The 288358-nt window shown below is 39.2% G+C and overlaps 1 protein-coding gene, 1 non-coding gene and 1 pseudogene across 5 annotated transcripts; all 3 read left to right on the top strand.

Annotated features, from left to right (window-relative positions):
- Positions 1-37497: 37497 nt before the first annotated feature.
- Positions 37498-38354, top strand: LOC124104689 (dnaJ homolog subfamily A member 2-like; annotated as a pseudogene).
- Positions 38355-111469: 73115 nt separating this feature from the next.
- Daam1 (dishevelled associated activator of morphogenesis 1) lies at positions 111470-288138 on the top strand. 4 transcript variants are annotated; one of them, XM_058584620.1, is made up of 26 exons: positions 111470-111622; positions 180004-180223; positions 206622-206711; positions 232051-232122; positions 237699-237793; positions 240584-240917; positions 241506-241616; positions 241726-241829; positions 243041-243107; positions 243348-243465; positions 243893-244031; positions 244274-244332; positions 247441-247628; positions 248138-248434; positions 248730-248837; positions 255490-255519; positions 256650-256756; positions 263514-263598; positions 270150-270256; positions 271902-271990; positions 273009-273177; positions 276462-276569; positions 277938-277998; positions 280817-280948; positions 283882-284052; positions 285378-288138. In XM_058584620.1, the coding sequence occupies exons 2-26, from the start codon at positions 180041-180043 to the stop codon at positions 285585-285587; spliced, it is 3234 nt and encodes a 1077-aa protein (XP_058440603.1). In that variant the 5' UTR covers positions 111470-111622; positions 180004-180040; the 3' UTR covers positions 285588-288138. The 4 variants fall into 4 exon arrangements, with proteins under 4 accessions (XP_058440603.1, XP_046317239.1, XP_058440604.1 ...); XM_058584621.1 differs by lacking the exon at positions 111470-111622 and adding an exon at positions 111629-111770; XM_058584622.1 differs by lacking the exon at positions 111470-111622 and adding an exon at positions 169206-169650.
- LOC124104891 (small nucleolar RNA SNORD47) lies at positions 283253-283315 on the top strand. Its single transcript, XR_006855567.1, has one exon. It is a non-coding gene; the product is annotated as a small nucleolar RNA SNORD47 (small nucleolar RNA).
- Positions 288139-288358: the final 220 nt, after the last annotated feature.

The following is a 288358-nucleotide window of genomic DNA, read 5'->3' as shown; positions in this document are numbered from 1 at the left end:
TGCCAAACACAATTCCTTCCCTCTTCCCACAGATGGTAGTCCCGAGCCCAATCCAGTTATATTATTAAATGCAACATCCAGAATCTCTTGGGTGTGGGCAGTTATCTTCATCGCATGGCTCCTATGGTCAGATTGCCTAGAAAGTTTTTTTTCCCACTAATGATGATAAATTTGCAACAGAAAATGGAAAAGGAGAAATCATGCCATCATCATAGTGGTAACAACTATTTCATTTTCTTTTTGTGGAGTTAAAAACTGTTATCATCTTTTTGGAGGTCAACTTAACATCATGTATCAAAAATTTTATAAAGTTTTGCAAACTCTTACTCAGAAAATGTATTTTAAGGCCATTATTATGAGAGTATAATCAAATAAATGTGACAAGATATATTAACAAGGATACTTGCAAGACAAGAAACAAAAGAAGTGCCAGAAATAAAGTAAATGTTTATGTATAAAGAGTTTGTTAAATGAATTATGATTCATCCAGCCTATTTTAATTTGCTTTAGGCTTCCTGAATAGTTCAACTGTTTTATGCTCTTTTTATCAATTGACATTTAAAAATAAAAATAATTTAAATTGTTGATATAAAAATAAGACAAAAGTCTTAGCTATTGCCCAATAGTAATTCTGCCCCACAAATGCACTCATCCAGGTCCTACTGAAACACTCTCATGGGTTCAGGTATGTTTCCCTTCAGAATGAATGTGTTTTACTCCTCCTAGATAGGTCATCTACAAAATTCCAGAGTCTTCCCAATTTAGGATGACTAGAGAAAAAATTGGCTTCACCGAGATTTTTATCTAGATAGGATATAAGTATGGTTGATCATAACAGTCCTGATGTATCAGAACATTTCTAGTCTATAAATGTCTATAAATTTCTATATATCAGAATAGATAGTTTTTATTCACCAGTACTCAGTTCAGGGTTATTACATCAGATGAGGCAAAGGCCTCGCTTTAAGAGGAGAACCAGCCAAACTAACATTGGCTGAACTATTTCACCTAACATGTAAAGACAAGCCCAAGAAACAAACTATTCTTCTGTCTAGATCTATTGACCTTCACAAAGTTTTCTTTTAATTCATGAAAGTTCTCCTTATCTTAATTCTGAACCTGAGTATGGCCCTGGTATATTTTTATAAGAGGAAAAATATCTGTGTAGGAAAGTTTCTGCTTACAGACAGAATCCTGGCCACCATTATAAAGCCTTCCCTCAAATTGGATTACACAATCAAATGTTAAACTATCACTACACCATAAAATGGGAATCTACACAGTCATTAGAAGCCATGATGTAGATCTACATCTGTTTAATACAAATATATATCTGTTCATTTTTAATGTTAGGCAGATTATAGATAGTTTTATATGGTGTTATCCCATTTACGAGAAGACTCAAAATATTGTATCAATACACTAGCCATATTTATCTCAAATTTTCTGAAAGCTAATTATTTCATTGCTATATTCTTGATGTTTTGAAATCAGTTGTTTTATTTTATGATTATTCAGGATTTTTCTTTCTAATCTTAATCATTCTTGACTCATACCACTTCATCTCATTTGATAGCTTTATCACTTTATCATAACATTTCATCATATTTCTGTTCTGGGCTAATTTTATTTATTTGTGAGAGAAAATTAAAAAACTCTTAAGGTCCAGCTCTACTTTTGAAAGTACAAAATTGATTCACATATCCTTTTAGGGTTTTGACTCTATGGGTCATATATATATATATATATTCTTCCTTCAATGATACATTTTTATGGTTTAAAGTATCAAGTCCACACTAGAAACTCTATAGGACAGGACTGAGTGCTGTCTTTATCCCACCAAGACCCAGCACACTAGTGCTCTTGGATAATCACTTTTTTTTTTTAATATTTATTTTTTAGTTCTCGGCGAACACAACATCTTTGTTTGTATGTGATGCTTGAGCCACATCCCCAGCCTGGATAATCACTTTTTCCTGCGTCTTTCTATCCTTGAGATAATTTTGTTCATGGTTTACTGATTTTTCCTGTCATGGAGAGAGTTATCCGTCCACCAGTTTCAGTTTCATACTTTGAATATCAGGAAGAAGGTCTAGATCTGCACCTCTTCTTTACCCTGATGCTCTGAGAATCTTCAGGCACTTACCCATCTTCTTGTGACTCCAAGTGCCTTTTCTTATAGGAAAAAGCATGTCACCTTCTGCCTAAACAAATACTTGCCACATAATTAGCTTTTTTCTGATTCTAAAAATAATGCATTCTCTAAATAAAGAATGTACACAAGAAAGTTCAGAAGTTAAAAAAAAAAGTTAAACTAATTCCAAGACACAGAGATAAATGCTACTAATATTTAGATAAATTTCCTTATTGTCTTCTGAGTCATATACCTGTAATTTTTAAACATATAGAAATAAAGTCAATGTACATTTAATATTTGCACTAAATTAACTTTATTCTAATATTTAACATATACTCATTATGTAAATCAGATTTTTTAACATTGTCTTTAAAATATTATCTAAATTGGCTGCATATTTTCTTTTTTTTTCAGTTCTTTTTTTTAAATTTTTTATTGTTGGTTGTTCAAAACATTACATAGTTCTTGATATATCATATTTCACACTTTGATTCAAGCGGGTTATGAACTCCCATTTTTACCCCATATACAGATTGCAGAATCACATCAGTTACACATCCATTGATTTACATATTGCCATACTAGTGTCTGTTGTGTTCTGCTGCCTTTCCTATCCTCTACTATCCCCCCTCCCCTCCCCTCCCCTCCCCTCTTCTCTCTCTGCCCCCTCTACTGTCATTCGTTTGTCCCCCTTGTATTATTTTTCCCTTTCCCCTCACTTCCTCTTGTATGTACTTTTGTATAACCCTGAGGGTCTCCTTCCATTTCCATGCAATTTCCCTTCTCTCTCCCTTTCCCTCCCACCTCTCATCCCTGTTTAATGTTAATCTTCTTCTCATGCTCTTCGACCCTACTCTGTTCTTAGTTACTCTCCTTATATCAAAGAAGACATTTGGCATTTGTTTTTTAGGGATTGGCTAGCTTCACTTAGCATAATCTGCTCTAATGCCATCCATTTCCCTGCACATTCTATGATTTTGTCATTTTTTAATGCAGAGTAATACTCCATTGTGTATAAATGCCACATTTTTTTTATCCATTCGTGTATTGAAGGGCATCTAGGTTGGTTCCACAGTCTTGCTATTGTGAATTGTGCTGCTATGAACATCGATATAAGGCTGCATATTTTCTAATATCTGTTGTACCATAATTTATTACCAAGATCCTTTTGCTAGATAGTTAAGTCATTTTCTATTTTTATTTATTATAAATAAAGTTGAAAAATTCTTATACATAAATCTTTTTCTTTAATTTATAAGTATTTCTTTTTTATGTGCTTTTTTTAAGAGAGAGAGAGAGAGAGAGAGAATTTTAATATTTATTTTTTAGTTTTCGGAGGACACATCTTTATTTGTATGTGGTGCTGAGGATCCAACCCAGGCCGCACGCATGCCAGGCGAGTGCGCTATCGCTTGAGCCACACCCCCAGCCCTCTAAGTATTTCTTGACTGTGTTCCTAAAATGAAATTTGCTGGATAAGTCTATTTGTAAAATATTAAAATTCTTCTTTGTGGGAAAATATCATACTTTTCATCCAGTGAAAAAATGATTTAGTTTTCTTTTTAAAAAATTAATGGCCTAGAGTTTGCCCTGGAATAATCTCTTAAATATAACTAGAAATCCCTTTTTATGTTTTGGCTTTTTGATTTGTAGTTGATATGCAAGAAAGTACATACAATTAATGGTGTACATCTCGATGCATTTTGACTTATGCACAGGGTACCACCAACACAACCAAGGTTAACAGACATATGCACCATATCTAAAAATGTCCTTGTGCTCTTCTGTGGGCTGGTTTGTTAATTTTGTTGTTGTTGTTTTTAAGAGGTTTTTGAGGTAAGAACACTTTGTGTAAGATCTATCTTAGGTGGATGTGGTGGAACTTACCTACAGTCCCAGCTACTCAGGAAACTGAGGCAGAAGGATCATTGGAACCTGGGAGTTCCAGATCAATCTGGTGAACATAGCAAGAATTGGCCAGCCTCCCCCAAATTTATCCTCTTAACTTATTTGAATACACACAAAACTCTATTGTTAACTGTAGTTACTATGTTGTACATCTGATCTCTAGAAATTATTCATCTTGCATAACAGAAAATGTATACCCATTGAAAAACAATTTCCCATAGAAATTCATTTTTTGAAATTCTTTTTCAACCCCAAACCTACTTCCTTTACGTTTGAGAACAATGCATTCAAATCCATCTTTTCTTTCATTAAGGCAAAAACCCTCCTGCAAAGCAGGAATCCTTGAATTATCACCTGTGGGTCAAATAAATTCTGGCATAAAACTAACAGTAGCTGCAAAGAATTCTTCAAGTTCTACATCACATTTTAACCATTTTCAAGTAAAACATTGTCCCCAAAGTAGTAACCTATTAGAGATGGCATTAAAGCAAGGTCATAACTGTCAATTCTCAGTTTAAATGTGATCTGGAATTTAGCAAAGACTTCCATGCAGCCTTCCTAAGCATGACAGGTAAAAGTTTATTGATGTATAATGGGGGAAACCAAACTGTTCTCCCCTTCTAGCTCACTCTAACCACTCTCAACAATTCGCTTCTGACAGCAAGTATGTAGGTTTTTTCCACACTTGACCAATTCTTGGACACTGGCTGAGTTATCTAAAATTCAATTCAATCACGACATTAACCACATGAAGATAAAGCAGACCCACAGGTTAAGAGCTTAATCACACAAGACTGCTCCCTGCCCCCTCTACTTCAAATGCCAATTGTAAGAGCTGGGTCCTTAGGTTACTCACAACTTCTATCTGAATTGGTTACAAATCAAAGGTTCTCAACCCCTCCTGGTTTCAGTCATTTATTTACAGAATGGTTCACAGAACTCAGAAAGACACTTAAGCCCATTTCCTGGTTTATTATAAAGGAAATTACAAAGAACACTATGAAAAGTCCATGAAGAGGTACACATGACAAGGTATATAGGATGGGATGACAGCTTCCACGCTGTCTCCAGCCATGCATCTTCCATGTGTTCCACAACCTCGAGGTTCCCTGACCTCCATAACTCAGAGATTTTTATGGAGGATCTATCACATCAGCACAATCAATTGTTAACCCATGATGAACTTGATTTCAGCATATCCAAAACTCCATCTCTCTCCCTTCTCTTCTTCCCTGAGAATGGAGTTGGAGGGATAGTTAAGATTTTATTATGGCTCAGTCTTTCTGGTGACCCCATCAAGAAGCCCACCAAGAGTTCCCTCATTACAACAAAAACTATCACCCAAGAAATTCCAAAGAACTGGGATCTCTGTATCAGGAACCAGGCTAAAGGACTAAGTATTGAACAAAGATGCACATAGCATCTTTATTGCTCAGGAAATTACAAGAGATTGAAGAGTTTGTGCCATGAACTGAGGCAGAGAACAAATATATATTGAGAGTTTATTTTATGATGGCTTCTTTAACCATGTATTTTTATTGATTGACTTACTTATTTTAGCACAATGCTCTCTGCAAGTTGTTTTCAATTATCTTTTTAAAAGTTTTTTCTAATCAATTATACATGACAGTAAAATGCATTTTGACACATCACACATAAATGGAGTATAACTTCTCATTCTTCTGGTTGTACATGTTACAGAATTACTCCAGTGGTATATGTGGGGTAATAATGTCTGTTTTATTCTTCTATCCTTTCCACAGCCATACCCCCTCCCCTCCCTTCACTCCCCTCTGCCTAACCCAAAGTACCCCTATTTTCCCCTAGCTCCACACCTTATTGTGAATTAGCATCTGCATATCAGTGAAAGCATTCAGCCTTTGATTTTGGGGAATTGGCTTATTCTACTTAGTCTGATATTCTCCAGCTCCATCCATTTACCCACAAATGCCATAATTTCATTCTTCTTTGTGGCTGAGTAGTATTCCATTATGTATATATACCATATTTTCTTTATCCATTCATCCATTGAAGGGCATCTAGGTTGGTTCCATAGTTTGCCTATTGTGAATCGGGCTGCTATTAACATTGATGTGTCTGTGTCACTGTGGTATGCAGATTTTAAGTCCTTTGAGTATAAACGGAGGAGTGGGATAGCTTAGTTAAATGATGATTCCATTTCAAGTTTTCTGAGGAATCTTCATACTGCTTTCCATAATGGTTGCACCAATTTGCAGTGCCACCAGCAACGTATAAGTGGACCCTTTTTCCCCATATCCTCGCCAACATTTATTCTTGATAATTGTCCTTCTGACTGGAGTGTGATGAAATCTTGAGTAGTTTTGATTTGCATTTCTCTAATTGCTGCCTTTTTAAGCAATGGAAATCTTTTTTTCCCCTTGAAAGAAAAACTTTAACATGGAACTCCAATACAGGAAAAGATCAAAGCTGCTATAGTTGAAACTAGGCAGGAGTGTATCATCCCCTAAAACTTCATTCATCCCTATGCTCAAGAAAATGAACTTCACATCTTTTCAGAGAACCCTTAAACTTAAAAATCATAGGTTTGTACCACACCAAAATCTGGTTCACTGAAAAAAGAACTGAGAGCAACCATCAAAGTACCCCAATGAATTCTGAAGCACTCCCATGCTATTTCACACACACACACACACACACACACACACATACACACACATAAAAGTCTTAAAATTTCAATTTGTTTCAATTATATAGCTAGTAATGAAAAACAATGTAGAGGAGAAAAGGCTTATTTTGGATCATGGTTTCAGAGATTCAGTCCAAGGTCGGCTGGTCCCACAGCCTCCTCCAAGGGGAAGCAGAACATCATGGCAGAAGTGTGTAGAGGAGGAAAACAGCTCAGGATATGACAACCAGGAAACAGAGCTCTGTTCACCAGGGACAAAATATAATCCCAAAAGTATACCCCCAGTGACCTACTTCCTCCAGTCATACCCAACTGTCCACAGTCATCACCCAGTTAATCCATATCGGTGAATTAATCCACTGGCTAGGTTACAACTCTCACAGCATTATCATTTCATCTCTGAACATTCTTGCCTTGTCTCACACATGAATTTTTAGGGCACCACATATCTAAACCATAACAGTCTCCTAGGCCTGAAATCATGCATTCTTGTCCATTAATGGTGTTCTAACCATGAAATGACTTTTAGGCATCATATTGACGTACATTAGGATCTCGTGTCCATCAACATTTATAACAAAGAATATTTCCTATAATTATTAATGCAACATATACAGTTATAAGTCAATTTAATTACGCTTTAGGAATTTGAGTTAAAACATAAAATATGGAAGTACAATCTACTATAACTAAGCAGATTACCTCACACAAACTGAAATGCCTTATATCTTTCCATGGATGCTGGAATAGAAAGAGGAGTTTGCATAATGTCTCTGATTACATCACAGAATTTTGAAGATATTATCTCCTGATTCTCATGAATCCTGAAAGGGTATACAAGAATTGAAGAATAGAACAACTTGAATTAATTTGATTCAAATCTATGCTCTCTTCAGACAACAAAGATGTAATTGTCCTAACAGAATGAAAAATTGATTAACAGAAAATTCCAGCAAGACCCAGCTACAGCATGTTAGGTGTTCTGAATGGTGCATCATACAGATATCTGTGGAGGTGGTTGCATGGTAAAGAAGACAAGGCAGCATGTTCTCAGAGGTACAGTTTTCCAGACTCCCACAGTATAATCCCCAGCACTAAGTGAGGATTCCACCAGCATGAGAAGTTTCCCTTGCCTTTTGCATAGAACTCCCTGCCCAACCCCACTCTTGCCACACTTTTATACCTGCTGACAACAGCTCACCAGGTACAAGTAACTGGTACAAAACCACCCTAGATATTTCTGAATATTTACTGGGAACCTGGGAAGTTGGAAGACCAGTTTCCCAGGAATGACACCCATTAGCAGATCCAGGGTTTAGGCCCACCTGAAATTTAGTCCTGTATTATGATCACGAAGATGGAAATAAATGGCTTTTCTTTTAGATGCAAGTTAAAACAAATAAATAAATAAAATGATACCAGAGAATGCATAATTCCTACCACAACATTTTGAGGGTAGTGAAACTTCTTATCATATAAGCTCTCTAATTTAAGGTCTAGACACCTAGTTTGAGGGGGCATCACCATTTATTCATTTACTTATTTATGACATGCTTTTTAGTCCTGCATGTGTTACTGTATGAACCAGGGCCATTTAGCCTACTGTTATGGTTTGGATGTGAGGTATCTCCCAAAAGCTCATGTGTGAGACCATGCAAGAAGGTTCAGAGGAGAAATGATTGGGTTGTAAAAGTCTTAACCCAATCAGTGATTTAATCCCTTGATAGAGATTAACTGAGTGGTAACTGAAGGCTTGGTGGGGTTTGGCTAGAGGAGGTAGGCATTGGGGGCATAGTTTTGGGGTATATATTTTGTATCTGGTGAGTGGTCTCTCTCTCTCTCTCTCTCTCTTTCCTTTCGGATCATCATGTGAGCTGCTTCCCTGTGCCACACTCTTCCACCATAATGTTCGGCCTCACCTGGAGCTGGCTGTCTGTGGACTGAGACCTCTGAAATCATGAGCCCCAAAATAAACTTTTCCTTCTCTAAAATTGTTCTGGTCAGATCTTTTAGTGACAGCAGCAAAAAAATCTGACTAAAATACCTACTGTGTGCTTGTGTCGGAACCTCTATATAAAATTAAGACTTCATGAAAAGGGATTGCCTAAGGGAGAAAAGGACAATCATACTCAAGTACCGATAAAGAAGATTGATAAAGTACTTTCTTAACTTATTAAGGACGATGGTGAGATTCAGTATGATTAATAGCTAGGTAAAAGTCCAACTCAACACACAAAGGCACAACATGGGGCAGGAAGACTCATGAGAGAGGCATGCCAGGCAGAGACAAGCTCCAACAATCAAACATGATCACAGTGTCCCCAGAACAGTCTGTGGCACATAAGTATTTGATTATTTGCCCAGATGACTATTTTGTTAGCCAAGCCCTCTGCTGCTGTAAGCATTTACTGGGCATCACATGGACATAAATGTTCATAATGTGCAGTGGAGACAGCAGACTCTGCTCCCGGCCAGGCTTCCCTGGGTTTTACCTTATTTGTGGGAATGCTAGTGACCCCAAGAAGATTGAAATCTGAAGTTGCATAGTAACAAAGCATTACAACCAGGTGCACTTTTCTCTCTTTTCTCCTCTTTTCCCCCCAAATGATATGTTGCTTTGTATTTTAGTTCTCCAAATACTATTTGCAATGCTTAATTATCTCTGAGCTCTGTGACTCATTGTTTTGGGTCCATGTCCTCTGTTCTTCTAGTTTTTATTACTGTCCAATTTTTGGAAATTAGTTCTCAGTCCTTCTTCTAATGACCTTAAATGATGGGTTTTGGCTGAAACAGAAGCCGCACGCTTGGGAAATCTTCAAGGATGATGAAGTCACCCCTCTACCCAGCAGAAACAGAAGAGCAGTAAGATATCCCAAGAAAACCAAGCACGAGTGTGCCAGGATAGGAATGGCCCTAGTGTGGAATGTTTCTGGCATTTTTCTGGGCTATGCTGTGTCTACTATTTCCATCCTATCATTCCTTTTACTTAAAAAAGCAAAATGAAACACCCTCCATTCATCCCTGTTATCAGACAAAAATTTTCAAGTCTATAAATAGCTTGAGAAAACCAAACTCGGAAAAGTAAACCCCTTCAGATCAAATGACCAAATTACTTCATGGAAAAAAATTAAAATACCCAACAGAATAAGGGGCTAAGGGGCTATTTAATTTTTTAATAAGGAATTAAATAACAAGGGGCTGGGGTGTGGCTCAGTGGTAGAGTGCTTGCCTAGCATGTATGAGGCACTGGGTTTGACTCTTGGCACCACATACAAATAAATAAAATAAAGGTACAGCAACAACTAAAAAATATTTTTTTAAAAAGTAACACTCTACAAAATGTGGGGGAGGGTGTCCATGAATTCTCTCATGTGGCTTAATCTATACATAATCAAAGGAAGCTCAAAAACCCCAAATTATAGCCACAAAACATCTCTTATTAAATAAATTTGGAATGTAACGGACATAAAATGATCATCTTGTCATTCTTCGAGCACGGCTGGATTCTTTCTTGTGGTGTATGACTGCAGTATGCAGTTTATCCTGGGTCAGCTTTCCAAGAGAGAACAAAAATCTCATTTTTGTGCAGGTAGGTAGCCTCAGATAATTGACTTTTTCAATTGGAAAATCAATCCTAGCTTTATATCCTTGGTAAGAAATTTTCCTTAATATAAAACACAAGAACCAAGGAAAAAAGTCTGTTTATGCTGCAGTTCCCTTTCCCTTATTTTTAAACAAAATACTACATGCCAGCTTGCAAGTGAAGCTTTGAAAGCCCTAATTTTCTTCTTTCAAAATCTCTCTAGCAAAGTGCAGCACTGGTGAGGACAGGTTCTACCTCACATACAAACCCACCCAGGCTTCCTCTCAATTGCTGGTAACATCTGTTCCTTCTCATGGGTCTGAGATCCACAATCATTTCTTGACCATGTTAATGATTGTAAATATCTCTTCCTTACTACCCTACTTCTTCCTGACTTTTCTCTTTACTTTTGACACAGCATTGTAGGAAAAATAAATAAGACAATTCCTAATTCCATGGTTGTGATCTCTGTCTCACAAAATGATAATCATCAACAGGAAGAATGATTCCTAAATAATGCTGTGAACCATGTGATTTTAATGCCAAATGTAAGCTAGCTGCTCTTCTTAGAAACCATCAGTCCATTGTTTTATCTTTACCACCCTGTGTAGATCCAAGACTCCTCTCTCTAGGGACATATTTGGCTTTCAGGATTGTGAGGGGGGTGGGGAAATTAAATACCAAGAATTTGGAAAAAGACCACCCTGTCTTATTTTGCCTCTCTTCCATGTTTTATCTTTTTACTGGCAAGGGAGTTGGATTTTTAAACCCAACATCTTACTGAGGTCCAGGAAGTAGACAGCCCTGAACACCCTCCAGTCCTGAATCTTGGATACTTTTGTTCATTTAACTACCAGGCTTTCTCAAACTGGGGCAGGAAAGACACTCCTTATACGTGGATGGTCATCTGCTATACAGGCCCCACAGAGATCATCAGTAGTCTTTTTATTAAACTATAGGATGATGCAAACTTCAACTCTTCTAAGTTCAAAGAAAAAAATTTAAAAGTAAATACTGATATTTACATGTCTTAAGCAATAATTTTAACAAAATATACTTCTTTTTTTTTGGTACTGAGGATTGAACTCAGGGGCACTCTCTAACCACTGAGCCATATCCACAGCCCGCCCTATTTTGTATTTTATTTAGAGACAGGGTCTCATTGAATTGCTTAGCGCCTCCCCTTTACTGAAGCTGGCTTTGAACTCATGAACTTCCTGCCTCAGCTTCCTGAGCCACTAGGATTATAGGCTACATTTTTAAGATAGAAAAAAAAATCTGAGTTCTCACTGGGCCTGAGATTGGGGCATGTTAGCGACTTTATAGTGGTGGACATCCTTCCTTGATTGCCTACTGTGCTAAGACAGTTTGGTGATGAGTTTGTGAGGTACTACTGATGGAAAAGTGTTTTGAGAGCTGTGGCACCTAAGTGTCCTGTGACTCCTCCCTTCTTAGGATTAGATTGGGACAAGAGACTGGTCCTCATTAAAGAGCAGAAACTATAATGCCATTCTCTGCACCCCCCCAGATTGTGAACACTGAGAGGAAACGGTCCCTGTCATGTATTCTATGCTTCCTAGTATCTAGAACAGAGCCTGGCACATACAACAGGAGTTCAATAGACACCTACTGAATGAATGAATGAGAGACCATAGGACCATCAATCACAAGTGCTTGTCTGTATGAGATAATGTGTAAGTGTAAGGATTCCAAGAATGAGTGAATAAAGTGGACTGGAGTGGAGGGAAGACACTTAGCAGAGAAAAAAAAAACTGACCTCAATTGTCAATGAAGGAAGGGCAAGAGTTTAGTAAGAGGAAGGCTCTCCATAGCATGGAAGTAGAGGGTAGATAGAATCAGCACTCACCAGCCCCCACCACCATCACCAGAGCCAAGGCCAGGTGACCCTTATGGAGATCCTCTCTCTCTTTCTCTTCTGCATAACTTATCCTAACAGTACAAGGTACTTAAATATTGGAAACCCTGCTCTGGGTCCTGCCTCCCTCAGGGCTCCATGCGGCCATCCCCGTTTGCAGCCCGTTCCATGAACTACTACTTGGAAGTCAGATACCAGATCCTTTGTCACTCCATCCCACAGGTAGGGCCCTTCATCCCCAGGAGTCTCTCCTGTCTATCTTCCCTGCTTACCCTTGAGAAGCATCTCTCTCTCCTCTCTGTCTCTGGACACACAGTATCATCTTATCAATGGGCATGAATTTTCGGGAAACAAAAACGCCTGGTATTTGTATTTTCCCCACTACACAGACTTGTGGGTAGACTTCCAGGAGGGACAGGTGATTTGTAAGAAAATCAGAAAGGAGGACAAAATTCAGGGAGAAAACATCAACAAATATTTCAATAAATTAAGCTTTCACAATTCTTTGCTAGAGTCCTATAGGTGTAACAAATTAACATAAGAAGATTTATCAAAATGAAGAGTTAGAAAGCAGGCCAAAATGCTGGATTCAACCCCATCTCTGTCCTCTGGGGAACCTAAAAACCAGTCCTTTCCCTTCAATGGCTTCATTAAATAACCATTACAGCAGGGGATGATGCAGGAGTGTGACTAAGATAATTAAATTGAGGAAAACACAAACTGAACTGAAGCACAGAGATTTGATTTCCTCCATCAGTCACCTAAAGAATGTGATGATTTTCCTATCTGAGAGATAAAATTAAGTAACATAGAAAATTAAGGGCCACATCAAAAGTCACCACCCCTGGTTTTTCTCTCGGCAGCCTGCCACTGAGTGCCTTGAGACTTCCCCATGTCTGAGAAGTGAATAAATGGTGCAGGATCAGAGGAGGAAAGTGTCGTAGTTGACGGGTACAACAAAGCAGCAATTAGCTGAAGCTCAGAGAATGGAGTGTCACAGTAGTCTCGAGTTGGCTAGAGGACACTTTTATGGATTCATTGCCAGGAGTCCACCTTCCTGCTTCAGTAAGCTGAGAATGGTGAATAGAATTAAAATCCTTTTTAAAATAACAGTAATGCTAAATTTTACATTGTCTATGAGCTGTGTTTAGGAGCTCAGGGGACTAATCTGCTCTCAACCAGCAAAGCCCACCTTGTTCTCAAAGGAGGAGTGTTGACAGAGGATCCGTCTCCCAACTCCAGCACACAGAAATTATGTGGCATATTTATCCATTAGTTCTCAGCAAGCAGGTTTTTTTTGTTGTGTTTTGTTTTGTTTTGTGTGTGTGTGTGTGTGTGTGTTTACCCCAGAAATGTTTTCTCAATGCCTAGATCCATGTATCTGTCATTCTTTTGTAGTTTTTCAAAATCTATCCATTTAAGTGAGAGCTCACCTTACTTAAAGTCTAGTTGGTTGGGGCTTTCCAGTTTTACAAGCTTCTCTGGGATTTTCATATGGCAGCACTTTATAGAACAAGATAAAAAGGGCAGCTTCCTCAAATTAGAGCCAAAAGAGAACACAGGGATTTGAATAGGGGAGAGAATGCATGGATTTTAGTAAAGAAGAAATAGTCATCTTTGATTCTGATATCAATCATCACCATCTGTTAGCATATGTGCTGCTTAGTATTCTAGGGAGCTTCTAGTCTATATTAAGATTTAATTTGGGATAATTATTTCTATTGTATGCTCTTGTGGTTATTGGTGTGTGTGTGTGTGTGTGTGTGTGTGTGTGTGTGTGTGTGTCTAATCTGAGTGTCCTGAACATTCCCGATATCAGCACTAGGGATGGGAGGCTGTTTCTGGGACTTGGAACAGAATTGCCAACTAATCAACTCTGACATGAGCAGGCATGAATCCAGGGTGTACTTTTGGGTATTTAGAGGCAGCAAAATTAACCTTACATGGAGGTGGAGACATAGTGGAGGTGAGTAAGAGAGCAGGCTGTGCCCTGCTCTAGGTTACTCCATGGTGTATAGAACACCACTTTTCAGGCTGTATCTAAACCTGAGTTATTCTGTTTTATAAAGCAGTAGTTTTCCTTGATTTCTTCATCTTGAATACAAGTGCTGGGTGGAATGACTACATCTTGTTCATACACGAAAACAACCATGTGCCTAACACAATTATAAGGTATAAATTGATAAATGAATTAATCATGCTAATAAAAATGACCAACGGTGAACTTATTTGTTAAATCAGAAGCACATGGATGTATGAGTGCATAACTCATCAGAAAACCCAGGTCCATGAAGCAATCTCCTCCACCTGAGACCCATCAAAGGAGGAACACCCTAATACTGGGCAAGGCAGCACACTAACCACACCACCTGGTCACTTACCATGAGCCTTGCCCAGGAAAATCATCTCAGCAATGAACCTTCTATTCTCTGTCCCTTGGTTTCAGTTTAGCATGTTTTTTTCTGCCTGTGAAAACTGTGCACACTCCAAGTTGATGTGTCAAGCTGACACTCCAAACTGACACTCGGACACTGCCATTTTCCATATCCTAACCTGGAATAAATTGGCAATCTGATAGCTTTGAGTCCTGAACAAGCTCTTCAGTTAGTTCACAATCTTATCTGACCACCTGCAGTGACTCTTGCATTCCTCTCTGTGCTTTCACTTCAGTTTCCTGACCCCCTTTGGCTGTCTTAACCTGTTCTTATGTCTTCTGTAACCTATGTCTATATCTATCTGTATCTCTATCATTATGTGAAGTATGATGTGTGACTTGAGTGTTATTAGTGATTAAAATTGGAATAAAAGAATCCGTGATTGCCTGGTTTGGGACCATCAGGTGACCCATGAGTTTTGGTTAATTGCAACTGATGAAAGTAGTGTAGTTTGTGAATTTATTGTTACTCAATAATAATAAATTCTGATACTGTGAAAAGAAACCAACAGGTTTGGTCTATGTTAAGGACACAGATTGCTCACTACAGGTGACAGGTGATCACTGAAGTCTCCTGTCCCCTCAGCCAGCACCACTGCCCCCATTGTATTGGTATTCCATCCCCAGGCTTCTTGGTGACACATTCTCCCTCAGGGCAGTCATTCCTAAACTTGTTTCCCATTCCCCTCAGTCATGCCCACACCCTATTCAAGGTACATATAGTCCTGTCCCTTTCTCATAGGAACCTGCTCTCAGCAAGTTATCCTATGGAATAGGATTTGCTAAGCTAATTCACATTAAGGTATTAACAATTTTTAACAATTTAATATGTATATTCCACCATGCGACTAGTTCAAATTTAAGCTCAAAAGCATTTTATCCTCCCTTTTACTCCCTCCATCTGAGGATGGACTTTTATAAAACTCAGCATGAAAGAACTTTGGAGGGAAATGAGAACTTTCCTGACATCCCTCCAAGTCACCATGAAAGTGCCTGCCTACTCCTGTGAGCAAGGCCAGGCCTGTCCAGCCTTCCCCAGTACTCAGGGTTAGCTGCCATTGTTCTAGGACTTGGAGTCCATTTGTCTAGCTGTTTTCCAGGATCCCCCTACTAAAGTCTCAGAACCAGAAGCAGCAGTGATATCAACAGAATACCCTATGAGAGAGGTGGTGGCCAGAAATCTGGGACTGACCAATTTGCAGCCTGGATTTTGTCATGATTGTTGCAGTTGTTAACAGCACCAAAGTGGGTCACCCCAAATGAGATCAGCACCTTAGCTGATCTGGGTACAGCTGGGGTGACAGAAATATGCTTAATTTATTTTTAAAATTACGTATACCCTGTTTACTGTCTTTGGTTATGTTGCTTAGAAACTTTATAATTCTGACTCAAATTCAAGTTATAAATGGAACATTTGGAAAACTATGGAAAAATGTTTTTGGAACCCTGTCATCATTCAGGGAACTATTTTCTCCATATGAACTCTGCAGAACTCTCGTACGAATGTACAACTGCATAGACATAATGTAAAACTATTTATTTTTTGCTTGTTAGTCTATCTGTCATAAAGGAGAAAATGTTTTCTTCTTTTCCCCAAGCTCCTGCCTCAGAAGATAAAAAGAGACATTTCTATTAAATTGACGGTATTGGAAACAAACCTTCCACATTTCTTTCTTTTCTTCATTCATTCTAGCTAGGCAAGAAGAATGATCAAAACTGGTGAGCAGAACTGCCTTCTACTGGGCAGGTATCAGGTGTCTTTCTCTCTGGCTTCCTTTCTGTAAACACATAGCCTACCTGCAGCTACCTGTGCCAACCTGTCTTCCACCCGTAAGCATTCCAGGGAGGTACCTGACCCTGCAGGGTGAAGTTCAATGCTTTGCCAAGATTGGGTTGGGAAATGCAATTCAGAGCACAAAGACTAAACATGATCTTTTAGACACTATTCTAAGCTTCATTCTTTAGTCCAGTTGTACCAGTAATAAAGCTACTATTTTGGTTTCTTGTTATTTCGTTTATTGGTCATTCTTCCCAGATCTTGAGAGAAAAGCATGAGTCACTCAAGATCCAACAGATTAGTGGAACAGAATCACGGAAGAGCAGCGTCTTTACACCTGCAAGGATCTTAGCTGAACAATTCCCTCCTGTTCTGCAAGCAAACTAACACCTGGAGGTATTCAGTTACTTACCCAAAGTTGCTCCTGGAATTTGTATTCAGTGATCTTTCCATGACTGTTACGTTATTCAGGGACAGCTGTGGTCACAAGCATTTGAAATCTTTGAATCTGTCTCTACCATTCAATACAAGATATCATGCATAGTGATCAAATTAGGGTAATTAGTGTTTCCTTCTTCTTAAACACTTGTCATTTCTTTGTGTTCAGAAATTTTGGACTCCTCTACTTCTTTGTAAAATATATAATATATTGTGAATTATAGTCACCCCTCTGTGCTGTGGAGGAGCTGAATATTGCTGAAGAAAATCACATAGCCAGGAAAATCAGTATCTCTGTAAACTTGAGGTCTCCAAGTTCCCCTCTAATAGCAGCATCCCCTTACAAACCTATTGCATTTCTTTGGCCATCTCATTCCCATATCCTCTGCAATGGCAATTACAAAACTCCCTCACATTCTGCAGGCTTCTGAATGCTTTTCTCTCTCATCACTCAATAGCAGATGCTTCCCTGTTTTGATAAATATAAATCGGGTGAGAACTCCTCAACTCTGATGCCAACTCATTCTTTCTCTCCTCATCTTGTCACAATGGAGGAGACAGTTCTCCTATCCAAAGTCAACCCCCTCCCATGTTCAGGAGTCCATCTCCCTCTCCTCTTGAAAATCCTATGCAGGAGTTTCTCTCACAGCCACAGCACACATGGAATCTTTACCTTTGCTACAGCCAAAGACACCGCTGTATGATGGAATCTGTCAAATATTAAGAGATCCTGGTCCATCGAGGTGGGATAGATGGTGGCATATTCATAATTCTGTCGTTCTGCTCACGTTGTTCTCCCTCCTTAACAGATTATTTCAATAAGAAGTTAAATATGCTAAAGCTTCTACCATCTTCACAACTTATGAACAAACATATAAACAAGCAAACAAAAATTCCGTTCTGTTTTAGTCAGCCTTTTCGCTGCTGTGACTAAAGGATCTGACCAGAACAACTATAGAAGAGGAAAAGTTTATTTGAGGGCTCACGGTTTCAGAGGTCTTAGTCCAAAGAAGGCCAGCTCCATTTCTCAGGGCTTGAGGTGAGGCTGAACATCATGGCAGAGTGTGTGGCAGAGGGAAGCAGCTCACATCATGGTGATCAAGCCGCAGGGAGGGAGAGAGAGACTCCACTGTCCAGATACAAATATCTACCCAAAGCCACACCCCAATCCCACCTCCTCCAGCATAACACCCTCATTACCTATCATGCCTCTATTATAGCTTCTTAAAAAGATGTCTATGCTCTCTGCCCGTGTTTCTTCACTTTCCACTGCTCTCCACCCTTAATAAGCTCACCAATTGTTATTCTCTTTTTCTTCTCCTTCTTGGTCTCTCAGAAGACTCTATGCCTGCTAATCTCCCCTCCCATCCTAAAACCCCAAAATGACATTGAGCTCTCTTCACTTTCTTTTTAATCCCTCAATCATCTCTCAGTTGGTGCCACTGCTTGGTTCCAGTGGGCATTTTGATGTCCTCCTCAAAATCAAAGATACTTTATTTTGATAACTAAACCAGGGGTTGTCCAAATATCCAGATCTTGGGATTCACTGACACAACCAACGAGTGATGAAGAGCTTGGCTCCACTCTCAACATTTGTGTGGTTGTGTGTTAATGAGCATAATGCCATTCTGAGGCTTCTCAAACCTGGGTTTAGAGATGAGTATAGGACAATTCTTCCCAACATAAAGAGAGTTCTACTGGGACTTCTGAGGGAAAAAAAAAAATTCTTCCAAGAAGATAACAGACACTCCCTTTCCTGGGTGTGGGAAAGGAAAGATACAGCCCTAAAGATTTTAGACAGCCGTCCTATAGCTGACTACTTAAAGGAGTCAGACTTAGAAGGAAGTTAACACCATATAAGGCAATGCCCAGAAATGGAAAGAAATGAGGAAATTTAGGGCATCATTAAACTGCTGAATCTAATCAACCCTGAAGCCCACATCCCCAGTTGGCTTGCCCATTACATACCTTTTATTCCTCAAGCCAGTCTGGGTTGTTCTAATGATTTGTAACTAAATCCATTCTTTCCAATTCACTGAGGTTTAAACTTTGAATTTCCTCTAGGGTCGATTCTAATCATTTCTCTTTTCCCAACTTTTAGCCACCCCAGAGTCCTGGAACCATTTATATTTTGACAGTCAAAATTGTATCCCTAGACCGTCCTGTTTTTAAAGGCTAGACATACACACAGTCACTACTGACTCGGCATTTTCCCTAAACAACTTACAGCTAACTCAAATATATCATGTCTAAAACTTATGTCATTTCTACTCCTCCCTTCAATTCCCCCAGGTGGTCATATACAACCTGCTTCTCCTACAGAGTTCCCTGGATTAGTAAATGCACCAAGCCTGAAGCTTAGGAGTCCTTTTTCTCTCTTTCTTCTACACCAAACCCCAACCTTCAATTGATTGTCAAATCCTGCCAATCCTTACTCCTAAGTAACTCTTACCCAACTAGTCCTGTCCATCTCTACCTCAATTCAAGCCTCCAACAATATTGACTGAAATATCCAATAGAAACACAACTAAAAGAGAGGGTTTTAAATGTAAATGATAAGTATTTTAGGTTAGGAACATGATAATTACTCTAGTTTAATCATTACATAATGTATACATGTATCAAAATATCATATCACACCCCCCCAAATACATATATTTTTCAAAAAACAGAAGTGTTTGAATATTTTGGTAGCTTCTTTTAAAATTACATGTGGTAATCTATGGTAGTTTGCAAAGAAAATGTTAAAATATAATATATTTTAAGTCATAGTAGCAGAAATTAAGTGAACAAATCATTAAGTAAACGATCATTCAAAGACTGGTGTTGTTTTGGCAGAAACTTGAGAAATTCTTCAAAGTTGGCCGGTGGGTTTGTGTCTTTGTCTATCTGCAACATAATTCAGAAAGTATAAGATGAATCATACATTTGGCAATAGCTATGAGATAAATCAAGTTTTTGGTGAAGAAATTTAGAAGTACCATCCATGGAAAATATGAAAAAAGCAAAACCTTCCAGAAACAAAGCTCCATGCTCTGGTCTGCTTCAAGTCCCTGCCATTTTCAATTTAAAGTGAGTACAGTAGTTTATTTCAGAATCGTCAGCAAACAGAATAGAAGTATTCAAAAGAAGTATTATATTCATAACTCAAGAGGGGACATGAGCAAATTCTATTTTAAAACAGTTCGTACCACCAGACACTTTACACATCAAAATATCCAGATGGCAATCCTGCAAGGCAGATCTAAGTTTTGTATAGGTGGAAGTTATCCAATGTGGATACTGGAAAAACTTAGATTGGGGCTCTAAAAGCTTTGGTTCCAATCCCATCTCTGAAGTATTCCATTTCTAATAAAGATAATGCTTGTTACACAGGGTTGATTTGAGGATCATTTGTGTGATGATATGAACATTTTGTAAGCCATGGTTATACTGTGCAACCCACTTACCTGTTTTCAACCCACTTACCTGTCTCTGGGTCATAGTCCTTACCATCTCTAGGTTTTTGTTCTATAAAAAATTCTCTAGGGGCTGGGGATATGGCTCAAGTGGTAGCATGCTCACCTAGCATGCATGAGGCACTGGGTTCTATTCTCAGCACCACATAAAAACAAAATAAAGATATTGTGTCCACCTAAAACTAAAAAATGAATATTAAAAAAAAATTCTTTACACATGCACAGGAGAAAGTCATGTGAATACAGAGGCAGAGATTGGACTGGTGCATCTACAAACCAAGGAATGTCAAAGATTGCTGGCAACCACCAGAACCCAGGAGAGAAGCATCAGATTTTCTCTCAGAGCCTCCATAAAGAACCAACCCAGCAAATACCTTCATTTCAGCCTTCTAGCCTCCAAAATGTGAGAGAATAAATTCCTGTTCTTTTAAGCTTCTTATGAAAGCTTCCCTAGAAAACTAATACAGCCTTTGATCTGAAAGCAGAAGATTCAAATTGATTAACACTCAGCATCCCCACTCCTAGGAATATAACCAAAGAAACTTTTGCACTTGACACCACATTCAGAAAATGATAATGTTGTCACAAAATGATAATGTTGTCACAAAATGATGTGGCTTGATTCACGACTGGATACTGTGATATATTCACAAAGTGCAATATTTACACAGCAATGAAAAGTGATACTTGAAACCAGGCACAGTGGCCAACACCTGTAATCCCAATGGCTCAGGAGGCTGAGGCAAGAGGATAACAGGTTCAAAGACAGCCTCAGCAAAAGTGGGGACTAAGCAACTCAGTGAGCCCTTGTCTCTAAATAAAATACAAAATAGGGCTGGGGATGTGGTTCAGTGGTTGAGTGCCCCTGAGTTCAACCCCAATACCCATCCCCTAGAAAAAGTAATACTTGAAGTATAGTTATATGCAACAACATGGATAAATCATGGAAATCTAATGTTGAGTGAAAAGTAAGTCCCAGAAAACTACATATCATATAGTTATTTTCTTATAGGACATAAATGCTAGTAAGATTAAGCATAGATTTCTATGGTAAACAGTTTTTTAAAAAACTAAACATTTGTTTACCATATGATTCACAATATTATACTCAGATCTTTATCCCAGGAAAATTACAAGTTGTGTTCACACCAAACCTGTACATGAATGTTCATAAGAGCGTTACTTGTAATAGCCAAAAACTAGAAACAAATCAAATGCCTCAAAGGGGTGAATTGCTAAACTATGGTACATTCATACTATGTAATAATACTCATCAATAATAAAAATAAGGTAATAAACTTTTGGCAAACATAACAATTTGGATAGATTAAAAGAATTAATACTATATTTTTTAAAGCCAACCTCAAAAGGTTATATACTATACAATCCCATAAATGTAACATTCTAGAAATGACAAAACAAAAGAGATGATTCATACTATAAAATATTGCTAAAAGAAATTAAAGACAAAAATAAATGGAAATCATGCCTTTAGGGATTGGAAGGCATAATATTGCTAAGATGCCAATATTACCCAGACTGATCTATATATTTAATACAATCCCTGTGAAAATCCCAATGGCTTTTTTTTTCCAGAAGAAAAATGTGTCTTAAAATTCCTATGAAATCTCAAGGGATGCTGAATAACTAAAATAATCTTGAAAAAAAGAAAGAACCAAATTGGAGTCTTATACATCTTGATTTCAAATTTGTTTATAAAGTTGCATAATAAGAACAGTATAGTACTGGCAAAATAAACATAGACAAGTAAAACAAAATAGAGTGCCTAGAATAAACACACATGCATGGTCAACTGATCTTTGCCAAAAATATATCATAGGAAAAGAATAGTCTGTTCAACAAATGGTGTTGAGAATATTAGATGTTCACATGCAAAAAAAATAAAACAAAATAACATTGGATCCCCTGCCTTACACTACTCATAAAAATCAACTCAAATGGACTAAAATGTAGAGGAAAAGTTTTTTAAGTTGTTTTTGACAATTTCTTGAATATGACACCAAAATCACAAAAAAGACAAGACAAACAAATAGGACTATATCAAACTGAAAAACTTCTGCATGGCAAAGGAGACAATAAACAGAATGAAAAAGCAACTCAGAAAATGGAAGAAATATTTGCAAACCCTCTATCAGATAAGGAATTAATTTCCAAAGTAGATAAGGAACTCCTACAACACAATAGCAAAATAATTTTTTTTCATGTGTAAAAGACTTGAACAGACATTTCTCCAAAGAAGACATACAAATGACCAATGGGCATATGAAAATATTTTCAACATCATTAATTTTTAAAGAAATGCAAGTCAGAACTACAATGAGACAACTGTTAGGATGTCTTTTATGAACAAAAATATGAGAACCATTGTCAAAAATATGGACAATTTGGCAACTTTGTGCACTGTTGGTGGGAAAGGTGCAGCAGCTATGGAGAACAGCACGGAGGTTCCTCAAAAAATTAAAAACAGAACTACCATGTGATTCAGCTACCCCACTTCTGGATACATATCCGAAGGAACTGGAATCAGGATCTCAGTGGGTATCTGCATTCCCATGTGTGTTGCAGCATTATTTACATAGTTAAGAGATGGAGGCAACCTACATACCAATAGAGGAGTGAATAAAGAAAATATGGTACATGTGAGTAATAGAATACTATTCAGTTTTTAAAAAGAAGGAAGTCTTGCCATTTGGGACAACATGGAAGAAACTTGCAGACATTATGCTAAGTGAAATAAGCTAGTCACAAAGGACAAATACTACCTGATTTCACTTACATGAAGTATCTATAATAGACAAGATCATTGAAGCAGGGAACACAATAATGGTGGGGAGGGGTTCTGGAGAGTGGGAAAAATGGGGAATTGTAGGGTATGAATCATGGGGTATAAATTTTCAGTCATGCTTAAATGAATAAGATCTAGAGATCAATGTAGTGCTTAGAGTTAACAATATATATTATTCACCTCAAAATTTAAGAGGGGAGGTCTCATAATAATTGTTCTTACCACATACACGTCTAAAAGCCATATAGGGAAACTTGGGGATGTGGTAACTATGTCTGTTGTCTTGATTGTGTTGATAGCACCATAGGTGTTTTCAGATATCCAAACTTATGAAAATGGATGCATTAAATATGCACAATTTTACGTATCAATTATCTCTCAATAAAGCTGTTTTTTAATAGAGCTGGAGAACAAATTAGTGATTACCAATGGTTAGAGAGGAGTAAGGCAGGAAGGGAGATGATCATGACTATCAAAAGGTAGCATGTGGAATCTTAGTGATAGCACTGTGTGTATTTTGACCATGGTGGTGGTCACACAAATATAATGAGACAAAACTGCATAGAAATAAACAAATACATGTCAGCAAAAGTGCATGTATAATAGTGAATAAGACCAGCACTATCCCAGCCCTGAGGGGGATTAGAGCAGAGCAGAGATGAAAATAGGACTAAACCCATCTTCTGAGTTTGCAATTCATCAGTTTTCAGATGCGCTACGATGGAAAAATGTCCAATGCCTTGAGAATATAAATCAGAAAAACCTCTCCTTGTCATCTGGTTCAGTGAAGATGTTCCCTGAGAGAGCATTGCTTAAGATCAAACTGAATGGATGAATAAGCAGATGTGAGGTGAATGACTAGGATCTTGACATTAGGAGGCATTTAGGGTCTTGGTTTGAGGCAGAGAAAACACATGTGTTCCCTCATGTGTTGTCTTGAGTTGGGAAGCAGCATGACTTAGAGGAACTGAAAGATATTTAACAAGACCGGCACAAAGACAGCAAAGGGGAGAAAGCTCCAAGATACAGATGAAGAGGGAGACAGAAACTAGATCATCTAAGCAGCGTTGTGGGAGGAGTGACCAACCTGCAAAGGGAATAGCTGCGGAGCCGTGAATGAGAAGGTCAATAGAAATTAGAGTCAAGGCACTAAGACCCCAGGTTGCTGTGTGGGTGCTCCCTATGAGCAGAGATGACTGTGGGAGTCAGGTTGGAAACAAGACCAGAGCCAGTCTTCAGCAGGTAAGAAGTTTTAATAGTGGCACCAAGTAGTGACTGGAAAATTTTGGGATCTCAACTCATTACCTCCCTTAAACATCCCCCCCCCAAAACCACCTAATCATAGTAGTAGTAGTAGTAGTTAAATTGTGATTGTGGCCAAGAGAGCAATTGCTGTGTGGTGGAAAGGGAAATTAAGCATCTGGTTGTACATGTTGTAGAATCACACTGGTCATGTAATATGTACATAGAGTAATAATGTCCGTTTCATTTAACTATCCTTCCTACCCTATGTCCCCTCCCATCTCTTCACTCCCCTCTGGTCAATCCAAAGTACCTCTTTTTTCCCTAGCTCCCCCCCTCCCCAGCCTCCATAATGTGAATTAACATCCACATAACAGAGAAAACATTGGGCCTTTGATTTGGGGGGATTGGCTATTCCCCTTAGCATAATATTCTCCAGCTCCATCCATTTATCTGCAAATGCCATAATTTCATTCTTCTTTAAGACAGAGTAGTATTCCATTGTGGATATATACCACATTTTCTTTATCCATTCATCTGTTGTGAATTGAGCTGCTATAAATATTGATGTGGCTGTGTCACTGTAGTGTGCTGATTTTAAGTCCTTTGGGTATTAAATGAGTAGGATAACTTGGTCATTGCAAGTTTTCTGAGGAATCTCCATACTGCTTTCCATAATGGTTGCACCAATTTGCAGTGCCACCAGCAATGTAGGAGTGTACCTTTTCCCTCCACATCCTTGCCAACATTTATTGTTGCTTGTATTCTTGATAATTGCCATTCTGACTAGAGTGAGAGGAAATCTTAGAATTCTTTTCTTTTTTTTTCCCTTTGTTTCTGAGGATTGAACTCAGGGGCACTTGACCACTGAGCAACATCCCCAGCCTTATTTTTGTATTTTATCTAGAGACAGGGTCTCCCTGAGTTGCTTAGCTCCTTGCTTTTGCAGAGGCTGGCTTTGAACTCGTGATCCTCCTGTCTCAGCCTCCTAAATTGCTGGGATTATGCCTGCTGGGATTACAGGCATGCACCACTGTGCTTGATTTAGAGTAGTTTTGATCTGCATTTCTCTAGTTTCTAGAGATGTTGAACATTTTTTCATGTATTTGTTGGTCAATTGTATTTCTTCTTCTGTGAAGTGTCTGTTAAGTTTCTTAGCCCATTTATTGATTGGGTTATTTGTTTGTTTGTTTGTTTGTTTGTTTGTTTTTGATGTTGAGTTTTTTGAATTCTTTATATATCCTGGAGATGAATTCATCTGAATTTCTACATCAGGAAGATGCCCTGGGGTGTAGGAACTCAACACTTTCGAAATAACATTTTTATCTCAGCTTCTCTGTCTCTTGAATTCTTCCAGTTTGCAGATAAGTTCGAATTATTTTCATTATAATATTTTCCCTTGACTTTACCCCCATTCTGGCAACTGCACACTCTTCTCAGGTAAACTTACCAAAGGCTAATGGCAGCAGAGTGAGGTTTCCAGAGTTGTCTCTGGAGACAGGAGAAGGACCTCGACTACAGCCTTATTGACGATTCCTTTAACCACCTACCTGAAGTTAGCCTTATCATTGCATTTCAACCTGTATTCCACACCAGACTGTGGAGCTCTATTGAAATGACAGATAGTTGTTTAAACCTAAAGAGAATAAAATCTGGGAAAGACAAATGAAGTGAAATAGAGCAATGTAGAAAAATGATTTCAGTCCAAGCAGAACACTAATAAGGCTAGAGCCATCCAAAAGCAAAACTGATTATACCACTAAGTGTAAAATGCAAAACTATAAAACTACCAGAAGACCACCAAGAAGAAAATCTAGATGGCCCTGGGCATGGCAATGACTTTTTAGCTACAACCACAAAGGCCAATTCATGAAGGTAATCATCACTTCATTAAAATTTAAAATTCCTCTTGGGCATAGTGGCACATACCTTTAATCCTAGCTACTGGAGAGGCTTAGGTGGGAGGATCACAAGTTTGAGGCCAGCCTTAACAACTTCATGAGGCCTTGTCAAAAGGGCTGGGGATGTAGCTCAGAGGTAGAGCTCCCCTGAGCTCAGTCTCTCTCTTTCTCTCTCCGCACCCCCCTCTCTCTTACACACACAAATACACACACACACACACACACACACATACATTAAAACTTCTGCTCTGTCAAAGGCAATGTTAAGAGTATAAAAGAAAAGACAGAGTAAGAGAAAATACTTGCAAAAGACTATTGTTTGATGTATACAAAGAACTCTTAAAACTCAACAATACAAAATAACTCAATTAAAAAATGAACCAAGGATCTCAATCAACACTTTACCAGATGAGACACACAGATGACAGATGATCATATGAAAAGATGCTTCACACCATATGTCATCAGGGAAAAGAAAATTAAAACAATGAGATACCAATACAAACCTACAGAATGTCTCAGATCCAGAATGCTGATAATCTGAAATACAGGAGAGGATGTGGAGCAACAAGAATTCATTCATTGCTCCTGAGAATGCAGAACAGTGTAACCACTTTGGAATTCAGCTTAGTAAGTCTTTACAAAATTAACAATACCCCTACCATATGCCTCAACCCTCATGCTCCTTGATATTTACTCAAAGGAGCTGAAAACTCATGTCTCCACAAAGACCTACATGTGGGTATTATAACAGTTTTATTCATAATTGCCTAAAAATGGAAGCAACCAAAATGTCTTTCAGAAGGTGAATGGGTAAATAAACTCTGATTCTTCAAGACCATGGAATATTATTCAACACTAAAAAAGAACTGAGCTATCAAGCCATAAAAAGATAAAAAAAAGAGGGGCTGAGGTTGTAGCTCAATGGTAGAGCACCTGCCTAGCATGTGTGAGGCAGTGAGTTCAATCTTCAACACCACATAAAAATAAATAAATAAAGCAAAGGTATGGTGTCCATCTACAACTAAAAAAAAAATTTTTTAAAAATAAAGATATGAAGGAAACTTGAATGCATATTAGTAAGTGAAAGAAGCCAACATGAAAAGCCACATACTATATGATTCCAACTCTGATATTCTGGAAAAGGCAAAACTGTGGGACAGTATAAAAGATCAGTGGATGTCAGGGATTGGGATGAAGGGAAGATAACAAGGAAGAGTAGAATGAAACTACATCACAATAGTATAATGGTAGATACATGTCATTGCACATCTGTCATGGAATGCTCAATACCAAGAGCATGTTCTTATTTAGATTGTGGAGTAATATGTCAATGGAGATGCCTCAGCTGTAGCAAATGTATTCTGATGGGAATGTTGATAATGAGGGAGATTATGAATGTGCAGAGGCAAGGAGTACATGGGAAATCTCTATCTTCTTCTCAATTTTGCTATAAACCTAAATTTCTAAGAAAGAAAAATTAAAGTCTAAAAATTAGAAGCATGCATATTAATCTGAGTGCAATGGACCTTCGATTTTATTGGTTTATTTATAGGAGATATGCATGTATCTTCAATGACCAAGGATTTATCTTGATTTATAATGCTATATTAATGGAAGTTTGCAATATTTGATTTTATAAAATCAATGAGATCTGTATGTGCTGTGATAACTGATTGAACAAAAACTACCCCTGGTGACTCTGCCTCTTCCATCAATGTCAATATGACCTTTCCTTCCATCTCTGAGATAAAACCACTGGAAAAGGCAAGAGACACATCAAATTCTCATTATTTTAAACTCTGTATTGGATTTAGTCCCTTTGACCACGCCTTTTTAGGATACTCATCCACTGTCTTTCCAGATACCGCCTTTTCTGGTTCCCCATCTCTTGTCTGCTCAAAGTTCCTACTTCTAAAACTGCTCTTTTAATTTTTCCTTCTTAGTACAACCTTCAAAAATTATTCAGTTTTCCTGCTCAATTCATTTCCATATGCACTTCTGAGCACCAAAGGATGTGTGAGGCTTGATGGTAAATGCTGTAGGTACAAAGATAAGACATGCAAATCATGAGAGAGGCATATAAGTAAAGAAGTACAGGATGAACTTTAAGTACTACAATCAAAACAACTCATCCAGGTGACTCCTCCATGGGAAGATAAAGTAGTAAGATCTGTCCTCTTCTCTTCTTACCCACTGTTCCTGGGTGTCTTAATTGGGCCCTTTCAATTAGGAAAGGTTCACACAGTTGATTCAAATAAGGAGGAGTTTATTGTAATAACATAAGTGAGCCAGTAAAGGTCAAAGGTATCCACCGGGGTTAAAGAACAGAGGAATAGCCAGGCACAGTGGTGCAAGCCTGTAAATCCCAGTGGCTCAGGAGGCCAAGGCAGAAGGATTGTGAGTTCAAAGCCAGACTCAGCAATAGCAAGGTGTTAAGCAACTCAGACCCTGTCTCCAAATAAAATACAAAATAGGGCTGGGGATGTGGTTCAGTGGTTGAGTGCCCCTGAGTTCAACCCCTGGTACCAAACCAAACAAAACAAACAAAAACAAAAACAACCAAAAAACAGAGATGTGTTCCTGTTTCTGTACCTCATCAGTTAGGCTACATTATACTCTCTGGTTTCTCACAACTCCAGTTTACACACAGCCTATAATGGTTCTTCATCTTGTGAATCTTATCTGTTTCACCACTTCTATCAATTGCCACACAAAGTTAATTCACACAAACTCTCAAGGGAAAGAATCCTGATTTTTCCAGCAATACCTTTAGCTTTAAGTTTTGTCAGAAATCACTAGCGACCTGAGAATGGACCCCACTCCCAATCCAACCCACTCTGGCAGGAAGGAGGGATGAACACATAACAAAGCAGATGCTGACACTGCCCTGCTTTTTATATCCTCAAATGTATAGAAAGAATGCTATTCTCTTTTGTATGACTTTCAAGGTTCCCCATGATCGAGCCTACCTCTCCAATTTCATTTTCTGCCAAAGTTTCTAGACCACTTCAGAGCTCTTCCTACCAAAGGGCTACCACATTTGCTGTTGCCACTACCTATACCATGACCCAGAATGTGAGCTCCATGAGACAGGAACCTGGCCTGTCTTGTTCACCAGATGATCATTCATGCCCAGAACACCACCTAACAGAATGGAGGCTAAAAAATGAATTTTTCTAATAAATGTTGATTATGTAGAAACATAGCAGTTCTAAGGCTCCCTTAATGACAGAGGCCGAGATTAGGAAGACATAATCATTGAGTCATTGAGGTCTAGCTTGTTCTCTGAGCATGTCTCCTCCTGTGTTCTAATGCTAAAGTTTTCCAGACCTGTATGTTAGCAGCTAAAGTTCTATATTCTCAATTTCATATCTGCATATCTAACTTCCACTGAAAATCTCCAACTCTACATTCCATAGTGATGACATGTTTGTCCTTGTCTCTCAAGCCTGTGCTTCCTCTTACATTCCTTCTGGGGATTTTGGTTTGTTTGTTTTGCTTAAAAAAAAAAAAAAGTTTCTCTATTCAGGCACTCACCCAAAATAAGAAACCTGATCTTTCTTACCTGCCCCTTGCTCACTTCTATTCTTCTCATTTTCCCCTAATAAGTGGCTTTAAAATCCATCTTCCCCTTCCCACTCTCATTTCTATTGCCTTCAGTTAGCCTTCATTATCTCTCAAGATTGGAATTCTCTCCCTGCAGTTCCCCTGGTGAGTCCCCCTTTGGCTTAATCTAGTAACAACATTTCTATTGAAGCAATCTTTTAAGAATATAAATGTGATCATGGCATTTCCCTTTTTAGAATTCTGTGTTGGTGTCATGGTCAAAATAATTCATAAGGCTTTTTGTTTTTTCCCTTGTACTCGGGATTGAATCCACAGGTGCTTAACCACTAAACTATATTGCCAACCCTTTTAATTTTTTTATTTAGAAACAGGGTCTTACTAAGTTGCTTAGGGCCTGGCTAATTTGCTGAGTCTGTCCTTTAATTTGGCAATCCTCCTGCCTCAACCTTCCAAACCACTGGGATTATAGTCATGCACTACCACACCTGGCCACAAGGTGGCCCTTGATGGTGCAACCCTTGATGGTCCTATTTCCCATTCTTTCTCTACCCCTTGAATATAATATCGAACGGTTTGCTTTTTCAAAATTCTTTAGGTTAAGGTGTGTTCTGTTTCTTCTATTTGGAATGTCTTTACCACCCATCCCCTTTAACCTAAAACCCCCAGGATAAAAAGTCAGTCTTTAAACACTTAAATGGATAAACTCTCTCTTTTGAAAAAAAAACAATAAAGATAGTTGAAGAGAAAAAAAAAAAAGTAAAGTTCCTGCTATGCTTGAAGTGCCTAGGAAAAATGTCAAAAAATACTGAAGAAGTGAAGTCCAAGGGCCTAAGCATTATGCACAGAGGATGCTCCTAGAAGCAAGGGGAAAGATTACCTGTGAAAATACTAAGAAATATCACAAACATCTGGAGAGATGAGATTGCGATGGCAAAAATGGCAAGAAAAGTCAGAAACTTCTATGTTCCTGTGAACCCAAATTAATATCTGTCCACAGGATCAAAGGTACCCCCAGCAGGAGCCTTCAGGCCCAAAAGATGTTGTAGGATATTTATGGTTACCAAGACTTCAGTGGCTCATCTTTAAAGCTTAATTCAAGCCTTTTGGAGGAAATGAAATGGTCCTCAGCATAGATGTGACAAAAACAGGAAGCAAATTTGTCTTGATGAATGATCTCTTATTGTGTAAATGCTCGGCAATTATGACATCGTCTGCATAGATTATTTGATTTGTGATATCTATACAATTGAAAAAAAATATTTCAAAGAGACAAATCACTTACAATGGCATTTAGATTATTTCCTCGATGAGAGGTATTGAAGAAGAGAACATCCATTTGTGACAGAGGAATATGCAGTTAGCAGGGAAGACTGGATCATTTGGAATCATATTAACAGAACAAACACAAGGGTCTACCCCTGAATCATTAGACGGAGAAAACCCATGTGGATTTCACCTCCCTGTGAAGCCTTTCCCTCTACCCTGAGATAGAGTTAGTTCTCCTTGTAATCTACTTCTGCATCTCATAAATGTCTATTATGGCACATGTCTCACTCTGCTGGTTTATTTATACGTCTGTTTCCCCTATGGATTGCAAGCTATTTAAGGACAAAACACTTTGCACCTTCTGTACTTTCTATGTCAGCTCAGGCTTGACCTTAGGGCTTCCTGGTGAACTAGTTACAATATGCTAAACTAAAGACTTGCCTGTCCTTCCAGGGAATGTTACTGGCACAAGAATACTTAAAACTAAAGTAACACATATGCTTGTATTTTATTGACTGGAACTCCAAGACTTAAGTAGGAACAATGTCCAAAATAAAGCCAAATTCCCTGACAGGACTCTAAATCAAGTGTTCTCTGCTTTTGAGAATTTATTCCAACCTCTTGTTGCCTCAGTCTGCTAACTCTGCTGATTTGCTTTATGCTCTCCAGCTGTTTTCACTTCCAAGATTTTAACGTTTTCTTCCACTGACCAAAATGCACAGAACAGCTTATAAGGAAGTTGTACCTATTTTGAGTGGAATTATTTCTTGGTTTTGCTTCCTTATTTTAAACCCACTCTCCACCCCAAACATAACTTAGCTTCTCTCATACAATCCATCCATTACTTATCTGTGACCCATCACCTTAAATTCCACTGTAACCCAGAATTCTTTTCTTATATACCAGCTCAGCATACCCATCTATCCCAAGGTTTGTTATTAATGTGAATTTTACCTTTCTTTCTATCGTACATCTTTGGTGCTGCAGAATATTTGACAATCCATGAACTTGAAAAAGCACAGTCCATCAATCTTTTTGTGGAAAAGCTAACAAAGGAATTAGCCCAAGAATGACTTTGTTCAAGTCCCAGTTTTCTAGTAGAAAACATTCTTTTTCCATGATAAAATGTCTAACTATCCTTATAAAATCACATTCTCTTTGCATATTTTCTTTTTGCCCAGTCTATTTAGACAAGTGTCAATACCTGAAGAAAAGAGGAAAGGGCTAGAAATATGACTTGGAGTTTCAAACCCAGCTTGAAATGAGCTCTGTAATCTTAGTCAAGTCACATACTTCTTCAGTTGTGAGTGTGAATGCCTGGCTATTCATTGCTTAGCCAGGCAAGCACCTGGCTAAGCAATGAATAAATAAAATTCTTTTAAAGAGATCTTGAACCTGTGGTGTAGGTACTTTAACATGTGTTAAGAACTAAAGGGGCTGAGATCGTATCACACTTGAGATCTAAAGAGTCATAATTTCATGAATTCTGACCAAAGAAATTCCTGGGTCAGAGACCAAATTCTCTATTATCATGACATGGAAAGAAGCAGAAGTATCAACATATTTGCATGAGTTCTCTTTGATCCCAAGCTGAATTGTGCACATGGTTACATTTTGGAACAAGAACCCTGAGTTTGGGGAAACTGAAACTTTTATAATGGGCAGTAAGCATGCCTGCCTTTGCTCCAGAGGAAGACATTTTCTTCATGTTCCAAGGTCATCTACATGAACATGCTTGAAAAGACAAGAACAAAGGACATTCAATGCCTGGACCATAAGATGCAAAAATATGAGAGACCCAAGGAGAATTATCTCCTAGAATTTGGCATTATGAACAAAGTACATCCTGCTCATCTATCCCTTTCCTGAGAAAACTCCTCTATTTCTAGAAGATGGACTTAATTATGATTTTTCTTTTGAATTCAAATTTAATACAACATACTTTCCCTATGGGATTCTGACTTTACAACTCTCAGAAACCAAGCAATAATATTAAATCTATTTAATGGGATTTCATGGTGAGTTTTTAAACACCTACTATTACTTGAGGTTCAAATATAGACCAGATACTCTGCTACTTCTGTGCTTCACCTACATTACTTCATTTTATCTTAAAAAAAAAATACTGCAGGGTAGATATTTTACAGATGTTGGAAACAGAAACTAAATAAATAAATTATCAACATCTAGAAACTTTTGCTTCCTAAAATCATGCTTTTTCTGCTAACCAACAAATGGCACATGGAAATTGAGGTGGCCAGAGGTCTGAGTCATAGCATGGACAACTATGATTCACAAAGTGCTGCCTGAACATCAGTCTTGTCTAAGGCAATGTATTGGTTTACTGATTATGAGAAACACCTAGGAAGTTGGTAAAGATGCAAATTCTTGAGCCTCCACCAGAGAGATTCTGATTCACATAATCTTTGTTGGGGCTCAATAATATCTATTTTAAACAAACTCTTCAAAGTATTCTAATACCAGTGGTCATTGAAACTTATCTGGAAAATGCTAAGACCCTGAGTTACATAGAAAATTATCTGAGAACTGTTGAAGTTGCCATTCCAGAATAGATTACTATTCTACAAATGTAGCATAGCCAGTATCAAAGCTAATCAGGAAAAATTTTTTTAAATAACAAAAGAAGCATACATCATTACCAATTGAATGTAGGATTTGATAATAAAAACTAAAGGAAAATATATATCCAAAAGATAATATCCAAAACCAGTAGATACAGAAAGAACCTGATTGGTTATTTTATTACTTACATCAAGGATTCTAGATACTGAACTTTTCACGAGGAGGATTTAATTCTTACTTTCCACAGATTTTGGTGCAGTCTGCCAAGCACAGAAATACTATGAAACATGCAATGTTTCTGAAGATAATAAAGGTGGCTTTGTAAAGTTGTTATAAAGATTCAAATTATTTTTCAAGTGCTTAAGGTAGCGTCTAGCACATTGTAGACTCATTAAGTGTAGTGCTGTTGTGTGCTTTACTTACAAAAATAGAATGAGAAAGTAGCATGTACTTATATACTATATGTATGTGTGTATATAATTGTGTGTATATGTAATATGTGTGTACATGTATACATGCTGTATATTCTCTTTTTCTTATCTTACAACTGCTAAGTTGATCCTTAGTCAGGTTTAGCACCCGGCCTGCTTCCAAAGCCTGATTTGCATGTGAAGCCAGAGTGGGGTGCTGAGGGTGCTACTGAGAGACAAAAATTATTCTAAAGAAGAGTTTCTGAGGTGCAGGTGGCAAAGATTTTCTCCAATTCTGTGAGTTCTCTCTTAATGATTGTTTTGTCTTTTTTTATTGTTTTCTTTTCTATGAAGATGTTTTTAGTTTGATACCATCCCATTCCTGGTTTTACTTCTTGTTCTTTAGGAGTCTTGTTGAGGAAGTCAGTTCCTAAGCTGACCCGATGGAGAGTTGGGCCTACTTTTTCTTCAAGTAGTCTCAGGGTCTCTGGTCTAATGCCTAGGTCCTTGATCCACTTTGAGTTGAGTTTTGTGCAGGATGAGAGATAGGACTTCAATTTCATTCTACCATATATGTATTTCCAGTTTCCCCAGCACCATTTGTTGAAGAAACTATCTTTTCTCCAATGTGTGTTGATGGCAACTTTGTCTAGTATGAGATAACCATATTTAAGGTTATGTCTCTGTGTCTTCTATTGTGCTCCACTGGTCTTCATGTCTTTTTTTGTGTGTGTGCCAATACCATGCAGTTGTTTTTACTATAGTACCTCAGATTAATCTCCAGGACAAACAAAGAATGTAAAAAACTTAATACCCAAAACACATAACCCAAACAATAAATGGGTAAAAGAATCAAACAGTCACTTCACAGAAGAAATATGAATGGTTAACAAATTTGTGAAAAAAAAATATCCAACATCTCTAGCAATTAGAGAAATGCAAATCAAAACTACACTGAGATTCCATCTCACTCTAGTCAGAATGGCAATTATCAAGAATACAAGCAACAATAAATGTTGGTGAGGATATGGGGGAAAAGATACATTCATACATTGCTGGTAGGACTGCAATTGATGCAACCATTATGGAAAGACTGGAACCACCATTTGACCCAGTTACCCCATTCCTTGGTTTATACACAAAGGATTTAAAATTAGCATACTACAGTGATACAGCCACATCAATGTTTATAGCAGCTCAATTCACAATAGCCAAGCTATGGAACCAACCTAGGTGCCCTTCAACATATGAATGAATAAAGAAAATGTGATATATATACATAATGGAATACTACTCAGCCATAAAGAAGAATGAAATCATGGCATTTGCCAGTAAATGAAAGGAACTGGAGACTATCATGCTAAATGAAACAAGTCAATCCCCAAAAAACAAAGGCTGATCTCTCTGATGTGTGGATGCTGACACACAATAAGGAGCAGGGGGAGGAAAGAACAGAAGTTCATTGGATTAGACAAAGGGGAATGAAGGGAAGGGAGGAGGATGGGAATAGAAAAGACAGTAGAGCAAATCAGACATAACTTTCCTATGTTCATTTGTGAATACATGACCAGTGAAATGCCACATCATGTAGAACCACAAGAATGGGATCCTGATTAGAATAAGTTATATTCCATGCATGCATAATATGTCAAAATACACTCTACTGTTATGTGTATCTCAAAAGAACAAATAACAGAAGATAAAAAGAAGAGTTTCTGCCAGAAAGAAGAACTTTGCTTATTGTGAATACAATGTTATCATGTACTGAAGTTTGATGTATGTATTCAGGTTTATCTCTAATATATCTAAATACAAATCACTGATATTTCATTTACTGATTCCATGTTTTATATAAATAGATTAGAAATCCTAATTCTAGAGAAATAAGAATTTTAAATAAAGACTAAGAAAGTTAAAGATTGCAATATATTTCAAGGTGATGTTTGAAAAGAATTATTTGTTGTTCCTGGTCTGAGAAACGCATTATATAATCCATTTACTTGCTTTTCCTTTTTCACTGTTCAAAGCCTATCTTCAATATAGTACACCCAACAAAACCAATTCCTTTCATGCCCTCTACTGGATGTTTGAAGTTAAACATCAGTAACACTGTAAAGTAACCAAAGTAATTAGACACATAGTTTTCAAAACCTTCTTTTATAACTTCTTGAAACCAAAATTCAGCCCCATGAGTTCACTCCTGTGGAATTCCTTTGTGCCTAAAATGCTACTTTCAAAGCCAGCTCTTTCCAACAAACAGAAATTATTGGCTGAGGGGAAAGGAATGAATGGATACAGTTTATATCACTGCAATCTTTGAGGTATCTCAAAGGTTGGCTGAGCCGCTGTCCATTGTGATAGAAAGAAGCCCGTGTCCTGGTTCCATAATAATATCTACAGGCAGTTGAAGAGTGGGATGGGACAGTCAGGCCATTACTAACATTACTAAAGAAATTCTCCATATTATCTGCTTTTGCCCAGGACCCACCAGAAGGAGGGCAAAGAAGTTCTTTACTTGATGATTTAGCTTTATATGGCCATCCCTACAGAGTAAACCTCAGGGGCATCTTTAATTCATCTCACCTACCCCCTCTCAGGACTGATTTTTATTCAACAGTGTCATGCCAGTTATTAAGTGTGAAATATTGCATAGCACAAAGTTCTAACCCAGGGATCCTTGAACTTCCCCCAATCAAATAATTGAGAGGTTAAGGTTGGTTTTCTCACTGCAGGAAATTGCCAGATCCAGCCCACCCAGCCCCCTAGGTATTTCAGGCCATCTCAGTCCTCTGTGGTACAGCCCTATCCGTGTTAAACATGACCTTCAAATGTCACTACCGTAGTCTTAATGCATGGCTGCAAGTTAGCAAGGACATGGAGAAAGCAGAGCTTCCTCCTGTCAGCCGTTTTTTTTCTCGGCATGGCAACCACAGGTAATATTTATGGAGCACTTATTATGTACCAGTTACAATATGCATCATTTCATTCACTCTTTAAAACAATTCTTCTTTACAGAGAAGTAAACAGAGTCATCTAGTAACTTCCACAAGATCCCACATCTAGTCCATGGGAAAGCTATAATTTGAAGCAGGTCTGATCAATACCAATGCCAGATGACTAGTAAAATTCATGCAATGCTGCAAATCCAAGGATAGTCCAAAGACTGAGATTCTTCCAGCAGAAGAGTCTCAGAAATGGTTTGCAAAGAAGCAGGATCATTATTTGAGTATAAAGTCACCCAATGGAAGACCATATTGGAAAGTGGACATCCTCAATCACTTTGATTGCACCCTCTACTAGGGGGAGAGCCAGGGAACTAGAGTTTAGATTATCTCTGGTGCAACTTCCATAGAATCCAAACAAGAAGAGGCCCCCAGATGACTCCTTCAGCTTGTTTTAATATTGAATGTTAAAGGATCTTCTCATGTCGGGATGGAGGAATGGGTTACAACCATGACTCATACAAATTAAGCACATATATGTCAAACTTTCACAGTGGCCAAGGCAGGGAGTGTGGAGCTGTTCAGACGTGCAATGCTTGTCAGGGTCAAGGTGTATGCATCATGATCAGAGAGCTTGCTCCTGGAATGGTACAACAGATGCGGGCTCGTGTGCTCTGATTGTAATGGAGAAGGAGAGGTAATTAATGAAAAGGACCACTGTAAAAAGTGTGAAGGGAAGAAGGTGATTAAAGAAGAAGTCAAGATTCTTGAAGTTCATGAAGACAAAGGCATGAAACATGGACACAGAATTACATTCACTGGGGAAGCAGACCAGGCCCCAGGAGTGGAACCAGGAGACATTGTTATTTTGCTACAGGAGAAAGAACATGAGGTGTTCCAGAGAGATGGCAATGATTTGCACATGACATATAAGATAGGACTTGTTGAAGCTCTATGTGGGTTTCTGTTCATATTCAAGCACCTTGATGGACGTCAAATTATGGTGAAATACCCTCCTGGCAAAGTAATTGAACCAGGATGTGTTTGTGTAGTTGGAGGAGAAGGAATGCCACAGTATCATAATCCCTTTGAAAAAGGTGATCTTTATATCAAGTTTGATGTGCAGTTTCCTGAAAACAACTGGATCAACCCAGATAAGCTTTCCAAACTAGAAGATCTTCTGCCATCTAGACCAGAAGTCCCAAATGTAATTGGAGAAACAGAGGAGGTAGAGGAATTTGATAGCACTCAAGGCTCGGGAGGTGGTCAGAGGCGTAAAGCATACAATGATAGCTCTGATGAAGAAAGCAGCAGCCATTGTAGACCTGGATGGAGTACAGTGTGCCCATCAGTAACTCTGCAAACAAACTGCACAGGTGGATTTTCTTTCCACATTTGTCTGATTTGTTCTCAGCGAGCCAGCTGGAGTGTCTGATCAACTTAGATGAACTGATGGACATCTGTCAGTCTATATGTAACTTTTAAAATTGGTATAGTATCTATAGAGTGTATAGTTTAAACCAACCACAAAGCTTTACATCTTCATTTCAACTATTCTGTAGCAGAATAAAGCACTTGAAAAGAAACAAGACTCCCTTTCACACATTGGTTATAAGTTTCAGCCTTTATCTGTGCTGGATTTTTATCAGTTTTGTGTAGACTTTATGTTTCATATTTTAAATTCAAATCCCACATGGTCAAGTTTGTACAATTTGTCCTGAAGCTTTATGTTTGGCTGCAGCTGCATAAGCTGCTACAAGTAGAATAAAGAATTTCATAGCCTGTATCTATCATTTAGATGCATGGAAATGGGCTTTGCACAAAATGGGTTTGGAGCTGACTGGGAACAATGGAAAAAGTTACATTATCAGTGGTTGTATAAGTTTTGGGGGGAGTCCTCCCCTTTTCTTATCCCTCCCCCTTTTTAGCCATCTTATGGAAGGTTTCTGAAACTTGATGATAAAAAGCAGTTGGTGTAAATTATTCTTTGTGTCACATTTTTAGAAGGAAGAACACATTTTGAACTGCAAAAAGTATCCTTAAACTGAAGAATCTATCCTTAGCTCTGGTTTCTAAACAGCCCTTAAAAACCCATTGGCTTGAAGCTTAGGCCTCAGGCACCTGCCCATTTTACAGTTGAGCTAAAGGTTGATAGAAACAGGCTTTATTGACTTCAACTGATGCTTTGTAGAGTCAAGGACTTCTAAGTTATGTAATTAATAAGTTATGATCCTGAACACCTGGGGCTAGCCCAGGCCTCTGTATCTCCCCACAACCACCCTCTTGTAAAAATAAGGTAACGGCAAATCAATAATAGAACCATGTTTGCATGGAACCTGTTAAAATGCTGTTTTCATTAAATGTTAAGTTAAAATATGAAAAAAAAAACAAGGGAACAGAAAATGAGGCTTCAAATAATAGTAGATTTTAATAACCCTATATCAAATTCCATTAAATAGATGGAGGGTAATTGCTTGGTGAGTAAGAGAATAAGGCTCCAACAGATTCAGAGAAGGTAAAGGCAGGGACATTTATAAACTATGAATACTGAAATCAATTTGAAAATGCAAACAAAACTGATGCTTTTCTTCCAGCAGATGGGAGAAGAGCCAAATAACCCTCCACTGTACTGAAGTTATTTATATATCTATAGTGTATTTGCATTGCCTATCAGTTTTCTACAAGTTAACGTTGATCTGTACAGAATTATAAAATAAATAATAAATTTGTTAAAGTCAAAAGTACATATTCCTATAGAAAGATGACCCCCCATAGTTATGGCACTACACTGAAATGATATTAATCTTGTTTCTTATACCCAAGTCTTCAATATTTTCTTACTCAAGTAGAAGAAAAATGTATACGATTGATTCGTGGGCTCTTTTCTCCCCTTTTGAGCAGTTGCCATCGGGTTTGGATTAAGTAATCAAGAAAATTAAACTTTACTCTTCAGATCCAGTGAAGTATTTCAGAGATGAATTATGCTAGCAAAGATATTCATTCATTCGTACAACTAGTTCTTATGACACCTTGTTTATGCCCAGATCTAGGAAACATGGTCCACATGAGTTTCCAGTAGATTAATCAAATAACATAATGAAACAGTTAACCTCAAATGAAGTGAGCTACACCTCTGGAAACATGGCCAGGAAAATCCTGTTCATCTATTCATCGCTGAGGTAAGCTTGCTGTTTTTTTTTTTCCGTGATTAATGCAACTTGTCTGAGTTTTTCACCATACTCTATCCCATCCCACCCCCATCATCTCCAAACCTAATGCCAGAATATTCTTGGTCATGTTAAGGAAAGGAGCAGGTCTTAAAGACAATACCTTGGTAGGTCTGGGGTAAGATTTTCATCGATAGAAAAATCATATCCCTCTCCAAAAAGAAAGGGCCTTTATACTAGACCTTTGGCCTGCAATCATATTATATAAGATATTATCTGGACTTTATTTAAGGTTTTCTAAGCTTCAAATCAAATTAAATCTGTACAGACAGAAATACAAATTATGTATGAGCAGGAATGCCATCAGCGAGCTGAGAGAAAGATGACATGTACCTTCCAGAAGGTGGCAGTGTTGCTCCTCTGAACATCTCAGAGGCCTGCAGGAATTTTGACTCTGTAAAAACTGCAGGGGGTGGGGGTGGGGTGGTTTCTGCAATTATGCTACACTTAATTAATACAGACCCTTTGCAGAAAAGAATGTGGCATGGCTCTTTTGAAAAATTTGCCATCATAATAACCCTCAAAATATACACAGAGGTAGAATATGAATACATATTTTTTAAACTACAACAGGAATCAACAGACAATATATAAAGCCATCACTGTATACAAAGTTTCCTGCTGGAAGACATGTAAGACAGAGAAGTTAAAGGCCTGGGCCCTTAAGAAATTTGGAATGTACATGGAATAAGAGCTGTATCCATAAAATCGACAGAGTGCCTCTCATTTACAATTCTGGCTCCAATCTAGCTAGATGCATCTGGGCTTTTTCTCCTCTAAGACAAGAAGCTAGTCAATTTCCACCTAACCCATAGGGCCCTCATTATCCAAAGCCTACTATGGCTACATTTTATTCACCCTTTTCAGTTGTTGACTTGAAATCTCTCAGCACTTTATATTTTGGGTGTTGAAAAGCAAAGAAAAGGAATCTTGAGATTCCCAAGGAAATAAAGGAGACATTTCTCAACTCTTCTTCTCAAAGAGCTCTCACCTGAGATCCTGGCACAACCCTGATGAGCACTACAATTCTTCTGAGGTTTGTTTGCCAACATGATGCTTCCAATAGAAACCACAGAAGCCTACTCACACTTAACAAATATTTAGTGAACAAGAACTAAAAACAGGGAGAGGCTTTATTGTTTATATTTCCCATATCTTTACCTATTTCTCTTTTTTATTTTTGTTTTGTTTTGTTTTAGTTTTAGGTGGACAGAATACCTTTATTTTATTTGTTTTTATTTTTATGTGGTGCTGGGAATAAACCCAGTGCCTCACGCATGCTCGGCAAGCACTCTACCACTGAGCCACAACCCCAGCCTCACCTTTACCCCTCTCACAAATGACATTTCAATATACTTACTAACGTGTCATGAAAAGGAACAGTAATTATTCTTTAGTGTCCTCAGCTTTCCTAAACAGCAGCAGCAGTAATAACAATCCATGGCCTATTTTAGGTCATTTTCTCCATATGCAAATGTTCTTGGTTGGTTGTTATTAAATGAAAGTTACTATGTAAACCTCACATCTATGTCACTAAGATTTGGCACAGAAAGCTCATAATGCTTAGAATCTCTTTATTGTATGTTTTAGTCAGCTTTTCACTGCTGTGACTAAAGAACCCAACCAGAACAACTGTAGAGGAAGAAAAGTTTATTTAGGGGCTCATGGTTTTAATAGTCTTGGTCCATAGCTCCATTTCTTGGGGCTAGAGGTGAGGCTGAACATGGCAGAAGAGTGTGGCAGAGAGAAGCAGCTCACATGATGATCAGAAGCAAAGAGAGACTCCACTCGCCAGATACAAACATATACCCCAAAGCCAAACCCCCAATGACCCACCCTCTCCAGCCACCTCCCATCTGCCTTCAGTTAACACTCAGTTAATCTCATCAGGGGTTAATTCAGTGATTAGTTTAAGGTTCTCACAACCTAATCTCTCCCCTTTGAACCCTCTCCCATTGTCTCACACATGAACTTTTGAGGGACACCTCACATCCAAACCATAACATTGTATTACATAAGTCTGGAATCCACATAAGGGGGGTTAAAGGACTTGTTCGCTGGGTGTTAGTTTATTTTATTGTATTTTCAGGCAAAAGAAATAGCACCTACTGCTGCCTCCTCGCTCCAGTCTCTCTCTGGTTTGAAGTTGTTTTAGGTAAAGTTTATTTCTGAGAACACAGTGGCTGAGGCTACAGAGAAGGAAATGACAGGTCAGCAACCAAACAGCAAAAGCCACATGGGCCTGCTCCACCGATACCCATTTTTCATCTTTAGAGGACTTCAAAGTTAAACAGCTATGACAAACAATGCAAAGAAAAAAAAAAAACATGAGCACAGCAAAAGACAGAAACCACATTATGGCTAAAATTAAATCTTCATGCCAATCATGCATTTTTAATATGAATATTTTTGGAAACTGTCTCTTAATGTTTAGACAGCCTTTTCCTTCATTGGTTATTTATGATGCTTTGAACCTGGTAATACAAGGTAATCAGGAAAGCCAGAGAAAGGGATGTACTTAACAACCCACAACCTTGTCCTACTGTAAATAAGAAGAAAGCCCATCATCTCTGCACGCTGCACTGTAATAAATAAACTTAAAAAGAAAAAAATTAACAGGATTCATGATACTCTTTTTTTTTTTTTATTTCCCAAACTGGAGTTCCTCAATATGTAATATCGCCTAGAGATCCTCTGCCTGGTTGTTCAGTTTAATATTGCCATTTTATGATTTGAAATGTGCACCTAGAAAAAAATTTAATACAAACTAATTGTTCAATGCCTTCAGATAAGTAAAAACAGAGGGGGGGATACTAACTTAAAAATGGATAAGAAAATGAAATAACTATGATGGCTAAGTCAACAAATGGATAGTATCTATTTAATTATCATTAACATTATTGATTAAATAAAGTTATTAGTTAATTGATTGAGTTAACAAAAATGAGTAGTAACATAAAGCCAGGTCTGAGAAAAGAAAAAAAAAAAAACAAGCACTTGAGAACCCCAGAAATGCAGTAGTTGGCCCCAAGTCAGTTAAATTCTTCCATGTTGATAGCGGTTTCTCAAACTTAGACCTACAGATGCGTTTCTATTTTAGAATGTTAGTGTGAGATTCCCTGGGGGAATATTACAAATCTGCAGTGGTCATTGTCCTGGGATTAAGTTACTACAAACAAATTTCCAGATATAAAAGTGAGTGACTGAGCTCACATGCTGAGCCTCAAGGCCAAACTGTTGTTCATTTTGTGGTACGTCTCTCAAGTTAAGATGTGGCCCCTAAACAATCATTTGAATGATCGGCAGCCCTGCTGTTTTCAGAGAAGCTTGGCTCTGGGTCCTCACTTCACACTAGGGATAATCTCTAAGATTAAAGGTGCATGGAGTCACAGGACAGCTGGAACCACCTCACAGGAATTTGCAAGGCACCTTAGTTCTTCAGGAGATGCTGTGAGTCACCTAGGACCATTCCTGCATGTACAGGAGAACTTTCCAAGTTCTCTTTTTACAAAGCAAGAGATTATGCACCCCATGGCAAATAAAATGCAGTAAACAAGACCCAAAGGACTGCCTTAGGTGGCAGCCCGTTCCCGCTAGGAATCACAGCACCTGGCTCCCCTCTAGTCAGCTAGTGTATTCCTGTCTGTGTCATAATTCTGAACACTCACAGCAGATTTGCTGAAGAAGGCCAACTTCACATAGTCCAGATTGGACAGATTCTGGTCCCTACTGAGGACTACCTTTTCTTGAGAGCAGTTAAACAATTTTTGTATTTGTTCTTTTTAGTTATACATGAAAGTAAAATGTATTTTGACATATCATGCATACATGGAGTATAACTTCCCATGTTAGTGGTTGTACATGATGTGGAGTTACACTGGTTGTGTCTTGAGAGCGTTTTTAAAATAGCACCATGGAGGCAATGCATAGACCTGGAAAAGAGCTCGATAAGAAGGGGTGAAGTAGTTGATGGAATCTATAGGAGCTGTCATATCCTCTGAAACAATGCCAAGTGTGACTATGTCACGGGATTAGCTAGGCTGTCCCAACAAGCCGGATAATTATCAAGTCTGAGATATTCAGATCACTGCATATCTCCTTGCTGTACAGACAGGGCGAGGACCCTGATAACAGTTGAAACCATTTGTAAGGGCTGGATGTGGCTCAGGAGTAGAGTGCTTGCCTCGTACACATTGGCCCTGGGTTCAATCCCTGGCACTACAAAACAAACCACAAGAAAAAAACAAAGGAGAGCCATTTCTAGAAGCATCCTACACTCACACTTTTGAACTTGGTGCCTTCTTTGGCTCAATATAACATTATGTAAGGAAGTGAGTTTTTGAACCTAAAATAAAGTCATAAAATACTTGAGCATTTCACTTTGCAAAAACTTACTGAGCTGTCCCCTGAAGATGGTGCATATCTTTATATACTTCGACAGAAAGTGTCCTATGAGGTAGCAGTTATGTTACCTGGAACAAAGCCTGCCACTAGCTTAACAACTGATAAGCTACAAATAGTTTGTATATTTTTAAGTGGTTGAAAAACATCTAAAGAAAAGTATTTTGTGGCATAAGAAAATTATACGAATTTTTGAAGCAGTTACATTTATAACCTTTGTATACTGACTATGGTTGTGGCTGCTTTTATGCTCAACACAGTAAAATAGTTGCAACAGAGATAGTTTTGTGTGCAAAGCCTTAAATATTTATATCACTGACACATTATAACATTATTCATATTATCTATATAAATATTTGTATTTTATCTGGCCTTTAAAGACAATGTTTGCAAACCCTAAATTAGAGGAGAAAGGAAAGAGATTAGCCAAATATAATTATAGTGCATAGCTTTTTACTTTCTTTTCTTTTTTTTTTTTTTTTCAGTACTGAGGATTGAACCCAGGGACACTTTACCAATGAGCTACATCTCCAGTTCTTTTTATTTTTTATTTTGAGACAGTGTCACTGAGTTGCCAAGGCTGCCCTCAAATTGCTGGGATTATAGGCATGTGCCACTGTACTTGACTCAGAGTGCATTTTTTTTTTTAAATTTGGCACTGGGGGTTGAACCATTGAGATACACCCAGTCCCCCACCCTTTTTAAGTTTTGAGACAAGGTCTCATTAAGTTGCATACAGCCTTGTTAAACTGCTGAGGCTGGCCTCAAACTTTCAATCCTCCTACCTCAGCCTCCCAAATCTCTGGATGACAAGCATATGCCACTGTACCCAGCACACAGTGCATTATTCTTTTTTTTTTTTTTTTTTTAAATATTTATTTTTTAGTTGTTGTTGGATACAATACTTTTATTTTATTTACTTTTTTTTTTTTAATTTTTTATTGTTGGCTGTTCAAAACATTACATAGTTCTTGATATATCATATTTCACAATTTGATTCAAGTGGGTTATGAGCTCCCATTTTTACCCCATATACAGATTGCAGAATCACATCAGTTACACATCCATTGATTTACATATTGCCATACTAGTGTCTGTTGTATTCTGCTGCCTTTCCTATCCTCTACTATCCCCCCTCCCCTCCCCTCCCCAACCCTCCCCTCCCCTCCCCTCCCCTCTTCTCTCTCTGCTCCCTCTACTGACATTCGTTTGTCCCCCTTATATTATTTTTCCCCTTCCCCTCACTTCCTCTTGTATGTACTTTTGTATAACTCTGAGGGTCTCCTTCCATTTCCATGCATTTTCCCTTCTCTCTCCCTTTCCCTCCCACCTCTCATCCCTGTTTAATGTTAATCTTCTTCTCATGCTCTTCGACCCTACTCTGTTCTTAGTTACTCTCCTTATATCAAAGAAGACATTTGGCATTTGTTTTTTAGGGATTGGCTAGCTTCACTTAGCATAATCTGCTCTAATGCCATCCATTTCCCTGTAAATTCTATGATTTTGTCATTTTTTAATGCAGAGTAATACTCCATTGTGTATAAATGCCACATTTTTTTTATCCATTCATCCATTGAAGGGCATCTAGGTTGGTTCCACAGTCTAGCTATTGTGAATTGTGCTGCTATGAACATCGATGTAGCAGTGTCCCTGTAGCATGCTCTTTTTAGGTCTTTAGGGAATAGACCGAGAAGGGGAATAGCTGGGTCAAATGGTGGCTCCATTCCCAGCTTTCCAAGAAATCTCCATACTGCTTTCCAAATTGGCTGCACCAATTTGCAGTCCCACCAGCAATGTACAAGTGTACCCTTTTCCCCACATCCTCGCCAGCACTTGTTGTTGTTTGACTTCATAATGGCTGCCAATCTAACTGGAGTGAGATGGTATCTTAGGGTGGTTTTGATTTGCATTTCTCTGACTGCTAGAGATGGTGAGCATTTTTTCATGTACTTGTTGATTGATTGTATGTCCTCCTCTGAGAAGTGTCTGTTCAGGTCCTTGGCCCATTTGTTGATTGGGTTGTTTGTTCTCTTATTGTCTAATTGTTTGAGTTCTTTGTATACTCTGGATATTAGGGCTCTATCTGAAGTGTGAGGAGTAAAGATTTGTTCCCAGGATGTAGGCTCTCTATTTACCTCTCTTATTGTTTCTTTTGCTGAGAAAAAACTTTTTAGTTTGAGTAAGTCCCATTTGTTGATTCTAGTTATTAACTTTTGTGCTATGGGTGTCCTATTGAGGAATTTGGAGCCCGACCCCACAGTATGTAGATCGTAGCCAACTTTTTCTTCTATCAGACGGCGTGTCTCTGATTTGATATCAAGCTCCTTGATCCATTTTGAATTAACTTTTGTGCATGGCGAGAGAAAGGGATTCAGTTTCATTTTGTTGCATATGGATTTCCAGTTTTCCCAGCACCATTTGTTGAAGATGCTATCCTTCCTCCATTGCATGCTTTTAGCCCCTTTATCAAATATAAGGTAGTTGTAGTTTTGTGGATTGGTTTCTGTGTCCTCTATTCTGTACCATTGGTCCACCCGCCTGTTTTGGTACCAGTACCATGCTGTTTTTGTTACTATTGCTCTGTAGTATAGTTTGAAGTCTGGTATCGCTATACCGCCTGATTCACCCTTCCTGCTTAGCATTGTTTTTGCTATTCTGGGTCTTTTGTTTTTCCATATGAATTTCATGATTGCTTTCTCTATTTCTACAAGAAATGCCGTTGGGATTTTGATTGGCATTGCATTAAACCTGTAGAGAACTTTTGGTAATATCGCCATTTTGATGATGTTAGTTCTGCCTATCCATGAACAGGGTATATTTTTCCATCTTCTAAGATCTTCTTCTATTTCTCTCTTTAGGGTTCTGTAGTTTTCATTGTATAAGTCTTTCACCTCTTTTGTTAGGTTGATTCCCAAGTATTTTATTTTTTTTGAAGATATTGTGAATGGAGTGGTTGTCCTCATTTCCATTTCAGAGGATTTGTCACTGATATACAGGAATGCCTTTGATTTATGCATGTTGATTTTATATCCTGCCACTTTGCTGAATTCATTTATTAGCTCTAATAGTTTCTTTGTAGACCCTTTTGGGTCTGCTAGGTATAGAATCATGTCATCTGCAAATAGTGATAATTTAAGTTCTTCTTTTCCTATTTTGATGCCTTTAATTTCTTTCGTCTGTCTAATTGCTCTGGCCAGTGTTTCGAGAACTATGTTGAACAGAAGTGGAGAGAGAGGGCATCCCTGTCTTGTTCCAGATTTTAGATGGAATGCCTTCAATTTTTCTCCATTCAGAATGATGCTAGCCTGAGGCGTAGCATAGATTGCTTTTACAATATTGAGGTATGTTCCTGTTATCCCTAGTTTTTCTAGAGTTTTGAACATAAAGGGATGCTGTACTTTGTCAAATGCTTTTTCCGCATCTATCGAGATGATCATATGATTCTTATTTTTAAGTCTATTGATGTGGTGAATAACATTTATTGATTTCCGTATATTGAACCAGCCTTGCATCCCAGGGATGAATCCTACTTGATCATGGTGCACAATTTTTTTGATAAGTTTTTGTATCCGAGTGGCCAGAATTTTATTGAGGATTTTTGCATCTAGGTTCATTAGAGATATTGGTCTGTAGTTTTCTTTCTTTGAAGTGTCTTTGTCTCGTTTAGGTATCAGGGTGATGTTGGCCTCGTAGAATGAATTTGAAAGTTCTCCCTCTTTTTCTATTTCCCGAAGTAGCTTGAAAAGTATTGGTATTAGTTCCTCTTTAAAGGTTTTGTAAAACTCTGCTGTATACCCATCTGGTCCTGGGCTTTTCTTAGTTGGTAGTCTTTTGATGGTTTCTTCTATTTCCTCAATTGATATTGGTCTGTTTAGGTTGTCTATATCCTCCTGACTCAATCTGGGCAGATCATATGACTTAAGAAATTTATCTATGCCTTCACTATCTTCTAATTTATTGGAGTATAAGGATTCAAAATAATTTTTGATTATCTTCTGTATTTCTGAAGTGTCTGTTGTGATATTGCCTCTTTCATCCCGTATGTTAGTAATTTGAGTTCTCTCTCTTCTTCTCTTCGCTAGCATGGCTAAGGGTCTGTCGATTTTGTTTATTTTTTCAAAGAACCAACTTTTAGTTTTGTCAATTTTTTCAATTGTTTCTTTTGTTTCGATTTCATTAATTTCAGCTCTGATTTTCATTATTTCTTGCCTTCTACTTCTTTTGCTGTTGTTTTGCTCTTCTTTTTCTAGGATTTTGAGATGAAGTATGAGATCATTTATTTGTTGGTTTTTTCTTTTTTTAAGGAATGAACTCCAAGCAATGAATTTTCCTCTTAGAACTGCTTTCAATGTGTCCCATAGATTCCGATATGTTGTGTCTGTGTTTTCATTAATCTCTAAGAATTTTTTAATTTCTTCCTTGATGTCTTCTATAACCCATTGATCATTCAGTAACCTATTGTTCATTCTCCAAGTGATGTATTCTTTTCCCTTCCTTCTTTTATCGTTGATTTTCAGTTCCATTCCATTATGATCAGATAGGATGCATGGTATTATCTCTACTCCTTTATATTGTCTAAGAGTTTCCCTGTGACATAATATATGATCTATTTTTGAGAAGGATCCATGTGCTGCTGAGAAAAAAGTGTAACTGCTTGATGTTGGGTGGTATACTCTATATATGTCAATTAAGTCTAGGTTATTAATTGTGTTATTGAGTTCTATAGTTTCCTTATTCAACTTTTGTTTGGAAGATCTGTCCAGTGGTGATAGAGGTGTGTTGAAGTCTCCCATGATTATTGTGTGGTGGTCTATTAGACTCTTGAACTTGAGAAGAGTTTGTTTGATGAACATAGCTGCACCATTGTTTGGGGCATATATATTTATGATTGTTATGTCTTGTTGGTGTATGGTTCCCTTGAGCAGTATGTAGTATCCCTCTTTATCCCTTTTGATTAACTTTGGCTTGAAATCTATTTTATTTGATATGAGTATGGATACTCCTGCTTGTTTCCGAAGTCCATATGAGTGATATGATTTTTCCCAACCTTTCACCTTCAGCCTATGTATGTCTTTTCCTATCAAATGCGTCTCCTGTAGGCAGCATATTGTTGGGTCTTGTTTTGTGACCCATTCTACTAGCCTGTGTCTCTTGATTGGTGAGTTTAAGCCATTAACATTTAGGGTTATTATTGAGATATGGGTTGTTCTTCCAGCCATATTTGTTTATTTATGTTACTAAACATGGTTTGTTTTCCTCTTTGATTATTTTCCCCCCTTTAGTGTCCTACCTCCCACTGTTGGTTTTCATTGTTATTTTCCATTTCCTCTTCCTGTAATGTTTTGCCAAGGATGTTTTGAAGAGATGGTTTTCTAGCTGCAAATTCTTTTAACTTTTGTTTATCATGGAAGGTTTTAATTTCATCTTCCATCCTGAAGCTTAATTTCGCTGGAAACACAATTCTTGGTTGGAACCCATTTTCTTTCAGTGTTTGAAATATGTTATTCCAGGATCTTCTAGCTTTCAGAGTCTGTGTTGAAAGATCAGCTGTTATCCTGATTGGCTTACCCCTAAATGTGATCTGCTTCCTTTCTCTTGTAGCTTTTAAAATTCTCTCCTTATTCTGTATGTTGGGCATCTTCATTATAATGTGTCTAGGTGTGGGTCTCTTATGATTTTGCACATTCGGCGTCCTGTAGGCTTCTAGGATTTGGGGTTCTGTCTCATTCTTCAAGTCTGGGAAGTTTTCTCGTATTATTTCATTGAATAGATTGCTCAATCCTTTGGTTTGAAACTCTGTCCCTTCCTGTATCCCAATGACTCTTAAATTTGGTCTCTTGATGTTATCCCATATTTCTTGGATGTTCTGCTCATGGTTTCTTAACAGTCTTGCTGAGCTGTCTATGTTCTTTTCAAGTTGAAATACTTTATCTTCATTGTCTGATGTTCTGTCTTCTAAGTGTTCTACTCTGCTGGTAGTATTCTCAATTGAGTTTTTAAGTTGGCTTATTGCTTCCTGCATTTCTAGGATTTCTGTTTGTTTGTTTTTTATAACCTCTATTTCCCTGTGTAGTTGATCTTTTGCTTCTTGGATTTGTTTATGTAATTCATTGTTGAAGTGATCTTTCATTGTCTGATTTTGCTGTCTGATGTCTTCCTTGAGACTCCAGATCATCTGAAGCATGTATATCCTGAATTCTTTATCTGACATTCCATCTGCTGCAGCTATTACCTCTTCTAATGTTGAGTTGACCTGCATTGCTTGTGGTCCTTTCTTTCCTTGTCTCTTCATACTGTTTGCGTTCCTTTCTACTTAGTGAAACTGTTGTGTTATTGAATTTTCCCCCTATATATTTATATTGGTCTTGTATAGTTGCAAAGTCTCCCTCGCAGGCGCGGGCGGCGGCTCTGTCCCTCTGCGGGCCGCTAGGCTTGTTCTGTGGGTGGTCACAGTTCTGTCTACTTTGCAGGTGCAGGCAGCGGCACTGCCCCTCTGCAGGCCTCTGGGGCTGTACTGCCAGTGGGTTGCAGGTCCGCCTACCTTGCAGGTGGGGGGGGGGGCGGCTCTACCCTTCCTCAGGCCACTGGGCCTGTTCTGTCTCTCGGTTGCAGGTCTGGCCTGTTCTGATGGTGGTCACAGTTCCACCTACCTGGCAGGCGCGGGGGGTGGGGGGCGGCTCTGCCCCCCAGCAGGCCCCTGGGCCTGCTCTGTGCGTGGTCACAGTTCCCTCTACCTTGCGGGTGCAGGGGGAGGGGGCGGCTCTGCCTCCCAGCAGGCCGCTGCTCCTCTTCTGCCAGTGGGTCGCAGGCCCGCCTACCTTGCAGGAGTGATTGGAAGCTCTGTCCCGCCGCGGGCCACTGGGCCTTTTCTGTCGGTGGTCACCTGGCAGGGGCGGGGGGTGGTGGGTGGCTCTGCCCCTCAGCAGGCCGCTGGGCCTGCTCTGTGCGTGGTCACAGTTCCTTCTACCTTGCAGGTGCAGGGGGAGGGGGCGGCTCTGCCTCTCAGCAGGTCGCTGCTCCTCTTCTGCAGGTGGGTCGCAGGCCCGCCTACCTTGCAGGAGTGATTGGAAGCTCTGTCCCGCCGCGGGCCACTGGGCCTTTTCTGTCCGTGGTCACAGTTCCCCTACCTGGCAGGCGCGAGTGGTGGGGGGCGGCTCTGCCCCTCAGCAGGCCACTGGGCCTGCTCTCCAGTGCATTATTCTTAGTGAACCCAAATCAGGGGAAAAAAAATGTTATAAAGGATGTTTTGGAAACAATTTGAGAAATGTGAATATGTTCTGTGTAATTACATATTTACTAATAACAATGTTATATTTTCTGGTGGAATAGTGTTGTTTTTGATATGTGGGACAGTGTCCTTGCACTGAGGAGATACTAAGGTATTCTGAGCAGGAGGATCAAATATCTGTAACTTACTTGCAAATACTTGAGTGAAATAAGTACAAAGAGCACACAAATTTATCACTAAATGACTGAATGTTAACCATCATTGAATGTAGGTGAAGCATCTGAGGGTGTTTATCCAACTATGATTTTTGCATTTCTACATGCTTGAAAATCCTCTAAATGAAAACAAAAAAAATTGGGGGAAATAAACACAACCCTAAAAGGAATAATGTTAAAGAACTTTCCAGCAGGGTATAAATATTGATCAGTGTTGCATGCCAGAGTCATCAGTCAATACAAGTGGTTTGAGGTTTGCATAGAAAACCTCTTCAACAGTTTTGCTTTAGGGGTTGTTCGGGATTGTCATCTCTCAGTCCTCAGCTCTCATCTTTGTGGCTTTTCTAAATTCTCCCTTCTGTTTTTTCTGAGCTGATTCCAGACTGCAAGGGGTTTACCAAAGATTTACTTGTTATCTGATCTCCACATTTGAAGCAAATATGACAGTCAGTGTTTATCCTGTCTTTCAAGAAACATTTTTTTTAAAAATACCTCCCACATAAACGTATTTCTTGGTTTTTCCTAGTGGGGCACAGAAATCCATCATTAACCGTCACTTTGCCTTTTTAAGAATCTATTCCTTGAAGATTTATTATCTCTTTAATCAGAGTAAACTCTTAACCTGCCAGTAATGATCAGTAATGTACCAGTAATTATTCACCATTTACAACCCCTATTTTACCTGAGTATTTTTAAGAAAATTGTCTTTTTTTTTAAATTATGCTTTTGTCTGTGGGCAGTAATTTTGAGGTGAGGAACCAGCTGAGGTGCAGTCTGTCAGGAAAGTCTGCTTATGGGTTAGCACAAGCTTTGAAATTCCATCTAGAAGCTCCTGCAGGCAGTGGCCACCAAGCCTCGGCCACTCTGGAATGCAGTAAATGTAATTCTCACCCTTCAGAGCCAGTCCCTTGGCTCCCATATCAGGTTGGCTTCTCTAATATAAAATCTATTTTATCACACTCATTTAGTCTCAGATTGCCAAGCAGAGATTGTGCATGTTGTGGCTTCTCAAGGAAATGAAATGGCATTTGCTTTATGAAGAGAGTGGCTGGTCTCTTCCAAGCAAAAATGTAGATTAGAAACAAATTATTCTTTACCCTCTGGCAAAGATTTAAAACAACTCCCCAACTGTCACAGAAAGGAACTAGACTTCATTCAATGTAAAATGCTTGAACCAGTTTCTAAAAATAAAATTGGAAGCATTTTAGTTGCTACAAACTTCATTCCAGGAAAGTGAGTTATAGGAGCGTCTTATATTGTTTTATGGAACTTGGAGATTGAAATGATTTTTGGTAGACATTGTGTCGGCTTCCTATTTGAATCAGTCCAGGGTGAAGCCGAGTAGAATTATAGGGGAAAAAAATGAATGTCCGTTACTGGCAGTAAAACACTCAGGCATTGCCAATAACTTTTAAAACACATATACATGTACTTTATACTCCCTTCGAATTTTTAGTGGTTATGTCCACTTAGATGGAAAGTTCTACAACAATGGTACTTATCAAAGATGATTCCTGATGGTTTGAGCCATTTTATGGCAGGATCAACATTAAAGTTTGGAGGAAGGGGACAATTGTCAGCTCTCTGTGATCCTCATATTCTCAACTCCCATTCAAGATCAGCGATGGGTAGCACTGCCCCTCACCTCCACAGTTCTGCTAGAAGTGAAGTGTTTGGTGATCCTTACAAAAGACTTTGCAAAAAAAAAATCCAAAGGTGAAAAAAATCAGACATACATATGGGAATGATATTTTATGTATTTCCCTCTTGGAAACTTTTATTCTTCATTTTCTTATTTCCCCAGCGAAGGGAGAGTACCAAAACCACAGGAAGAACTAGAGGATCTAATAGTAGGCTCTAACCTATATTGAGATCCACAGTAGCTTCTTACACCTATGGCAGAGGCACTTCTGAAAGAGAGAAAGTGCTCAGAACATAGTATTTATACAATAAAGCCAATGTCTGATTGCAAAAGTACACCCCCACCCCTCCCCGACACACACTCCCCCTTGGTCTAAAACCCTAGGAAAGAAGAGATGACAGAAACCCCCAGAAAAGGTAAACAAAGTCAAGACAGCGGGGAACTTCCTATCTGGATGCTGAAACAAAGTGAGCTCCTCCACACCAGCCCAGAGTAGCAGCAATAAAATGGGAAGGACAGGGAAGATCACAGGGAAAGGATATGAGACCACCCCCTCACACCCTCCTGAAGGAAGTCCCAGCAAGTATCAGGGCCTGGACTGGCACAGAGATGCTAAAGTGCCTACTTGCAGAAGATGGAGAGAGACCCCCATGGTGGAGGCTGTGGCTGGCACCCACCATCAGAGACAATAGGTGCAAATGCTGCTGAGTTTCAGAAGCTCAGCAGCCAGCAGCCAGAGTTGAGGCAGGAGCTCTGTCATCAGTGGAGTTGGTTAACCCTGGCTGAACAATTGCTCTGTCGTGAGCATGTAGAGAGAATAGGCTCCAACCTGGTGGACCAGCAGAGAAGTGGCTACACATCGATGGTGTCTCTACCAATCCTGAGATTTTACATAAATCCCCCTCAGTCTCTGGCCACACCTGGAGAGGTGGAGGCGGGGAGACTGAAGGAAAGAAGGAAGGCTAGGTGAGACAGAAAATGACTGGGTGCTCCCAAAGAGACCGAGTTTAAGATAAATGCAGTGGTTCTCAACGGGGGGCAACTTTGCTCCTGCAGAGGCTTTATGGTTGGCATAACTGTGGAGGATGGAGACTGCTGGCATTTTGCGGATAGAGGTTAGAATTCTTCTAAATTCCACAATGCATAGGATGGTCCTCACAACAAAGAATGATCTTGCCCAAGTTGTGAGTAGTGACTAGTATTGAGGATAAGAATCCCTGAGTCAAAGTGACTGAGTGGCTTTATTTTTAAAATATTTCTCAGAATGTGAGAAATGTTTAAAAAATAAAGATTTGCACACCTGAGTTTCTACAATAAATATGCATGCATACACCCACATAAAATGCAATACAAAAGATGAAGTTCTCAAGAAAATGGTGCGTGGAACATAAACTGGTAGGGCATAGCCCTGATAAACTTCAAAATTTGAAGGTCAAGTAAGGAAAACCCCTGAAGAAGAGTTGGGGAAGGAACAGTAGGGTAAGAAAAAAAATATATAGTAGCACAAAAACTAACGGAAAAGAACAGAGTGGCTCAAGAGGGACAGAACAACCAACTGTATAAAATGTGTCACAAAACAAGGTGATAAATAATGATAATAATAATAATAATAAAAAGATGTATCAATTCCAAATTCAGAAATTCAGCTTCCAGAGAGCATGTGAAAGGATTCATGTAAGTAGAAGAGACTCCTCCTGTATTGGAACAGGAGGGAAGAAAAGAATGGGTGTGGATACAAAGTAGACTTATAAATTTTCATTGCAAATAAAAGTTGTTAACTTTTACTTTATCATAACAATAGAAATTGTGAATCTCCAAAATAGAGGGCAGAATCATCTGTGGAAATTGAGAGGTGAAGAGAAGAAATCAAAGAGTGTGAAGGATTCAAAATGAATAATTACGGAGAGAAGGCAGGTCAGTCAGTCTATGAAGAAAAGGGTGCTTGGACATTGTCAGTCACCCAGTTTACATTGGAACTGTCACACAACACACTGCTCATTTGCTACAGTTTCATTGTGTGACAGTTCTCCAGCACATCTCAGTTGCTCAATGTTGCCACAGAGAAATAGTTAGATTAGCCAAAATGCGGTTTTAGTAGAAGCAGTGGTTCTTTAACTAGTTTGTGTCTTAGTGGTAGAGAACTTGCCTAGTTGATACAAACTAGTTAGCTACAGTTGGGGTTGTAGTTCAGTGGTAGATAACTTGCCCAGTATGTGTGAGGCCCTGAGTTTGATTCTCAGCACCACATACAAATAAATGAATAAAATAAATGTCCATCAACATCTAAAAAATATTTTTTAAAAAAAATCATGCTGAGAAATTTTGGAAACACACATATGCATGGACTATATCCCAGAGATTCTGTCTCCAGTTTCACAGGAAGTTCCCCAGTAACATGCAGCACCCTAGTTAGGAACAACTCACCGGTTTGGATACAATCAAAGAAAACTGGCAAAGGAGGAAATATAATGGTGGGCAGTAAAAATCTAAGCCAAGTGGACATAGTTGTGCACACTTGTAATCCTAGCAACTTGGGAGGCAGAGGCAGGAGGATTGCAAGTTCAAAGCCAGCCTCAGTAACTTAGCAACTTAGTGAGACACTGTCTTAAAATTAAATAAAATTTTCAAAAGGCTGGGAATGCTGTTCAGTAGTTAAGTGCCCTTAGGTTTAATCCCAGGTACAAAAAAAAAAAAAAAATTGCCAAATTAGGGATATAGGAAATAATTTCACAGAGAAGGTTGTAAGAGACACAGAGAGAAAGACCAGAGATTAATGCTAGAAGATCATAAATTCAAAGAACATGCCCTATATAGAAAGGATGATGATGTCAGGTCTTAGAGTAAATTCAGAGTATATTTCCATTCTCATCATTATTTTTATGGAGGAGGAAAAAAAATCGGCCTGTAGGGCCTAGCACGTGTAAGGTCTGGGATTTGAGCCCCAGCACCATAAATAAATAAATAAATAAATAACCCCCAAATCTGTATCTCTCAAACAGCTAAGTTTTATTTTTTTTAAGAAATGACAGAAATACTTGTCACTTCTGTGATATTAATTAAACACTAAAGTTACCAAAAGTCAATTATATCATAAAATACGGCCCACGGGGATTAAAAATACCCCCTATCTCCTTGAAAATGTCTTCCCACAGTGGGTGAAGAACAAAGAGATGAACACACATGGAGTACTGACCCAGAAGGCCCTGATGAGGAGGGCTGTCCCCACACGGACAGCTGGAGCTGCTGAAGACCTCCCACCCATTTATTGTGAGCCAAGGTCACTTGTCAACCAAAGAGAGAGTAACACTAAATAAGAGGCAGAAATTAGGACTCCAACAATTCATACTTTATCATTTTTCTGTAAATTACTTCTGTAATCCTCCTTAGAATTAAAAAAAAAAATGTTGCTCCTAAAAGACAACATTCTCTTAAGATACCGGCAAACTATGAATAATGCGGGCCTTGCCAAATGAATTTAGGAGAATCTTTACCTCTGGTTAATAAGTTACTTAGAAAGATTATCTCTTTAAAGACCAATGAATCTTTAGATCTCTGCTTCTAATTTCAAGAGTATTGACTGTGGGCTGGGGGTATAGCTCAGTGGGACAGCGGTTGCCTAGCACGTGTGAGGCACTGAGTTCAATCCTCAACACCACATAAAAATAAATAAATATAGGTATTGTGTCCATCTACAACTAAAAAATATCAAAAAAATAAGACAATAAAAGAGTGTTACTATGATTACTATTATTCTCACCATCACCCAACCCCAGCAATCCTTGCACCCAGCTCTATCAACAGGGTGTTTAGCCAGGGGATAGGTTCAGGGTCTAACTCAACTCCCATAGAAGGGGATGGGCCTGGGGCTGAGCAAAGCCTCCTAGTCTGGTCTGAACGTGAATGCCTGGAACACTCCACGGCACTCACTGAAGGAGCAACCCCTCCTATGCCTTCTTTCTCTGAGACCAGTTTCTATGCTGTAGTGGCTCCCCAAGTTGTACTGTCTTTTGTTTTTAACCTAGGATTGGGTCCCAGCTGAGTGGCAGAGAAGTCCCTTCCTAGCCTAGCAACTGGCTTTATCTCTCGCTCCTCTCCTATCACTCACCCACCTCTCTCTCTGAAGCCACACTAAGTGAAGACATTTCTTGGTGACAATATGATCTCATGACTCTGTCTTTTTCTTTTTCCTTTCTTTCTTTTCATGTGGAGCTCGGGATGGAACTTAGGGCCTCACGTGTGCTAGGCAAGTGCTCTACTACAGCGCTCTGTCCCCAGCCCAGCACAACTGTGTTTTGTACACGTGGGAACACACTCCTTCTGGTTGGGAGACAGAGACTGGGATTCAATTCCCAGCTTTGCCATTAATTATCTGGATGAATTCAGTTTCTGCCTCTATAAAATAAGGAGGTTAGAGACTTAACAGTGGCAAAGTTGTGGCTAATGGGTTGAATCTGGCCCCATGGGCACCTAGACATGCATACTGTGTGCGTGCATGCTCACAGGTACACATGCATGGGCATTTCGCACTTTCCAGTCCCAGTGCATCCTCACCAGTCTCTCACCTCTACACAGTAGCATTGCACATTGACATTAGTGCCTGGGCCCTGAAGGCACAGTATTGCCACCCAGGGCCCATATGATCTCTGAGGTTTCGTCCACGTTTAATGACATGTGAAATAAATAAACTCCAAACACACAGGCTCAGGCAGATGGTTGTATACATGAGAGGCATGAAAGACCTCAGCCTCAGATACCAGAGACCCTATCAAATATTCCTGCACTGACACCAAGACCTTTATTAAACAATCAGATTCCCTTGACTGATGCCATATGGCTAATGAATTTTCTTCCTTTTACCTTGTGACTTAGCAGTTACTAACACCACTGCTCCCAGAATGGTCTGTTTTTCCACATGAAACTAAACTAGATTTTTGGCAGAACACCTGTTCCTTTTGAAGGTGTCATCCCATGATCAATGATCTTTATTTTCTTTCCTGAATAATGATTTACATGCGAGATAATGAGATCCTCGCACTTCTTATTGGAACACTGACCAGTATCTGAAGGTCTCAGCTGCAGGGGAGGAAATCTGGAGCCCATTTCTCTCAGCCTCTTGATTTTGACAGGATCATGAACCTCTGGAATTCCAGTCCACCCTGGGGAAACTTGTTGTTCAGACCCTGTGAATTATACTCCCCCACCACAGCAACACTTTCCTTTGACATAAAGGATATGGCCTTCTCTTTGACCAAAACCCATCTCATCTTAAATTAGTTTGAACCTTTCCTTGCACTAAACTTCATGCTACTCAGGTGTGGTAGAAACAAATAAATCATCCAATTTTCCCAAAGATAAATGGCTCTGGCAACCAGAAAAGTGCAGAAGGCTGGATCAGATGGTCTCTTAAGACCCCTGATAGCTCTGTTATTTTATAATTCTACATTTAATTCATTAAATCCATAGCTAAAACGGTGGATACCTCATAATAGCTCATGAAAAAAATGATTATTGAAAAAGAAGTATAATTGATCTAAAATACCTTAAGAAATTTCCCTTTGCCAAAGGTATGAATCATTGAATATATGCATGTAGAGACACCAATTTCTGGACATCAAAGAAGAGGTCAAAGTAACATAGGGCCGGAATATGCAGAGTGGTTCCCAGAGACTTGAGAATTATGTTCAGGTGATGATCTATAGCTCTGGAGGCTCCAGACCTAGGGTACTTGAAATGATTTATAACGGCAGAGCTATGTACAAGGAATCTATCTGGAAGTGGAGTAAAGAAAGATGAACTAGCATCTTAATAAGTGCTTGTAATTCTCTGAGAAATAGTGAAGCTCCTTTGAAAGTTAAAACCAACCATGTGAACGTTTCTAAGCTTGAGCCACCTTGGAGAAGTCAGTACATACTGTAACTGAAAAGACAGGGTGGAGAATTATGGAACCAGAATTAGGGCAACTTTCAATTCATTTCATTTATTTGAGAATCATCTTTTATTCTTGAAACATTTGGTTGGGTGGTATGTCAGCCAAAAGTACCCCACAAGTCACCTGCATAGTGTGATCACAGAGCTTTGTTCTACCAACCATTTATCGGCACAGCAAGCAGGCTTGCCTCTCAAGTACATGGCAAGAGAGACTGATATGAGAAAGAGAAGGGGAAAAGAGGGAAAAGGAAGAAAGGGGGGAAGAAAAAAAGGAAGGGAGAAAGAAGGAGAGTAATACAGGAATAGAGAGAGAATTTTTTTCTGAAGTGTTGTGCCAAAGTACGTGGCCTTAGGAAGGCAGGCGTGAAAGTCCTACAGGTAGGGTAGGGTATAAGGGCAGATGAGAGAGAGGAACTCATTTGCCAATGTCACACAGATAAATACCTAGCTAGGACTTTAACTCAAAAACCTATTACCCATTCCCACAATCCACTCTGCTTCAGTAGAGAATGCTACGCAGTCAGCATGGCTTCCAAAGATGGCCTACTCGTTACTGCTAGACACCTTTGCCAACAAAGCTTGCCACATTCCCCTTCCCCAGCCCCCAAAGAATAGCAGAACTGGTAAATTAATCAACTAGATGTACTTGCAACCAAACACAATTAAAACAGACCCACATTTTAAAATAATAACAGTGGAAAATTCCACAGAATTGATAAATGCTTAGAAGAATTTATTTTTCTTCTATGAATAGCCATCATTACATATTTGCATGAAAACCCCAATGCAAATCAACCACATAGGATGCTAGGGAAACTTCTTAGAATGCCTTTTTATTTGTTTGCTTGTTTCACCCATCCTTCCCTGTAAAATCAGCTCCTTGGGAAATCAAGGTATAAACTAGTATGGCAGATTGAGCCACACCTTGCACTTGTTTTTACCCTAGTAAGAAAAGCGTGCTGGGCTGGGGTTGTGGCTCAGTGGTAGACCACTTTCCTCCTATGCCTGGGGAACTGGGTTTGATCCTCAGCACCACATAAATACATAAAATAAAGGTATTGAGTCCATCTACAACTAAAAATTTAAAAAAGAAGGTGTACTATCAATTTTAGCAACTGTAAAAATGTCCTACCTTGTATTTCTGATAAGTTGCACATTATTGTGAAAGAAGAACTTTTGAAAATATCTTTGCTGATTTTAAGGATTTTCCTTCACAAATAAAATACATAAAGGATTTGAATCAATTTGGTTATGGGAGAAATTATTTGGTTATTTGATCATATGCAAAACATATTTGTATTTAAATTATTTCTACTAGAAATTGTTAGAAATTTCTATAGCCTTAACACATCAACAAATATACATACACACAAGGCAATAGAGTAAATAAGCCCTTTGAGTGAAAATTCCATTTTGTTTCAAAATGTAGCCAAAGAAAACCCAAAATCTTATTTATTAACTAAATGTAAGTTTTAAAGCATTAGATGCACACCCACTCAAAAAATCAGTGGAAAAGTACGACATAATGAAACAAAACATATCACCCCCAAACTCTCCCAACAGATAAGCATTGGGAAAAATGTTATACACAGTTATTAGAGACACAAAGTAGAGGAGAAATAATGGTAAATTCAAATGTTTTATAGTTTGAAATTGTCACATTGGGATTCATGAAAATTACTAAGTAGAACATTACTTAGAAAAATTACTAAGTAGATCCCCTTGGTCTGAGAGTTGAATAATAGCTATAATAGCTGCCATTTGCAAAGCACTTAGTATAAGGCAGGTATTACGCTAAGTTACTTACCTGCTTTATCAGATTTAATCCTTACAATAATGTATGAAGTAGGAATTATTTTATCCTATTTTTACAGATGACCAACCTAAAGCTTAGAGATTCTTCATGGTAATTCAAATGACAAACAAAAATCTCCTGGGTCATATTATGTCTGACTCCAGAATACAAACCTTTGATCATTATGCAATCTCAACTTTCTATCAAAGAAATCCATTGTTCATTCATTCAGTCACTTCTAGTGATTTAAGAGCCAATGGAAGTCTTGAAGAGTGATCAAATTTGTTTTTTAGGAAGTTCTGGCAATGGAGGGGAGATGACTGATGTAGCAGAAGAGAGATGTCAGGAGAACTATTTAGGGTTGTCATACTAGCTTAGGATGGGAGGGTGACCCCTACTTACATAGTGACCATGGAGATGGAAAAGAGGAATCAGATATATTATATATATTTTCATGATGTAATTAATAAAAGTAGATGAGAAACTGGATAGGAAGGGGTGAGGAGAAAGAAGTTATTGGGGTTGACCTTGTGTCTTCTGGCTTGATGTCTGAGTGATGGCATTCATTGACAAGTAAAGGAAAATAGGAAGTCAAGAACGTCAGGAAAAGTTGATGAGGACAGTGGAGAGTTTAGTTTGGTGCCTGGAGTCCTTTGGTTAAGGTGTACAGAGCTAAAAGCCAATGAGAGCAGTTATTACCACATGGAGGGAGGTTTGCAGAATTAGAAGAGAAAACAACCAATAGCAGGAAGCCTGTGGAAAACCCAGAAATTAAGGCACGAGCTAAAAAAAAAAAGAGGAGTAAGCAGAAGGGGTATAGAAGCAGAGCACTGAGTGGTAGAATAACTAGAGAGAGATGTGTTCAGGAAGGGTCTCAAGAAGGAAATGGTATAAGGAAGCCAAGCAGAAGAGCATCTTTGGATTTGCCAATTAAAACACAGTTAGCACAGTATAAATCAAGCAATAGAAGTCAATGTCATTTAAAGTCAATGTCATTTTAGGTTGAATATGATGGCTCCTATATTATTCAGTCGTTTGTTTGGGATTGAGAATCAACTGCTTTCATGATGGAAGAAGGTTGTTAGAGTCTTTGCATGACTATTTAAAAGCATAGGCCAAGGCCAGGTGCGGTGGCACATGCCTGTAATCCCCGAGGCTCAGGAGGCTGAGGCAGGAGGATCGCAAGTTCAAAGGCAATCTCAGAAATTTAACAAGACCCTCAGCAACTTAGGGAGGCTCTACTTAAAATAAAAACTAGAAAGGGCTAGGGATGTGGCTCAGGTTCAACCCCCAGTACAAAAACAAACAAACCAAGAAAACATAGGACAGGCATTTGGTGTTGCTACAAATTCAGAACTCTGTGTTTAACTGAATTCGAAACACTGGTATTGCTTGACCTAATTTTTTAATTTAAATTCAAAGTCCTAAAGTGAGAAATCTTCAGATAACAAGTGCTTAACATACCATATTGTTTTTATATGGGTAACAGGAGCATCTTACACAATGGCTATGAGCCCAGAGACTTTGATCAATTCAGTTATAATATTTCAAGACCTATGTCATTGAGAAATAGCCCTGATGAGAAACAGCATATATTTTTGCTTACCAGCTAAAATGAAACCATAATCATCTTGCCAGGCAAGGGCATTAATGATCTACTGGACTCATCAGTTTTTAAATCATGTGATTCGTGATCAATTTTTAATTTGAGCAGTCTCATTATCTCAAATTTTGACATTAAAGAAACTTTATTTTTATACTCTAAAAATAACATCTTCATAATTACTTTATATAGCATTTTAATATATATAATTTAAATCCCTATAAAATTCACCTACATTGTTTATATTAATGTTACTTTCCATGTTAAATGCTGGAAAAGATTTTTTAGAAGTTCATATTTAACCAATTTGAGAATACATTTTCTATACTATTTCATAAGCAAGTGTTATACAAATACAAAGATATTAGTATCATCTTTAATCATAGTATTAAAGTCACTTAATGACATCTTGCCATTTGATATATTCTTTTAAGAAACTGATAGAACTTGTAAAGTGTTTGTTACTTTGAACTAATCTGCACTCTGACTGGGTTTCCCACCCCAATTCTGTGTTTTATGTGAAGGGCATAAATTATTCTGTTTTACAGTTGAGACACTGGGTCTCTGAGAAAGTGAAAAGAACAACTTGAGTTATGGGCAAGTTCAGATTAAATCAGACAAAGAATGGACAGATTTCTATGCTCACAGCCCTGTTATTTCCTTCTTTGTTAGACCACAAATAGAGGGTCTCTGTATCCTTAGCTAGCTCTACCGAGGTGATGGAATTGTGTTGTTTAGATGAAAAAGAGAAGTCCTTGTTTTATCATTTTTATTTGTAGCAACTAGTGAGATAACAATATTACAACATCTAGAATTCAGAGCATCTATTATCTTGAGATGACATATGCCAGCAAAGAATCATGAATAATAGGCCAATGTTAACATGTTAACAAAGGTAATTCACCTGGATGATCACTACAAATAGAATGGATGCATGAGCCACATCCAGCTGGGACAATCCACAGTCACAGAAAGTAGGAAGGACTCTTTAAAGTTGGAAAGGCATTTCATTTGGAGGTCTCAGAGGAGACTTCAACAACAGCAGATGAGACATAAGAAGGAAAAAACCCTTTTTATTCATGTTCCAACTGTGCAAAGACTGAATTCTAACTGATGAGAGGGCATGTGACAGCCAAGTGGGTTTGAACAATAGAACCAGAGTGTGGTTGGAGGGATTCGAGTTTGGGGCTAGGAAAGTGTAGTTGAATTTTCTTTAAGGTCTTGCCAATGGCTTGCAGCTTGGCTTTACCCTAATTATTTATGCCCCTTCTTTCCCTCCAGTGTTTCAAACCTTTTGTCTATAGAAATCAGGGAGGGAAATTGTTTGTAGCATGCATTGTATGATGTATGTGTGGATAACAAATTATGATAAAGAATTCTGATCAGTCTTAGCTAGAGACAAATGGATAGATTAGACCACCCACCGGTAATTTAGAACATGGGTTTTTTTAAAAAGCAATTACCTTCTTTCCCTGTTTTACATTGCAGCATGAAAAAAATTAGAGAGTACAGAAATAAAGGAAATTCTACCCATAAGCCCAGAAACCATCACAGCTGACATTCAGTCTATTTCCTTTCAGAAGAAATGTGTGTGTGTGCACGCACACGCACACATGATTCTGACACACTATTAACACACATACTATTGAAGACAAAATATTTTTTGTAAATTATAATTATACTATATGTAATGCTGTGTAGTCTGCATTTTTTCACTTAGAAAACATCAACATTTTAAAAAATAATCTGAAAACTTTTGGTGACTCACATATTATTCCATCAAGTCTATATAGCATTATTTATTTAATTAATCCTATGTTTTAGATATTTAGGTTATTTTCAATTTTTTTGCCATTAAAGGCAAATTGTATTAAATATCTTTAAACATGATTGTCTGTTTTTAATTGATGGTATAATTAAAATAAATCTGGGATGTTAAAAATCATTCGAATGAAAAGATGTGAACGTTCTGGGGTTTTTAATATATATTTTTAGTTGTAAATGGACACAATACCTTTATTTTGTTTATTTATTTATTTATTTATTATCTGGTATTGAGGATCAAACCCAGTGCCTCATACATTCTAGGCAAGTGCTCTGCCACTGAGCCACAGCCCCAGCCCCATTCTGGGTTCTTAATGCATATTTTCTGATGGCTTTTCAGAAAGCTTATACCAAACTTCATTTCAGTCAGTATTGTGTGAGAGTGTACATTCTCTGAACTTTCTCAAATAACGCTGCTTTCTTTTTTCTTTCATCTTTAATATTTGATAGAATTTTTAAAGCCATATTTTGCTTGCTTTAATATATTTGATTATTAATGAGCAATCATATTGGATTAGGATACCTATTAGTGCATTTATCATTGAAGCTCTTATTTTTCATGGAAGACAAAGCCTTTCATCTCATCATAAGAAGGCTCTACCACTGAGCCATAACACCAGCCCAAATTTTTAGCTTTTTCTGAAAGTCCCAGAGGATGCTCCAGATGTCTGCCAATGGTTTAGAACAGGGATGTCAAATTTATGCAAATATGTAATGCCAACCTCTCTGTCCTCTCTCCATTATTTGGCATGGATCACTAATTAATGAAGCCTGTGGGAGTTCTCACCCCTTTTCCATATCCTTATTAATTTCTAAAACAGTATTGCTTGAATGTATTTAATAAACACCTGTTGGTTATCTAACAATATGATTATCAGGATTCTGCACTACATAGTCATGCTAGGTCTCTTTGAAAATCAATATGAATTCTTCCTTCAAAGTTCACCTCCACTGACCATCATTCGGTAATGTTTCTTCTCCCTTCCAGGAAGGGATATTTCTATTTTACATCCCTTTTTAATGCAGCTGATACCATTCCCTAAAGAAGCACCATTTCATGGTATGCTGAATGGCCATGCTGAAGTCAAGTCTACTCAATAAGCACATAAGAGGGTGCCTGCTGCACAATATCTTTAGAGATGGATAAAATCATTCCTGTGTAGCCCATTCATCTTGGAGAAATGGTGCTCTTTCATTGTTCTGCAAAAGAAGGGAGCAGCTGGCAAAGAGTAGATAATAAAAGCTATGCTTTCAATGAGAAATAGAAAGGACCAAGGCAAAAGGAACTGATGGTGGAGCTTAGCCTGCCTCCTGGTCTGCTTCTCTTCTCCCCCTATAGCTTGGGCTACCTACAATCCTGACCTTAGGCAGGAAGGATGTTAAGACGTTCCATCTCCATCTGAGATTCAGAGCATCTACCTACCTCTGACCTTGGGTTTAAGAACTGATTAATTAATGTCTCTCATACTCATTCATTTATTCAACATTTCTGAGCACTTTTACGTGTCAGACACAGTAGTGAAGAAGACAGACATAATGCCTGCCGAAGACACAAAGAATAGTCTTAGGAGGTTTTAGACACCCCTGTAATTTCTGTTAGCATTTTTTCTCACTCCAAATAAACTCCTATCCCTTCTGATAACCTGATTGCCACTCAAATCCCCTTCCTTAGGAATTCTGGAGCCACTGCTGATCTGATCCCTACCCTCACGGAACTTACATATAAGGAGTCAAGCACAAAAAATCAAGTAGTCTACGACAACTCAGCACTGCAAGTATTCTGATAATGGTGCACAGTGGTGTCGTGGACTCAAGAAGGACAACGAACCCAAGCATCAAAGAAATGACATCCAAGATGAAATAGGTGATAGTTAATTTTACATTGACTTGATTGGGTTAAAGGATATCTAGATAACAGGTAAAAATATCATTTCTGGGTACATATGTGAGGGTGTCTGTCAAAGACTTTAGCATTTGTCTCAGCTGACTGAGTGAAGATTCACCCACCAACGGGGATGGACAATCCATTGAGGGTCTTCCTGATAGAAAAACAGGAGGAGGAAGGGGGAATCCTCTATCTTCTTAAGCTGGGGAACCCATCACCTCCGACCCTTGAATGTCATAGCCGCTGGTTCTTGGCCTTTGGACTCCGAGACTATAACCAGCAGTCTCCTCAGTTCTCAGGCCTGTGGTCTGGGACTTGAAGTCATACATGACTAGCTCTCCTGGTTCCCAGGATTTTGACCTTGAGTCAAATTGTTCCATTGTCTTTACTGGTTCCCTGACTCACAGATCACAGATGGTGGTACTTCTTGCCCCCATAACCACCACATGAGTTAATTCCTATAATAAATCTCATATCCTCTCTCTCTCTCTCTCTCTCTCTCTCTCTCTCTCTCCCTCTCCCTCTCTCTCTCTCCTTCCCTCCCTCTTTCCCTTTACTATGTATCCTACAGGTTCTATTTCTCTGAAGATCCTTCACTTATACAATATCTAAAACTTGATATGACAGAGGCAGCAGAAGAGGTAGAGAGAGTTCCTAGATGTCGGCAGGAAAAAAAAAAGCACAACATAATTCAAAACTTTTTTTTCTCTTTTTTAAATTTGTTTTAATTAGTTACACATGACAGTACAATGATCTTGACATATCATACATTTGAATCAGATGGGGTATAATTTCTCATTTTTCTGAGTGTGCAGGTTGCAGAATCACATGGGTCATGCAGTCACGTATATACATACAGCAATAATAAAGTCTATTCGTAATTCAAAACTTAAGCATTACTTTGGAGTGTAGAATGTGAAGGGTGAAGGATAAGAGAGGCGGGGTAAATTTCAGGATATGAAAACAGGGAAGTGGGCAGGGCCAGATAAAGGATGGCGACAAGCATGACACGGGTTTGGACCCTATCCTAAGAAAAATGGGAAGTGAAACCAACAAGTTGGAGGGAAGCAAATGACTCATCAGTTTGTGTTTAGAAAGACAGCTCTGGTCACAGGGTTGGGAGAGAAGAGAAGGCAAGCAAAGCTGGAGAAGAGGACTTCATCCAGAAGCTGCTGCAGAGGGTCATGTGACTGCAGCCAGGCTCAAGGCAGTGGGCCTGGGAAGAAGTCGGGTTGTGTCAGTTTGAAAGACTGCAGTAATAAACTACCAAAAACTGGGTGCTATCCGACATTGTAGTCTCACAGTTCTGCAGACTAGAAGTTTGAAACTGAGGTGTTGGCAGGACCATGCTCCCCGGATCCTTCCCTGCCACTCTGGCTTCTGGCATTTTCCAGCAGTCCTTGGTGTTCCACGGCTCTCAGGCACATCCCTCCATCCCAAAGCTGTCTTCTGCCTGTGTCTACTCACGTCATCTTTGCTCTGTAAGGATGTCTCTATGTCCAAATTTCCCCTTTTTATTACAACACTGTATTAGATTAAGACTCACTAAATATTTCATTCTAACTTGATTACAACTGCAAAAACTATATTTCCAAATAAACTTGCATTCTGAGGAGCTGAGGGTTAGGACATCAACACATCTTTTTGGGGGAATCACAATTCAAACCACAACAGGGTTTCCTTCTTAACCCAAGCGCCAGTCTCCTCATGATGCTTAAACTTGATGGCTGCCTTGTTCGCAGGGCCTCACTCCCTGTCCTCCGTGGCATGCCTGGTTCTTCCCAGCCCTTTCTGTGGAAGACTACAGACTTGTCTCAGCCCAGGAAACAGGATCCTTGGGACTTTCCTACTACTACTGCTTGCCAGTTTAGCTCTCAGAACATTGTCTCTGGCTGCATTCTTCAGCCAAGTCTCTGCCCAGCCTCCAGAACACCATATTCCCAGTCTGTGACATTTCTTTTGCCATTTGCCATTTCTGATTATCACCCCTTACCTATTCTGCAACCTACTAGATCAGTGTTTCTCAAAGTGTGAGATCAGACCACCTGCTGCAGAATTACCTGAGTATCATTTTAATATATGCTTTATTTCGATCCACCCAACCCCACTGAATCAGAATCTCTAGCTAAGGGATCCAAAAAATCCACATTTCTAACACACTGTCCTAGTGCATTTTGTGAACACTCAATTGTGAGAATCACTGCTCTAGACTATGCATTCTGCTTACCTGGATCCCCCTACCACATGTCCCCAAGACAAGGTCTGCCTCCAAGTGTTGGCACTGTCCTTGAATGTAAATCTCTTCTAGTCCTCTCTCCAATTTGCCTCATGCTGTCATGCCTAAACCAACCATTCAGACTTATAAAGGCGGATCTCATGAGCATAAGAAGAACAGGGATGAAATAAATTATTCTTACAAAGAAAAGGCCCAATTGGAAAAATGGACAAAATGAAAAGTTGGTTCTTTGAAAAAATAAATAAAATTGATAAACCCTTAGCGATGCTAATGAAGGGAAGGAGGGAGAAACTCAAATTACTAAACTCTGTGATGAAAAAGGAAATATCACGATGGACACTTTAGAAATACAGAAGATAATTAGAAATTATTTTGAAAACTTGTATCCAATAAAATAGAAAATATTGAAGGCATTGACAAATTTCTAGAGTCATATGATTTACCCAAACTAAATCAGGACAATATACACAAGTTAAACAGATCAATTTCAAGCAATGAAATAGACGATGCCATCAAAAGCCTACTAACAAAGAAAAACAAAGGACCAGATGGATTCACAGCTGAGTTCTACAAGACCTTCAAAGAAGAACTAATACCAATAGTCCTCAAATTATTCCATGAAATAGAAAAAGAGAGAACACTTCTAAACTCATTCTATGAGGCCAATATCACCCTGATTCCAAAACCAAAGACACATCAAAGAAAGAAAACTTCAGACCAATATCTCTAATAAACATAGATACAAAAATTCTCAATAAAAACCTGCAACTCAAATACAAAAACATATTAGAAACATATTAGTATACCATGATCAAGTGGGCTTCATCCCAGGGATGCAAGGATGGTTCAACATATGGAAATAGATAAATGTAATTTATCACATCAATAGACTTAAAGATAAGAATCATATGACCATTTCAATACATGCATTAAAAGCACTCAACAAAATACAGCACCCTTGCATGTTCAAAACACTAGAAAAATTAGGAATAATAGGTACTTATCTCAACATTGTAAAGGCTATCTATGCTAAGCCCAAGATCAGCAACATTCTAAATGGAGAAAAATTGAAAGCCTTCCCTCTAAACACTGTAACAAGATAGGGATGCCCTCTTTTACCACTTCTATTTAACATAGTAATTAAAATTCTAGACACAGCAATTAGACAGATGAAAGAAATTAAAGGAATATGGATAGGAAAAGAAGAAATCAAACTATCAATATTTTCCGACGACATGATTCTGTACTTAGAGGACCCCAAAAATTCCACCTGAAAACTTCTAAAACTAATAAATAAATTCAGCAAAGTAACAGAATATAAAATCAATACCCATAAATCAAATGCATTTCTGTACATCAGTAACGAATCCTCTGAAAGAGAAACTAGGAAAACTACCTCATTTACAATAGCCTCAAATAAATAAATAAAATACCTGAGAATCAACTTAACAAAAGAGGTGAAAGACCCCTACAATGAGAACTACAGAGCACTAAAGATAGAAATTAAAGAAGACCTTAGAAGATGGAAAGATCTACCTTGCTCTTGGATAGGCAAAATTAATATTGTTAAAATGACCATACTACCAAAAGAACTATATAGATTTAATCCAATTCCAATCAAAATTCCAATGACATTCCTCACAAAAATAAAACAAGCAGTCATGAAATTCATCTGAAAATGTAAGAGACCCAGAATAGCCAAAGCAACCCTTAGCAAGATGAGTGAAGCAGGTGGCATCACTATACCAGACTTTAAACTATACTACAGAGCAATAGTAACAAAAACAGCATGATATTGGCACCAAAATAGACTTGTAGTCCAATGGTACAGAATAGAGGACACAGAGACAAATCCACATAAATACAGTTATCTCATACTAGACAAAGGTGCCAAAAACATATATTAGAGAAAAGATAGCCTCTTCAACAAATGGTGCTGGGAAAACTGGAAATCCATATGCAACAAAATGAAAGTAAAACTCTATCTCTCACCAGGCACAAAACTCAAAGTGGACCTAGGAATTAGACCAGAGACCCTGTGCCTAATAGAAGAAAAAAGTAGGCCCAAATCTCCATCATATCCAATTAGGCCCTTACTTCCTTAACAAGAACAAGAAATAAAATCAAGAATCAATAAATGAGATGGGTTTCAAGCTGAAAAGCTTCTTCTCAGCAAAAGAAACAATCAGTGAGGTGAATAGAGAGCCTACAGAATGGGAGCATACTACAAGTGGTGCAGCCATATCAATGTTTATAGCAGCACAATGCACAATAGCTAAATTGTAGAACCAACCTAGATGCCCTTCAATAGATGAATGGATAAAGAAATTGTGGTATATATACACAATGGAATATTATTCAGCATTAAAAGAGAATAAAATCATGGCATTTGCAGGTAAATTAATGGAGTTGGAGAATATCATGCAAAGTGAAGTAAGCCAATCCCAAAAAAACAAAGGCCAAATGTTTTCTCTGATAAGTGGATGCTGATCCATAATGGGATTGTGGGGAAGGGGCATGGGAGGAATGGTGGAACATTGGATAGGGAAAATGGGAGGAGGGGAAGAGAGGGGCATAGGGGAAGGAAGAATGGTGGAATGAGATGGACATTATTACCCTAGGTATATGTATGAAGACATGAATGGTGTGAGTCTACTTTGTGTACAACCAGAGAAATGAAAAATTGTGTGCCATTTGTACTATGAGCTGAAATGCATTCTGCTGTCATGTATAACAAATTAGAACAAATTAATTAATTAAAACAAAAACAGAGAAAAGACCCGAGTACTTGAACTTCATTTGGCCTGCTAAGGGCATATAATTACCTACAACCAATGAAAATGTGATAGGAATACAGTTATTTGTTGAAAGACTTTAAGAATATGTAGAAAACTTTAAAACATGGTAGATAAAATGGAAGAACAACCTAACGATTATTTATCTATAATATTATGATATATATACTATATAACATTTTTATATATACAGCTGATAATGAAGACAAGCTATCTAGAGCCCTGCCTGCTTCCGTCGATGCTATACAGCCATCCCCACGCTAGTCCCAAAACATCATGATCAGAAAGTTCTCAGTCACCTGAAATTTAGTTTAAAAGAGCATGGCTATGTCCTTAGGGTTTTAAGGATTTGGAATTTTGAGAGTTGGCTCCAGGATAAGTGGGTTATACAATACATGTAAGTAAGTAAAGATACCTACTCACTTTTAGACCTCAGTTCACTTTTCTTGGAAAGACTGAAGTTTCAGCTCTATGTAACCACCAGGCGTGGGGCCAATGCAGAAGCAGCAGTCCTGCGAGTGCCCAATGAATATTTAATGATGTTGATCCCATTCTTGCCCAAGGTAAAATATCATCAACAGGGCTGTAGATGATCTTTCCTCAAATGATCTGTTCTTCTTTGTACATAAAGCTCATTTCAGAGTTTTACTTATTAATAACTTGTTGTGTGGTGTGATGACAGAGTCTTCTAAGCACTGGTGCCTCCCAGCTATTTATAAATAAAATGTCAACATAGAAAATTAGAAATGGGAAACTCCAAAATGCATGGTTGATAGACTGATGTCACATTTAGAGTAATGAAAGAATTGAAGTATATAAGTAGGTTAAACCTAAGTAGTCCTGTTTGATCTTTAGAGATAGTTCCTGAAAATTTCAGTCAAATTGGATGTTTTCATTTTGCCCATTTTTAAAGATAAACTCGCCATAATTACTCTACGTTTCAAGGGAAAGATGTTCTGTTCAATTGTTAAAAATTCAGCAAGCTTACATTTCTAATTTCAACAACTAGCCTGGAATGAGAGTGTAGCTCAGTGGTAGAACATGTGTTTAACATGTGCAAAACCCTGGTTTGATCCCAAGCACCAAACCCAGCACCCCAAAACAAACAAAAACCTAATCACCAGCCTATATGAAACCAACATTTATTATGTCTTATTAACCTGTTTTAATCCTACTTTCATAATTTAAAATATAAATACACAACTCCTCTATTCATTGTTTTTCTGCCTTCTTACAGGTGTTTGGTTGTTTTGTTTTGTTTTGTTTTGTTTTTTGAAGGGAGGATTAAACCCAAGACCTAACCACATGCTCTTCCACTACTACTCTCCTAGTCCCTGTCTTCTTTAAATAGTTGATGCTAAGATGAGGGGGATTTATAGTAACACATAAAACCAGAGGTTGCTGAAATTCTGACACCACTAGAGACCTTGTAAAATGTACTTGAGTGGGAGGAAACTTGTCTTTGTTACCTTCTCACCTCCTTTTTGACCCTGGGCCTACCATCTGTGCAACACTATCTTTACTGAGCTTCTCCAAGTTGTCCTCTGTTGTGCAAAGCCTCTTATAAAAATTCATTTAGGTACACACCCAATCACCCTCAAGTACCCTGTAAGATAAGATGTAAAAAAATGCTGCCATTCTCATTTTTCTCACTCCTCTTCAAAATATTTTCCTTAGCTAGGAATTAAGAAAATTTTAGCTTATTAAAATATCCAATGCTTATGTGACATTTTAAAGAGGAAGGGGTTTGATTAAATGTGGAAGGAAAGAGAATGAAATAGGATTCCCAATGTGCCTCTCCATGGTGGTCCACATCCCCCTAACAGATAAAAAGAAGTGTCTTAGTCTGTGTTCTGCTGCTGTAACAAAACAACAGAAACTGGATAATTTATAAAGAATAGAAGTATATTTGACTCATAGTTCTGGAGGCTGACAACATGTGATTGCCATTGAATGACCTACCTTATAACATGGCAGAGGTGAAAGGGCACGAGTGAACCTGCAAGAAAGAGTGGGAGTGAGAGCAGACCACTTTTATAACAACCCACTCTTATAATAACTAACCCTCTCCAGAGACAACAATACTAATTATTTATGAGGGCAGAACCCTCATGATCCAATCACCTCCCATCAGGCCCTATTTCTCAACATTGCTGTACCAGGGAATCAAGCTTCCAAACAATGAATTTTGGGGATATTTCCAAACCATAACAAGGGGAAACAATTGGGTACCTCATCTTTGAAAGGATGCCTCCTTTTTTCTATTTAATGCATACTTTTCACCACACCTTTCTCTGACCATTTAGTTTCAGTCTCTCAAATGTAAATATGATGCCACATAATCTTACATGTAAGCCTCAGAATTACTCTTCCATCTACCATAAGGTAGAATTCCTTCGGAAACCCAAACAGAAATAAGAAAGTTTTGATTTTTACTTCACTTCATCTTCTCTTATACATGTAAGAATTTTTGTTTTCCTGGATGCTGTAGATAATTTTGGAATCCAGAATGATGTAAATAACCACACTTTACCTGTATATTAAACTACTTCCTCAGAAGACTTGTTCGAAAGCAGAGGCCGGACTTGAAAACATGGCTTGGTTTTTTTCATTGAATGCAATTATAAACAAGTCACACAGCACATTGCTAGTATTTGTTTTTAATGTGCAGCTATAATTAAAAAAAAAACTCATTGGGACAAACATAAAATTGGGTTTAAAGCCAAGGTAATCAGAGGTACTTTTTTTTTTTTTTGGTTGTTGACAATTTTATAAGTTTAAGATTTTGATCTAGTTCCCTTTAGATTTTTTCTTTTAAATGAGTTCCATTAAGTATTTTTAAATATGTCTAGGCCTATAGAAAAGAAATATAAACAAAAGATTAGGATACCGGTTCCGAACTTTAACCTCTAAGAACAAGAGCCATCAAACTACTGAATTTGAGAAAAGCCATGAAACAGAAATAACTGCACAATTCACATTTAGCAAAGCAACCCGTCTGAATTACTATGTGAAGGAAAATGTATGGCATTTTTAAAAAGATTTTCATCAGTTTTACAAGGGGGAAAATATCAACAATGATTTGACAGACTACTTTTGTACAGAAGGACTAGGAGGCTTCATCATTCAGACAACCAATTCAATGCATATACATTTCAAGCCGAGCAAAAGAGGGTAAATGGAGAGCAGTCCACACCTAGGCACTCCAGATAATGCAGGTAGGGATATAACAGATGCCAGGGCTGAATAAGGAGTTGCATTTGCAGATGAGCTGACAAGTGACAGTGTTCCCCAGATTAAGCCACACAGCAAGCCTGCAGAAAAACCTTGGTATCGATAGTTGTGATTGTTTAGAATGCAGGTCAAGGTATAACAAAGACAGTTCAAAATACAGTGCCCTAAGTGAAGTTGAGAATTTATTTTTTCCCCCTCAATGCTGCCCAGAGGGATCGGAGCATCCTGGGGTAAGTGGCTTTGTTTGAAGGGCAGATAGAAGTGGGTGGCTTTTATTTTGTTGTTCCACCTTCTGTTCAGGTGTTGCTCTCCTCCTTGTGACTGATGGTGGTTCCCTCCCACCAGACCCTGGTCCAGGCCTCAGAAGCTGGGAATGAAAAAGTAGAGGGCAATCAACCTCTTTTTTAAGGACATTCTCCAGAAATTTCATGCATCACACTGGCTAGACACAAAGGAACTGGGAAATATCATTCCAACGTGGACCATCTAGACTCAAGGGTTTTCCTGCTCAGAGAAAGAATGGAAAATAAGCTTCAACTAGCATTCTCTTCTGTATCCTGAAGGATGATAAGCTTCAGAATGTGTATTCAAATGTGTATAGGTATGTGTGTACAAGTTCATGTCATGCATGGATATGCTTAAGAATTATAGGAACTTACAAGTAAAGCAATATTACTTGCTAATATTACTGTTAAGATAGACCAAGTAGGGGCTGGAGTTGTAGTTCAGCAGTACAGAGCTTGCCTCATACGTGTGAGGTATTGCGTTCGATTCCCAGCACCACATAAAAATAAGCAAATAAAATAAAGGTCCATCCACAACTAAAAAAATATTTAAAAAAAGAAAAAGAAAAAGATAGACCAAGAATAGACTTTGAGGTCAAAGATAACTAAGTTTGATCCTGGCTCTATCACTGATGAGATGTGTAGGTCTTCATAACATTTATTTTTCACTGTAAAATGTAAATAGCTCTTACATTATGAACTATTACAAGGGGAAATTAAATCATGTATATTTTAGTATAATAAAGAATTTTTCTGGGTTTTGTTCCCAATTCTGGGCAGAAAGTTTCTAAAATCCTTGCAATTTCCAAAGGAATAGGAGTAGAGTCTTTATAGACCTGAGTCCCTCTGATTACACCTGAGTTTATGGTAATGAAATAAAGAAGATAGGAGATGGTTTCCAGAAAGGCCAACCATGTGGTTAAAGCACTGGGATGTCAGAAAGCAAGGTCACTGGAGATTTGAGTTCAATTCTGTGTCCATGATTTGGTATGCAATGAAACTCCAGTTAAAACGATGGATATGAAAGCTCAGTGGATCTTCTTGGTTGGTGGGCACACCAATGTGCCAAGAAAGTGACATATTCTGATTCCACAGGGAGAAGGCACAGAGCTCTACATTTGAAATAATATTTAACTATTATCCCACAGTCATTCTCAACAATGAGTTTTATAAGTGTTTCCCTCAACTTGTGGCTCTCTCCAAGGCTAGGAATAGGAAAACGAATTGACAAGCGTTCCTAACAATTAAGTGAAGAAAAGCTAGTACCAGGAGCAGGCCTTCCCTCAGCTGAGCAACCAAGATGACCTCCAACAACCCCTGATGTCTCTCCAAATAAGTGCTCCTTACAAAGCACTGGGGCTGATGAGTCCCTCAGAGTCTGGAGTCACCGGAGGAGGTGGAGTTTGACTAGAGAGGACCTCGTCCTCATATTCGGAGTGTTGCCACAATGATGGAATGTGAGATCCTAACTCAAGTCATCTTGCCTCGATGGTCAAGATATGTGCATTATAGCAAAGGAAGATAACCAAGATTTAGGTAAGACAATTATACAAAAGTTTTTAAAACATCCAGTTGCGCTAGGAAAAAAGTAGGATTTGCAATTTGACAGATCTGTGTTCTAATCTCGTCGGCCACTATTCAACTATGATTTAAGACAGTTTTTCATCTCTCTGAATTTCAGTTTTCTTCTTACATAAAATGGAATACTAATGAATCACCTGTGAGGTTGTTGGTAGGGAATAATGAGATGAGACTTATAGAGTAACTTACTATAGCACCTGGACCATGGAAGATGACTGAATGCATGTGGATTCCTGTCCTTCTTCCCTTCTTCAGGGGGCTGTGGTGAGAGGGAACTCCTTCTACTTGCTAACTATTTAAAAAGCCCAGTGAGGAAAGCTTTCTAGGATCAGATTACCAGTTATTCTTTTCCTGAAAGGCAAGTCTTAGGTTACAGTTTAACTGTAAACATCTCCAAATACTGCAGGCAGAAAGATCAAGGAGATTTGCAGTTCCTAGAAGGATTCATGACATCCCACAAAAGTTCATATTTCAGAGCTGATCTACTGGATGATGGAATTCTGTCATCAAGGGTTTACTTTCTCCATGTGGCTTCTTAGAAGATAATCTGACCTTCACAGTTTATTCCTCAAAATTTGTCCCTTTGCACAAATAATATGTTTTACCACTTTGATATTAAGAGAATATTTCTAGTCAGCATTTGCCACAAGGCTGGACTATTTCACTATGAAAAATCTTTTTCTTTTTTTTAAAAATGTAGTCAAGTGTTTTTAACTCTTCCTCTTCTCTCCTGTCTTCCTGGTGTTAAAGTCCTACATGCCAAGACTGCCAAGGTAGAAGTGACTGCAATGTTCAAGGTTACTTTTAACAAATAGCTATTTGTATGGTGTCAAATGGAGGTAGAATTATGGACCCTTCAGAGGAATGTGCTTTTATGTCTTATATGATCTACAAGTTACTGAGCATAAAAACATCACTAGTACTGACCAACCAATAAGTATGTATTTATAACTAAGGATGCTTACAAATATTAACAACAAAAATATTTTTTTAGTGTTTCCCCTTCATAAAAAAGTTACAGATAAACTAAAGAATTAGTTAAATTAATTATGGAACTATAAATAACAAATCACTATTTAACCAGTAAAAATGAAGTTTTAGAATTATATTTATTAACATATTAGCAATCTGCATGTGCAAAAAAAGTCTAAAATTACATATTGTGCAATCTCATTTTTGTAAAAAGTAAAATTGCATGTTTCTGTATTGTATGTATACTATGAAGATGCCAAAAGAATAGGCACTGAAAAGCAAGGGATAGAATCACTGTGTGGTTTTATTTTATTTTTTTTCTGTAATATAGCTTCAGTTATTCTATCAAGAAATGCAGCTTGTGCACATTTTTAAATTTTTTGGTTAAATAATTTTATTTTCTGATCAACTCATTTCACCATGAAAAGAAAGTTCCAGAATAGGCAGAATATTAGAAGAGGCAGAGTATTTAGGAGCAAACCTCCACTAAACACCAGGATGTTGGCATCCTGTTGCACATCTAGCTTCCGTGCAACATAACTGTGGACAAGCCACAATTATGTTTTTTTGTACATTTTTTGTACATCACTTTTTCCACGTGGAACAGCACAATGATGTCCCACACCTCAATGTGATATCACCCACATTGGGTGCCTACCTCTTCACATGTTCTGGATCATAGGAAAAACACACTGTCAGCACTCTGGATTTCCACTAGAGATATGAGCTATGGGTTTTTTGGAGTATTTATTCAGTATTTCTATTTATTTTTGCTATTATTAGATTATGTTCTGGAAATTTTTCCATGCATCATGGAGAGAGGCTTCTCTGTAAGAAATACTAAATTGGTAATCATTTCCATCAGGGGCAGAAAAGATGTTTTGCTTTTGCTTCCCTATAAAGATTGAATATATTTTTTTATAAGTATATTGCTCAGTGTTGCAGTGCAGGTTTTACTAAAGCAAAATTTTACAAATAATATGGTTTCTGATCGTAGAGCTGGGTAATTCAGTGAAAGGGAAAGTAAGAGTTAATAATGGTTATTTAAACAATGTGCAGGCTATTGAATAGAAAATAGAGAAATATCATAAAGTTGTGCAGGTTGACCCTGGGCTTTTACAGAGTCTAACTTCTACACAATATTCTATGGTTCATACTCCTGAATCTTTGCAATGTCGAATGATATGGAAAACTGCTCACCTAATCATCTAATACAAAAGGGTGCTTACTATCCATTGTTTATTCAGATTAATAAATCTGACACTGAGCATTTAAAACTGAATAAGTTGCAATGGTAATAAGCTTAAAATGGGTTTTTGAGATTCTCTTTCTGATTGCTTCTGTGCATGCACACTTCTACATCTGGCAGGAAACTGGAAATCTTATTCTGAGGTTACAGATGATCATTGTCAGGTGCCTAATTATAATTCATTTTCAATTTCAATTTTACTATTCATTAAAGTAGGTATCCTTGACTTGACATTCAGTGCAAGAAACGCTCAAAAAGAAAACGTGATACACAATCCTCCTGAAAAGCCACCGCCTGGTTCCTTTATATACTTTGCTCACGGTAGCTATAGTAACCATCATTTAAGACACAAACACACGAAATCAAAGTCCTAGACTGATGAGACAGCTCTCAAATGGCTTTGTTCCTTGTCTAAGATTTTCTCTTCCTCCTCTCGCATCATATTTCACCCCAAAGCCTCAAGGGACTAACTCACAGTTTGGGGGTGGGCAAACCAATGTCCACAGGGACAAAGAGGACCAGGGTGGGCTTAGACAGACGCATTAGAGCCACCTGCCTGTTCAGAGAAAATAAAATGCTGATGTCCAATGTGGCTAAGGAGACTCAGCTCCTTCTATGTCCTGCTGGGAAAGAAAGAGGCTGGCCTGCAACAGCTGTTGCATTGTGTGAGCTTGCCAACCCCCTCTAGGAGCAGAGATGGGGTCAGGCCCTGCGTTGCCTGGTCACAAACTCACCGTAACCTTGCTTGGGCCGGGGGTGGGGTGGGAGTGTGGCTTCCACTTCTAGACTGAAAAAGGACAGATGATTTTTCAAGTGTTGATTTCTAAGCAAAGAAAGAAGAGGGGAGCGAGGTAGGAGAGGGAGAATAAGCTAGAATTAATACTCTAAACATGGAAAACAAAATGGGGGCGGTGTTTTTTTTTAAAACATTTTAGCTCATTTGATTTATTTTTATAGAAGATATATGCAATGTGTTCAAATAGATAAGTGATAAATGGAAACAATTCCATTTAGGCACTTATATTTTCCACAAAAAGGGATGCTTACAATTGTATCCAAGACCAGCTTAAAATGCTAAAAGGACGCTCTTCCAGCATTCCAGTAATTGAGAATAAGTGGGTCACTTTGCAAGCAAGGGAAATTACAGATGCCAAAATATCCCTTTGGAAGACAATATATGACATTACACTGAGGGGCATATTACCTTGGCTGGAATATTTTTACACATATATAGCCTTAACTGAATGACTAATAATTTCCAAGAATTTATTTAAAGAAAGTGTAATATTTTGGTTGGCAAATGTGCCCAGAGGAAGTATTATAATACTTGCTTTTAACACAGTTCCTTTCTTTTATATAGTCAGAATGCTTTATGGTGGATTAAATCCACAAATTGAAAAGAGAATGAATACACCTGAGCATTCATGAATTACTCTGTCAAAAGAATTCTCTTTTAAGAAGCACAAAAGTAAAACCCGTCTCATGCCTGGGGGAAAGGTTAAATGATTAATGACTTGAGAAATTTAGTATACATAAGGTAATAATTCATTAATCAGATGTGGAGAAAATGCGTACTATTGCTTTGCTAACAAAGATCTTAATTGTAACCTAGCCTTGTACCTGCCCAAATTAAGTGGGACCTAAATCTGGGGATAAAATATATTTTAAAAAGAATGACCTATACACAAAGGCTCCTGGGATCAATAAATATCTTTGGACGCGTTTCCTGACACTGCCAAGTGTAGAAATGACTTGGATGAAAAAGTTCTAGAACCTTCCTGCATGTCTCAAGTGCTGCATATCACTTTTACTTCTGCAAAGCTCATTTACTAGTTATGTTCCATAGTTGGTGCCCATGTAAGGCACAGAGAAAGTGAGGCACAGGGAAGGTGAGGGAATACAGAGTCTCACCCTGTTTACCTTATCTATCAGTTTGATATTACACTCGAAGAATAACAGCAGCAGTGAAAGAGGTACAGCTGTTGGAAATGTTTTTTTATTTCAGTCAATTGGTAGATGAGTGTAATGTGATTTCTTAATGCAAAGGGACAGATGCCATTTAATGCAGCTTTTAGGAAAAGAGGGGTACATCTCATTGATTGTTACAGCTCAGAGTCATGCTGATAAATACAAAGTTGACATTTATAAGGCATTATACCCCAAGCAATTGGGATATTCACTGGGGTGGAAACAGAATCAAATCAGGGTTTTTAGCTAAAAGAGACTTTGTAAGGCTGCTTGCTTGGCTCTTTTGTGGACCTTAGTCCAAAAGTAGGGCAGCATTCTACATAAAGAATACACAGGTTCATTTTGTGTAGGCAGGAGGGATTTGCTTGGTACCTGTTAGGGTATCCAAAATGCCCCCCCCAAGTATACATAAGGTAATAATTCATTAATCAGATGTGGAGAAAATGCATAACCTAGCCTTGTATCTGCCCAGATTAAGTGGGACCTAAATCTGGGGATAAAATGTATTTTTAAAAAGTATGACCCATACACAAATGGAGGGGCTTGGTACCTGTTTGGGTACCCAAAATCCCCCCAAAGTGAACACCCTACTTACTTTTATCCTCTCAAGAAGCCCCCAAATGAGACTCAGGGTCTAGAGAGACCTAATTTTAAAACATAACTATGTGATCTTGAGCAAATGGCTTAGTCTTTATGAGTGTCAACTTTTCACCTGTAAACCATTCTTCCAAGACATGATTCTAAGTATATAAAGTACCTACTCATCACAGGGTCAGGTATCTATTGGACTTTCTTTATCCTGTCTCAACCCCAGTCCCCTGTCATTTACTTCTCTGCTATAAACCTGCATGACAACATGAAGGCCATTCTTTAGCTTATCAATTCATTCTCTTGCTGAATATTTTATCAGTTGCCAAGATTTTCTTTCAATCTTACACAATTGAAAAAGAACCAACAAAACAAAACAAAACAAAAAACCCAGAATGACATAGAGTTATTCTGAGGATAAAAATAAGTAATGTTTATAAAGTTCATATTGGAACTGGATATTCATGCATTTGTTCTTTTTACAAATACTCTCTGGACAAAAATATATGTGACTGTGGCATATGTAGAACTGGGTGCACAGAAAGAGCCACACTTCGGAGCCTATCATCAAGCAGTTCATAATTTAGTTAGGATGCTTCAGGGATATGTGAAAGTATTGGTGCAGGGTGAGCTAAAAAAAATACTTTCAAAAAATAGATAATGTTGCAGTAGTGCACACCTGTAATCCCAGGAGGCTGAGGCAGGAGAATCACAAGTTCAAGTCCAGCTCAGCAACTTAACACGATGTTGTCTCAAAATAACAAGTAAAAAGGGCGAGGGAATGTGGCTTAGTGGTTGAGCACCCCTGGGTTCAATCCCTGGTACCAAAACAATAATAAGAGGAAGAAGAAGAAGAAGGAGGAGGTGAAGGAGGAAGAGGAAGAGAATAAGGAGGAGGAGGAAGAGGAATACTTGAGTTCACTCTAGAAAATAAAGAGGAGCCAACCAATTGGGAGCAGGGAGAGTGAAGAGAGTATGCTAATGAGAAGTGGGAAGGGAAGAAGTGACAGAAAATTCAACATACCTAGAGTTTCCAATGCACTTTCCAGTTCCCACCAGTTCAAACATGATTGTCACCTCTGAGAAAAGCTCCTAACATGAAAGAGTGAGCCCCACACTGAAAAACAAATAGACAAGCAAATAATACAATTTTGAGGAAATGAAACAATGTAATGAAAATCTTTTAAAATTATTATAATATCATGAGCCTAGGGAAGATATCATGCTAATAAAACAAAAACAAAACACTGCAAAAAATTAGAGAACAACCAAAAAAGCTTTTAGAAATTAAAATATTAAGAAAAAAAAAAGAAAGTTGCGATGTAGAGAAAAGGCAAAGGTGATAAAATAATAAACTAAAATAACCTTTAAGATGGACAAAACTGAAGCCTTTTACTATGATACAGATTTTTATTTCTCCTTGAAGATCTGCAGATGGAAATTATTTCAAATACAACAACTAACAGTGAGATATCTGATGATACCTTTTGGAAAAGGGGAGTTGAGAAAAATGGAAAATTTTGTTCCTCAATCTAGAGAGGAAAACTGTTGTTTCCCTGGCCTGTGAGGGACATAAAGTGGTGACATAAAGTGGTGACACTGCACTCGTAGTGATGCACGTACTTAAGAATAAGTTTTGAAAGAGAAGAAAATCAAGACACATACAAACACACTTGAAAACTGCATTTAACTCATTAATGAGGGAACCAATAAGATATTATAATTGGTTCAGTAGACAATTCAAAGAACCATACTGTTATAGTAAGTTAAGGAATGCTGAATTGGCTTTGAAGAACAAAACTGAGAAAGTGGGGTAATTTGCTTTGCTCTGTAACACCCGAATCTGAACGGAGTGTTCAAATTTTATTATTGTTTGCACTCCGGTTCTTTTCAATCATGTTGTCTTCTATATTTATTTTTAAATTTGTTATTATCTCTGTGTTAGTCGGATCTCTCCAGAGAAAGAGAATCAATAAGATACACACAGACACAAACTCAGAGAAAATTTATTAAAAGGTAGTAGTTCACATAATTATGAAAGATGAGAAATTCCACAATCTGTGGTTGTACACTGGAGGCCCAGGAGAGCCAGTGATGTAGTTCAAGTCCCAATCCAAAGGTCTGAGAACTAGACAAACCTAAATGTAAGTTCTAGTCTGGGTCCAGGAGACCAATGTCACAGTTCAAAAACTGTGAGGCAGAGAGAGAGAACTCTCCCATAACAAATCTTTTGTTCTATTCAGGCATCCAATGGATTAGAAAAGGCCTAGCCAAATTGGGGAGTGCATTCTGCTTTGCAAAGTTAAACAATTCAAGTGTTAAATGTCATCTAGAAATACCCTCACAGACTAACCCATAATATGTTTAACCAAACATCTGGATATCCCAAGGTTCAGTTAACGTATAAAATTAACTAACATATCCCTTTTAACTAGATAAATCACTGCATATTATTTTTGCAAACACCTACAATCCCATTTTAACTGAATAATCAAATCTCCTCTGACAACTTTCTGGTTTTTTCCTTCCCCAAAGTGTGGGAGTTTGTCCCTTAATAAAACTGTCAATTGGGTAAATTCTTATTTAGCAACTTCTTGCTGAATTCTAATTTAAGGAATTTCCTTTCAAGGATCCAAAATCCAGAAAGTGCACATCCAATTCCCCAAAGCAACTCTTGAGCCAGAAAAAAAAAATGCTGAAGATACTTCCATCCATTAACTCACCCATCAAAGCCCATCTATTGGTGCCTGCAGATGTAGCTCAGTGATAGAGTGCTCTGGGTTCTATTCCCAGTAGCACAAACAACAATCCCTCCCTCCAAAAAGATTGTCTGTGTCTCCTTCCCTAGAAGTAATGTTACCTTTTTACAAACTATTTCATGTTAATGAATTAATTATAGCCTTTTCCCAGATGTTTACATTTTAAGAGAAGACGACATTAAGATACATTTAAATGTTGAATATATATTGAGTGCTGTTTAGTGTAAAGAATAATGCTCTACTCCATCATCAAACATGGCCAATTCCTACACTCAAGAACCTTGCTTCCTATTGGATTTTATGCGCCATAGTAACATTATATATAAAAAGTCTCAGAACTTCTCAACTTTGTGTGCAGTTGACCTTCAACAAGGGTGCCAATTCAAGTATAGTCTTTTCAATAAATGGTATTGAGATGACAGGATATTCATGTGCAACATAATAACCCCTATTTCATACCATACATAAAAAATTAACTGAAAGTAATAGAGACCTAAAGGTGAGTACCAAAACTATAAGACTTTTAGAAGAAGGCATAGGTGCAAATCTTCATTACTTTATGTTATAGATTAAATTATGTTCCCCTTAAAAGTTAATAGGTTGAAGCTGTACTTTACACTGTGCCCATATTTGGAGATAAGGCCTTTAAAAAGTAACTGAGGTTACGTGATATCATAGGGTGGGGCCACATCTGATAAGATTAGTGGGGTTTATTATTTATTTATTTTTTTTTTGGGTCCTGTAGATGGACAGCACACCTTTATTATTTGCTTAGTTTTATGCGGTGCTAAGGATTGAACCCAGTGCCTCACTCTTTCTAGGTAAGCACTCTGCCACTGAGCTACAGCCCCAGCCCTAGATTAGTGGTTTTATAAGAGGAAGAGATATCTCTTCATGCATGTACACACCCGGAGGAAAAGTCTTTGAGGACACAGTGAGAAGGCAGCCACCTATATGCTGAAAGAGAGGCCTTTTTAGAAGCCACTTGTGTTGGCAACTTGATCTTGGACTTCTAGCCCTCAGAGCTAGAAGGGAAAATAAACTTCTGTTGTTGAAGCCACTCAGTCTATAGATTTTCATTACGGCAGCCCAAGCAGACTAATATCCTTCGGTAAGCAATGGTTTCTCAGATAAAACACCAAAAGCACAAGTAACCAGAGTGAACTATCTCTAGGTAGTCCTAGATAAGAAGAATAGTATGGGTCAAACCACGGAGGAGACTGTGCAACCAATTTTGACTTCATCAAAATTGAACATCTTTGTGCTTCGAAGGACATAATCAAGAAAGTAAAAGTACCAGCCCACACAATGGGAGTAAATATTTGCAAGTCATCTAAAGCTGAGAGGGAGTTTATTATTCAAGATACATAAAGAACTCTTAAATAGACATTTTTTTTTCCAAATAAGACATATGAATAACCAATAAGCACATGGGAAGATGCTTAACCTTCTTAGGTCATTAGGAAAATACAAATCAAACCCACTTGAATCAAATGTATGAAATATGATATGTCAAGAGTTATGTAATGTTTTGAACAACTAATAATAAAAATTTAAAAAATGATATAAAAGGAAAAAAAAAGAAAATACAAATCAAAACCATAATGAGATGCCTCATCATGCAAACTAGAATAGCTATAATTTTAAAAATAGATAATACCAACTGTTGGGCAGGACATGGAAGTATAGAAACCTTTATGCACTGCTGGTGAGAATACCAATGGGCATAGACACTTTGAAAAATAGTTTGGCAGTTCTCAAAAACTTAAACACAGAGGTACTATATGATCCTGAAATTCCACCTCTAGGTATGTACCCAGAATAATTGCAAACATATGTCTACACAAAAACTTGTATACAAGGGTTTATGCCAGTATTGTTCATAATAGTAAAAAAATGGAAATGACCCAAATTTCCATTAACCGATGAATGGATAAGCACACTGTAGTTCACATGAAGTGTTGATACATGCTACAAAAATAAACGAACCTTGAAAACATTATACTGGGGCTGGGGTTGTGGCTCAGCAGTAGAGTTCTTGCTTAGCATGTGCGAGGCCCTGGGTTCTATCCTCAGCACCACATAAAAATAAATAAATAAAATAAAAAAGGTATTATGTCCAACTACAACTAAAAAATAAATATTAAAAAAATATACTAAGTGGAAAAAAAAGCCAGTCACAAAACATATTATATGATTCTATTTATGTGAAAGGTTCCAAATAGGGAAAGTGTATTAGTGGTAGCTTATGGACTAAGGGGAACAGAAAGTGGGAAGTGGCTGCTAATGGGTACAGTATTTCTTCTAGGGTGAATGTCCTAGAATTAGGTTGTGGTGATAGTTGCATAACTCTAGGAATATACTAAATGCCACTTTACATGTATGAATTTTAGTGCATGTGAAATATATCTCAAAAAATACACACACACCTACAAAATGACATTTGATCAAATTTGATCAACGTATTAAAGGAAGAAGAGTCGAGTTTTACATAGGAAAGGTAAAAGGGTTTTTCAACAATAGGAAAAAGTATAGGCAAAAGCAAGGCCCTGCAAACAATGTGGTGTCTGGGAAATAAATGGCCAGTGCATACCTGGAAGGAGGTTAGTGGGAAATGAGACTGGAAAATGAAACGAGGATCTGAATCAGCCAGTCTCAGCAGGAAAGAGAGAGAGCATTCAAAAGGGGGTAATTTAAAAGAATGTAACCCAGAGATTGTCTATAGAGGTGTGAGGAGATTTAGAGAAACCCAGGAGGGATGGTGAGGCTTGCATGGGTCCAGTTACATGGAGAAGGTGTTGTGAGGCAATGATCTGATGGTCAAATGGAGGTGGAAATGACCAGAACTCAGTGAGTATTATAACCCTAGGACTATCTGGATTTCAGGTAAAGAAACTCCACTGCAAAACCTGGAGGAAAGAAGCCAGGGAAAATATACTATGACATTCTCTTTTACCCTCAGTCTCTCACTGGTCTGCCCAGAAGGCATAGTGCCCAGAACCTGTTGATGTAGTGCAAAGAGTGCCTCCTGCAGCCAAGAACTGGGCAGCTGTGTGAAGAGTGAGTCTGAAGAGAAATAGCTCAGGGCCTGAGCATAAAAGACTTGTGTGTCTTGCCAAGAAGTCTGGACTTTGTCCTGTAGACAGGAGGAAACCATAAAAGGGGTTTAAGCTGGGAAGTGATTGCAATGTGATGGCTTGGAGGGAGAAAACCTAAACTATGGGTTCTCAAAGTATGGTCCCCAGAACAGAAGCATCTGTAGTACCTGGGAACTTGTCAGAAATGCAAATTCTTGTATGTCATTATGGACCTACTGAATCAGAAATTATGGGGCTGGGACCTGACAATCTCTGTTTTAACAGATCCCTTCAGGTGATTCTGATGTGCCCTAAAGTTGGAGAATATTATCCCCTGAATTACGTGCTCAGTAGGATTACTGAAAAGACAAATCACACTTATTGGAATAGGGCTTGACCTAAACAGAGCCACCACTTAACACTGTACAGGATAGCAGTGAGGAATTTCTGGAAGCCACCGTTCAGCTAGACAGCAACAGCCTTACTGACTGGGGACTTGAAGGTGGGGGAATACCACAGGTCCAAACCTTTACCTTACTGGTTAGGATTTCCAGGAGTCCAAAGGGAAGGAAATGTAATAATCCAATATATCAGGATGGTAAATTTCAGTCCTTGAATAAATTGATATTCGTTGAACGAGCCCACTTTCTTCCCTTTGGACGGAAGCAAGTATGTGTGAAATATTGTTTGTTCTGTAAAGGAAGTAGACAGATTCCTGCAAATGTAATCATATTTGAAAACAAGCTAAGTGTTCAAAATTAAGAAATTGGCTAAAAAATGACATTACACCCTCAAATGTAATATTATGTAGCATTAGGATTGATGGTTCATAAGAATAATTAATGTCATTTAAATTTTTAAAATTATACTGGTATGTTCTATACGATTTTATAATTGTGAAAAGTTGCATGGACATTTTATTTTCATAGATATAACCTGAAGGGATACACTTTAAAATATTAGTAATTCTTATCCCTATGTGGTAAAATTATAAGGGTTTAACTTTATGCTTTTAATTTATTTGCATTTTAACAAATTTTTATAATGAATATGGTTCGGGGCTAAGAAACAAACATTATTTAAAGTAAAAGAGAAGGCAGAAAATGTGATGGGACTATATTAATATTTGAATACCTAAAACTAAAAAAAGAATGTATAAATATAACAAAGTTGCCATAAACCAAGTTAAAAGGAAGATAAAGCTGGGAAGATATTTGTAAGTTACATGACAGTGGATAAATAAGACAAAGAATACCCCAATATAAAGTGGATAAAGTCATTAACTATGATTTGTAAAAGAAGAAATATGAATGCACTTTAAATAAAGAAAAAATATTTAGGGCTGGGTGCAATGATATATGCCTATAATCCCAGCAACTTGGGCAGCTGAGGCAGGAGGATTGCAAATTCAAGGTCAGCCTGGGCAACTTAGTGAGACCCCATCTCAAAATAAAATTTAAAAAAGGGATAGGGATAGAGTACAATGGGTTCACTCCCCAGTACCTCCTCTCCCAAGAAAAGAAAGAAAAAATACTTAACCTTTCCAGTAATCAAAGAAATAAAAGGTAAGAACAATGTGTATTCTTTTACCTCTCTGATTAGTTTGTAATAATAGATTAAAGAGAATTGAGTTTTATGAAAATGTGGAAAGTGAATTATTTTATCATGGTTTTGACATGAGTAAATATAGTTACAATATTTGGGGTTGGAAATTTCAAAATATATTTTGAAAGCCTTAAAATATAGCCTTTGACCAGAGAGGAATTATTTCTAAGAATATAATCAGATAATTGTACATATGTTTAGCTAATAAAAACTGAGAAGATACCTAACCTCACTACATATCTGAGAAACTCAAAATAAAATAATATGCTATCTTTCACCTAGGAAGCTGTCAAAATTTTGAAGTTTTCCAATGCCAAGCATTGGCAAGATTCTGAAAATAAAGATATATATTGCTGGTGGAAAACTAAATTGGCATACATGCTTTGGAAAGTAAATTTGACACATCTATTAAAAAACTTACCATGTTACTCTACCACCCAATAGTTCTATCTTTGAATGTCTAACCTAGAGAAAAATATACACATCCACAGAGAAAAAATCTATAAGCGTGCATATTCACATCTTTGTAATAGACAAAGAACACAGGGCAGAGAAAAAGAATGACAGCCCTAAATTTCCATAGGTAGGGAGCATTTAAATAAGAGATGGCAAAGTCATAACATAAAGGCATGAATTGCTTATGGAAAACGGAATGGGAATGGATCTCAAAAACATTGCTGAGTGAGAAAAGCAAACTGCAGAATGATATAGGCATTTTGTTTGTTTATTAAAAATACAATTCACCTCCCAAGAAGATAAATGTAAAGAACTTTTACCATAGCTTTATTTAAAGGAGGAGGAGGAAAGGAAAAAGAGAAGAAGAAAAGTTTAAACAACTTAAGAGCTGAGGATGGCATAACACACATACATGAAGTATAATTTTCTCTTCTTGTGGTTTTACATGATGTGGTGTTACACAGTTTTCATATATGAACATAGGAAAGTTATGTCCAAATCATTCTATTGTCTTTCCTATTACCATCCCCTCTCCCTTCCCCTGATTCCCTCTGTCCAGTTCCTTGAATCTCCTCTTCCTCCTCCCTATTGCCTATTGTGAGTCAGCATCTGCATATCAGAGAGAACACTTGGCCTTTGGTGTTTGGGGATTGGCTTATTTCACTTAGCATGAGTCTCTAGTTCCATCCATTTACCAGCAAATGCCACAATTTCATTCTTCTTTTTGGCTGAGTAATATTTCATTTTGTATACCACATTTTTTTTCATTCTTCTGTTTAGGGGCACCTAGGTTGGCTCCATAGCTTAGCTATTGTGAATTGAACTGCTATGAACATTGATGTACCGCATCACTGTAGTATGCTGATTTTAAGTCCTTTGGGTATATGCCAAGAAGTGAGATATCTGGGTCAAATGGTGGTTCCATTCCAAGTTTTCTGAGGAATCTCCATACTGCTTCCATAGTGTTTGCAGCAATCTGTAGTCCCACCAGCAATGTATGAGTGTATCTTTTCCCCCATATCCTCGCCAACAGTTATTGTTACTTGTATTCTTGATAATTGCCATTCTGACTAGAGTGAGAGGAAATCTCAATGTAGTTTTAATTTGCATTTCTCTAATTGCTAAAGATGTTGAACATTTTTTTCATATATTTGTTGACCATTTGCATTTCTTCTTTTGTGAAGTGTTTGTTCCTTTGCCCATTTATTGATATTTTTGTGGGGAGTGTATTGTCTTGGTGTTAAGTTTTTTGAGTTACTTATATAACCTGGGGATTAATGCACTATCTGAGGTGCAGGTGGCAAAGCTTTTCTCCCATTCTGTCGGCTCTCTCTTCATGCTTTTGATTATTTTCTTTTCTATGAAGATACTTTTTAGTTTGATATCATCCCATTCTTGATTTTACTCTTGTGCTTTAGGATTCTTGTTGAGGAAGTCAGTTCCCAGGCTGACATGATGAAGATTTGGGTCTACATTTTCTTCTAGTAGGCACAAAGTCTCTGATCTAATGCCCAGGTCCTTGATTCACTTTGAGTTGAGTTTTGTCTAGGGTGAGAGATAGGTATCTATTTTCATTTTATCACATATGTATTTCCAGTTTTCCGAGCACCATTTGTTGAAGAGGGTATCTTTTCTCCAATGTATGTTTATGGTGCCTTTGTCTAATATGAGATAACTGTATTTATGTGGGTTTGTCTCTATGTCTTCATGTCTGTTTTGGTGCCAATACTATACCAAAGAAAAACAATTCTTAAAATTTCCAAAAGGAGAGGGTTAATTAAATTATGACATGCCACAGGAAAAACTATCATTAAAAACAATATAGAAGGAGAGCCGCCAACCGCGCCTGCAAGGTAGGTGGACCTGCGACCCACCAGCAGAACAGGCCCAGCGACCCGCCAGTGTGGAAGACACATCACCCTGGTTGGGGGAGGGGCAGAGCCGCCCCGCGCCTGCAAGGTAGGCAGACCTGTGACCCACCGGCAGGACAGGCCCAGCAACCCGCAGAGGGGAAGAGCCGCCCCCCGCGCCTGCAAGGTAGGCGGACCTGCGACCCACCGACCCACCGGCAGAACAGGCCCAGCGGCCTGCCGGTGTGGTAGGCACATTGCCCCAATTGGAGGAGGGGCAGAGCTGCCGCCCATGCCTGCGAGGGAGACTTTGCAACTACACAAGAGCAATATAAATATATAGGGGGAAAATTCAATAACACAACAGTTTCACCAAGCAGAAAGAAACGTGAACAGTATGAAAAGACAAGGAAAGAAAGGACCACAAGCAATGCAGGTCAACTCAACTTTAGAAGAGGTAATATCTGCAGCAGATGCAATGTCAGATAAGGAATTCAGGATATACATGCTTCAGATGATCTGGAGTCTCAAGGAAGACATTAGATAGCAAAATCAGACAATGAAAGATCACTTCGACAATGAATTACATAAACAAATCCAAGAAGCAAAAGATCAACTATACAGGGAGATACAGGTTATAAAAAACAAACAAACAGAAATCCTAGAAATGCAGGAAGCAATAAACCAAATTAAAAACTCAATTGAGAATACTACCAGCAGAGTAGAACACTTAGAAGATAGAACATCAGACAATGAAGACAAAGTATTTCAACTTGAAAAGAACATAGACAGCTCAGCAAGACTGTTAAGAAACCACGAGCAGAACATCCAAGAAATATGGGATAACATAAAGAGACCAAACTTAAGAGTCATTGGGATACAGGAAAGTATAGAGGTCCAAACCAAAGGAATGAGCAATCTTTTCAATGAAATAATACGAGAAAACTTCCCAGACTTGAAGAATGAGACAGAATCCCAAATCCTAGAAGCCTACAGGACGCCGAATGTGCAAAATCATAAGAGACCCACACCTAGACACATTATAATGAAGATGCCCAACATACAGAATAAGGAGAGAATTTTAAAAGCTACAAGAGAAAGGAAGCAGATTACATTTAGGGGTAAGCCAATCAGGATAACAGCTAATCTTTCAACACAGACTCTGAAAGCTAGAAGATCCTGGAATAACATATTTCAAACACTGAAAAAAAATGGGTTCCAACCAAGAATTGTGTATCCAGCGAAATTAAGCTTCAGGATGGAAGATGAAATTAAAACCTTCCACGATAAACAAAAGTTAAAAGAATTTGCAGCTAGAAAACCATCTCGTCAAAACATCCTTGGCAAAACATTACAGGAAGAGGAAATGGAAAATAACAATGAAAACCAACAGTGGAAGGTAGTACAGTAAAGGGGGGAAAATAATCAAAGAGGAAAACAAACCATGTTTAGTAACATAAATAAACAAATATGGCTGGAAGAATAACCCATATCTCAATAATAACCCTAAATGTTAATGGCTTAAACTCACCAATTAAGAGACACAGGCTAGTAGAATGGATCACAAAACAAGACCCAACAATATGCTGCCTACAGGAGACGCATTTGATAGGAAAAAACATACATAGACTGAAGGTGAAAGGTTGGGAAAAATCATATCACTCATATGGACTTTGGAAACAAGCAGGAGTGTCCATACTCATGTCAAATAAAATAGATTTCAAGCCAAAGTTAATCAAAAGGGATAAAGAGGGACACTACATACTGCTCAAGGGAACCATACACCAACAAGACATAACAATCATAAATATATATGCCCCAAACAATGGTGCAGCTATGTTCATCAAACAAACTCTTCTCAAGTTCAAGAGTCTAATAGACCACCATACGATAATCATGGGAGACTTCAACACACCTCTCTCACCACTGGACAGATCTTCCAAACAAAAGTTGAATAAGGAAACTATAGAACTCAATAACACAATTAATAACCTAGACTTAATTGACATATATAGAATATACCACCCAACATCAAGCAGTTACACTTTTTTCTCAGCAGCACATGGATCCTTCTCAAAAACAGATCATATATTATGTCACAGGGCAACTCTTAGACAATATAAAGGAGTAGAGATAATACCATGCATCTTATCTGATCATAATGGAATGAAACTGAAAATCAACGATAAAAGAAGGAAGGAAAAATCATGCATCACTTGGAGAATGAACAATAGGTTTGAATGCTCAATGGGTTATAGAAGACATCAAGGAGGAAATTAAAAAATTCTTAGAGATAAATGAAAACACAGACAGAACATATCGGAATCTATGGGACACATTGAAAGCAGTTCTAAGAGGAAAATTCATTGCTTGGAGTTCATTCCTTAAAAAAAGAAAAAACCAACAAATAAATGACCTCATACTTCATCTCAAAATCCTAGAAAAAGAAGAGCAAAACAACAGCAAAAGAAGTAGAAGGCAAGAAATAATTAAAATCAGAGCTGAAATTAATAAAATCGAAACAAAAGAAACAATTGAAAAAATTGACAAAACTAAAAGTTGGTTCTTTGAAAAAATAAATAAAATTGACAGACCCTTAGCCATGCTAGCAAAAAAGAGAAGAAGAGAGAGAACTCAAATTACTAGCATACGGGATGAAAAAGGCAATATCACAACAGACACTTCAGAAATACAGAAGACAATCAGAAATTATTTTGAATCCTTATACTCCAATCAAATAGAAGATAGTGAAGGCATCGATAAATTTCTTAAGTCATATGATCTGCCCAGATTGAGTCAGGAGGATATAGACAACCTAAACAGACCAATATCAATTGAAGAAATAGAAGAAACCATCAAAAGACTACCAACTAAGAAAAGCCCAGGACCAGATGGGTATACAGCAGAGTTTTACAAAACCTTTAAAGAGGAACTAATACCAATACTTTTCAAGCTATTTCAGGAAATAGAAAAAGAGGGAGAACTTGCAAATTCATTCTACGAGGCCAACATCACCATGATTCCTAAACCAGACAAAGACACTTCAAAGAAAGAAAACTACAGACCAATATCTCTAATGAACCTAGATGCAAAAATCCTCAATAAAATTCTGGCGAATCGGATACAAAAACATATCAAAAAAATTGTGCACCATGATCAAGTAGGACTCATCCCTGGGATGCAAGGCTGGTTCAATATACGGAAATCAATAAATGTTATTCACCACATCAATAGACTTAAAAATAAGAACCATATGATCATCTCGATAGATGCAGAAAAAGCATTCAACAAAGTACAGCATCCCTTTATGTTCAAAACTCTAGAAAAACTAGGGATGACAGGAACATACCTCAAAATTGTAAAAGCAATCTATGCTAAGCCTCAGGCTAGCATCATTCTGAATGGAGAAAAAATGAAGGCATTTCCTCTAAAATCTGGAACAAGACAGGGATGCCCTCTCTCACCACTTCTGTTCAACATAGTTCTCAAAACACTGGCCAGAGCAATTAGACAGACGAAAGAAATTAAAGGCATAAAAATAGGAAAAGAAGAACTTAAATTATCACTATTTGCAGTGACATGATTCTATACCTAGAAGACCCAAAAGGGTCTACAAAGAAACTATCAGAGCTAATAAATGAATTCAGCAAACTGGCAGGATATAAAATCAACATGCATAAATCAAAGGCATTCCTGTATATCAGCGACAAATCCTCTGAAATGGAAATGAGGACAACCACTCCATTCACAATATCCTCAAAAAAAATAAAATACTTGGGAATCAACCTAACAAAAGAGGTGAAAGACTTATACAATGAAAACTACAGAACCCTAAAGAGAAAAATAGAAGAAGATCTTAGAAGATGGAAAAATATACCCTGTTCATGGATAGGCAGAACTAACATCATCAAAATGGCAATATTACCAAAAGTTCTCTATAGGTTTAATGCAATGCCAATCAAAATCCCAACGGCATTTCTTGTAGAAATAGATAAAGCAATCATGAAATTCATATGGAAAAATAAAAGACCCAGAATAGCAAAAACAATGCTAAGCAGGATGTGTGAATCAGGCGGTATAGCAATACCAGACCTCAAACTATACTACAGAGCAATAGTAACAAAAACAGCATGGTACTGGTACCAAAACAGGCGGGTGGACCAATGGTACAGAATAGAGGACACAGAAACCAATCCACAAAACTACAACTATCTTATATTTGATAAAGGGGCTAAAAGCATGCAATGGAGGAAAGATAGCATCTTCAACAAATGGTGCTGGGAAAACTGGAAATCCATATGCAACAAAATGAAACTGAATCCCTTTCTCTCGCCATGCACAAAAGTGAATTCAAAATGGATCAAGGAGCTTGATATCAAATCAGAGACATGGCGTCTGATAGAAGAAAAAGTTGGCTACTATCTACATACTGTGGGGTCGGGCTCCAAATTCCTCAATAGGACACCCATAGCACAAGAGTTAATAACTAGAATCAACAAATGGGACTTACTCAAACTAAAAAGTTTTTTCTCAGCAAAAGAAACAATAAGAGAGGTAAATAGGGAGCCTACATCCTGGGAACAAATCTTTACTCCTCGCACTTCAGATAGAGCCCTAATATCCAGAGTATACAAAGAACTCAAAAAATTAGACAATAAGATGACAAATAACCCAATCAACAAATGGGCCAAGGACCTGAACAGACACTTCTCAGAGGACATACAATCAATCAACAAGTACATGAAAAAATGCTCTCCATCTCTAGCAGTCAGAGAAATGCAAATCAAAACCACCCTAAGACACCATCTCACTCCAGTTAGATTGGCAGCCATTATGAAGTCAAACAACAACAGGTGCTGGTGAGGATGTGGGGAAAAGGGTACACTTGTACATTGCTGGTGGGACTGCAAATTGGTGCAGCCAATTTGGAAAGCAGTATGGAGATTTCTTGGAAAGCTGGGAATGGAGCCACCATTTGACCCAGCTATTCCCCTTCTCGGTCTATTCCCTAAAGACCTAAAAAGAGCATGCTACAGGGACACTGCTACATCGATGTTCATAGCAGCACAATTCACAATAGCAAGACTGTGGAACCAACCTAGATGCCCTTCAATAGACGAATGGATTAAAAAAATGTGGCATTTATACACAATGGAGTATTACTCTGCATTAAAAAATGACAAAATCATAGAATGTGCAGGGAAATGGATGGCATTAGAGCAGATTATGCTAAGTGAAGCTAGCCAATCCCTAAAAAACAAATGCCAAATGTTTTCTTTGATATAAGGAGAGTAACTAAGAACAAAGTTGGGAGGAAGAGCATGAGAAGAAGATTAACATTAAACCGGGGTGAGAGGTGGGAAGGAAAAGGAAAGAGAAGGGAAATTGCATGTAAATGGAAGGAGACCCTCATGGTTATACAAAATTACATACAAGAGGAAGTGAGGGGAAAGGGGGAAAAAAACAAGGGGAGAAATGAATTACAGTAGATGGGGTAGAGAGAGAAGATGGGAGGGGAGGGGAGGGGATGGGGGATAGTAGAGGATAGGAAAGGCAGCAGAATACAACAGACACTAGTATAGCAATATGTAAAACAGTGGATGTGTAACCGATGTGATGCTGCAATCTGTATATGGGGTAAAAATGGGAGTTCATAACCCACTTGAATCAAAGTGTGAAATATGATATGTCAAGAACTATGTAATGTTTTGAACAACCAACAATAAAAATTAAAGGAAAAAAAACAATATAGAAGGCTGGGGTTGTGGCTCAGTGGTAGAGTGCTTGTCTAGCCCACGTGAAGCCCTGGGTTTGATCCTCAGCACCACATAAAAATGAAGTAAGGATATTGTGTTCACCTACAACTAAAACAATAAATAAATATTTTCAAAAAACAATATAGAGGCAGTTATTTTTTTAAATTTACAATGAAGTTTGAAAAATTTATTAAAATAAAATGTAGATGCAAACAAACTTTAAGTTAGGAATTCATTTTTGTGAAAAAGAAGGAAGCATTTGAGTGACAGGTTTGTGGATATCTTTCTTTTTGTTTATCTGTATTTTTCTAACTTATCGTTAAAAATCCTTACTAATTAAAAAATAAAGTTGGACAATTCTAGACAGAATACAAAAGTCAATGGCAAACCTAGTACCACCATAGGTGACAATTATTTCATTTAGTTTCTGAACATCCCTCATCTTTCTTTTTAAAATCTGCACATCAGTTCACCCCCTCTCCCCCAAGGCATTCAGAATTTCATACTGCAAAGGGAAACCCTCTGAATGGGCAAAAAGGATCTGAAACACAACCAATCACACACTGAAATACAGGTGAAGACAGAGCTATGAGCTCCATGCCTAGGGACCTGGGTTCCAGTCCCCACCAGTATTTGTGAACTGTAGAGAGGGCAGCTTCCTGCCTCAGAACCTGCTGGAGTGCTTGTTAAAAATGGAGTTCCACCCATGCCTGACCCTGACAATAATATGAACCCCTATGCACACTAAACCTAAAAAATCTTTGCCCAAGACTAATCATTCAACTACTGTGATTTTTTGGAAACTTGGATCCCTCATCAAACTGCTAGTCTTTTTTTTTTTTTTAATATCTATTTTCCAGTTGTAGTTGGACACAATATCTTTATTTTATTTATTTATTTTTATGTGGTGCTGAGGATCCAACTCAGTGCCTTGCACGTGCTAAGCAAGCATGGTACTGCTGAGCCACAACCCCAGCCCAAAAGTGCTAGTCTTAACAAATCTCTGATCATGATGGACTATGGAGCCCTTAAGATTGCTTTGAAAAGTGCAAAACCAGAGACACAAAAACTATTGTTATCAGTTATACTCTTTCTGAAGCAGTACATTTGCATCTTAAAAAGGACCAGAGAAAGAAGGAAATGCTTCCAGAGTGAATTATCTCTAGGTAGTCTTAGATAGGAAAGAGAGTATGAGCCAGGGAATTCCTCTCGGTTCAAACCACAGAAGAGACTGTGCAAGAAGCCAGACCCAGGCCCCCAGATGGGTGATGAGTATGCAAGAAGATAAATCAAACTCCCTAGAATGCAGGGAATGCCTCTGATCCATCACAAGGGATGTCTGCTTTTGACAAAGGAAACTCTTTAGTCCCTTGGTACCTCAGATGATAACAAGCATTGCTTAACTGCTCCTTGGAAAACTTTAAAATTTAAAGAAACTATCGCTTTCCTGTCCCAAATCAATTTCTGACTATAGGAAGTGGAACAGAGCAAAAAAAGAAGTACCTCATCCTCAATAAATATGAGCTACAGTGAGTGATATACACACAGCATCCTCTGAAGTGGAAAGTTCTAGACTTGCACTGCCCCTTGTGGTAGCCACTGGCTACTTATGGTTATTGAGCCTTTGAAATGAAGCTAGTCTGAATTGATATGTGCTGCAAGGGTAAAGGACACACAGAAGGGCTAGGTTTGTAGCTCAGTTGTAGAGCACTTGCCTATCATGGGTGAGGCACTGGGTTCAATTCTCAGCACTGCATATAAATAAATGAATAAAATAAAGGCCCATCAACAACAAAAAACTTTTTTAAGAAAAAAAAATTCCATTAATCCTAAAAAGACACAGAGTTTGAAGACATGAAAATGATTGTAAATTATCTAGTTAATAATTTTTAAGTTGATTATGTTAAAATGATTTTTATGTATCTGATTAAATAAAATATATTATTCAAATTGATTTGTTTTGTTTCTTTGTAATTTATTTTCAAATTAAATTGTTGATTTACTTTAGTTGTATTACTTTAAAACAAAATCAATTTAAGAATGGGTAGACTACAGAGATTTGCTGAGGTTAAACAAATATGTGTTCTAATCCTAGTTATTTTAAAAATATTAAACTGATTCATAAAATTAGACATATTAATGGGTTACCATGTGATGTTTTGATATACAGATACATTGAGTAATGTTTAAATCAGGTTAACCATATCTATCTTCTCAAACATCTTGTATTTCCTTACGGGGAAAACATCAATATCTTTCTTCTGACTTTTTTGAAATACATAGTTTGTAATCATTATCTATAGTCACCCTACTGTGCAATAGCACTCTTCCTCCTAACTGTAACTTAGTACACATTGATCAACTTTTCCCATCCCCCACCTGTCTTTCTCTATACTTTCAAAATATGACTATTAGAAAAGCTTAAAGTACAAAGTTGGTGGCTCATATGGTATTTCTACCTGACAGTGGTGCTCTAAGAATAAAAAGTAAACAGGTGCTGCCTAGCAAAGACTTAAGTGACAAGTAGTCACTCCACTGTCCTTCAGCCCAGTTCAAACAAAAGGAGATTTTTCTCCCTTACTGTGGTGAAGTTCACTGTGATGAAATGAGAGTTGCAATATGGTTTTTTATCTTTTTAGTCTCTTCATTCCTCAAGGTTGCATTCTGATTTGCGAAGTTACTCACTTGCCATGAATGAAAGATACTGATTGTCTGTGCATCTTCCAAGGATCAGTTACTGAACTTTCATGACCCTCAATGATCACTATATTGGTTATACCTAATGGTTATTCATCAGTGTTTTTGGCTTTTCATTAGTGATCATGTTTGGAAATGACATGAGCAACTATCACTACTGATGAGCATCTATTACTAATGAGTAAAGACTGACCTGGAAATGATAATAGCTCTGAACATTAGCGCTAAATGCAATCCAAGAATCTAACAACACCTGTGTTGTTGAAAACTTGTGGGGGGTGGGGTAAGTATATATTTAGCAAGGAAATAAAGAGGCATTGAGACCTGAGTTGTAATTAGAATATACATGCAGCAATCACAGCAGCAAGATCTGGGTCTAGGAAGAGAATACCTGGGCACCAATAATTTCACATGTTAGTATGGATTTTTAGAGTTGAGTAAATCATGTCTCCTAAACTTGGCAAAGAAGAATCTGTTGTGACATTGTGTTGTTTAATTACAAATTGAGCCCTTCTTACAAAATTATAGTTTGTGCATGTATACATTAATTTTTAATGTACCCCAGCACATACGTGCACCTATACACACACGCACACACACTTCACCTCACACCATTCTCCTTTTAGAGCTGGAAACTCCATATTTCCCATAAGAATCCCTCTTGGGAAATATGGAGATTTTCAAGTATAAATCTAAAGAAGGATCATTAAAGGATTGCAAGGTCTAAGCTTAAGACATCTGTGTTTCTGAGGCTGCTTGTTCCAGTGGGCAATTATCAAAACAAGGATTAACTAAAATCCAGCTTTGACCAGTTTGGGAAAATCTGTGGGTTGAAGGGAGGAATTTTTGAAAATTGCAAATACATTTTGAAGGATTAAGTAATTCACTAAATGTGAGCTCCTAAGGGACTTCTCTCATCTCTCCCAATACTCTTTTTTCCCCAAACTCTTACTCTGTTTTGTGTTGTAGTTGCTTCATAAGTTAGAACATGGTTATATTTCAATCACATACAATTACACAAACATGATTATATTTCAACGATTGAACACACTCCATATAGTCAAAAAATAAAATGCCACAGTGAAGCATACAAGGAAAAGCACGATATTTGCTTTGCAGTGCCTAAAAAACGTTAATACACTTAATCATAAAAGAACTCTTAGAAATCAGTAATGAAGATGCTAACATTATAAGGGAAGTGAAAAAATAAAAAGAACCAGGAAAATGAAATAGCACAAATGACTAATAAGGTTTTATGAAGATGATCCAGCTCAACCTTTATACAAGATCGTGGGGTTTTAAATTTCAAAACATATTGCCAGTTGGAGATAATTTGTATTTGTAAGTTTTCTAAAAATTCAAGTGATTCTGGAATATTAGAGTTTGCCATTCACACATTCGTGTAAAATTCATTCATTAACATCTGAGATGAGCGGTGCTGGGGAGATGGATGGGTAGGCCACGATCAAGTACAGGAGTGAAGAAGGAATTTTTGGAAGTTGGAGCACTTCAGGAGTTCAGATGGAGCTGTAGAGTTGCCACGTGGAGAATGCAGAGTTCCAGGAGGGATTAGGTCCTGGTGAGAGTTGCAGGACAGCAGGCAAAGATGAGGCAGCAAAAATGAGTACAAATCTCACTGCTTCCGATTTCCTGGGGGCACTTCCATTGGCTAAGGAGAGGGCAAAGCTGTGTCCAGATTGCTTTTGGGCTTCCGGTTCCTGCAGGGACTGCTCCTGTCTACACCATTCAGACCCTAGGGTAGCCAGAGCAATGCTATGATTCAATTCTATTCTGTGATGCATTTGCTTTTCAAGTTGAGCGTGGGAATTTGATCATCATTTATAACACTGATCTTAAGAGAAAATAAATATTCAATAATGCCACAGGAAATAGGTCAACGTGAACTTTTGAGACTAAATTAATCCTAAGATAGAAACAATAGACAGATTGATTGATAGAGTTTAGTCCTCCTAATAGGCTCATGCTCTAATAAAGTTGTTTTTTTTTAAACTCTTGAGACGATTAACCTATGGTCCCAGAATAAACAATAGTCCTTTATATGAAAACATTTTGTGTCACATACACATACAAAAAACAAAACCTTCACTTTGTCTGCCTCGTTCTTTTGCAGACTCATGAAAAGGTTTTTAAGGACAGCATGTGAGGTCCCATTCTAAGCTGCTGTGTGGTCACGCAACTGAGTTCTAGTACAGTTATTCTGGAATTCTCTCTGCATTCCTTCAGATACCTACAACAGCCCCAGGCTGACATCCTTATTCTTTCTGGTTGGAAACCACTATCCCCTGCTAACATATCACCAAATGTTTCTTTCTTATTGGAGACAAAATGCTCAGTTTCTTAACCCAGGAAGGAAATGGGCTCTTCTTAGCTCATAATCTAATGCCATCCTTACTCCTGACCACAATGAGTAGGATGACACATGCTTGAGAACTCCATTTCTAAACTCTAACAGCAAAATGAAGTCAGGAGGGAAACACACACACACACACACACACAGCATTACACAGCAGTTAGAGGAGGCCTATTCTTGTCGTTGCAAATGCAAGGAATAGACATGCCAGGAAATGTTTTAACAACTAGATCTGTGAGGGAAGCCCTAATTTGTAGCATATGCAGATTTCAGTGTTGTAAATACCCTCACCATGCCCAATATTGAACAACCAATGTGGTGTCACTGAATGTGGAGTTGGGAAGAGATGTAATAACATAACATTCCACTTCCACCATTTCAGATTCAGAAGGAACCTCGAGACCACAGACAATTGCAAAATGTAGTAACACGGAGCAGGTGATGAGCTTTGAATATTTATCATCTTTGTTTTCAATATATGTGATTTATATAATATATTCATTTGTTGTAATTTTTCATGCTGTGTTTAACTACTGGTCCACAAAATTCCTGAAATCTGCCAATCGATCTTTCCGAGGCAGTATCATAGGGGCCCAGTAAACCATCTGCCTTGAGCAGGAGGGAGACTCTACCTGCACATGAAGTAGGAATGTTCATTGAGAAAAGGCTTCCTGAACTGATGACCCTAGGGATCTGCCACTAGGGAACTGCAAGCACAATCAAGCTTTCTTAAAATTCTGTATTCATCACTGAGCCATCTGTGTTTTCTTTGGACCTTCCCATCCCAGTGTTGACCTTGCTCAAAGCTACCTGATTCACAAGTATTAGTGGGCTTTTAGCCAGAGGTGGTGCAGCTTCAAGTGTAGTAACTTAAATGCAAAAGTCAAGAGGGAGATGACCTTGATATTTCACTGTTTCACATGTGTGAAAAGTAATGGGGTTATATTTGGCTTGCTTTAACTATGTTTAGATTTAAATGAGTATAATTTTCTAAAACAATAACATAAATCCCAGAGAAGAAAACCTGTCACTTGCAGGAAAGTAGAGCCAGAATAAAGCATTCCAATATCTCCCCTTCCGCTGTAACTGGGTGGCTAGTCTTCTGACAATACAAAATATTATTTTAGGAGTTTGAGACACAGGGAGAAAGTACAGACAGCCAGAGAGAAAAGGTTACAATCACAGTTTGGTGAAGAGAAAATACTCTCACAAAGATAATATGCCATGACATATTGTACTGAAGTGTGGCTTTCCATGAGAAATCCCACATCAGAAGGTTCTCATGTAATACGGGGCCAAAGTCTTCCCTAATCTTCAAATCCAGTGCCCAAGTGCTAGCACAACCCTCTGTGAAACAAGGCTCTTATACAAATCCTACACATTGTAATATTTCTGCCACAAAGATGAATGTATCTGCCAGGATAATTCCCAGAAAAAAATTGTTACTAAAACTAAAAAAGTAAACAAGATTTTTTTACTTCACTGAACGCCCAGCTCATCTTTAACTTGTTTTACCTCTTTAACAAAGTTTTACCTCATAGGGACTGCCCATCTTAGGGTTAAAGAGCCCATGCTGAGATTAGATGATTAAAAAAAAAAGAAAATGAAAATTGTATGACACCCCCAGTGGGGGATATTTTGAAAGCTAACTTGGGATGGTTTACTAAAATGTATAGCCAGGGATTTTTTTTACCAATGGAAGGTGGGTAAAGACTCCATCTGAGAATTCCTGATCAAGAGTGGCAGGACTGGGTACCTGGAGGCAGGATCTCAGTCTTCATATCCCAAAATCATCTACTTTGAGACTTCCACATAATTCAGGAAACAGTATTATCTGCTTGTTTTATTATTGAAAAGTTTCAGCTGGCTATTTTCAATTTTGAGACCCTATCTTTATTTCCTTATCAAATGTTCAACTGCTCCAACATCTATGTAAAACATTGGTGCTGTCATCAGGAAATCCAGCTTTCTCTTATTTGGGTTTAAAGAGTGCTATAGGTTTAATTGTCCCCTTTCCCCCAGATCCACATGTTGCAGTCCTAACTTCCAGGATCCCAGAGTATGAGCTTATTTTGAAATACAGTCTTCACAAAGGTAGTCAAGTCCAAGTGAGGCCATTAAGGTGGATCCTACTTCAATACAACTAGAGTCTTTATAAAAATGGTAGATTTAGCCACAGACACAGATACCATAGAGAGAAAATGATCTGATGAGATACTGGAAGCTGATGACCACGAATAAGCCAAGGAGAGTGGCCCAGAGCACATCCTTTCTTCATAGCCCTCAAAAGAAAACACTCTTCTGAAGTTAAAATGCAACTTCTGGCCCCCAGAACTGTGAGACAATAGCATTCAGGGCTGCACTGTTACAGCAGCCATAGCAAACTAATACACCTTGCATGTCCTAGAAGGCCATATGATTTATAGATGACACATGGTGCTTCCCTTTTCCTTTGGACACTATTGAACAATATTATTCCTACTGGATAGTTCCTTCAACCACCCCTTTAACATTATTAAAATTTGTCCCAAACAATTTAAATCAATTTCGGGGCATGATTCAATTCTCTCAGAGAATGCCAGAACTATGTGGGTTAATAGGACACATCAACCAAAACATCTGTGTTGAGAGCCACAGCTGAATCGGAATGGCCCCTGGCATTTTTGCCAGAAGTAAAGGTTGAGAGGCAAGCCATTAAGATGACGATATTAAGTTAAGCTGTCTATAATTGCTGTGACTGGATGATACTGGATTGAAACAGGCTGTGTATTCAATTGTATATTAGACCTTTACTGTCGGGTAATAGGGCAGCTCTTGCTGCCTTGGTTCCCGGGTTCCGAGAGTGAGTGCGCAGCCCAGGTGGAGGGAGTTCCGGTTGGTGTGTGGTGTTCCTGGGGGCAGTGTGGGTGGCGTTCTGGAGAGTTCCCAGGGAGTGTGTGTGGAGTGCTGTTGGAGTTCAGGCAATAAAGTTTCCTGTTTGAACATACAAGTGTTTTGTGGCGGCTCGGTGATTTGTGCCCAGCCAGACTGCGGCACATCTGTAAATAATATAATGAATATCTAGGCAATTTGGCAATTAATTTAAAATTAAAAGTCTTTTTTATCCTTCTACCCTGTAATTCTACTTCTAAAGACATAATTATGGATGGTCACAAAAATTGAACTAGGATGTACATGAGAATTATTGATAATGCCAAAAAAATTAGATCTGACTTGTTCTATGATGCATAAGTGACTTTTTAAAAAAATGGTTACCTTCACATAATAAAATACTGTATAGGCATTAAAATACTGATGATGTCAAAAACTTCAAAGAGTGGGGTGAAATGTTTCTCACTGATTTGTAGAAATATGGATGATTTTTAAAGCTTTAAGTCATAGTATTTTCTAACTTCTGTAGAACAAACAAAAATAACTGCTACAATTAGGGAAACTAAAAATCTCAGGTACCAGATATCAGAGTACATAAAATTGTGTGTGTGTGTGTGTGTGTGTGTGTATGCAGTCTTTATTTCAAATATTTGTTTAAATACCATTGTTATTCCTCATGACAAGGGAAAAGATGATCATCCCCTGTAGAAACTTAGGCAATATGCACAGATCTTTCGAGAACAGAGACAACCCTATAGTGTTGACCAGAGAATGGAGTGATTAATTCTCAAGGATGGATAGCAGGGGCTGTTGGTAAACTATGGCTAACAGGCCAGCCCATTGTTTTTGTAAATAAAACTTTATTGGAACACAGCCATGCTTATTTCTTTATTATAATATCATTGTATCCGATATATTTCTCTTTGATGGGTGTTTAATAGTATTCATTTGGGTTTTTATATTTCTCTGATGACTAATGAATTTGAGCACCTTTTTATATTTATTGAACTTCTGAGTGTGGGGCGGGGGGCGGAGAGGGAATGTGGTGTCTTTTCAAGATTTCTGACCATTTATTTTTCTGTTAGGTTAATTTGTTGTTGTAATGGTGGCCAGCAATTTATAGTATGATCTGGCTTAAAATGGTAGGTTTTCCTTTATTTTTCTCTTCATATTTTTTTTTCTCTCTCTCTCTTTGGAATTTGACTTGGGAAAGATGGTGGGGAAAGTGGGTTTCAATATGAATGGTATCTAAAAATTCACAAGTGAAAGAGTACAAAGCAGTATTGACAATAGAACTTAACTCAAAGACATGAATGCTCTATACCTGTGATATCCAATATGGTAGCCGCTGGCCTCATGTGGTTACTGTGACTATGGAACTGAGTTTTAACATTTTATTTAAATTTATAATTAATTTAAATTTATAATTAATTTAAATTTAGGCAGCCTGTTGCCAGTGGTTACAGAGTTAAACAGAGCAGGTCTCCTGGATAGGCTAAGGGTAAGTGAGTTTATGAAGATGCGCTAATGGGAAAGGGGAGGTTCTGAGGCTAGTTGGGAGAAAGTTTTGAGTGGCTGGAGTTATTTTCACCTCCTTTTTACTGTGCCTTACTATTATAACTGTTCTTACATTTTTTGTTTCCATATGAATCTGTCTCCCTTGTCTTGTTTTTTAGGATTTCTGAGTTTTTAATTAAATCCGACGAAATAAATCTTTTCCAGGTACCCTCCCAGAGACTCCATTGAATAGTCAGCACACATGCTACAAAGTTCTCTCCCTCAGGAAGAAGCCAGTTTTTTATCATAGAGACCCTGACAGATCTAACAGCTTTATCCAATATTCCATGAGGTCACTGCCAGGTTCACAAAGCTTCCTCCTCATCTGAGCCACCCATTTCATTATCTTTGTTATAGATCAGGCACTCAAAAACCTCCATAGGTGTCAGAATCAGCTGGGTAACTTCTTAAAACACAAATTATAGGAGTCATCCTTGAAGTTTCTCTTCTAGTTGCTCTGTGGATGAAGCCCAGGTATTTGCATTTATAATAAGTTCTCAGGATGTAAATGTTGCTGTTCTGGGGAACCATATTTCAAGAACCACAGCTGTAGATAATTATGTAAGGGCTCATCACCCTAAGATAGGGCAATCAGCTTCTCTCAGGAATTTGAAATTTGGAGCAAAGAGTCAAAGAGACTGAGGGCTACTACAGAAGGTCTGAAAAATACCACTGCCCAAGGTCCCAGAGCTGGTGGGTACTTATTCTTCATGAGCTTTGGTTGGAATAATCCTTTGAATAAATTCCTTCACTGCCCGTAGAAAGTTTCTGTTGTGTACCACTAAAAGAACTTTAACTAAGACCTGAATATATCTTGTATCAACAAGAAAACAGAAAGCAGGGCTGGGGTTGTGGCTCAGTGGTAGAGCGCTTGCCTAGCATGGGAAGGCACTGAGTTTGATTTTCAGTACCACATATAAATAAATGAATAAAATAAAGATCCATCAACATCCAAAAAAAATGTTAAAAAAAAGGAAACGGAAACCATTCAAAGTATTTAAAACAGACAACATAGTGCAGGAAATTGATCACAATGGCAACAGAACATCTGAGAAGCCAAACACACAATTTGAAGATTAGCAAAGCAGGAAGTTACCTTTATCCCTAGATTGGAGGGATAAAGGCAGAAGGTGGTGTTAGCAGAGGCTTCTGTGACCTAGAATAAGCTGGAACCATAATAGACTAGTCCAATCAGGAAAATGCTTCTGCTACTGCCAGAAGCAGTACCCAGGGCATCTCCGAAGAGTGGAAGAAATGCCCTAGCTTTACCCTTCCTTCTGCTTTTACTTTCTGGCAGTGCCTCTCCATGCCAGGAAGCTTGGGAATGGGCTTGCCATGATAGTGAAGACAGCTGGGCATTACGGAAAGATAAGTTATGGTTAAGATAATTTATGAGATAAAGATATGAAAAGATAAGTTATAAAAACAAACTGTAGACCAACACTGTTCAACTCTGGATTTCTGATTTTTTTTTTTCTTCAAAGTTCATTTTGCCTACTTACAAACTAGAGGAAGAGTAAGATAATATATGCATGCTGTATAACTTCTAATAGTGTCTTGTTAAGAATAAGAATTTGGGGGACTAGGGATATAACTCAGTGGTAGAGCATTTGCCTTTCATATGCAAGGACCTAGGTTGATCCCCAGAACCAGAAAAAAAAGTATTTGAATAGATTTTCATTAACTTTTTCCAGAATTAGGCCTTAAATTTCTGAGGTCATTTTCATGGAAAAATGGCAAATGACAACAAGAACTAGCATTTGTAGTTAGTTTGAAAAGTATTTTCAAAAATCTCCTCTAATTTAATCCTCAAAAGCCTTTTAAAGTAGGCATTATTCTTAACCCAATTTTATAAATTAGGACAGTGAAGCTCAGAGAGAATAAGCAACACATATAAGCAAAGTGAAATGGATCAAGATGATAAAATGGCACAATTCCAGACATGTTCAGCATCCAACTTAATTGTTGCAAAACACCAAGCTATTGTGTGAAAATACATTTAAGGCTACAAATTGACTTTTCTCTCTATTGATGTTCCAATTCCTCCTTTAACTAAAACCTAATATCTAGAGAAAACTCTTATAACTGAGAGAGGTTATTTTGAAAGATGAGCCTTATTTTGAAAGATTGGCCAGGGTGCCTTTGCCCCTCCCCATACCTGTATAGAGGTTCTATTCTCAACCGTCCTGTGGGTTCCTAATTAACAGGCCATGATTATCAAACGTGGCAGGGCTTTTTATAAGATAATTCTAGAACAGCAGTAGTCATTTGAAAAGTAAAGAAACCCTGTGGACTTAGAATATAAATTAAGATAGAGTGGGTGTTTTCGATGGTTTATAAGACTACTCAGTCACCTAGAATTAAATACATACACAATAAGTGTGTGAAAAAGTGTGTGTGTGTGTGTGTGTGTGTGTGTGTGAGAGAGAGAGAGAGAGAGAGAGAGAGAGAGAGAGATCCTGTGTGTCTGCGTAGAAGGTCTCAACTTGCTCTGGATCCAGTTCTGCAGACTGCATTTATGATGCTAAAGAGCCATCTTTGTTTCCCTTGGTTACCATGCAACAGTGAGCAGGGATCAGTTCAAATCCATCACCACTTAGAGAAAAACGTTTTCAAACACAATGCCTTCTATTTATATCTATTATCTATACTCATATATATTTTTTAGAAAGAAATCTCATATGCACATATCCATACACTTCTGTGCTCACAGTATGTTGTATGTGCTGTGCCCTTTATATGTAGGAATGAGCTATGTCACATGGTATACCTCTGTGATCTTAGTTGTTACAGAGAATGGAATTTTATTCCTCAGGCAGACCCTATCCTTTCCTTTCCTTTATTGCTGAAAAACCAGGAGAATTTGCTGTAAGGTGATTTCACCTATAAAATTACTCCTCAGACTGTGTCCCAACAATACACTTTTAATCTACAAGGATAAGTCCTACCTTATAGAAAGTCTCCACATTCAATTTATTGACTGAATAAATTTCAGGCTCACTGATTATGTTTCCATCTAAAAGCTTTACACAGCTATAAAACTGGAAGTGCCTTTAGAATCATTCAACTTTCTTTTTGAATATTTTTCCACAGTGAACTGTGCAACATATTAGACCTACCCATTAGCTAGAGTATCACTGATTGCACACTTAATCTGATGGCCAAAGGAACATTTGTATTGTCTGGGTTCCATTTAAGATAATATTTGACATGGACAGACTAGCTCAGAATAAAAAAGCAATATTCAAAGTTATCTTTCTTTGGTGGCAGAGAATGTGTCTGTTCTGTAAAGAACAGGCTTGTTGAAATTAGAATTCAGCACTAAAACATCTCTGTTAGCAAAACAAAGCATTTTCTTCTCCCTCAAGATCCTTAACTAGTTCCACAAATATTTTGCATTTGAACCTAAGTTACTATTGTAGAATGAAATGAAAGGGGTGATAGAATTTCCACTAATAATTAGGTAGGAAAGTATCTTAATTGTGAACGTTCATTTCCCAAGAAGCAGAGTTGTCTAGAGATTTTGCTAGTGGAAATATGGGTGTGAGCTTACCCCGTATATTGTCAAGACACATCCAATATCATTATAATTTACTATATAACGTGAAAAAACACATTGAGGTTTTTTTTGTTTTGTTTTTGTCTCCTCCTCCTCCTCCTCCTCCTGAAAATTTGCTCTTAGTGTTAATTTTTCATGTTTGGTATTCATTAAATAATAGGAGAATTCAACAGAGCCTTTTTTATATGCTAAAAATAAAATCTGCCCAATGGGTCAGTATTTTGCTGCGCATCTTTTGCGTACATTTGAGTAAACATTTAGATGTATTAGGATCAGGACAATTCTTGAAGTTACAACGTAGTTCTTTAAAGTCTTTTAGAAAACGTTTCTAATGAATAGTATAGAAAATGAGAGGGAGAGTGTTTTGTATTTAAAACCATATGTACACACACACACAAAATGTACTGAAACTTGTGACTAGCTTGTTATCTTCCTAGGAGTTGAGAGCCACCAGAGCGGGAAGTCTCTGCGGGGATGAACAAAAGCATGGCTGCGCGATAGTATTATCTCTGCAGCAGCAGCAGGCTCTCTGACGGAGGGTTGCGGCGACTGTCTCTCTCTCTAGTCTATTACACTGCATTTTTATTAGTGACAGACTCTGGTTATTCTGTCAGCTAAGCCGACTAAGCTGTTGCTCACGTTCTTCCTGATCATCCGGTCTCCGGTAAGTGGGGAGTAGAAAAGAGAAGATAAAGGTGAATTGAACCACTCTGGGTGCTCGAGGATTCCTCCCTTTCGCTGCTGGCGTTGCCTCATTCTAGGGGACTTGGGGAAATACCAGGACCATATTTAGCCCAGAAACCAGTGTGTCCTCCAAATTAGTTGCTATGCTTAGGGAAGGCAAAGAAAAGGCTTAATCGTCCCTTCCTAGCTGGGGCTTAGAAAGCTCAGCAGGTTAGAACTGCCTGGCGGGAGCGCACAAGTCCCGGACCTCTCGGGGCCCTTGGAGCCCGCGAGCTAGGCAGAATAGAGGTCAAGTCAAAGGGTACCACCACAGGGCGCCCCTCCCTCTCGCTTGTGCTGTTCGCAGCTCAGCTTCCGAACGACCACCGTGGGCACAGCAAGGCGGGAGGGCGGGGAGGGGGCGGGTCTCGGAGGGGGCGGGACCAGGGGGCGGGTACGGGGGGGGGAAACTCAGGGTTGCTTCGGGAATTGTAGTCCTAATGAGCCCCGGCAGCGAGACTGTCCCGGTTTGGTCTGTCGGGTAGATAATACAACTCCCAAGAGCCTACGGGTCCGACCGGGGAGTCCATGCGCAGTGGGCGCCACATTGTAGCCTATCAGGCGAAGAGAGGGTGATGTCACCTGCGAGTTGGTAACCTACGAGCGGCTGCGAAGGGAAACTGTTTAACCGGATCCCATTGTATCCGGAGCACAGAGCCGTCTTTCCAGCATGCAGGGGCTGCTCAGGTAAGGGGGACGTACCGTCTCTCCCGCCACACTCATTCATTAAGTGGCACCGCGCGGTGGCGCGGGGGTGGGTGTGCTTCCTTGGACCGGGCGCCGGATTCGGGAGGCGCGCCCTCCCGCTGCCTGCCTGGAGCTCCCGGGCCAGTAGGTAAATATTAAACCCGTCCTTCAGGTTGGGTCTGGGTGGGAACAGGACCGAGACAGCTCCCGGCTGCCAATCTGGGGTTTGGAAAATGGCTGCAGCGCGGCACAAAACGAGTTGAGCCCAGAGGAAGGCGCTCCCGAGTACGGGGGGCGCTCCCGAGGACAGGGGTCCCTCCCTCTTTTCTTTCTGAGGCTTCTGGATGGCAGGGGAGCCAGCTGGGTACCGGTTGTCGCTATGTTACAAGCTCCCGGGCTGGGCGCCGGGAGATCGTAGCCTTGGCTAGGGGCTGAGGGCACTGCACTGGCGGTCCGGAGCTCCTGGCCCAGCGATTCCCAGAGGGAGAATCCTGAGGCAGGCTTGCTGGACACGGAGGTGGCCACAGAGAAGGAGAGACCCTTCAGCGTCTGAGTAGAAACCCCACCGTCCCTGGCACCCTCACTTCAAGCCCCATTTGAAAGGGACGGGATGACTGTAATTAGGAAAAGTAGGAGCTAAATGTTTCAAAAAAGAATAGAGGGAAATACGGCGTTGCGGAGCGAGCTAGGGGTGTTGGCGGACAGCGGCGAAGGGAGGCTGCGCCGCCTGCGGACCGGGTTCCAGGCGCTGCTGAGCTCTACCCGGTCGCGTCCTTCTCCGGAGGGCGCACCTCGGTCTCCCAGTACTGAATCGCTTGCTCTGCAACGAGCACTTGGGCTGTGGCGTAGCGCCTGCCCCGGAGCCCTGGGGTTAAGGGTGGGTGGGTGGGGGTGTCGGATAATCTAAAGATAAGGCTAGCTGTGGGGCAGGAGGGCTGGATAATCGGGTTTACCCAGCTGGTACCGAAAGCCAACTGCTTGTGATCGGCTTGTCCTCTGACTGGAGACGTCCGGACTTAAGTCCCCAGGATTCTCTTTTTCCCTAGTACCTTTATTTGTTCGTTCACTCACTCGTTCATCTAACCCTAGTAAGGTCTTTTTCTCGAGTTGCTTACAGCTTGGGTTTGGGCGTTCTGTCTCTTACCCGGATAAAATATTTTCGTGCGCTCTGGAATAGATTCCTGCACCCCATTCCGGACCTCCCGCCTTATATCTCTTAGGAGAGCATCGAAAGCAAATGCCTCCAGTGACCATTTTTACTCTCATTGAAGTGGTAGTTTTGTGAGATCCGAGCAAGACCCAGTGAATTGAAGCAGAGTTTGCCTGCAGGACGAATCCCGTTGCTATGGAGACTCCTGCCTTGGAATCTTAACTGCTCCCACTGCTGTTTCGATTCGATGTGGCTCTGCGGCCAGCTGGGAGGGCGTGGCCTGTGGGTGTGGTCAAATGCCTGTCCTGGGCCCAGCTGCTCTCTCCTCTTCACCCCTTTCACAGCCCTGGACTCTTGTAAATAGTTTGGACACAGTTCTCGGACCCATTTTCCCACTCTCATGCATATACTTCATCTGTCCACCTCCTTCCCCACAACTGTGGAAAGCCTTTTCCTTGAGGCAAACTCTGAAAGTCACAGTTTGAAAGATCTTTTTCCCCTTTCAGGCTACCTGCATCTTTCCCCAATTGTGTTGGAGGCAGTTTTTTCAAGAAAGGTGCTCTACTCTGTTCTTTATAAAGAGAGTTTCCTGGTCACCAGTAAAGGTACCCAGTTTGTCCTAGGTGCAGTTGAAGTGATTTGGGGACATTTGATCAGTGAAGTTGAATTTTGGAAATCCCTGCCATGCTTTAGGGTTCTGGGAAAATCTAAATGCCATCCCAAAGGATGCAGGTCCTTGAGTAAAGCACATGTGGCTGGGAGCCAAGAGCCCTGGATCATGCTCTGGCTCTGTCATTACTGGCTAGCTCACTCTGAGGTTTACCCTTTACTGCTGGGAACCTCTGTCTTCTCCTTGATAATGTGAGAAGAGCACTATAGAGGATTTCCAAAATTGATACTAGGCAAAAACTCTTGTGACTCTAAAAAAATACTTGGTTATTCCCCCACCCTCCAAAGTATTCTGAAGATGAGGGTTTAAACCCAGTTTCTGACACTGGGGCATTGGGTTATTGTCACTGAACCTTACTATTATGACAAAATACCTTGGTTCAGCCGGTGCACTAAGCCTGTAATCTCAGTGGCTGAGGAGGCTGAGGCAAGAGGATTCAGAGTTCAAAGCCAGCCCCAGCGAAAGTGAGGTGCTAAGCAACTCAGGGGGACCCTGTCTCTAAAATACAGAATAGGTCTGGGGATGTGAGCTTAGTGGTTGAGTGTCCCTGAGTTCAATCCCCGGCACCCCTGTCCCCCCAAATAGCTTGGTTCCTCATGGTAATGCTTCAAAGTGGGCAAGGCAGCTGCATTATTGTTTATAATAATAATAATGTTTATAATTATAATGTGCTTCTACTATTGCACTATTACTTTAGTATCTGGACTTCTAATTATACTTTAGTCTTAGAATTAATTGTTTAGGCTTTGCCATTCTACAGACTTTTGGTGAATACAATTACTTGTAATCTAAGTGCATTTAGTATAATTAAATTATACAAAGATTCTGTTTACTCTCTGCTTGGATTTTATACCAAGTGCATTATCAGAGAAGTCACAGTAGGAGGTGGAAAGTGTGTACGTGTGTGTCAGGAACATGCATTCATGTTCAGGTTAATGTTTAAGGATGCTGAGTTCCAAGTGATTGACACTCATCATCTTGTCTTAAGTAGGTGATTATATCCCTACTGATTACATTCCCCATAGTAGTATTCCTCTTAGTTTCCTGAAGTTGTCTTAACCAAAACACCATGTGACATAAAAGGCCTTCCTTGTATTTGAAATAGAGAGATATATTCTATAGTTATTTGCTTTTGAAAATATGGTCACCTACTTAGACATTTTTTTTTTTTTTTTTTAAGGTTACAATTTCTTCTTAACCCAACCAGGCATTTCTAGATTTCCATCAATCACTCTTCTTAGTCTGGCTAACTCTCCCAGGAGGTGTATGACAGGAGAATGGGGAAAGAGACCAAGGCAAAGATTCCTAGAGACCCTGCCAGGCTACTAATGTCTCTCAGAAAAGCTGGGGGCATAGCAGTGCAGTCATCTCATCTGGGTTAGAATTGCTTTACAAACAGGATCACTTGTCCCAGACTGGGTGATATGAAAACAGAACATTTGTCCAATATTTGTAACATTGTTATCCAGTAGTCAGTTTCTTAGATTTTCAAAAGTGTAAGTTATATGAGTCTGGTGTGATAGTAAAGGGGGCATGGTGGGTCACATCCTTGGGTGGTGCTCACAGGAGCTCAGTGAATAGGGGTTAAGGAATTTGAATTCTGGCTTTTTTGCTTTGCAGACAGTTCTAGGTGTTAACAAGGTAAGTCTCTGTATGGTTTTATTTGAGCTACTTTGTGTAAAAGGCTGCTTTTAGTGTTGATGCGGTGGTTCTGAGAACAAATAATATGTTTACAAATAAAACACAGTGAAGATTGAAAGTGTTTCATTTTGTAAATATTTGGGGATGGTATAAAGAGTGGCTTTGGCTTGAGAATCTAGAATCCTTCTGTAAAAATACTTTAAAAGTTACAACTGTTGATGAGAGGAAACAAACTTTTCCAACAAAGCTGGTACCATTGACAGCCTTAGGTGTTGGGTTCAGGAAATTATCAACAGAGCTTGTCCCTGCTATGGGACCCTCCCTGGCTTCCAGCTATGCTCTTGTATTTTCAAATATTAAGTCTATCTTCATAAGCAACTTTGCCAATTTAGGTTAGCAAATTTGTTTTCTTTCTGATGGGGCCTCAGTCAAAACAAAAGTGATTTTTTCCTCTTTGGAAGAGGACTTTGGACGACTGTCACTTATTTTGGTGATACTATGTCTAACTTGGTAATGAGGAAATCTTATAAATGAATATCTATTAAATACAGCATCTGTTCTAAGTGGTTTCCCTAAGAGCTTCAAGTTTACAGGCAGCTGAATACACAGGTACTGTTTAAGAAACTGGTACTACTGAGGGTGTTTTTTTGCATGTGGCTGAGGAGTATGTCTGGTTGGCAGAGCAGGCTGGGGCAGGCTGAGGTGGAGGATACTGCTTTTGAAGTTACATTAACTTAACAGACATACTGTCTTTAATGTAGATTGTGTTATTTACAGTGGCTTAGGTTGCTGACAGGGACTAGAATTGAAAGATCTGAAGCATGGGGGGAGGGTGGGGAATTCCAAACACCACCAAATTAGTACCCCCACTGAAAGAGGGTCAGATGAAGATGAGATGCAAGTTGATTTTAGTGACCTACATTCCACTCTAGTAGACTCTTTATGCAGGAAAAGAAAAAAGGTGTTCATACCTTTTTATCTTCTGGGATCCTTTTTACTATTTCAGAGAACATTTCAGAGAGCATTTAAATCCATAATGTGTAAAATTCAGTTAAGTATTGAAGCACAGCAACAAGTGTACAGAGCCTTGCCCCCAACCCTCATTAATGCAGAGTTAGCAAACACTCCCTCAGCTTTGGTGAGCCTATTTTCTTCATGGGTACTTAAGCATTCCTGTGACTTTCTGCATCACAGGTTCTTCTTACCTGGGGTGTGCACCCCTCTAACTTCTCAAATACTTCAGGTGCTTTCAGATCCAGCTCAGATGCCATAGCTTCCAGGATGGCTTCCTACCTTACCCCTCGGTTTTCAACCCCCTTCCTCCTTAGAACCTTTTGCCTGACCACAGCACACTTAATAGCATCTGTGTGACAGCTCAAGCCCTTTCTGATACTTTATGTGGACTATATCATGGACTTCTCACTATTGCACAAGCTAGATACTATTATTGCCACTTTACAGATAAGGAATTTGAGGAGTTTGCCTAGCTGTGGTCTGTAAGTGCCAGGCCAGGTTGGGGGATCCAGGCAGTCTCGTTCTGTCCACACCACAGAACTGCCTGGGTTCTGATATTCCTGTGTGTTATTCTTTTCTGTCCAGCTTGAGTTGGGGGATGTCCCCGCTTCTTTTGCATTTCTTAATATTGAGGCAGTGGTTGGTCACCATCACCAAGGCAGTGGCTTTGAACTCACCATCCTCCTGCCTCAGCCTCCTGAGATGCTGGGATTGCGTGTGTATGGTATCGGCCAGGCTATAAAATTGCCTCTTGATGGGTGGCTTGCAGTGTGTATTTCTGGAACAAAAATGTTCCATGGGAGTATCTATGTTGTATTTGGGTATTGGAATGAATGAAACCTTTAAGGTCTCTTTTTTTTTTTTTTAATTTTTTTTTATTGGTTGTTCAAAACATTATAAAGCTCTTGACATATCATATTTCATACATTAGATTCAAGTTGGTTATGAACTCCCAATTTTACCCCATATGAAAGATGGCAAATTATTTGAAAGAAGAAATGTTCTTGTATTCCATCGCTAAATCTACTAGGAGCCCAACCAGTTTTAAAATGCTATTTGATAATTGAGATTACTTTTTACTAGGTAGAGTATCTCTTCTGATTATAGGATTTCCCCTCAGAAAAGGGCTGCAGAATCCTGTATTGGGAGTGAAGAGGGTCCCTGACTTCTTACCTTCCCTCCCCTCCCTCTATGATCAATTGTGAAGGTTCTTTTGAAAAGAAAGTAATGAAAACTTGAAGAGTAGTCAAATGTGTAATGTGATATTGGATATCCTTGAATATTGAAATAAACTTTCTTTTCTCCACCTCAGACTTTTATTTGTTATTACAATGTAGCAAATTTGGTGCCAAATAAACCATTGTAACTCTTTTAAATCATAGTGACCATTGTAAATTAAATGTGGAAAACTATGGAAGTAAGTTCAATTTCTAATGTAGTTGGTGTGATTTCCTGACTTACAATAGATCTTTTCCTTTTGGCTTAAAACTGAATATTGTGCCACTTTGACGATATTTAATGAAGACAATTGACTAAAATACAAACTGGTTAATTTAGGGAAATAAATAGGAAAGCTGTGCCCTACTAGCTATTGTCAGGAAGGGAAAATGTAAACAGAAACTTTAATTTAGTCATTAGGCTACTCAAAAATAATATCATTTAGCAGGCATTGATTTCAGGAGCCTCCCCCCCCCCCATTCATCTTGTTACACTTCCTAAGTATGTCATTCACCTTTAGTAATAACCTGAGTTCATTCTGTTCTATAAATTGCGCCAGGATTGGAGTTGAAGGTCACCTGTATTTCTGCCAAGCACACAATTAGGGTCACCTATTAAAATGGTATTTTTCCTTTTCATTTCTGAAGAAAATACCTGCAGTACAATTGGCAAACATTGCCCATCTGATGAACTTTCTGAATTTAGACTTACAAGAGAAGATAGCTTAGATTCTAGCTCTGGGGTAATACAGATGCCCAACTTTTATTTATTTATTTTTTTGAGATGGGCTTTTGTTGGCTAAGCTTGGTTTGTTAGTGACATATAAATCAGGTCAAGGGCATGGGAGAGCTTTACCTTGGTTTGGAGCCACTGTACCTGTAATCCTACTCAGCTTTATTTTTTAATCTTATTTTTTTAAACTCATACTCTTGACCACAAGAGATTAGAGAGTACTTTGTGATCTATCAGAGCCCAGCCATCATTCCTGGGGGCAAAGAAAGTATCATATTAGAAAATGAACTGCTGGTTAGGGGTCCTTTTTTTTTAGACCACATGAGCTAGAGGCAAGTCGTTGCTAATGGTTTGCCAAGGAAGTATATGCCTTCTACAAAGACTGGGTTAGGACTAGGGCAGCTTCATAAGTTTGCCAAAGCCCCTGGCTTCTTTCTCTTTCATTTCCTGGAGAAATGAGAGTTATCATTAGTGTGTCTTTGGTACTACTTTTTTGGGGGGGCAGGGTAGGGGGCAGTGCTCGGGATTGAACTGGGCACTCGACCCCACTGAGCCACATCCCCAGCCCTATTTTGTATTTTATTTAGAGACGGGGGTTCACTGAGTTGCTTAGTGCCTCACTTTTTCTGAGGCTAACTTTGAACTCTGGATCCTCCTGCTTCAGCCTCCCGAGCCACTGAGATTATAGTATGCACCAGTATGCCCAGCTTTTTGATGCCAGTACTGATCTGGACTTTAGTCTTCCACAAAGCTCCTGCAGATTTGCCCTTGGGAAGAGTGAAGAATGGAGGTCATCATTTGTCAGATGAGATAGATTGTTCCTTGGTGCCGAGACTTAAATCTGCATTTGTTTCATAGAGATCAGGTAAGACCAAGCAGTGAAATGTCCAGACGCAAATTAAGTTAGAACCTGCAGTTCTATAACGAGGGCTAGCTTAGGGGTCCTCCTAAGCCCTGAGAATTTATTGCAAAACTTATTATAAGAAATTGAAGGAAATGAAATGGACAACTTAAGTCATTTGGAAGACCTTGGCTCTTCTCTTCCCTTGGGAGTTGGTGAAATTGTGGATACAGAATATGTCATCCAGTTCTGTTCAGGGCAATTATTTTATTTTATTTTTAACCAGATATTAATGACTGTTGTGTGATTTAGGATGATGGTAGCAAAAGAAACAACAGTAACGTTTTTGTTTTTTCCCTCATCCCATTTGTATGACAGTCATGTTTGTTTTACAACCCCCTCTCTCCTCTCAGCACTCAATGGTAATTTGAACTAAAAGTCAGAGAGGGTGAAGAATAAATAAATGCTTGGGATTGAAGCCAATGGCTGCAGTGTGTTCTCAGAAAGTTAAATGAACAGGCCTGCTTTTCTATTTGTTTATTTATTCCTCCACATTTTTTTTTAAATTGGTACTTTATGGTTGTGCATAATGGTGAGATTTATTATTACATATTCATACATACATATTTGTACATGCACACAATATAACAATACTTTTATCTTTATATTTTATATATTTTTAAATTTTTTAAAAATGTATGGACCTTTATTTTATTCATTTATTTATATGTGGTGCTGAGAATCAAACCCAGTGCCTCACACATGCTAGGCAAGCGCTCTACCACTGAGCCACAGCCTCAGCCCCATATATTTTTATATTTTTAAAATCAGAAACAGAGATTAAGTTGGATTAGAAAAACTCTGACCCATTTAGGACTTGATATTTTGTGGGTTGTAGATGATACTTCTAACTGTAGAAGTTTTAGGAGCTGTGGCAAGAAACTACCTTACCTAATGCATTTTCTGATGAAGGATTGATTAAAAATTTAAAAAAGGAAACCACATATGTGTTATTTTTAATTTGACCTAATTTCTTATCAGGCTGTGACTGAAGTTACCTTTCTTCCGTACCCCACCTTTCCCTACTATGTACTCTGTGGGTTGTCTTTTGCTAGTTCAGCTCTCAGGGACTCCCTGGGTTGGGGCAGGATGACTGTCCCCAGTTGGCCAGTTTCCCTATCAGGGGACCACCGTCACTGACCTGACAAGAAAGCACATCTTCCCCTTTAACCCTCCAACTTACCTTTTAATTCCCCCAAGCTCAGGTTGTTTTTCTGATGGAACATATTGTAGGAAGTAGGTGGAGGGGAGGACAGAAGGAATTATTGGGTTTCATTTATCTTATCACTTATTTCCCTCTGGATTGCCTTTGTTTATCCTGCCTCTTCAGGCCAGGAATTCCTCCAGCAGAACACCAAGTGTCCACGTAGGGGGACTCCTATCAGGGCTTCCTTCTTGGATTTCCATTTGCTGATTTGGCTTTTCTGTCCACAGGCTGATTGGGAAGGAGCTAGAAGTATTTAGTCTGTTTTCAATCCTTCTGTTATGTGGAAAAGACATCTTCAAACAGTGACTTGGGGCAAACACATTAATAATTTTTTTCTGATGGAGAAAAAGAACAATGCCAAGTAGGTTTAAATGTAAAATCTATGTCTAACATGTTTGGTAAATTAGCTCAGTCATGCATGATACCTTGAGTGGAATTTCTTCATTTTTTTCAATTGGGTTTTTTTTTTTTTTTTTTTTTTTGCAGTTAGTTGCACAGAAGAAAAAAAAGATTTTAGGTTCAGATTTGGGTTTTCTTCATGATCCCTTTAAATTTCCTGAGCCTCTGTTTCTTTCTTTAGTTGTGAAACAGAGTATTCACATACAATAAACTATCTCCTGTATAAAAATCCTCAATGGGTAAGAGAACACTATTTTAACATCTTAAAATAGTGACCTCACTAATGTGGCATTGTGTAATATTGATATAATGTCTACTGGGTTTCCCCAAAAGGATGGGTATGAGGGAACCCTATTTTTCCTCATCAGAGTTTCCCCACTTTGGCTCCTGCCTGGTGCAATGTACCTGAGATCCTGTTCTTAGCTGGAGCTAACCCCTCAGGTCTGATCTCTTCTTAACCTGACAGCCCAGGGATATTCCCTAGGATAGAAGGGAGGAGGCTAGACAAGTGTCTGTGATCATCGTCCCATCTGTTCAACCCCCAGTGGTCCATGGGGGTGAAGGTAGCCAGCTGTTGTGCTTGGCCAGCACAGTATTTTTAAAAACGAAATGATTTTAGTGAACATTTATACTCTGATTTGTCACAGATCTCACCACACCCTTATGCCTCCTTCAGAGCCACTTAGTTTATGTGATACTTCTTACCTCCTTGGCCCTTAAAGCCATTGAGTTTGTGATCCCTATTTTAAACTAAATTAAAGTGGGACCCGAGAGTCTCTTCAAAGGATTATCTATCAGTGGGCTGGCAAACGACCCATTCTCCTACTCTGATTCATGGTTTTTCAACCTCAACACTATTGAAATGTGGGGCTGGATGATTCTTTGTTGTGGGGGGCTGTTCTGTGCACTGTAGGATATTTAGCAGCATCCCTGGTCTCTATCCATGAGGTGCCTAGCACCTCCTCCGCCACTTGAAACATCCACAAGTGTCTCCAGACATGGCTGTATCCTTGGGGGAAAATCACCCTGGTAGAGAGCCAGCTGACAAATTTTAGATGGCCTGAGAACTTTTAGCATCTAACCAGTCTTGCATATTTAGGGATAAATTGGATTTCATTTGGGAAACCGAGCTTCCCTGCTGTTTTTATTTATTTGGGCAGTTGGTTAGAGCAGAGTAAAGGTCAGTGGATTAGACCCTATGGGGTCACTTCTCCATTCTTCCATGACCACAGCCTGGGAGGTCAGCCACATTTTAAGGACATGTCCTTGGTCACAACAGGGGACTGTGTGAGACACTGAGGCTGTGTCAGGGTAAGCCCACCAGAGCTAGTGAATAAACAACTTTGAAGTCCATCACCTGGGTTGGTAGGTCAGTAATGTTATCTCTGGATAAGGATGATGAGGCTTTGAGGAAAGGAAAGGCCAGCCCTGTCATTGTTGCCAGTGGTCAAAATGCTTTAAAAAAAAACCAAACAAACAAAAAAAAGGATTTAGTCCTGAAAAATGACAGCTTATCTCAAATCAGCAGTGTGGGAAGAGCTCTGAAAAGGATTAACAGAGTGATAGTCCATTTTTTTTCCCTCCCCCAAACAAGAATGTCTTTTAAACTTGACTCTAAAATTTGGGCTGTGGCAGCTCTTGCACTTGCTTTTTTAGTGGCCAAAGCAACAATATTGTCAGGTTTTAATTCACCAACCCAAACTCTTTGTTTTGCACAACTAATGCAAAGATGGTGCTTCAAGTAGCACACAGTTCCAGTTAAAATGTAAATTGAGTTCCTTCTCAGAAGGATAGGTGAGACTTCTGGGAGATCTCCACCCTGCTTGAGGGCTGCTGGGCCTAGTCTTTTCTCTAGTCTGTATGGGAGTCAGGAGTTTCCATGGGGGATTTAAGAAAGAGAAGCCGAAGGATGCTGATTCAGTAGATCTGGGTTTGGGGCCTCATCTCCAGGATTCTCGAAGTCCCCCAGGTAATTCTAACATTTAGTCAGGACTGAAAATTGGAGGTGAGGGACTAATTTTGGGTTTGGGAAACATGAGTCCAATTGGGGTTGTCTGCCTGGCTGATTAAAGATGCAGCTTACTTTTAAAAGTTTGCATTCATTTTGTGTGAATATTTTTTTTTAATAAAAAATTAGCATTTTGAACTTGTGAAAAGGAAAAGTCTTGTACATGTGGTATAGTGTGCTCTATATAATCTACTGGGCCCAATGCTTCTAATAAGCTTGAAGCTTTATTATCTTTTCGCAGTTTTAACTGAAAAACTCTATCTGTGGAAGTTATCCTTTCCTCAAGATCCCTTCCTGGGTGGAGTCAATGAACATTTCAACCTACTGTTTGAAAGAAAAGGAAACAGAAAGTACCCAATCACAAAGAGTCATCACTGTGAGCTTCCTTGAGATCAAAGAGGGCGGAGAATGGACATAAATGTTCTTTCTGGCCTCTATTATTGAAAAGGATCTAAACTAAAATAATCTAGAAAGGAACTAGATTATTTGCAGCAAACTCTGTGAGCTTCCTTTCAGTCTCTTGGTCTTCTCTGGCTTGGCACCTGTGGCATGGCCTGTGTGTTGTGCTTCCTTCTGAGCTGATGCCATGTGCCAGCACACATCCCCACAGAGGATCTTGCCTTTGGTCCAGAGTTAGAATGACCAAATGGGGGGAATACAGTAAGATGGACTTTTTAAAAGGTAGAATTTCAAGCCCAGATTTCTAGCAAAATCTAAGAAATGACTTTTAGTAAAAATATGCTGAGTAATTTTTGGCCAGTCCCATAAGCCTTGGAAACCATACCTTAAAACATCATTGAATTGTTCATTTGTAGTGTAAAAAATGTCTGATGTTGGCCCTGGCCATTCCACTATGCTGTTGAATATTTTTAGAGAAGTCCACATTTTTTTTTTCCCTTTGGAATACAGAAGTATTGTTCTATTTATTTAAAATTCAGACCTTCCTCTACCTTCAGTGTCTGAAATAAACAGATTACCTGTGTAATAGGTCAAGAGCTTCCCCAATGAAAGATTCTTTGTTCTCACTGCAAGTGGTCTCATGCTTAGCTTATTTAGAGCATCTCCATCTTTTCAAAGGTATGTTTACAGCATCACTTATAGGAAATAATAGTCTACAATCCAAACCCGTTTTTGCAACACTTTTTATCCCTATGGTTAAATCATCTACCTCCATTCTTTTATTTCCTGAATGCTGATTTTGAGTCTCAGATGGCCAAGGTTTTCTAGTACTAGAGAAATTTATCAGTGTGATGGTACTGAGAAAAGAATGACAGTTTTAAAGGACAAAATGAATAAGGATGTTAGAGCCACCCTGCTGGTTATCATTTGTACTATATGTGAGTGAAAAATACAATTCCATGTTGTTGAATAACAACAACAGTGAAAGATAATATAAAGTTTCTTTTGGGGGTGAGTAAAATGTTCTGGAAGAAGTAGTAATGATTATACAATTTATGAATGTACTAAAAATCACTATATTGGGTGCTTTATATGGATAATTTTATGGCATATAAATTTTATCTTAGATCTCAGAGATTATTTTTCTATTTGTTATGTTAATGTACATGTCATTTTTTTCTAAACAGAAGTGTAACATGGTCAAAGAATAGTTGTGATAATTATTTAATATTTATAGATCACCTGAAATATGGAAAATTTTATTGTAAAGAAATTTTTGTATAGAGGAATTTGGCCTATATTTTTCTCATAATCATGAGCTAGGGAGTAGGAGATAAAAAGCTATATTTTATTTTATACCTGCTGTGATGATAAGCTATAGTTTTGGTGATGTATTTGGTTTAGTCACAATTTGCTTTCAATCTGTTCCATTCGATTATTTTGCAGGATTTTTCTGCTTTAGAAAACTTCACACTATAAAAAGCATTCAAGTATGAACTCTTGCCTGCAAAGCTATGTGTGTTGGATAAAAACTAGTTCATTTATCAGAGATTATATAGTTCAAGGTTTCTCAAATTTGGATAAATGATCTTCTGAGAAACACTGAATTAGAAGTTAAATTGCTGCAAGTTTAGGTACTTGCTTGGTTCTAGAAGAAGCCCATATGCAAAGGTAGGCCTTGAGATGCTTAGTGCTATTTAGATGTAAGATGCTATCCAGGCATATTTTGTGTATGTGTGTGCGCATGTGTGCACGTTCGTGTGTTTTCCTGCATAATAACTTAGTGGCTTAAAATAATACCAGTCAGAAGTCTGGGCGTGCTGTGGCTAGATTCTCTGCTAGGGTCTCAGCAGCAAGCTAAAATCCAGGTGTCAGCCTAGGCCGCTGTTCTCATCTGGGGCTCAGGGGCTTCTTATAAGCTTACTGCTAGTTGACAAACTATATTTCCTTGTGAAGACAGGACTGAGGATTGTTGGTAGCTGTGAGCCAAAGATTACCTTTAGTTCTCTTCCTTGCAGGCCAGCAGGAGTAAAGAGTGAGCCTGATTAGTTCAGCTTGATTAGTTCAGGCCCACCCAAAACAATCTTCCTTTGGCCTATAACACAACATAATCATAAGGGTGATAGCTCATTATAGTCACAGGTAATACTTGTGGGAAATTACATGCAGTCAGGGGTGATAGACTTCATTTAAAGTTCTGTCGTACCAAGTAACACAAATATGCCAATAGATTCTTCTTTTCCCCTCTTCCTCTTCTTCCTCCTCCCCCTTCTATTTTGGCAGTACTGAGAAATGAACTCAGAGCCTATTACATGCTAGGTCCTTTTTCATTTTACTTTTTTTTTTTTTTGGAGACAGTGTCTCTCTAAATTGCCTAGGCTGACCTCAAACTTTAGATCCTCCTGTGTCAGCTTTATAGGTAGCTGGGATTGTGGGCTTGCACCACCACATCCATCTGCCAATATAGTCTTGATGCTTATTAAAATTAAAACACAAAATTAAAAAAATCATCAGAATGGATGGTACTTCACCAATATACTTCTAGATCTGCTCTGTCTCCCTAAAATGCCTCCCCCAGACTTAATTGCTTTCTATTGCTACTTATCTTGTTTCAAGTAGTATGAACATGAAGATTTAAAAATATGTTATTGAAAAATTTCTATACACACATATGTAGAGAGATTTATATAACCAGTCGAAGAATCCTCGACAAGCATGTATCCACAGCTTGTCCAATTACCAATTCATGACCAATCTTTCATCTCTGCTTCAATAGTTTCCCCCTAACTCTGGGATTTTTAAAATACAAGTTCTAGACATCATGTAATATTATCTATAAGCATTTTTGCATTTTAGTATATATCTTCAAAAACATAAGCCTCTATAAACGTAACTAAAGATTTATTATCATATCTAAAATAATGCATATTAATTCTTTAAAATCAAACATCTGATCAGTTTTAAAATTTTCTTTCTTTTTTAAGTTTGTTCAACTCAGAATTTAAATAAGGTTTGTACATAGTGTGTGTGTGTGTGTGTGTGTGTGTGTTTTAATGTCCCTTAAACCTCTCTAAGTCTCATGCAGTTATTTTTTTCCTTGTAAATTATTTTGAAAAGAACCAGGTTATTTGTTCTGCAGAATTTCCCACAGTCTGGAACTCATGGTACAGCCTGTTCCTGTTTTTATTTTATTTTTTTTTTTCTATTTTCTATAAATTAGTTAAAATGAAAATAATTGGTGCCTTGTACTATCTGGTCACTAGAGCTAAATAAGGTATTTGGTAAACAGTATGGTAGACACTCCTTGCTAGCATGTGCAAATAGATATTAAGGTTGTTTGTATTTGGGAATTAAAAAAATGTATCAGTTTTTTTTAGATTCCTATTTTGGGGAGCAGTCTAGGGTTATATGCTTACAGTGTATGAATTAGTTCAATTAAAATTCTTACAGAAAACATATAATGTGTTGATATCTTAGATGATACTTGTATTAGTGCAAATCTTTGCACTAAGTGGTTTTGTTGAATCAGGTTTTAGCTTTTTAAGATGAAAACAACAGCAATAACAACAAAATATCAAACAAGAAAAGTATTTTAGTTTTGAGTTTTGGAAAATAACCAGGTTTTAAATATTGAGGTCGTGATATAATCTTTTTTTTTTTTTTTTTTTACAGTGAGACTTTGCTAGTTATTTTATGTCTGTAGACTGTCCAAAGATATGTCCTTTATCCTCAAAGAACACTATATATATATATATATATATATATATATATATATATATATATATTCCAAAGCCTCACCATAGGAATATTCTGTTTTTAAAAAGCAACATTTAGTTTTAGGAGGTATTTTTATTGGATCATCACTGAAAGAAAATAGGTTATCTAATTTAAATTTCACTTTGGGAAAAAAAAGATAACCTTGGATCGAGATAAGTAAGAACATGATCATTTAAGAGAGAGGACAGCAGACTTTTACTGAAAAGGACCAGTTAGTAAATAGTTCAGGCTTAGCTGGCTGTCCCTGCCAGATGTGCAACTCTGCTGTGGCAGTGCAGAATCTCCTAGACAATGCATAAATAAACAGTTATGAGGGTGTGTAAACAGGGGACTGGGGCGGGCTCATGGAGGACAGTTTGCAGAACCCTGCCTTAGAAAACTTTGTTTCACTTTGGAAAAGTTCCATTAATTGCTTTGTGACTTAGTTGAAATTATGTTTCATGTATAAATAGTGGTTCATCTATAAGTAGGAATATTTAAAACCATGGGTTTTAATGAAAACATTGTAGACATTAGAAAATGTTTATTACTTTGTAAAAATATGACCCATAATTCAAAAGTAAAACACTTTTTAGATTAATCTAATTTGGCAGTGTCTCAGTTTGAAGAGTGCTCCACAGAATATGTACACTTATGTTTGTCTGCAAGGTCTGGCTTGGAAGAGAGGGAGACTTGATTTTAACCAAGAAGTGTTTTATGCTGTGTAATATGGAGAAGCTGAGGAGCTTCTTCCCGGCCTCTCTTGATGCAAGTAAGATTGGATCAGTCACTTCATCTTTCGGTGGGTTGGGCATTTCATCTATAAGATGAGGTATTGACACCTGTTGCACTCTTACTATACTGTTTTTAAATAAATGGAAGAAAAGGTTAAAGCTTGTCAAATGCCACAGGTTAACTGCAGAAACTCATTAGAATCAAACTACTTTGAGGAAACTGGTAAGAAACACCATCGTCCTGACTTAACATGGTTTGACTTAATTTTTCCCCTCTGTGTTGGTGCAAAAGCAACACACGTCCAGTAAAAACTGTACTTTGAATTCTGAATCTTGACCTTTCCCAGGCTAGTGATGTGGGATCTGATGATTCCTTCTGACAGTGCTGGGTGGCAGCCTTGAACTGCAGTTCCTGTCAGCCATCTGGAACCCACATTCTTTGCTGTGCCTTTTTGCTGGAGTATGGTGTTTGGAAGGTTAGGTGTATTAAATGAATTTTAGCCTACAGTATCTTCAACCAATGAAGGGCTGATAGGGACAGAGCCTTATCCTGTGTCTGTATTAGAAACCAAGCCTCATCTCCTAAATTTTTTGAAGATCCAGTTTGTATTATTTTCAGCTATATTTAGCACAAAATAGTAAGTGAAATAGGAGTGAAAATAAACTCTTGACAGGATCTGTTTTGTTGAATTAGTAAAATTCATTTGTTACTGCTTTCTGTGGGAGATCAACCTTGCTCATGACTGAGTCACACTCCCCAGCTGGGTGCTGAGGCGCTCAGTCACAGAAATGTGGCAGAGCTTTCCCCACCCTTCTTGGGTTCGAGGGTCAGTGTCTCGTGCATGGGTGTGTCTTGCTACAGCCCCATGGGTGAAGCTATGCTCACCTGTTCCTTTGTAGTATAACCCCTTGCCCTGTTTAGGGTAGAATCTTCCATGGAAGTGCCTTGTATGTGTCACCTTCTCTTACTGTGCCTTTGGGTGTGGCCTTTCTAGATGTCAGTCAACCTGCTGACAGTAGATATCATGAAGATAGACTCAGCCCCCTGAAACTGACCCCTTGCCTCATTTGAATAGCTTCTCCTCAATAAAAGGGGTCAGCGCATGCTCTCTCTCTTTCTCTCTCTTCCTGAGAACCCTTAAGGTCAGAGGAGCCATCACAGTGACCCTAAAGAAAAAGGTATTTGTGTCTCTTGTGTGGTTATTTTGCGCAGCCCAGTCAGCCCAGTTCAACTGGAGTGACCCCTGAGCCTTTTAGTCACGAGAACAGAAACCTGGCAGCTTTCATTTGTTTTAAATCTGGTTTGATTAATTATTTAATTACTCCCTCACCTTCATTTCTATTAGTATTAAGGCCTATTTACAGAATCTGATCTATTTGTAGTTTGCTAGTGCTAACCAATGAAAGAGTTGAAAAATAAGATTCTCAAAATCATAAAATAAATAAATGCCAATAATTTAACTTATTGATTAACAAGGGAACCAGTAAGATGTTCAGACCAGCTCATTGGAGAATTTGAAGAACAGACAGATGTGTCTGCTTATTTGACTGTTTGTCTGTATATCTATCTGTCTACCATCTCCATAATCAGAAATACTGAAATATATTGGCTGGTATATACAAAATGTTTTAATATACTAAAGGACCGATGATATATATTAGACACATAAAATGGTTGGATTACTTCCAGACAAAATTAATTTACTGTGCTGTGGACAGGAGTCCGTACATTCCTGGGTAATTTTTGTCAATTGATTCCTTCACTTACCGGACAATGAAGTAATCTGGTCTGGCAGTTTCAAGAATCTTTGGCCCTATCCGAAATTGAAGACCTTAAAGAGATTTGTTTGTGTAATGTATTTATCATGCTAGAAACTAAAATTGAGCAACTTTAAAACTATTCACTTACTCATTTTAAAATACCAATAGTGAAACTTAAGTTGTCATCTGAGTGATGACTTCAAGCTTCTGGAAAATTCTGTATATTTGTTGAGAGAATGAAAGTGAAAATGTCAAGTAACATCATGCTGTGAAATTTTGTACTCACATACACACTGAAAATATCTGTGATTCCCCAAGATGCCTGTGGAACACACTTTGAGAACACTGGCCTAATTAAAATTTTAACAAATTTTAATTTGACTAGTCAAAGTCAGCCTCTGCAGGGCCTGTTACACCACACCCATCACTCCTGAGAGGATGCCTGCGGTCCCCTTTGCCTACTTCCAACCCTTGGGTTTTTTCCTGCCAGAAGTCCCTTTTCTGAGAACTGTTGCTTTGCCCAGCATGGGGAATTTTCAAGATCATTCTGAAACTATGTCAGAAACTTATTTTATTTATAATTTTGGTTACAAAAGTAATATGGACTCACTATGGGAAAAAGTGAGAACATATGAATGTATATAGAAATAGAGACAAACTCTAAGCTTCTTAAAATTTAATAATATTTTTGATTGTATATTATCTAGTATTCTTTTGTATCCTTCCCCCAACTAAATGTTGTCTTAAGCATATTTTATGTTATTAACTCTTAGTAAACTTCTTAGATGACTGTATTCATTTCCTTTTTATGCATGGCACAGGGTAATCATTTTCCTGTTTTTCTATTTTAAATAATTATCAACAGCATTGCAAGTTTTAGGTTATTCTTTCAGGATATAGTCTTTAAAATGGAATAAAAAAGACAATGGGTATAAAATTTTGAAGTTGTGTGTGGGTTTTTCTTTTCTTTTTTTTAATTTAAGTACTGCCCAATTGTCCTCCGGGAAGGCCTTGCCAGTTAACATCATTGATAGCAACATCATGTGAAAGCATCTTTCACTTCATTTCTTAAAGTTATCTGAGGTTGAACAACCGGCTGAAGCTAGCACATTGTATTTTCATTTGCACTTACAAAATTTGTGTTATAGAACTTTTCTCTCTTGGTGACTTATTTTTTTTTGTTGCTTAAATGGCCTTTTTGCCCTTTTATCTAATTTAATTCTCAATATTTTTAAACTGGTCATAAAACATGATTTAGCAATGCAAATATGAAGTTTCCAGAACTTTTCATAAATAAACAATCATGAAACCCGTTAAAAGGAAACTTTGATGAGATCTCTAGGCACATATAAAATGACCTAAAGTATTTCCCTGTGATTAAGGGTCTCTGGCTGCAGTTTTGCATAATTAATTCTCTTAACAGGCTCTTTCCTCATTATCTGGAGGGAAACCTCAGGCCAGCTCCTGTTTCCTTTTATCACCAATTTGCATTTCCTGGAGTTTGCTTTAGTGGTTTTTTTTAGTCTTTGTGGTTGTCTGCTGATGGGGAGACACAGAGAAGACTCTTGTGCAGACACAGGACCCAGGAGATGATATGTAGTTTTTCCATTGGATTAAACTTGTTTGAAAGAATGAGGTAGAACAATGAAATAATCCAAACATTTTGAAGAGAGAGGGAGAAGTTTATATTACAATGGTTTATGTGATAAAAGAAATGTTATCCTTAGTTCATTTTGTTTATAAATGGGACTGTAAACCAGATACTCAAGTGCTTGGTGAAAATATCTGCAGCATTACCTCTACAGCACCTTGTTTTATAAATGCTGTAGTCATCACAATATGATCACCTTCATGTCAGTATATCATAAATCAGTATTGTGGGGGAAAAGGGTTTTCTTTTACCGTAAGTGCTTTAGGTTTGTTTTAATTTTAAACAGAGAAATAAACACTCCTCAAAGCATTCAGAAACTAATTTTAGATGGTTGTGGTAATGCAAGTAATAGGATGTAAAAGCATTCTCCAGCAAGCTTAGACAAGACGACTTACTTAGTATTATGGCTCTGTTCAGATTTTATTTTCTGGGATACTATTTTGAACTTCCGCACCTGTTTCTGTTTAAAAAATAACAAACAACATGCCTTGAACAGACACATCTCCTGTGGCACTCTCTGGAAAGGCAGATGTTGGCAGGTAGGTCCCTGAGTACTTGTTTGGAAGATGTGGTTTGGCCCAACGGCACAGTGGTTGTTACAAGAGGATTCTCTGGAGGAAGGACTAAGATGCCAAGGAGGTCATGTTTGCATACTACTTATGAGATGTTAATTCATGTTCTTCCTAGGCTGAGAAAATGAAAATTTTTCCCTAGCCGATTTGTTAGTTCCTGGGTATCATTCCAATCCCAGGTTCTATAAAATTGACCCAAGTAGCAGAATTTCCAAGAATGCCAAATACCTTTCTGAGTAAAAAATGAGATGCTTTCCTCACACCATGGGAATAAGCGACACCACCAATGTAAAATGGACCTTGAAATAGTTTACCTTAGGGGTCTGCATTTTTTGACCTGCAGTCGCAAAATCTTTAATAGGAGATAGAATAGTGATTGTGAACATTCCTTTCTCTGTGGCTGGTAAAATCCTAGACTAAAAGTATTCAAGCAGTTTTTGTTGTTGTTTTATGTTATAGTAAGCATAGTAGTAGTTTTCCATTGTACTAAACTTGTTTGAAGAATGAGGAGGCAGAACAATGAAATAATCCAAATATTATGAGAGAGGGAGAAGTTTATATTACTGTAGTAATATAAACTTACTATTTTATGAACTTACTAATTTAAGAAATAGAAAACATTCCACTGAGATTTTCTAATTCAGTCATTTCCTGTTAATTTTTTTTTTTTTTTTTGTACCAGGGATTGAACTCAGGTGTACTTGACCACTAAGCCACATCCCCAGCCCAATTTTGTATTTTATTTAGACACAGAGTCTCACTGTATTGCTTAGCACCTCACCATTGCTAAGGCTGGCTTTGAACTCTAGATCCTCCTGTCTCAGCCCCACCCCCACCCCCCAGCCACTGGGATTATAGGCATGTGCCACCCTGCCCAGCTTCCTGTTAATTCTTATAATGACAGTTTTAGGTAGAATCTATGATGAATGGGCTCACATTTTATAACTTTCTTGATGTAGGTTTTCATTTTTAAAAGGACCAGTCCTAAGTGGGTCAAGCTTTGACACAGTTTCTAAGATTTAACATCACAAAATTTCTGAAGTTGGTAGCTGTTATTGGTTTTGTATTTACTGAGGTTCTCAAATGTACAACTTGTTCTGTTCTATTGAAGAAATGTTTTTAATATCAAAGCTCAAAAATAGCAAGTGACAAGTATGATAGAATAAAAATCAAAAACACCCCCCCCCCCAAAAAAAAAAGTGCCTTTGGTATAATCATCTGGTTGGTAGGCATAAACTCTTTTGAAGTGAAAGGTTTTTTTTTTTTTTTTAATATAGCATTAAACAGAAAGCCCTTATGTTATCAGTTGCCACAGGAGAAATGGTGCAAGTAACTAAGTCAGAGTTTCAAGCCACATATTATGGTTCATGTTGTACAAAATTCTCTGTGTTTTAGTATAATGACAGAAGGAGAGCTGGAATTCAGTTCTTCACTGATTGCCATTGCATCTTGGATGATTTGGCTGACGCAGCCTGGCATATCTAGCTCAAGACAGGAGACCCTCCCCTTCTTCCTGCCTGGCCTGGACAGGGCCTCAGAATCCTTCTCAAAACAGCATTGTGAGCCACAGCTGGGAGTCCAAGGATCTAACTAGTTTATTGGAGGTGGGAGAATCCTTGATATTTAAGAGATCAAGTTACATTGTTTAATTCAAGTGGAACATTGTTTTTTTTTTTCTTTCTTTTGTGGCTTCCAGTCTTTTAGAGTGTGGTAATTCCTTTTAATTTAAAAAAAACAAATCAGAGTCCTACATGACCATGAAGTCAGTAACACTTTTAAATGAACTTTAGTTTTATTAATTACAGCATATTAAATTTATTTGGAAAAATAAGCATGCATATGTGTTCGAGAGACTAACATACATATGAATGAGGGACCCTTCGTAATATTTCTACCATGACCTCCCACCCCCTGCCTCTGAGTAGGCATTAGAAACCTCATTTTCCCTTGGTTTCAGTTAAACTTCTACTAAAGATAGAATCAAGTTTTTTATGTTATTTTTTAAAGTTCTTAATTTTTTTAGTTGTAGATGGACACAATATCTTTATTTTATTGATTTATTTTTATGTGGTGCTGAGGATCAAACCCAGTGCCTCACACATGCAAGGCAAATGCTCTACCACTGAGCCACAACCACAACCCCAGAATCAAGTTTTTGATTTCAGGGAACTCCTGGGTATTTTCATGCTCTGCTGTGGAATCCCAAGATTCTGGGAGAGATGTTTTCGGGAGACCCCACCTTTCTTCCTACTTATTTCAGCTTTCAGTATTAAGGTTCTCTATAAGATTTCATTTGTATGAAGGATTTCACAACAAAAAAACCACAAACCAAAAACTGAAACAAAAACCAAATAAAACCAAAGCCCAAAACAACAAAACTAAGGATGATCTCACCTTGTTGTCATCTTATACATGATTTAATGCAGGGCCCAGAGTGTTTGGGGATTACCCCATTAGTTGATGCTGAAGCCAGGGTGAGGACTCAGATTGTCTGATTACAGGCCACTATTTGTCCCCTCTACCTGCTGATTTTCATAAGATTAAAGGAGGATGTAAACTGCCACAAAGAAAAATTGCTTGCATTGTAATGCCAGGGGACTTGAATCTATTTCCCCCCTTGAATGAAGGATGGACATAGGTGTAAATGCTTGTCTTACTTTGGAGTGGTCTCCCTCACTGTTCAGGGTAGGTGGAGGAATGGTGAAGCTTATTATCATTAATTTTCATTATATGTCCTTCATCATGATGAAGAGCTCACATCATGGTCAGAAGACAGTTTTTTTTTCTTCCTGTTTCTCCCAGTGCTATGCCTGCCCTGCTGTGTGTGTGGCATACTTGTTCTTGACTGATTTTCAGCATCTCTCCTCTCTTTCCTGGATTTTGCCATCTGTAAAAGAGGAATGACTCACTCCTCAGGACAACTGCATCGGAAATGGTTGTGAGTCCAGGCTTGAGCTTGCAATAAAGCCTCTTGTGTGATTGCAAAAAAAAAAAAAAAAAAAGACAGTCAAGGCTTGTTTCTTATCCGAGGTTACCTTTTGCCATGATGAAATCAACATAATCAATGCCATTATGTCATTAAGATATCAGCCACCTTTGGTTCTGGGATGCTAGCCCAAAGCCAAATGTCCCTGCCAAGTCCACTGTGATTCCTAGGATTGCCTACCTCAGCTTACCTGGGAAGAGTGAGGCTGTAGGTGCTCCAGGGACTGGGGACAGTTTGTAGAGAACACTGTGCTATACCTCAGCTCTGTACCTGGTATGCGAAGGCTCATCCTTTCTCCCGTGTGCATTGGTTCAAGTTCATGTGCATTAGTGTGGGGTGCTCAATGATTCCCATTCCTATTCTTTCAAGTTGGAGGGGCCAGGCAGAGCTGCTATTTCAGACCCTTCACAGGTTTCCTTCTTCCTTAGTACTCTGGAAGGTCATCTCCCTGGTAGAGATGCTTTTCTGTTAACTGTGTCAAAGTGAAATCTTTACTTGAGGCAATACTTTCAGCCTCCTTTCTCGCCATGTGGTTTAACAACTTTGCCCTGGCCCCGTCTTAGGCTCATCTGCTCTCTGTCTGTATGGATTGGCTAATTTTGGATATTTAATATAAAGGAAGGCATAAAATATGTGGTCCTTTGTGACTGCCTTTTTCATTTAGTGTAATGTTTCCACAGGTTCATCCATGTTGTGGCACATATCAGTACTTTATCCTTTTTTATTATCAACTAATATTCCATTTTATGTACATACCACATTTTGTTTATTCATGGACATTTGGGTTCTTTCTACTCTTTGGCTCTCATGAATACAACATTTGTGTGTAAGTTTTTGTGTGAACATATGTTTTTGGTTCTCTTGGATAAATATCCAAGTATGGAATGGCCGGATCATATAGAGACCATATTTAACATTTTGAGGAACTGCGAAACTGTTTTCTACAGTTTGCCACACTATTTTTTATTTCCACAAGCAATGAGTGAAGAGTCCAGTTCTCTATATCTCGAGTGTTTCTTAAGCACTATTTTTGTTTATGAAATGTTTCCTCTTGTTTTGATGGGAAAGGGAGCAAGACAAGGATGATTTTGGAGGAAATGAAACAAATGAAAATCAAATAAGTTATTTTCCGATTGGCTCATTTGCAGCTCTGGAAACCCTTCAGCCCTGAACCTACAGGCACACCTTCCTGTTTGACTGGATATGACATTACCAGAAATTTCACTTTCCTGCTTTTTCCTCCCAGGAGAGAAAAAGAAATATGACTTTTCCTCAGCTAGACACAGAGGGTTCAAACAACATGAAGGAACCCTGAGTTATTAACAATTCCGTTGGAACATGGACTTGGTCTCTGCCCAGGATCGTTTCTCTAAAATCACTCTCTTGGTACTTCCCCTATGCTGTTCTCCATCCGAATGTAACTTAAGAACTGAATCAAGGTCTGTTCGGTCGGTGTTTGGAAAAGAAACGGTGGCTGGATGCTGGTCAGCTGTCTTGCACTGTTGGCAGGATGGCTGCAGAGCAGCTTTTCACAGGCAGAAGCCACTGCAGGCTCATAAAGTTCGGCACTAGGCCAAGGGATTTGCATTTGCCCTGCCTCAGCTCAGGATAACAAGGCCTTTCATGCTCCACCTTGGTGGGGAGCAGGCAAGTCCATGTCCTGGAAGTGCCCAGTAAACCGGCCTGAGGCAAAAATCCCTGCTCCTTTACCTTGTAGAGCAGACAGGGGGTTGGGGTCGGTCAGGGTGGGAAACACTAGTAAATATGGCTTCTGATGCAGAAATGTGACAACTCCTACTGTCTTCTGGGCACAGCTGGTGACTTTTGGTCATACAGGGGCAGTAAGCAATGTGGTTATTTTGCCTAATGAAGTGACACTGTAAAGGGGAAGGCTGGTCTCTTGGGACAGCCTCTCATATTCCTCCCTTCCTTTTTTCCGACAGAGCAGAGCTTTACGAATGATGGGTTTGTTTGCAAGGATAGATTCCCCTCTTGTGGGTGGGGTTCACTGCATATAGGCAGGGTCTGGAAGGTGGGTGTTGTCCCCCAGCCCTTCAACCCTGTTTTAGCTGAGCCCTTGAGTACTGTCTTGTCATATCTCCACTGACTTCTCAGGGGTCCTTCACATAATCCTTACTCAAATCAGGAAAGGACCCCTTATTCCGATCTCCTCTCCATTAAAAGCTGCCCGCTCTAAGTACATTCTGTCAAAATAACATCTTGTTCCATTAAAACGAGGTTTGGTGTATGTTGGTGTGTGTATGATAATTTTGGATAGGCACCTGTTGATTACACCCATACAATTTGTCTGCTCCTTTTATTAAACCTATTATTTCATAGTGTAGACAAAAGAAAAATTTTAATACATCAATTTCAAGGGTTAATTTCATATCACAATGAAGTATTAGCATACTATTATAGTAGTGGATATGTTTTCTGTTGGCTGACCCATTGTGTGATTTCTGAAATACTTAATGTATTTTACTGACTTCAGTTGTAACTATAAGTAATTGAATTTTAAAGATTTATTTAGTGCACAGATATATTTCTTTTGACTTGTTTGTGGCCCAGACATGCATGGACTTAATTGAAAGTTGATCATACCTTCTCAATCTCCCAAAAATAGGAGACAAGCAGCTTTTAACTTTTTGGAACTGATATTGAAACACATTTGTTCATCTTGCATCGTGTTTCACCTGGTGTTGGGAGAAATAACTGTCTGAAGAAGGCTGGTTATTATGATTCTTATGAGCAGGGTAGTAGCTCTTCCCCATCTGTATCTGGGCTTTTTTTTTTTTTAAATTACTGACCACAGTGGGTTCAGAGAGGCAGCCTGACTTTCTGCCAAGCTCAGGTCTCTCTCCCTGTGAGTGACTGGGACTGACTTCTCAGGCAGTGCAGATTTAGAGCGTGCCAAGTGCCAGCCACCATGACATTTCATTTCAGTTACCTTCAGCTCGCACACTGTGAGTGGATTATGCACATTTTAGTTGCACCACAGAAAATCCTCCTTTTATGTCTTTTTTGATGTTTTCATCTTTGATGGACTTTTGATGATATCAGTGTGGTTTGTAACAGGATGTCTTAGTCAGCTTTTTTGCCACTGTGATCAAAAGACCCAACAAGAACAATTTAAAGGGGGAAAAGTTTATTTAGTGTTCACTGTTTCAGAGGTCTCAGTTCATAGATGGCTGACTCCATTGCTCTGGGCCCGAGGTGAGACAGAATATTATGGAGGACTGGCAAAGAGGAGGAAGGTGACTCAGACTTGGCAGGTAGGAAACAGAGAGGGCTTTGCCACCAGAAGGATATAAATCTCAAAGAGCCCCCCCCCCCCCCCAGTGTCCCACCTCCTCCAGCTACACCCAACCTGCCTACATTTACCACCCAGTTAATCCATATCAGCCAATTAATGCACTGTTAGATTAAGACTCATAACCCAATCATTTCACCTCTAGACTATTTTACATTGTCTTACTCATGGGCTTTTGGGGATACCTCATAGCCCAAACCATAACATAAGAGTTAATATAATTCTGAGATTTCATTCTTTTATTAAATAAAACATGACCTGTAATATCTAGTTTGGTAGCCACTAGCCATTTGTGATTATTTAAATTATGATTAATTTAAATTGCATTTTAAAAATAAAGTTCCTCAGTCACATTAGCTCGCTTTCAGATGTGCTTTGGCCATATGTAGGCTAGTGGCTACTTATTGTAGAGGGTGATGTGGAGATAGAACATTTCCATCATCACAGAAAATTCTAATGGTCAAATTAGAATTTGACCATTAGAATAACATAAATTCTGAGAGTAGACTTTTATCTGCCTCAAAAGGAAAAAGAAAGGGACATTAATCACAGGAAATCAAGCACTTTGCTTAGGTGAGTTCAGAGAAATTGCTGCTGCCTGTTCCTAGCCTAGTACGAGAATAGTCAACGGATGTGCCATTTAGCTCCAGTTTTCTTTGGTAATGTTTTCTTGCTATACTTTCATTTGTTTCTTAAGGGCTGTGAATATCCAGTAATGAGTCTTGTTCATATATTCAAATGCAAGTTAAATATTCTGAAATAGTATGCAGATGGTCCTCAATTTATGATGAGTCAACTTATGATTCTTTCACTTTATTATTGGGTGTATAATTAAATGCATTTTTGACTTAGATATTTTTAACTTAAGACTGGTTTATTGGAATGCAACCCATTGTGAGTTGAAGAGCATCTGTATACATAAGTTATTATGTACCATTAGATACTTTTCCATTAGAACTTTTAATTCTAAGTCCAATGAGATGAGAATAAACTGAAACTGTACTAACCTTGGATATCACTATTGGCCAATGGTGCACATGTGTGAATTTCAGCTAATGTAGATTTTGTTTAGGGACTTAGGTATCATTTTGGTTTTGGTATGACTGTTAACTACTAGTTCTTTGAAGATATTTTTTTAAGTCTGGATATGTATCTACCTTGAAATTTGAATTTATAAATTATAAACTTATCAACAGAATTGGATAAAAATCATCCCTTCCCCTATCCTTTCACACATGGCTTCCAAGTTGTGCATGCTTTTATGTATCTAATATCCAAGGGTTGAGATTGTGTGCAGGCCATATAATAGACACATAACTTGTTTGTGCTCAAGGACAATTCTAGTAAAGGGACAGAGGAGTGATAGTTACTAGACAGATCCTTTCTTGTCTATGTGAGTATTCTTTCGTTCATTTCCATGAACTTCGGTGGTTTGGAACATACACCTGTGTTCTTTCTAATGTTGGTGTTTGGTGGTGATGGTTTCTATACTGAAACTGTACTAAATTCTAAATGTGGGACTATTCTGCAGCCGAGTATGTGGTTCTAAAGAGGAGTTTATACCCCTAGTCCTACCCTATCACCAGCCTGTCTTTAAAAACCTTGTAGGTGAGCTTGCTTGTTTTTTCTTTTGTTGTTGTTTTTTGCTTTATTCCTTCCTTTACAGTCTTTTCCCGAGGGCTGGAAAAACTTACTTCATAGCAATTAGCCAGTGCTTGGCCCAACCCTCTGGTGAGACCATGGGTGAGTTCTTGTTCCTTGCTGTCTTTGTGCTGATTAACCCTAGAGCAAACATGCTAAGTGTACTTTTTTTTTTGTTTGTTCTTATTTTTGTTAAATATTAAAAGGTGCTAGAAGTTGAATATTCTGTATTAAAATAACCTTTGCTGGTTTTGAACCATGAGCTGGCATATAACATACCTTCCTCATTGACCACTGCCATTGTTGCCTCCAACAATACTTTATTAGTCAGGTTTTCCAGAGAAACAGAACAGTAGGAAATATGTAGATATTAAGGGGGGAATTATGCCATCTGCAAGCTGAAGAACCAGGAAAGATTTTAGTGTAATTCAAACTGAGTCTGAAGGAAGGCCTGAGAACTGGGGGAGCAGTGTTTGTGATAATGGCAGGTCAACAGGGGTGACTTAAGAAGTCTTACAATTTCTTACCAGGGGTGGTAAGAAGTCTTGTAACTTCCTTGGGCTTGCACGGCCTGCTCAGGCTGGTCGTGTGTACATCAGTTCCATTTGATGATGGGATCTTTCTGTGAACATTCAACTTCGTGGCTTGGTGGGCCAGATAACACCAGTTTATGATGGGCAGCTTGGGTTGCATGGTAACTTGTAGGTCCATGGTCAGATATTTGGTTTCTACCTTGGCCTGCCAGCAGGCCACTCTTCCTCAAAAGGAGAGTTGTTATCTGTGGATGATGTAGGGCCTTGCTCCAGGTGATTCACCTGTGGATTTTTGCCAGAGGCTCCAAATAGCATCCCTGTTTACCACGGACACTCCTGGTACCTTTATGTCTATTGGTTCATATGGCCAAGGAAGAGCAGCTTTGCACGGCAGCCTGGACTTGTTGCAGAACCTTCTTTTGTTCTGGGTCCCATTCATGTAGCAGTTTTTGAGGTCACTTGCTTAATGGGGTATAGGAAAACACCCAAATGGGATATGTGTTGCCTCCAAAACCCTAATAGGCCCCCTAAGCATTGTGTCACCTTCTTGGTTATAGGAAGGGATAGATGCAACAACTTGTCTTTCACCTTAGGAAGAGTATCCTGATATGCTCCATATTGCTGGACCCAAGAAATTTTACTGAGACCCTGAAATGTTAGTCAGATTCTTTTCCTACCCCCTGACATGCTAATATTTCACCAATAAACATAGAACAATTACTACTTCTTACTCATTAGGTCATCAATTTAATGGACTAATAAGATATCTTTTTACAAATTTTATTTTATTTATTTATCTAATTAAGTATACAGGACAGCAGAATGCATTTTGATTCATTGTACACAATTGTAGCATAACTTTTCATTTCTCTGATTGTACAAGATGTAGCGTCACACTATATGCGCAGTCATCCATATACCTAGGGTAGTGATATCCATCTCATTCCACCATCTTTCCTGCCCCCATGCCTCCTCCCCTCCTATAAGATATCTTGAGAAAGAGAAAGATGATGAAGATCTGTGAAATAAATTATAATATGGTACTAGAGTCATTGTACCCCTAAGGTGTTAAAGGTGTACTTCTGGCCTTGTCAGTTGAATGCATACTGCTTCTGCTGTGCCTTATGACCAAGTGTGGAGAAAAAGGCATTTGCCAGATCAAGAGTTGAATAACAAGTATTAGGGGATGTGTTAATGTTCCTAAGCAATAAAATTGCATCTGGTATAAGTGGTCACTGTTGAAGAGTCACCACTTGGTTAAGGATGTGGAAATGTGCTATAGTTTTCCAAGATCCATCTTCTACACAGGGGAAATAAGAGTTTAATGGGGATGTGGTACAAATTATCATCCATGCATCTGTATTATGGTTTAGATATGAAGTGTCCCCTAAATGCGCATGTGTGAGACAATGCAAGGAGATTTAGAGGTGAAACGATTGGGTTGTGAGAGCCTTAACCTAATCAGTGCATTAATCCCCTGATAGGAATTAACTGAATTGTGACTGTAGGCAGGTAGGGTATGGCTAGAGGAGGTGGGTCATTGGGGGTGTGCCTTTGGGATATATACCCCAAATATATATATATATATTTATTTATTAACCTTTTTAGTTGTTGATGGACCTTTATTTTCTTCATTTATTTATATGTGGTGCTGAGAATCGAACCCAGTGCCTCACACATGCTAGGCAAGCACTCTACCACTGAACCACAAATCCAGCCCTGTGGTATATATTTTGAACTGAGCTTAGATGCTCTCTCTGCTTCCTGGTGTGATGTCCTGAGCCTTTTTCCTTCACCACACTCTTCTGCAATGATGTTCTGCCTTCCCTCAGGCCTAGAGCAATGGAGTTGGCTATCTGTGAATTAAGACCTATGAAATCTTGAGCCCCCAAATAAACTGTTCTTCCTCAAAATTGTTCTTGTTAGGTCTTTTGGTCACAGCAGTGAAAAAGCTGACTAAAACAATCTGTCAGGTCCTTGATGTGATACCAATCTTGGCATTCCCTCCAGGAATGCACTATTGCTTTGATTTACTATTTTCCCAAGTAGAGGTGGTTCTGTTGGCTTCCATTTGGCCTTTCCCACTGTAATATTTTGGAAACAGGTAACTTGTTTGCTTTTCATAGCTCCACAGCTGGAGGCAAATTAGCTCAGAATGAATCATACCTTGAGTTTCTTACCCATATCTGATTTAAATGATATTTAGATGAGACTGGACTTTAGACTTTTGAGTTGATGTTGAGCCAAGTTAAGACTTTTGAGGCTTTTGAGAATGACTATGTATTTTGCATATGAGAAGGAGATGAATTTTGGGAGTCTGAAAATAGAATGTTGTAGTCTGGATGTGGCACCCCAAAATTGTATGTTGAATCCTAGGTGATAATGTTAGAAGATCAGGTCTTTGGGAGCCCTCATGAGTGGGATTAGTGTTCTTATCTTTGGCCCCAGTACAGTGCCTTGTCCCTTCCACTGTGTGAGGACATAGGGAGAAGGCACCATTCTATGAACTGGAAAATTGCTTCTTACCAGACATGAAATCTACCAGCACCTTGATCTTAGACTTCTCAACTTCTAGAATTGTAAGACATTTCTGTTGAATTTTATATATATTTAAAATGCACACACACACACACACATACACACACACACACACTTTTTTTTTTTTTAAGGTGGTGGTGCTGGGGATCAAACCCAAGGCCTTGAGCATGCTAAGAAGCACTCTGCCATTGAGCTATATCCCTGCCCTAAATTTCTGTTTAGAAGCCCTACAATGTGAGAGAATTTGTAGTAGCAGCCAAAACAGACCAAGACACTTACTATTAATTTATCGATGGTAATTAGTAGCCCTTACACTGAAGCCAAAACTGAATGTAGTCCATGAGACAAACTGATGAAGTAGTTTTTTCCCTTCTAATAAAGATGGGACTTGGGCTTCCTCCTTTCTCTCTGCCTTGGCTTTGGCCTCCCAGCCCAGCTCTACAGATTTGTTTAGCCTCTTCTTCCATTGGTTGGGGAGGACTCTTGAAGGTTCAAAGATTCTGGATTTGCCTGAGGGGTGCATGGGGTGCATGGGGTGTTCAGTTTGGTGGTAGAGATACTGATGTGAGCCTATCCTTGGGCCAGTTTCACTTCTGCTAGTTCTCATTCTGGGCAAGGTTTGATCTAGTTTCTTCCCTTGTAAAATGAGTATTTTGATGCCTCTCTTCCCTGACTAACTGGATAGGACTTGTGAAGATCAAAGAAGAATAGTACATGGAATCATTTTGCACAGTGTTATAAAATGTAAGATCCTTGCTGTTAGAAAGGAATATGACATTTATATTCATTGAATCTTTTTACTCATGTTTTATAAAACCCAATCCTCATGGCATTGGGGTCAACTAAGAACAACTAATGGAACACGATCAAAATGTATTTTAGTTGTCTGATGATATCTGTGTATTTATATACATAGAAATCTATCCTTCTATCTATCTATATATTTACATTTGAATGGTGTCCTTGGTACTTACTATTATTTCAAATAGTTTGAAACTGGAGGTCAGAACATTTTTCATTGGACTACTTTTAGAGTCTCTCTGGAACTTTCACTGTGATGGAGGGCTGTTGAACTGATACCTGAGTCTTCGATATACATTCTCTTGGTTTGTGTCTCTGTAAAAGCACAGAGAAGGAAAAAAAAAAAAGAAACCTTTTGAGCTGCTTTTACTTTTAGCTACTATATCAGAATTACTTAGGTTGCAAGTAAGAGATACCAAATTTAATTTAAGCAAAACAAATAAAACAATCAAACAAAAAACCCAGGACTATATGGGGTAGCCTTTATATCTATAAGGAAAGCACAGATTCTGGGGATTTGGGTTCCAGGCGGAAAATCTTCTTGGCTTGTCTCAGATCTGTACTCAGCATGAGCACATTTCTGGTAGGATTGGGGGAGAGCTGGGCATGGCACCGAGACTGCAAGGAAAGGGGATGGGTCATTCCCTGTGAAATTAGAATGCCTGGCAGGCAGGATTCTCACCTCTCTGAAACTAGAGAAGCAATTTAATTTGCTTACCCACAGCATGGGTTAAGCCTCCTTTCTCCTTTTTCTAATAGAAGAGCGACCGAAGTTGAAAAAGATGGAAGAGGGAAGGATCTTCATTGGATCAGGAATACAATAGGAAAATACAATAGGAGACTCTTTCCTTACAATCTGGAATTAAACTGTGCATTCAGTAGCATCTCTGTATCATTTTAAAGGCAAGTGGGTGGCTCTGTAGGCTGGGCTCCTGAACTCTAGTTGCATAGGTACAGCACAAATGGTGTTCCTGGGGTTGTACAAAGTCACAGCTTCTACTTCTCCATATTGCTGTGTTTGTATCATATTCTTTCCCTACTTCTCTACTTTAATTAATGTGTCTAACATAGGTTTGTAGAATTTCTGGTAAAACAGCTAATTCACTGTTTAGAATTAAAATGTTGATTTCTTCAGAATCAAACTAATTATGATATGCTTTTGAAGTATTGTCTTGTGTTCTAATTTTAGCTTCTGATTATGTTATAGATTGTCTTATAAATACTGTTGGTGCTTTCATAAAGTGACCTGCTGTACAGAAGTGGTTCACGTATGAGCAAGGAGGGTGTGATGTTCTTTTTCATTTCCTTCCCTCTGTCCCTTACCCCTGATGGTGTGCTTTCAGATCATCTAAGTGGGTCACCTTCTTGTCCTCTTACACAGTTTAACTGACTCAGCTGGCCACGAGACTACAAGACTTGTTTGTGTGAAGTTCCTGAAAGACCTGTTTGGGGCGGCCAGGTATTAGAAGTGGGATTTGCAAGTATTATTTGCTCTAATACCAAACATTCCTGTAGAATTTATCCAATGCTGTATAAAGTATGCAGAAAAATGGGAGACCTCTCATCTAGGCCTGGATTTTCTCCTTGTCTCATTTGGATTATCTGTAACCTCATGTATAATCTGCTTTTCCCAGTGTCCCGGGCCAGCTCTAGTGCTTGTGAGTACGATTAGGAGAAACTGTAAGCTCTTCCTTACTTCTCCTCTTGACTCTTCTTGAGGGTAGAGAAAGTTCGTAGAGGTTGTATTTACATCAGGGCTGGACATACATGGGACAAGTAGTCAGTGTGTGTTGGGTTGGGTAGAGCACTCACATGTACACTCAGGTCTGATAACTGGATGGTCCTCTCAGTGACAGAGGTAGGCTATCACTGTGGGACTGTGACTTCCCACCCCCCAGTCATTCCCACTGTCCTCTCTTTCTGCCTCATATTGACTCTTGTTCTTTCATGATCTAAGGACATGCTTCCTCTCTGCTCTTACATATTGAGCAAAGTGGGATCCTTTGTGCCACTTTTTTTTTTTTTTTTTAGCATTACATTAGCATTGTATCTGTACAATTTGGCATTGTGTGGAAACAGAAAGAAAGCTATCTTGTCCTACCTGCCATTGAGAAAATGTTCAGCTGCAGATGGAGGCTGTCAGAGCATAGAACTTAATTATTAATAGATACCATTTAAATCTTTTTGGAAGAAATACTGAATTTATAATGTGTTTCAAACCCCAAGCTATTTTTTTTCCTTATGACTTTTTTTTTTTTAACTTTAATGGAACAGAAAAAAGAAACCCTATGCAGTAATAATGAAATTTCTAAATTTGTAGCATGATAGGAAAATGTAATCACAATTTCAACATTCTGTCATCCTCTATTCATCTTCCTTTCTGGGGGGGGGGGAAATAATTACAGTGGTTTTTACTGACAAAATTCCAAGGATCTCATGCTTTCCCATAACATAAGTTAGATATCAAGATGTTTTCCTGAGAGATAATATCAGCTTCTCATAAAATTTAGAGAGGATACTCTTGCCCGTTTTTTTTTATGCCCCTCCCTCCAAATGTATGAGGAAAAAAAAAACTAAAGGAAGTGGAAATTGTGTTTTTACTATTGGTTGAAAATGTTTCAGAGCATCCCTTGGCTTTTAATGAAATCTGGAAACTCACTTAACTCAGCTTTGTCTTCCCACACATATCCAGTGAATGCGAAAAGGAAAGTACCTCTGTAGAAGTAGGAGGGCTATTTTTAGATTCACTCCTATTTTGGGTTTCATTACTCAGAATTTTTTCCCCCAGGGCCAGGGTCATATTTGTGTTCTGTGCTTGATGACTTTTCCTTACTCGTTACCAGAACCACCTGGAGGCCAGCACACTCCTACACAGGCCAGTTCATAATCTGAATAAATCCTCTCTTCCTTGTCTACCTCTTCTCTCTGCCTTTCCCCGCAAGTATTGGAGATCAAGAGGTTACTTTGTTTTGGACTTAACCTCTGGTTTCAGTCATTTATTTCTCCTGGTTATTAGTGGCAGCACATTGGTAGAATGAATACTTTGTCTCCATCCGCCCCCGCCCGAGTTCTACAACCCTCAATTTTCCAGTGATTTTTTTTTTTAAGTTATGTTTAGAAAATGTTAGAGGATTTATCTAACAAAATTCTTTTTTATGAGGATTTAATTATGAATATTTGTGCCTCGGATTAGCCATCAAGTATTGAAACAATGAAGTGTCAATATGAAATCATAACAAATGTAATTACACATGGCTAGTTATAGACCTAATTGGCTTTTCTTTATAATTTGTGAGTGGGGCAGCCCAGATTCTGTGCAATACAGTGAGGTCCCCATTGAGCATTAGCAACACAAGGGTTTTGGAAGTCAGGAATGAGGAAATAGTAATGGAAAACAGACAGATATCAGATTATTTCAAGTTACTTTTTTGTAAGGATTAAAGCAGAGACTTCTTTATTCTGATGACTCAGGTAAACTCCTATTTTCAGGAAAAACTGGTCTGTTTGGGGATCTGTCTGCTTCCTGAAAGCTTCATTTTGATGGCATGGTCCTTAGGAGTGACTCCATTCTGGTTTGGTCTGGTTTGTTGGAACCCAGTACAGGAGCTCACTTTGAACAGTGGCCTCCAGTACTTTTAACAGAAACACTTATTGGGCCAATTCTGAAGATTCCTCTTAGGAGGCTTCTTCAGTGTTTCCTGTTTTGCCCAACCTGACACATCAGCAAATGCAACTTATTGATTTTATGTGTTTGCTAAAGACACTCTTAATCTACTGAGCAGATATGCTTTTTGCAATTTGTTTTCCATTACATCTGGAGGAGCTCTTCCTGAGGCCAGTGTGTTGTTTAGCTTTTGATTTTGGTGAGCTATATCTCTGTGGTCCTAAACCATACCTTCAGCCTGTAAGCTTTAACCCTGAGCATCACCCTACATGATGTCACCTTGCATGTCAGCTACTTAGTTGTTTGTCTTCATGGTGTATTGCTGTCCATATATATATATATATATCATCCTGTACAAACTTTCCTTTTTTAAAAAAACTGAGGCCCACCTTTCACCCTATGATACCTGTGATTTGGAAACTCACTTCATAAGGCTTTTAAAGGGGGACAAGGGGTAAAACCAAGAATGAAAACAAGATTAAAAGAAAGGCCTGAATTTACTTGTAATCTGCCCTGGCCCGTGGTATACTCATTCTCTTCTCATCTTTGGAGTCAGTCCAGTAGAAAGATTTCTCCATTCATTTATCCACTAACAGTGTACTTCTAACTTTTGAAAATTTGGTAAGAGCAAACGAGGTTGTGTAAAACCTTCTCAGTTATACTTATTGGTTGAAATTAAACAGGGAAAGGCTTGCCTTCCCCTGTGGGCCAGCTTCTGTTCTTAGCAAGCCCTCAGAGACCCTTCAGTGAGGTGCGGCCTCCATCCTGACAGGCAGCAATGGCTATTTTTCTGCCTATAATTAGCAGTGGGTTGAAATGAGTGCAAAACAAGTTTCTCTCCACCACCACCCATTTTAATAGTAGAATGTCTGAGATAATGGAACAGTGATAAGGGTAAATAAATTTAGCACCCTGACTACCATACTGTATAAACTTTCCTTTTTTAAAAAATTGAGGCCCACCCTTCACCCTTTTACCCTTATGAATGGAATTTCAGCTGTGATGCATGTGAAGCAAACCACAGGATAAATCCATCATTTCACAATCCCTTTGCGAAAGAGCAAGGGTGGGCCTCTTGCCACATCCTTACACATGAGTACCCCCCTGGTGACCATAGAAAATCCAGACTCCTGGTAGCCTTCAACTGGAAGTGATGGGGTAGCACCAGGACTAATATAATTGGGAGCAAACACTCACTGCAGTTTAAAGGCCCTTTTGTAAGCTGGGGTCCCCTAAGCCAGGAGCTACTGGTGCTCTACTTCTAACTAGAGCTTCTTCTTGACCCTGAGTTTCTTTCTATCCAAGCAAACTAAGTATTTAAAAAATAAATCAAATAGGTATCAATTGAATTCACTATAGGCTTCTCAATTATATGAATATGAGAAGCATTATTATATGGCATGTGGGATTCCTTCCATCTTCCTTGTCAAAATGAAGTTTTCTTGGTTGAACAATCATACTTTTGCAGTCATGTATCTTTTGAGGTCTGAAATGATACAGAAGTTAAGATGGATCAAGTTCTAATGTTTCTAGCTGGCGGGAGATGCACCTGAGCATGGGAAGGAAAACACCCATTTGCTTTGTGTGTGAAAACACCCATTTGCTTTGCGTGTGAAAACACACAAAGATATTCACTTCCACATGTCTCTCATTTTTCTTTAAATATGTGGCACTCTTATATTTTCCACTTAAAAATTAACATATTAAATTTCTAGTCATAATCATATACATGTATAGGGTACAATGTGATGTTTTGATATATGTATATAATGTGGGATGATTAAATAAAGCTAATTAACATGCGACACACCATTTCATATTTTACCACTTTTTTTTTTCCTTTTCTATTTTCAGTGCTGGGGATTGAACCCAGGGTCTTGCATATGCTCAACATGCACTCTACCATTGAGCTGCACTCCCAGCCTTTCACTTTTGATATAAATTCAAGCCCAAGAAATATTTTACTTTCCTTTTGACTCTTTTGTATGGAAAGAAAAGTAAAAGTAATAATGATGAAAAAGGCCCTTTGCCACTGATGTTGACATAGAACAGGGAATGGTGGGGACCCTGGAAAACCAAGCATCAAATTGTTGCTGTAGGTAATGAAAGTCCTGTGTTAGTAGATGACCAGCTATTTGATGATTAATAAAATTGTCTTTGAAAACAAATTTATTATTATTTTCTAAGGAGATTGGTCTAGTGGCTAAGTGTTTGGCTCTAGAGTCAGCCAGCCAGGGTTCAAACTCATCTGTAACTTTGTGTAAGCTTGGGTGGAATACTTAATCTTTGAGCCTCAGATTCTTGCTATAAACCAATGCTAATAATGAAAACCACACCATAGGCTTGCAGTTAGGTAGTCCATTAGCAGAATTCAGTATCTGGCATACATACTTAACAAACTTTAGCTGCTACTATATTATTTGTCAACACTGAGTAGGTCTCAGAAATGTGGTGGCACATCAGTGGGCCACCACTACAGAATGCATATTTATGTCCCACACTAATTTATATATTAGAACTCTAATCCCAGTGTGCCACTATTTGAAGGTGAGTCCTTTGGGAGATAATTTAATGAGGATTCAGTGAGGGAAGGCATAGGTATTGGTGGGCACATTGGATAAAGACACTATTTGTTGAGCACTCAGTAAATTATCCTCCAGCCTGGGAGTTAGTTCTATTTTATACCACTTTATAGATAAGAAAACTGATAGCAAGTTAATTCTCTTGAGAAGTTGTGCATTGGAGCTCTCCAGCAGTGCCATTGCTTAACACTGGCATTTCAGAATTTTTCCCCACATTGTTTGTCTATAGCCTGTTCGAGTCTGGTTATAAGCCCCCATACCTATTACCACATGGTGTTCCCCATCACGAGCTTCTCCTGCAGATCCAGAATTGTCTGTTGTGTCATAGTGAAGGCCAGCAGGATGTCTTACCTCCAGAATATTTGGTGACCACTGATTCTTCCTAAATTTACACTGTTGAGTGAGAGTCTTGGTTTTACCAGAACACCTCTGTCTTCGCCTTTCTTCAGAATGCCCTTGGCTTTCTTTATTCTTATATCTAAGAATGGAAAGTTGTCTCTTCAGAATCATAAATTCCCTGCAGAAGACGGAAAGGGAATTAACAAAGGAGATTGATATGGTGGCTAGTCACCAACACATCGAAATTCTCTGTCCGGAAACAATTCTCCTTTCAGTTTGTAGATGGCCAACTGAGCCATACGGTTCATCTATTTAGCCGAATACGGCCTTTCATCGAGACCAGACTACTGCTTTGAAAGAGTTGGGGTGGAACACTAATGCAGCTGATGCACAGAGGTGGAGCGGAGACAAACCTCTCTTCATCAAATGAATAGCCTAGCAGACTTGGGCAAACAGGCTTAATTATGCTTAATAATGGGAAATTCCCTTTCTCAAAAAAAAAAAAAAAAGCATTTTAAAGGGTCACTTTATGTCTTCGAAATGAAAAGGGTACTGAGTTTTGTTTCATTTTGTTTTGTAGGGGAGTTACTGCCTCTTTAGCAGAAACTGTCTCTAATAGAGTATTTTTTCTTAATCTACAGGGTAATTGAATCTTCAGGCAATTTTTAGCAAATCAAAAGGAAGAAGTTGTGGCATAATGATTAATTTTCTATCTAATAGTATATAATGCTTTTTTTTTTTTAACAACTAAGGGTCTGTGCTGGGGGATGTGGCTCAGGCGGTAGCACACTCGCCTGGCATGTGCGGGGCGCTGGGTTCGATCCTCAGCACCACATAAAAATAAAAATAAAATAAAGATGTTATGTTCACCGAAAACTAAAAAATAAATATTAAAAAAATTCTCTCTGTCTGTCTCTTAAAACAAAAACAACTAAGGGTCTGAAGATGGAAATTATTTTAATTATGATCGAAGTCCCCGATCACCCATGGTCTGGCTGTTGCTAACAACCCCTTTGACCTCGCCTCCTTCTCTGGTCTACCATGTTTCAGGTACATCTGCTGCCCTTAGGTTTTGAGTATGCCTAGTTTTTCCTTCCCTCCAGCTGTGGCTCTCTGGCTGGAGTATGGAGTAGTCTTTCCTTAGATTTCTGCAGGACTGGCCCCTTATCATTCAAGCAGCACTTCCAATGGCATCTTCCCTGACACCATCTTTATTTTGACTTTGTATCTTTTAAGGAAATACTACCCCTCCAGGTCCCTCCCTTTATAAATATTTTGCTTTATGTATCTGAAATTAGAGTATTTTTGTTTGTATTTCTTTTTTCACTAAATATAACCTCCGAAAACGCACCCTCATCTTGCCTGTTTCATTGTGCTGAGTTTCTAGCACATAGAATAGGGCCTGAAGAAGTTTATTATATGCTTGTTAAATGAATGAGTTTATTTGTAATATAAGTGGTTCTTGAAAACTACCCCAAACTCTCTTGTTTTGTGTACTTAACATAGAGCAGGGGTCAATAAACTTTTGTGTTTTTTTTTTGCAAGTTGCTAAATATAAATATTTTAGGCGTGGGGGCCAAAAGAAATAAATCTTTATTGAAAAAACACTGTTGTTGGGGGAAGGCTACCAAATTTAGCTCATGGGCTCTATTTTGCCAGCCCCCAGTGTAGACCCAATCATTATATCCTCTGCATTCTGGAATATGAAAAGGGCATGGGGTTTGAAGAGTTGCAGTTGGAATTTGAGGCTCAGTTCACTTGGTTTGGAGCTAGGGTATGTGAGTTATCTATTCCTGTTCTGTTAGAAGGAAATGTGTAGTGAAAACTATTCGTAGCATGATAGAAACATTCCAGAAGAGAGACACCCCACAGGTGGTGGAACACAGAGACTATTGAAGAAAGAAAATTCAGTGTCCAGTGAGCATTGCAGGATATGGAAATACCAGGAGAAATATTGTAAGAATTATAAATTGAAAACTTTATTTTGATCATCCCTGGCCAAACTAAGCCAATAGAGGATTTAGTTTTAGATTGTATAAACATATGCATAGGCAGTATGTTTAGAAAATGGAATGATCAGAGATTATGGAGCTCATTATATTCTTTTTCCTCTATAGGAAAAAGAGGTTACCTATAAGCCATTGGACACACTTTTGAAAACTTGAGTTTGTGAAAGGTTTTGTACCAGGGTTAACACAGGCCTTACTGTCCGCATGCAGTAAGACACTAGCACATATCTGAACTTTCCTTCTCCCTTCTTCCCACACCATTCCTCAAGGCAGGAACCAGCCAATCAGTGCGCGGAGTCCCTAGCTTTTTCAGATTTTCGAAGTAGTTTATCTCTGCAATTGGGTTTCTCTGTTTCTTCTTCATCTATGAAAGGGTTAAAGAAGATACAAAGTCGATCAGTGGAAATCTTTGTGAAATTCCAAACAATGTGTTTAAAACACCATCATCTCAAGTCAAAAACATATAGGATTTCTTTTTTTCCTCTCACCTACCAATCATTTTTAAAAATTGTGGTAAAATCCACATTTATATAGGATTTTGAGATTTCTGTTAGCTAAATGATGCTTCTCAGTTACTAAGAATCTATTTACAATCACTCCTTGAGTCTTATTAGAGTGACCTTGTGGAAGTCATTTAATCTCTCCTAGGGTCTGCATTGATAAAATGAAGACCACCTGTGGGGTTCCTTTTATAAAGCATGATGGCATCTAGCGAAGCTAGCTAGGTTCAGTTTGGTTGAAAATGGGAAAGTTAGTGAAGCCCATATATTCTTCTGAAGCTACCCTAAGCCTGCTTTTCGGTGCTATATTTACAACTTGCTTCTCCTTCAAAATTAAATGGTATCTTAGAATGGCTCATGAAGATACAAATGACACAGTTTTGAAGAGTAGGATATTTGTTTTCTGGGATCTTTTCATCAGAGGATATAAAGGCCATTTAGAGGACATGGGGGAGGCACAGATGGTCCATGTTTCAGGCCCTGGCAAGGTGAATGTCTCAAATGAGTTTCATCAGTTTTCTGTTTGTTTCTGTTTTTCTCTTTCTTTTTTTAAATGACATGTTTTCAACCTCATGAATGAAGAAATCTCAAGGGGACTCCTAAAGTAGAGATGTTGTCCCAGACCCACATGGAAGTCCGAGTGCTCAGGACGAGTCCCCACGGGGAAAAGACAGTTGGCTTTTGTAGCTTTTCAGTTCCCTTCCTTTCTGCCTCACCCAGACCTAACTGTTCTCTGAAGTCCTATTCATATTTCATGTTTTTCAAAACACTTTTGAGATCATCCTAACTGGAAGCGCCCTTTCTGTCCTCTGAGCCCTCCTACTTCTTAATACCCCTTTGTGGCATTTGTGTCTGTTGCTCTGCACTGTCACGGTGTTCACCCGTCTCCCCTCTGCTGGGCCATCAGGTCTGTAATGATCTCAGCCCAGTGTGATTTCTTTCACTGTTGTCCACCTCACCAAAATAGTCTGGGCTGCCTTGGGTTCCAGCAGCTTTCCCTTACTCTGTGTTCCCTGGCACTGTGCTGACTGTGATCCTGCAGGCCAGCCCCCCTCATTTTTCTCTATGTGACTTGGGAAGGCATGGAGTGTAGCTCATTCAGTTTGTTTCCCTAACCCTTCCCCTGTAACCTCTGCTTACTCAGTGTTTGGATGAACCCAAGACTGAGCAAAGCCGTGTTTCCCTAATAACACACTGGAATTCTTTTGAATGATTTTTTTTTTTTAATGCTGTGGACACCTCTTGGAAGTATGGCACATTGTTCTCTAAAACACTGGATGTGCTAATGACACTTATGAATCATCTTTTTCAGACACAATTTAAATGATGTTTCTTCCATCAGAGCTTTTAAGGGAAAGGACCTTGGGCTACCCGTTGTTGGACAATTCTAGGATGGGCTGACTGGCAATACAGAATATTAGGGAGGGGACACCTGAATTCAAGTCCCTACTCTGCTAGTTAGGAGTGGGTGGCCCTGTGCAGGCCACTTAACTACTCAAAGATAGTTGCTCATCTGTAAAATATAAATAAAACCACTTTCCAGTTGCCCGTGTCTCTTCCTCTCTTACGGGCATTAGGTAAATCACATGACACTGTGCACACAAAAGTGCTTAGCAACCTGTAAAATATCTAGGAAGAGACTGTGCTACTGCAGGGTTGTGAAAGAGGGTGATGCCCTAAGGTTTTAGCACTTCACATTCTTTGTGTGTTTATATAAAATAAGCAGTCCAACCTATAATTAGGACAATTGGCTATTACCTACATGGGGACTTCTAGTGCCACCTGTCATACCCAGATCCTTCAAAAAAGGACAGTAGTGCCAAGTTAAACATAGTTTTCTTATTGCTTAATTCTTTTTTGGGTGGGAAGAGAGAGTTGTGACTGATGAATTTTATGCCCAGAACAGGACACCAAGTTTTATTTACTGAATATTTAACCTTTTTCTAGGTTTTTCACCTACCTTTATACCTCTTTTGATATCTTACCAGTTTCATTTTCTTTTGCAGGTTTGATGGTAGAATTTCCAGATTCTTGAGACTTTTCCTAGTTCCTAGTTTTTTCCTTGTTGTATCTCCCCTACGCCCCACACACTTTTACTTCCCTGTCACACGGTCTGTCTTCCTCAAACTCCCTTGCTAGGACAGAGTTAGAGATGAATGACTAAAATTTCAGATTGTGGCCTGTCTTTAGATAGAGTAGCTGGATGGTATTATTTCTAAAAGCTCATTGATTAGCAATGATGATGATTTTTGTATCCTATTGATGAGTTTTACATTCTAGTAACTTTATCTTTCCAGCACATATATATAAAACCTTGTGTCACTTCCAAGCTTTAAGGAATGCATCCCCAATAAGCTTAAGACTTCTGTTAAGTCAAGGCAAAACTTGTTTCCAAAATAGGAACCCTTTGAGCAAAGAGGTGTTACATTATTCATATCAATATGTGAACAGCAAAGGTTCATTTTAAACCCTTTTCTAAAACGAGACATTTGTATTTAAATTTGTAGTTTGATCACTAAGCTGACTCTTAGGTTGTTTCTTAGAAAATAATAATGCTGTAGCCTGAAAGATGTGTTTGTGGTCTGAGGGATGGTAGGTAGAGAAAGAATGGGCTTTGAAATGAGACAGGCCGAGTTTAAATCCTTGTTGGTACCTTATAGTTCTATGGGTTTTGATTATTACTTCATTTCTTGGGACCTTTCTTTATTATAAAACTCTGATATCTGTATCCCAGCATGACTACAAAAATGAACTGAGATGACAATACATGTTGAATGTCCCATATGGGATCTGGTATTTGGAGATACTCATTAAATATTAGTTTCCATTTCATTTATACAAGTTGATCACAAATTTGGTGGTTTGGTTTTTTTTTTTTTATTATTTTGCATCTTTTTGGGTGACAGAAACCCCTAAACCCATAAATTGGTCTGAGGGAGAAAAAGGTTCATGGAATCACATAATGAGAAATTCAAGAATATTTGACTTGAGGTTTAGTTAGGTCTTTTAGTTAAATGATGTCATGAGAACCTCTTCACATCTTCCTGTTCCTTGTCTCGTCTCTCAGTTCTACTTTTATCTTTACTGGCTTCATTTTGGGGCAGTTTCTAGCATGTGGGGGAAAAGGCTGCTATTGTAAATTTCAGGTGTATGTGGTCCTCATTCATCATGATTCCAAGAAAAATAGCACAACCCTCTCAACTACAGCATCACTCCACATTAAGACCTCTAGTCTTCGCCAGGGCGTGGTGGTACACATCTGTAATTCCAGCGACTAGGGATGCTGAGGCAGGAAGATTGTAAGTTGAAGCCAGTCTCAGCAATTTAGCGAGGCCCTGTCTCAAAAAGGGGGTAGGTGCTGGGGATGTGGCTCAGTAGTTAAGCCCCCTGCTCCCAGTTTCAATTCCTGGTACCAAATCGAGGTACCTCTAGTCTTCCTGGTGTTGTGTGCCATCCCCAAATCAGCTACTTGGCCCAGAGGTAGAGTGTCTTGATTGGCAAAACCAATGCCATGTGTCTACCTCCATGGATGAAGAGGCGGGGCCATCTGGTTGACCTCCCTATTAGATCATGTGAATGAGGAGATGGGGTAATTCCCTTAGGCATGTGAAGTCAATAAATATGAGACGCATCAGAGCTAGTGATTAGAATGCCAAAGGCAGATACAGCTTACTCTCAAATTTTACTCTGTATGTGTGCATGCATATATGTACATGTGTATGCATACATTCACTTTAAGAACGCCTTCAGTATGTCTTGGTTGTATATACTTTAAATTAGAGGTGCTTGTGCAGAGACCCATCATGTACAGAGGGGGACTGAGAAATTCCTGAAATCACATGGCATTATGTTTAAATATATATACATACACGTACGCGCATGCATGCACACACACACACACACACAAGTATTTTTTCTGGGTTAATATTGCATGGCATGTTCTCTTCAACGAAATTAGAAGGGGCTTTTACTTTATAAGATTCTGCAAAGCCAAGCCTTTGGCATGTCCTCTGCAAAATGTTGGGAAAACTTTGGAAAAGGTTCTTTCTAAACTATTTCTGGAACATCAATCATAGATTGTCTTAAGATTCAAATATTTCCTCTGTCTTACAGCAGGATCTCTTTCTTGAATGAAGTTCAGCAGAAAGAAAAACATTGGTTTTTGAGACTTGGCTAAACTTATCTGTGTTTTGTAACCAATTAATTTTGTGGGAGTTTTTGTGTTTGTAGTTGATAGCTTACCAGTTGTGGTGCATGCTAATATAAACAATGGGTAAAAGAAACTAGCTGTTTACATATTTCTTCATGTTTCTCTTGCATAAGGAACTTCTGCAGTATACTACCATTTTTTCTTTTCCATTATGTAATTGTAGACAAGAAAGACCGTTCTGTTTCATTGGAGCCAATTCAGACATTGGAACCAGAAGGAGAAACTTCCCGGCTTCCTCTAATTATATTATTTAGCCCTCAAAAATCAAAATGATGGTTTACCCAGCATTGAGTAGAAACAACTAGGCTATGTACTCCTCACTTTCGAGGGATAACTTGAGCAGCCTTGGTTCTAGATTTGGATGTAATGTGAAGATTTATCTTTACTAATCCTAGACCTAGAGCTTATTTCTTCTGGATTTCTTAGATCACAGACTATCTTTTCCCCTTCCTCCTTTCTCAAAATTAGTCATTCCCACATAGTGATTTGATACTATAAGGATTAAATTGCCTAAATAAAGGCAGACACAGGTACTTGTAAAATGGATCCTCTATCTGACTTCATCAGTTTAGAACTCAAAGGGACCTTGAAGGTTGTCATCCTGCCTTTCTGAGGATAAATGGAGGCTCAGATAGGCTAAACAACTTAACCAATGTCACAGAGCTGCTTAAGGAGCCCAGTAGGGATTAAAGCCTAGATTTCTCTTTAGGCTAGTAATTATTATTATTATTCCTCCGCCACCGCCGCCTCCTCCTCCTCCTCCTCCTCCTCCTCCTCCTCCTCCTCCTCCTCCTCCTCCTCCTCCTCCTCCTCTTCTTCTTCTTCTTCTTCTTCTTCTTCTTCTTCTTCTTCTTCTTCTTCCTCCTCCTCCTCCTCCTCATCCAGAGGACACCTCCTCCTGCTCCTCCTCCTCCTCCTCCTGCTCCTTCTTCTCCTCCTCCTGCTCCTTCTTCTCCTCCTCCTGCTCCTTCTTCTCCTCCTCCTGCTCCTTCTTCTTCTCCTCCTGCTCCTTCTCCTCTTTCTTCTCCTCCTCCTTATCCTTCTTCTTCTGCTCCTTCTTCTCTTCCTCCTCCTCCTGCTCCTCCTCCTCTTTCTTCTACTCCTCCTTCTCCTTCTTCTTCTCCTCCTTCTCCTCTTCCTCCTGCTCCTCCTCCTCTTTCTTCTCCTCCTCCTTTTCCTTCGTCTCCTCCTCCTCCTGCTCCTCCTTCTTCTCCTTCTCCTCCTGCTCCTCCTCCTTCTCCTCCTCCTCCTTCTTCTCCTCCTCTTCCTCTTCTTTCTCCTCCTCCTTCTCCTCCTTCTCCTCCTCCTTCTCCCTCCCCGCTCCTCCTCCTCCTTCTTCTTTTTTTCTAGATAATCCATACTTTCTTGGCAAAGTTTTATCATTTTTATCCCCAAAGCTTTGTTTTTCTTGTCACATCTCAAATGTAAATTCTCTGAGGGCAACAATCAAAATGGCCTTTTTCAGCAATGTGTGCCTGGTAGTAGAATTAGTAAGCAGCAGTGCTAGTAGCAGTAGTAATAGTAATAATAATAGAAATTATTATAAATGCTTATATAAGAATTTATGACAAATATGTAGTTATTATCTATATTTACATGTATTATTTAATCTGAATGGTAATTCTGTGGGCTGAGTACTATTAACATTTTTGTTTTACAGATGAGGAAACTGTAGGGCCTAGAAATATACATAGAAGGTGCTCAGTGAAAATTGCTGGATGATTGGGTTAATCCCCGAAGTTTCCAAAACATTTTGATATTCATTTATGATGTGATGACAAGTCAAGGGATGACATTATCCTGAGGACACCATGGCTTAGAGAGCTTAAAGAGACTGACTGAGGTTAGTTGGGAGAATCGGGGACTACTTTGATGCTGACCTTCAGACCCTGTCAGTATCATTGTGTCCTACAGGTCAAATGCTTGGGAAGCTCCGAGGCAGTGCCTGGTTGCATAATTACCTGCATACTGGCCATTCCAGAGTTCTTCACTGCTGCTTTGTGTAGATCCAGATTGCTATCTGGTATCAATTTCTTTCTACCTGAAGAATTTACTTTAAAGAGTGATGGACTTTGTTCTGGCAGTTAAGCTACCAGATAAGTTACTTGGAATCATTGAGGTCTTTTTGAAACTGCTTTTTCTGGAGCAGCTTGAGTCTCAGATCCTTTTGGGGGTGCTTCCTCATGTCTATGGATTATCAGACCTTTCTACCCCGGCTGCTGAGGGCCTCTGTGAGCCCCAGGTCTGTGTGCAGGTTGATACTTAGTCTGTGATTTGAGGTCCTCCTTTGCAGATATCCAGAGCTATCACTCCCTTATTCCCACTGAACTTTTATCTCTGACTCAGCAAGAACTCTGAACTTGGTTGGGATTTCCTCTTCCAGTAGAACCACTGGGAGCAAGTAGGGGCTGAACTCAATGGATCTTATCTTTTTTGATCTTCACTGTCAGGTACTGCTTTTTTCCAGTGACCGACTAAAGTTGTTTCGTAGATTCTGTCCATTTCTCCAGTTATTTATAGTGGGAGGGCCATTCCAACAGCAGTTAGTCCATCATGGGTGGAAGTGGAAGTTTAGTGAAATTCCAAACATGAGCATCCCAGGGATACCGCTGTGCCCTGGTTCTCAAGAATGTAGACATCTTAGGGGCTGGGGATGTGGCTCAAGTGGTATCACGCTGGCCTGGCATGCGTGCGGCCCGGGTTCGATCCTCAGCACCACATACAAACAAAGATGTTGTGTCTGCCAAAAACTAAAAAATAAATATTAAAAAAAATTCTCTCTCTCTCTCTCAAAAAAAAAAAATTAAAAAAAAAGAATGTAGACATCTTCTACTTACTCTCCTCAGTGCTCCATGTTCAAGGTTGCCTGGATGTTACTGGCCAGCTGAACTGAGATTTGAGGCAAGTAGAATATCTGCTCTGGTCTGCTTAAGTTGAGGAGAAAGTCTGACCCCTCCACCACCCCCTGCCCACACACATACACCATCTCTCTTTTCACAAAGTCAGATAGCATGTGGGATGTTGAGATGGCTTGAGAAGCCAGGGGCTCATGTGGCTGAGAACTATTGGCTCTGTATGTGCAAAGTCCACAAATGTGTTGTTCCTCCTTATCTACCAAGACTGGACAGGGGAGTGAGTGTCCACCAGGGCCTTAGGTTAATGAATGAATAAAAAAATGTACAAATTATCATACATACGCTGAATTGCAAAGTTGAGATTTGTGTGTGTGTGTGGGCAGGGGGTAATTCTTGACTGTCTATGAATTGTACCTGAGGAAGACCCAGTTTGACCTGTGTGGTGTGTGTGTGTGTGTGTGTGTGTGTGTATTTAAGTGTCTCTGGGCATCCCTGTTCTGGTTGCTTTTCCAGCATAAGCAAGTACAATTGTTAAGCATATTTTCCACAAAGGGACTGGGTTTTATGTGACACTACCCAATGAGGCGGGGCAGTGTTTATATATATACCTGGCATCCAGGTAAGCAAGAGCATTTGTCATGGCTCTCTTGACTGCTGACAGTAGGAGGGAGACCTAATGAAAACAGGCTGTCCTGGGTGATTGTTTTTCTGGAATGAAAGCTGGTGCCTATAAGGTAACTGATGATTTCATGGTGGGGGGTGGGGATAAGATTTGGGGCTCAGTGGAAAGGTGATGGTGTATTCTGCAGAACTCTTGAAATGATGATGAATAAGGCTTAAGCATTATTTTTTTTATCATGTCTTCAAGTGAATTGAATATTGCCTTGAATTGCAAAGGAAGCCCAATTTTCTTTACTTTGTTATTTTGAGGTCTCTTTATGTTATATACCCTTTTATTTTGGCTTCAGTTTTCTTATCCTTTAAGAAATACTTACCAGTGTTTACTTTTGTCTTTTGTGATCAGCTGTTATATTTCCATTTGGTGCCCTTTTGTAATTTATACTTTCCATAACTGTGTTTGCTTACTTTTTAAAGGTTGTGTCCAAAGCCCTGAATGTAACAGGATACAGCGTATTGCTATTTCAATAGCTTTAGAATTGGGCTTTAGGAAGCAGGATTTTGAGATTATGAAGTGAATTTGTTTCTGTCGGGTCAAACCTTCTAATAAATGCCTAACAAAAGAATTCTTCAATTAGATATTTTAGTCTGTCATATAATGTTTCTAGGTCTGCTACCTCGAAAGTGGTTGCTCTAAAGATGAAGCTAGTAATATATACTTCTGTAGCAAAAAAAAAAAAAAATATATATATATATATATATATATATATATATATAGAATGACTTAAGGGGCTTCTAAATTATAAAATGTAGTGAACATGAATAGCTGTGTGTTGTGTGGTTATAGTGATAAGTTAGGGTGATTCTGATACACAGAGTTGTCTTTGTGAATTATATGGTGGCCTCTCTTACCTTTCCCCTCTCTAAGTTGATTATAAGTTTAAAGGAAGAAATTCATTGCTTGTATTAGTGTTTTGCAGTTGAGCAGATTGTTTTTATTTTAAGGCATTCTGTGAACCAAGGTCAGAGCATAGTTATTTATGACAGTGGAAAGATGGAATGAGACACTTAAAGACTCATTGTGTATCTCTTTGATTAGTTAAGATGGTGAATGGATGTAAAGAATATTAAAAGTATCCAGCATGTTGAAGAGGGTTGATGACTGAAAGTTATTTATTTTTTAAAATTTACCATATTATCATTTTTATGTCTATGGTTTAGTATTAACTATTTTCACGTTGTTGTGAAACAGATCTCTGAAACTTTGACTTTGCAGAACTGAAACTTTTTACCCATTAAGCACAACAACAACAACAACAAAAATCCCCATTTCCTTCCTGCCCCCAGCCCCTGGTAACCACCACTGTGCTTTCTGTTTCTATGAATCTGACTTCTTCAGATATCTTTTATAAATAGAATCTTACAGTATTTATCTATTTTGTGATTGGCTTATTTCACTCCAGCATAGTGTTCTCAAGGTTGTAGCATGTGACAGGATTTTTTTTCTTTTTTTAAGGATAGTAATATTCCCTTGTATGTATATTGTATATTTTGTTTATTCATTTGTTGAATGGCTTTCTTCTACCTCTTGGCTATTGTGAGAATAATGTGCTGTGAACATTGGTATGTAAATACCTTTGAGACCTGCTTTTAATTCCTTTGGATGTATTCCTAGAGGTAGGTTGCTGGATCCTATCATAGTTCTATCTTTAGTTTTTTGAAGAACCACTTTACCTACTTCCAGAGTGGTTGTATCATTTTGCAATCCCACCAATTACACAAGGTTCCAATTTCTCCACAGCCTTGCCAGTACTTGGTATTTTATGTTTTGTTTTGTTAGTAGCCATCTCAATGGATAGGGGATGATATCTTACTGTGGTTTTGATTTTCATTGCTCTAATAGTCAGTGCTGTTGAGCATCTTTTTATATGCATGTTGGATATTTGTATGCCATCTTTGGTGAAGTATCTATTCAAGTCCTTTGCCTGTTCTCTAATTGGGTTGTTCGTTGATCTGTAGGAGTTCTGGATGTCAGCCTCTTACCAGAAATATTTTGCAGGTGTTTTATCATGTTCCACAGGTTACCTTTTCATTGTTGATCGATGCACAGAAGGTTTGAAGTTTGATGTATCCCAAGGGTCTACTTTTGCTTTTGTTGCCTATACTTTTAGTGTTATAGCCAAATTAAAAAACAAAACAAAACCATTGTCAGATCCGCTCTCATGAAGCTTCCCCCCTATGTTTTCTTCAATGATTTCTATAGTTGTAGGTCTTTAGTCCATATTGAATTTATTTTGTATCTGAAATAAGTAATGGTCTGACTTCCTTCTTTTGCATGTAGATATTCTGTGTTGCCAGTACCCTTTGTTGGAGGGACTCTTCTTTCTCCATTAAGTGGCCTTGACTTCCTTGTCAGTGATCATTTGACTATATATCTTAGAGTTTATTTCAGGGATGTCCATTTTATTCCATTGGTTCCTATGTCTATCTTTACACCTAGACCATATTTTTAAAATTATTTTAATACTAGGTTTTCAAATCAGGAAGCGTAGGACCTCCAACTTTGTTCTTCTTTATTCCTGATTGTTTTGGCTATCAAGAGTCCTTTCAGGGGCTGGGGGTGTGGCTCAGTGGTAGAGTGCTTGCCTTGCACGTGTGAGGCACTGGGTTCCAACCTCAGCACCACATAAAGATAAATAAATAAATAAAATAGAGTGTATGTCCATCTACAACTAAAAAAATTAAAGAGAGAGAGAGAGAGAGAGAGAGAGAGAGCTTTCAGAGTCCATGTGACTTTTGGATTTCTCTACTTTTGCAAAAAAAAAATCATTGGGGTTTTAGAAAGGATTGCACTGAATCTATACATTGCTTTGAGAAATATTGACATATGAACAATATAAAGTTTTCCAATTCATTATTTAATCCATGTGAACTTAAAATTTATTTTCAGAAATGTTTTGTAGTTGTTCATATACAAGTCTTTCACCTCTGTGGTTGGATGTTATTTAATTTTTTAAAGAACTAAATAAATATTATATTGCTAAATCATTCTAAACTTTCAGAGACTGATTGATAATTGAGGAGAAAAAATGTAATCCAAACCCATGTTGAACAAAACAAAACAAACAAAAAGCTAAAACAGGGGAGTAAGATGAAATAAAGTTTCCTTCTTTTTCTAAGTTTCATTTCACTCTCTAAAAGGAGCCACTTTTAAATGGGCTTTGGTATCTAATTTGGTATCCAGTTTTATCATACACTAACTAACTAACTTCTCTGTTTGCTTGAACATGTGTGTCTAGTTTGTATTTATAATATGCCATGTTTATTATGTAACTTAGACTTTTGAGTTAGATTTCTTAAATTGGAAAGTGTTTCATTTTTTTTTTAAATGTTCTTAGTTGTAGATGGGCACAATATTTATTTATTTTTATGTGGTGCTCAGAATCAAATTGAATAGCTCACACATTCGAGGTAAGTGCTCTACCACTGAGCCTCAACCCCAGCCCAAGGAGCCACAACCCCAGTCCCATTTTTTAAATTAAAGTATCGTTGACAAATAAAAATTTATATATTTACAGTGAGTATCTCTCATTGTTTTGTGTTGTGAGGGTTCCCTAGATCACTTAACCAGCCCTGTGTGGAGGTTCCCACATTTAGCCCCTGATAACTTTTGGCTGTTTAACAACATTCCTCAGAAATCTGAAGTCCAAACATTGACCACAGTCCAAATACTCCGGGCTTGGTAAGGGAAGAGGGATAACAATTTTAAAACAGCTTTTCATGTTATTTCATTTAGAACAAATTTTGCAAGAGAGACGGTCTCTTTAGTTTGTAGTCTTCTTCAATTACCCAATAAAGCAGTTAGTGTTCACACCCAATTATGTAGAAGATTACAGAGTTGGGTTGGAGAGGACACAATGGCTAGTGAGTGGCAGCTTCCTTCTGATGACAGTGGGAGGACTTTGGATTCTGTTTTGTTTTTGAGGCAGGGTTGGATCAAGAGTGTAGTAACCCACTTAGAGAAATTAAAATCCATGACCCATCCTTCTTCACTTACTGTTTGGCTCCTGCAGTTTCAGAAGAGTTTGTTGAGCTATGTGAGTAACTTCCTAGGGACATTTAGCACACGAAAAGGAGTCACCAATGAGAAATCAAGCTTTCTTGTGACTGCCGGTTATTTCTCTTTTCATCTTTAGGTTGGTTGGATGATGATGTATGTTCACCAATTCAGCCGCTCAACAGGGCGGGGGGGGGGCAAAGGGGGGGGGGCGCTTATGCTGTGGGGGATGCCCAGGAGCTCATGCAGCTTCCTGCCACCCTTCCCTCCTCCTCCCCCCAGCATCTGTGCCTTATTTCTGTTTCGCATAGGCAGGGTAGGCTGTTTTGAAGCACACATTAATAGGAAAGCACCCATCCTTCACTTTGTACTTCCTCAAGACTCTGCCTTTGGGTGCTTCTTTATACCCAGAGATGCTATCATTCCCTGATTCTCCCTAGGTCATCTGGGATTTCTGGAATTCAGTTGGAATGCAGTTGACAAAGGAGCCTATCCATGCAACAGGTAGCAGAATAAATTCCTAGTGCCTTAGGTATTTCCCCAAAGCTTAATAGGCCTGCCCCACTGAGGGAGGCTGTGCCATTTGGACCTGATCTCTGTCCTCTGAGCTGTGTGTCTGGGAGTCTGCAGTTTATCACAATTTCAGAAAAAGCCATTGTGTGTTTTTTTTTTCCAACTGACATTTGCTTTCAAAGTAATGGTAACTCTATGTCACTGGAACTGCTACTAGTATACTGATAATCATGTTGCAGTTCTCAAAACCATTGATTTCCTTTCCAACTATCTTCAATGAATATTTGAATCAGGCATATAAACTTGGGAGGAGTAGCCAGAAGCAATTAGAGTCTTATCTCATTGGTCTGTTATCAGCATTCAGATCTCAGTTTCATAAAATTCCTTGATAAAATCTGAACTTCATTCTGCATGACTATCCTTTTCCCCTTGTAAATTCACATGATCAACTTTTTTTTTTTTTTCATTTCATTCTGTAAGCAGTGTGGTAACTTTTATCTGTTGATAAAGGGGACTCCAAACATTCCACCTTTTAAAGATATAACCTCAGGAATGTGTATTTAAGAACATTGCTGGAAACCAGTTTTAAAATTTCTACAGCCAAAACATTGAGCATACAAGTTAGTAGGGTTAACTAAATATTATGAACACTTTTTAAAAAGCATGTGAAAATACAAGAAAATTTTGAAAATTGAACTGAATTCACTTCTAAATTTTTATTATATTTGATTGCACCTTACCAAGTAATATGTATTCCAAGTAATGCATTTCATTTAGGAACATTCTGCAGCCTGCTATCCTGAAGTATATATGTGAAACCTCAAGATTTCCAATAGAACCATAATGGAAATAGAGCCCAATAAAAGAAAACACTAACAGAACCCGTTGTGATCTCTTCTAACTGGCTCTGGCACCATTTGAAAAGCTTCTGATATAATGGCTTTTGTGAGCCAGAGATTCTCCATAAATTGCCACTTGGGACCTGCAGATTTTAAAACAAAACAAAGCATTATTTAAACATTTATTACATTGTTATCCCTATAGCAGCTGCCTCCAATCTTGGGGACATTTTCATTCTATGTTTCTTCAAGGTTGCATCTTGCATTACACTGAAGTTTTTAGATTGTTGGCTGACATGGAAAAACTTTTAAGTGGGTCATTATGATAAATATGCTAACCAATATAATATTGACAGTGAAGCTGTCTGCATTATGGGTATAGTTTCAAGTATGCACAAAAAGCAAGCTGTGAAAGGGCCAATATAACAGCTAATGATTTTTTTCAGATATATATTTAGTTTTAATGAGGTTATGAGAAGGCTCACAAACATTCTAGTTTTAATAGTATGCTGACACCTGTATATGTACTTATGAGAATTCATTTTCCTTTTGAAACTCTTCCTGTAGGTTCCCCAGAGATAAACTTAGACAACATGGAAATATTAGTCACCATTTATTGAGTATCTTCTATGTTCCAAGCACTTGGCTAAATAGTTATATTACAGCTCAGACTTAAAGCAATTCAGGAAAGATCTGTATACATTCACATATGTAGGGTTTTGGGAGGGTTATATATCTAAAAAAAATGCATATTGGTACAAGTGTAATTTTTTTTCAGTTTTCAGCATAAATAGCTATATATATATATATATATATATATATATATATATATATATATATATATATTCATAGTTGTGTTACTTGACTTGTATCAGTCTGTCTTTTTGTCTGAAAAATGTTAGATCTTTCTCTCTCAGTTCCCATGGACCTAACATGTTGTTTGTAACCCCAGGCTTAGGGTTCTCAAGCACTTTTTCTCAAACTTGTCTGCCCACTGGAATCACCATGGAACATGGGAAAATAACCATGCTGGGGCCCCAATGCCAGAGATTCTGATTTTCTTAGCGTGGGGTACGGCATTGGCACTAGCATATGAGGCTCCAACATTTATTAAAACATTTACCTATGGAAGAAAATAGGTGCTTCTCTATTACAAATCATGAATCCTGTTTGCTTCCTGTTATAAGGCCACAGTGAACTTATCAATAAATCTCTGTGCCCATGTATATTATGTAGGTGAAGTTCCTAGATAGAGACTCTAAGGCTTCTTCTCAGATGTGGTTCAAAGGCAGTACATCACAACAGGTATTGCCAGATCGTCTTCCCCCGCGGTGGTACAGTTCACTTTCCCATCCACAGGTTATTAGACTGTGCATCGTAGGGCTGAAGTCATCTCCCTGCATCCTAGTGTTTTTGTTTTGTTTATTTTCAAAGGGCTGTTTATTTAAGTGATTATGGAAGTTCCCAACATGAAGAGAGGTTGGGGAAGTCCCATGTGAGAGCTTTATTTCTCTAAGTCTTTATAAAGCTGTATCTTTAGAGGCTGACAGGACAAAGCAAAATACTGCCTTCAGTTGTGAACATCAGGGGACATGGGTGTCTCCCTAGAGGCTCGGAGAGTTCTGGTTGGAGAGTGAGTCAGCACCTGCTGAATCCACACACACCTTACACAGGACAGAACCAGAGACCAAGTGGCTTCTTTACTGCCTTTTTTTCTACACTTAAAGCTCTCATATAATGAAAGCTTTTATTATGATCTTTCCATAAGCCTCTTTTGAAGATTTATTATGTAAAGTTTGTAAGTAGGATTTTTATGAAAGGCAAGGTGCTTCTTTTGAAGGGAGTTCCAGTTTTCATAGTGTGACTCCATCTCCTGGGCTTATGGTTTCTGGGTGGCTTCTCCCTGCCTCATCATGAACAGGACTCATTAGGGAAAGCCTGAGCATAGGTGTGGGGCTGGCCCCAATGCATTGCTCTGCACCTTCTCCAAAATGAGCCCCTCTGAGTAGCAGGCCTTGGGGAGAGACTGGGGCTGTAGTAAACAATTCACCACACTGTAATTGGAAACCCAGGAAACACCATATACTTAGCTTTCTATAAACATTTTTTACATTTGTTATGGCAGATGGTGGCTATGTCCACATGTGTTCAGAATGATCTTTCTGAGGCAGAAGTGTGAAAGCCAGTGACCCTGAATCCTTATATGTTCAGGGTTTGTGGTAGGTTTTCACTCTTGATGACCAATTCACAGTTACTTTTCTGGCCAAAGAAGATGCTTTCAGAATTAGAAAATAAAATAATAAGTAGATGAGATCAGTGACTGAGGAAACTATGAAGGGCAATCAGATCAGCATTGCCAATGTCAGTGTACTCAGTGACTAAATGGGGTATGCCGCATGGTATTTTTCGTGCAAGTTTTTGGAATATTAAACCTTTTACATTCTTTAAAATATGCAGGAAAGCTTTATTATAAGTGCCCTTTTCCACAGTGCCCCGCAAACCCTCAGAGAATTTCCCACAATTTGCAGATAAGCTGACCAACCTACAGAGCTCTTGATTTAGTGATGACAACTGCCTATAGAGATTAAGCCAGCCTCATTCCAGGAATTTGCTCTGCTGACACACTCAGGAATGTCAGAGAAAGGAATCTGGTTAGCATATTTCCACCAAACCGTAGTTAACAAGTATAAATCCTTCCTCCAACTTTTTAATGTGGTTCTGACTTTACGTCACAGTGTCCACTTAAAAGCCATCGGGTACTTGCTGAGTACTTGGAGTGCTAGTCAGAGTGAGAAAAATGGCACACACCAGCTCACTTAGCCCTCAGATCATGCCTGTGAGCAGTTTCTCCCAGAGCTGAGAAGGAATCTTCTGTTGGGGGCAAGTTGATATGCTTCTTTTAATTGGTGAGGGAGAGTTGCAAGATCCATCCATTTTCCCTTTTGCCTGGGCTGTTTGGAAGGTCACACCAAAGTTTGCGGTCTAGCTTTCCTAGATTTTTTACTTTTCTTTATCTACTGTCCCCTGGGCTCCTCCTGTTTCCATGTTTGTCTCTCATTCTATGTTGAAGGGTTGGTCTCACGGGCTTTTTAATATTAAGCTGTCTCAATTTACTTTCTTACAAAATAGAGGCCAAATTATACACAACTCTTCTTCATTTCTACAGGTGATAAGACTAAGCATCAGAGAATCCAAGTGTGTTTCCTTGAGTCTTTTGATGAAAGAAGTGGATGAGCCCATATTTGAACCCTGGTCGCAATTCCACAGATGCCAGTATTGCACTGCGTCTGATTATCAGCCTCCAGGACTGGAAAGCAGAGACATTTGCCCCAAGGGAGAGGGGGGTTCTTTATTGTCACCAGAAAGAGGGCTAATTTTAACTAAGATTCTTTGTTCTAGCGGTGTTTCATTTTCTCCTCTTGCAATTGTATTAAAGTCGTTTGGCATAAAAATAGTAGGAAGAACATAAAAGAGGAAGGTAATTAGTGAGCTTTAAAATTTGCTTTCAGTAAGCATGAAGATAAAAAACCCTTTGGGCAAATCTTTCTTTATTTTTAGTCCAGGGAACTGAGCTAAACCATCTTTGGCCAAGTGTTCCTGTGACCTGGTGTTCTTCACAGAAGCCTGTGTAGAAATAAAGATTACACCCACCTAACAATGAAATGTCTTTGTAAGCTCTAGTTATAAATTGAGAAGGAGTCACATTGAGCTGCATCCGATTTGGGGGCTGTGAGGACAGGCAGTTATCACCTCTCCCAGGGGCCCTGGGTCTTCTGTTCTCACTGGGGAGAGGGACTCCATATTACTGTGAAGACTGTGGCAGGAGTCCTCAGCTCAGACAATCTGCAGTCCCCTCCCCCCATTCGTATTATACTTTGAAGATCTAGAAAACAGTTGTTGAAACTAAATATATATCTATGCAAATTCTTTTCTCTCAATATGCCTGAATAAATTTAGTTGTGAGGAAGTTAAAAGAATGCCTGAAAAAGTCTTTCTTTTTTAGCCAATGTCTTTCCATATCATTTGCATTTCCCATGTGGATGCACCAAAGACTGCTATCCTTGTGTGAGAAGGTCTTAAAACTTAAGTACCTGAACTGTGGTCATTGTGGTAGGTAATGTTTTAAGAGGCAGCTGTATTCACAGGTATTTGTGAAGACCAACTTCAGGAGGGCACTCCATTTGGATCAGCTGAGGACCAGACCATGTAGAGTACAGGTGATTGCCGTTGTCTTGCAACAGATACACACACACACACACACACACACATACACACACACACACACATACATACATACTGGGGATTGAACCAGGGGTTCTTAACTACTGAGTCCCATCTCCATTCTTTTTTAATTAGTTTTTTACTTTTGATAAGGTCTCCCTAAGTTGCTCAGAGCCTTGCTAAGTTGTTGGCTTTGAATTGTGATCCTCCTGCCTCAGCCTTCTGAGCTGCTGGGATTACCAGCATGTACCATGGCTTGGCTCTCCCAGATCCTTTCTGAAAGAGTTGCTAGGTGATTCAGGAAAGATGGGTTCTCTCACATATTAAAGAACAGAACTCAGCCTCTTGGACAAATGAGAGCTTTGATGTGACAAAGCCAGCCATTGAATGGTAGCTTCTTATGTTATTGTAACCCCACATTTGTCTTTGTCCTTGTGAGATCTTTGAGTGGATCCCTTAGAGGCAGTGAAGACTAGAGCCCAAAGGGGAGAATGATTTGCATTTTGTTTGTCTTTAGCTTAAATGTGTTTATTGATGTAACTCCAAAATTGCAACAGGTCAGCAGCTGAGGGGGGCAGTGCTCTCTGGCTTGGTTGTAGTTTCTTTGGTGGGGCACTCCAGTGACACTTTGGGTTTGTCTCTTTCCTTGATGATTGAGATGAGATGTCCTGGCTTCCAGACTCTGGTTTCTGTCATGTGAGCAGCACAAACTTCCTAAATGGAGAACCGTGTTATATTGGCTTTAGGGATTTATACCCTAAACCTATGGTTTAAGTAGTGAGTCATGGGACACAACAGTCGCTGCCAGTTTTTTAGGGTGAATATCTGGAGATGCCCTTGTTTGCTCTTTACATGAGGGGTGGGGGCAGTGTTTCTGGCAGGAGTCTGTGGCTTGGGCTTGGAGAAAGACCTTAATTATGTGCTGATTGAGGCCTGGTCTGGCTGAGAGTGCTTGTGGAATGCTTTTAGGCTCCTTTCTCCCTGATCTAGGGAGGAAGTAGGGGAGGCAGGGACCTGTTCAGGCTTTGAATTAGTGCATGTGACTGCCCTAATGCCCAGCAGACAGAGGAGTAGTCAGTGTTTTCAGGGTGCTGGTGGCTTTTTGGGGTGTTTTCAGTTTGGTTTCTTGTATCAGAAAAGTTACTGGGTTGAGAAAACTGACTGCTGAGTGAGTTTCCAGGAGCCACTCCAAGAGGTGCCCTATGAGAACATCCTTTGGGGACCAAGCATATGGGAAGGGCTGTCCCTCCACTGGACACACTTGTTGGGAAACGCCCTTTCCATTTCCTGATGGAGAGGATGTTGAAACTTGTGGAGAAAATACAATTCCCTTTCAGACATTTCTCCTGCAACCTTTAGACTCTATCCCATGATATTTTTTTTTTTTTTTAAAGCTCTAAATAGTATTTGGCATCTGGTGGACTTGGGAAATGAAACCAGACATGTGGAATGTGAGAGGGGAGAGAGATGGCCAAGGAAAGAAGCAAAGCAATTTTTTTCTTTCACATTTTTCTTGATAAGAGAGTTTGGGTTAATATGGTTGTGTTGTTGCAACCCAAATTATATGTTGGGGCCCTCTGGAAAATTGCAAAATGTGAGGTTCACTGTAGCTCTGAAAGCAATAAGTATGGCAACTAAAATGGAGGGTCCCCAACCTTTCTCTTTTAAGTTGCTCTTATAGGAGACATTGTTTCCCCAGTCCCTCTTTTTTTTATGTCTGTGACATGGATTCCATTGTTTTAGAAATTCCAGAGATGGTGTATAGTACAAAACCAATGCCTATGTTTTAGGATTGAGAGTTTAACTAGAGAATTCAATGTGAAGTGCTGTCTATCTTGATTAAAATAATAGAGGTGGGGTAGAAGTATGCTCCCCCTTGTTCTATGCAAGTACATCAAAGTGCTCTCAATTTTAACCCAGCTGGTAGCCAGCAGGGACTCACTGTCCCTGGCTCCCTCCCTCCCTCTCCCTAGCATATCTAGGCTTCCGTTTCCCCTGTAACAACGCTGGTCAGGAGAAACCTTGGTAACTTGGCTAGCAATCAGATCCCTCAGTGTGGGCAGCCATCTCATAAATGTGTGACAGAAGTCCCTGAAGAAACAATTAAAATGGTGTATCTATCAGTGCAAATCTATTTTGTCATCTCCAACCTTCAAATTTTCCCCATGTGTTAGATGTTGATTGTATCTTGCTCTGTGGAAAACAAACTTTACTCTATCACATGTACTGTGACTCGGCATCACCAAAGAAAAGTGTTAGGAAGGGTTTTCTTGTGGACTGTAGACTGTTTTACCATGTTTTTATCATCTGAATCATCATCTACTTTCCCTAAAATTTGCCCTCATTTTTTGACTGTTGCTACATTGAGAGTCTTGTTTGTTTTGTTAAAGATCAGTACAAATGACTCTGACTTTGAGCTAGGCCACAGATGGATTGAATTTCTTATTCTTTGCTAAGCAATGCACCTGCTCCAGAATCTTAAGTAGCTTTTTAATTGCTTCCTTGTGCACAACATAGCAATAGTCATCTGTAATGTTATAGATGGATTGCATTTTGGATGTCCCAGAGGTGACTTCTTCCTCTGCAATAGTGCCAGAAGCTGAGATTAGAGGAGTGTTCTGGTTGAGGGCCCAGCCGTCATGGTGGAATTAGTCCTTTCCTTCAGGCTGATCTGATTAAAAAGGGGCCAAGATGTAGAAACCTAGTCCCCAGGTTTCAGGAACTGCACATTCCCTCTTCTTCAGACTAGAGAAGGGCCAGCTCCCCTGTTCCCTCATCGATGAGTCCCCACTAGGCTGTGATCTCCAAGTTTTGGTTCTTCTGTGTTTCCATCTCCTAACGCTGTCTGGCATACTGAGGAGGCTCAGGAACAATAGCTGAGTAAGTGAATTCTTTCTTGAGCTAAGCATCCACTTAATGTAAGGAATTGGGAAAATATCTAAAAGATTATATCAGTGGGTCTATTTCCAATGGAGCTTACTTAGGAATGAATTGAGAAAGCAAACCCCACTCTTTCAGCCCAGAAACTCCTTGTTCTAGGGAGGCTACAGATACCCTGAGGATGAAATCCATCTGTGAAGCTACTGACAGCATCAAAAAACTTGACAAGTGGCAAAGGAGTATTTGATGATCCAACTGGCTTCAATTTTTTTGGTTGTTGTGAAAAACAGATCCAAAGACAACTGTGGAAAGAACACCCAGTCACACATGCCCGAAATTCAGAGGTGGGACCATCTGCTCACTTAGGCATTCATGCTTTTGCATACAGCAAACATTTATTGAGAATATACTGTGTGTCAGAAACTGAACAAAACTTAGTCCCTACTTTCAGGATCCCATAGAATAGAATATATTTGCTCAACTATGTATATGGTGCAAGAGGTGTGGCAAGAAATATGTGCCCATCCCTCAGAAACTTATGGCCCATAAAAGTAGCATTATTGGAATGGAGTCTTCAATGACGAGTGAAAGAAGGAAAACACCCTGGGCTGCTGGGTGAGCTCAGAGGTGCAGCTGGTGTAAAGGTCTGATGCTGGCAAATTGTGTGTGCATGGGGCCTGGGTTTGGGCAATGTTTAGGGTGTTTGAGGATGAGGGCTGGAAAATCAAGTATGCTAGGCCTGGCACTCCAGTGTGGCTCTTCCAGTCTGAGCCTCTGTCTTCTCCAGCCTCCCATTACTCACAACTTTTGTCTTCCCTCCCTGACTCAAATTTGCCAGTTCCTTACCTGCTCAATCCAATCCCTGCACTCCTCCTGTCTGAAATCCTTTTCAGTACTTTACAGGGCTGATCCCACTTTATCCATCCAGTCTCAACTAAGCGTCACCTATCTGGTAGGCCGTACCTGATCACACTGTCTACCGTTGCTTAAACAATTAAGTGGACAAATATGAAGGAATAGACACTCATTGGTGATCTGCAAATCAAAGGCACATGAGCCTGTCAACTGCTTTTGTGATCAATGGCTTAAGAATGGTTTGTACGTGTTCAATGGTTGAAAGTAAATTTTAAAACATATCATTTAGTGACGTGAGAAAGTTATATGAAATTCAGTGTCCACAGTCAAGTTTTATTGGAACTTAAGTTTACAGATGTCTGCGACTGCTTTCATGGCAAAATGGCAGGGTTGAGTACTTGCAATTGCAGTCCTAATGGCCTACAAAGCCCAGAGTATTTACTGTCAGCCGCTTTGCAGAAAAGGTCTGCCAACCCCTAGACTAGGGAATCAAGGGAATGGGAGAGCAACTTGTAGTCATTGTGGTGGAAGGTGAGGGGAGGCTGAGCTCCTGGCCTTGAGGTTGGAGAGGTGGAGTCTGGATTCCAGCCTTACCGCTAGGCAGGTTCCCTACCTCTGCCAAGCTCCCAGCCCTCTCCCAACCAGTCAGGCTTTTTCCACATGAGCATCTCTACCTTCCCCAGCAAACCAAGTTTCCCCTGTGTTGGAATGAAGTGATGAGTGTGAATGGCCATGTGACTCACATGCACAGGGCAGTTGTTGGGATCACTCCTGATTGTGAAGTACTGGAGCAGGTAGGAGGGCTGGCTGTATGTGGCTGCTACCTCTGAAGGTCAAATGGGATGATCACTTTGCTTCCTGTTTTGGTGTGTATTTGAGAGATGAGGATCTGAACAATGGATTTCCAAATATGTACATAAAATGATTGCAAGTTGGGAATCTCAAAGACATGCCATCATCTGTAGTCTAGGATGGGTTTAATCAGGGATCTTTTATTTGTGGTTCCATGGAGAAGCCAGCATAAAAACTTGGCCTTTGGGCTTTACCAAGTCTTTTAAATACAAATTGCCTGTCAGTCAAAATTTGGGTCCTTATTAAAATGATTTCAGTTAGATTCTTGACTGTAATAGGCTCTATATCTTATTACCCACTTTAGAAACTAGCCAACACCTTCATGTTCTTTTCTTTATAGAACTGTTGGCATTTTCTTTCTAAGACTCAGAGAATGTTTTGGACTGATTTTTAGATAATTTCCCTGTCCCTCCTCAGTACAACCAGGATGTAATGTACTTTGAGTTTATGTGAAACAACTTGCAAAATGCAAAAGAAAAACTATTGCTGTTCTTTATTTATTTTCCAAATACTTTTGCTATACTCTTGTATGTGAGGCACTAAGAAACATAGACTGTGGGCACTTTTCCTTATGGAGCTGACTCTTCAAGAAGGGAAGAAAGACCCAGGTCTCAAATTGCTGTAACTGTTGGTTCTGCATCATGGGGGTCATAAAATACTAAGAGAGCCCAGACCATGTCTAGTTGGGTAGGTTAGCAAGTCTGTCTGGAAGAATGACTTAGAATGAAGTTGAAAGCTGAGCTTGGACTATAGCCTACTTGCACATGTTAGCCTACTTGATTTTCTTGCCTTCATCTCCCTGCATTGTGAACTCTTCCCCCCTACCCTGTCACACTCACACACTCAATGATGCTGACCTTGTCCTGAGCAATCTCTCTTCAGTTAATTGACAATAAGACATGCAGGGCATTGGCCTAGCTTCTGAATGGTATGTGGTATCTGCCCTGAGGACTTATACCGGAGACAAACATTAGCAGTTATATTTTAATGAGATAAGTCTCAACTCGCAGGACCCAGTGTACATCAGTGCTATTGCTGCCAACCTGTACTGGGTTAAAGAATTGAGAGCAAGCACTTAGAGAAATCTTTATAACAATTTAACATTGTTGAGGTATTTGTACTATATTTTATAAAAATATCCATTTATAACAGATTAAATGGGAAACAACTAGTCCTTTACCACAGTTTATAGTTTGAGAAACTGGTGTATAGATCACCATAACCTTGATTTTTTTTTTTTTTTTTGGTGGTACTAAAGATCCCCAGGGCTTCATGCATGCTAGGCAAGCACTCTACCACTAAGCCACATTCCTGGCCAATGAAAAAAATTTTTTGGAATATCTCATCTAATTTATAAATTGTGAAAGTAGTATGCCTTCATTGTGATAACTTGGAAAGAACAGAGAGGTTTTTTTTTTTTCTTTTTTATAATAAGCAAAAAAAAAAAAAAAGTTAATGTACACAATCTGTCACAGAATTACTTGCTGCTCACGTTTTTCTCATTCTTCTTTCCTGGTTATATATGTGAATTTTTTTCTTATAAGAATGGTCTATTACATAACCTATTTTTAATTTTTTATGTGGTGATTTTTTGTACTAGTTAAATATTCTTTTATAAAGGGCCAGTTAGTGGTCTATCACCTAGTTGTATGATAATTTATTTATTTATGTACCTTTTCGTAGAGTTCTGTATTACTAGCACTTACTTTGTGATCTCATTTGCTATTTCAGATCATGCCTTAAAAGTTTTTTGTGTAGACATCTTTGATAGTCTACACAAAAAGAGAATATATTTTCACATGTAGAAATACTAGGTCAAAATGTGGACTATTTTAAGGCTTTGATAAATTGTCCTTCAGAAATGTTGAACCAAATTTCAGCTACTGCAGGCAGTGGATGTATCTCACTGCACCAAGTACTCTTGGGATTGGTTCTTTCAGGTGGGAAGATATTGAAAGACAAAGACAAGGACAGGAAAGAATGAGGGGAGCACTTGGGTAGAAGAAGAGAAGAGCACAGATGTTATGGGACATGGAAAATGAGAAAAGTATAGGATATTTTTAAGGAAAGAGAAAAGATGAAAAAGTTAAGCTAAAATCCAATTCACTGGGGCACAGAAAGCTAGTTTAGAACGGTACTGGGCATACCATTGGATCTTGAGTAGGAGAAGAGAGTCCAGGGCTCAGCTGTGGGAAGACAGGGCACACAGTGCAGTCTGTATCATACCTCTCAATCCTCATTCTCACCATGCTCTGCCCACCTCTTGCCTTTTGTATGGTTCCCTCTGTCTAAGCGCCCTGCTTTCCATGTTCTACCGAAACTCCACTCATCCATCAGGGACTATTTCCCAGTTCTTGCCTAGGTGCTTCCTGCTTGTTTACCTAGCACTCACAGGTAGGACATGTCCTGTTACCTTTGTTATAATGACTTGGTGTACTACTATCTCCACCAATAAGTGACTCATTACTCTTCAGTGCCTACCATCGTGTCTAGTAAATAGTATTCATACACACTTGCCGAAGGAATCCCAAGTACTTCCTATGTCCTGTATAACCTTGTACACATACGTGCACCCCAGGCCAAGAGATGTGTGTTCCAACAGAGTGGGACGGTAGATGTCTCTGCTCAGTCTTTATTTCAGTGCCAGTTAGAGCATCACACAGGACTCCATGATGGAAGCCCTGCTCTTAGCCTTCTCATCCCAGAGAATTCCAGGTGCCAACTTTCAGAGTGAGCAGAAGGCCTGACTCTAGTAGTGTTTACAAGTCATAGTTGTTTATGAGAACTTTTAATTGTAATATTAATTATGAAATCAAGAAATTGGTGACAGGTTTTAGACTTGGGGTTTGGAAGATGCCATATGTCGATGGGTAGAGTTTTACTTTTAAAACTTAAGAACAAAAACTCTTCTCAACTACCCATTATTAAATGTTGACACACTTTAGTCTCTCTTCTGTGTATAGACTTTTATTTTTAAGTATGTAAATAATGTATGAATATATTATTCTTTAAAAGCTCAAAATCTTATAAGTAAAACTTAAGACTCCTTTGACTTTCATCTCATACCCCATAATCTTTAAAATTTTTTGAAGTAGAACCTTTTAAAAATGATATTATAAATTTAAGTCCAATATTCATTCATTAAATATATAAGTATCTATATCCTATGTGCTGGGGACAAGCAGTGAGCAATATATTAAAGGCCCTTACTTGCATGAAATAATCAAATAAGATAACTTCAAATAGTGGCCACTGCCACTCTTTATCATAACATAGGATAAAAGAATAATGAATAGGGTATGGAAAGATTACTACTACTTTGGGATGGTGGGCGATGACCTCTTAGAGAAAATGATGAGGCTTAGTGATGAGAAACATCAGCCATGATCAGATGTGAGCCCGGACATGCCAGTCACGGACACTGTTGGTGCAAAGACTGTGAGGCCATCATGGCCCATGTGGTTGAGGTGCAATGACTCAGGAAGAGTGCTGCATGGTAGGTAGAAAGGCAGGCAGGGGACAGATTGTTGTGGCCCTGGGGGCTTTTGCATACTCTTCTAATGGTAATTGATAGTCAGAGGAGATTTGTATAAAATAGTTGATACATAATATTTTAATACCCAAAGTAGATGAAAGCAGAGCTGCTGGGATTAAGCTTAAGTGAAAAGCCCGGATTGGCGTCTTCCAGATAGGAGGTGCTTGGAGTACCTTAGCCTGATAGTTTGGATACTTTATGCCTGGGACATTTCTAACAGGTAACTTGGTCTGAAGACAACACAGCCAGGGACTCTATCCCCATTTCTCCCTATCCCAGACACTGGGTGTCTTCCTTAATCTACCCTAAGCTTCTCCCTGTAGGCTTCCACCTTGGGGGTGCCACACCTCTGATCCTGTGTAGCAGGATCTGAAATCAATTCCAGGATAGATGTGGACCTCTGCTTCCCCCTTAGGTCTTTCCTTGCCTTCCAGGAAGTGCCCACAGTAGTGTTAGCCCTGTCTGTGAGGACACGCTCTGGTGGGTAGTGATTGTCAGCATGGTGACATTAACTGCATCTCTGGCAGGCAGTGCTCTGTGCTCTGAGGGGTGCTCAGCCTTCCTGGTAGCTTCTTCCCCAGCGAGGTAACTTGTCCACAACTCTGAGAAATGAGTGCAATCAAGACCCAGCCACAGCTGCTTTCTACTCAGGAGAGGCTATTGCTGACTGTGACTCCTGTTGCTTGTGGGATGATTCCAGACTCATCAGCCCCACTGTTTAGTCTGTCTCTCTGCTGTTTCTCCAGGGAACTTCTGCCTTTGCTGTGCCAGCTTCCCTGCCAGAGGTGTTTTTCTCCTCCTCTGCTCTTTCTAGCCCTTAAAGAGACAATTCTCCTTCAACATTTTTTTTATTAACCCTGTTTCTTTTTAAAAAATAAAAATCTATAAAAATTAAACACAAATAATGCTCATTATTGAAACTATAGCATGAAAAGAATGTCCCCTTTCTTGCCTTTTCCCAGTTCTGTCCCTCTCAGAGTTGGAATTTGCTGTGTACCTTTCCAAACTCTTTGTTATGCATTTACATGTAAATGTTAGTGTGGGTTTTTTTAAATTTGTTTTTATGAGATTGTTTTCAAAAATATTCTCTGGCATCATGCTGAGGACATTATTCTTCTTTGACTTGCTTTTTCATTTGATGGTATCACTTAGAAAGGCAATATTTGTAGTAGTAGCATAAAACAAACAAACAAACAAAAACCCTTTGTATTCATTTAAAACATTTTGGGGGTAAAAATTCAAAAGGCTGTAACGTGAAAGAAATTCTTTTCCAACTTTCTTCCATTTTTTTTAAATTTGGGGGGTTACTGTTGTTAATACTTTGTATAGATTTATTAATACAAACACTTTCTTTAAAACAGGTAATCCTATAGTATGTAGTATGTGTACTATATGGGATCTAGAACATTTTTCCTTATCTACATATATGGATGCCTCGTTCTTTTCGGTGAATGAGTAGTGTTCTTTTGGGTGAATGTATTATTCAGCCATTTTCTTATTGGTGAACTCATTCCATCTTTTCTATTTGAAAAATTCTGACACTTTTGGCTCATATTCAGTCCCTTTGGTTTTGACATGAATTGAAATTATTCAACATGATCGGCATTTATTAAATGGCTCCCTTTTTCCTGGCACTGGGCAGGGCTTTAGGGCCACAAAGTACTTTAATGCATGATGCCTCCTGCCCGCTTTGGGTTACCGTGATTTAACAGGATCTTCACATGCTTGAAGAACGAGATTGTGACACATGTCAGACTGGCTTCCTCCATTATTCCTTAGCATATAGATGGTATTATTAATTCCACCTAGGGAAGGGAAGGGAAGGGAGAAATTGGAATTGGATTTTAAAGGATGAATGAGATCTCCTGGGGGGAAGGAAGAAAAAGTCATTTTTTACAGGGAGAATAATATGAACAAAATAGATTGCAGGAAAAGGAACGTGATGTACAAAAAATGGCCAGTGGCTCTGTGTGGTTAGAGCATGTTGTGGGTGGAGTGGGTGACATTGTTTGTTTGCTCAGCAGTTGATCACAGCAAACACTTGGCAAGTGAATAGAAGGATATGGGCTCTCTGCCCAGTTAGACTCCCAGCCTTCTTGGGACCACCCTCTGTTTCCTGAAGGGTCCACACGTTGCTGCCAGCACAGGGGGCTCTTGAATTGGTCTAACTTTTCAAAATGTTCTTTGTCTCTTGCAATCTTAACCATGTCATGTCCTCTCTTCACAGAGTTTAGTCATATCCAGAAAGAGCACAGAGTTTAGCCATGGCTCCCAGGAAGAGAAGTGGACGGGGGATTTCATTCATCTTTTGCTGTTTCCGAAATAATGACCACCCAGAAATCACATATCGACTGCGAAATGATAGCAGTTTTGCGCTTCAGACCATGGAGCCAGCATTGCCCATGCCCCCTGTGGAGGAGCTGGATGTCATGTTCAGCGAACTTGTGGTGAGTCCTAGATTTCTATGGCATTGGAGGGAGCCAGGGAGGGAGAAGAGGAGGGGGTATGAATGGGTTCTTTTGGTTTGCCATGTACTTCCTTTTCCACTGAAATGGCCCTAGTCCTCTCTGTATGCCTGTACCTTCATAGTCAGCAATGAGCTGTGGAGAAGGAGGAGGTAGAGGGTGGCATTACTACATCCAAGTACTTGCTCTTCCTAATTCCTCCTCATCCCACCGAGTCTGTACTTGCATATATAAATAATTCCTTCATGTACTTCACACCTTCTGGGATTCCCCGCTGCTCCTATACCCCCACTTCCAACGCGTAGTATTAATGTCTTGTTAAAAACTAGTTGTTCTTCCCAACTTGTCCTTGATCCTTTGTGAGAGACATTATTACTTAAGCACTGTATCATTATTTAGCCTAATGATAGGATTGGAATAATAACTGTTGTGGGAAACTTTTTATAGATGCTATCATAGTTGGAACACACTCTCCTCAAATGAGGTGATGTGTCAAGTGTGGGACCCATTTATGTAGAGATGAGAGTGGACTCTTCAGCTTCACTTTCAGGCATTGCAGAGGACACTATGGCATAGTTTAAGGGGGACTGATATGGGGATTAGGGAGACCCTGGCTCTAACTTATCTGCATAGATATAGAAAAATCATGTTATTTTTCTAAGCCCATTTTATGGAAAGTGGAGAAAATAGTACTCCCTCCTAGGTTTGATGTAATGTTTAAATGAGAACTATGCACAGTGGAGAGTAGCCCAGTGTCTGGCTCTGGAAAGTGCTTAGTAAAATGTTATAAGGGTACCATATCCTCTCCAGTCACTACTGATGTTTTGTAATGGAGTCAGTCCTAATCAGACTTAGATTGTTCAACAGTCCCAGACAGTGCTAGCATTTTGCATGACTCTTAGGTTAAGTAAGTGAGCTCTGTCCCTGCCTTCCGTAGGTGATATGGGAACTGAGCATATGTCGCTCCAGCTCTTACAGACCAGAATTCACTTATAAAACAAAAGGAGAAGTCAATTTGAGAGAGTTTTTGAGTTCTGGTCTCCTGACCAGAGTAATGGGTCTATTTCCAACCAGAATTGGTTTAAATAAAGAAGAGATGACTCGTGACAGTATGTTTGTACTTTATGATGTTGAATATTTTCATTGTTTAAGGAATCTGTCCCCTCTCCCTTCTCTATCCATCGCAGAACTTTATTCTAGGTTATCAATGAGGAGGTCAAAATAGAAAGTTAGAATTTGCCCCCACAGACCTGACAGTTTCAGTAGCAAGGGGACCAATGATGAAGAAGGTGTAGTGCCACCAAAGGAGTAAGCACGACACCTCTACACAGATTGTGTGCATGTCTGTTATGTAGGACAAGGTGATGAGGTGGAGGAGACTACGTGGAGGTGAGCTGTCAGCAGGAGTCAAAAACGAGACAAGTGCAGGGGATCCATGTTACTAGCTGTCTCCATCATCTTTAAGGAGTTCTGTGTTAGTAGCAAAACCTATGTGGTTACAACAGCAAAGTCTCTTAGTAATGCTGTAAATTCTTCTTGTGCTAGCTGTGGTTCTGTTCCTTGCCATCTTCTATCCAAGAGGAATGACAGATATGTCAACCTAGACCTACTAGTGAGCTCCAAGTGTATGCTTGAAAGTAACATGTCTTTGTGCCCTCATTTCATTGCCAATAGAACTCACATAGCCACACTTGACTACACAGGTGTCTTCCTGCAGGGACTAACACCACAGGTCACATGGCCAAGCCTGAGGTCATTGGGATGGGTGGAGAACACATAGTCCTCTCCCAGGGAGGGGCAGTGAATCACCTATCATGAAGGCAGTCAAGGAGGACATCAGAATGCATTTACAGGGTTTTTAAAATTTCTTACTCAAAGTACTTTAAAATTGAAAGTCAACCTAAGGAGATGGTGTGGCTCATAGCTGAAGACATCCTCAGAGGCACTGGAGCCAGTGGGTATCCCATGTCCATTTCAGTCACATTCAGTTGGCTCCCAAAATGAGACCAAAGCAGGAGCCCATGCGGTGGCAGATCCCTGTTACTTCTTTATAAAGGAGAAGAGTCCATTCTCTATTCCTTACTGATGTCTCTATTCTGTGTGAAAATTGCCTACAGCTGTTAGTTGTTAAAAACCCAATGCCAAACCAGAACTTTGAGCCAAACCATTGGAAAACAAATTATCTTGAGGTTTGTATCTGTCTTGGTGAGTGACGATGAATTTTTGTCTAGTCCTGACTTTAGGGACTTAGACCACAAATCCTTCCAACTGCCAGGGGGAGGCTTGGGGCAAGAGAGGTGAGCTCAAAACCACTGGACACTCCTGCTCTGGGTTCCACTGAGCAGTTGAGGGAGCAAGGCTGCCTCTTCCCACATACAGGAGAGGGAGTGGTGGCAAAGAGTGCCAGGGCTCTGGAATCTGACCGCTCTTCTTGCTGCCAGCTCTTCAGCCTAGGGAGATTTCCTTCAAGGTGGGCTCTGTTTGAATCTAAGCTTGTTTCTTTGCCTATAATATGGGGGCAATACTACCTCTGATAGGATTGGTGTGAAGATTAAAGAAGATAACTTCTTTAAAAAGGCTGGCACCTAACAGATACATTATTCCCTACATCCCAGTCCAGCAGGAGGGATGAGAGAGATGTTGTTGTTTGTTTTTCTGGGCACAACACTCTAGGCAAATGCCGCATGTTTTTCCTTTTCTTTAAAGCAAATCTTCTTGCTGTGAATGGGCCACTGTGGGACCTGGCTTGCAGGCTGCTTCACCTCTGCTTTTGTTGGAAAACCTCTCATCAGAGCCAGCTATTGTAAGCTGGTTTCCTATGCCTCCTCTGATGAGTCACTCATGACATTTGTAAAAAGTGATAGCAAATGGATTTCTTTCAGAAGTGCTTACTGCAACCTTATCATTTCATTAAAAGAGTAAGCCTGGTTAGGAAGTTGGCCATGTGAGAATCTTCTTAGAAAGGGAGCCAGTTCTTTAGCAGGCTCCCTGCCACAGCAGGGGAATCAGAATTCACAGTCACAAGATGCAGTGGTTTCTGGGGGTCCTAGTTCCACATCCTGCCTGTCTTTTGAATTAACAGCTTTATGGAGACACATGGATATACATGGAATCTACCTATTTAAACTGTGCAATTCAGGGGCTTTCAGTGTATTCACATAATTGTGTATTCATCCTCAAAATCAATTTTAATACATTTTCATCATCCTAAAAAATAACCATCATGTCCATAAACCTTCACTCCCCATTGATCCCCAACCCCATCATCCCCTGGAAACTACCAATCTCTTTTCTGTCTCTGGTAATTTGGAGACAATTCATATGAATGGAATCATGCAATAAATGGTCCTTTGTGACTGTCTTCTTAGCATCATTTTTTCATGGTTCGTTCATTGTAGCATGTAGCAGTACCTCATTTCTTTTTATTACCAAATAGCATTCATTGTATGGACATACCACATTTTTAAATCCTTTAGGCATTGATGGACATTTGGGGTTTTGTCAGTCTTTGATTATTATGAATAATTCTGCTGCAAACATTCACGTAAACGTCTTTGCATGGAAATATGTTTTTAGTTTGTGTGGTCATATTCCTAGGAGTGGAATTGCTGGTCCTTAGGAATTCTATGTTTAATTGTTGAGAACTGTCAGACTGTCCCAAAGTAGCTGTAGCATCTTACATTTACCCCAGCAACATGGACATTTAACCCACTAAGCTATATCTCCAACCCTTTTTCTTTTTTATTTTGAGGCAGAGTCTCACTAAGTTGCTTAAGGCCTCACTAAGTTGCTGAGGCTGGTCTTGAATTTGCCATCCTCCTGTCTCAGCCTCCTGAGCTGCTGGGATTACAGGCAGGCACCACTGTGCCCAGCAGCACTTGTTCTTATTTATTCCTTTTTAATTGATTAACCAGCTGCATTTCAAGCTGCTTAATAGCTCCTAAAGGACTAAGGACATATAATGTAGGGATTACTTTTTTTGTGTGTGAGTTTTCAGATAGAAATAAAGTGCCCTGCTAAGAAATACTAAATTATTTGGAATATTTACAAATAAAACATTAAATTGAGTATCTGAATAATCTCTGCTGGCCATACATTTTATGCCTTTTGATTATTAATTCTTTTCTTTCTGTATTCTCTATCCTGCCTCCTCCTCCCCTCTCTACTTCTTCCTCTTTGCTTTGTGCCTTAGTCAAAATAAAGAACAATCTGAAGCTGATTCTTTAAAATAAGATTCACTATCTTCTTTCCTTTACCAGAAGCACTGAAAGGTCTTAGGTTATCCCAGAAAACATATTTGAAGAGTCCTAGGCTTGACAACAGTCTAAATTGTCCTCATTAAGTAACTTTTTGCATCTCAACATTAGCAGTAGCAGATTTCCTTTTGGGCGAACAGAGGAATATGTCATTTGTTGACTGACTGTTTTGATGTGGATGCATGGTAAGTGCCTGCCTATGCTAGATCCTGAGCAAACCAGACACAGTTCTTGATGACACTGTGGAGTTGAAGATAGTAGAGAAGACAGGCACCTATATATGCAGTCTCATCAACTGTGATCCAGTGCTATGAGCGGGTCTGCTCAAGCAGGACATTTTGTTAGGGAATAGTCTTTATTCCCCTTTTTTCATGAGGAGAGAGTTTTACTGGAATAACACTCCAGGCCTCTCTTCCAGCTCCTACTTTTCTTTGTGGAACTCAGTTCCTCCGCCTTTCTGTTTTGCTACAAGTCCACCTGATTTCAGAAAACACAGTCTTTGACCCTTAATGTTATACATTCCACACTAACGATCCTCCTCAAAAAGTTCTGCAGTTGTCTGGCCATCCCTGCAACTAGTGGGTGAGTGTCTAATTGGCAGCATTGAAATCTTCATTTTGTCTGTAGATGAAAGTTTTCGGGTTCTCCAATGCAGCTTTCATGAGTGAGAGAAAGGTATTTTGATTTCCATTTGCTTGATTCCTTAGCTTAGCTCTCTGGTAATTCCAGACGTGCTGAGGAAGGAAGGTGCTGTTTCCTGACACTCAGTCCTATCGCTTTCTGTCTAGTGTGAAGGTTCTTAGAAGGCCTCCTGGGGGAAGTGACATTGAATATGAAACATGAAAAGTAAAGAGTTATTATCTCAGCAAGGAGGAGAGAAGAGAGTGTTACAGACAGTGAGAACAGGATGTATAAATGCTGGGAGGTGAGAGAGAAAGCATGGAAGACTCAAGGAACTGAATGAGGTTCAGTTTAGATGGAGCCTCAAAATAGGAGGCAGGGAGGATTGGGAATCCAAGCCTGGAAAAGGCAGATTGGTCCTGGTTGGATTGTTTGTTGAAATATATATCTCGAATTCTTCCTTGAACCAGAGGAGAACACCTCTGCTTTCTTACAGGTTTTCCCAGTGAACTGGATAAAGCGTAGTACAACAAAACATTTTGTTACTTGGCTACATTTATAAAAACAGCCATTGCTCTCCATAACCTCTGTGAGGTGTTGGTAATTTAACCATGGTATCAGGTTTCACTGAGTAGATTCTGAATATGTTTCCCTTTAAGTTCAGTTGTTGAGCCTTATTCTGACAACAACACACCTCCTCTGGCTATTTTAATTTTGAAATAGAAAGGAGAGGGAAATACTAGGAGCCCCCTACTGCTCTTTTCTGGAGTATATCCCCAGGGTTGAGGGTTTCCTGCAGAATCTCCAACAGCAGCAGAGGTGTTGGAGTTGGTATCCTCCTTAAGGTTTCTGCTTCTGTCACCCTCAGCTCTTTTGCCCTGTGAAATGGCCGCAAAGTCCAACTTCATTTCCTGTGTGAGATTCTAGAGGAGAAATTCAGATTTAAAACAAAGTCTGGTTATTATTTTTGAAGTGTATTATAGTAAATCTCACCTCTTATAGCTCACATGTTGTACATTTAGAATCTGTTTCATGGACTTTTTAAAGGAAAGCTTTCATTTATAATACAGCACTGTGAATTTATAGCTAGTTGAAAATGTATGCAGCAAGAGCCCATGCCTCTCTAATCCTGAAATGTTACCAATTCCATTTTTTACTGTTTTCTGGTTCATCTGTCTTCTTTCAAGTCCTATTTTTATTCTTCCATTTATTTGGCCAACGGTTCAAATGATTTAAGATGATACCTAGTATTGTGCCTTCTAGGAAACGTAAAACATTTTAAAGAAATATGTTGAGAAATCCATTACTGGTCACAAAACCACCCTTTGTACTCCCGAGGGTTGTCAGAGTTAAAATCCAAACGAAAAGATAGTGATGTTGGATACAGTAGGGTAAGAAAATGTGTCTTCACTATAATTATATATAAATATAATTGGTATTGGCCAATTTCATTAAGTTCTGAGGACATTCTTAACATTAAGTAACAAGCACAGAATCTGGGAAACCAAGATAGTAAGAATGGGCGAGAATTTAGTTGATAGATCAGATTTAGATGAGTTCATAGTCACTGTGCCAAATACATTCACTTGGGAACTCACATCAGTAATCTCTTCATTTTTCAATATACTCTGAAGTCACATTGGTATGAAAGGAGCAACAGGAATCCAACTCAGACTTAAGAAATACCGATGTACAAATTTTGCCCCATCAGCCGTGGGAATCATTACCTCTTTTCTCAGACGGATGACATAATTTCTTTTCCATTACTAGAGATATTTTAAGCTTGCTTTCATAATAAAATTCTTTCATTGTCACCAGAATCAATGAAAAGTTTCATCATATTTTATTTCTTTATTTTTAAAACTTGCCTTTTACACTAAGACCATGACTAAGAATAGAGTTCCTCAGAGGCACTGTTCTGTTCCCTGTCTCCAAGAAAGACAAAAAAATTGGGTAGTAGGAACATTTAATTTTAAACTGATAGAAGAAAAAAAAATACTGGTAAGGAGACATAGTTTTAATTTATTGTTTCTTAATTAGAGTGTAAAATCTTGCTTGATAATTAAGCAGAGAAAACCAGACTGTAAAGACTTCAAAGACATATCTAGAATAGTTTCAGAGTACCCTGTTGTCTGGAAGCCAAAAATCAGACTCTAATGAAGGAATTGATATTAAAATGGGTCTGTTTCCATGAGGTTTGTTTTCGTTTGACAAACCTCTAAATGTCAAAAGAGAAAATTCTGTGTGGCTGATAGACACAACTAGTTGACAGAAGAAAAAGGTATTGAGTGGATCTTCCCTCGACACTACAGCCTATATGGATGAGCCAACTTGATGAATTCATAGAAAAATGCTTAGGACAGTGTGAAAATATGCAGTATATCACAAAGGGAAGTGGGAATATAGATATGGGCTTAAATGTGTTAAAATTCCTGTGTAGTAAATGTGAACTGCTGCCAAAATACAATCGATTTAAAGGTGTCAAAAAATGATCTTAAGTCCAGAACTTGATAGATAAATTATTCTGGCCCTGAGAATAGCAGACAGTTTGTGATACTGATGTTGATGTAAGTGGTTTTGGTCACCTCTATCTGTTGTGCTTTTGAGTAGAACATTGCATTTCTTCTGAGAATCAAAGTAGGATTGGTAGCAGATTTTCATGCCAGTGGACATTACACATTTCTTTGTACTGGCTGAAGCCCCTACTCTCTGCTTGTAAGACGGTTGAGACGGGCTTGAAAGTTTCCTTCTAGTCTTCTGATTCACTAAGCGTAGCCACTAAAGCCTAAGGTAAATCTCTTCCTTGTAGTCTCAAATTTGTATTTTATTTCATGAAGATCATTAAAAGCTTTTTCCTACAGGCTGTTAAATTTGGATTTTGACTTCATGTTAGATACATTGTTATCAATCTAGTTATTACTTATTTCTGGATTTTTCTTAGTATCAAATCAAAGGAATTTGAAATGGCGGACCATGAAGAGACAGAGGAAAGAAACAGGAAAATGTTCTTTTTACATGGAAGTAGTGCAAAGCCACGTCTGAATTTATTATACTAATAATGGTTATGAATCCCCTTGGATCTGATATTTTCCATTTATATGAATCCTAAAGAGACCCAAATTGTATGGACCTACTTATCTTTAGCTACAATTTAAAACCTGATTATTTAACTTAGTCCCAGGTGTAAATTACACAAAGTCAAATATATTGTATTAACCTGCCCACTCCCTTTAAGTCCCATATATAAGCCATATAATATGATGTTCAAAGGTAGGGAGATTGATTGCTAAAAGTGGTGCTTAGGTAGGGTTTCCAGTGTAATTTTGAAAGTGTGTTTTAGTAATGGCTAGAAGGTTCTGGTAGTTGTTGTGTTTTTACAAATTACTGTATATAAGAATATATCTTGGCACTCTGAGAATCATCTAACACCATCATTTGCTCTTACAAAACATATGCGACACGGCCTTTGGGAGGTAAATGTCTAATACATGGATGGTATATTTGAGTTCTAAATTGTCTTTGAAAATTTTTACCTGCTGTGTTTGGAACCTCCCCAATACCCCCCTCAATTTCCAGAATTCCTTTGAAATTTCAAACTGTTTCTTAATGCCTATTATGAGAGGTCCGTGACTAATGACATCTTTTAGTTAGAATTTTCTGGCTCATGGATGAAGAGCTGGAATTTTTTTTTTTTTTTGGGGGGGGGGACTAGATCCCTAAAAAAGTCAAAAAGTTTTTTTCTTTTGCTCAGTTTTAAATGAATTTATTGGAAGCATCCTAAACTTGCTAGGTATTTATTTCATTACACATTATAAAACTTAGGAACCAAATTTAATCAAATGACTGAAAACTCACTTAGAATACACTATGGATTGTTTTCGGGAAAGATGGGCATATAGTAGATTTAGAAGGTGTCAGAAAATCCCTTTCCATCTTTTCAGCTGTCAGCTTGAGTTTATTTCCATGTAAATAACTCAACATGTGAAATCCACCATGAATATGCACCTTTGCATCTCAGAACAGAATGGCTCAAGTGTTATGCCTGGCATTTTCAGTCTCAGGGACTCCAGAGCCTAGAACAATACTTGGCCCAGAGTAGGTGCTCAATAAATGCTTGTGGTCTGAATGGATAGATGGATGGATGGATAACTAGTTACTGAAGCATAACACAGCAGGTGCTCAGTAAGCATTTTAATGAATGCATACGTGTGAATGGATTAATGACTGCTGAGTCCATCAGCATCTGGGTTTGTGTTTTGAATACTTCTTGAAGTAGTGGTAATAGGTTTAGGCTGATCCTTGCACCCTCCCTACACCCCACTCACCTGTCATCCTTTTTAGTCATCTTCCTCATTGGGCTGTTATTTACTAGGGAAACACCAAAGTGTTCCCCGTGAAGGGTGGCAGATTAAAGGATAAGGATAATTAATAGCGCTTAAGAAAAATTTTCTACTCTTAAAAGTCTCTCTACAATTTATTGCGTAAATACATAGCTGCGCTGTGGGAAGAGACTCCTTGTGCTAGATTGTCTTTTGACCCAATTAAAACTTAAATGTGTCAGATAAGCTGCCAGCAAATCTCCTGAGGGTGTAGGAGGGGCCTGGACTAGGGAAAGCTGAGCTGTGGTGTGTGGTGGAGAAGGGGGCTGTGTGAGCTGGGCCTCAGAGTTTCCCATTGAGCCTCAGGGTGCCTTACTCAGCTGGTTCTGTGACCCAGTAGACAAAGTCCCTCCATTTAGATAGAAAAACACTGCCTAGAAATTCTGTTAAGCTTTGTTACCTGAAGTTGCCCTGGGTGAAAGACTAAAAACTGGAAATTTGGGTGGATGGATGGATTTTAGGAGATGATTTTGATATGGACAACAGAGTTGTTTATTTTAGATGACTGGGAAACTCTGCTGGTATTTCAGATTAATTAAAAGAAAGTCACTCTGATGAATTTCTAGTTGAATAACAAAAGCTGAACAAGAAGTCTGCAGGTTTGGGCTGGGGATGTGGCTCAAGCGGTAGTGCGCTTGCCTGGCATGCATGCAGCCCGGGTTCGATCCTCAGCACCACAAACAAACAAAGATGTTGTGTCCGCTGAAAACTAAAAAATAAAATTAAAAAAAAAAAAGAAGTCTCCAGGTTTAGCAGCAGACTTTGTCTAGAAAATGGAATATAGTTTGCATTGCCTACAATAAGGGAAAGAAAGGGAATAGTATAAGACACTAAACCCTCAGTAGTAAGAAGGTAATAGCTATTTCTCCTAGTCAGCCTCTCTGCTTGTGGGATTTCTTACTTCTTATTTTTGTATCGAATGAAAACATGCCTGTCAGACAGAGACGATTGGCGTGTAGGTGGTGGTGAGTCAGATTGTGGCATTCTGCATAATGACTAAGAATGTTGGCAGAGATCTTAGAGGCTGGAAACCTTCCAGGTTTGTTCTCTGTGTGTACACATCCCTTTTGGGGTTTAAAGCTCTCTGTTGTTTTCCATTTCTGGCTTTCCTGGCTGGTGAGGAGCAAGTAATAATTCACTGAATACACCTTTATTTAAACTGAGAAAAAGTCTTATCTAACTTTCAGATTTCTCACTACCACCATGGAAACAAGGTACCCATCTCAGGGTCATTGCAGTTAAAATTTAAAGAGTTGCGTTGGCAATTCCTGATTCCCAGATGTGATGGTGGTTTGCTTTGATGGGGCTGGATTTGCATAAGTTTAGTTAGTTATTACAGTCTTACAATTATCAAAGTGTAATATTTCAATTTTAATTTTGCTACCAAAGTGTCACCCCCCCCACCCCCCCAGTTCTCCATCTGCCTTGTCTGGCCTTTTCCTCTCCTCATTGTACTTGTCCCCATGACTGCTGACCTGAGGTCTGGTCACTGGCCTCTTCGGGGTTTGACCTATTTCTGGTACTGTGAAGTGGCAAGGGAGGATTCAATTCGGAGAGGGCACTGTTAATGGTGGTGTATCCCTGAGGTAAACCATAGGGGTGCAGCCTGCTGGGCCTGCAGGAAACTCCTGACTGGGGTTAGGCTAGGTGACTTGGGCCTGGTGGCTGCGGCAAATACCAGAAGTATCTAATTTGAAGGAGAAAAGTCAGACTTGTCTGAGTAATAATAGGGTTGGAAATTCTGCAAGCTCTTGACATTGAGTCAGATGGACGGTTAGCTTGTCAAGGACCATTAAAAAGCAAAACAAAACAAAACAAAAAGATGAAACCCAAGACACAAGCATACACAAAACAGTGAGTAGATGAGCAGGGGAATCCTGAGGGACTGTGGGCTTCTGTTTCTTTATTCTCCATTGGGCCCCATAACATTCAGTGTCCTGGTAACCTCTGTCTGTATGTGTATTTATATTATGTAAAGGGTTAGCTTCACTCGTCAGAAATAGAAATCCTGAATTGCTTAGAGATTTCTTGCTACCCAGAAACTTACCTTCCAGCTCACTGAAATTTATCAGTTTGGTCAATTTTCAAAGAATAAATGCTTTAAATATTTCTTTGGAGGGTTTACAAATAATGTCACATTTTAATGAGCTAAAATCTCTAAAAAGTTTTTTGTTACAAAGCGTTAATCTTTCTACTCATTCAAGACCCTTATTGTATATTCTTTTAAAATTCCTTCCCTTGTTTTATCTACCAAATCGATCCATTTCCTTAGATTGATTTGTGCTGTGCCAATTGTTTTCTGATTTATGTAGGTTTCTCTATAGAGCTGCCTGCTTGCTCCAGAGTGGTGGACGGGTGGGATTTGTTTGTGCAGAAGCTTTTCACAGTGGGGCTTAATAATGTGCTTTGTTAGGGGTGAGGCCTAGACTGTAGTTCCCACCGCTGGGTTTCCCTCAGAGGTCCTGTCTTCTTATAATAGTAAAAATGTCTTTTCTCCAAAATATCTTAGCCGCATAAAGTACACATTTTATAAATATATAAAAGTATAATTAATATCTTCTCCAAAAGGAGCCCGTACGGTTCTGTCTGTTGGTTCCAGTTTTCATGAAACTTGAGCTTTCTGTGGCAGGAATGAGGCTTAGTGCACGGTTTCTCCTCTCATCACTTGCTAAATCATGTCCTTTAAATGATTCTCAAAACTTGAGCCAGAAAGAATAATATAGCAAAGAAGAAAGAGTCTATAACCAGTGCTCCTCTGTGTGCTTCCTGAGTCTCAGCCAATGACCTTTGGCTGTTGATTTTGGTGGAAAGCTTGGCTGTTGACACACAAGGAAGCAAGGAAGCCAGTGCTCCTCTGCAGTGCCTCCTCCTTCATACACTTCAGTTTCTCCTCTAAGCCAACTCCTTGATTTACCTACATTTTCAACCAGAATTTGATTTTCTTACTACGAACAAGACTATTTTCTCTGCCTGATCTACATAGGAATTGTTTGTTTTCCTGGAGCATCATTAAGCAGATGAGAGAGAGAGAGAGAGAGAGAGAGAGAGAGAGAGAGAGAGAGAGAGAGAGAGAGAGAGAGAGAAAATGAATATGAATGAGAATTGCTGGGAATGGAACCTAGTGCCAGGCAAGCACTCCAGCACTGAGCCACACCCCAACCCTGACTTGGTTTTTAACAGCTTTATTGACATATAAAGTGTACTTTATGGGTCATAGGATCCACCTATTATAAATGGAAGTTTGGGCTTCACAGTGGTGCTACTGTCACCACTAGGGCTTTTCCAGACTCACCTCCCCCGTGTCCGTTTGATCATCTTCAGCCTTCCGCCTCCGACCAACACTGATCTTTCTGCCTCTGTACCGCTTACTTTATCTAAAAAATCCACATGTAGAGGTACTGTTTGAGATACAATGATCCTAATTGCTTTGTTTCCCCTGATTGCCTCTTTCAGTATTTTAATGATCAGAATGAAAAATCTCCTGTAACATTACTTTGAAGTAATTTTAGAGGTTAAAGAAACAAATCTGTCAAAGTGATTCTGAAATTAGTTTGTATCCCATTGTTTTTTCTCCTTCCTCTATTATCACCTGTGTTTTATTTTTCTCTGTATCCAGCAAGGAGAGCAAGTGACTGGAAAGGAGAGAAGGAAAAGCAGCCCACCTGTTTTATAACTAGAGCAGCACTTTATGTTATCCAGGAGTAGAATCTGTGGGATGGACAATAGATTCAAGCTTTTGGAAGCCAAAAGTAAAACTATAAACAGCTTCTAGAAGAAACCATGGAATGTATTTTTTGGTCCATAAGTTACAAAGATTTAAGACTTAAAAGCACTAAGTCTGAAAGAAAAATCTTGATAAATTAGATTTCATTAAAAATATAACCACCTGGTGATCAAAATATACTCCTAACAAAATGAAAAGACAAGCCAGGCTAGTATTCTCAGTACATGTCTCTGACAAAGATGATATTTCCATAATCTTATAAAGAGTCCCTTTAAGTCAATAAAAATAAGATAAGCAATTTAATAAAAAATGGACAAAAGATTTGAATAGGTAACTTCATAAAAAGAACACATACAAATAGCCAATAAACATGTGGAAAGTTATAGTCAGTATCAGTTGTCCTCAGGAAAATGCAAAATAAAACTTCATAGAGGTTACACTTCCCATAAACTGATATTGCTAAAATTAAAAAGACATAGCAACAAATGTTAGTGAGAACGAGGAGTAACTGGAAATGCCATATTTTGCTGATGGGAATGCAAAATGGTACCATCAGTTTCTAAAGTGTTAAGTGCTACAACCACTTCAGTGTATGCTTTTGCCAAACTCAAAAATGGTGTGCTTAAGATCTGTACATTTCACTATAAGTACATTTTGTTTAAAAAAAGGAAAAAAAAAAGCATAGGTTTTAATCTTTAAAATACACTGATTACAATCACTGCATCTTACATCGTCCCTTTCTATGCTCCCTCCTTGCCGGCTTCCCTACCTTCCCCACTTTCTTCCTTCCTTACTGGTGTTGTTGGTGGTGTCTTTTTGTTTGTTTGTTTGTTTTGTTCCTGCTGTGTCAGAAGTTGTTTTAGGGACTGACAATTAGTGCAGAGATGAATAGAGCAAATTGAGTTCCTGTTTCACTGGAACAAGTTCATAGTGGGAGTCAGACTTGCCAGTAACATAATGGTAGCCCTGCTATATACCATATATACCATAAGGCACAAAGTTGCTACCCGTCCCAGGAAAGGAAGCATGGGCTACCTGTAGGGAATAGTGATTCCCTGGAAAAGCTTGGCTGAGTAGGATTGCTCCTTAGAAACAATGGGAAGGGACCTCTGGGAAAAGTTTCACAGGTTGTTGTCCACTTGTGATCCCAAATGCTGGAAGGTGCTACCCTCTATGGAATTTGGAATTTATCCTGAAAAGAAAGGAGCTGTGAAAGCTTTGTGTCATCTTGACTTCCTAACTAGAGGATAAATTCCTTGAAGGCAGGGTGTGTCGTTCATTTTTGTATTCTTTATAATGCCTGGTGTTGATCCTAGAATGGGCAGGACAGCCAGGAAGTGTTAATGGATCTCTTAAGGCTGTGTGATAGTCTCTTATAGTCTTACATTCTTTTTTTTTTTTTTTTTTTTTTTTTTTTTTTTTTTTTTTTTTTTTTTAATTTTTTATTGTGGGTTGTTCAAAACATTACAAATTTCTTGACATATCATATTCCACACTTTGATTCTAGTGGGTTATGAACTCCCACCTTCACCCCATACACAGATTGCAGATTCACATCAGTTACACATCCATTGATTTACAAATTGCCATACTAGTGTCTGTTGTGCTCCGCTGCCTTTCCCATCATCCACCCTCCCCCCTCCCCACCTCTCCCCTCCCCTCCCCTCCTCTCTCTCTACCCCCTCCACTGTATAACCCTGAGGGTCTCCTTCCATTACCGTGCAATTTACCTTCTCTCTCCCTTTCCCTCCCACCTCTCATCCCTGTTAAATGTTAATCTTCTTCTCCTGTTCTTCGTCCCTACTCTGTTCTTAGTTACTTTCCTTATATCAAAGAAGACATTTGGCATTTGTTTTTTAGGGATTGGCTAGCTTCACTTAGCATAATCTGCTCTAATGCCATCCATTTCCCTGTAAATTCTATGATTTTGTCATTTTTTAATGCAGAGTAATACTCCATTGTGTATAAATGCCACATTTTTTTTATCCATTCGTCTATTGAAGGGCATCTAGGTTGGTTCCACAGTCTTGCTATTGTGAACTGTGCTGCTATGAACATCGATGTAGCAGTGTCCCTGTAGCATGCTCTTTTTAGGTCTTTAGGGAATAGACCAAGAAGGGGAATAGCTGGGTCAAATGGTGGCTCCATTCCCAGCTTTCCAAGAACTCTCCATACTGCTTTCCAAATTGGCTGCACCAATCTGCAGTCCCACCAGCAATGTACAAGTGTACCCTTTTCCCCACATCCTCGCCAGCACTTGTTGTTGTTTGACTTCCTAATGGCTGCCAATCTTACTGGAGTGAGATGGTATCTTAGGGTGGTTTTGATTTGCATTTCTCTGACAGCTAGAGATGTTGAGCATTTTTTCATGTACTTGTTGATTGACTGTATGTCCTCCTCTGTGAAGTGTCTGTTCAGGTCCTTGGCCCATTTGTTGATTGGGTTGTTTGTTCTCTTATTGTCTAATTTTTTGAGTTCTTTGTATACTCTGGATATTAGGGCTCTATCTGAAGTGTGAGGAGTAAAGATTTGTTCCCAGGATGTAGGCTCCCTATTTACCTCTCTTATTGTTTCTTTGCTGAGAAAAAACTTCTTAGTTTGAGTAAGTCCCATTTGTTGATTCTAGTTATTAACTTTTGTGCTATGGGTGTCCTATTGAGGAATTTGGAGCCCGACCCCACTGACTGTAGATCGTAGCCAACTTTTTCTTCTATCAGACGGCGCGTCTCTGATTTGATATCAAGTTCCTTGATCCATTTTGAATTCACTTTTGTGCATGGCGAGAGAAAGGGATTCAGTTTCATTTTGTTGCATATGGATTTCCAGTTTTCCCAGCACCATTTGTTGAAGATGCTATCCTTCCTCCATTGCATGCTTTTAGCCCCTTTATCAAATATAAGATAGTTGTAGTTTTGTGGATTGGTTTCTGTGTCCTCTATTCTGTACCATTGGTCCACACGCCTGTTTTGGTACCAGTACCATGCTGTTTTTGTTACTATTGCTCTGTAGTATAGTTTGAAGTCTGGTATCGCTATACCGCCTGATTCACACTTCTTGCTTAGCATTGTTTTTGCTATTCTGGGTCTTTTATTTTTCCATATGAATTTCATGATTGCTTTCTCTATTTCTACAAGAAATGCCATTGGGATTTTGATTGGCATTGCATTAAACCTATAGAGAACTTTTGGTAATATCGCCATTTTGATGATGTTAGTTCTGCCTATCCATGAACAGGGTATATTTTTCCATCTTCTAAGATCTTCTTCTATTTCTCTCTTTAGGGTTCTGTAGTTTTCATTGTATAAGTCTTTCACCTCTTTTGTTAGGTTGATTCCCAAGTATTTTATTTTTTTTGAAGATATTTTGAATGGAGTGGTTGTCCTCATTTCCATTTCAGAGGATTTGTCGCTGATATACAGGAATGCCTTTGATTTATGCGTGTTGATTTTAAATCCTGCCACTTTGCTGAATTCATTTATTAGCTCTAATAGTTTCTTTGTAGAGCCTTTTGGGTCTGCTAGATATAGAATCATATCATCTGCAAATAGTGATAATTTAATTTCTTCTTTTCCTATTTTTATGCCTTTAATTTCTTTCGTCTGTCTAATTGCTCTGGCCAGTGTTTCGAGAACTATGTTGAAGAGAAGTGGAGAGAGAGGGCATCCCTGTCTTGTTCCAGATTTTAGAGGGAATGCCTTCAGTTTTTCTCCATTCAGAATAATGCTAGCCTGAGGCTTAGCATAGATTGCTTTTACAATATTGAGGTATGTTCCTGTTATCCCTAGTTTTTCTAGAGTTTTGAACATAAAGGGATGCTGTACTTTGTCAAATGCTTTTTCCGCATCTATCGAGATGATCATATGGTTCTTATTTTTAAGTCTATTGATGTGGTGAATAACATTTATTGATTTCCGTATATTGAACCAGCCTTGCATCCCAGGGATGAATCCTACTTGATCATGGTGTACAATTTTTTTGATATGTTTTTGTATCCGATTCGCCAGAATTTTATTGAGGATTTTTGCATCTAGGTTCATTAGAGATATTGGTCTGTAGTTTTCTTTCTTTGAAGTGTCTTTGTCTGGTTTAGGTATCAGGGTGATGTTGGCCTCATAGAATGAATTTGGAAGTTCTCCCTCCTTTTCTATTTCCTGAAGTAGCTTGAAAAGTATTGGTATTAGTTCTTCTTTAAAGGTTTTGTAAAATTCTGCTGTATACCCATCGGGACCTGGGCTTTTCTTAGTTGGTAGTCTTTTGATGGTTTCTTCTATCTCCTCAATTGATATTGGTCTGTTTAGGTTTTCTATATCCTCCTGACTCAATCTGGGCAGATCATATGACTTAAGAAATTTATCTATGCCTTCACCATCTTCTAATTTATTGGAGTATAAGGATTCAAAATAGTTTTTGATTATCTTCTGTATTTCTGAAGTGTCTGTTGTGATATTGCCTTTTTCATCCCGTATGCTAGTAATTTGAGTTCTCTCTCTTCTTCTCTTCACTAGCATCGCTAAGGGTCTGTCGATTTTGTTTATTTTTTCAAAGAACCAACTTTTAGTTTTGTCAATTTTTTCAATTGTTTCTTTTGTTTCGATTTCATTAATTTCAGCTCTGATTTTAATTATTTCTTGCCTTCTACTTCTTTTGCTGTTGTTTTGCTCTTCTTTTTCAAGGATTTTGAGATGAAGTATGAGATCATTTATTTGTTGGTTTTTTCTTTTTTTAAGGAATGAACTCCAAGCAATGAATTTTCCTCTTAGAACTGCTTTTAATGTGTCCCATAGATTCCGATATGTTGTGTCTGTGTTTTCATTTATCTCTAAGAATTTTTTAATTTCCTCCTTGATGTCTTCTATAACCCATTGATCATTCAGTAACCTATTGTTCATTCTCCAATTGATGTATGCTTTTTCCTTCCTTCTTTTATCGTTGATTTTCAGTTTCATTCCATTATGATCAGATAAGATGCATGGTAATATCTCTACTCCTTTATATTGTCTAAGAGTTGCCCTGTGACATAATATATGATCTATTTTTGAGAAGGATCCATGTGCTGCTGAGAAAAAAGTGTAACTGCTTGATGTTGGGTGGTATACTCTATATATGTCAATTAGGTCTAGGTTATTAATAGTGTTATTGAGTTCTATAGTTTCCTTATTCAACTTTTGTTTGGAAGATCTGTCCAGTGGCGAGAGAGGTGTGTTGAAGTCTCCCATGATTATGGTGTGGTGGTCTATTAGACTCTTGAACTTGAGAAGAGTTTGTTTGACGAACATAGCTGCACCATTGTTTGGGGCATAAATATTTATGATTGTTATGTCTTGTTGGTGTATGGTTCCCTTAAGCAGTATGTAGTGTCCCTCTTTATCTCTTTTGATTAACTTTGGCTTGAAATCTATTTTATTTGATATGAGTATGGACACGCCTGCTTGTTTCCGAAGTCCATATGAGTGATATGATTTTTCCCAACCTTTCACCTTCAGCCTATGTATGTCTTTTCCTATCAAATGCGTCTCCTGTAGGCAGCATATTGTTGGGTCTTGTTTTGTGATCCATTCTACTAGCCTGTGTCTCTTAATTGGTGAGTTTAAGCCATTAACATTTAGGGTTATTATTGAGATATGGGTTGTTCTTCCAGCCATATTTGTTTATTTCTGTTACTAAACATTGTTTGTTTTCCTCTTTGATTGTTTCCCCCCCCCCTTTACTGTCCTACCTCCCACTGTTGGTTTTCATTGTTATTTTCCATTTCCTCTTCCTGTAATACTTTGGCTAGGATGTTTTGAAGAGATGGTTTTCTAGCTGCGAATTCTTTAAACTTTTGTTTATCGTGGAAGGTTTTAATTTCATTCTCCATCCTGAAGCTTAATTTCGCTGGATACACAATTCTTGGTTGGAACCCATTATCTTTCAGTGTTTGAAATATGTTATTCCAGGATCTTCTAGCTTTCAGAGTCTGTGTTGAAAGATCAGCTGTTATCCTGATTGGCTTGCCCCTAAATGTAATCTGCTTCCTTTCTCTTGTAGCTTTTAAAATTCTCTCCTTATTCTGTATGTTGGGCATCTTCATTATAATGTGTCTAGGTGTGGATCTCTTATGATTTTGCACATTCGGCGTCCTGTAGGCTTCTAGGATTTGGGATTCTGTCTCATTCTTCAAGTCTGGGAAGTTTTCTTGTATTATTTCATGGAATAGACTGCTCATTCCTTTGGTTTGGAGCTCTGTACCTTCCTGTATCCCAATGACTCTTAAGTTTGGTCTCTTAATGTTATCCCATATTTCTTGGATGTTCTGCTCATGGTTTCTTAACAGTCTTGCTGAGCTGTCTATGTTCTTTTCCAGTTGAAATACTTTGTCTTCATTGTCTGATGTTCTATCTTCTAAGTGTTCTACTCTGTTGGTAGTATTCTCCATTGAGTTTTTAAGTTGGTTTATTGCTTCCTGCATTTCTAGGATTTCTGATTGCTTGTTTTTTATAACCTCTATCTCCCTGTATAGTTGATCCTTTGCTTCCTGGATTTGTTTGCGTAATTCGTTGTCGAAGTGATCTTTCATTGTCTGATTTTGCTGTTTAATGTCTTCCTTGATACTCCAGATCATCTGAAGCATGTATATCCTGAATTCTTTATCTGACATTCCATCTGCTGCAGCTGTTACCTCTTCTAAAGTTGCGTTGACCTGCATTGCTTGTGGTCCTTTCTTTCCTTGTCTTTTCATACTGCTTGCGTATCTTTCCTGCAGGTGCGGGCGGCGGCTCTGCTCTCTCCTTATTCCAATTGGGGTGTCGTGGCTACCACGCCGGTAGGTCACTGGGCCTGTTCTGGGAGCTGGTGGCGGCTCTGTTCTGCCCCTACTCCAATTGGGGTGACGTGTCTGTCGTACCAGCAGGCCACTGGGCCTGTCCTGCTGGTCGGTCGCAGATCTGCCCACCTTTCGGGCACGAGTGGAGGCTCTGCTTTGCCCCTACTCCAACTGGGGTGTCGTGACTACCCCGCCTGCAGGATGCTGGGTCTGTTCCTGGCAAGGGAGGCGACTCTGCTCTGTCACTACTCCAATTAGGGTGGTATTTGTACCCCGCCGGCAGGCTCCTGGGCCTGATCCGCAGGTCTGTTGTAGGTCTGCCTACCTTGAAGGCGCGGGCGGCGGATCTGCCCTGCCCCTCCTACCACGCCTGCGGACCCCTGGGCCTGATCTGCAGGTTGATCACTGGTCTGCTCACCCTGCGGGCACGGGTGGCGGTTCCGCTCCACCCCCACTCCAATTGGGGTCACGTGACCACCACACCGGCAGGGCCTGATCCGGGCGTGGGATAAGGATCTGCTCTGCCCCTACTCGAGTTGGGGTGACGTGTGTACCACACTGGCAGGCCACTGGGCCTGACCCGCCAGGCTGTCACAGGTCTGTTTACCTTGCAAGCGCGAAGGGCGGCTCTGCCCTGCCCCTCCTACCACGCCCATGTACTACTGGGTCGTGGGTCTGCCCACCTGGCGGGTGTGGGTGGCGGCTCCGCTCCGCCCCCTCTCCAATTGGGGTCACGCGGTCACCACGCTGGCGAGCCGCTGGGCCTGCTCCGGGGGCTGGCGGCGGCCCGGCTCCTTCCCTCTGGCTCGAGGACAAATTGAGGAGACTCGGGTGACTGAGCCTCACCCCCCTTACCAGGAGACCAACTGCTTATGTCACCGCTGGTATTGATGAAGATCTCTCCTCCACCGCTTTCTGCTGACATCAGATCTCTGCCATGTTGGTATCCTATGCGAATGGCAGCATTTCGTTCCCCTTGCCAGGCAACCCAAGCAATGGGTGAGTCCTGACCTGCCCTCAGCAGGACCCGGACCGAGACACAGTTTCCGCGGGCTCCCAGCCCCGGTCCAGGGAAGTTCCGGGAGCCGGAACTCGGCCGCTCCGTGCTCGGTGTAAGCTCCTATAAGTGTAGGCTCCAAGAAGCAGCCCCCGCGGGCTCAGTTCCGGGAGCCGGAATTCGGCCGCCTAGTGTTTGGTGTATGCTCTGATAGTAGCAGGGTCCAAGAAGCAGCCTCCGCGGGCTCCGCAGCCCTGAGCCAGGGCGGTTCCGGGACGGTTCCGGGAGCCGGAACTCGGCCGCTCTGTGCTCGGTGTAAGCTCCTACAAGTGTAAGCTCCAAGAAGCAGTCCCCGCGGGCTCAGTTCCGGGAGCCGGAACTCGGCCTCTTGGTGTTTCGTGTTTGCTCTGATATTAGCAGGGTCCAAGAAGCAGCCTCCGCAGGCTCCGCAGCCCGGAGCCAGGGCGGTTCCGGGACGGTTCCGGGAGCCGGAACTCGGCCACTCTGTGCTCGGTGTAAGCTCCTACAAGTGTAAGCTCCAAGAAGCAGTCCCCGCGGGCTCAGTTCCGGGAGCCGGAACTCGGCCTCTTGGTGTTTCGTGTTTGCTCTGATATTAGCAGGGTCCAAGAAGCAGCCTCCGCAGGCTCCGCAGCCCGGAGCCAGGGCGGTTCCGGGACGGCTCCGGGAGCCGGGACTCGGCCGCCCCGCGCTCCGTGTTCACTCCGATAAGATCAGATTTTAAGAAGCCCCCAGGCGCTGAACCCTAGCAATCTGTCTGCAAGCCGCAGGCGAATTGCAGCCTGAAATTACCTGTTCTATGGCTGAATGAGCTGCGGTCAGTCAAAAACAGGTGTGGTGACGTCAGTTTACCAACATGGTGGCTGCTGGCCTCCTCTGTGGTCTGACCGGTGTGGAGAACCGAGATGGACCGCTTCCTTCCCCGTCTCGAACCCAGAATTCAGCCCTGAGTGCGGTGCTTGCGCGTCTGGCAGAAACTGCAGCGCTGTAACCCTGCGTCTCTATCCCAGCGCGCCTTGCAGACTCCAGCCGCGGGGCGATTCGCTGAATAAGCAGTTTTACCCTCCGTGCGACAAACCTCTCGCGTTTGAGTCCCCGTAGCCGATCCTCATGTGATGGAAATCCTTCCTCCAGGTTCCGGCGCACCCCACTATTGCTGGAAATTCCCAACAAGATATCCTTCAGCCGTCCTGACTTGTCACACTCCCACACAGTGAAGCAGCACACGGGGGTAATGCACTCCCCTCGCCGCCATCTTCAAAACTCCATCCTAGTCTTACATTCTTGAATGAGTCACAGCTGAGATGTTTTGGAATGAAGGGGCAAGAGTCTTATTACATCCCGGACGTTGTGCCTAGGCACTCCCTAGATTAAATTATTGCCTAATTTGATCTGTCATACTTGCTCAGAATTCACCAGTGACTTTTGATTATTGCTCTGAGGATAAAAACCAAAGTTCGGAGTGGCTTTCACAGCCTCCATTCACTGTCTCCAGTGTTTTTTACCTCCTTAATTCCTGTTCATCTATAAACTGTCACTTTACCTTGCTGGGAAAGCCTTCATGATCCCATCTTTCCCACAACAATCAGGGTTTCAAAATCTTAGCATGTGATCATACTGTGATTATGTGATTTCCCTTCTGCCCTCCGGAGAAGATGATAGATTTTTGTCTGTCCTGTGCCTACATAATAATGCCTGGCATTTAGTTGGATACTCAACAAACAACTAACAATAACAACAACAAAATTTTGGTTGCAGGAATAAATCATTGAGAAAACTAACAGGAATATATCACTGTTTTGTCTTCAGATGAAGAAATTGAAGTTCAGAGGTTAAATCACTTGTCCAAGGTTGCATAAACAATAAGGGCAAGGCCTAGAACCCAGGGATGTCTGCCAACAAACCCTCCTTCTTTCACTCACAGACACAGAGCACATGGAGACTTTTCATGTCTGTATCAAAAATGACGTGATCCTGCCTATCTGCTGGTTGGTTGACAGAATGAACAGTGTGGTGATTAAGAACACAGGCTCTGTAACCGGACAGCCTGGACTCCTGTACCTTTTTCACTATCTGCTGGCTTTGGTGCCTTGCACACACTGCTCAATTTATGAAAAATGGGATAATATTATCCGATTTAGAATTGATATGAGGACCAAAATATATGAATCTACATAAAACATTACTATCAAGCAAATAGAAACTGCTCGAAAATTGTTAGCTATTATGTATTATTAGTCTGTATTTATTCCTTTTTTTTTTTTTTTTTTTTTTGGTGGTGCTGGGTATCAAAACAAGGGCCTTGCACATGCTAGGCAAGCACTCTACCACTGAGCCATACCTCAAGCCCTGTGTTCCTTACAGTTTCCTTACTATAACCCAAAATTACATCCAGAGACCCTATACCAATTTTTAACATTTTGTTTTACTTTTTAAAAATTTTCTTTTTGCCTGAAGCCAACTGCCCTTAAGTTGTATTTTATCTGTGTTCGATTTAAAATCGGTAATTTCTGTGTCTCAGCAGAAGTTGTCTACCTCTAACAGCAATGTCAAGTACTATTAATACCCTTTGCTGTGAATTTCTAGGCTTTAGGGTTCACACTTTTCTTCACACGTCTGCTCAGTTAGCAAAAACTGCTATCGTGTAGTAAAAGATGCACTATTAATTGTGCTGTTCTCTTCCCACAAATTGAACACCTTTTCCCCCCAAACTAAGCAATATATAATTGAGCCATTTGATTAACTGACTTGATTGTTGGGAAGTGATTTGTTACTCTTATTTCCCCCATTCTTCAATAGATGAGAGCAGGTATGACTTGTAGGAAATTTAAAAAGGAAGAAAGGCAAGAAAATAATTACTTCAGATCTATAACAGTTGCATGCCAAAATTCTAACATTTTAAACATGTTCCCTCATCATGGAATTTTTTGTAAAAACCCTTCATTCCTTTCCTAGTTATTCATTGTTGAAATTCTTAATAGCTAGTTTCTTATGGTTAGGATGTAATCGTGTGTGTGTGTGTGTGTGTGTGTGATTTAACTGTTTACCTTGCTCTTAAAAGAAAATAGCATCTCATTTGTGTTTACATGACAAGAGAAATATCTACAGTGCAGTTTCCGCCCTGTGCCAGGCATTACTACATGTTTAGTTGATGTTGCTAATCTTTGTAAGAGAAATAATATGCCCATCCCGGAGAGGAGGAAATAGAGACTTTACAAGACTGAAAACTTCCCTAGGGAAGTTGGCATGCCTTAGCTCTGGAGGTGGAGGTGTTAATGAGATCTGGTGTACAGGGATAACTAGAAACAAGCCTGGCAAAGTAAGTTGGGTTATAAATGGAAGACCTCAAGAGTCAGGCTGAGGAATGGATAATTAGTTTTTCAGGTCCTGTGGAAGTAATGAAGTTTTTTGAACTGGGAGCATGAAACAGCAACCGTGCTCTGTTGACAGGGCAGTGATTCTAAAGTGTGGTCTCCAGACCCAGCAGCATCAGAAACACCTGGAAACTGAATAGTAATGTGTATTTACGTGGCTTCTCCCACCTGTTCAATCCTAGACACTCCGCTTGTTGGTGGTTTAAGAAGCACTCCTGGTGATTCGGTTTGAGAATTCTAGCAGTGCTGAGTAAAGATTGGAAAGGCAAGGAGGAGCAGTGGGAGGCCGAGCCAGAAGCCAAGGGAGAGGTTATTAGGGCATAAGTAAGTTCGGGTGACTTCACTGGGAATGAAACAGAGGGAAATAATAAGATTTTTCAAGGAAGATGTAATAGGACTTGATGACTAAATGGTGGTAGGAGTATAAGATATGAAGCCAATATTCTGTGTCTGCATGTCCACACTGTGGGAGAGCTGCAGATAAACACAGAAGCCTCTTGGGGTGGGAACTTGTTCATACTCCTCAGGAATTGAGACCTTACTGTGCCTTAATTCATAGCTTTTAAGTTTTACCCACACCCACCAATTTATTACGCTTGACTAGATAACTTTCCCTATCAGAATGAAAAAGTACCAGCTGCTCAACATTGACTGTAGACTGAGCTCTTAGGAATTGCTAAGAACTTTTCTCTGCCTGGTTTATATTCGTTATCCTATTGTATTTCATTAGCTATGAATATCAGTAAATTGCCCTCCTTTACTATCCAGTCTAAGCTACACTCTACTATAGTTAATGTTTCGAAACTCTGAACTGAGGAGCTAAGAGTCTAGACTCTGCAGTTAGACAGCTTGAAACCCAGCACCATCATTTACCAGGTATGTAGTCTTAAGCCAGTGACTTAATCTTCAGCCTTAATTTTACCCAGCTCTTTTACAATGGGATTATTATCACAGTGTGGATGTATAATAGAGAGTGGACCTCTTAGGGCCATTGTGAGAACTAAATGAGAAAATGTCCCACATGAAATGCTTAGGGAATGTTCATTGTGGTTTATGGTGATGACAATGTCACACTCTTCCCCAAAACGTCATTGGCTCATCTTGTTCAAGAGAATGAACTCTGTATTCCAGCACGTTAACCACTGAGCCACATTCCCCAATCCCTTTTTATATTTTATTTAGAGACAGGGTCTTACTGAGTTGCTTAGGGCCTCACTAAATTGCTGAGGCTGCCTGTGAACTCGCAGTCCTCCTGCTTCAGCCTACAGAGTCGCTGGGATTACAGTATGCACCAACATGCCTAGCTTATCTGATGGTCCTTTGCGTAACCCAGTGCTTCAACTAATCTGCCCATGGTGCCTCTAATGTACCAAGTTTGTTACAACAGCGAGGCCTTTTTCCTATGGCTTTGTTAGTATTTTGTCACTGTAACAAAAATACCTGAGAGTATTAACTTATAAAAAGAAAAGGTTCATTTTGGCTCACAGGTTTTGAGGCTACAGTTCATGATCTACTGGCTCCATTGTTTTGGGCCTGTGACAAGACAGCACTTTATTGCAGGAATGTGTGGCTGAGAAGAATCACTCACCTCAGGGCCAGGAAGCAAAAGAGAACAAGAGGCAGAGACTGGATCCTATCATCGGTTGTGGGGACATACTCCCAGTGACCTAAGGGCCTCCCATTAGGTCCTCTCCCAAGGTTCCATCCCATCCCAATAACACCACCCTGGGGACCAAAGCTTTAGACATGGACCTTTGGGGGACATTTCACATTCATATTAGAGCAGATGCTCCCCCACATCATGTCTGGGCCCTCCAGGGCTCAGCCAGTCAGTGTTTGTAGTTGACCCCCAAAACCCCTGATTTATTAAGATTAATCCCAAACTCCCTCGCTTGATGGCCTTCACTGCTCAGTGGACCCTACAGAGCTACTGGCATTAGCTCATGATGATTCTGCCAAAGTGGGGCCCACTTCTCTTCAGTACTTCTGAGGTTGTGCTTCGTCCATCCTGTTGTGCACAAAGCCTGGCCCCAGACCAGGACGTGCTCTCTTAACAGTAGTGACACACACCTTGATAACAGCTTTGATCTTTTCCAGACTCATTTAAATATGTGTTCGTGTTTTCTTCCTCTCTCCAATGATATTGATAGTGTTCCCTACAGGAGTAACATTTAATCTATGACATACTAATTATTTTCTTTCTTCTTAGGATGAACTTGACCTCACAGACAAACACAGGGAAGCCATGTTTGCACTTCCAGCTGAGAAAAAGTGGCAAATATACTGTAGCAAGAAAAAGGTAAGGTATTCATTGTGATTCTCATTTTTGATTCCCTTCGCTCTCCCATTTGCCCACCTGAACTCAGCCCTTTGTAATGTGAATGTGTGGTTAACGTGTCATGTTGTGGCCTTGGTGCCATATGTGGCCACGTGCCAACTCCTTGGATGTTGTTTTTGTCAACACTGTATTGTGCTCCCTGACACCTGTAACCATTGTGCTCCCTGACACCATAATTGTGTTTGACTGCTACCCCAAATAACACTGGCTTATAGGAGAAACAAGCGTCCCCCTGCTCTTTCCACAATAGTTTGTTCAGGTAGATCAGGGTGAGCTTCGTGGGTCCACAGCCCTCTGTGACCACCTTCTAGCAACTTTACATTTCACCATCTCTAAGGTGCAGCTTGACGTGGCTCCCCAGTCATTTCACATCCAAACCAAGAGTACAGAAAAGAGACAGAGAGGGCATAAATTCCCCCATGCCCTCTTTTAGAAACATGTTTTAGGAGTTATATACCTTCTATCCCCTTACATATCTGTATCTCACTGCAAACAAACAAAGTCTTTATTCTGGGCAGTCACTTCCCACTTAAAAGCTGGGCTTCTGTTACCCCAGGCGATGGGAGAATGGAGCTGGGAGCAGTGAAAATACTCTTATTCCCTAGGACTCAGAGAACTAGGCATCACTCCACACACTGCATCTCTTGAAATAAAGTTCCTCTGCCATCTCCTCAACCCTGTGGCAGATTCTTAGACTGTCCCCATGTCCATTTTTTTGGACTGATTCGAAGGTTCATGGCCTCGTTTTACCACTTTTTTCTTTCTTCCAACACAGTCTTGAACCAAGATGGGTAAGTGGGAAGGGCAGAACTAGCACCTAAAAGAAATGCTGTCTCCAACAGGCAGGGAGCACTCAGATCATTCAGTCTTGACCTAGAAAAGAGCATCAAAGGATAACAGTCCAATATCTTTTTGAGACAACAGAGTGAGCCAGGGAAACTGTCTCTTAGATAACTAGCATGCAGTTAGGGACCTCCAGTTGCCCACATGGCTGTCTCCCAGCACCTTTGCCCCCTTTGCTGCCTTGTGTCACGTGTGTGCCACCGTCCCAGGGGCGGCTCCCAGGACTCAGTAAGGGCTTTCTCTAGCACTGAACTTGCGCACTTGTTCCTCCACCCGACTCCAGGCCACAGGTTGTAAGGCACCTTGTCTTTCTCATCTGTAACTTCAGCATCTGGGCCTTTGAAATGAATTCACAAAAACTGGCTCACTGAATTGTGTTGTGTAAATAAAAATACTGAATACTGTTAATAAAAAAATGAAAGCATGTTTCATTTCCTCTCTGAGCAGTGTAATTGGTCAAACTATGCATCACATTTGGTTCTGATGATCTTTGCCAGGAAATATGTCCAGCTGTAGCTTCTCAGTATGATTGCTGAGCTGCTGTCACATCAGCCCAAATCAAAGTCTTCAGGGTCCTGATCCAGTAGTAACCTGTAAGACATCTTTGTCAATCAGTGCATCATTGTCCTCTCCTTTTCTTCTCTCTTTAGACTTATAGCCAACTGGAAAACTTCCCTTTTGTTGAATGGATTGTCATGCGTAACATATAGATAAAGATTATATGATGTACATTTTATATGCATATATGCAAAATACACATATATGATATATACCACAAATATTATATATGTATAATATATATTATGTTGTGCATATATTATATATACATCATACATATATAATATATATGTGATATATGTGTACATATGTATGATAAGTATATATATATGTATGTGTGTGTGTATATATATATTGCACATATATTATACAGGGAAGGAAGGAGGTTTGTTTGTTTTCGAGCCAGGGGTCCCCTAAGTTATCTAGGCGGGCCTTGAAATTTCGAATCGTCCTGCCTCAGCTTCCTGAGTAGCTAGATTTCAGACATGCACTACCATGTCCCTCTTGATAAGGAATTGTAAAATGAAAATAAAATGTGTTCAGCTCTCACACTGAGAGTATTGTGTGGTCTTTGGGAGCAAGCGTTCTTTTCACTCTGCCACCTTAAAGGCCTGTCACTAGGACTGAGAAAGAAAATCCTTCTGTGCCTCTGTACACAGAGGGCATTGTCTGTTTGGTTTCTCTAGTGCAGATTCTTTTCCACAGGATGAGCAAACAATACAAGTAGCAACTGAGAATATGCACTGGCTAAAAGGAAAGGGCAAGAAAATGGGAGCAGCTTACTGAGGTGAAAGTTTTCTTCTTTCCCAGATTTTATGACACCCTTGACAGCAATTGAAAGTTAATCATGGAAACTGCTGCCCCTTACATTAGTGAAGGCAAGCCCTGGAGGATAGTAATGACCTCGGGCTCACAGCTGCTGCTCGTTTTTCAATTTTCAGGTCTATCAGAGCCCCTTGCAAGCTTCATCTCAAGTGTGCATGATGGGGTTGGCTGTTTGCAGGAGGATGGAGATGGATGTGGACTCTGGCCTCAGAATCCTGTTTCTGATGCCTGCATCTGTACCTGTTTGGCTCGCACAGATCTTGGGGGATGCCCTTGTGCTAGCTTCACTCCAGCACCTTAGGTTCCTGGTGTGGCTTGGTAAGGGCATGGCTGAGTGGGAAACCATTATAACTCCTCAGGAAATCCCATGGTCTTATAGATCTGTCTCACTTTAAAATGAATGATAGCATGGCTTGACTAAAGATTCTCATGGTTAGAACTCCTCATGCTATTTAAACAATACTAAGCCTGTGGTCCAAAACTGAACTATTAGACACTGTGATAAATAAATACATCATGAATACAAGGACACAAATATTTCACTAGGAACAGTATATGATGTTTGCCTCTTCAGATAATAGGTGTCCAGAGAGATAGATTGTCCATTCTCAGAAGGAAGCACCATTGTGTCCATCTTCGATAGTAAGAAGAGATTCTTTTCCTTGGAACATCTCTTGTATAGCTTTTTCAGGTCAGGCCTATTACCAGCAGGCCATACTTCATTCATTTTTTCAGGCTGAGGGAAGCTACACTCATGGCTTCTTTAGATTTTCTGTCTTTTGTGATTAGAACCCAGGGCATTCCAGACATTCTCCCACAGAGTGAAGCCATAGAGCAGGGATCACTGAAGCCAACATACGGGCCACAGGAGCTGGTGGAAAGCAGGCTCTCTGTGTGAGTGAACAGAAGTCCTGGAAGCAGACAAGACTGAGACCTGAGCACAGGGCCAGCCTTCTGTCAGCCGACGGCCTCTTTTCCATCAAACGGTGACTGGAGTCCCAGGAGTGGCTCTCTGCTTATCAACTCTGTGTTCGTTTATGAAACTTCTCTGGTTGGAAACTAATTTCCAGAGCCAAAATGAAAGCAGCAAAAGTATTTCTGGAGCTAAAATGATTGGAAAGAAATTAATTGGAATTTTGCCTAATTGAGTAATCTGGGGGAGAGTCAAAGATGGATGTTGTGGCCTTCTTGAAAGTCCAAACAAATCTCCAACAGTTACTGGACTGGTCTGTCGGTCCTGGTTTGTCATAGACAGCAATCCATTGTCAAATTTTTAAACTCTCATGAAAGGTCCCAAAAGGTCCTGTTAGTGGGATGGGGCGTGTTTTCAAATAGGAAATGTTTGTGGTTCTTATCTTTAAAGGTAATTCCCTTTTTAGTTCCAATCACAACATACTCTTTTGTTTAAATGAGGTTTTTCCCAGTCTGAAGCCAGAAACTGCATCTGTTAACAATCTTTTGGATTTTAAACTGAAGCTTTTTAAACAATGAGCCATCTGACCACGAAAGGCATCTGGCTATGCTTTATTTGCTTATTGTTAACATGATTTTTAAATCCTGGGAAAAGTAAGGAGTAGGTCTTCAGAGAGGTGAAAATAAACTGGTGTACACACTGTATTGTGCTGACAGCACTCTTATCGGCACAAGAAGGAATCTTCTTTCATTGCTGTTCTTCTCAGGATCAAGTGTACTAGTTGTGTCATTTAACCAGTCCCTAAAAGTATCCAGAAAATGCTTTTTACCCCTTCTCAGGCCTCAGAGTTTGCAAGGAAATAAATTGGAATTCAGACACCTAGCTTAACCACATCAGATTCTTGAGGCCAAGATCACGACTGGGAAGCGTTGCCTAATTTTCCTCCACTATTTCTGGCTCTAAAGCCAAGGCTTAAGTAAACAGTATTAGCTTCTTTATACTACATTTCTGTGTTTGGAGGACCACTTTGGTGAAGGTGAATTTCCACTCTCTTGCTGAGTATATGTTTGATTCTAGCTTAATTAAACCATTCAAGATTCTTGCCTATCCTGGCTGCCATTGAGCCGTGGGTTTTCTGCAAACTGCTGAAATAGTGCTAGGTACATTCTGAAAACATTTAGGGAAAATGGCTTTGGTTGTGTATCCTAAAGGGAAAACACTCCTCCCCATAGAAACAAGTTCTCCTTTCACAACAGGCACAAAAGCATGAAAGTTGTCATGAGTGCGGGCAAGCAGGATGCAGTTCTTTCAGTTCCTCAGGAGTTCCTCAGGGGCACCTACTTAGAGTACAGGGAGCAAGTTTGTTTTTTTGTTTTTTTTTTATCAAAACATGATTTAAAGGAATATATGCATAAGTAGTGGAATTAAAGACAAAAGGAATCATCATTTTTCTACATGACAATCAAATCAGCTGAAAAACAAGGAGGTGAAATGAGATATTAGTCCTCTGGTTGTTCCTAGTCCCTATTGAGAAGCTGCCATGGGTGGACTAGGAAAAGAAGCAATGGCTTTGCCCTTTTTTTTGGGGGGGGGGGCGGGTAGGTAGAGCTGAAGATCAGACCCAGGGCCCTGTGCAGCTAAGCAAGCACTGTGCCACTGAGCTATACCCCCAGCCCTATTTCTAGACTTCTCTAGAAGCCCTATTTCTAGACTTCTATTTCTTGTGTTCTGCCATGAAGTTTCAACCTATTAATGGATTCCAATTGGCATTTGAGAGATAAAGGCTTAAAGAAAGCTACAGAAGCAGTCATGATTAGAAATGAAATTTGCCTCTGGGCTCAATGGTTCATGCCTATAAACCCAGTGACTCAGGCTGATATGGGAGAATCACAGGTTCAAAGCCAGTCTCAGCAAATTGGCAAGGCCCAAAGCAACTTAGTGAGACCGTGTTTCAAACTAAAATTGGAAAGTCCCTTGGATCCAATCCTTGGTACCAAAAAAAAAAAAAAAAAAAAAAGAAGAAGAAGAAGAAGGAGAAGGAGAAGCAGAAAGAAATGAAATGAAATTTGCCTGTCCTTCCTCCTTGGCCTCTCTAAAAGATGCATGGGGGAGACATAGTGGCCGCCGACCATGACCATCTCTAGACTCTGTAGGCTCTGAAACTTCCTATCTCATCTATATATTCACTGGCATCAGAAGATGAGGCTTTGCTATATAGTCCTTGATTGGAACAGTAAGAAATTACAAGCTTTGGACGTTTGGCGCTTCACTCAGTGAAGTTGCACAGTTGGTGAAGGGCAGGTTGATGTGTGATTTATTAGTCCTGTACTGAGTCTCTTCTCTAGCAAAGTTCTTGGCTGGATTTCTGAGGATGATTAAAGAAGTCAAACTTCATGGTTCTGGTAGGAGAAGCAGATAAAACCAGATGATTGACTTGTCATAAGCTCCACAATGGGGGAAGCAGACAGGCTTCAGGGCACAGAGGCTAGAGCACCAACCTCTGGGGGATGTGGCTGGGGCCACCATTTTGACCACCTGTTGGTTACACCTGGGGGAGAGTTGATGTTGTCATGCTTTCATTCCATCATCTAGAAACTGGCTTCTTCTCAACATTTGAGCTAAGTTCACATGGACTGTATGTACCCTTCCCCTCCTGGTTTGCACTTTGTTCTCTGTCCCTTTTGCCATTGCTTCACCAGTCACATTTAGACTGTTGACCTTTTCTGGTTGTTGCTAAACACAATTTAGGAAATCTGTAAGAGGCTGACCTCTTGAAACATAAAAGCACTGTGAAGAAAGACGAAAATAACGGAGATTTGTTCAGCCTGCACAGGAAAAAGTCAGGAAGAAACTTGAACCCAGGGCAATGTTCTCCTGGTATACCCCAGAGAGGCTTCATCTGCCAAAATGGTACCAATTCCACTTGGTAAAGAGGAACTGCCCCAAGCCCTTCCTATGAAAACTATTCTGCCAACCTGTCCCTTCCCACAAGGGCCCACTGGTCCACTGGTCTTCCTCCATGATTCAGGGGCTGGAGGGCTGGTTCCTGTCCCCACACTGCACTGTTGGTTCTGACTCACTGATGCCTATGCCTCGCTGCTGGGTTAGTATTTCAAACATTGATTGAAGTATGAGATACTGATTGATACCTACAGATGGTGACCAAAACCATTTGGTAATGTCTATGCAAGATCTTCAAACATTCCCATTCTAGGAAGTGATCAGAGATACAGACAAAATTATGTGTGTGGATTTTCTTTGTAATGTTTTCTCTAAAAGAAAATGATTGTAAATAACTTAAAGGAAGATGGTTATATGATGATACACACCAACAACAGTGTCTTATAGCCAGTGAAAAGTCATGTTTCCAAAGGAACTTTAATAACATGGGAAACTGTTCAGCTTGTAATGTCAAGGTTTTAAAAAAAAAGATTAGTATGTATGTATGTAGGTAATTAGTATGGTCACAAGAGATTTGCTCTTAAGTATTGATAGAGACTAGCTAAATGGTCTCTGCAAGGCTGCCTTTGCATCTAGTTCTGGAGCTCAAGTTCACAGAGCAGACAGTTGGGAAGGGAAGGTTGGATGTGAAAGGTCTGCCTGTCCTGTTGCCTTTGACTTTGATGAGGGTGTCCTGCAGCACCTAGGGCCCTTAGTCACAGAGTTCAACACACACTCTGACCCAGAAGAAACGGAGGGAGGACTCAGGGAAAGGTGAACAGTTGCACATCTGCCCATTCATCTACTTAAGGGGGAAACCCTTAAGCAGACTATTGGGCAAGAGGGGAAGAGACCCAGGGGAGCAGATAAACCAAGAACTTCAAAAGGGGTTGCGCTACTGCCATCCCCAGCTCTCACAGGGGAGTCTCTCCTAGGGTTCACCCTACCAGAAACCTACAAGAAAGGATGCAGTTCAGACAACTTGAACACTATCACACCATCACATATTTCTAGGAACATTAGGAGGAAAGCAAATGTTATTTAAAATGGAACCCTGTGTGTTGTCCAAACCCCTGCATCGTTTCCTTTGTCTAGCTCAGGGATGCTTCCTTCCCTCCACCTCATTTCTTTATTTTTCCCTGCAAAGTTCAAAACAAAGATGATCAAACACACACAACTTACAGTGTGTATGGAAAATTTATTTACTAAAAGAAAAAAAATAGGAAAGCAAAATTAAGTTTGACTACAGAGTCCCAATAAAGGACTAGGGGACTCTAAAATTTAAGAAAATCATCAGCGTAATTCAGACAAATGCAAACCTTAAAACTCAGCAATCACAATATTTATCTCAGACAAACATGAATTAAAATTGAAAAATACACGTGAGCCTTTAAAAATGATTAGAGGAGCAAACTACAGTGCAGTTAAAATTGTATTGATGGAATAGTACATAGATAGATAAGAGAGAGAGAGAGAGACATGTAGCATTTGAAGCTCATAATGCTACTGATAGAAATATAATACAGAGTTATAAATCCACCAACCAACTCGGTCCTTTGTGTATCAGAGTCATTACGAATTAATAAAAAAGGAAAAAATATAATCACTATAATTGTAATCATTATAATTTTATTAGCATATTGATTTTATTTATAAAACAACTGTGAGATACATTTCTACATTTTTCAAAAACTCTTTCCAATAAGTTTATGTTCACACATAAAATAAAAACAAAAATAAGAGAACAAAAACCCATAGATGAAGCCATAAGCTATGCAGAGTTTTGCATTACCAATTATGTGACTGTGAAAACATGATGATCTTGACCTGGTAAGATTCCTCCCGCTTTCTGCTTGAAGCTTATGTACCCTCTGAAGGTCTGGTTCTTATTGCCCTTGAACTCCTAAGTGGTATACTCTCAGAGATAGTGACCCATTTTATTGTTTTTAATGGAAGACAATGTTGTCAAAATGAAAATCACATTTTAGATTTGAAGTATGAAATACTGTTCATTCAAGGATTCTCTGCCCCTGATGGCCCTTAACCAAAATTATGGTTTCAATAAAGATTGATTCTTGAGTTCTTGCCTCCTCTTCCTGTATTCCCTCTGTTTAATCAAACCAATTCTGTTTTTTCTTTTCCTTCCATCCTTACTAATTCTGTGACTCCGGCTGGCCCTACTCCCATCCCTTGCTTGTAGAAGATCCCAGTTTGCAATTTCGTTAAGTGTTGCTTCTTAATGGGAGAATGAAGATGTGGTCAGTGAATACGCCCTTAGGTGGAACCAAAATATAGTTCATTTTTCCTTCTTAGAGAAGTGAATAAGTCTAAAATGTTGTTTCTAACTTTTGGAGAGTTCTGTTGGAGTACTACATTCTGGTTCTGTAGAGTCCTCTGTTAGAATGGATTATCTCCCAAAGTCTTTCAGTCCAGAGAACTGCACGCAAGTTTCCTAAATTTTGTTTGCCCCTCATAGTTGTTCTAACTGTGGTATAATGTCTGTGCAATACTATTTTGCACAGACTTTATGCTACAGTTATATATTACAAACAAAAGCCAAGTATTAGTTATGGGAAATACTTTTCATATTTAAAGACCATCCCAAAGTCAACTCGAGCCACAGGATACTATTTACTGGTTATACAATCTCTCTGATTTCTCTTTCCTCCTCAATAAAGTAAGTTGTTGTTAAAATTGAGTGAGATAATAGATTTATAGTTGTTAGAGAGCTCGGAGCCTTGTGATGTTAGCTGTTGTCACAGTCGAAGATAGTATTGGCAGCCGTGTTCCTCCCGGTAGCGTGGACCAACTTCCTCTTGTCCACCCATATGCCATCCTGGGGGTCATCACATCCATATTCAGAAGTGATGATGTCTGATTTTCTCAGAAAAGTCGTGAGAACTTCAAAAGCATCTTTCCCTTAATTAACTATAGGACATTTCAGAGGCAGAGAAGGTAATTTAGGAGAATATATTTTAGTTAAGGAAGGATATCAAGAAAGTCCTTACAGTTAGCACCAGAAATTGGTCAAATGAAGATCTGTTTGTAGCAAAAGATCTACAGCAATGGTGAGCAATCTGCAGTCCCTTAGCTTCTGGGTGGGGCCCTGGACCTGATTTCAGGAGCACCTTTAATTATGTTTGGGAATACGGAGGCCCAGAGAAAGTCAAACCTCACTTCTTCTCAACCATGTGCCATAGTGCCTTAGTGCTCATTGACCTGGTCTAGTCCATGGAAACACACACTGATCAGGTTTGCCTGACAAACCATTTTTGGCACCCTCTAAAGTCAAGTTTGGAAAGTGGGTTCATGTGTGGGTTGAGCTGCCTTTTAAGTCAAATTAAAATTTTTAAAAAACCAACCAAACAAGAAACAACAACAACAAAAAAGAAAAACACTGTCTGCTGCCTAGAAAAGTGAAATGGTTGATGAATATCTTTAGTTTTGAAATAAGAGTATTTTTAAATGAAAACATTATCACTGCTGTCATTTGCACTAGGGGAAAAAATCCCTTTATAGAACACAACCCCAAGAGGTTTCATGCAGAGGGCCAGTGAGTGATTTACTAGGTTCAAGTACCCTGTACCACCACAAAATGTGTCCAGAGTTTCAGCATTATAATTCAATAGTACAGTCTAGTTGTATTCTATCTTCAGGTAAGCTAATAAAACACAACTTCAATTTTGGGGGGAAGAGTAAAAGAATGTTTCAGCACAGTTATAGATACTGTTATTGTTAGAGTCTTAAACCTAATCAACAGAGCAGATGTTCTGGATTTCAATAAATTGGAAGTCTCTAAAATTTCTGAAAAAGAAAACTAATAAACCTCTAATAACTTTCCCCTCCAGCCATGGAAAACACTATTATTTCCTTGTTGATTATTTAATTTTTCTTGTGAAAGTTTTAAACATACAAAAAATGAACTATAATAACACTCATATTTAATAAAAAGCTAAAATTTTGCTGTATTCACCTAAGATTTCATTTAAAAAAGAAAGAAAAAAAGAAATCTTTAAAAATATAGTTGAACCCCAAAGGTGACCTCTGTATTCTGAAATGGTATTTTTTTCCTTGCTCACATATTTATAACCTTTCTCTCTCTCTCTATTACACACACACACACACACACACACACATACATATATATTCATAAACTATATGTAGTATTCCTTCATTTTAAGTGCTATATAGTGTTAACATTTTATGAACATGGCAAGGTTTGTTTTTATCTACATTAGTGCTTATTTTACGTTTTTCACTATTTGAATTCTTATGTGTATGTTCAAGAATTTCTCTAGAATAGACATGTAGCCATGTGGTTACTGAGTGGTTTGATATGAACAGTTTCACCTTTAACTGCTTTCCAAAGTGATTGTAGTAATTTATCCCTGCTGTGAACTAGTTGCCAACCCTCTGTGGGGTTGGTACTGTCTAAAGGAAAGAAATGAGTATCCTGTGGCTCTCATCAGTCACTTTACATTGAATGTTCCTGGTACAAGATGCTGTCATTAAAACTCTTCAGGTTTCCTCTGTATGTCTCAGAAAGCAAATTGAAATTAAAAATTACTAGAGTAGAAAATGATCATTAAAAACAACAGCCCAAACCCAAGGTTTAGAAAATGAAAAGCATTCCATTCAAATACCGGTAAAGCTATGCAAAAACACAAAATATTGCAAGTTTATAAAAAATAGACAATTCACTTAGAATTATGTTTATTTGGTTTGACTACAAAGGAAACTGCTCTCTGTGTGGTTCCGTCTTCCCTCTAGATCTCTTTGCACCCTCAGTTCCAGATCCAGGCAAATTGTGTTTCCCTCTTTAGCAAGTTCTTGACTGATATATGCCGTCACCAAACACAGGAAGTTCCTCAGAGTCATTTGCCACTTCCCTGGTTGGTGACTGAAGTGCAGGTGCAGCCTCAGCCTGTCTGCACAAACATTTTGAAATTCTCTCCTCCACCTGTACTCCTTGATTCTGAAATTGAGGAGTGTAACTTGCCATCTGCCGTTACCTACACACTGAGCTCCTTACGTACAAGTTCCTGAATTTGGAGGCTATTGATTTTTCAGGCTGCAAATACTTCATTTTGGCTTTTGAAGCATTGTAAAGACAGTGAATGTGCTTCTGCTTCGTGGATACCATATTTCTCTTGTGCTTCCTAACACATTTCTTCAGTAACAACCCTTTCTTTGGGCTTTTGCTTTCTCTGTAATTAGGGAACACCAGGCTGAAAGAGGGAAGTAAGCAATATATAGCTGAGAAAAAGTAAGACATATTAGTTGGATGACTCAGTTATGTGGTGCCATGGGGAGCTTGGAACTTGTATGTCCCGTGGAGCTCTCTTGAATAGGAGCTAGAGAAGCAACTCCCACAGCTTTCACCAGGTGCTTGTCACTCATGCCTATATTGGTGCTGCAATGTGAGAAGAACGCTCTTGCTGCGCCTCCATTCATTGGAAGAGTCTTGGAGCTCTGGATTTGAATGGAAGCTCTGGGAATGCAATGGTTCTCAGGGGCTGCAGAGCATCTATCTTTGGGCCCCTCAAATCATTAATTCTTAAGCAGGTTCCTTTTGACAGCTCTGGATTGCATGTCAGCTGCAGAGGTTGGAGTCAGTAACTGTCTTGGAGCCCTCCATCTTTGTCATGGAGCACTTAGCAACAGGAATATTGTAAAACCAAGATAAGAAATGTGTGGGCCTTTTAAGCCCCTTGCCCGTGTATGTTGAAGCACATAGGCACAGTTCCCTTTCATTTCCCAAATTCTTCCACAGGTGGGGAATTTTATTAGGCGTGATAACAGACTGCTGCAGTGTCCTATAGAACCCAAAGTGAGTTTGGTTAAAAATTTTGAGAAAGTGGTCTTGGTAACAGCTTATCTTTGATATAAAGGGATATCAGTGTATCTCGTATCTGAGAATATACAGTAGCTGTTCATTCTGGTTAGCACCCCAGTGAACCCTCAAGACACACAGCATATAAGACACACTGGACTAGTGCACATTCTTTGTTACATTATTCCTTTAGCATCCTGACTTCCTTCTGTTGTTAGCTGAATGGGCTACAAATAACCTTAAGTATGGCTGGAAAGAAAGAAAGAAAGAGAGAGAGAGAGAGAGAGAGAGAGAGAGAGAGAGAGAGAGAGAAAGAAAGAAAGAAAGAAAGAAAGAGATTTATCTTGATTTCTAACTCTGAATAATTGGGAATGGAATGGGAGCCTTTGAGAATGATTTAGTAGTGATGAATGGTCTCAATATGAAGTAACATGGTAATTGATTAGCAATGCCTACCATGACACATGACAGGAGAATGTGGCATATATAGCAAATATTTGCCATCCTTGTCCCCTGGCTCTTCTTGTCCCCAGATTATAGTCAGATTTAAGTAGAATATTCCATACTTTTCCCTTAGGTCTCTCCATTGTTCTCAGCAGACTCTCCAAGTGCTGTGGCTCCTACTTTAATAGACAGATTGCACCCAGCCTTCCTGACTTTATTAACTCCAGGAAATAGGTTTATGAAAGACATCAATGAAAGGAAAAGCCCCCCTTTGGAAGAACGATGAAAGAACAAAAACACACTTTTCCTGAGTCTTTCCTATGTATATTTATTGTGTTCTTTTCACTAATAGCTCCAATAATATCATGCCTGATCCTATTGATTCCATTATATTTTTGGTACAATTCAGGCTTTCTCCTCTTTGAAAAGTAGGAAGAAGCTTTTCACTTCCAGTGAAAGTTAGACTCTGCCACTAATACTTCTAATTTGTGATTCTCAAAATTCCTTACACTGTAGGAACCTGGTAATTTGTGGCACTAGGAATGGGTTACAGTAGAAAGTCTACTGAAGAATACCACCCTTAAATTATAGTGCCTTAAATTCTGTTATTCTTCATTGCAGTGCAGAGCAACTTTTGACTTGAACAGATTTCAGATGGTATTATTTTGTTTGTCTCTTCTATTTCTAAGAAGGATTCAGTGGTGATGAATTATCTCAATATGAAGTAGCACGGTAATTGATTAGCAATGTCTGTCACGACACATGATGGGCAAAACTTCCACATAATTAGATGCTTCTTGATAAAGCCGTACCTTCCAACTGATGGCTTTCTTTTTAATTTATTTTGCCAAAAAGGCTGTTCCTAATTCAGTAGTACATTGTACAGTCAATGATAGCTTAAAATTAGAGTCTTCACTCTCCTTGAGGACAATTAACCCTGTATTAGCATTTTTTGTCATTATCCTGAGAATGCTTCCCTGAAAGCAATATGCTGTTAGGTGCTTAGAGTTTCCCCATTCTCTTCTTAATTACTATTTTCCAAAGGGTCCTCTCTCATTATAGCTGGCATTAAGCATTATATTGCAAATCATAAACACACTTTGATTGTTTTCCCAAGAGCAGGTTACAGAACATCAAAACCTGCTTTACGACATTCTGAAAGGCTGGTCTAGTAGCAGCAAATCTGGTAGCAAGATGTGAGGCAGCAAAGGCCATTGACACCACTGATTGGATTTCCACAGTGCATAAGAGCTTAGTGATGTGTGTCCAAACATGTTAACTTACAAACCAACTGGACCAAATGGAGCCTGGGTCTGTAGCACCCCATGGTGGCATGTGGGTCAAAGATTTGACTCTTAACAGGCTCCATGGAGTCATTTATTTCATGTTATTGCACACACTCATGTCGTAGGCAAAGTGCCTGCCCGCAGGGGAATGTGGGGTGGTATCACCTCTGAAAATAATATTTGGAGAATGTTTCTTTTTCTTTGTCATGAAAATGAGGGGGACTTGTCATCTAAAATTGGTTTCAGATGTTGGAGTTGTAACCGATTGAAAGTTTTAGGCTTCAGTCATATTCCAGACTTTGCCAAAGAAATGACTTGTTAAAATAAATAAAGTCAATGTCTCATGGTTTGGGAAACTGACTGTGAAGGCTTAGCTCTTAGTTCTAGGCGAGGTTTGTGGCTGCCTTCTTAGACACAGCAGCACATGAGATGCATTTACTTCTCTGAATTCTGTAGCAAATGACTTTTAAGCCTGCAAATCTGTGATGTCAGTTGGGACTTGTTCAGGAAAGGAGAGGGTGGTGGGACAGAGTTCCTGAACTGTTTCAGAAATGTTGTCCTACTCCTGTTCTTTATTGTTGCTGCTTCTCCCCTCAGGATGACTTGATATCTTTAGAGTGCTGCTCTTCTTGCTTTCCTGATGTGCCATGATTTGGGGGAAAACAAAAATGATAGCTGGCTAAGAAGGAGCACAAGCCTGGTTTTTCATGTGCTGTCTCATATCAGACCATTCAGAAATCATGACTTTTATCAGTGTAAGTAAAGATTGTGACACCTAGACAATACCAGGGTAACATTTTGTGTTGGCAAGGAACTGTTTCAAAGCTTTTTATCCCAATGGAATTCAGGTATGATTGCACTTAGTCTTTATTTCGAAGTTAGAAGATACATTTATAAACACTGGGGTTTAATAAAAGTACAAGAGGGCTAATTAAACTTGACCATTTATAACATGATGATAACAAAGAGTGAAATGTATCAATAGGTAGAGTTGTTGCTAACAATACTTGCAAAGGCTTAGAATTTGTCAAAATAAGTTAGTGATCTTCTAGGAACATCTCAGCTCTGAAGTTTGAAAGCATGAGATGTAGGGCCTGCTAAGTCTTCATGGATCACTCACAAGGAAAGAAGAGAATTTAGTTATTTTATTCCTGTATTACAACATCTTGAATAGCGCTCAGCCCATTATAGAACTCAATAAATATTTACTGGATAAGTAAAGTGATGAGAAGAATGAACACAAATGACTTTTATAGATTCTATTCAGCACTGTGGATTATGAGCATGATAAGAAGGGATTCTGTTCCTGTTCTACATTTAAGAAGTCTGGCACTCAGCAGTATTGTATTAATATTGCTGCAAAATTACACTGTCTTCCTAAGTATTTAGACTTTAAAACACTGCCATGTCCTTGGGATTCAGTAGACTATATATCACTCTAATGTGACATTCACTCCAGACCAGAGTGTTAGAGAGCAGTAGACAGGTGTGGTCTTCTTTCAAGCCAGAGGGTCTAAACTCACTGAGCTCATAGTTGTATTTATGACTAGCACAAGAATATTTATAGTACCTCAAATATGTGACAAAAAACTTCCCAGGGGAGGATAGAGGGCCACGTGCTCCCTTTTAGAGGAGGTGGAATAGGATGGTCAGGAGTTCGGTGGTCTCAAGTTAGAGATTCTGATGCAGATAGAAATGGGTTATACACCCTAAACAAGGCAAGATGAACAGAGCAAGTTGAGGTGAAGTGGTCAGAATGGAGGAGATATTCTTGGGCAAGAGCTTTGGGCAAGTCTGAGCATTTAGGAAATTTAAGTTTCAGGAGCCTGGAGCAGAATATTAGTCATGCAGCATGGCTTCTTCATTATACCTTTGTAGAGTCTGTCTTCTTCACCAGGAAACACTAGTCATGCATCCTTTATTTGATAAACTGCAGCTATATTGAAATGGGTGGGAGTGAAAATGTACTTCATATCCTGTCTGTAGCACTCTTTAGAGTTATCTCTGCCTTTTATCATCTTGAGCTATTTTGCAAATCTAAATAACTTAACATTTTTTTAATCCAAAATTGATAGCATTTTAAATTATTATTACCAATTGAAATGCAAATTGTGTCTGATGCAATTTATTATTACTCCTGACTTATTTTGCATCTGTATGTCCACTCTTTGAATTTTCTTTTGAACTGATTATACCATCTTACTAGTTCCCTCTTTCATTAATGAATTCAGTAAAAGCTTTGACATGAGTTCATGCCATACTTTTACCTTTAAAAAATTCTTTGTCAACATAGAATGTTAAATAAGTAATATAGACGAACTAATGTATTATAAGTTATTTAAGGTTGCTAAGCCCTCCGAATATTTTATTTTGTAGTATATGATAGGCTAGCATATACTACAAAATAAAATATGTGACATTTTTTATGGGCTCTATTAGGCTTTCTACTTGCATAGACCAGAGAAGGGGAGGGAGCAGAGTTCTGGGAGTCAGAAGAGGTGTCAGACTTGACTTGCTAAATGGAAGAAATTCCTAGATTTGTGAAGGGGTGGATATACAATAGAGAAGCAGAGACAGCAAAAGTTTAATCTGGAGGTAAGAAAAATGATACTCTAAAGAGGCTTAAACTTCCCACGAAGTTTCTTGGCAAATAGCAATCATAGGTTCTGTTCATCTGTATTCAATTCTGTTAACTTAAGATTTTTGTTTTAGAGATAAAGCATCCTTAATCTTATAAAAAGAAAATCAGTTTTACTACTTCGTTTATGGCCAACTTTGTTAAAATAGGGATTCTTAATAAAATAAGAACTGTACATGTTTAGCTCTACTTTATATGACATGTGTCTTTTATTCTAAGTCCTAAATGTTATTGTTAGGGAGTTTCAGGAGAGAAAGAGCTTGTTCTGTTTCCTCTTGGAGAGGGATTTTGATCAGCAATCTTCCAGTCTCAGGAGAAACAGCCTGGAGTGGTGTATCATCAGTATAAATATCTGAGAAGAGCCATTTCCTGGGAATTTAGTTGTATTTGTAGTCATTACCTCTGTAAATAGTGGACATGAAAGTCTGATGAATTTATAGAAAATCTGAGATTTATTTATGAATTGGGAAGATAAACTTGTGCTATACAGCCATTGAGAATTGTTGGCACAGTAAAGAGGAGATTTGGGGACAAATTGTTTGAATATTTTGTTTGAATTGTTTGAATATTTGCTGGGAGGTTCCTCATAGGAGAGATTAGACTTCTCCATGCAGTTCCCAAAGGCAAAACTAAGGCCTACAAGTGCTTAAAGTTATAAGGTATCTGTCAATTTAGTATGGGTGAATTTTCTAACAATTCATGAATGTGCTGGTTCATGATTGTGGATTTCTGGAATGCTTCTCGGTAGTAAATGGTCTGATGGTGATTATATAAGGGACCCCTGTGTGGGGAAACTTAGATTATGATGTCTCTAGTGCCAAAGATCAGCTATATAATTCTGCATTGCCTTAAAAATATAGATATAACATTAGGAAAAACTGGGAAAAGAGACTTATTCTTTCTTCCATGATTCCAAATGGTAGATGTGAAAGTCATGGTTTTTGCAAGTCATCCTTGAGTCTTGCTGAAAAAAATGACTGACATTCTGAGGCTTAGGAGGAGATGCTAGATTTCCTGGCAGATGAAGAAGCCGCTGTTTTGTAATCATTTCTTGTGTGGATCCAACCGGATTTTGGCAACAGACATATTTGATGTATAATTGTAGCAGTGGCCAAAAAAATATAACCAGGATTGGCAGTTCCAGTGACCACATGAATATCATGAAATTTGACAGTGCAGGAATTATTTTCTGAAACCCACTACCTGCCTTTGATCAGCTTCAGAGATAGGATATAGTTTAGCCCACTGCTAGAGGCTAAAGGAAGGTGTTGAAAGGAGGGAGAGAAGCAACCCAGGTTTGTGAGCCTCTTAGTCCTTCTCAATGAAAGAAGAAAAAGAAAGGTTTTTGTTTGTTTGTTTGTTTTCCAAGGTGGGTATAAATATCAGAATTTAAATGACCTCATGATGGGATGCTATTTTTAAAAGTAGGATTAGACAATATTCAGGGAGCAGTGAGCTTGGCAAGAAGGTGGACTTTGTAGGCGTGTAGGTCACTTCTACTCTAGATAAGGTTGAGATCACTGTGCAAATTGAGTAGTATTTTATGAGCTGATCATAATTTGTAGCAGCTGGGCTTGCTAGAGGTATAGAAGCTTCCAAGACAGGGGAAAGCATGAAAAATAGCCGTGACCACGTTAGGATTTTGATGTACGCCAGTCCTCTTAAGAGCCAACCTTAAGCCAGAACAGAGTCAACAAACTACTGCCAGTCACCTGCTCTTATAAATAAAGTTTTATTATAACATGAAAATGCCCATTCATTTAAGTGTCTGTGGCTGCTCTCATACTACAAAAGAGCAGAGTTGAATCGTTGTGACAGACTGTTGTGATCTGCAAAGCCTGAAATATCACCTGGCTGGCCCATTACAGAACGAGTCTGCTTACCCCTGTTCTGTTAGATTGGTCCATGCTTCATCAGGCTGTGTTTTGAGAAGATGCTGACTAGTCTATTTTTAAGCTAGAGGGGAAAGTTGGCAGAAGTTCTTAGCAAGGACTACTACTTTTCTATATCCATCCTATCTTCTCTTCCTTCCTGTTTCTTGGACCAGGTTTCACATTTGCTCCTGCTCCCTATCATTCACTTGAGTCTTCCTAGGTGCCATGCATCAGAGAGACATACCTAGAAGAATAAACTGTTTTGTCCTGTCTGCCCTTTTCCATCTAGTGTTCTATAAAAATTCTAGGTGCAGAATGGATTTATTTACTGTCTGTTGTATTCATTAGTGTTTGGAGCTAGACCCATGAAATCCAGACTAATAATAACAATTTAATGCGACAAGATAATTATTTTGTTCATTAACAAGAGGATTTCTTGATCATATATGATCACAAAGTGTATATGAGTTTTCTGATAGCATTTTCTTTGTGCATAGAACAGGCTTTTATCAGTTGTTAGTTGCCTTTCCTGTATAATGGAACTCATCAGGATTAAATTTACTTTGAGTCATACTGAAATAAGTCCCATCTGCTGGTGAAATTTGTTCAATGAAACCATAATATCTTGCCACGATTTTGGAGATGATTGCACTATCATACATTGCTAGAAAAATTTCAGCCAATCTGGACAGTGAAAGAGTGTCTTTCTTTCCTGACAAATATTATCTAAGAACCTCTTGGATTTGTAACAGCACACGTGGAGATTTATGGCTTTAGTGGGCTGTGAATGTTGCTTCAGCCTGTGATTTGTGGTCTAGTGAAGGACCGCAGAACATGTCCTTCACAATCTATTGACCTTTTGCGCAGCCTGTTCTGGGCCTTAGTAAGACCATCTTAAACTGAAGAAACACTCCACCACAATTTTCATATTATCATTTGGGAGATGGACCTATTAAGAAAGGGCCAAATGGTAATTTCAGAAGAAGTTAATGGTACTTAAAGACAGTTTTGTAACTGAATTGTGAGTCCTACATATACCCATGAAAGACTTTAGCTGCTCCCAAGAAAATCATTGTCACACAAATTTCCAAATATGTGAATGTGGAAATTTAGAAAATTTTAGCTGCTTTGAGTATTTAAGTCTCATCCCAAATCACAGCTTCTTTTTCTGCCTGACAGTTGAAATTGGGGTTGAAGTGTACTTTAGAAAGATAATCCAGTGAGAGAAGACTATTAGTAGAGAATGTTTTTTAGTTATTTGCTGTGAAGGTGGAGGAATTGCTGGGTTTTTAGCCCCCTGACTCCTCCTGACCAGCGGGAGAAGCTGGGGAAGCACCCCTGCCTTCACAGGAGGACAATCAGATGAGCCAGGGAGATGAGTCTAAGCAGGATCTCATTTATTGAGGAAGTACACACACCTTATATACTGCACAGGAGCCAATCAGAATAAAGGTCAGAGGAGTGGAGCAAGTTCACTTGTAAACCCATCCCATAGTCCATAAGGGAAGACAGGAGCTGTCCACGAGGGCGGAAGAGTCCTGGATCTATCCTGGAGGTGGTCCACCTCTTTGGTCACTGCCCACAGCACCTCCTCGTGGCTGATTGCCAGGAGCCATCCCAGCCACATGTGCAGCCCCAAGATCGAGAAGCAGGCAGCCATACCCTACAAGGAATGCCCAAAAATGGAAGACAGAAATATCTCAAGCTGTAGGGTCTTGATACATTTTACATTACATGGAACATCAGGAAAAGCAAAGCTCTAATTCTAACAGAATGTACAATGAACGATGCTTTAGAGGAAGAGAGATGCTGGAAGTAAAAATTCACAAGAAGAGTGGAAGAGGAGCTGACAGAGATTGGCTGTTGGTTAGAGAAACATTGAAAAGAAAATAGACAAGAGAGAGAAAGAATACGAACTACTGCAAGTTCTTGGGAAGTTAAAAATTTGAATTGTATGGAAGTTCATAAGTAAAAGACTCTCTTCCATTACCCAGAGGTAGCCATTAAGTTTCATATATTTCTGAAAATAGTTATGTATAAAGTATTCACGTTTTTCCCTGCAGATGGGAAATAATATTCAGAAGCCTTTCCTCCTTTAAAATTTTTGGTCATTTTTTTCATATTATTATATAAATGCACTTCATTCATTGTTACTGCTGCATAGTTATTTAGTCACCCATGTCCCTCTCCATATGTTTGTTTTCTTTTTTAGTCATTTTTTAATTCAGATAGTGCTACAGAGAGAAAATCTTTATGATATATATCTGTGAACACATAATTGTGGTATATGATTATGGACCAGCCACGTTTCTAAAAGTAGATTTATAGAGTCAAAGGTTATGTGCATTTTCAAACTTGGACAATCACTGCCAAAATTTGCTTCTACCCTGGTTGCTCCAATTTTTTATAGTCCCAGTAACAAGTACTTAGGGTGGCTGTAACTGGAGACTGTTGACACTATCATTATCCTCATAGCTAACATTTATTGAACGTGTTCTATGTGCGCTGTTCCCAGTGCTTTCCTTCTTAGTATTTGCTCTGTAGATCCTCCTAATGACCATGCGAGAGGCGCAACCATCTTATAGACAAAAAACTAAAACTGAGTCACAGAGGAACTTTGCCAGCCTAAAAATCACATAACTAGTAAGTAACTAATGATTCCAATGCATGTCGTTTGATGGTGAGAGAAGAAGTGGAACATAGTCAAACTGGAGGCAGTAGAGAGATGACAGTGAAGTGAGAGTCAGAAGTCCAGACTCAGCTGTGGTTGTTTACTTTGGAAAGAGTGAAAACTAAGAAACAATGCACAATTCATTCTAATTGTCAAAGTGATTTTGAGAAAAACACATGTGCCCTTGTGTGTTTTTTAAAGAGGATGGAGGAGGATCTCTTGAAGATTTTTACCAGCCACTGACCATTCCATTTAGAATGAAATAAAAAAAGTGCCATTTGGACATGAAGTAAGGTTAAAAAGACTATGTATGTCTTTACCTTTTAAATGAGTTCGACTATTGAAAAAAGTCAATGTTCTTGAAAGTCCTCTCTCCTGTACAAGTTCTGTTTTCTAGCAGCCACCCCCCAAAATTGGGATAATGGAAGAAAAGAGGTTAAATAGTAGTTTCAGTGCATGAGCAGTTCCAGGTGAATTGCATCCACCCAGGAAATCTTAGCCATGAAGAGCCTCCTAAAGATGTCTGGCTACCTCACAAGGAAATAAGAAGAACTGGATTAGAGAAATTAAAAAATAATGAATGCTGGGATCTCCCCTGCCCCTCTACCTTACAAAGGAAGAAACTGTTGAAAATTAACAATTATGTAACTGAGTTATTGAACAACATAAATTTTAAAAATTATTGATGTTGGAAATCTAGACATCATGCTAAGTACTGTGCACACTGTGTTTTCTGTGACAGCTCGCTGTTGGAGCCATGGAGAATCTTAGCACTTGTAGAACCTTCAGAAACAGTCTGGTCTCACCCTGTTATTTTGGAGAGAAGAAAACTCACCCCAGAGATATTCAAACTTATCAAAAACAACAACTGAGAAGATTAAAAGGGAGATTCTAGAATCCCATCTAAGGATACACTATCTGGTCATTCTTCCACCATACCATCTCTCTAAAAATAAGTGTCAAAAACCATAAATCGATGGAGAACTTAATAACATAAAATGCTTTTTTCTAATTATCTAACAGAACTTCTGAAGACAAGCCTCAGAACTTCAATGTTTGTAATACTTTCAAGAGGAAACAAAACTAGATTTTAATATGAATTATCCATTCTATAAATAGACTAAATAGAGAATTTAATGTGAATGCTAGAATTCACATTCACGTAAGACAACCTTCTCTAAGTGTCATGAACTGTTACCAATAATCTGTTTTAAAGAGAAGAAAACTTAGGGGGCTGGGGTTGTGGCTCAGCGGTAGAGTGCTACTCACCTAGCACATGCGAGGCCCTGGGTTCAATCCTCAATACCACATATAAATAAATAAATAAAATAAAGGTGTTGTGTCCAATTACAACTAAAAGATAAATAAATAAATATTTTTTTTAAGAAAAGAGAGAGAGGAAAACTTAAAAAAAAAAAAAAATGAAGCCAGTATTTTTTCATAGAGGAAAGTTCTAATGGAACTAGTGCAGGAGGTAGCCAAAGGCAGGCTTAGATGTGTGGGATTTAAGGAGGTGTTTGTTTGCAATTACAGTGTCTGCAACAATGCTAACAGCTCAGTGCTCAATGCTAACAGCTAATTTTCAAGTCTTCTTGAGGAATCCCCATGAAGATAGAGACTGAGGTGTTTAATAGAACAGAACAGATTAGGAAGAACCTTGTAACTGTAGTCTGTATGCCAGTGTATGAAGATAGGTACGACATTGAGAAAGGGGCAAAGGAGTTCCCACAGAAAGAGTCTATAGAGGGGATAAGAGGTAACCTGGGGTAAAACATTAGGTTTGGGAATTATATTAAAAATGTTAAATGTAGCATAAATAGAAGTAGATATTTAGGGAAAGGTGAACTCATGTTTTGGCCTCTAGCCATGTTTGAGTTCTCTTATAGTAAAGCGGTTAGGAACAAAAGCCAGCTTTGCACTAAATGTATATTGCTTGTGATTAATGCGAGATCTAATCTTAGGAGAGGGTTTGCTCTGATTCTTCCTCTTTGCCTCTGAGTTTCTAGCAGTATGACCTCAGCAACTCATCTAACCTCTTTTACCTCTTGTAAAATTGGTGTAATAGCAATACCACCTCCTCAGGTAGGCTCTTAAAGAGAGAATACCATGCTTAGAGTAGCATTGGACCATGATAAGCTGTATGTGTGCTGGACCTCATAATACGTAGCACCCAGTTACCTCAGGAAGATTATACGTTTTAGAAGCACTTCCCCCTTGGCATGTCTCAGTGTCTAGTGCTCTTTATGGAACAATCCTCTTAACCCCTCCTGAACAGTTAGTTCATTCTTCTCTTCTGGCCCATGCCACTGCAGAATCATAGATTCTAAGAGCCACAGACAGCAGAAGTAGAGAGGTGGGTGTGAGTTCCCTTGGCTTCTCTCTCTCTCTCTCTCTCTCTCTCTCTCTCTCTCTCTCTCTCTCTCACACACACACACACACACACACACACACACACACATTCACGTGAAAGGACCAGGACCAAGACTACCCAAGGGAAAGCTGGAGATGCATGGCCAAAACAAGTACTCTGAGGATTTTACCCACCCCCCATTGCAGAGTGATAACAATTGGTACATTTACAAGCAGCTTTCACATTCTTTATGAGTGTTTGATTTTCTCAGCACTGAGGTATGTGAAATAAAAAGAAGCTTGCTTTGCCTTATTTTGACTACAGTATCTAGATCTACTCTTAATCTGTTTGCATTATTAAAACATTTCCAAAGTGTGAAGTTTTCTCCCTGTGCACTGGTCTTCAGTTTCTCAGACCATCTCTGTTCTGTAAGTAGGGCTATCAGGCCTAAAACAGACAGGCTCTTGTGGGACCTTGGTCATGGGACTTGGTTTTGTTTGTTTTGGAAATTTGCCCTAGTTTGGGGAGAATAAAAAGATCTGGCACCTTCTATTTTATTTTATAGGTTCAAATGCCATTGAATATCACTTTGGGTTTTGGCTTGTTAAATACACTGGCAACAGCAGGGTTTGGCTAATTTTAATGCTCCCTTTCAAGAGGGAAGCAGGGTTCAGCGTTTATACTACCTCTGTAGCTATTTTATTAACACTTTAAATTATAATCAAGGGCTGTTCTAAAAACGCATCAGATTTCCTAAACATCTTTAAATGATGGAAGTGTAATCCAGCCCAGCTTCAAAGCCACTGCTGTGGCCTTTGTCCCTAGCATCTGGCTTGTACCATCTCCAGATGAAATGTTCACAACTGCTATCAGTTACTGCCAGCTTTTAAGCACTGTAAACAATAGTTATTTTGCCCCCTTGTTGTGAGTACTTAAAAGATAGTTTGGGAATTGTGTTTCTTTTATCCCACCTGAGTAGGCCTGCCTGGAAAGATTTGCTTAGAGAAAGTGTTTCTTTGAGGTAAAGTATGGGACTACAATTAAAAGATCCATCTGAAACCACTCTTCTGAGAATTGGGGTTCTGACACCAGAAATGGAGTTCTGCTAAATGAGATGCTAAAACAGACTAGAGAGCATCATCTCCAGATACCAGCTATGTATGTACATGGCACAGCATCTTCTTTAAGGGTCAGGGAATATCCATTGTACAAAGGGACTTTCTGAGTGTGAAGCTAAGAATTATTGAAATTTCCCTTTTCAGGCCATTTGATCACACAAATGACTTACAGCCACATAGGTGTACAAAAATGCGTAGAAATCCCTGACTGCAATGCTATCCTTTGATGATCTCTGAGCTCTGGTACAGCAGAGACCATGGCCAATTGATTTTGGGGGGAGGTTTATGTTCAGGCTACGACAGACCTCCATCCACAGAAACCCTGGGAGCTTCTGCTCCAGGTCACACTGGTTTATAAGATGTGAGGCCGACTCGGGCAATTTGGGCATAGATTTCTGAATTCCAGTTCTTTTCAGCTTAGGCACACTATATTTTCTACCAAAGTCCCTGAGCTCTCACAGTGGTAGGCCCGGGTCCATTTCATTACCTTCCATTCAACATCAGGCTTCATTCCACTTCCTCCTCAGAAGCACTAACCTAGTTTTGGTCACATGGAATGAAACCCTACTTCAAAATTTAACTGTCTACTGAAGTCTGAATAAACATAGAACAAGTTGGGCTAACAAATGGCTGCATCCTGGGGTCATTTTTGAGGCAAGTTTCCTTCTCTCATGAGCTCTTTCCAGATGCTCAGTCTAGCAGCACATTCCTCAGTGAGACATGGGATCTAGGGATCATTTGTCCTCGGTCACACCCAGCTGAGACTTAAGCACTTTCCGTGGAAATTGGATTGGGAAGACCTTCCCCACCCCCCCCCCCCCCCCCCCCCCCCCCCCCCCCCGCCGCCAATCAAGATTTAAGGCCAAAATTTAAAAATAGATGTCTCCTATCCCAATGTGTCTTCTGGTGGTTTGTGCAGGCCTTTGTATGCTCTGGAAGTCAGGAGAACTGCTATATGTGGATAACTGGTGATATGTCACCTTTTCTCTTTTTTCTTTCCTTTTTAGGACCAGGAAGAAAACAAGGGAGCTACAAGTTGGCCTGAATTCTACATTGATCAGCTCAATTCCATGGCTGCTGTAGGTATACTTTATCTTCTACAACATAGTTTTAAAATCCAGTACAAAGTACACACTTGCACAATAAATTCAATTATGTAAGATCTACCAAATGTCATTACCCTTCCAAGCTCCATTCCAAACCCTCAGAGTTGGAGGTGGGGCACGAGGTGTCGGCTGATAAAGGGGTAGAAGTGTTACTGCACAGTGATTTTTCTAGTACATTTTAAATAAAGTCTACACACACTAAAATATAATTGACTTTAATGTTACAACAGGAAACATAATCTGAAATCTGGCTTGTGTTCAACTTTAACTTGCAATTGCTTTAACTAATCATTTGGAGCTTTGCAATACTATTCTAAAAGTTTATATCATCTGAAAATATTATGATTAAACAACTCCTTCAGTATACTCCTCCCATTCTTTTTTTTACTGGGGCTTTGGTTCCTCCTTGGCTTCTTGATTTTATAGGGGATCATGATGCTCTTTTCTCTTAATAGGTCCTTAAGGAATCCATGGAGTCAGTGGATTAATGAAAAGACATAATAATAATAATAGTGCTAAGATATTCTTGGGAAAGCCTTGGCACATGGGGTTTGGATGCAGTTATTGCTTAAAATGCATTCTCAATATCTAAAATATGAATTCTGATCACATCATATCTTGTGACATCAGTGTTCCAAGCAGCTTGAGGGGTATCTACCGATCATGGCTGAAATTAGGACTATTAGTTTACATCCTGTTACTGCTGATAGAAATTGAAGGCTGCCTACAGTCTTACCTGTGGACACACTCATGATTTTATAAGTCAATATGTTATACTCAACTTTTGAGTTTATAACACCCAAATAGGTAACAGCTTCCAGAATACTTTCCTTTACCGATTTTCCTGCCTTCTCCAAAGTCCATGTGGAGAATTAATGTCTTATCACTTAAAGCAAACATTTTAAACCATCTGTATTTCATTGCTTTTGCCAAAGTTAAAAACTGACTAGAATATGTGAACCATTCACTCTTTTGCTAAACTTTGAGAGGCCTTAACTTGTAGTAACTTGCTCTTTTCTAGCTTATTCTTTGACGATGCTTCTTCTGTTGTTCTGCAATAAGTGATAAACAGCCTGGTAAATGTGAACAGGGCTGTATTAATTTTTGAAGAAACTACATAATTTTTAGCCTCGAGGGTTTCTAATCTAAAAGCATAGCAGAAAAAGGACAGAAAAAATAAACAAACAAACCACCAAATCCTTCTTATGCATCATGCACAGTGCCAAAGATAGAGTAGAGCAATCTCAGCGTTTATACAGATATGCTAACAGAATGTGAGATTCGTGGTGACCACCAGGGATTTTGTGTGCATCCAACCAAGCAATAATAATTTGGAGCCATTGAACATTTCTTGCATGTAAAGGCTATTTTGTGAATTCTTGTTCCTGACTATTAGGGAAAAAAGAACCGTCAGGCAGACTGTCTCTCTTTGTAATTAAGTCAGCATTGTTTGATTCCTAATGAGATGTTTCTTCTTTGTTAATGAATTCCTTGATGTACATGGAGAAGTACTGAATATTATGGATTTTTCCTTCTTCAAATATTGGGGCAGTTATATTAATTTGTGCATTAATAACTTTATCCTTGACCTGTCTGGAGTTGACCTGGCTCATTCCTGAGGAACAGGGTCTATGATATGCTGGCATGTGGCCCTTCCTCCTTCAAGATGCTTCTTTTCTCTCCTTCCAGCTCCTTGGATGTTTCCTTGCTTCATGCCATCTTTGCTGGTCTACTTTTTAATTATATTTGGTTCCTAATCTGAAGTTGCTTCCAGGGCATCACAAGGTTATTAAGTTGTGACTTTGCCATCCTTTCTGTGTTAAACGCATAACAAAGCTTTCTGATGTTCCTGTTAGGGCTGAGTCACCATCTCTCCAAGGTCAAAGATAAAGGGCATTAACTGTCCCTGGATTAAAGAGGCCTCTAAATCTCTGCATACCTAAAGGAACAGGCAGATCTGATGAGGCCAGAAACCCTGTGTTATGTTTTCTGTTTTTCTCACCATATCTATTGCCACCACCTCCTTGCGTAGTTCTAGCTAATCTCTCTGACATCTGTGTTGGAGAAATCCTGACAACACACAGTAGAAATCCTGAGACATTGCCCCTGGGGACTAGAAGGGGGCACAGTTCGTTCAAATCTTCTCATGGCCCAACATCTAGACTCCTTAGCTGTTTGCTAAGGGACCTGTTGAAGAGGAGTTTGTCCACATTGTCATTATCCAGTGTCTACAGCAATTACTGCTACTGAGTGTGCCTCATGTGACAGGCCGTGTATCGGGCACTTTACAAGTTGTTTTAAATCCTTACCAGCACCTTATGCTGCCAGTGCTATTTATAGAAATAGAGTCTAAGACTCCAAGAAGGGTTTGCTTGCCCAAGATCATCTAATTAGGAAGTGGTCATCTAATTAGGAGATCAAACCTGTCGTATGAGCCCAAAGACTCCTTCCAATTTGCCTTTCCCTGACTAGGTTTTTAAAACCCTGTGACACATGAAAGAGGCCTGGTGACCCTTCCTGCCCCCGGCCCCAGGCCCACACTGTTGACTTGTCTCACAGGGAGGGGCGGAGGGTAGGCATCTGTTTTTTTTTTTTTTTTTTGGTTTTTTTTTTTTTTTTTATGCCTCAGGAGTCTGATAAACAGTACAGGTCGAGAAGCGCCACACTTACTGGTCCATGAAACTGGCCATTTGTGGAGCCAGTTCAGTTGCTTTACATAAGCCTCCTAACAAGAATGCTTTGTTCTTTAAAGGACCCCTGAATGATCTGTTAGCTTTTAAAGAGTGAAAAACGGTATAATAAAGGAGCACAACCTAACAGGTTCTCAAAGGACCTGGGCTTGTTTTGTATGTGGCTCTCCCATACTTTCTCGAGGAGGCTGTGAGTTGAAGCTCCCTCAGCTTAGCAGGCTAGCTTATTGATTTCACACCAAGGAAATGCTTCAACAGCTTTTCAGACTCCCAGCTGAATTTCTGTCCAAATCTGTGCTTAACTGTGCTGATTTCTGTCCAGATCTGTGCTTATCTCCACGTTCCAGTGTCCACCTTCGCAACCTTAACTGGGAGATCCTCTGCCCGTGGGCACTGCCCTGTGCCCACTTCTGTGAGCAGGCATTTAGGGAGGACATCCAAAGCAGGCCTCACAGGGCCTGTTTTCTACAGGCCAAGAGAAATTGTTTGGCACAGAGGACATCTTTAGAAATGTGGGCTTTTCTATGAAAAAGTGCAAATTGCTGGACACAGTAGCGCATGCCTATAATCCCAGCATCTCCGGAGGCTGAGGCAGGAGGATCGTGAGTTCAAAGCCAATCTCAGCAAAAGCGAGGTGCTAAGCAATTCACAAAGACCCTGTCTCTAAGTAAAATACAGAATAGGACTGAGGATATAGCTCAGTGGTCAAGTGCCCCTGAGTTCAATCCCTGGTACCAAAAAGGAAAAAAAGAAAGGAAGGAAGGAAGGAAGGGAGGGAGGGAGGGAGGGAAGAGAAGAGAAGAGGTGCAAATTGAAACTTCTTCCTAAATGTGAAGCTTGAAAACTCAAGGATTTCTATAAATCATTTGATTTTAAAAAGTCACATTAGAATCAGGTATATCTACCTATCCTCAGTTTTCTTAACACACTAAATGCAATCTCTTATATCCAAATCTATATCAGGTATATTTATATACCTGTATCACACACAAAGTCATGATCTCCTCTCCTTTGAGAAAAAGATAATGTTCCATATTGAGAAAAGAAGTTCCAATTTAACTTTCTGTGGCATTTCATAAGTCTCCCAACCCTCCTAGTGAGGGACTTAATGTAGTCTACCTTTATTCAAATGTCCCACCCTCTCTAGGATTGCTAAAAGGACAGATACATGGCATTAGTGTCCCACAATAAAAATGTGTCATCTTTAATATGGGGACAGTTTTATGAAGTTAAGCTTAGGAACAAGAAATGATATTCATAAAAGGCCTGATTCTGAGCTGCAGTCAGAGTGATTGCTTAAGAGTACAAATGAATTCAGCTGTGCCACTGGAGATTAAGCATCCTTGGCTGGATTTGTGCTAAATTTTTTTAGGGATGGGTCCCACAGAGCTCTGCAGGAATTCATTGGTTATTTCTGCACACAGTTTCTTCTCCTACTATCCTCTGGTGACAGCTGTCCAGATGCATCACCAGCAAGAGGACAGTTTTAGCAGAAACAATAACAAGCTAAAAAAAAAAAAAAAAATGAAGTAGAAGCTCTACTGCTGTATATTATAGTGGCCATAAAAGAGACTGGTGTATTCATTTGCTTTAGGTTTTATCCTTCTTGTTATGTGGTCAAACTTAGGTTTTAATGAACATTTAGTTACTTAATACTGATACTGTTGATTTACAATAATAAAGTCACCCTTGATGACTTGTGATCCTGAAAGAAAGGCAGAGATTGGATCATTGAGATCCATGGATAAGAGTCAAGCTTTTCTTTGACTATGCAGCCACCTCAATCTGTTTTCCAGTCAAGCCTTTTATCAGAATTGGAAACAGATGAAACAATTGAGACTGGACAAGAACGTATTTAGAGTAGGATGAAGGAAAGGGACCTGTAGCTTCATGGGTGGAAGTCCTGGGACCTTAAGACTGGAGGTACTTTGGAACAAGCAGGTGATCATGGAGTGCAGTAGAGTAGAAAGGACTGTGAACCTTACTATATTTATGGCTTTTTAATATCAACTAAGAAGTGCCTGCTTAATATCTTGCCCCTGCAGTATCAGCATTGCCTAAAAAAAAATTTCAGAAATGTAACATCTCAGGCTTCACCCAGACCTACTAAATTGGAGCCTACATTTTAAAAAGATGCCAAGACACTATTTTCATGTCCATATTAAAGTTTAAGAAGCCCTGCTATAACAGATCCCAGGATAGCACAAAGACGCACACACACACACAACTCTATCTATATCCTGATTTCTAAATGACATTGAAGCATTTCAGGAACTTAACACATTCAGTCTGGAAGAAGTATCCATTGTAGTTTCAGGTGATATTAAAAAGTTGATATTAAAAAGTCAGGTCCATTTTAAGTGTTGGTCTTTAAAATTTGGGGTATAACAAAACCCTTTTGATCTTGATTATACTTTTTGACTCATAATTGAGAGCAATAGTATGGGAAAATTGCTGCCACTTCCTCTGTTTGATACTGTGACAATATTAACTTTAATTGCCAGAGTGTTGTGCTCAGCTACAGGTCTAGTCTTTCATCAACTATGAATATTAATATCAATATCAGGGCACAATTACAGAATAGTTACTTAAGCATTTGGGCAACTTCATCTCAATTATGATTTCTAAACATTTCCCTAAAATGTTATTTAAAATTTAAAAGGCCTTGTAGTAAAAACAAAACAAAACAAAAAAAAATAAATGGAATACTTGGTGATGCTGTTCTATAATTGAACTTGTAGTAAACCTTAATCTCATATTTATGAATTATTGGATAGTAGCATGTAATCTGTGGACTTGTCTTGTTTATATGATAATTAAAAGTACAATTTGAAGAAGTGACTTGTTTTCTTTGCATAGAGAAAATCCCTGCTGGCTTTAGAGAAGGAAGAAGAAGAAGAGAGAAGTAAAACTATAGAAAGTTTAAAGACAGCACTAAGGACAAAACCAATGAGGTAATTCTTGCCTGGGCAGCATGTTCTTTCTCTCTCTCTCCTTTTCTTCCTACTTTATTTTTTGCACTAGTCAGACTTCCAAGAATTTTTAAATTCTTTAACCATTGAATATTTAATAAATTGATATTCTTCAATTAAAAGACATGCAGAGAGTCATTGGAATTGCTAAAATTTAAAAAGAGATTAACAATAATGGCAACAATGTAGAAAAAAATTGGGACCCTATTTATTGCTCTTGGAATATAAAATAGTATGGCCACTTTGGAAAAGAGTTAGGCAGTTCTCCAGAACGTTAGTGTTGCCATGTGACCTGACAATTCTACTTTTAGACATACAGATAAGGGAAATGAAAACGTGTTCCCCAAAATGCTGCCCATAAATGTTCATGTCTACATTATTCAAAAGCCAAAAAGTAGAGTATATCCATCAATTGACGAATGGACAAAGTGTGGTATGTCCACAGTGGAGTATTTCATGGCCATTAAAAGCAATGAAGTACCAGTCACAGCATGCAATCACCTTACAAACATTATGCTAAATGAAAGAAATTAAAAATAATAGATGGGCAGACTTTCTGGCAATAGTGATTCATTCCTTTCTGGTAATCAGTTTCCACTGAGTGCTTCCTCCATCGTCACTTCCATTCAGGCCTCTAGGATTTGGTGAGGTGTTGGTGTTCCCACAGGCACATTTCATTAGCCCAGGTGCTATGAATGAAGCCAACTGGCTTAACCAGTTTGGTGATATTTGGATCCTGTGGTTGGGTAGAATGGCTCAAAAAATAATTGCTTTTCTTTATTTGATAATAAAATGCAAACTAAGAAAAATCTATTAATTCATTGAAAATATGGTGCAGTTTTAGGACAGAGGTCTTCTAGACTATCTTAATTAAACCAGTGTTTGCTTCAGTGTGTTCTACATGCCAAGATTGAATGGGTATCCAAGGCTAAATAATTTGGTAGTTTCTTAAATAGTAAGATAAACCAGTTGTATTATCTCTGGAATTTTCAAGGGTTTTGACATGCACATAGGCATTGTGAATTATTTCCATTGATTGACTTTACAATAAAGGTTATAAATATTGATAAAAATTAATTTACAGTTGTTTTAGTCAGCTATTTTTGCTGCTGTGATTAAAGGATCTGACCAGAACAATTTTAAAGGAGGAAAAGTTTATTTCAAGGCTCATAGTTCAGGTGTCTTAGTCCCTAGAAGGCTGGCTCCATCCCTCAAGGCTCAAGGTGAGGAAGGATGTCATGGCAGAAGAGTGTGGCAGAGGGAAGCAGCTCACATTGTGATCAGAAAGCAGAGAGAGAGTCCACTCGCCAGATTCAAATATATACCCAAAGCCATGCCGCAGTTCCCACCTCCTCCAGTCACACCCTACCACTTCAGTTACCACTCAGTTAATCCCTATCAGAGGATTAATTCACTGATTGGGTTAAGACATCTTTAGCAATTAGAGAAATGCAAATCAAAACTACTCTAAGATTTCATCTCACCCCAGTCAGAATGGCAAATATCAGAAGTACAAACAAAATGTTGGCAAGGATGTGGGGGAAAAGGCACACTTATACATTGCTGGTGGGAATATAAATTGGTACAACCATTATGGAAAGCAGTATGGAGATTCCTCGGAAAACTTGGAATGGAACCACCATTTGACCCAGCTATCCCACTTCTCGGTTTATACCCAAAGGACTTAAAATAAGCATATTACAGTGATACAGTCACATCAATGTTTATAGTAGCCCAATTCACAGTAACTAAACTATGGAACCAACCTAGGTGCTCTTCAACAAAAGAATGGACAAAAAAAAATTGGTATATATATATATATATATATATATATATATATATATATATATATATATAAAAATACCAATTTATATTATACCTATATATATATATATACACACACACACACACACAATGGAACCTTAAAGAAGAATGAAATTATGGCATTTGCCAGTAAATGGATGGAGCTGAAAAATATGCTAAGCAAAATAAGCCAATCCCAAAAAACCCAAAAGCTGAATGTTTTCTCTGCTATGCAGATGCTAATTCACAATGAGGCAGGGCTATGGAAATTACTTTAGATTAGGTAGAGGGGAGTGAAGGGAGGGGAGGAGGTATGGGAGTAGGAAGGATAGCAGAATGAATCAGACATTATTACCCCATGTATACATGTAACTGTGTGACCAGTGTGATTCTGCATCATGTACAACCAGAAGAATGAGAAATTATAATCCATTATATATGATGTATCAAAGTGCATTCTACTGTCATATATAACTAATTAAAACAAGTTTAAAAAGTTAAAAAAGAGTAGGGAAAAGAAGAGTATTATTTCAAAACCTCCTAGGGCTGCAAATAGTTATTCGTTTGATAAGCAAATGTCCTGGAGTTGAAGGACACCCTCTGATTTTTCTTACAGTGTACCAGGGTCAGCAGTCAGCACATAGAAGTACATGGGACCTGCAATAACTCAGATCAGCAGATGATTTTAACCGAAGACAAGATATATATTTTGAGTGTCCTTTTGCTCATTTACTCAAATATGGTTCTTTGTACCAGTTTAGATGTATTTACCTCAAATACAGATTTTTTTTTTTTTTCCGGTTTCTGGCTAGATTATAAGAGGCAGGATTGAGAAGCCCTCATCAAGAGGCCTTTGGAACTTTCGGAACTGAGTCTTCTTTCTTTCCCCTGTCCTCCAAAGGTTGTCTGCTAAGGGCTATTGCAAAATCCCCAAGAGACTTAAGTCTGATGCGCTTCTCTTCATGACAGGTTTGTAACCAGATTCATCGACTTGGATGGCTTGTCATGTATTCTCAACTTTCTAAAGACCATGGACTATGAGACCTCTGAGTCTCGAATACATACCTCTCTTATTGGATGTATAAAGGCGCTAATGAACAACTCTCAAGGTCGGGCTCACGTCCTGGCTCACTCTGAGAGTATTAATGTAATTGCTCAGAGTCTGAGCACAGAGAACATTAAGACAAAGGTGGCCGTGCTGGAAATCTTGGGCGCCGTGTGCCTGGTTCCTGGGGGCCACAAGAAGGTTCTACAGGCCATGCTGCACTACCAGAAGTATGCCAGCGAAAGGACCCGCTTTCAGGTGGGCGTTCCCTCCCCTTCTTCTCTCACCCCATCCTTAACTGCACAGATAGGTGCCTTTTCCAGCCCTGAAGGGGGAACACGACTTGAGATTCCCTCCAGCAAGTGACTACTCACACTGTAACTTCCCTTCTTCTGGGTCTAAGGACCAGAAAATAGTATATACTTTCTATAGTCAACCAATCTGAGATTTTAGATTTACTGAACTTTAAAATGCAGGCCTGCAACACATCTTCTGTATCCACTCAGTGGAATGCTCCCCGAAAATTCTACAGATTGCCATTCTTGATTTAGGATTGAGATGAAAAGTGAGATTGTGTCAACTTTTTTACTCAAATGTAAAAACCAAGCTGAGGTAACCAAGTCTTTCATACTTGTATATATGAACATGCATGCTGTAAATTTTTTTAAAGTATAATTTTTAGGACTGATGTGAAAGGAAAAAGAAAGGTAGCTTTCTGTGGATCAGTGGAATTCTGACTAAACACAAGATTTTAAAAATTAACTTATCCGCATACAAAATTTTGCAAAATGAGCACAAGGTTAGTAATGATTCAGTCCTTTGTTTTTATATCTGTATCCTTGATAGACCTTAATTAATGACTTGGATAAAAGCACCGGGCGGTATCGGGATGAAGTGAGTCTCAAGACTGCCATCATGTCCTTCATTAACGCAGTGCTAAGCCAAGGCGCAGGAGTGGTAAGAACCTTCCATATTGTGATTTTAAAAATATGAAGAATAATTTTAAAATAAATTCTATCAAGTCTAAAAAGCACAAATATATGTTTTATCACCCTTTTACTTTCAGGAGAGTTTGGACTTTAGACTTCATCTTCGCTATGAATTTCTGATGTTAGGAATTCAACCTGTAATAGATAAATTAAGGGAACATGAAAATTCAACATTAGATAGGTAAGTGAGCCTGTTCTGATCTGAGATAGTTTATGCTTCTTCCGTGGGTGTGGTACCATATTGAATGGCAGCCTGTGTCTGTAGCACGAGGAGCTCACACCAGGGTGTCGGTTCAGCTAATGATGTTTTTATCCAAAGACTTCATCTTTGAAGGAAGCAGCCTGTTGGGCAGAGAACTTGAAGAGGGTTTTGGCTTTAGACCTTAATCTATATCCTATCCTCGGGTTGCCTTGTCCTTCCTATCTATCCTGGTCCAAGTCATTCATTTTTTCTGAACTTTAGTGATTTTTATACTTACAAAAATTGGTGACCATATTGATGACAATAATGACAACTATCTTGTTTGTTGCTACAATTGACTATAAAACTTATGGTCTCAGTACCCTTGATTGGCATTCTGTGAATGTCACCTTTCACTTCTTGTCCTTTTGTTCTTGTTTGTAGTCATTTTTATCATTTCTAAGATGGCCCCATTACCTCTCAGATCTTTCCTTCTAGTGCCCTTCTTCAATCATTTGCTGCAACATGCTCTTCTTGATATTCTGTAAATATGTCAGTAAAGCTCTTGCCTCAGGACCTTTGTACATACTATTTTGTCAGCTTCAAAAAATATTTCATAGCTGTCCAGATGTTACCTGTTCCCTTGTTCCCTGCAAGAAAGACCTTTTCGAGCCACCACATATATTTACTTCACTTCCCTTTATTTTCTATTCCCTTGACCTGGATTTATTTGTCTACATAGACTGTATCAATCCCTGTGCACAGAATATGTGGTAGTAGGGGTTAATAAATATTTGCATAAACAATGAATGACATGAATATTTCTTTTGTGATCTTCAGTTCAATAGCAAATCAAGTATGGGTAGATGGGCTTATTTTCCACAAAGGGACTCCATGAGTGGAATCTGAACTTGATTATTTTTAGATTTGATATATATTAATTTAATAATTGTCTAGTATGTGCTATGCACTGTAGGTTTCTAAATTTTTACTTTATCTTGATCTTAATCTATTTTTCCCTTATAACAAAATTAAGTGAAGTCATTCAAGTATTCAAGTGAAGTCATTCAAGTCATTCAAGTATTATTATATATCTTTTGGAGAGATCTCTGAAAATTTAGGAAAGGCCTTATTGTTAATGTCCTGAATCCTATGTACTTGTGTTCGTAGCATGTTCTGCTTTTAATAACTTTTCTTTAATTATCTTTCAGGCATTTAGACTTTTTCGAAATGCTCCGAAATGAAGATGAACTAGAATTTGCCAAAAGATTTGAACTAGTATGTATACTTGTCATTATTCTGGTTTAACTCACCAGCTCACAGAATTTCTCCTTGAAAGGGTACTGTAGCATTGGCATGGGTCAGTGTAACCTGTGAACAAAAATCTAAGCTCTATTTTTTTTTTTTTTAACCTAAGACACAGGATTAGTTTGTATTTGCCTTGGACTTACTTATCTTGCATTGGGAGAATTGAAGAACTTGGGTGTTTGACTTCGATTTGTTTTTCCTGTAAAATAGGTTCACATAGACACAAAAAGTGCAACTCAGATGTTTGAGCTGACCAGGAAGAGGCTGACTCACAGTGAAGCTTACCCTCACTTCATGTCCATCCTTCACCACTGCCTCCAGATGCCTTGTAAGTGTTCGATTCCCTGGGGGGTTCAAGCGATGAGACACTGCCCACTGGGCTCTGTCTTCTGATTGGTTCTCACGGGGCTGGGGCGTGTACACCAGGGATTACAAAACTCCATTTCGTGACAGACCATGTCTTTCCCCCCACAGCTTAAGGGATACAGTGGAATTCACAGAATGAAATGAATTTATAATTTACTTTTACTTTGAAAATAAATATAAGCTTTACAACAGACTTAGAAAGGGGTAGAAAATACCTCTCAGTTGAATAAATAGTCTTTAGGTGTCAAAATTCCAGCATTTGGGGAAATGTTGGTGCAGATGATATAAACATCTCTTTGGATCTGTGGCTTTAAAGCGTGACCATTGTTGGGAAATACTCAGTTTACAAACAACTTGATGATTTCCTCCACCATTCTTTTCCTTTTTAGACAAGAGGAGTGGTAACACTGTTCAGTACTGGCTACTGCTGGACAGAATCATACAGCAGATAGTAATCCAAAATGACAAAGGACAGGACCCCGACTCCACACCTCTGGAAAACTTTAATATTAAGAATGTCGTACGAATGTGAGTCTCTTCTTATTCCACTGCCTGTGACATAATGGTGATAATATAAGACATATATTTTATCCTAGGATCAAATATAAAGTCACTCTATAAGCACATGCAATATTTGTAAGCAACGTCTGGGTTTAAATGGGTATCAAGCATGTACTGAGGATTTTCTCTGCAGTAGACTATTTTTGTACCCAGGGAGAATGCATTTAGTGGTCAACCTTTTGTAATGAGTACTCGTTTAACTTATACAGGTTGGTTAATGAAAATGAAGTTAAGCAGTGGAAAGAACAAGCAGAAAAAATGAGAAAAGGTAAGCGGTGAGGCCCTCACAAAAGAAGACGCGGCGTTACTGATTGTTGGGTGACCCTGACAAGAGCAGGGGACGTGTCGTTGGTTGTTGGGTGACAACCCTGCTCTTCCTATCTTTGTACTGACGTTTCCTGTTGACTTACGAACATCAAGGAACTTTTCTTTTTCCATGTCTTGAGGGGTTTTTGCACAGGCTTTTTTTTTGAACCAAGCAATTTTAATTGTCATGCTGATTCTGAAATATTTTATTTCTTGGCTTATAATCACATAAATTTTTTGAAGAGTTTGTGACATATGCTGCTTAGTATTTGTTAATTCAAATGTTCTTAACTACCAATCATCCAGACCCTTCTTCTGCCCCATAGCTGCTCTTTAAATACTTCAGGTCTTAAGAAATAGAATAAGGGACTCTAGAATTTTGAAATTTTGCCCAGAACTTTAAAAGAGAAGCGTAACCCCAGCCGTAACCCACTGGGTCTCAGCATCCCAATTCTCTCCATGACCTCAATTTGGCACCCATCATAAAAAGAGAAATCATGCAGAAAATCAATGACAATTGTAAAGATATGTGTTATAAAACTACAACAAGCCAGTTGTTAGTATTTGAATAAGTCTTTGATATTATCCCCCTTGTGTTCCTCATGGTGCCAGCCACTCACAGAAATGGATAGCTTTCCTACCTCCTTCAGAATATTAGCAAATTAAAATTGGCTGTTTTGTGAGAACAGCCCTAATCCTAGCCGCCGCTCTTTCACCATACTGGTCAGCTGACTTCCTTTTCCTTGTCCAAGTTACACAGTCACAGCCAATGAAATGCAGTAGCACTCACCCCATTAGTTAATGCTCTGAAAAGAATGTCCAGGAGATGGCTGAGCATTTCCTTTCCTCTCATCACATTTATCCTTTGCCGTTGAGCACAAAAGCACCGCTGATACAGGAAAATACCAAATGTGAATTCCTGTTCTGTTAACTAGTTCCCATATGTATCTATGCTGATCTCTAATAATTGAGGCTCTGCATGCATTTTTACAATTAAATTTCAGGAACTGCTGTGGAAAGAATAGAAACATTGACTAAAAGTTAGGGTAAAGGGAGATGAAACCAAGGAGAAAATGATCCATGAGTGGGTGTTTGAGGAATACTATTCCACCCCAGAGCATGGAGATTCGCAGCTGAGGAGAGCACTTGGGACATAAGTATTTGCACCATAATAACTCCACCTTCCCTGATTCCCTGAACAGGATAAGTTATGTCCTCTCTTCCCCTCCAGCCTCCCCTTCTGCAATGTGAAGATTAAACCTAACTCACAGGGATGTTGTGAAGATAAAGTGTCAAAACAAATAGAACGTTAGCATGGTATCTGGCACAATAAATGACAGCCGTTATTACAAGATGCAGGTGGCTGAGGTGGTAGAGGAGAGAATCCCCAAGGTCAGGGAGAGGAACAGGATTGTTTAAAGTGAAGTCATGGGTATAGTATAAAAGAGGAAAGATTGAAGATTTGATCTTCTATCCTTTTCTTGGGCTTTAGGAAAGCAAAGTTAGATTCAAAAGGGCACATGTTGACAAATTAGTGAGGAGGCAGAGGCTGTGTAGAGCAGAAAGTTCCATGGACCTGAAAGGTGAAGAATATTTGGAGGAAAATTGTCTTTGGTGGAGAGCCTGCCCAGGAAGTACTCAATGAAAGCTTAGCAAATATATAGTCAATGCAGACTATGTATGGGCGTGTCTTTAGACTGGAGCTTCCCACACCTGGCATTAAACTAGGATCATCTAAGGAGCATTTGGAAATCACAGTCTCCTAAGCCCTGCTCCAGCCTACAGAATAGCCTACTTAGTGTGGGGTCTGGAAGGTACTGGAATGTCAAGACCTCTTAGGATTCTGAGGCAGCAGGATTTGTCAGTGGCATTCCTGTGAGAAGAACGCTAATCCCTCGGCTTGTTGTTTTCAATGAGAAATGACATGATGACAGAAAAAGGAAAAGGGGATACGGTGAGGTAGTTTTTAGATGCAGATCCAAGGAGGTCAGAGATGCATCCACAGAGTGGTAGAAGTGGGTCAGTGGTTAACTCCAAGGCTGCCAAAACCCAAGCATTTTAATGGTTCATGCCTCTCCCTGCAAATCGCAATTCTGGGGGACACGAAAAGAGAAGGTCAGGGACAGAGACAACAGAATTTAAATGTGTTATCAAACTCAAAAAATAGAGACTAACTTTGTATAACTTAGCCTCAGTGGGTTATATCTCTGGTGGATTTATTGATATAAAAAGAATAGGAATTGGGGCCAAGTATTTGAAATAAAAATCTTCAGCCTAAACTTAATTCTTTCTCTTTTCCAAAGCTCATCACTCTTGTCAGCAAGCACATATTCGCTGGCAGTGTGAATAAGTGTCCTGCTAAATCGGGTGCCCTGTTCCATTAGAGCAGGACTAGGGAAGCAGGAAACCACAGCTGAGAGCTAATATTTTTCTCCCCACATTACTGATTTTCATGCTCAACCTACACTCCTGTCCTTAAGGTATTTGATACTGAGATGATAACATTTGCTTTCCCGAGTTTTAATAGCTTGCTGGAAGCATAAAATACTTCAGATGGCCTTCTGAGAAGGGAATGGGAGAAACAAGTTGGTGTCACGCTGATGACGTGGTCTGCAGCAGCTTCTAATCATGTCAGAGCCTCCCTTTCAGCCCTTCCGCCAGTGGGACAGAGCCAGCAATCCTCACTCATCTCCCTGTCCCATTTCTAATTTGTGAGAAGAGGCCCTTTTAACATTCGTTTATTTCCTAGTGGGGCTCAGGGGCCATTTCTGTGACAGGATTTTGAATTAGCTACCCAACATTCTCCTCCACAAATAGTTACTCAAACTTTGTTTCATTTTTAGAATTATGGTCTCAGGGTCTCTACTTGGGTTAACATTGTAGTTAGTGGAGTTGTTCATCTGAAGCCCTTCAAGCATGAGCAATGTTAGCCTGGGGGTCTCCCTTTGGTGGGGAGGAGGAACGGTACCAAGCTGAAGAAGAGCTGGTTTTCTTTGTAGGAAAGCTATTTTTGCCTTGAAGAACCTCCCATTTTCATATTCAATTGTTTTTTTTTTTTTTCTATGCGTAGAGCACAATGAGCTGCAACAGAAACTGGAAAAGAAAGAGAGAGAATGTGATGCTAAGACCCAAGAGAAGGAAGAAATGATGCAGACCTTAAATAAAATGAAAGAGAAACTTGAAAAGGAGACTACTGAGCATAAGCAAGTCAAGCAGCAGGTGGCGGACCTCACAGCACAGCTCCATGAGCTCAGCAGGGTGAGGGCCACGGGTGTCTTGCATTCTCGGGCATCTGCCAAAGCCTTCCTTATCCTGGATCCCAGCAACCTTACATAGGCAATTTACATAGATCTGAGATATCTCACGGTTGATCACAGTAGCTTTGAGACCCGCTCCCTCTGTAATCTTGTATTGGTAGCAGAGGTTGGGGGTGGGGCACGTTTTTAGTACTAGCTCTGTACAAAAAGCAGAGGAAATCATATTAGCTTTTACCGTGAAAACCAATTTCATGAAAACCAAATTGTATGATGACATGAAAGGTGAGAGAGCTGTGCATGCTCCGTAGATAAGCTCTCAAGTGTCAAACACAAAGGGTGACTCAACTGAGTCCATAAAGCCCCAAACTCACCAGGCCTTTAAACCCCTGTTCTCACAAGTGCGAGATTTCTCTATGGTACCTACTTAAGGCCAAGTGACAGATTCTCAAAATCATCCAGTGAACTTCTTTCTTCCATTGATTTCCTCTTTTTCTCCTTGTATCTTTTCAGAGGGCCATCTGTGCTTCAGTCCCAGGAGGACCCTCGCCTGGAGCACCAGGGGGGCCCTTTCCTTCCTCAGTGCCTGGGTCCCTCCTTCCTCCCCCACCACCCCCACCCCTGCCAGGAGTGCTACCTCCTCCACCACCTCCCCTTCCCCCAGGAGGCCCTCCCCCTCCCCCAGGGCCACCTCCTTTAGGGGGAGTCTTGCCACCTCCCGGTGCGCCAATGGGACTGGCACTCAAGAAGAAAAACATTCCTCAGCCCACAAATGCCCTGAAGTCCTTCAACTGGTTGAAGCTGCCTGAGGTGAGCCATTGGTTCCCATGTTGCTGCTGGTAGATTAGCCTTAGCCACTCGGTGTGTCTTCACTGAAAGAAAGAAACAGCCCTGACTGCTAAAGGACTTCATTTTCCTGTGTGGACTCAGGGTTCTAACTCGCTCAGATATTTAAGTGGTAAAGCTTCTGAAATATTGACAAGTTGTTTGAGTGTTGTGTAGAATGAAAAATTGGGGATAGCAGCACTTTTTCTAGAAATAACCATGTCTATTCTTTATGTATACAACTAAAAACCAGAGAAACTTATTCACTTGATGTTTCTAGAACAAACTGGAAGGAACGGTATGGACCGAAATTGATGACACAAAAGTCTTCAAAATTCTAGATCTCGAAGACCTGGAAAGAACTTTCTCTGCCTACCAAAGACAGCAGGTAATAGCATGTGCCCTACAGATGCCAAAAAAAGTAAAATAATCACGTCCTTGTGCATGATCCCCAGGCCATCTGCCATAACTGATCTGATAAGCATCTTAGTTCTGTGCCACATGGTCTGCCCTGCTATGTTCCTGCAAAGCAACACCGTGTGTGTGTCCCCATATTCGTTCAAGTGCCTGTCAGTGTGTGTGTGTGAACAGTTGAAGGTATATGAGCTCTGTGTATCGCGGTATGTGTCCAAGACCTTGTCTCCATTGGTGTAAAGAGGTCTGTATTTTATTGTCACTGTGTGTAGTCAAAATGGGTTGCTAGGAAAAAATAGGGAGATATGTGACCTATATTGTCACCTCACAGTATTTGTTTCTGAAGCCATTTTGGTTTACTGAGTTTTTAAAAAGTACACATCAAATGAATACTCTCAGAAGCAAAATGCTTTTTGAAATAGCTGGATGCTTTAGAAGCACCGGCATTAGTAAATACTATAATTTGGCCGCTAACTAGAACCTGCGGAAAAGTTTTTAACTGTACGTCATAGGCTTGATAGGCTAGGTGGGGGGCTTGCAGAAGCTGAGTAAGTGTGGAGATGGCAGTGACCCAAACAGCACCAGAGAAGCTACGGAAAAGTGAGCAAATCTTATGTAATGGCAGCAGGAACACGTGACTTGGTGCTTGCCAGCTATTCACATTGGCAAGACCCAGCAGGCATCATCTCTGGGTAAGCCCTAGGCACATCCAAATGGTACCTCTTGCTCCTCCAGACGTCCTATTAGTAGAGTTCTTAAGGGTAGACAAGACTCTTCATATCCATACAGTATATGGATAGTTCCAGAAGAACAAAAGAAAGGTGGGGCCCAAACAGTTGACCAGATCCCTGAGAAGGGAAAACTAAGCCAGGAGTGTGAGGAGAAAGAGGCTGGCCGAAGGAGAGGAATGGTCAAGGGAGCCCACAATACGCACCCCCACTGGGGCTTTCCTTGGGCTGCTCGAGAAGGCCCTGCACTCCTGCATGAATCATGCCCAGGGTGGAGTACCCTCAAGCAAGCCATAGACTTCCTAGTTGGCTTACTTGGCTTGGTTCCCAAGAAAGAATGTCTCAGAAAAATACTAAGCACCAAGGGAAAAGATGGACTGAAACTAGGGGAGAAGCAAAAGCTAAAGATTTTTTTTCATTATTATTTCAAGTGGTCTTCAATGCATCTGAAATGGGGAGTTTCAGGGGGGCGGGGAGTATATTTAGCCAGAATATTTTGCTCAAAGAGAGGACAAGCTTCTCTAGCAACTGTTGTGCTAGTTTAATAAAGTTTGAAATAAAACCTGCCATAATGACATAAACCCTAAAAAAACAAGGACCTTCAGCTGGGCCCCTCCATAAATAAGAAGGCAACTTGTACAATATATTACACACCAAATAAAGGAAAATGAAGAAAACAAAGGTATGGCATTGTCCAGTAAAAAGCAAGAGAGCTTAGCTTTGAAAGAACAAACAAAGAGTATGTGTGGAGTCATCCTGCAGGTGCTCTGAGCCCCAGACTGATTGGCTGATTGGCTGCCATATGCTTTCTCCCTCCCACTGCCCCAGTCTCCTGTCCCAGGAAGGGTATCCCCTGGGCCTTGTCATGAAGTCATAGGACATTTTAGCAAATTTCCTAGTAATTCAAATGATCCTTTGACCTGATTACATATCCCACTGCTTTTCCACATGAGTTTCACTTGCTAATGCTGGTCCACGCTGGTTGCCTAAAATGAAGATTTGAGAACTTAGAGAAGTATTTTAAAGGAAGGGAAAGCAGCAGTATCCCAAATGATGCTGTTCAAGTCTGGGCACGTGGGTTGCATTTATTATGAAGGCAAGTGGTTGAAAGACCCAAGGTTATAAGACTCATAATTAACTGGCTTTCAGCAGAAGGTGCAGGAAGATGCTGCCAAAATGCTCTGGGACAAATATGTGGACAATTCTCAAGAGCTCTGGGAGACGGGATTGCAGAAAGCCCAGCAATTGGGTAATTGTCTCCTAGCAACCAACACTGTTTAAGTAATCAGTAGCTGTTCCAATCAGGATAGACTAGAACATGTTAGTTGTACTTAACACTAAGTAGATTGGTAAGTAGAATTAGTTGTGACCAGATTTTTCAGCAGCACTTCCTGAAGAAAAATTTCAACACCTTTTGACACAAGAACGAGAGATGAGAATTTTTAAACCATAAGTATATTTTCCAAATGAGGGTAATTTAAGCCGTTTTATTGGATTTACTAAATGTTGAGAGCCATAAAAATCAAAAGATACAGACATTCTAGTTGGAATATGTAGTACAGAGTAAAGGAAACAAAGTTCCTATCATTGAATGTCCCCTGATCTCACGATGGCAACATCAAAGAACTATGCATTTTCATTTCAGTCTTGGCAGTACATTATATAATTATCACCACATTTGAACTGCTCTCTTTTCTATCCCCAAATGAACACTGGAAACCTATTTTTTTCCATGGTGTCTCCTCTTTCCTCCCTGCTGAGTTATGAAACCCTGGTCAAACTCTCTGGACCACATCCAGTTGTTTGGCTAAATAAATATTTCAGAGAGGCAAGGGGAGACATGAATATCATTACCTGCATGCATGCAATAGGACCCTACACAGAGTATGAATTTGAGAAATCTCAGCAATATCAGGTTAGTTTATTTAGTTGAATGAGGAATGACGCTTAGGAAGTATATACATACGTGTCTATATTACACATGTATACCTATATAAATATAGATACACATTTACACATACATTTGCTTGTATGTGTAAACATATATATGTATAAAACATCGCATATAAAACACATGTATATAAAACATCTGGTTGATTTGAGAAATATATTTAAAATCAAGCATTTATATTATGTACTTTGAAAGATTAAAATGTGTTCAACTTTTGCAGAGTTCCACAGTACAACATACAGTATAAAAGCAGAGGTGAGAAAATCTGTTAATAACCATAATGTGAACTAAAAGATGATAATCAGCATTAAGTATCCATTACATTTCTGATGCTGAGTATTATAAACATAGTTCTCAATGTTATCAACCCTAAAATTTAACTCTCTAAGAGTTCTTTGCTTATTTTCTTATTTAATACTTACCCTTAACTCCATGAGGAGGATATTATTCCTATATTGCAGATACTGAAAATTTGGTTTAGTATGTATTCAGTGCCCCAACAGGTAGCATAATCAGTGGCGTAGTTCTCAGTTTCACTTTGTTCTTAATTCATGGTTTTATTCATTATGAATACCAGACTTTGTAGAGGATTTTCTTTTAACTCTAGTTTTAAGAACAAGACCACTCCTATTCAGATTTTTTTTCCAGTGCATTTATCAAAGGTGTGCAGAGCTGATTGTGTAAGCTTACGTGCACATGAAATGGAATTTAAAAGCATGCCGTTATTTCCCTGCTCACATTCCAAAACGTCATTTGAAAGTCAATTTCTTGAATCTCAGGACTTCTTTTTCCTCACTGAAACTACATCAATACTGATTTCCAAGTCAGCCACAAGAGACTTAGTACATAGTGTAGCATGTTGCTTAGTAGTATTATTTCAGATACAATTAAGCAGTATTCATGTCTGTTTTATGGGAAAATTTCCTCCTGACATGCTGTAAACTCATTTCTCCTTATCTATACAGTTGAACAGAAGGAGAATGAATGGAAGAGAGTCATGGCTCTATAGCAACATATTAACACTCCGGCTCTCTTCCTCCCACTCTTTGCCCAAGGATAGCCCTTCATTTAAGATCCTGTTATCAGTACATGATATAACATTTCAAATCCTCTGTGCTGTGATTTAGGGAACAAGAGATAACTAGTGTCCAGTCTTTACTAGACAGTAGTTATCTCTTATTTACTAAATCTGACCTTTACTTCTAATTTGTAATATATAAGTCGTTTTTGAGTCCCATGTGAAACATGAGTAATATCTTCTTCTGACTGTTTTATAAATGTTCAAAGTTTTTTTCCTTTTATAGTTTTCATTATTCTGTACCTCTAATTTGCACATTAAAAATGATATGATTTAACATATTTATTTCAGCAACCTTGACCCTTACCCTTGGCATATGAAGGCAAAAAAGAAAATTGTGAATAGTGTTTTTTTTTTTTTTTTCAGTCTGGATGTAAGGTTAAAGGTTCTGTAACTGGGCTTCATGGTAAGGGTTAATCAGATACAGATTTTTATGTAAGTATTAGTAGATGCATTTTTTTTCTGTAGTGAAATTCCCACCTTTAATCAGATTTTACCAAGATATTTCAAAGTTTGAGAATTGTTCCTATAAGGATCGTCACTATCTATGAAGTATTAGGTCATTTCTTCTTTGTGGATTCCTATTTAGAGCACTCTATCATCAGTGGTTCCTGAAAATGCAAGTGCCAACTTTCTATTTATATTCCAAGCCCTAAGCACTTCACCATATCATCCAGAAAAATCAGACATCCTGTTAGAGCCAAATATAGGCGATCCTATCATATTTGACCAAAGCCAATTAGAAGTATCTTTTTATATTCGCTTCTGATTTTTGAGTGAATAATTTAAGGTTCCAAAAAGAATATTAACTTACTTCTTCAAATAGGCCTGGAAGCATCTTTATTTCTAACATGCCCCTTGTAATGAAACTCATAAGGTTTGTGATTTTTATTCATAATATATTAATTAACAGACCTTTAAGGAAGTGTAATCTTGGGCTGGGATTATGGCTCCCTGGTACAGCAGTTGCCTGGCATGTGTGAGGGACTGAGTTTAATTCTCAGCACCACATATAAATAAATAAATTAATTGATTAAATAAAGGTCCATTGATTTTTTATTTATATATATATATATATATATATATATATATATATATATTTTTTTTTTTTTTAAAGAAGTGTACTCTTTAGGCTAGCAATTAACCAAATCCTCCCATGGTATTCTTTATCCTCACCTCTGGAAAGATAAGATGTGTGACATAGCTATTAACAGTCATACTTATTGCTGCTGGTGGTAACAAAGGAAAATCTTGACAGCCTTTCTGCAGCTTAGCTGAAAGAGGCAAAACATGAACTTGATTGTCAGTTTGAACAATAAAATAATGTCACATGATACCTTTCTAGTATTGAGCTCATAAATGACTGTGAGGTACTGTGAGTGATGCTTGACCTGCATCCTCACATTTAATAATCTAGCTGTTGACCCCATTTTTACAGATAAACTGAGCCCCAAGTCACACAACCAATAAATGACAGCTGCCTGATTCTATAGACTAGTACGCTAGAGGTCAGAAGTCCCAATTTCCTGATAAATGGGATCAGAAGATATAGGATACTTGGCCAGAGAACTTCATAAGTTTCATCTTTGATGGCCAGATGGAGCAAGATCTAAGTTCAAGTAGCAACTTTCTCTTTAAGAAAGAGGGTGGGAAAAAAAAAAAAAGAAGAAGGGTTAAGATGACCTCATGGGGTTCATTTCACCATAGTCTTTTCTGCCCTTGAAAGGAAACTATTTTCACAGAAGAGTCCTAAGGAGCTTCTGAGTAGAAATCTTGGCAGTTATAATAGGGACAAAAGAAATCTGGGCTATCAGAGGAGAAAAAATATTTCTTGTGGTTATCAACTTATTTTGTAAATGCCTTTTTAGCAAAACAGTCCTCCTTGTATGGGTAAAGCAAGGGGAAGAAGACACACTCTGTTTCCCACTAGAAGAATTATGTGAACGGCTCATCTGTGTAAAATTGGCCTTGGCAGTGCTGCCAAGACCAATGAGACCTTAAGGAATCTGCTGAGCAAATGCTGGTTGTGCAAGCTGTTCACCCAAAAACTGGGGTGTGTTTGCACACCAAAGCTTTATTCATTCCAGCCTTGCAAAAGTATGCAATGAAAAAACTGTCACTTTCTCATAACATGTCAATTACCTCTTCTTCTTTCCCTTCTTTACTCCAAGTCTTTTCTAAATACTATTTCAAGATGAGGCTATTGCCCCAGGGTACTTGAACAGCCCTGGGGCAGTCGGGATGGGCCACCAATGGCTGCACACCCTGTGAACCACTGCTTGCCTCTGGATTGCATGTTCCTTTTCCTCATGCAGACCCCTTACACCTTCAGGCATTGTTCAGACCCTCTTAGGGATACTGAGGGTTAATATCACCGACTTAGGTTGTTCAACTTGTCTCTTCTTAATCCTCACTTATGATATAAGAAGATAGTAGATTATTCCCACATACAACCCCAAAATAATATTTTTCTGGTGGTACTGAACAATGGAAAGGTGACTCAAGTAAAAATTTATGTGTTAAGTGAATGGAGCCCAGTCTAAGAGAATTTGTTCCTTACGCAGCTTGGGTCCCTTTGGCGTATTCTAAGTCCTTTTCCATTTTAAATTTCATTTACCAACATTGGCAATTGCGTGCAACACATGTAGTCATCTTCCTCTACCCCAGTGCTTTGTGCTGTGCTCCTCACTATATCTTCAGCCAGATTCTCACAGTCATCATCTCTCACTGGCGATCGCAGGAGCACTGATCATCTTTTACCCTGCACCACCAATTTCCTTGACTGCTTTGACTTTCCCCCATTTGTTGCTGTGATTTCTGAATTGCATGTATCTGATTTGCCTTTTCCATGCCTCTGCCATGGCTGTAGGATTTCTTTGTGAACAGTAACTCCAAGCAGGTAAGTGAGCTACTACCTAAACCTTGCTTAATGTAACTTCTTGGCTCACTATAAGCTCAAAACTTCTCAGTGATCCTGTTTTGTTGTTTAGAGAGTATAATGCAATGTCTAGGTAATTCCACATTGGGTTTCAACTCTTACTTTATATCTGGAGGTATGCCTGAAGCCTCGGCACAAGAGACACTGGCTTTGGGTCTCAAGTTGATTCATATTATAGATTCTATATTGCCTTTATTTCCTAAACTGTTATACAGTTCCAGAGCTCTTTGGTTTCCTTACATTTTTAAAACACCATAATCCATTTTTAATTGATCTTGACTACTAATAATATCAAATTTGCTATTTATCAAACTGGTCCGTGTTTTCTTCACCTTGAACCTTTTGTTATTATCTAAACCTCTGATGTGCAGTTTAATCAAATTGCATTTTATATATAATTGATTTTTGCCTATTCCACCATAATTGCGACTGGCCCTCACTGCTTAGTACAGCCCAGAATCTGAAGTGGTGTTTCATTGTTAATTCAGGTAACTGAGCTCATGTCTTGAGCTGCCCCCTCCCCACTGTCCATCAAGCTTCCAGTGTAATGAAAGGTGCCATCTGGCCTTGGGAGCTTCCTGTTGCACATGAAGAAGTTTGGGAGGGTTTATTGTTCAGCTTTTTGAAGTGCTCAGGATGCAAATGGTTCTGGGGTGAATGGACCCTGCAATTGGCGGGACCAGCAATGGCAAGCCTCAGCTGAGCTTGATTCATAATGACAGTTCTTCTGTCTGCTGTCTGTGGGGATTTGGGGGACAAAAGGAGGACATCACTCATTGATAATTTATGCACACTTAGCATCTTCAACTTGGAAGCTCTGTTCTTCCAGATAATGCTTTTTCAAATGTGGGTGGTCAGCTTCTCTTATTTCTCTTTACCAACTAACTAGATTGTAGCCTTTGTTTCAATGCCACCACCTCCCTACACTCCCCACCTCACCATCTCAGTCTCATCTATCTGTGTATGTGTATAGTGTATAGTGTGTGTGTGTGTGCGCGCGCACACTCGTGCACACGCGTGTGTACACAAAATGTGAAGTCTGGTGTCTGAAAGTCACTGACTTTGATGGATTTCTTTTGTGCTCTTTATAGAAAGAAACAGATGCCACCGATGACACACTGAGTTCCAAAATGAAAGTCAAAGAGCTTTCAGTGATTGATGGTCGGAGGGCTCAGAATTGCAACATCCTGCTGTCAAGGTATTGTTGAGGTTGAGTAAACATTTCTAGTAGGACCAACTTTTCTATTTTGTGGCTCAAAGCCACGCATTTATCATTTCATTTGAATCTCTTTAATTGTACCTGCTGAGTACAGATCTTTGGGTTCCCTTCTGTTTAGAGGGAAGACTCTTGGGGTCACTTTCCCTAGTGAAATATGTCAGAGCTGGATGCCAATTCTCTTAGGGTTTCATTTCCACAGACTTCCAAATTTAAATTAAAATGTATCCTAAGTCAATATTTTCTTCCCAGGCCTTTAAAGTAGACTTGACTGGTTTTATACTTCTTGGCTATCTTTGAGTAACACTGTCACAGAATCAGGACCCACGTTGATGGCTCTTTATTTTATTTTGCTTCCTGTATTTCACCTTTTTATATTTTAAGCTCATATGATTTCATGTTCTTTTTGAGTTTTTTTGTGCCTAAAAATCTGTGTAAATCTCAAACTTCAGTGAAATATTAATTTGTCCCATTCAGCCCTGTTCAGAAATCTTTCTTATAATTAGTGAACCATCACAGCCGTAGAACTTGAAAAGAAGAAAGGAAATTGGGGAGCCTGGAATCTGATTGTAGCTTGAGGCAAAGTTGTCAGGTCATTCTGAGCATTTCAAGTAACTTTTCTGTGTCTAGTTTCTTCTTTTCTCTGAAGGAGACTTCATAGTAGGCAAAGATACCCAACGCTTATGAGAGGCATGGAGATGTAAAGAATGCTGAATGCGGGGCTTTAAAGATAAGTTACATTTTGGAAGGAAAGTCGTATGTGCATGAGGCTGGTATAAGGTGACTATCAGGAAAGAGGGAGGGAAAGTAGAGGTCCTTATTAGATCCCCTTAGACTGAGTTTCTTTTAACACAAAACGCTGCTGCTAGGTTTTCAGCATGGAAGCTTGATTGTTGGCCAGATACATGTTACTTTAGGGAGCAAATGTTTCTTTCAGTGAAAGAGAAATTGAACCTTAGTGAGATCCCTGAATTTTAATGCAACTTGTAAGGTAACATGAACCGCCCGGTTAGTATTTCATTTCTGCTCTAGCTGGAAGCTATGTGAATGGGCAGGCGCTGTATTTATTCTAATTTTTGCTTCATGAACCATGCTTAGGTTAGATAAAGTATCTATCTGCCTTAAGAAGATACTTACTTTCAAGGTGTGCTTAGTTTTCTTCTATAGCTTGAACTGTTTGTTTTATTATCTTCTTGCAAATAACATTCTCAAGTGCAAAACTAAATAAAGATTTGGGGAAAGATGTGTGTGTGTGTGTGTGTGTGTGTGTGTGTGTGTGGTGTTTAATGTGAGACACTTTCCCTATATATTTTTTTGCTTTTGCAACCCAGATGAATACTTTAAAGCAGCTTGATAAAGAGAGCTATCACCCTGAACTTCTTTAGCGTCAAACTGCTTATAGAGTGAAAACTGTGACCTAGTTTCTTATAGACAGATTATCCTCAATGCTAAGTGCCAGCCAGGATAATTACACTAGTTATAGATAAGGTTACAACTCTTTCTGGCAAGTTTCCCTTTCCATTATTGAAGGAATTATTTCTTATTCCTGGTGTATGATTCCCTTGTTACCCTAAAAGTGTCAGAGCTGAAAGTGACTTAGAACTTGTATGTGTCTGAACTCTCTGGGAGATGATTTAAAGACCTTGTGTTGTATCTATTAGATTATCTATTAAAATCTACTTTGATGAGTATGTTTTGTTACAATGAGCACAATTAAAAGGCATTTTGTGGCTAACAAAGTAATTCTGGGTCCCAGTTGACCTTATTGTTAGTTGTGCCTTATTGATTAGGTTTAAAACCTCCTCTCCCACAGGATTCAGTACCACTTCCTTTTCTCTCCGTGATGAGATGTTTTACTCTCCCATCAGCAAAGCGCAAGCTGACATGTTAAATGTGCTGTGCTAAAAATGAAAATAATCAAGCTGATTTAATGTGTATTATATTTAGTTTTTCAACCAGTTCGAATTTTTTTATTCTCCCCTTTTCATTGACAATTTATTCCTATACACAAAAGAAAGCTAGGAAAAGCCTTAAAGTAGGGAAGAAATAAATGAAAGTGGATCTGATACCTTTTTTCTGGACAGTCCCCACTTTGGAGCCTGTATTTGCCTGACACTGTGCTAGGTGCCAGAGGATTTACCAAAACGTAAGGTAGCGTTGCTGCCTTTGAAAGCTCAAGGCTGACGGGAGAAGAAAAATGACACATGCGAGAAGACTTGTGAACAAGGAACAAGTCAGGGGTCACAGGAGCTCAACCAGGTATGAGAGGGGCTCCAGCAATAGTAACCGGAAGAAGTGGGTCCCAAAGGGCAGAGTTACATGGAGGCTTGGAGCAGCCAATCAAGAGAGGCCTGCATGGCAGCAGAGGATCATAGACTGAATTGCATGATACTCAGTAAGAAAGGCTGGGATTCACATCTTATGCTTTTATAAGGACATGAGTCAGCCCAAGGTCAAGTCATAATAACCTTCTCCTCAACAAGATCAGGAAAGTAGTAGTTTTGTAGTGGATATGTGAGAATTAGCCCTAATGTGTGTGAAGTCCCTGGCAGGTGCCTATATGTGGTAGCCGCTCAGTTAATGGCCTGTTTATACATCGTGGGATCAAGAGACTGCAGTTTGTTCAGGAGTTCAGTATGTGTTTTATTAACATTTTAAATTTGGTCTCAGGGCTTTGCAGGATGAGTTGGAAGGGGTCAAGAGCTGAGTGCAGGGGAGCCATGAGATAGGAGTCTTTCTGTTGTCCATGTGAGACCTGATGAGGGACCCTTGATAGGACTGGGAGTCTGATTTTGTGCTTAGGGACAAAGACTAGGATTATTTCAAAGATGGTGTCAAGATTTCCTACCTTTCCGTCTTTCCTGTTTCCTATGTATTTCAATCCCAAAGTCTAGCAAACTTCGTTATTTGTTATCTAGCTGATGAAGGATTTATTTCCCAGCAATCATTAGCACCAAAGTCCAACACAGTGAGAGCCAGTGGCATATTCCATGGGTTGTATTTTCATGGGCCCATGTGCCCACAGTGTGTGGTTATATTTTAGAGCTCTCCTCACATGCTACAAAATCTAGGGGACCCCTTGTTAGGAACCTGCAGTGGCCTTCTGGAGCCAAGCAGGCAGGTCTCCTCACGCCTGGTAAGGAAGGTGTTTATTGTTTACAACTTTAGTCATCAAGTTCTCAGAGAGGTGTGAATTTGAATGGGGAGCTCCAGGGACCCAGGAACATGCCTTTCACAAACTCAGGAGAAGAATGGAGAGGGCAGGGTATACCTCAGAATGAGAAGCCATTAAGAACTTGATCTGTTCAGTTGTCTATCAAAAACCAATTTAATGAGCACATATTATTACAATAGTTCTTCAAGCAGCTTTTCTATTGTATGTATATGGGCGACAGTAGCCATCTGAAACACAAGTTTTATTCTCCAAAACAGACCTCTTCTTTCAAAAAATGAAGAGAGAAAAAGAAACTTGGAAGCAGGTTTATATTACAAAATGAACCCACCTAAAACACAATTTTATGAAGTGTTCTGCCATTCTTTTTTTTCCAGATACTCACTTGACATGGCAGTCAGGGTGTCGTAAACCACAAAAAGCTACTTTAAATAGGGGGATTTGGCTCCAATCCACTGAAACAGAGCTAGGGCTGATCTAGCCATCCATCCTTAACTTGTTTTAATTATGCCTGATGTTCCAGCTCTCTCCACAAATTTTTGAAATGCTTGAGTAGAGCAAGGTAGAGTTAAATACTGTTTAAAGATGCCTGGTTTGTTTCCTGCCTTGTAAAGAAAGTTGAAATGGGTGTCTCTAAAGGTGCCACCCTCCAGCATGCCAGAACACTGCCAAGCTTTAAAAGCAATTAAAAGCCTAGAATTGTTAGGGTCCTTAAATTACAGAGATTAGACACTCATTCTGTGGATGACAGATGATACTAAGAACTCTGCAGCCTATAGAACCATCCCAGCCGGCGGGGAACCCTTCTCCCCTCCCCCAAGGTTGGGTTTCTTTTTCTGATCCAACAGGCCACGTGTATGGTGTTATGTTGACAGGTAGATTTTCTTAAGTACTATCCATTAAAGTCTCCAGTCCCTTTGTGGACCACATTAAGAGAAACCAGAATTGTTATGAATTAGAGCCAGTGTTTAGTCCAGACAGCCTCTGGGGGTTGAGGAGCATAAATATATACAATTTCAAAAGCAAAAAGTTCTGCACTCCATATGGGGAGCTAATGAAATGCAAATCTGATACTTCAAGTATTGTTCTCGCTCTGATTTTCAACTCCTTTTCTTTTAAATGCAAAACAGAAGGACTGAGCAGAACTACACCATAAAATGGTTTCTTCCATTTGGTGTGAAAAGGACACAGAACTAATTAATTTTTTTTCTTATATGCAGAGCTCTTCTTATGATGATTATAGATGTTTTCCCCTGGCTGGTTGGTTTTCATTAGTGGTTGCGTCAGTCTTCCCTTGGCCTTCCAAGACCACACCATGGTGTTTGCATTGAAATGGACTTAAGCCTGTAGTGTACATCCTGGAATTCAGGGCTGTTCCGGACTTGGGCACTTGAGTCCTTGATATCCATGCAGTTTTTTCCCTTCTCAGTATACTTTACTCAGCCAGCTTAGCTAAGTGGTTCCATTTAATTGTGGGAATTTTCTGTCAAGATGTTCTAGTGAACATGTTCATGAAGCAGTGATTGTCCCAAGAACGATTGAAACCAACTGGAGAATATGCCAGGGACAGGGTTGCCCTCCACAGCATGGAGGTCATGATGGCACTACAGGTCAGACAAGGTTCTTATTTATTTGTCAATGGAGAGTCTGCCATTTTGCCTAGATGCTAAAATTGAATTTGAGAACATGAACTAGAAGAGAAAGGCGTTAGTACAATAGGATGTCCAAATGTGTCCCTTCTCTTTCCTGTTCACTGGCACATGAAGCAACATGCAGTTTAAATATTTGGGTGGACAGTTTGAACAAAATCATGTCAAGATCTAAAGGAAAGGATAAGCCAGGGGTGTCCACAGTGATATGTCCTTCCAATTCCATCTAGGGGTCATGGCTTCTTCAACCGTCTTGGAGTCCTCCCACCCAGCCAGCCCTCGCCTTTATGTGGGAGTGCGTGTTTTGCACACCTTTGGGTCTTGCCTATTTCTGCTTACCATTCAGTTCTCCCAAAGATTACAATCACCTTTAAGATTAAGATACATCTTTCAGTTCCTTGTTAGTACTCCCAGGCCTAATGCTATCTCTTATAGGGAACACGGGTGAAATAATGGGTGTGAATGTGCTTTGGGAAGTGTTCATAATAACCACACTAAGCACTGCTTAATGAGCATGTGAATATTAAGGTCACAAAAGTACTGATACTTCTCTTCTGGCATAAGAAAGTGTGCCTTGTAAGGCACATGTGCAGTTTATTGAGTCCATATTTCTATGACCAGGAACTATGCTAAGTACTTCATGTGGATTTCACTTAACCCTTATGCATGAGTGCATGCTTTTTTTTTTTAATGTAGTTGTCATTATCCCTGTTTTACATATGAGAAAACTGAGGCTCAATAAAAATATTTTTCAAGAACTCCCAACCAGAAATTGTCAGAACCAGGACTGGGGCCCAGCCTGTCTGACACCAAAGTCCCTCCTTACCTTCTAAAGTTACATGTGGCACGTGTACATCTTGCTCTATATCTGTGTTTGTGTCTTTATCTCCAGTCTTGAATGTGATCCTCCTGGAAAAGCATAGACTAAAGGACAGACGAGGTGATGTTAATAGTGTACCACATTATTAGGTGGCAAGGAAGTAGCATGTTAGAAGTAAATGTGGGTTTATAAGTAAAGCAAAGGAATGACTGCTGTCACAGCTAATATTGTGATTGTGATTATTTGCCCCCATTAAGACCACTATAAAAACACATTTTGTACAAGTGTATTTTAAATTCATGACTCATATTCTATAGTCCACACTTTGTTATCCTGACTTAAGTCACAAATTCCTAATTAAATTAGAATTTAAGTTTATGGTAGACAGAAAAACAGAAAATGGATTTGTGCAAAAGCACAGATCCTTACCTATGAGATGTTAACTAGACAAGCATTTGTTTTTAGAGAGAAAAAAACGTTGGAGATAAGCAGTCACAGGAGAGCTGGGCTTTATGGGTACTGTCACTTTCTGTGTTTGACTTTGGGTAAATCACTTGGCCATTGTGAGCCTCAGTTTCTCCACCTATTAAAAAAAAAAGAGACCACAAAATTATTTTTGAGAATCAAATGAAATAACATATGTAAAAACTTCTCAACTATGAAGTGCTTATACATGAGCTATAGTTTGCATAGTTTGCAACCTTCTCAAAGTCTATTTTTTAACCTGATAGCAAACTCAGGGATTTAGTTATCTCACCTGCAATTCATGGATGCTGTATATAAAGGAAAATGATTGCACGTATTTTCCCTATTTCCAATTTTCAGATCCCTTGCTTTAGGAAATTAAAAGATAGAACATAGCAGCTTTGTTCTCTGTGTTAGCAGAGCATTACCAAGTCCCGAAAGAATGTTAAAGCAGTTTCAAAACCCTATTTTTAGTTTCAAAATCCTATATTGTCAGGAAAGAAGCTTTCACCGAGAGACTTTGAGAAAAACCGTGCTCGAAACTCAGCAGCTGGAGTGGCAAAATGAGTTGTATTAAATGTTAGTGCTGCTCATGCCAGCATTGCTAACAACGTAAAAATCTTCCATCTCCAGGTTGAAATTATCCAATGATGAAATCAAACGGGCAATTCTAACAATGGATGAACAAGAAGATCTGCCCAAGGACATGTTGGAACAGGTGAGTAGCAGAGGTTTTTTGAAACCTAAGTTATAGCTGACTTTTCCACAGGGAGGGGCATAGTGACACAATTCAGTTGTTGCTAATAGATAATTTCTGCATCTCTGAATTAAGAAGGTTGAACCAAGGTTGCATATGGCTCTTTTATGACTTCATTCTCTCATTTTTCTTGAAATGATGGATGGGAAGAAAGGTCACAAGTTGGTCAAATGCCTGGTCCCACAATGCCAGATTCTGTCCCTCATGCTGCAGTTAAGTTATTATGTCTTTGCTGAGACATAATTAATCTCATATAAATATACTATCTTGAGTAGAAAATCTGTTTCATGAGACATTGAGAATCTTATTAGCATTATGCACAAATTAGACTACATATACTGATTTCTGTTAAATTCTTAATATAATCTATGTTTTGGTCATGGCTCATCATGCCATCAAGCACAAAACCCCCCAGCACTGTCATTTGTATCTAAATATTCATGTGTCAGTAGGTAAACTATCAATTTATTGGGGAAAAATCTTGTCTCTGTTAATGTATGGCACCCTCTTCTGTTAAAAAAAAAAAAAAAATTGGCAGTAAATTCAAATGCTCAGGCTAGCAAGTGGGATTTACCCATAGTGGATATGTGTAATTTTTATTATCTGTGGCCAAGCAGTCAGCCTAATGTGAAAAACTGGCCTCTCTTTGTGCAGTATTTCTATAGCATTTCCACTTAGCTACTCCAACTATGGCATGTGTAATTCAGCAACTCTGTTTTGTTGTCTGCAAACATCCAGATTGTTGAACCAACACTATCTCAGCTCTCTCACCTGTCTCTTAGGCCTGCCCCTTGGTCTGAGCCTCAGTTTTTCTGAGTCTTGTAGTGACAGTCTGAGGATACTCCAAGATTATTTGAGCTTTCTATCTCATTCCTTGGTGAGATGTTGGGGGGTGGGGGATCATATTTTGACTGATTCAGGCCAGGGTGGGGGTCCATATTTGTTAGAGCCAGAACCATGTAAGGTCAACTGTGGGTCCAAGAGACCACGATTCCAGACAGTGCGAAGGGTCTTGTCTGTAGGCATGCTCAGCTCTAAGGGCAGAAGAAAAGGGTCTTTTGCATTACTGAAGTGATCCTAGGTGACAAGGCCACTCTGGCTAGAATGTCCTTCTGTCTGTGTGTGCATTTTCCATGGTCCTCACTGATGTCCCCAAAGGCCTCAGACACACAGGAGGCAGGAGTGATATACAGCATCATCCCCCTCTCCCCAAAATGGACCTGCATTCCCTACAACCTCTGTAGCTGGAGTTGTCTTAGGGAAAAACCCTCACAACTTGGCAGAGAAAAACTTTCATGCTGCCCTCAAGAGGTTTGATTTAATTATCAAAATAATTAATGACTATGTCTCAAGTCTCCCAGGAGGCTCTGGTATGAGTAGTTTTAAAGCTTTCCCCCCCATTTTTTTTAGAGCATTTTTCGCTCCTCCATGTTCTCATCCCTCCCTCACCATACAACCATCAGAACAGTCTCTGCCCCAGAAGAGGAGAGCCTGGTGGCCCTCAGCACTCACTCCCCAGCTCCCAGGTCACTCTGCCTTCCAGTCGCTAACCCAGAGTACAGAGCAATGTGTAAAGCTGCTTTAGTCCTTCCGTCTTAAGCCCCTATCGCCAAGGTCATATGTTTAAAATTCCACAGGATCTGTTTACTGTGAAATTGCATCCAGCAAAATTCCTCCTTGAGGGAAAGGATTCCAAAATCTTGCCAAAAGAGCTTGCAGTGCAAATAGAACGTACTTCAAATAAACACAAGTAAGAAAATCTGTCTACTGACGCAGAATCCGGCCAAGGATATTTTTGACCTGGTCTCTCCTGATACTTCTGTGAGCGCCTCACTCTCTGGTCAACTCCCACACTCTTCCCTTTCCTCCGTATTCTACTGTTGTACCTCTGCTCCCTTTCCTTCCATAGACCACTCTTGGCAGAGACAGGTTAATACCAGCATCTCTTTACTCTGGTTTGTGATTTGCATTAGGATGCTCATTCCTTCCTGTCCTGCTGCGCTCAGATGTCAGATGAGCTGTCTTCCTTGGAATGCATATCTTTCTCCTTGTTCCCAGGTGTTTGCCTAACTCTCCATTCCCCTCTTAAAACCATCTACACTCAGTGCATTTCTTGACTCTCCTTTGAGAGGACCAGTTCTTGAGCATGTCTCTTATTGTCCTCCTGTTAAGTAGCAAAAGAGACACTGTGGTTGTGTTATCCTGAGACTGGCCAGTGGGCTCAACACAATTAGCTGGGGCACTGGGCTGTGCAAATTGGTAAAAGGATCCCAGAGACTAGAACTGAGATTCCTTGCCTGGGAGGTAAAAATCCAAACTAAGCATTAGAAAAACAAATCTCTTCCCCCTTCCTCCTCTTTTCTCCTTGCCCTGCTGCCTTCCTTCCCTCTGTTCTCTGAAGAAGAATAAGAGATTGCATATCCTGTCCAATGTCACCATTTGAACACTGGAATAGCAATGCCTCAGGGCTCCTGGCCACCAGACCTGTGTGAACACCTTGGCACCAGCTTTCCTCTGTCCTCCCCCCTTCCATTTCCTTAGGAAAAAGACTCTGGCGAAGTCCCTTCCTTCTAGTCAGGGGTCCAGCTGGATTGACGGCCCCTCCCCTAGATCTTCAACCTCGCCCTGTCAACTCTTAGTGTGTCAAATTTTCAGCCTTTAACACACATATACATACACCCACATGTGCATACGTTTGCACACACTCATCCAGCTAACTGTTCGCTCTCTCTGTGACCCAGCCAGAGTTGACAGCTTGTCCACACTCACCTCTTAGTCACTCTTCATCAACCCAATGTGCAGTCTGTCTGCCTCGCCTCTCTAAAGCTGTTCTCACCAAGGACACTCAGAACTTCCCTGTGGCCAAAGCCAGGGGACATTTTGCAGTCCTTCTTTCATTTCTTAGTGGCATGTGACACCAGTGGCCACTTGCTCCACAATGACACATGGTTCCCTTGGCCCTGTGGTACTGCACAGGCCTCTCCAGCTGTACCTTCTCCATTGCTTCCTTTGAACGCTCCTCCTCTTGTCCTCATCCCTTGATTGTTGGTTCTCTCCAGCCCTGAATTTCTTCCTCTGGACAGTTCCTCTACTTATGTCACGCACATCCGTGAGCTTAGTAGCCTTTCTGCTACAACCAATGCCATGACTTTGTCTTCCAAATACATCTCTTTAGGGTTTCAGACCCATATGTCCAACGACCTCCTAGAAATCCTTCTTTGGTTCTCCTGCAAGTAATTGCAACCACAAAACCCACCTTCCCATCCCTGGGCCACTTCCCGGCTTTTCTTCTTGTTATGCTTTGTATATTTTTCCCTGAGGCAGAAGCCCAGGCTTCATCCTTGACTCTTCCTCCTTATTTTACTACAACTCATCCATTACAAGTCAGGCCGGTGCTATTCAAATTTCCTAAAGAGCACTAAAATCTATCTTCTATCCCCACCCAATGCAGGCCACCACCATCTCTCACCTGGATGACTGCACCAACTATTTGCTCATGACCCCCTAACAATTTTGATCCCTCCTACTTCCTTCTCCATTCCATAAACATGCTGATCTTTTAAAAGTACAAACTCATTCTCCTACATAAGATGTTTAAGGGATATCCTAATGCCCTCAAAAGAAAGCCTGAATCCCATGCCTCCTTCCCTATAGTTCCAGTTCTCTTCCTCTGCTGGTAGCACTCAGGCTCACTGCTCTTTCTGAAGTCTTCCAGCTAAATCCCAACAAACATTTGAAAACCTTACAAAAGGGACCACCCAATGCCAGCACCAAATTACAGAGAGGATCTCAGAGTTCAGAAGATCAGTGTATCCTCAAAAAAAAAAAATAAAATACTTGGGAATCAACCTAACAAAAGAGGTGAAAGATTTATATAATGAAAACTACAAAACCCTAAAAAGAGAAGTAGAAGAAGATCTTAGAAGATGGAAAAATATACCCTGTTCATGGATAGGCAGAACTAACATCATCAAAATGGCGATATTACCAAAAGTTCTCTATAGGTTTAATGCAATGCCAATCAAAATCCCAACGGCATTTCTTGTAGAAATGGATAAAGCAATCATGAAATTCATATGGAAAAATAAAAGACCCAGAATAGCAAAAGCAATTCTAAGCAGGAAGTGCGAATCAGGCGGTATAGCGATACCAGACTTAAAACTATATTACAGAGCAATAGTAACAAAAACAGCATGGTACTGGTACCAAAACAGGAGGGTGGACCAATGGTACAGAATAGAGGACACAGAGACTAATCCACAAAGCTACAACTATCTTATATTTGATAAAGGAGCTAAAAGCATGCAATGGAGGGAGGATAGCATCTTCAACAAATGGTGCTGGGAAAACTGGAAATCCATATGCAACAAAATGAAACTGAATCCCTTTCTCTCGCCATGCACAAAAGTTAACTCAAAGTGGATCAAGGAGCTAGATATCAAATCAGAGACTCTGCGTCTGATAGAAGAAAAAGTTGGCTCCGATCTACATATTGTAGGGTCGGGCTCCAAATTCCTTAATAGGACACCCATAGCACAAAAGTTGATAACAAAAATCAACAAATGGGACTTACTTAAACTGAAAAGTTTTCTCTCAGCAAGAGAAACAATAAAAGAGGTAAATAGGGAGCCTACATCATGGGAACAAATTTTTACTCCTCACACTTCAGATAGAGCCCTAATATCCAGAGTATACAAAGAACTCAAAAAATTAAACAATAAGAAAACAAATAACCCAATCAACAAATGGGCCAAAGACCTGAACAGACACTTCTCAGAGGAGGACATACAATCAATCAACAAGTGCATGAAAAAATGCTCACCATCTCTAGCAGTCAGAGAAATGCAAATCAAAACCACCCTAAGATACCATCTCACTCCAGTAAGATTGGCAGCCATTATGAAGTCAAACAACAACAAGTGCTGGAGAGGATGTGGGGAAAAGGGTACTCTTGTACATTGCTGGTGGGACTGCAAACTGGTGCGGCCAATCTGGAAAACAGTATGGAGACTCCTGGGAAAGCTGGGAATGGAACCACCATTTGACCCAGCTATTGCCCTTCTTGGACTTTTCCCTGAAGACCTTAAAAGAGCGTACTACAGGGATACTGCTACATCGATGTTCATAGCAGCACAATTCACAATTGCTAGACTGTGGAACCAACCCAGATGCCCTTCAATAGATGAATGGATAAAAAAAATGTGGCATTTATACACCATGGAGTATTATGCAGCACTAAAAAATGACAAAATCACAGAATTTGCAGGGAAATGGATGGCACTAGAGCAGATTATGCTTAGTGAAGCTAGCCAATCCCTAAAAAACAAATACCAAATGTCTTCTTTGATATAATGAGAGCAACTAAGAACAGAGCAGGGAGGAAGAGCAGGAAGAAAAGATTAACATTAAACAGATACATGAGGTGGGATGGAAAGGGAGAGAAAAGGGAAATTGCATGGTAATGGAGGGAGACCCTCATTGTTATACAAAATTACATATAAGAGGTTGTGAGGGGAATGGGAAAATAAACAAGGAAAGATATGAATTACAGTGGATGGGGTAGAGAGAGAAGATGGGAGGGGAGGGAGGGGAGATGGTAGAGGATAGGAAAGGTAGCAGAATACAACAGTTACTAATAGGGCATTATGTAAAAATGTGGATGTGTAACCGATGTGATTCTGCAATCTGTATTTGGGGTAAAATTGGGAGTTCATAACCAACTTGAATCTAATGTGTGAAATATGATATGTCAAGAGCTTTATAATGTTTTGAACAACCAATAAAAAAATTAAAAAAAAAAAAGAAAATAGTATGCTTGCATAGTTCTACACATATACATACAAACTGAAAGGAAATCAGACACACAGAAGTACTTTTTCAACTTTATTGTTGCTATTTTTCCATATTCCATGATCATTTCTCCCTCCAAAATAAAGCATGGAATCAAAAACATCAGATCCCACTTTGTTCCTCTCATTAGTTCTACATGGAACAATAAAGGAGGTGTAATTAGATAAGAAGAAAAATAAGCAAACTGAATGGAAAAATGCAAATAGGATCATTCATTCCATCATGATATAATAGAATAAGCATGGAGGTAGGAGTCAAAGAAACCTGGGTTCTGTTTCTGACAGTTACATAAACTTGCTTTGTAATCTGGGTGAGTTGCTTAATCTCTCTGGTCCTCAGTTATATCACTTTCAATGAGAGGGCTGAATCTCTCAGCTCTTTCTAATGGCCTGTGCAAAATGGGTCCTGGTAGAGAACTTCCACAACTCTTACTTGAGAGGTAGTAGAGAATAAGAAAGTGCCAGATGTCAATCTTTTAACTACTTTCAAGTAAAAATGTAAATATTTAATTATTTCTACTGTAACATAGACCTGTGAGCAGAGTTTATATGTTAAACAAAAGTTAAAATTTCATATTGGGACAAATTAGCTAGAATGGTGAAAACTTACTGCAGAGATTTAAGTTATTAACCTTAGATTTAATATTTGCATGTACTTTTTAGCTTTTGAAATTTGTTCCTGAAAAAAGTGATATTGACCTGTTGGAGGAACATAAGCATGAATTGGATCGGATGGCCAAGGCTGATCGATTTCTGTTTGAGATGAGCCGGTGAGTTTGAAGATGCCGAAAAATGAAAGATGTCTCATACCCTAGTAATGGCAATTCGCATTAAATTGCTTGGGCCAATTAACCTGGCTCAACTTAAAGCTTTTTTAAATTCTAAAATCTTTTAACTCTATGTGGAATTTGATTGTTCTGTTTATGTGAGTTCTTTTCCATGGATAAGCCAGGATCAGGGCTGGTTTTTTTCACAACCATCTCTATTTCTGGGTCCCTTTGGCTTATGTACTTTGGTCTTAGCAAGCCTTAACTTTCCTAGTTCCCGTCAGTACTCACCAATTTGAGTTTAGGGGACAGTACTCATACATCCTAGTACCTTGGCATCTCAAGATTGTTATAAAATAGAAAAAGAAAAATGGTCAGACTCTGTTAATGTCAACCTGGTGCTGCCATAACTGAATGGCCAGGGTCTGAATGTCAAATCGTGACACATGCAGACATCACTAATCAATCGTGGCACTCTTCCCACAGAGCGGAGCATTGGCAAGCTTTCTGAGCCGTTCTCCAGAAAGCCCTGAGGCAGTCTGTGCCTCATAATTGGGTTTGGCATGTAAGCTGAGTCTATTTGTCATTCCAGGCCTAGCAAATTGATTCTGCATTAGAGAAGGAGCAATGGTCCTGAAACTCTTCAGTGAACCTCAGGGCAGTTCTTCCCCTCAGTGCTAAAGGCCTACAAATGCAGCCAAGGGGAACACATCTCTCTCTCTCTCTGCATTCCTGCCATGTCCAGACCTATTTTTTGATGTTCTTCTTCTATCACAATTTGCCATTTTGTGTACTAATGTCAGACAAAGAATGACTTTGAAATTTTGACAGGTACACCCAACAATCTTCAGTATAGACAAGTAAATAGCCACCTGCAATACCTACCACTTATTAAGCATCTAGATCTTTGCATGTATCATCTCATTTAATCTTCTTCTCAGACCTGCCTGGGGGAGATCCCAGGGACAGAGGTATTTTATTCCACCTACCAACAAGGGAAACGAGACTCAGAGGAGTTTTGGTACTTGCTCAAGGTCACCTAATACAAGGAGCATCTGGGCTGCCCACTCAAGTCTGTTAGATTATATGGTATAGTTGAACTGAAACTTCTACCATAAATGGTTTAGGCACTGACTTCAGAAGGCTTACTCTAACCCCCAGCAATAAGACAGCTTAGCTCAGTGGTGATGAGAGGCCAGTGTGCACCCTTATTCTCTCTAGTTGCTGCCTGAGAAGGCAAAGCTTTCCATCCCTGAGGGGAACAGATAGGAGCTAACTGTGAAGAAAAAGGAAGGTTTGGGAATGAGAGTGAGGAGAGGATTGATGGAGGGGCAGCATGCTGGAGACAGGTCTTTAGAGTTTGGTCAAAAGCCAAATATTGTGAAAAGGTCAACTTGGGAAACTGCCCTTTATTTGCAGTAGGTGGAGAGCCCTTACACTTTTATTCCTTTCATCTCTTGTACGTTCAAGCTGCCGGCACTCTGAGGAAATGAAGGGGGCTTTAGCAACAGCAGCTGGCTCTCCCTTTCTTCAGTAGTTGCCTTATTTGGTTGGAGCTAAGGGCTCTGGGACAATGGCCCAAATATCCAGTGCAGAAATGGGCTCTTGTATTTAGTGAATGCTGATCAGTGCATGCTTGGTCTTACAGAATCAATCATTACCAGCAAAGACTGCAATCGCTGTACTTCAAAAAGAAGTTTGCAGAGCGCGTGGCAGAAGTGAAACCCAAAGTAGAAGGTAAAGCAGAGCCACCTAGGTTGGGAGCGATGTTTGTCTTAAGTGCCCATTTACAAGTTCCATCCAAATGAACATAGTAATCAGAGCCCCTGTGGTGATTTCTTTTTTTTTTTTTTTTTTTTTTTTGCTTGAAATCTTTTGAAATTCTGATGGACAGCTGGGCATCATGTTGCATACCTGTAAATCCCAGTGACTGGGCAGGAGGATCACAAGTTCCAAGCTAACCACAGAAATTCAGTGAGACCTTATCTCAAAATAAAAAATGAAGAGGACTAGAGATATAGCTCAGTGATAAAGTGCCCCTGGTTTTAAAAAAAAAAAAAAATGTAAACTTGAACTTCCAATGGACAATTACTTAAGGTCAGCACTTGGCATGCTGGCCTGGCCTGGCATACCTCCTGAGTTCAACTGCATGGCTGGGCTTTTGACCACATGGGTGTAACTAAGAAATGAATTTGACCATTACTAACATTAAACCTGCAATTAGCTTTCTTGCAACAGGGCCTTAGCACATTTTTCTAAGGGTATATTTGAGGTTGTTAAGTTTTTAAATATTTTAGATGTGGGCGAGGCCACCGGAAAACACAGTTACAGAATGTGAACTAGAATCAGAGTCTGCTTGAGCTTCAATCCCTGTTTTGACATCTGCAAACTAGAACATGTAACATATTTGATCAGTTCTTTATCAGTGGAATTGATCACTAATCCTACTGATCTGACTCACCCCAGGCTTGAAAGTATTTGCAAAGGAATGTTGAAGAGTTGCTATTCCATGTATTCCTAAAAGCTCAAGGTTGGTGAGTCAGACCAGAAAAGGACTGAGAAAGGAGACGAATCAATAGCCATCTGTGGATGTCCCCTTATCCTTTGCTTCAGGTTTAGATGTTTTGAAAGTGTTCCTTGGCAGTCTAATGACCCAGTTTTACATCTTCAATATTTGTTAGGGTATGTCAATTTAGGACAGGTATCACTGAAAGTGCTGGTGATAATAGTTGTGTTTTCGTGTTTTGTTTTGAAGCAATTCGTTCTGGCTCAGAAGAAGTATTCAGGAGTGGCGCCCTCAAGCAGTTGCTAGAGGTGGTTTTGGCATTTGGAAATTACATGAATAAAGGCCAAAGAGGCAATGCCTATGGATTCAAGATTTCCAGCCTCAACAAGATTGCTGACACAAAATCCAGTATTGACAAGTAAGTGTAGAATCTTCCAACACTAACAGCATCTGGGTGCTTAGGTAGGGCTTGAGTTGTTCTTTCTGATCTTCCTTGGCCTCCATGACACTCCAGTCTCCAGCTTGAACTTCTCTTTGTCAGTACTCTTCTCTCACATGAACTCCCTTCTCCTCTCTCATAACCACGGGCATCCCCCAAGTTTGGGGCGGGGGGCGGGGTGCAGTTATCCTTCATCCATTTTCAATGTATAGGGATACCATCTATTTCAGATTTCTTTTTAATTAGCCCTGTCTTTTTTTTTGTAAACTTTTTAATTATAGTATATTACACTAAAGAGAGGTCACTAAGCATAAATGTACATCTTGATGAATTTTGAGAAATTGAGTACACTTGTATGACTAAGATAAGAAGCAGAATACCACTAGCTTTCTGGAAGTCTCCCCATGGCCCCCTAGTCACTACTGCTCCATAGAGAGCTATATTCCAGAGAGAAGGAAAACTTGATAGCCGATGCTGGGAAGGTGAAGTTCACTGGGTTTTTAGGTTATGTTTTCCTTTCACACACTGGTGCTAACAGCTATCCAAAAAACTTGTGATGCATAAATGCATTTTGGCCATTGGTATTCAGCTGCTCATCCCAAGACTCATTAAAATGCTTCCTAGAAAGTGTCCAACGCTGCAGTTTAGGTGAACAGACTCTGGTTAGAAACACCAAGACATGAAAATGCTCTTGTGTCGATGGCAGGTAGGGTCATTACACATATTAACTCTAGTTTCCCTGAGAGCTTTGTTTCTCCAAGGTTCTCACTGACTTCAAAGGAACTTACACAATTGTTTCTAAGGTAAGCTGCTCTGCACCCAAATCTTTTTAGGGGTATTGGCTGTTCATCCTAATTATTCCCAGCTAATGAGGCTTTTTACCCTATATTTTCAATAGAGTTAGTGAAGCATAGCATATGGCAACTCTCAATCCATCTTAAAAGAAATAGGAAATGGGCTAAGCTGTCATTTTTGTATCATGGAGAGAAGGAGTGATGAAGAGCAGCTGTTGTATTATAGCTTTGCCACCTTACTTTTAATGTGAGGACTTGATCCTTTTCAGAGCACTTTCACATTTAATGGTCACAACAGCCTGTGAAATTCACAAGCCAAATCTGTTATCAACTGTTTGTCAGATAAAATGCTTGCCTAAGGTCACCCCAAGCAAGGTATTTGTCCTCACAGGTCTTTAACACCTGTTCTGTTGGTTTGTCTATAGTTCTGCCCTTGCCAACAGTTGGGTCTTATTTGGAGGTTGGACCAGGGACTGGCAGTCTCTGATTTGCATATTAGGAGCAGTGACCTTTTTAAGAAAGAATGTTCTCTTCGACTGCATATGCATGCACACACAGAGGCAGATCACACACTCACACACTCACCAATAACCTCGTACTTATGTGATTATTGACTCATTTAGCTTGTTATAGAATTAATCTAATGAACAAACATTTTCAAAGAATAAATCAAAACATTTTCTGATCTTTCTTTTTCCTCTTTCTGCCTGTGAATATTTCATCCCCAAATGTAGCATCAATGTGTCTATATCACAGTGCCTAATGTAGCACGTGGCCATTGAGCAGTCACACATTCAACACTTGTTCAGCTGGATATCACCAAACTGCTTAATGGAGACACAGTCAGCAGGGAAGCCTCAAGCTCCTGGTGACCATCAGGGAGTAGTCAAATGTGTGGCTGTTTAGTTGTTCATTCTTCAAGAATTTGTATTTAGTCAAATGGGGTGTTATTTGGATAGCAAACAAATGCAGAAATGTCTGACCTGATTTCAAGGCTTTCTGCAATAAGAAAGGTCTGTATAGTTAAAGTTATCTCAATTGCTCTAAATAACAAAGCATTTTTCTATGAAAATGGAGAAAAGTAGCACTACTCTTTCCTGTGATGGTATCTGGCATTTCGTTCCCTCCCTTTACCCCTTATGTGAGAGGCACCAGGGCAGATAGATAGGTTTTATGAACAGCAGAATACAGTTGGAAAGACACAGCTAAACGCCGGAATCCTAAGTGGTCAGAATTATTGGCCACTATTTTGATTTGCCGGGCAAATGTTTTCTGATTATTGAAGAAAAATAAAGGAATTTTTTAAAATATGAGTCCTTGACTGAGGATTAGGAATGTATCATATGTATGAAGCTGCAAACATAATCAGAAATGCTTTTCATGGATATAGGAAAGAAAATGGCAATTCTGATTCACTTTGGCTAGATGTGGGCAGGAATATTATTATTTAGTGTTGCAAATTAGCAAACTACCCATATTATAGAAATGCTTCTAGAGAAATGCATTTGTATCCTCCTGGTTATGGAAACTTCGGTAGATTAGTTCTTGGTGCTAGCTGAATATTAGAGTCACCAGGGAATTTTAACAAACATCCATGCCTGGCCCCACCTTATTCCAATTAAATGAGTCTTTGGGATTGGCCCAGGCATCTGGATCCCAGGTGATGGTAATGTGCGGCAGAGTTGGTGACAGCAGGACCAGACTAACACAGCTTTGCCTGATAGTGTTATCAGACACTCCCCCCACCCTTTTCAATCTGGGTCAGTCAGGGTTCAGCCCTGTCACCACCCTCACCACTAGAGAGGGAGTTGGCACAGCCAACCGTTTTAAGTACTAAGGGTTATGCAGTTAAGAGCTGAAGTGTTGCTAAAAGTAGAACTGTATTCACAGCTGCGAGGATGTCATATACTTGATGGCACAGTTATGGCCCACTTCCAGGTTCAGCCCTGAAATAGGAGACTTTCTAACTTTCTGTCTGCCCTTTGGATGAAATCTTGAGTAATAATGGTTATCAGTGAGTTGGTTTTTAGACTTGAAAAGTATTTCAAGTACTTCTAGTCTTGAAAATAGCTACTCTCTTTGGTGGGTGAAACATCTCTCACTTCTTACCCCAACCCGCCTAATTCTGCTTGCTATGAATTTGCATGGCACACCCCATTTGGGGATGGATCTTCTATAAAGGTAAACTTGATCTTCTCTCCATTGGCGATGGTTCAGATTCACTTTTGTCACCAAGGGCAACGTCCTTGAATTATAAAAATTATAAGAATTATAAAAATATAATTCTTATCCTAACCATTTCTTTTTAGGCTCTCATTCTCCTCTGCTTTTGAGAGCCCCTGCCTTTCCGGAACCCCCAAATTATAAAGTTAATGCAGGAGTCTAGCATTACTGTGGGTTCTGCCTCTTAAGCATATAAATCATACGCAGATTAATTATGTTGAATGCGCTTCCTTTCTTTAATTGTAGGAACATTACCCTTTTGCACTATCTAATAACTATTGTGGAAAATAAATACCCCAAGGTTCTCAATCTAAATGAAGAATTGCGGGATATTCCTCAAGCGGCAAAAGTAAAGTAAGTACTCTTAGTGAATTATTGCAGTTCTGTCAATCACCTGGACTGTAGGTTAGCCATTGAGAAGGTTTCTTAGCATTGCATGAGGTAAACTGCGTGACCTGGGTCCTCCTGTTTGTTTTCCTCCAAACGTTACATGACATAAAGTTTGAATTGTATTCAAATCATTCAAATGTTACAAGGTTTTGAAATATAGATTTTTCTAGGTCTATATAACCTAATATTCTGAGTTATTAAAGAGTATAGGAAAAGAATATGGTTTCAGTGATGCCTTTAAAGTGCAGTTCTATTAAACACAGGAAGGAGCCACCTAAGTTGAAGGAGGATGCGTGGTTAGGCAAATGGAGACTTACAAACATGTAAGAGTGTCTCTAGTAATTTTCACATATGAACACACTCTCTGAAACCAAGGCAACACTCTAATGGGAAGCAGTCTATATGCAGATCAAGAAACTAAAAATACAATGGGAAGTTGCCAAACTCTCACCAGAAACTTTACACCATGTTTCAGAGACTGAAGAGCAGGCAATTTTTCCTTACAGTTCTTCCCTCCCACTTTTGACTCTTTAAAAAAAAAAAAAAATACGTATATCTAAACTGCATCTCTTTTTTTTTTTTTAACTCTGACTTGAAAAGTCCTATAATCAGGCTAGTTTATTCCCTCTGTAGAATTGGGTAGAAATATACCATGTAAATACACCATGAAAATAAAATATTAAAGTAAATGAAGTATTGGTGAGTTTCTTTGTTGTGAAATATCTGTAAGAATGAAGTTTTAATTTCTGTTGTTTAAAAGCCATGAAATAGAAAGCATTATAGGAGAAGCTCAGGAATCTTTCTCTAATAAAAAGTAAAAGGCAATGAAAATAAGATGAGTTAGTACAATCTTGAAAAAAAGTCATTGCTGACTGAAATGCGACATTACTTTGTAATACATTACCAAAGCCTTGGTGAAAAGTCGTATATTGATGGATGTGATTGTGGGTAAGCCAGTTTCTTTTGCTCTCTCAAAGAGAGCCAAGTATGGCAAGAAATGTATTTCTACATATAGTAACTCGCTGCAGAGAGAATTTTTTGAGGCTGAAGCATAAAATATTTCTGTACACATGGGAGACATTTCTCTTTTGCTATTTTTAACCTGTAAAATATACCTGCTGGCTGTGGAAAACAGAAAACATAATTCTGTACCTAAATTCCATAAATTTAAGATGTGGTCCTTCTGTGAGATCCAAACAAGGAAGGGAATTTTTTTCAAAAACATTTAAAATAAACTGGTATGAACTTCTAAGTGTGAAATATTTAAAACCGTTATATATTTAATCCACTTAAATCGAATGCTGATTACTAAAATGTTACCTTTTATAACAGCATGACTGAGCTGGACAAGGAAATAAGTACCTTGAGAAGTGGCTTGAAAGCAGTGGAGACAGTGAGTATTTGTTTCCCTCTCTGAGTCCCAGTCTCTTTGCCATCCATGGTGCTGGTGACTTTCAGCACAGGAGCTGTGGGTTGCCTTGGCTCGTGACCTGCCCAGGATGAACATTTGCTGATTAAAAAAAAAGAGCAATCACCAAGAAGCCAAGATGGGTCTTATATTGTGTCCAGCTTGGTGGCTCAGTTGTGGGTAGTAGGTGAGTCACTATAGCAGTAGCTAGAAGTAGACCTGGAGTACCACCAATTTACCTAGGAGGCAAGTCTTGTCCAAATGAGCGAGCTGGGCTAGACAATCTTCAAGGACCCTTTCAGTCTCCAAGTCCTATTACTATCTGATGTTTACCTTCAGTAGAGCAAAAGAACTTCTCTGCTGTCTTTGAGCCAGTCCTTTGCCGAGTATTTACCAGGCAGATGCTAGGGTGTGCCTGCCATGCTGAAGGGAAGGGGTCACAGGATTTGGAATCCTTGCCCTCTAGTGTTGCAATCATTAAGAGAAGCCAGTTCTCCACATAATGTCATGACCAGATAAGCACAATGATTACAAAGGTGCCTAAAGGAAGGGACTGGATTGAGGGTAGTCTGGAGGTTTGTAGACTAGCACAGATCAGAGGGAGAATGGGACAAATAGATGCACAGAGGGAGGCTGTGCCAGTTTACATGAGACAACCTGGACCCTGGTCTCACAGGCAGAGAGGATTGGGAGAAATGAAATATGTCATAACGCCAGGCGGGTACTGTGCAAATGCGCTACCTCTAAGTGAAAGAAAGACCAGGGATGGGAATCAAGACAGCCAAAGGGGATCATTGGCAAGCTCTCTTTGGAGAAGACGCCTAGCTCTGGACTGCACTTGGTGAAGGAGACTGATCCAGGCAACTTGGAAAGGTGCCCCTCTCTTAAATATCTTCCAGATCATTTATCACAATGCTACAGAGACCTTCCCTCCTTTTTTTTTTTTAATCACAAAATTATGCCATAGAGAGTACTGAATTCATTTAAGGCATACTACTTATAAAAGGTTAAAATCATAACATCTAATTTTTTGTTTTTATAAATTTAGGAGCGTATAAGAGTTGTTTGGGGTTTTGCAGGACAAGGGTTGAAGGTGCTAAAAGTAAACTCTTTCTCTTAGCCCCTGTGTCATTGGCCCAAAGTTATAGAACACATAGACAGTTCTCCCCAGCCTTCAGAGAAAGACCAGGCTGGATCAGGGCACTTTGGGCAAGACATGTTTAATAACCTTCACTCAGGTGCTTTTTCCTCCCCATGGGAACTTTCTGGAGACTAGGATGGCAGTTGACAGTCCTAAGCCTGATAATGGACTTTCAGACACTTGCATCTGAGCTAACTCAGACCAAGGCCAGGGAGGTGGAGGGGCCATGTTCCAAGGAAGTCCTGGTTTTGAATTTTTTTAAAGGAGAGTGTTGCTGAGTCTCTGCATCCTCTGGGTCATATGTACTACATCACATTCTGCATAGAAAAGGCGCTGAAGAAGCCTTCTGCTCCCCCTGGCAGCTTAAATGTCAAGGTGTAGCCTCGCAAGAAAACACTGGGAGGCAGAGCGTGGCCTGCCCAATATTCATGTGTCCTAATTGTGCTTTGCCCAATTAATTATATTGTTTAAAGATATCAGAGATGGAATTTTAAAAATAATACATTAATGAAACACACTAAGATGGCTTTCCCATCCCTATATCCAGCATGCACTTACACTTTCCAGCCAGAGTACTAGAATGGTGGCAGTTTCTTCCAGTGAGAGTCAGCTCCATACTTTATAAGTTTTCACTTCTATAATTTCACTGATCCTCATGTTGAGATGGATATTCCCCTCCTTTGAAAAATGAAGCCACTAAGGTCCAGAGCAGCTTGCCATGGGGAAAGCTGAGTCAGAATTCACAGCCTGTGACTCCTGCTTCTTAATCTCTTTGCTAAACCAGGTGCCAAAAAAATAAATAAATAAAATAAGGGGATCGAGTTAAGTCAGTAGGTGCACTGCATCGCTGTTGCTGAGACTCTGGAGGCAGACAGACCAAACTTCAAATTCTGCCTCTATCTCTGGTCAGCCTCTTGACTTTGGGCAAAGAATTAAATCTCTCTAAATCTTGATGGGGATCAAGATGCCTTACTCATGGAGGTGCTGTAGGCATTCAGTAAGAAAGGGTATCTTGCAATGGTAGAAATTAATTTTTGAAATTTGATGTGAATCACCGGTATGTTCCTTAACATGGTAATGGAGAATATAGAAAATTAATAAGAAACTAGTTATTCTGCCTGCCTACTCACAAAAACCTGATGGTATGGACAGGAAAACAAATGGTAGGTGATTATGGTGTCTGACTCTACAACTGGAATTCTGTTGACCTAGATACCAGGGTTTAGGAAGTAAATAGATTTGGCAGAAAAGGAAAAAGAAAAAAAACAAGCCACTAGAACTCCGAGTACAAAATATCAACCATCAAAGTCTCTTACTTTCACTCACAATCCCTTTGAATCCAATTTGCTTATTTGTTATTTGTTTAACTTCTATTAGTTTTTTTTGTTTTGTTTTTTTTTGCTTACCTTCTAAAGTCAGAATAAGAGATTGCACTGAGAAAAATATTCAGATAATTGGTTAAATTGCTGTTTTATAAAATGCACATGTATAGGGCCCTGTCTCTGGTATGGTGTGAGCAAGGGTAGGTGAAGCTAGAGTATGACAAGATATTTTAGATGTGTTGTCCATGCTGAGTGATTAAATTTGAGGAATATAGGATAAGAGACAAAGTTTGCCTATATTTGAAGCCTATGTTATCATTCTCCATTTCCTTTGTTTAAGGAACTGGAATATCAGAAGTCTCAGCCCTCACAGCCTGGAGATAAGTTTGTTTCCGTTGTCAGCCAGTTCATCACCTTAGCCAGCTTCAGCTTCTCCGATGTTGAAGATCTTCTAGCAGAAGCTAAAGACCTGGTAAATTTCCCTCTAGCACACTGTTTGACTGGGCTGGGTTTTCACTTGTTACTTTCAGATATGATGCTTTTTGGGGAACAGCAGGAATGGGATCCAAATATCATGGTTCAGGAAATAAAATAGCAGATAATTGTTTTCCAGATTCCATTGTTGTTCATTGCTTGGGTAGATTTTCATCTCCAGGACTGTAATTCATTGAAACATACCCTTGTTGCCTAAATGGTCTGTGTTACCTTTAGGTTAGCAAGATCTTGAAGGCTTGGGATGGTGTAAAACCAGTAAATACTGACAGTTTTCTCTTGCTTGCTTTTGGATTCATGTGCTTATCTCTGGAAACTAGAACAGATGATGAACAGGAGCAGGTATAACGAATGCCACATGCTTCAGACCTCTTTAGGCATATACTTGTCTGAGAACTTTAAGAAGACGGGACACTACCAGCAAAACTCATTAAATTAGATGCATATTAGTTCACAGTTTCATGACAAGTGGTTGTTTTTGTTGTTGGTTTTTGTTTTTTTAGTTTTAGCAAGACATTTCTTTTTATGATTCTTGCTATTTCAAATTTTATTTTCCTGTGGAGAAAAAGTTTTCATTGGCAGCTAACCAAGACTTTTAAATAAGCCTCCATACCCTTGTTCTCTCTCCCCCACCACCTCAATTATTTCTTCTTTAATATACATACACGGGTACACATTCTGTTTTTCTCTCTGTTTCTCATTTTTTTTTTAAGTGATATTAAGCCCCTACCATATGCCATGGAGTTCTTCAGCTTGACCCATCTCTCATTTGCCACCACTCTGTTCTTTTACTTCAATCTTTCCTTCCAAACTTGTAGTTCCTGTCATTTTTCAGTAGTCCTGTTGAGTTGTAGGTGTGGATGATTGGTCACGTAAGAGTTTACAGACTCTAGTTCAAGTTCAGAAGTGGACTGTGTTCACAAGTGTCAACTAATCTCAACAGTAAACTCACTCTTCAGCCTCATGAAATAAATGAGAAGATTATATATGTTCAAGTAACTGCTCCTTTCTGAGGTCCAACCTCTAATATCCCACACTGGAAATCAGTCAAATGATGCAACAACCTTGGTTTGAACCTTCACTGTGAAAGCCCCCATTCCTACTTTTTGTGGGATTTACCACTTTGGAGGGTGCACTCTGAAGGAAGAGTCGCCTCCTGCCCTGATACCCCAGCAAAGTACCTATCTTTTCAAGGAGCGCAAACATTTTTATAAGAGAAAACTGGATAGTTCGTTTTTATTTAAACACATTTACAGGCGCGCACACACACATATGAAACCTACTTTGTGTTGAGGGTAGGGGACTTTAATCTAGCCCTAGTTTCCTTCAGATTTCTGAGACTAAAATACATATGATTTCATCATCACTAGAATTCCTAGATAACAAGATCATTCACGATGCGTTGAAGTGCATGAACTTAAATGTTTTAGAAACTCAGCTGTCGACTGTTTATTGCAATTTTGTTCATACCAGAACTTTTAGAAATTAGCTTATAAAACCATGGAGCAAGCTGGAGCACTATAATGCGGTACGTGAAGAACATTATGTTTTCCCCTAAAGGGCCCTTTTTAATAATAGAAAATTTCCAAATAAGTAAAATATTGAAAATAACTCCACAGTAAAAAAGAAAAATGGTTTTAAAATACTATAAATTTTAAAATATGAAATATTAATTATAAAATGTCATGTAAATATTTATATCTATATAGATGCATAACTTTAGCTGAAATTGGCTTTTTTAAGAATATTGAAAACGTTCCCATTAAGCTCCATAGTATTATCAAAATATCTGAAAAACAGCAATATAATAAAGGCAAGTAAAATCAATTAGAAACTTTTTTGAGTTTGAGCGAACTTCAAAAATCTGTCATGGTCTAAATAAAGTCTGAAAAATCTTAAGTGAGTGATTAGACATAGAGAAAGAAAATTCATTTTGTCTTTGAAGCTGGGAGCACTGTCCTTGGTAGTTGAGGCCTAGAAGCCTCAGACCCTTACAGAAGAAACTGCCCAACTGGCCTTGAATGTGGTTATCATAATGCAGACAGTTGAAAGTGGATTGTCCTGAGTTATGAACTACTGAAAGAACTGAAAAGAGAAACAGTTGAAACTTTTAAAAAGAAACTGGATGTTCTTCTTTTGTTACTATATATTTAAATTTAAATTTTTTAAGTGTTCCCTTAATATTTTACATTTTGGCAGTTTTAGAAAGATTTGATACTGAAAGGCTTTCTGGGATAAAGGGTTGAAATAAAATTATTTTTCTCAGTCAAAAATAAGGGGTTGCAACCAGTGATGTAATGATTCTGCCAAATGAATGTTAAAACCATTCCATTTTGATACTGAGGTTAAAAAAAAAATGGGGGTTGCAGGAGTGACTCCATAATCAGTTATTGTTTTCTAATTAGGACCCTGGAAATATTATAACAATACTAACATTATTTATGATTAGGAAAAGCAGCTAAGAAGTACTGGATCCCATTTGCTTTCGATATTCACCATATGGCACCAATAAATGATATTAAACTACTTCAAAGACAAGTTAAAAGTACAAGGTTTCCTACCCCTGCTGAGCTTGCTATTAGTTTTTGTGTCTTGGGTGTTCTGCCCTTCAATATTTTGCTTTCTTGTTTTTACTATTGTTTAGTTAATAAAAAGTCATAGGAGGTAGTCTTAGATGTTAAGCTGAAATGAGGTGGAAAGGAATAAAATGGTTTCCAAATTTGAAGCATGTTAATATTCTCACTTTAGAAGGAATGAACAGACGTGTTCAGCTGCTGAAGGTAAAACGGGCCTGCTAAAATCTGTTAAGTTATGTTTGATTCCATTTGAGCTTTTGTCCTTCTAGGGAAATTTCCATTTGATCCTGGTATTCTGTTAAAACACTGAGCTTCTTAAAAATCTTCTTTTCTCCAGTTCACCAAAGCAGTGAAGCACTTCGGGGAAGAGGCTGGCAAAATACAGCCGGATGAGTTCTTCGGCATTTTTGATCAGTTCCTTCAAGCTGTGTCAGAAGCGAAGCAAGAGAATGAGAACATGAGAAAAAGGAAGGAGGAGGAAGAGCGGCGAGCTCGAATGGAGGCACAGGTGAGGGGCATCCTCGGCCGGGTCCAGCCCTAGAAGTTCTCAGCTGCCTTGCTCTTTAGATGCCCTTGCTGGGCTGGCAAGACGGTGGGCATGGCTGTGCTCTCTAGAAAGTTCCTGGGACTTTATCAGATCTCTCTTGGGCAATTTGAGGGTACAGCTCCAAAAACTTAAAAAAAAAAAAAAAATACATCCAAGATCCTTTGATCTGGAACTCCACTTCTTAGAAATTACTCTAAGGAAATAATCACAAATTTGGGCCTGGGGTTGTAGCTCAGTGGTGGAGCACTTGCCTGGCATGTGTGAGGCACTGGGTTCAATCCTCAGCACCACATATAGATACATAAATAAATTGATTAAATAAAGGTCCATTGACAACTAAAAAAAAAAAAAGTAATTAAAAATGAAATAATCACAAATTTGCACAAAGAAAGCAGCATTTTTTTTAATACTAGTTCTAAACTGAAAGCAATCTAAACATTTACCAATAGGTCATCAATTCTAATAGCCACATGGTGAAATATTATAGAATATCATGTAATCATTGGTGTAATAGCTCTTTAGTAAAATATTTGTGGAGTCTTTTAAAAGACATGCCTTCAAAGAATATTTAATCATCCACAAAAGCTTACAAAATGATTTCCACATGAAATCATTTTTGTTGTATTTCGTTTGCAAAATAAATGTTAGCATAGAAAATTATGGTGGGTAGTATAAAGCCCCAAAAAGTACTTTTCTAAAAAGCTCAGTAGCAGTGGTTATCTGTTGGTAACCAAATAAAGAATGCTTTTTATCTCAATTATCAAAATTTTCTATATTGTCTGTGTTTTGTTTGACTTTTATTAACAGCAACCTGTTCCAGACATCAATGCCAGATGCAGACCAAGTGTCTGGTGGGAGGCGTGGCCTGATGGTCATTTTGCTTTAGTCTCTATACCTTCAAGAAACCAGGGTTGGGCAGGACTTGGGGTGGGGGGTCCTATTTAATAGTGTAAACTTTGTTTTTCCATTACAGACACACGAATTGCCTAATTATTCTTTTATAAACAAGAATATATAATGAGATTTTCCTAGAATCTAGATGGTGAGGGTCATTTTTTTTTTCACCATTCATAATATTTCTTCTGTCAGATCTTATGCATGTCCCAGTTACTCCTTTCTCGTGTCATCCGGAGAGTTTAGCAGCTTAAGTGAACAGAGCTTGGTGTGACTGAATCACTACCATATGTCACAGACTTCATCCCCACCGAAAACAAAATACAACATCTTTTTTTTTTTTTAAATACAACATCTTAACCCTTCTCTAAAAGGTGTCTTTCTATTTGCAGCTCAAAGAACAAAGGGAAAGGGAGCGGAAAATAAGAAAAGCTAAAGAGAATATCGAGGAAAGCGGAGAGTTTGATGACCTCGTTTCAGCTTTACGCTCAGGAGAAGTGTTTGACAAAGACCTTTCTAAACTGAAACGGAATCGCAAACGCATTTCCAACCAGGTGACAGACAGCAGCCGAGAGAGACCGGTCACAAAACTTAATTTTTAATTTTCCTCAAGTACTTTCTTTTCTAAAAAGCTCAGTAGCAGCCCTTTGAAGTGACTAGACCGTTCCATTACACTGCCTTGCAATCCAAACAGTGGCAATTTCCTCCTTCATCTGTGAGTGTGTGTGAATGTGTGTGTATGTAAATGTATGTGTATATGTAAAAATGTATATAGAAGTCTGAGTGTCGTCTGGAGACCTCTATGTATGGATAAAAATTTTCGGTTAACGTTCGTGCTCAGAAACCCTTTGCATATGCATTCATATTGAGTGTGGCTCATTTTCTTTCCCTGAACACCGTAACTGTTCAGAAGCACAAAACTATCTCCTAAAAGAGATGACAGACATTCCCTAGCATAAAAAAAGAAAAAAGAAAAAAAAAAAAAAAGCTTGTGAAATATTTTACAGTTTCCAAGCTTGCTATACTTTAAAATTATTTTCATTGGTGAAAATGGAGTTGGAAGAATATGGATTTAAAATGGTTTTTTGATAGTTGACAATGTGGTGTTCCAGTATCACATCAGTAATTGATGGGATCAGCTTAAAATTCCTGATGTTGATTTGGGGATACAGTCTGTAAATGTTTTTCAAGAACATCTTGCACACAATTTGTATTATGTAGAATGTCAATCAAAATTCTTTTGTATATTTAAAGCTTAAACATCAGTTTCTCCCCCTTCCCCCCAATTTCATCAAGTTTTCTGCCAAGTGCTCTTGATGATTTCTTTAAATTGCTTTTGGGTAAAAAAAACAAAAATCAAACAGTATCTAAATGCAACCCATGCCCTTGTTAATGAACAAGATTGCCAGAATGTACCTGTTGTTCTAACAATATAGATATATAAATCTTAGAAATTTCCACCCAAGACTTAAAGGAAGAATTCTCTGAAAGGATAAAGATTATTTTTAAAAATTTTTTAATGGGGTGCCTTTTTTTTTTTTTTTTGTCTTTTCTATTTCTGTTTTGTAGGACAACCTACATCTTCTGTAAATATAGGTCTGGACTAAAGGACACTTAGAGTGTCACAAAATATCAACATCAGTAGAGATGCCCAGATCTATTTATCTCTGAGTATATTTAAAGTGGTTTGCTGTTATATGTTGTCATTTTAAATTGTGTGTCAGTAAAGCTACCTGTAAAATTTCAGTCCAAAAAAATAAAGCTCTCAGGGAGAAATGAATAAAAACAATGAACATTAGAAAATAAAATATAGATGCTTACCATTAACCTACCAACTTTCAATATCCTTAAATTATATGATATATAAAGAGGACTGTTACTTTTTTTTTTTTTTTTTTTTGCTTTATTTATTTGTAGTGGGGTGGGAGGTGGGGTGGGGCTGACATTTTCTCTTTTCTTTCCATCTATCCTGTCGTGGTTGGGTTTCCTGTGGAGAGAGTAGTTTTTCCTGTTGCACTAGAACATTATTTACTCACAAAATTGAGTTCTTCAGTCAACTAACAAATATTTATTAAGTATCTACTATGTACCAGGCATAGTAGATCTACAGTGATGAGCAAGACAGAGTCCCTGCCCACAAGGAGCTTACGTTCTAATCAGAATATTCAGGGATGAATAAAAAAATCAATGTGCGTGCTGTACAGAACTCATACTATTTAAAAATGATTTGTCTAAACTACAATGCTTAGTGCAGATGGCGAAGTATCTGTGCTGTACGAAAGCTGTGAAATAATGCTCTAAGAGTTGTCAAGAGCTGTGGTTTTACATTTTTTCCTCATTGCAAACTTAGCGACTTTCCACCCATTCGATGGAAGGAAATGACTCTTGCAAATGACAGTTATAAATACAAAGCAGAGGTTACACTCCCCCAGCTCCTAGTTAACCAAGGTCTGCAACTACACCATGTTAAAGGTGCAATTGGAGACTAGGCTCAAACAGGCTTGGAGAGGAGGGGGAGTGGAATAGGATGATGGTTTTCTCTGTTCCTTAACTAAAGTGCCTCTATGTACATTTTTTTTCTATTTATAGTAGGAGAAATTTGGTCTGGCTCAATTTTGGAACTGTACTTTGAAAATGGCTTTGTCTTACAGTTTAAGGAATGAACTAGTGGAAGGAGAGTCACAAAAGGAGCAAGTTTGTGTAGCATGTCCTTCTTGCCCTTGGTAATCATCCTCATTTTGTCATGGCCATCCTGGTAGGCCTCCTTTGCCATTTCCATTTTTTGGTTTCTTTCCCTGAAAACTGTGTGCAGGTAATTCCATGTGCCATTGTTGAAAACAAAACAAACAAACAAACAAAAAAAAAAAACTACTTTTTAGATTGGTGCTGGTGTAAAGTAGCCACTTTTCTCTCTTGGGTGTGTATTTTAAAGTTTTTGTTTGTTTTTTTTAAATTAATGCCAAAAAGAAAAAGCATTATAATTTGTAAACTTAATTATATGTCTTGTATCTTATTAGCTTAGTAGTTGGAACCACTTAGTCTCTAGGTGCAAGACTGTTGTTACAGTACCAAGAAAAAAAATGTCGTATGTGTTATGAGACTGTACATTTTTTTAAATAGCAATATGCAATAAAGATGACTTCATTGGGTGTACATATATGCTTTCTATGAATTATTAAAATGCCATCACCTAACTTCTTTGTGCGTTCCACCATTGAATTTAAATACTGGAAATTTTTCACTAAATCAGAAACACACACATATCTTTAAACTTGTACGTACTGGATCCAGAAGAGTGTCGTTTTTCAACTGGGGAAGCAATCAGTACATCCGGGCTATCATAAACTACCTCTTGTCTTATGTGTGAATTGAA

The sequence above is a fragment of the Marmota monax genome, unplaced genomic scaffold (assembly GCF_021218885.2).
Source record: "Marmota monax isolate L192 unplaced genomic scaffold, Marmota_monax_Labrador192_F-V1.1 WCK01_AAM20220418_F8-fsc00001, whole genome shotgun sequence".
NCBI lineage: Eukaryota > Metazoa > Chordata > Mammalia > Rodentia > Sciuridae > Marmota > Marmota monax.
This window is presented reverse-complemented; position numbering and strand designations above follow the sequence as displayed.

Bases quoted from the DNA above. Each gene is read 5' to 3' on its own strand.
- Daam1 (XM_058584620.1), top strand. From the start codon at position 180,041: ATGGCTCCCAGGAAGAGAAGTGGACGGGGGATTTCATTCATCTTTTGC. The intron at 244,032-244,273 runs GTGAGTCTCTTC...TAACTTATACAG, and splicing joins ATTAAGAATGTCGTACGAAT to GTTGGTTAATGAAAATGAAG. The intron at 271,991-273,008 runs GTAAAGCAGAGC...TTTGTTTTGAAG, and splicing joins AGTGAAACCCAAAGTAGAAG to CAATTCGTTCTGGCTCAGAA.